Source organism: Neodiprion fabricii, chromosome 4 (genome assembly GCF_021155785.1).
Source record: "Neodiprion fabricii isolate iyNeoFabr1 chromosome 4, iyNeoFabr1.1, whole genome shotgun sequence".
Taxonomy (NCBI): domain Eukaryota; kingdom Metazoa; phylum Arthropoda; class Insecta; order Hymenoptera; family Diprionidae; genus Neodiprion; species Neodiprion fabricii.
This window is the reverse complement of record NC_060242.1, coordinates 18477399-18765756: the sequence shown is the minus strand read 5'-3', so window position 1 is coordinate 18765756 and position 288358 is coordinate 18477399. Positions and strand designations below refer to the sequence as shown.

Here is a 288358-nt window from a genome sequence, read left to right as displayed (position 1 = left end):
AAAAATTGATCGGTTATCCATCAAATAATTTGACCTAACATATGATCGCAATTCTCGAGGATCGAATATAAATTTTACTATTATTTCTATTATCGCAACACGCATGAATCGATCGGCCATTGACCGGAAAATTCGCAGAAGCCTGAGTGCGTATTTTACGCACTGCGTGCAATGCGTATGAGGAGAAATCTCGTCCGCAGGTAACCGTAACGTAAATATTTTATATACCCTATTATTTGCGCTTAATGGAAAGGCATAAAATCGTTCGTCAACACAACTCGATTGATTACTTGGCGTGCAGAGAAGGGGAAAAGAGGGAGAGAGAGAGAGAGAGAGAGAAAAAGAGCAACCTTTCCGCGTGACATTTCATGCCGCGTTTAAAACGCAAGACGCGTGACGAGCAGACCCGAGGATTCCCTGATGCGTCAAAAGCCCGTTTCTTTTCCTTTGGTTAAACCGACGAAATTGCGTGACTCGTCGATTCGAGCAACGGAGGAAATGGCCGGTAAAAAAATTGAGAATAAACGAATAGGAAAAACAGGGAAGTAAAAAGAACCGGTGAGCCATCAATATTTTCCAACAGACGTTGTAATTCGATACATTTCGGCTGCCAACTAGAGAAGAAAAACTTCATCGAACTGCCTGATTAGCGACGAGTGCGATAAAACCGGAATGAAAATGTGACGATCATGGAAATGGTGCTAAGAAATCGCTTCTATGCAATCCGTTCATCTTGCATTTTCATGTCGCTTTAAGAAAAAGATGGGCACAAATTTGGCATGTTAAATATTTTCCAAAATTCGTCAACTTGTTTTTATTGAACACGCAAAACAATTTTCGAGATCCATGAATCGCATTGACAATCACTATCACTTTTAAATTTTGAATTATGTAATACTGCCGTATTATTTTTCTTTGTTTATTTCCTTCTATCCGTAGTGACAAATAATAGCCAACGGTTCCCATCAAGTAAGTTGGTCAAATTATTAAGGTAGAAACTGTTTACAATTATTCTAGTAAAACACAAACTTAAAGCACATTTTACAAGAAATCAGTATAAATCGATCTTAGCAAATCCATTTACACGTAATCAAGGGTAACTTTACTTCGGAGAACTAATTTTTTAAATAATTTATAAGTTACGTTTGGTTTTTTTTTCTTCCTATTATTGAACGAGATCTGCTTCAAATTACGGAATTTCCGAAGCATTTAACAAGTTTCTGCAGACGAATTAGTTTCCACGCATGCCGAAGTAACAAATCTTTTTATTGTACATGGTGAAGATAAATTTCAATGACGACATAATCGCGTTGGAAAAGGGGTCTTGGGATGCCGCAGGGTTTGGGACCAGAATTAATAGCTCGTAAAATCGGTGGATACATTCAATACCAACCCTTATATTCAATTTTCGCAATTAGTAGCAAGCTGGAAACGGATGAACTTTGATGACCCTTAACGGCGCGGAGTATCGTCCTCCGTCTGGTTAGTGATGCGAAAGGATTCCGCAGGACGTGGATTCTCGGTTCAATTTTCAAGACTTACGATCGCGGATGAAAGCTCCTGCATTAGATGTGGAAAGCGTATAAGGCATTCCATGCAAATCACTCGATTACGTGGTGGTTCAGACCCGAAATGTACGAATTTTTTTTAAGAATTTTCTCCTGTACTGTTTTTTGACTGTCATTTTCTGAGACTCGAAAAATTAATGCCAAGTTGAAAGTCATTGTGAAGAAGTTCCAAAATTCAGTGTAACACAGATTAACGACAGTTTTCAATTTTGCTTCCCCCATTGATTTGAACGATTCTGAAAAATATCTTTTCGTAAACGACCCTGAATTGGAAACTATTTTCTAGTTGTTTTACGGATAAAATACAGTAACAATAACGATACAGTCTTTACAAACTGTAAGAGTATGTTTTAAAGAAATAAGTCTAAAAAATTATATTAATTGTTTGAGACAGAGAATACATATTTTTCACACAAAAATCTTCAAGTCTGATATAAAATCAATCAATTTTATGACTGATTTTTTAAAAGAAGCCGTTTATCAATGTGAGACCGACACTCGATACTTAAAAAAAGCAAAGTTCATGTCAATACTTTCGAAAGGTTTGTTACAAGTACCAATAAAAAAAATTCGAAATCTGTTGAAACAATTAAAAGCAAACTTGATATCCGGCATTTTCAGATGACTAAAGATAATCGTTACCAAACACATGATATACCATTTTAAAAAAAATTCATTAATTAAGCATTTTTCTATATATAAAATCGCAGCATAAAAATGATAACGAAATGAGAAAAAAAAATGTTGAAACACTACAACGAGTGGATTTGATCTGGAACAATTTCTTGAAAACCCGGGTGTCAGCACTGAGAGAAATTTTGAGTTCCGGTTACCGCTCAGACCTCAAATATTTTCATTTTTTACCAAAATCGAAAAATACAGTTCCAGGTACAAAATGAAAATTAATTTTGTAGCTGTTACTAGAAAGTCTATTATCCGTTACTATTCTTTCTCATTACGATCACTGTTACTGTATTTTCTTTCAACTGTTGCGAAAATTTCATTCTTGGGCAACAATAAACTAAAAAAGTAGAGTAAACCTCACAAACTGATTTTGCGTTGCAATTACCAAAAAAGGATCGACAATAGCGCAAAATAGTTACGTGTACCTCGTTGTTCGTAATTCCAAATTAGAATTTTTCTAATTACTGTAAAAAATGAAATTTATCGCAGTGTGCAGTTTGAGGTTAGAGGCGAGTGTCAGAGTTGGCACGGAATGCCCGTTACAAATAGTCTAGCAAGCAGTGCAACACGTATCTACACGCCATGTTAGTTAACAATAAATAACGACATTATGTAAATGGACAATTTGTCTCTCACGATTGAAGCACCACCTCATATTACGTACACACGGTGTACGTATAAACGCAGACGCGATGCCTGCACAACATACATACATATACACATACATATCCCTGTAATACACACAACACTCAACCTAGCGAGATGATTTTGAATATAAAATGAAATTACAAACGTAATGCGGAGTCATTTATCCCGCTGGGCTGACGGGACCGGCAAGCAGTGGCTCGCATTTATAATGAAAAGATTGATGAGACTCGGGTAACGCGTCGGTAGGTATGAGCCCAGTGACAGCCACCCGGTTATTAATTGTCCCGGCTACCATGATGGATCGAGACCCCCGACCGTAATGCCGCTTCAGGTTTCTCGCCCACTCTCTGCACCCCTGGATCGGCACGTCCTGGACCCACCCCCCTCCTAATATCACGGTGGAACCGTTCGAGGTGGGACCAAAATCGTTTTCTTTCTGTTTCCCGTGACACGTAGTCGGATGTTAGAAACTGACCGCGAAAAATTGTAGAAAATCATCGCTGCTTGGAGAGCTTTTACCGGTCGGTGCGGGAATAATGAGGCATTTTAAGGCGCGGCTTACGCTGTGTTTGAATCGGGATTTCAATCGATTTATCATGCAAATGTTTGTTCATTTTATTGGGAGATTGCCGCACGTTTTAGCGTATTTGTACAACCGATGCATTCGTAAGTTGACGTGATTTGCTTGAAAATGGATGGGAGTGGAAACAATTATAACAAATTGAACACAAGAGCCTGATACAGATGTCGATTTTTCATTTAAAATCGTCTTGAAAATGAAGAATTCATCGAGTTCGTTTTGTTTCACTCTGCATTGACTCATTTTTTCCAGAATACAGCTATTACTTTTCAATGCCACCAAGAAACTTTTCTTCACAGTGTTAAAATGGTTATTTACGTATACGTGCAATTTTGTAATTTTACTATTTTAAACTGATACACACGATAGTATTGAATTGATCATCGCAGAAATACCTTTGAACTGGGTACAGTTACAAAATCAACGTTGAAATATTATTATACCTACTTGCAAGAAAATCCTGTACACGTAATTATTTAGGGTGATTATAGTCGTCAGTACTACATTTTCTAGTAATTGCAACATTAATCTGATTGTTGAGTTTGCTATAATTTATTTCTATATAAACCAGACATTGATATCACTGTGTTATTCCACCAGAATAAAATTATAGAAAAGGGGCTGAAAAAATATGGTAAGAACGAATATATCAAAAAAGAACGTCAACACCAAATAGATTTTCAGCGTATAACTACAAAACTAATTTTCATTTTGTACTCAGAACCATATTTTCGTCAATGGTGAAAAATGTAGCATAAGCAGACATTGTTTCGGTGTGTAAAAGTACAGGTGTCATTTCTAAACTTATCAACCCTCTTAAACGCATTATACCTACACGCGCAATCGCACAAACGAAACATATAACGCGATCAATTTTGTTCATCCCTATCGATCATACGATTCATTTCACAGCTAGTCGATGTTCGACGTCGCGAAAAGATGAAAGCTGGAAGTAAAATCGGAATAAAAATAAGAACACGAGGAAGAAGCCGAAGGAGGTGGAGAGTGGTAAAGGAAGGAAGTTGAGTAATGGATCAATTTATTTGCGGAAATGCCATTCCGCACCGCGTACACCGGTGTGTGCCGCACCCTGCGAAAGTCGAGGCAACCCTGAGCGGCTGACTCGACGCTGTGGCTTTCGGTGCAAACAGGTAAAGCTGAAAAAGAGAGAGAGAGAGAGAGAGATGAATAAAGAAAGAAGGGGGGAGTGAGTGAGAGAAGGAGCCGGGAAAAATGGCTCCTGGATCCCCAGAGTGTCGGGTAGAAAAATGTGCGACGGGATGCCACTCTCGCGGTTCTCTCCTTCTTTCTTCTTCCCGCTCCGTCCGTGTGGCAGCCACTCTGCACCACCGCTGGAGGAAGATCGTATTTATTTCCGTGGTGGCGGGAATGGATGGCGTCCGGGTGATCTATGTCCCAGCGCAGACACATCTCATTTACTCTACGAAGCATAATTCCTTAACACTTTTTCCCTCCCTCCTCCCCCTCCTCCTCCTCCTCCTCCCCCGTTTCTCTGCTTACTCTTCCTCCACCTCTTCCGCCTTTTCCTTACTTCCACGTCGGAGTGCTGCTCGTACGTCTTGGTTACCGGCCCACGGGCCATGCGTCTATTCTTCTTGTCCGCGCTTCGCCTCCTCCCTTATTTCTATAACTCGGAAAGACGTATGTACGTACTTGCAAACTGCTCGTCCCGCAACCTGAGACCGAGGTGAAGATTTCGACACCCTGAAGAAGCGATTTGAACCAATCTCTTGCTCTGTAACTTCCAATTAAGAGGCTGTTCGCTCGTGGAATTCATATTTTCGAAACGTGTGGGAATCAATTTGTGAATCAGTGGAAGTTTAATGACTGAAATATTCTTTTAGATAACGTGGAATTAATCCAGATGTAAGCTTCAATCATTGCTGATTGACTGAAATCACTGAAGGAATAGAGTGGCAAGTATTTAAAATCATCGGAATCGATGCAAATCTTGCGGTAAGCACCAAACGGTTCTAGTTACTTCCGTCTTTGATCTTATTTTGGGCTTTCGCTGTTTTCCATTTATCCAAATGATTTCCACTGATTTATTGTAACTTTTTGTTATTCCATCCACTCCGGGAATTGCAAAAAATCACCTAAAAGTCAAGGCTGATGTTGAAAATCAGTAGGAATTACTCGAAATCAATGTCAATAAATTCGTTAAAAAAGAAGCCAGTATAGTTTTTTTTTTTTTTAGTCAAATCAGGTCGGTGAAACAAATATATGTATAAAAACCGCATCAGTTAGGGGAGAAAGCAGAGCAAAGTGGAGTGTATTTAGAATTTCAGAATAAAAGGGTTATTCGAATAATAATTTTTCTATTCTAGTTCGTAATTATTAATGGAAATGATCCACTGTCCTACTGCTGCTAACAAAAAAAAAAAGAAAACAAAAAAACTTTTTTTCATACCGTACAAAACAGAGGACCAGTAAAAATGTTGATCTTTCTTTGTCGATGTTACCTCTCATCAATTAATACTAGCAGCAAGAGTCTGATTTTTTTTTTTCGCCACATCTTCGACTCACCCTACTTATCCCTGATCTCCACTATATCCGAACCAAAATGCGAAGGCACTTTGGGACCATTCCAAAACGGAAACGAGGCCACAAACTGTGTTCATACGGGACGTTTGTCTTTGACTTCGGGGGAGAAACGAGCCAAGACGAGGAGTTTCTCCCGATCGTGGCGCGAATAGGAGGAACAAGGTGGAAGTCGAATCGCGTCGACAGCTAAACACGCGAACGGCTCGAAGGGTGTTAGTGAGTCGAGTCGAGTCCTGTGCCGTGGCAGCAGGCCACTTTCGGTTTCGTGTCCGCGGCGAAGCGTGTTGGCTGAAGCCCGACGCGAGGGGCGATGAGACACGCGAGAGGAGACGAGAGACGAATGGTCGGACCTTTGTAACGTCACTTGGCTCATAAAGGAAAATAAATGGCGTCATTAGGAGGGCAGGCGGCCCCGGGTTGTTGTATTTTTGCAGCATTTGTCGACGGTTGTCGGTAGTTGTCGGTGGTTGTCGGTAGTCGCACAGGGGCTGCCGCTCCCGCCGCTCTCCCGGGGTCGTTCCGACGCTTCATCAACGTCTTGGCCGCGTTACGTGATTTGTCACCTCGGCCGGGCTCCCGTTACTCGCTTCGTTCCACACACCCGGATCCCCATCTCCATCCAGCATCCCCCTCGACCATCCCTCTCAACCTCCGGCATCAATTCACCCTGACTTCTCACCTCCGGCATGCTCGCTTCGTGCCCCGAACAACACGAGGGTATTCGGAAGCCTGATCCTTACCTTTCGTTCCCGTGAAAACTCTCTTTGTGTATAACTCGCACGAAACTAATCCTCGGGATAGGTTCTTGGGTGCACTCATTTTTCGGTTAAATAATTCTTCCGTCACTGGAAATCAGTGAGATATCAGTGAAAAGTCACTGTAACGTCACTGCATATGCAATGGTTTTTTTTCCATCTGTATACTTATAACTGGGAATCGGTGAATTTTCACTTTATATTCAAATTTAGAGAGCAATCTAACGCTGTTTTATCCCGTCTAAGATGACGCTGCCTCAGAATATGATTGTGACTGTCCTTTAAAAAAAAAAAAAAAACGGTTTTCACTGGGACAACAGGGCCAAAAGCCTGTTTACCGTATTTGTATTCAGCGTGAAAAAATCTATCAAAATCATCTTAGGGTATCGAAATTGACGATTTCACGTCGGGACGGTAGTTTCACAGTACTAATCAGCATACTCCGTAATAACCAGATTCAGGTTCAGAGTAAACAAAATTCTGTCGAAATGACTTCGGGACCTTCGGGGAAAACACTTGCTTCGATATCTTCATCGTGACCTTATTTTTTACTTGTATAATTTTTCTGTGAATGAGACGTAACGCAAATTTTTAATCCGTAAAAGTGGAAGTTGGATGGATTTGATGAAACTGATTTTTAATCTGTTTGCAGAACGTTATTTCCTGTTGTAGCAGAGATACATTCCTGATAAAAGTTTGCAGTAACTAAGTTTGGCTTCATCGTGAAAAACCCTGTGGAAATGACATCGGGACATCCACTAACAGGTCAGTTTTTTATTCTAACGGCCTTACTCTCGACGTTTTCATGTCGGAACAGCAGGTTAACAGACGGAACATGCACGTTCCGTAATCGGATTAGAATTTCGAGTGAGAAAATCTATCCAAAAGACCTCGGGACGTCCACCTCGCAGCATACCTTAATTGTAACTGCAAGAAAAACCATCAGATTCAGTTTCATAAAGCGGCGCGGAGGAATCGCTAGACGTTCTCGACTGAATTTCATTGCTTTTTCAAAGGCTCAAGATCGTTCGTAACGAGCGTCCTAAATTGCTTGCAGGCATGTGACGTCAGTCAGTGTTCCACAAGGCTGCCAACACGAGTCGAAGGAGTTTCTCGCCGGTTATGCCAGATTCGCTAAGTAATTGCGGAAAGCTTGGGGCGCTGCTGCCGCTGGGGCAAGGCGACGTTCGCTCGAGCTTTTCGTCTGCATATTGCGTTCACGATCAGCTTTGTGTAGAAGAGCGTCGGACGCATTCGGCGAGCCGCCCCGATCGAACCCGGTGCCGGGAGCCCGAGCGGGCATAAATCACGAGAATTTACGATCTCAGTTAAAAAAGGGTAACGCAATATTTATAGTCATCTCGCGCAGTTACATATAACAAATTGAACTTTTGTACAAACAGTCGGGGTGTGGGTACGCCGTATGCCTGCCCCCCTACCCCCACCGCTTCTGCTCGGGGCCCGATGCTACATGCAGCACCCGTCCGTCGCCCAGATTTTAATTATCGATATCGATTTATTGCCAATACATATTAATACTCGTGCAACGCTGCCTCACCTACCAATGGTTGGTACTTATATTGATCAAACTCGATTGAAACGTAAAGCCGGATATACGATCAACCCCCGATCGTGTTTTTGGCCCCTCTCTACTTTCTCCCTACCTTTAACTGCGTGTCCTCTTATTCACTTCATAATAAATCAGAGGTATTTTGGCCGAGCCAAGCTTTGACAATTTTTAGAAATCAATTTCTGCAGAACGGAAATCACATTTCCGAGGCCGGATTCTTCTGCACTTTTGAAGAAGAATATAGACTGTCGGGGTTTTTGAAGATCTGAAGAGAAATGCAGATCGTATAATGAATGAAAGAAAATTTGGAGCAATTTTTTATATCGCCTTAGGCAGCTCTCTGAGCAACTCGATTTCTTTGTTACGCACAGAGTTGAAAATAATGTTCCTAAGGTACAATTGGAATTAAATTTTGTACCGTAATCTATTCAGATGCAACTCAAATGAATCATTCTAACTTATTAACATTGATTTCTGACTTGTCACGTTATTTTCGTTGGTTTCTAGGGCATCATTTATTGAAATTTCTTGATTTCCTATGAGCTGTTTCTACTCATAGAAACACAGGAAATCGCGGCAGATCATAGAAAACTATTGAGACTCACCTGGAGAATTTGGAAATCATTGGCAGTCAGTGGAACTGTGTATAGAACATATTCAGCATCGATATTAATAAATAAAAACCATTTTACGTTTACCGCAAAACTAGCAACGATTTTTGATCAATTAAAATCTTACCGACTCTTGTCTTCCCACGTGTTTTCGTTGGTTTCCAGTTTACCAAGTGCTTTCCATTAATTTCCCATGGTTCCGAATGATCTCCACTGAGTCCCAGTAGAATGTTGCGATTTCCTATAATTCCATCTAATCAAAAATCACTGAAAATCGCCTAGAACCACTCTTAAGACATTCAAATCAAAAGTAAGACTGAAACTGTATGAAAATCATTCGGACACGCAAAGTAAATCGACTAAAATCACATGACACGGTAGAAGCCGATGTAAATCACTCGGAATCAACGTCGATGAATTGCAATATTTCATTCGATATCGAAGCGAACGATCCCTCGATTGGACTGAAAAGTATCGCGCTAATTCTAGGCGGAATGTACGACGCAGACGAAAGAATCTGACCACGCAGGATCGGCGGTGGTAAAAAATGCAGGCATAATACAACCGGCGCTGTGGCGTGGCAGGCAGCGGTGGTTTCATCACTTTTTCTTGACGGACAGGACCAGTTCGAGAGATCAACACGGTTGAACACGGTAGCCCCGGTAATATTTGATGTTACGGACGCACGACTCGGTCGTAAGCTGTAAGCTGTCAGCCAGCCGCCACGCTGTCAGTCCGCTGTCTGGTTGCTGTCTGTCCGTGTGTCTGTCATTCGCTCCGTGCTCGCCCATCCCCTTCCAATTCCCGACTCAAACCAGCCGCGAAGCCCGCTCATTTTTCCCCGACAGCCGGTGCTTTTTACCTGGTTTTCACTCCCGGTTACTGCGTCAAAACGTCGCGACCCTCGACGTTATCGTCATCGTCATCCCGGGACGAAAAAGCTCGCATTTTCATCTCAACGTAGTCACGTCGATTCGCGGGGCATGATCGCTGTCAACTTCAGCTCGAATATTGTCATTGCACTTTTTATTTCAAGCAGATGAAGCCAAATCTATTGATTTAACGCCACTCCTTACGTGCAGTTTCATATAATTTTAACGCTCGTATCATACGTTTACAAGTAACTGTAGAAATTCATGCGAAAACTCTTGAATCGGAAATGCTAAATCGCATTTAACACCTCTAGACAATATCGAAATGACTTTCATCGAAACTGAAGAAAGCGAAGAAGAAATTTAAAAATCTGCGTTGCTCGAGATGAAAAAGTGCGCGTATAGTTCGTCATTTTCGTTGAAAATCATAGTAATTGACAGTTTTTCAACTGTTCAAGCGATCGTTCGTTAAAGTAAAATAACGTTCTGCTCTGCAAATATTGCACTCGAAAGTTTGTTTCAACTCAACTCTTAAATTGAAATTTTTTCAATGCATGATGTTTCGTACAGAAGAACAAAACATGGTATTTATCTCAAAATAAGGAGGCTAGTGAACGCACAATCAATTCTGTTTGTTAATTCGATAGCCAATGATCACACATGAAGTATTTATAAAATTCATGTATTCAAAAGCTACAATGATTCTCTAATAATGCAGGGGAAAAAATAGTAAAACTATATACAAAAGCTTGGATATCGATTTTGAATTTCGAATAGCTTTGAAGTGGTGAAAAATCTTGAAAATTCCTTTGATTTCATTGAACGGCAGCTTATTTTCGCAAATTCAGTGGAACAGTTTCTCGAATATTATTATTCGTCGATCAAAATCAGTATCAGTAGAATCTGGAAGAATTAAGTATTCAACGTTAAGAGAAGAATAACAAATAATCTGTTTCACTGTCATTCTAAAGAATACAATCTTCTGAATTAGGCTATTACAGATATTATATACTAGAATATTATCGACTAGAAATGAAAAATGGATACGTAACCTCTTGTTCATAATTTCAGTATTTTATTTTCTTGCATATTTTTCTCAAGGAAATCCATTATATTACAATACAAATTTGCCATGTATTTGGCAAATACATTACAAATTTGACAAGTGCTTAATGTGTGACTATATCTCGTTATACAATTACCGAAAAAAGCATCAAATCTTGACTTATAAAAGTGCTCAATTTTTCATCCATTCATGACACGTTCGCGGATTATAATTGAGCCCGAAAGAAAATTTTGCGAAATTGGCGTGACGGATGGAGGGCAGAGCGTGCGGGTCGGTCGGTGACTGTCGTTGAGATGACGTAATTAGCTGGCACCCCGTCCGGTTTTCGCCCCTCGACGTCACTCCGACGATACGATGTCACCCTCGCGGCTGCAGCCCTGACGGATATATTCAGCCAGGGCAGCTCATCGACGTCTATTAAATTTCCTCGCATGTTTGATGTTAATCTAGTTGAATATTCATGCGGCAGCGTTAAAGTACGAGTGAATTATGCCCCTTCGTGCAGACACTGACGGACGCAGACGTCGGCGATGATGATGACGACGACGACGACGACGACGTCGACGGCTTCTAGCGGAAAACTGAAGTTACACCCCGTTCACCTTAATCGACCACTCGCCATCCACGTGCGGGTTGAGTTACAGCATGAAGTTGTCCGGATTAAAAGCATCGATTTTATCAAGGCACGGACAGCTAGATTGCATCAATTGCACCAAAGGTGAGCATTCGTTCGCGACCGGAAATCCGTTTGGGTAACACGAACCAGGATTCGGACGTGAAGAGACTCGCTTTAGCCGCTTTGTCTTCGTCGGTAACCGACTGCAATAATTACATGAAAAATTGTAAACGAGTATTTTTTAACCAAACTATAACCAACTGGTTCTTGCGAGTTTCCAAATTCATCGTTGGTCTGATTTCAATAAATTGATAATGACTTGTGACTCTTGCAATAAAATATTTGCAAAGAAATTGAAAAATAGCTGTTGAAACAGTTACGATGTGACAAAACGTCTAACACGCGGGTGTTTATACCGAAAGGAATGGTTCAATGTGCGCAGCTTGAGTGACCGATTGCGCATGCGCGAAATAATTCAACCCTATTGGTTGGTGAGATCATACTGCCACAATATTATTTGTCTGCGAGGCAGTGTAGCCAACTAATCGTTGAAATGGGATATGAGGTGTCCAACCTAACCGCGTCACGTGGTGAATTGAAATTGTGTATAACAACACGATGACTCCATAAAATGAGATAAATAAATTTAGATTCTATGCATCGAATAGTAACCAAAACCTTTATTTATTACTTATGAAGTTGGGTTTTGTCTTTTTTACGTTGATAAATAAGTCTCGAAGTTTTTGATTGATAGCCAATATGGGTCCTTATTCGGATAAAGAAAGGAAAAAACGATTTCACCAAGATTTGATGGACTTTATCATTATTAACGTTATCAGAGGCAGTATAATGATAACGTAACGGGGGATCACGTTTGGGGTTTTCATGCGAGAAAGTCAATACGAAAATAGAAGAATTAAAAAAAATAATAATTTTCAAACTTTGTTTATGAATTCTTCTACACTAGTAGTTTATAATTAATTATTATTTTTGAATAAATGTTCCAGAAAATAAGTAATTTTTCTTTAAGTCCGAAATATCGTTCCGATTTCTACAAAAACAAACTTTATGTGATAATAATATTTTTTCATTCGTTAGTTACGTAGAATAACTCAAAATTCAGACATCTAGAACCCAGACTCAAAGTTCGCGTCGACCGGTGTTATCAGTCGATTAACGTTACAAGTTTGTCATGCATTTTATAATCACTATATCAGTATTTTTAGTCTATTTAACAAAGAAATGGACATCACTTGCATAACGTTAAAGTCGCGTTTGACAACTGAAGCTAGATGACGCCATCCAGCGTGAGAATGTGCCAAAATTTGAGCATGCGCAGTGGAAGACTCAATTTGCCAAGTTTCACCATTTTCCCTCGGTGAAGAGCCAGCTGTAAAACTTTTGCAGACTTGCAGTATTTTTTACCACTCGTAACCATGATGTTAGATTGTCTTCGTTGCCGGGTTGTTTAAGAGCAGTGCGGTGCATATGCATAATAACAACCTAGTATATATGCGGTGTAAAATTGCTTCCAGCTTGTGTATAGGCCACACATAATTGGCCCGCTTCGCGTGTCGACTGGCTAATCCAACCGATTCGCGAGAGTTTCTCGTGCCGTTGTAAACGGTTCAAGGAAATATGCCGGCATAAAGGTACCCATAAAATTGTCTGTCATGCGGGCATGCGCTGCTGTCTTTCTACGTCCGGTACACTCGCCTTTTGGAATCCGGAACTCACCTCAAATTGGACAAGTAGAAAATGTGGGGTTGACAAGTTGCTAGTCGTATTTATAGTGAAAAAGCAACATTCTGCATGGCTGCGTATAAAATCAGCTATACCAATCTCGTGAATAATTCTTTTCGGGAATGGCTGTAATTAACGCGTGTTATGTGTTTGATTCACTTAAATTTTTTTAGTCACTTGGGGTAATCTGGAGTTATATAAGTTTACTTGAAGCCTGTTGAAATCAAGTGAAGTCGAATAAAGATATGTTAACTAACTTCTTGATATTTAGCTAAAGGGATATAATCGTTTGAATTCATTTGTATAGTAATCCATTTGATTGAATCCATCAACTAACGTTCCTTGGGTTCACTAAAAGCCGGTTGAAGTCATCTGAATTCATGAGCTCATTTGAATTCACTGAACGTCATTCAGTTACTTGAATCTATAATTTGAATTGATTTAAATTCATCTAATGATTCGAATGCTCTTTAAGTATTTTCAGTCCACGGAACTGTTCTGAATGTACTCGAATCAGTCATTACAGGAATTTAAACCCACGCATTGTAAGACAAATTTTGGTGTGGACTTCTACGCGTCTACTATAATTTGGTTTCAATTTAACACTATCTATTGTCAGCACAATACTGGCCGATGTCAGTAGAACACTATCCGATGTCTGTCTAACGCCGTCTGACAATAAATTTCCGAATGAAGCATAAAAAACCAGAACCCCTAAATCTAACCGCACATTTTTACAGTGCGGTTGACTTTTATTGAATCCACAAAGGCTATCGAAGTCGTAAAAACTCTCGATTTCAGAATAGCCGCCCGTTGAAAACAGATTTGAAAATGATCGAGAGGGTTTTTCAAGCTCGCGATTGTAGAGAAATGATCGACCGATCGATCACAACGCTATGAACAACAGGAAATGGAGCAACTTCGAGCCCAGATTCCATCGCGGCAAGTGTACCTGCGGCGGCACCATTCGAGAAGTGCGATAAGGCTGCTTGCTCGAGAAAACGAGAAGCCATCTACGGTAGGCAGTGCTAAGGTGAGGAAATAGGAGTGCAGAACGAGCTGTAAAACAGCAGCCTCGGTAGGGAGAAACGGCGCAACGAGAGAAGTAATTGCCCCCTCTTTTCCCGGGTGGAACGAGCCTCCATCCGGAGGTACGGATGGTGTGCCGCAGGAGGCGCTGAGTGGGCACGAGTACGAGGCCGCGGAGCCCGGGGGCATAGCTCACCATTATGTCCACAGCCTTGAATTAAAATCCCATATAATGACACAGCTAGCCGGGCTGTATAATTTATGTCCATAAAAGTAAAATCATAATTACAGAGGTGCCCGGACTGCGAAAAGGCGGTAATAACACGGCTGCCGAGTCGGGCTCACTCGCGTGTTCTCGTAACAGCTCCGCAATGGCGCTGCTATCCAGGGGCGCCAACATAGCGCACGGTCAGTGTTGCGACCCAGCTTCGTCGTTAATCCGCCAGAGGGCTTCGCGCGTCCCGTTAAAGAACACTAAACGCATCTGCATTCCGTGTCGAGTATCGAATTGTTATCGAAACATCGATGTGGAGGTTGATTTGATCTTGTAAGTTATCTATTACCAATGTTGAACGGTTTCAGTTGTTATCCACACACGTTATTTGCCGTTGGAGTGACAAATCTATCTGAAGTTGGCAAATGTTCCACTAAAGACACGGAACTATTTTGAAATCACCGAATTTTTCGCTCAAAGAACTATTTTTTTTTTTTTTTTTAGATCGCGAAGTTTCCTACACTGGAAATATTAGTTCAGCAAGAAAGTTACAGATTCTCGGTAATAGATATAGATTTTATAAATCTCCACACAGAAAAACTTTCAAAAAGCATGAAATTGATAACACTCGAGGCATTAAATTACCAGGTTTTATTATACTAGTTGCATATTTTTGCCGACAGTTAGCTTGAGGATATCTCAGTAATGTATGACCGTATTTTGACCGATGCAGTTTTTTCTAACCAATATGTGTAATTAGATTTTAGAGAAGATCGACCGTGTACTTTTTAAGTAATGTGTAGCATCAATGTAAACTTTTTCGTCCAATCATAGCCCGAAAATGGGTGAACTGCTGTATTTGAAACTTTTTTCATTGGTTATGCTTTATTTAACTTAAAACTAGTAAGAAAAATAAACTAAGCTATTTCTGAGTCTTTTTTTTTTTGCGAAAATGAAAATCTTGCCATCAGAAATTCTTAATTTCACAAATACCGAAAATAATGTAAGGTTTCCAGACTGTTCTTTTGATTTTTTCTGCGGTTGAAGGTTCAGCAATTCAATAGTTACGTAAAAATCTAGGGTTTATCTGCAACACTTTTGAAAGTCCTGTGAAATTTTTAAATACTGAGAAAATTTCACAAAACGTTTTATGAAATACTTTGCAAGCTTACATATAAAGCGTCTTGAAATTCCCGAGAAATCGTATGAAATAGCATCAGATCATTTGAACCTGATGAGATATTTGGAACTGCGTGAAAAGTCCCGTGAAATGTGTTAGTTTTCGCGCTGATTATGGTATTTTATGTATTCTTACAATCTCCGTGAATTCCAATGAAATGATTGAAGTCTACAGGTCCAATGTGCAAATTTTTTGTTAATCATCAATCCCTCGGTAGAAATATCGACTAAATTTCGCTAAAAGAGCCCAATTTCGAGATTGGGGGTAACTGCAGTATGTATTTAAAATGAAAATAATCAGTCACGTTGACGTTAATATTATCAAATAATTGAATCAGGAATATCGTGTGCGACTGCAAATAAGTAACATAATAAAGGTGGTATTACAATCGCGTGCACTGTAGAATTGTTGGATGAGAAATAATTGCGACTGGAGTATAAAAGTGAGTGGCTGCTGTGAGAGCACAAAAGAAACTTGAACAAGTAGTTCGAATCCGGTTATTTATTCATCGTCAGAAGAGAGGAGTAAATTTTCTTAAACTGTATACTCTCGCCTGTTCCGATGTTCGCGTAATTGCCAGCCTTCAGCGAGGGGTGAATTACTCCGACAAATCAATCTCATTTATTATTTTCCGCGGCATTTCCTTATGCGAGGTGAAATTGAAAAGAAGAAATAAATTACAAAGAAGGAATGAAAGAAAAGAGGAAAAAGCTCCGGCTGCAATTTACTTTAACAGTGTAACGCGGACACTTGGTAGCGACCCATTCGCGTCTCACAATTTGCAGCAATCATTGGCAATTACATTTGTAGATAATACACTTGTAGGAAAAGGAAATGAGCGCGTTTTGCGAGAGAAGGAAAAAACGAACCGCAAAAACTTCGCACTGCAATTATTAGCGCGGGAAATCACCAAGCGAGGTGAAGTCAATAATTGAGGATGCTTTGGATTGAACGGAAGAATCGACTGCAGTCAAAAATCAAACGATAAAACTGCCGTTCAAAAACTCTAGCTGACCTCAAGCAAGTAGAATTTTATGAAAAGATTTTCAAGCAACAGGGCTTGATGGTTGTCAATCGTACGATAGAACAACTGTATTATTGTATTATTTTAGCAATTCTGATTCGTTATAACTCATTTCTCAGTCTTTCTTAGATTTTTACTTCACTCTAAAAATGGTAAATTAAACTTCCTTTCATTTACTGAAATTGGACAGAGGCCAGACAATTTTTACATTTAAAAATAAATAAAACACTTTTATTTCTCGAAGTGTTTTATTATTAATTGAATTGACTTTATTCAAATTTCATTTCTCAGTTTATTTTGTCTATACAGAGAAAAGTTTCTCTTAGTAAAATTCACGTCAATCAACTTTCGTTTCCCTCTATTTTTATTACTTTCTTCGTTTAATCAGTAGAGAAAAACTCGTGAAAATTTACTGCAGGTTTGATCGAGCTGAAGAAAAATCATTCACGCTGGGTCAGGTAAAGAAATTTTATCAAAATTTTGAGAAAATTTTTGCTAACCGCATGTTCAAAGATGCGATTGCAGGGTACGAAATTTCTCAAAGGAATAAAGAAGAGCGTTGTGACGAATGTCGCCATTACGGGGCAGCAGAGCCCGGCGTTATTTCTGAGAGATAAACTGCCCTCGTTACTCAACTTCCGGTGCGACCTTATTTCCTGCCATCCATGCTTCTCGCACTTTCTTTTTCTCCTCCTCTTTCTCTCTCCTCTCTCCTTTTCTCGTCTCCCGGTTTTACCAGGGCACGTTTTACCCGCACACGCGGTAACCTCGGTTAATAACAATCCTGCTATACGATGCGGAAAATGTGCTCACTCTTTAACGCTGACTCGGTCTGTCACATCGCCGCCGCCGCCGCCGCCGCCGAATCGCATTGTGAAAATATTTTAATATATAAAGGCATTTCGATACCTATAATAACAATTTAGGGGTTGTTTTGCCAGCCATAATTGTTTATTTTTTTATTATTCTATACTTACAAGGGTAAGGTGAAAATTATGATGCAGTCAGAGTTCGAGATCTCTCGAAACTTCGAAACCACGATGGAAATACTCTTGCAGCGTAAGATCATCAAGATATGGGTGATTTCTTATTTTTGAAAATATTTTTTTCAGGCAGTTTGTTAACTTAATTCACATGGAATTTCGGTTTTATTGATCAAGAAATACAACATTTTTTCGCAAATGAAGAACATAAGGCTTGAACAATAGGTTCGCATTCTTTTGTTTACTAAAAAAACCTTATTCCAAGTCAATGTGTAATTTATTGCACAGTGTTAACAGTCACTTTTCACAGTTTCCGAATTATTAATATCCGTGTATTCGTTTTTTAACCACTTCATAGATTCTCAAGATTCATCTCTCGCAAACTTATTATACGTTTCTAGATATCACGAAGGAAACTTTTTGACGTTGAATTTGTTATAGTTTCGAAAAACCGTACCGGACTGAAGTGGTACAAGACACAATTTGTCCAAATTTAATTGTTGTTCATCCTTTTTCAACTCCACTCTACAAAATTAAATTTTACCAAATGAAAAATACGAACTTTCAAGAGGAGATGTAAAAAAGAATTTTCGCTTTGTGGAACGTGGAAATGCACACGGTTTATCGTCAAAAGGTGTTATTTGATATTTGAGAGTTAAAAACTACCCCAACGTAAAAACTGATCCTTTCTCATAAAATTTGTGTTCCCCTGTGTGGAAAATGGTGTTTTAATTTTTTCACAAAATTCACATTTAGATCTGAAAATCATCATTGAACAAAGGGCGAACTCCCACGCATATACCGTGTGAATAAGTGAACAAAGAATAATACTTTACTCGAAGTCCAACAGAATTAAAAGGTCTGACATTTTACACGTCATCGGTTCTTACCGTACAAAAACAGAAATTCCAAATAGCAGACAAGCAGCTTCGTGCGATAACGAAACGTTTAAAATCGCAGGCTGTTAATTCGTTCCGTTTAGACTGAACTCGAACGTCACCCCATCGAGTGTCGTGCAAAGGATGGAACGAGGGCGGGTATCAAGGGGGGAGTAAATCAAACGGGCATTACCGTTTCTGCTTAGCATACAAGAAGGGGCCGAGGGTGTTGGAGGGGCGGAGGTGGAGGCGCGGACGGCGGGATGGCCGCAACCAGAAATAATATCGCCATGAATACAAGAGTGAGCGCCATTACGCGTAATTGTGATCTATAGCCGCCATATATTACGGCGTAGCTCGTACGAAGGGCGTTCAAGCGCGGCTGCCGCACGCGTAAATCCTTGTCGTTGATGCCGCTGCTGCTGCACCGCCGCCTTCGCCGTTCTTCGCACCGCCAACCCCTAAGGACTTTTCAAATCACCCCGCGGTGAGATATTTACGCGCATAATCAGACCATATACAAAAGTAACCCCCGGCTCCGCCCTTTTATATGCCTTCAGTCTCCCCGTAGCGACGATCTCGAACCCCCTCCTCGCCCCTCTCGCGACTACCGAAACGACCTGTAAGGCGTCCGGGGCGATTTATGATAGCGAAAATGCGGATGAATTCGTTTCGCAGTTGTTAAGCTTCTTTGAATTACACATTTTTTAATTTATTTTATCGTAGACTGTCGATGCTGGTTTATTGTCGCCCGGGATATTTGGAGTTTAATCTGTATTAGTTTTTAAGTACTTTTTTCACCCGGAAAAGTTGATGCGTTATAACCCTGCAAGGATCAAACTTACAAGTTTAACTCTTGGACTGCCCGGGTTTTAACAGCTTTATTCCACTTGCAAAGTCTCAAAATTTTGTAGCTGTATCTTATACATAACATACGAGAAGTTCCGATCTTAGGCGGAGACTGTATTCATTGTTAGACTTTTGCAATTTTTTTTCTTGCATTTTATCATAGTATTGTTATTTCTAATCATTTCTCTTATTTTCACAGTCATTGCTACAACTAAAATTTGAAGAAATAATGAATTGGTGTTTTGAATTTCATGGGAATAAGCTTGTAGATTGCTCACTGCTACGTAAGCTTCGTTTAAGGGGTCTCGGGGGCAAAAATAGGCCGAAAATGGGATAAACTTCAAATGGCATTTGTGAAGAACTGAAACGACATACATACATTTTATTTTTTAGCACATTTTTATTGGAGTTTCGGTTATTAAATGCAGTGGTTACAGTTTTAAAAATATAAATATTTAAGGGCGAAAAAAGAACACCACGCGTCCTATGCGCTGATCCTTTATTGCCACGATTCGAAGTGAACGGTTACAGTTTTTGGCAATTTCCAAGTGCCATTCTCTTCGTGGGATATTCCTCTACGGATTGAACCAAAATTTTGTGAAAAAACATCAGAGTTAAAACAATGGCGGCTGAAATTTGAAAAACATCCAAAAATGGATGACACTTGTTGTAATAACAAGAATAATTTTCATTTTTATATAAAGGCGAATTGAATTTCCATCACATTTTCGTCCGGCAAACCCTTCCCAGTCCTCCTGATTTCAGTTTTTCGAATTTCTCAGTTTTTCTCCCGCGAAATTATTCAAAAGATATTGCAGTAACGGAATACAAAAATAAAAAACGAAACAATTCCGAACAAATTTGAATACAAATACATTGATCCATTTTCGAGATTAGCCGAATAATTGATTTGAAGATCGGATATGCTGCACGAATCGGTTAGTTCGTGAACGCAATACGTGCCTGAGTTTCATCTTACACAAGTAGAAACTTTACCTCCATAATTATGCGTATTTGAATAATCGTTCGATACTGTCGGCATAATCCAATTAGTATCCCAGATCGTACAGAGGTACACGGTGTTTATACCTACGCGTATAGATACGAACTGCGAGTGCAGCGCACATGGAAATCCACATTCTCGTTACGTGCGTACCGACTGCGTCGCGATCTATGCAATTACTCGTAATTGGGTGAGAAATTAACCCACTGGACTGGGCTGCGTTCGCTTACAGTTATCCATATATTTGCTCGTACATGATACAAGTATTTAGGCGATACAAGTATGCAGCCTCCGCTGAACACGGAGTGAAACGTGGAAGCAGGATTCGAGGATAATTAGGATTACGAATATTAGGAAGATAATTAACGATTCATGCAATAAACAAAAATTTAAGATGGCACGAAAACGTTAACGCTGTTGAAATATTCTGCGGATCATGATAATTTTGTACAGTTTTTTTTGTTGTTGTTTTTTTTTTTTTTTTCTTCATCAAAACCATTCAACTCTTTCATCGACAATTTATATAGCTAACGTGAAATAAATTGACTCCTCTTCCGTTTTACTCGATACGAAATTTTTAGAAAAATTCTATAACGAAACCTTCATTAATTTTGTAACAACTAGTTTTATTTCATCATGCTTAATATCTAGAAAAAGATTGAATATCGTATATGCATACGTATGTCGAATACAACTGATCAAAATACGGGCAGAAAGATTGATGTGTGTCATAAAATTTTATTGATCATTAAAATTTTATTGGTAATTAAAATTTCATCGATAAATAAAATTTTCTGTCGATGAAAAAAACTTTGAGTCTCTCTTGCGTGTCTCCTCAAAAGTATTGTGTATACACACACATATACACATAGCTAAAATATCCATCCGACCTACGAGAAGCACGTGATAATGTTGGAAGGAATCGCCGCCGTTTACCGTCCGGAGAAAGTTATATAAAAGACCGTGGTACACGGGTAGCGGACTGCAATGGATAGATAGACACATAGATAGACGTACAGATAGATATTGTAGGATTGAATCATGGCAAGGAACGTCGGGTGGCGATTGTATCTCTCGAGCAGGATACAATCTCTACAATTCATCAGTGGCGGCAGCGCCATCGCCCCGAATGCGCAGGGTGCAGGAATGGGATATACATCCCAGTTTCTTTCAGATTGATGTTACTATAACAACACGTCGGTTATTCATTGTACCGGGTAGCAGTGCATTAATCATGGGCCAGAGCTCTGACGTGTAATACAAATGATATTTTATGGCTTAATAAATCTTCCCGACTGTCACCGGGCGACGCCGCCATATCGCGAACTTGCGGGACGAAAGCCACCGAGAGAGAGAGAGAGAGAGAGAGAGAGAGAGGTGGGAAATTATTTATACCCACGCTTCAGTGACGTTATTTTCAAAAATTCCTTGCATCGCTCTTCGATATTCTCAAAGCATCTTTGAGACACTTTAAGTTACCCTTTTGAAGTCTCAATCTCTACTTACATTGAGGATCATTTTTGCTAGGATATTTCGGGGGAGAGTTACGGCTCAAAGTTGCAAATTGTATTCATCATTTTAAAATGACTTTCAAACTTTCGTCGGTTGCATGATACTTCGTCTCATTCGATTCAATTCAGTAAAGCCAAAACCATCCCCTAAAATAAAATTGAATTACCTTGGGGGTAGGTGTACGGATATTTTTCACATCGAATTTGGATTCACCGTCGAAATATATATGGGATATCATGGTCCCTCTTCCAATCTGATTTTTTTTTTTGAATTTGTTTTCTTTTTTGTATTGTCATAGACGAAAATTTTATGACTTTGCTCTCTCGTATCTCCGGACGCATTCGAATACGTGGGCTAAGACTTTTTTCCTGAGTATTTTTTCGGCTGTTATAAGGTATCATTTGCCCTTTGTTTCGGAAAAATTCTTGCGGACCTCAAAATGTGCAAAAAGTTGCCTTGATTTAGGGAGGCTATTCATCTTCAGCTCATTTCTATTCGTCTTAAGCATCGTTTTATCGATTTTTTTGCCTATCTCGAAACCCTAAGTCAATTTACTTCCTTTAAAAGTGTTTTTCAGCTACCTCAATGCTTTCACTGGGTCAGCAATTTACAGTATACTGAGAGAAATTTTTTGTTCCGGTTACCGCTGAGTCCTTGACTATTTTCATTTTTTACCACAATCGAAAAATATAGTTCTAGGTACAAAATGAAAATTAGTATTCTAGCTGCTACCGGAAAGTCTAGTATCTGTTATTCTTCTTTCTCATTACGATCATTGTTACTACATTTTCTTGCAACTGTTGCGAAAATTTAATGCTTGTTCAACAATAAATTGATGTTAAAGCCTTATTTAACTAACAAAGTACAGTATACCGAACAAACTAATTTCGCGTTGCAATTACCAAAAAAGGATCGACAATAGCGCAAAATGGTTACGCGTATCTCGTTTTTCGTAATTCCAACAATATTGAAACAGTTTTTTTAACGACACCTGTTTTACTGAATTTTTCTAGTTACCTACTGTAAAAAATAAAACTTTTCCTCAGTGTAGTTTTTTTTAACTTTTAAGGCAGGTTGCACAAGCTATTCACACAATATATTCACACACTTTATACTCTGTCAGGTCACCCAAGAATTTTTCAACATTCAGGCCAATTTACACTCAGAGAAAATTGTGGTTGTCTTTACCATAAAAAATAGTGTGCTCAGGGGACAATACGAATTTATAGTTAATAGAACTTATCGCATTATGTTGTTCCGAACTATGAATTTATGGTTACATCTGACAAAAGTTTTATGGTTAACGGTACAATAATGAAGACCTGACCATAGTCAAACATTAGTGCGATAAACGTGATAAACTTATCGTTACTCGATTTATAGTTTGGAAATTTTTGATTGCAATTTGTTAACTTTTACTATACCAGTTGAGTAGCTTCATCGTAAATGTATAGTAATACTGGAATGAAAAAAAATAGATGAGGAACTCGTAGATAACTCATCGCAATGATTTTTCGTGAGCGCAGACACCATTTTGACAACTTATCAGTAGCTACAACTGTTGAAAACGCAATTTTTATCGATAAAAACCTAGCGCGTGATCTTTTCCTAACCGGGGCTCCAACCCCTTTCGCTCGCAATCTTCGGATTGTAAGTCGGGCGCTCTACCTACTACGCCAAACTATTTTATGGGAACCCATTACTTTATTTGATTCATAATACAATGTACGGTCCATACGAGCATGACACATAGTACGGTCACTGAAAACTGATCAATAAGATTATTCCATTTATGAAGTGAATTCAGCAGAATTTTTAGTAAATTCCAAGTACGGTAAATAAAATTTTCAAGTATACCTGATACATTTACTGCACAATGAAGTAAATTCAAAATACCCTTTTGCGTATTTTCAACTAAGTTAAGCAAAATGACAAAATTATAATACACATTTATTGAGAATGCTTAGTAATTCACTTTATAACACGAAATTTGTAATTCAACTTCACTTTTGTGTTGTAAATGTGTCGTAGATTTTCAAATATTTTCAACAGTGTATGTTTAGTTGTTGAAACTATGTTCGTATGATCTTGTCTGAATAATTACTGTATTAGCGTTAACCATATTTAAGTCGAGTCAAACTATGTACGGTGCATTCAACGCTGACAAAAGTTGCAGGAATCATCTCGGGTGGTCTAAATACTTATCCGTAAATAGTTGATTATTAATTAGTTAATTGAACCATACTCTATACTATCGAATACTACAGAACAGAGTTCACCGCACTATACGAATATAATCCTGATGAAGATCTGTGTATGGTGAACATTAGAAACAAAAATGTAGTTAATTGTAGTATTATTATAGTACCTTTGGTGTCCTTGCATCAACTATAAGTGTATGGTAAAATTGATATTGTGTTTATAGTGCGCCAAACGATAATTTGAGTAAATTCTACTCTAAAAATTATCTTCCCGTCTATAATATTTTAACTATACAGATTTTTAACTATATGCGCAAATTTTTCTCTCAGTGTAATATCCTGATAACCCATTTACGAATCGCATCAAAGGACGATTTCTGATCCGTGTCAGGTAACATTTTCAATTTACGTGAAGGTGAATCAAGGAAGAAATAGTTTTGAGATGTTGCCTGAAGCACCCCGCGGGCAAAGATATAATCTTCTTCGTAGATGCTGCAGCGGGTAAAATATAAATGCTCGGAAACTCGGTACGTCTTATGTACCGCGAATATATATATATATCTCGTTAGTAAATCCGCGTGACTCCTTAGGTGACAGGTAAAAACCTCCTGAACGTCCGGTGAGTAAAACCGAAGGATCGAGAGGCTCGTAATCTCTTCTTGTTCGCCGTTACGACGACACCACCTGTAACAACCTTACGCTACGTATAACTTCACAACGTAGGCAAGTAAAATATCTTGAATGTACGTTGATTCTGCATAGAGGAAACGTAGTTTGAGACGTTTTTTAGCATTTCAGCGAAACCCTGTTATCTAGCTGGTAAATTACGAAAGACAGCTGTGTCGACACACCTGTTTCTTATTTGTCATACGAATTACATATGATCGATTAAGCGATCCATTCGATTAAACGTACGATTCGTGTGGATTGGAAGACGAAAAAATTTCTGTCAATGTCTTTTTTTTTATTTCATTTGCTTTCCTATAATGTGTGTGTTCATATAAGTGTAATATCGTTGCGATGTAATATATGGATCAGGTATTGCCGAGATAGGATATTATGTAGCACCTCGTAGACGTAGTAAAATTGACAGAGAATCTATAGAACGAATCTGAAAAGGCAATTTGTATGCGAACGTTATTAAAAACTAAAAGGAATGCCTCTTACTGCTTGACGGAATCGGTGGATTATAGTTGAAAGTTAAGAGGTTTTGAAATACAGATATTTATTTCGGTGTTTATTGATACGACCGTACGGTGTCTAATGTTCGTTAGGGCCATTACACGTACACACACATGCAATATATAATATATAATATATATATATATAAGTTCACGCGCAGGCGTATATATATTCGACAAGTCTTTGCGCAACAGACGTTCGGGCAGCGTAATAAAACGGCGTCGCCGCGATGTATCATGCTGGCTGAATAAATATTAATTTACCCATTAACACTTGTTACGAATTGATCAAATTCGAGAATAGATTATATTACAGTACCGAAGCCCAGCGTCTGTAAGCCGTACGGGTACCGGTATATAATTTGAATGACGGAGGGTAGAATAATGTATTATCGAAATAATTCACGTGCGGATGTCGTGCCTGACGGTCATTACTCAAGGCTCCATATATACGTAACGCTGTACGGATACCTGTATACGTATACACACCTATCAAGCCAACTGCAGAAGAGAGACGGCGGTGAACGACTCGCTCGTTTTTCATTAATAGTTAATTATACCTCTTTACAACACCGCGGTTATTTAAATTAAATACACAGACAATTTTTCTCAAAATTTTTTCACATCGTTTTTTTTTTTTTTTTCTTTTTCTTTCTTTCTTTCTTTCTTCGTCATTTTTACACGCGGGTATTACTCGCACACACGCGCATGAAAAAAACAAGCCGCGCCGCCTTGTCTCTGAATCACCTCGCGCCATATTATTCTCGACCGTATACAAAACGTTGCACGCATACTCGTACCTGTTTTGTATAAGTTGAGAATAGTATTTATTACTTCGTGTAATTAATACTAATTAGTTGGGAAATCATGCGAGCGTGTATAACCGTTAAGTTTATACGTACGTGTACATTTACGCGCAAACATACCTGCACCTTCATATCACACACGCACACAACTTTTTTCTTTCTTCAACTCAAGACGCCTTACACGGTAGACGCGTATCGGGATCTTCTTTTTTTCAGAATGTATGCACACCGTCAATTACTTAAACGTCAACGTCAACGTCAACTTGTCAGCTTGGCTAAAGAAAGCTCATTGTTCTCCTCCACCTTATCTCTTTATCTCTCTCTCTCTCTCTCTCTCTGTACGGACGGTCAATCAAGCCACATACATTCGCGTATACCCCGTTCCAACGGCAAGCTAATCTCCAGCCAATAAATTTTTGTCAGTTAGAATCCGTTCAATCGGAACAACGTTTTGTTCTGTTAGTTTGTTGCAATTATTTTTTGCTCCCGCAATCCCATCGTCGTGATTCGAATTTGCCGCCCTTTCTATGACATACGTATACATTGAGTTGATTAAATTTAATTTTATAACAAGAGTCTCTCTTTGTTCCGTATCTTTTTGCTGTCACGAAGATAAATTACTAAAAAAAAAAAAACAAGTACCGCAAATTCCAAATGAAAAAGGGTAATTTTTCTCATATCAAGATCGTATGCCTTTTCGAAATGTGCCAATGGATCCAAATCCATTCGTTTCGTTTTGTACAAATCGTTTGGAATAAATTCTTAAAAACGTTGATCCGTTGAAGTTTTCTAACAGAATGTCAAGCTTGTAACTAATACAATTATTCACTTCCGGTGTAACAATAAGTTGGTATTAAATACTTAATTAATTTTAAAAAAATGTGGTCAACTAAAGAAACAGATTCAACGTTGCTATAATCAGAATATCAACCACTATAATCAAACTAAACAGTTACTTGTACTATATTTTTTTATGATTCCAAGAATATTTTAAGCATTCATGTAACATTAGGATTCATGAGATTCGAGTAACAAAAAAAAATGAGTAGCAAAAAAAATTTTTTTCAACAGTATTACTTGGATTTTTCATTTTTTGTTCGAGTACAAAAATTATTATAAACAAAGTATGAATATTTCTTTAACTTTTATGGCGTGATATTGTTGAGTATGTATATAAGAAAGGCTCCAAGAAGCGAAATATTTTTGCGACAATTATTTAAACATTTTTTTTCATTTACAATGAAGACGAAAGTTGGAGAAAATTTTGTTACTTGACAATCGTTTAACTTGTTGAAAAATTAACTTTAAGTAAGATTTCCAACGGGGATAAATTTTTTGAAGTGTTCAAAATACACCATGACTTTTTCAAATTTTTAAAAAATACTCAATACTTTAAAAAAATTAATCAACGTGGCGTATTCGCTTTTGACGCCGCGCGCGCGACCTAAAAACGAAGCGCGGAGACCCATTTTCAGCGTTAAATTAAAATTATAAATAATGGAGATAGAGTTCCGGAAGCCAGGAGTTTTTTATTGGCAATTTCCTCCTCTTTCAGAATCCATTTTTAAAATTTCAGAAATATGAATAGTCTATGAGATATTGGCGAAAGACGAAATGCCTTTTTTTCATCTTTAATTGTTTACAACGTTTGCAATTTTTTATGTGCTGATAAAATTTTTTAGTAAATTCGTCCAGGCGTCATTCCGAATCCAATGAGTTATCGCACATAATTTTAAGAGCAGTATCTCTATCTTAGAACATTTTGAGCTTATCGACTAGACTAATCTTTACGGTTAAAGTTGCAAGGTGATGGCGACTTCGTCGTCGAGACTATCGGAACCAAACGTGGTTAGGAGAATCATTGGAGACCAGAACGAGAGAGAAAGATAGAGAAGAGGGAAGGAAAGGGGAGAAGGAGCGTCTTACCCCGAGGGACAGCCGGTGGAGGCAGCAAGTCTGTCACGTCAACCGGACGGCGCGGTAATAAGTTTGAAATCCACATCAAGCGATTAATAACGCTCGAGTGATTCGGTGAAAAGAAGCTGCGAGAGAAGTTGTTAAGCTGACCCCTGAGGCTCTCCCTCCCTCCCTCCCCCTCCCCCCCCCACCCTTTTTGCCGTCCCCCGTCCCCCGCCCCCCTCCTGATCCTTGGCGGTGTGGAGGCCATGTTTCCTGTCAGTAACAACTCTCGCCTCTCGACTCCCTCCTCCTCGTCCCGACGTGCATAAACCCTTCTACAACTAATCCTACTAGTTTCTCCGACTCCAGTACGCCTTCCCGACTCACCGACACTGACTGATTGACTGACTGACTGATGACTTGCTCGTAAAACCGACTCTCCTATCCTGTGACTCTCCTGCTCCTGCAGCTGCACCGACTCGACGACTGCAAACGGTCAACTAATTCACTCGTCGGACATATTTTTCTTTCACTTTATTCAATTGAACACGACGTCAGATCTAGACGTTCGATATTGCCTGCATCGAAAAATATATGTCACAGTTTTAACATCAGAAATCATTCGCGCGTTCTAATTATTAACACGGCTTACCGCCTGTGGGTCAAAGACTCTCCAGCCTGTCGGATTGGCTCCAGATTTTTGACGTCACGCTGCACATCGCCCCTGGCAGACTGGCTTGTCTGCATTAGTAACCTCAATTTTTCGATCATACAATTCCATCCATCTTTATCTCTGGGTGTAATATTTCAATTTGATAAAAACGACACAAATTTGAATCAGAAGGTTGTTTTTTCGTGAAGGATTTTTAAATAAGTACCTGGATTTTCAGGTTTGGATACAGTAGGTATAACGAATCCTATCCGACTACGGGATTGGCTTGAGGTTTGCGACGTCACGATTAACTTAACTCCCGTTTACTTTGCCGACTGCAATTTACTCATCACACACTTCCGTATACTTTTTTTTGATATGCAACATTTTTGCTAAAAAAAAAAAAACGGAACGAATAAACTTCAAGTCATCATTGCTTTTTTCGTGAAACATTTTTATATAATTATTTTCGTTTTCAGTTCGCACTTCTGATACGAAGAAAAACCCTCCAACCACAGGGTTGGCTTGTGGTTTGTGACGTCACATTGGACAGCGCCTCTGGCGGAGGATCGCGAGTTAACAAGTGTCGATGTGAGGTTATGTCGACGAGTAGGTTTGGCGGCACCTGCTTGCGCGCGTAAACGTGTGCGGCGGCATGTATTACTCTATAAACATTTTGCTAGTTAAAAAATTTCCTTCTTCATGGAGCGTCGAGCTTCTCGCGTGAGTTATATCTGTTACGGCGTACAGCGGCGGCTGGGTTGATTTATAACGAATGTAAATACCTAAATGAAAGGTTTATTCAAGAATAGAGCAAAAAGTAAAAAGAAGAGGAAGACGCGAGAGAGATAGGAGGGAGGGAGAGAGAGAGAGAAAGAGAGATGGAGAGAGAGAACGAGGGGAGGAGGAAGAGATTGAAAAAAAAACGACAGAACATATGGACTCCCAACCATATAAAAGATTTACGATAATGGCGGTAGATACTGGACGGAGATTTATTGACGCGCGATCGAATGAAACGAACACTCGTTAGTTAGTTAAGTTTGAGTTAGGTTCGAGGTAGTCGATATGGATGTCAGCCGTAATTCGTTCCGTTGCCTAATTATAAAAGTGCCCGAAGGCCTGCGCGGCGGCCGCTTTCAACCTTTCAGGCGGTCCGGACCCCCACGCCGATTTCATATCGGCCAAAGCAGACCTATAAGTTATTCGATCACGATCCTCTCGGCCCGATGATCGGAACGAACCGACGTCAAGTTGGCTTCGAATCGCAACTACAGTCACGCTGCCACCAAAGGAAAGGATGCACGCTGTCCTCGGGAAGGCCCCAAGGATTAGTCACCTTTGTTCACTTCGTCTGCCCGCGTACGCTCCTTTTTCACTTTCGGTAGCCGCGGACTGCCCGTTTAAACTGATCGTGATCGATATTGCCGAACGAAATTCTCGTTTCTATTCTTTTTTTTCTTTTTTTTTAAATCTTTCATTCTTTGTTTCCTTGTCTGATTTTTTCTCAAACTTTCTCTCTCCGTTTTTCGTCGACCAAAATTTTCGCGCTACAAATACGTACCCGTCACGTTTCAAAGCACGCGATCGCAAAATCACGCACCTAGAAGAATGAGTCGTCGGATCTACATTTATTTACGCGAACTTTACTTTACGAAGGATAAATGTGATTTTTATCTTACATAAAGTTTTATTCAAGAATAGATTTTTCTCACATGGTATATGAATTCGAAGCAATCATTTGATCTGTCTATCGCAGTAATTGCGTACCTACTTGTTACATTCAAATGGAATTTGATCTTAAATGTTTCTTCTCATGTCCGGAATATCGAACGGGAAATAATTTCGATGATTCTTATTTTACAGATTCTTGTCTTATTTATATCTGTATAATATATAATTTACGACACTTGTTTACATGTCATATTCTTTTTGAATGTTATCATCGTTTCATCGATTTTTATTATTATTAGAATTAAATATTAGAATTTATTCGTAATCTCTCTATTTCACGTATGCGGTTATATTTCATTGATACCATGCATCATTCATCATACATCATACATCACACATCATATTACATAGTATTAAAGTTCGAAACCAAAGTTTGGATGTTCAGAAAGTGACATCACCCAAAATTTTCTTTCTCTTGACGTCATCGATCTATATAGACGAAAATCAGCTAACCGAATTCCTCAGTCTAGAAACAACCGCGCAGTAGAGCGGACGGATGAGAGTCGCGCTCCGCAAATTTCGAGTACCGGATTCTCTACCTCATGGATCCTGCGCTCCGGGTTCTCTTCCTGGTGAAACACGACTTCCAGGACAAGCGCTCCGTACTTCTGGCTGTCCAGGTACACTACCTGGTGACTTTCAACCTTCAGGACTAATTTTCCGTAAATTTCGCTGTTCAGGTCCGCTAACTGATGAAACACGACTTCCAGGACAAGCGCTCCATAGTTCTGGGTGTCCAGGTCCTCCACCTGGTGGATTTTGACATTCAGGAAAAGCGCTCCGTAGTTCTCGCTGTCCAGGTTCTTGACCTGGTGACTTTTCACCAAGCGCTGCGTAGTTTCTGCGCTCCAGGTCCACTACCTGATGAAACTCGACTTCCAGGACAAGCGCTCCGTACTTCTGGTTGTCCAGGTACACTACCTGGTGACTTTCCACCTTCAAAACTAATTTTCCGTATATTTGGCTGTTCAGGTCCTCCACCTGGTGGATCTCGACTTCCAGGACAAGCGATCCGTAGCTTCTGCGCTCCAGGTCCGCTTCCTGGTGAAATTCCACTTCCAGGACAAGCGCTCCGTACTTCTGGCTGTCCAGGTACACTACCTGGTGACTTTCAACCTTCAGAACTAATTTTCCGTATATTTGGCTGTTCAGGTCCGCTACCTGGTGAAACACGACTTCCAGGACAAGCGCTCCGTAGTTCTGGCTATCCAGGTCCTTAACCTGATGACTTTTGACCTTCCGGACTAATTTTAAGGTTTACAAGTTTGATTATTGAAAACGTCATGTTTTGTGCTATCAAACCAATATGCATGCTTCCGATAATATTTTGAATCGGAAAGAAACCGAACGACCAGGATCAACAAATTGCAATTGGTGAGTGGTTGGCATTGTATACATAGGAATACATGACAATAACGTCGTTCGATTAGAGCTAAAATTGCTGTGCATGGTATTTCAAATCTGTATTTTTTGACGAAATTTATTGTCATAAAATCACAATACGTACTTACATGCAAGTGTCAACGTGATCTGTAGCATTGTATAGAAAAAATCTTACGGGCAGATTCGGTTTGCCTCACATGCACAAAGACAGTGTCATTCTGTATACTGGGAAGCAAATGGCAGAATTTTTTGGGGAGTCATCGTGGCCCAGTCCTCCCTACAACTATGTCATCTCGTAAAACACTGACAACTAGTAAGCAAGCGCACGAGCACAAAAACGAGTTACACTAGGCATCCGACTCCGAGTGAGCTTTAGCGAGAGAGTGTTTTAAAGCTATTACTATTTATGTATGTATAATTCGTCGAACTTTGAATAACTACCACGTCGTTATATTTACCAATCAAAAATTGCCGTCCTCTAGATTCTCGAGTAGCTAATAATCACCCGCATCCCGCCTATTAAAATTATTTCTTCCTTTGCACCCTAGGGCTCGATTTCTCAATATTTCCCCATCGTAATCCGATGTCGACTGTAGGCGTCGTTGAGCATACAATGTTGCACAGATCTCAAAGCGGCTCGGGTTCTCCGATAATGATTGTAGGATTTATAATGTCAGCGTTAATTTCCGCGTAAACTGACACACTGGCTTGTTAATTATTCATGAACGTTCGTTTATTTATTTCACGTGAACAAAGTGCGGTATGTATGTGTATCGCAACGACGCCTTTCGTTATATTATAATTATTTATGTACGCGCAATACCTGTTGAAGTCGAATAGAAATATCGTTGAACCGGTTCACGTCGCGGGATCGGCTTCGAGTCGAACTTTCCAATTCACGCTCTGCATGCTCTGGAATACACGTACATACTTACCTACATCGTGCATTTACGCGCAGTCTCCGCTCGCGTATCGTTTTATGCCTGTGTTTGCGTCCTTCTGAAATATTTACAAAGCGTATATAATATTCTGACAGCTTGTTTGCAATTTGGACAGATATAACCTGGCTCCATGCCTACTAACACATATTGCCCCAAGACCTCGCCGTTCAAGTGATAAACATGTTAATGGAATATCGTAATGTCAGAGGTCCAGTTATGTAATAAATTTTTCAATTTCGTTAATAATTTTTCACTAGAATTTACAACATCGAATGATTATCTTCGATTCGAGGAAATGAATAGACAAAAAAAAAAAAGTAGAAATTAAAAACCGGTTCGTCATTTTTCGAAAACGAATATCCTCGTACATTCTTTATTTTAGTTTCGTTCATGAAATTTTGCCTTGATTATGAATTAACTAAATTTAATTGAAACTTACGACGGACAATGAGACGCACAGAAATACGTATTTGAGCAAGACAAAATGTAGAAATTCAATGATAATCTCTTTGTTATAATTTTTCAACGATATTAGTACGATTCAAATAGGTATTCTCACGTAGTTTTACCAAAGTTCAGAACGAAAAAAAGAAAATTAATAATCGGCTGACAATTTTCTAATCTATCTTTGATTATCATAGATTGAATCGTACGTTTATTACGACACTGTGTTATACCTACATCGTATATTACCTTTTTGTATCAGGGTATAAATAACTCTGCTACTGTGTAATAATTATTGCGATTCTAGTCGAACAGAGTATCTACAATAATAACACAGAATTTCCACGTTTTTGCAGACATTCAGCGCACATAACAATTGAACGGTTTTAATACGTATATTCTCAAATGTGTGTATATCGTGCAGGTGATACTTTTAAAGAATTATTCATGCGCACGTAAAAGATTGAAAATACGACCGCCGGTCTGTCAGGCTACTTGTCACGCCAATAAAGTCGAGATCAATAATATAATTGCCTGTACGGAGTGTGGCAACATTTCACCGGCGAGATACCGATATACAAAATACGACATAGATATACCTGTGTAAGTCCCACGTAATATACAAAATATTCACAAATTATTCACGCGTCAAAGCATATGTAAATACATGTGTATAATGTTACAGTCCAGTATGTACGATTTAAAACTCGCTTTTCAATTCGCCCAGCAACGAACGCTCGCATGTAATATAAGGTCATAAAAAAGCGAATAGATAAATAAATGACTGAAAACTAACTTCGCTCCAAATCGTTCACCCGTAAATGCAGAGGTATAATACGTAAATGGTATATTATACAACGTATATACGTGTATACATACATTTTTAACAGACGCATATACAACGCGCTTGAGGCAGAATATTCGCTAAGCGACGTATACTTTGTTATTCAAACTGTTTCAAATTGCAGATAATTACATGACAGCGGGTATAATCAGCGCCGGGGTCAAAACGGCGTTGTTCGATCAATAGATCGGAACTTTGAAAGCGGCACGCAATACTTGCGGGGTAGGGAAAGGAGAAAAAAAATTGTTAAAATAGGTGGTGGTTGGAAATGAGGAGTAAAAAAATTATCGCCACAGGTAATGTGGTATATATCCTTTCAATCCTCTATTTTACTCGTAGTCATACTTTTGGGATAGACTCGTGTAATTTTTTTTCTAAACCGAATGGTCCAAACTCCAGTTTAAAAAATTTCTAGACGCAGCAATTAAAGCGTGCGAGAAACCGAGGATAAAAAATACCATTGAATTTTTACAAAATTGCGTACGGTTGCTCGAAATGCTGCGAAAAATTTCTTGTTTTAATCTTGAACCCATTATTGTACGTTTCAATTCTCAAGAAATAATTAATATTTTCCTTGTGACGTATTTTATTAATTCGAAAACGTGATCAAAATTGCTTTTCAGGCGAAGTACTGAAATTGTATTGTATTTTTTGAAATCATGTGAAATCTTTGACTGCCATAAAAATTGGAAAACATTGCATTCACAGAAATTCTACAAACAGTACCCAATTCGAATATCCAAAAAAAAAGTTCATTTTAGGCAATAATAATGCAAATAAATGTATAATTTGTGTAATTTACTTATCGTTTATTGTAAGAAGACGTTTCCTGGCGTTATTCTTGCATAATACAAAAAAGTTTTCTCATAATTTTACTTCAAATTGTACCGAAAATTGCCATGACTGTAGTAGTGTCACAGTATTGCTGCGTAGGCTTTGATAATAGTCGATATAAGTGATTTTTTCACTCGGTCGGTAAAGACTGATTATAGCATCCTCTGAAAGAATTATCATAGTACGTAGGTCTGAATAATTTTAATACTAAAAAAAAAAAAAAACGGTCCTAAAAATTCTACAGCGGAATTAGAAGCAATTAAAACCGGATATATTTTCAACCATTCAAAGATTAGACGCAAGATCTAAAAATTGAAATAACTGTTTTTCGATACATTAATTTCAGTGACTCTGTGGAAAATATTCTTCCAAATAAAATGAGCTATATATAGAATGAAATTGAAGAAATCTACTAGATTTTGAATCATTGTAACGCGATTTGAAACGAAGCATCGGTATATCCAAACTTTGGTTTAGAATTTCAGTGTTTTCTGTTTTTGTATTTTCAACCAGATCATCTTTGTAGTTCAGGAATATAATAATTTGATGAATGCTCGACGTATGAGTACATCGTCTAACGAAATTTCCAAAAAATACTAATTTGCCACTCACCAGCCACCTCAACGTAAATACACTTCGTCGATTTGGCGGGACTGAAACAAAATGCGTTTGGGCCCTGGGGCCTCAACCCGCCAGAGTGCGCGCATACCTCGGGCCCTCGATCGCCCGTGGAGGCTCCCCGTCCTCCAGCACGCAATATGGATGGGCCTAGACACGGCAGCGATAGTAATCGTTATTTATACAGGGCCCACGAGCCTTTCGGCTCTTCCAATTTAAACGGCCCCATATGTAATACAAAAAGAGGGAAATTAAATGGAGAATAATAAATAAAAAGAGAGAGAGAGAGAGAGAGAGTGAGAGAGGGTCTTTTGAATATACTTATGCACATGTATGTTCGCAGTGAAAAAAGTGTTTTGAAGTTTGTTGGATCGGTACAATGTAATTCTACAGCAGAATCTATCGCATTTCTTAATTATTTATCAGAATAAATTGACTTGTCAACTCGATTTCTAATTTTACGCTAAGAAATAAAGAAGCGACTTCGTGCATGGCGAAAAATTCCAGACGATTTCAGTTTTTTCTCTCATGCTAAAAATTTTCCAATTTCACGGGAGTTGTACGATTTTCCGATAAACGGACTTTGGTGCGTTGGCAATAAAAACGAGGTGCGACTAAATCTCATGTAATGTCGTGTGTAAAAGCCCTCTGTACCTCGAATATAAATAAATCTTCTAGTGCAATAGTGAAACGATGAAGTGCAAATGCGCGAGGCTAATGAGCGGCCGGAATTACGATTACGCGGTAAGATGCGTGCGTGAATGTCGGGGGAATGGAGTTACGGATGTATGAGACGTACCTACGGTCAGCTGAAAAATCTGTCGAAGCAAAATCATGACAGGACAATGGTTTACAGAGTAAAGCTGACTTAATTAAATCGAATATAATTGAGAAAAAAAACGTCCCTGTGATCCGAGAAATAATGGTTAAACTTTGAATTTCAACAATTTCAACTTCAACAATCTTCCGAGAAAAACAAATTTTTTTTTTTCACATTGTATTTTGATGAAAAAAATCTAAAACGTAATTTAGTAATAAATACTTACAATATTGCTGTCTATAAAATCTGATTCAAAATCAGGTGATGTGCGGAGAATTTATTCATGCACGAATTCAGTCACGGTCAATAAAAATCGGAGAATAGATGTGGATTTTTTGGTGGAAAATAATAACATAACGTTTTCCCACAAGTTACAAACACAGAGAGCTGTTTGATTAAAAAATTCAACCTTTCAAAAATCTTCACTGTATCGCGACGTCTTACAATTAGTTACACGTAACTAGATTAGCTTAAACGAGACTTGCTCAGCTTTCGTTTGTCACATTTTTGCTCAAACTGTACCTCCCGCACATCCGTAATATCGTTGAATTTTAGAAGCTGCCTTGTAGAAATGACACAAGCGAGTCGAGTTTTTTGGTTTCGTCCCCCGCTGAGCGAGAGTCCGGCATGCATGATTATTCGTCGCCGCGTCATCGCGAGCGATGCATTATATCGAATGTAAACTCGGCCATTAGTCATATTAATAAAGCAATTATTTTTATTGATAGTCAGTAATAACATAAATTAGAACCACTCTTCGTACAAGATAATTGGATCCTTATAAATATGTAAAATCCCGACATTGCCGCCGCCGCCGCTGTTGGAAGCTGCAGCCCGCCAAGGCGCAGGCATTAATATTTACGCTATGTTAATCTCTATGTATGTTAATTCGCCGCGGTGGTAGTTATCCCCCCTCGACCCCCCTTAGCGGAACATATGGGGGGGTGGGGGTGGGGGTCCAATATGGCCGTCAGATTCCACTCATGCACCCCATTTCTTTTCTTTCATTTTATTTACTCATCGACGATAAATTGCCTCCGTTTAATTCAACCCTTTTTCAATTTCTCTCCCGCTTGCCGTCGATCGAACTATTCACAGCTAAAATTCAAAATATTTCTTTTCAACCTCCGGTCATAGGTATCTGTGACGTCAGCAAAACGATTTAACAATTTTTAACGGGGTTATATACGAATAAACGGCTAAAAAAGTTGGAGGATTTCGGGAAAATGTATCGATCTTTGCAACCGGTCTTCAGGTTAATTCATTTCACTTGGTATCTCGAAAACTTTTAAGAACTATTTTTCTTCTCAAATTTAGAGACGGTATTCTTGGATAGTTTATCCTTCCAGCTACGATCCGGAAAAAAATACAACAAAATTGCGAGCGTTAAAAATTGAAATTCGATATTTCGTTGAAAACAATGACGACTTTCTACTCGACCAAAAAATAGGATGACTGATAAAGTTGGGATCATGACGAAGAGGATAATATGTCCTAAATACGGTCTCCAAATTTAAAATAAATCGTCCGAAGCTGCTTCTGAGATAATCGTGCATGACACCGTGAAACATATAACCGTGTAAAACGGTTGACGTTATCGTCAATAACAATGCTTTGTATTATTTATTTTTTATGAAAAAAATACAAAAGTTGAGCTGAATTTACATGCATATAAGCGAAACAAGCCCCCATCGAATTGAGTAATTGTTTGTCGTAATGTAAATTCTCAAATTTCAGTCACTTTGATGTAAAATTGTTGTTCGATCTGACCGGGAACATTATTCTGGAATCTAACTACGCAATCGAGAAAAATTCGTATTAAATTTAGCACGCGGCATCTTTTCGGGAGAAAAAGATTCAACGCCAGATTCAACGTTTTTCACACATGTAACGTATAATACAGATGTTTTCAACGCGAGTGCAATAAATTATATTGTTAAAAAACCCGAGGCTATATTTAATTCGGTCACGATCATGATACCGCACGCAAATTTCAGCTTCTCTTTCGCGTACGCAGAATACACGAGTAGTAGAATGATACTTGTAAATAAATAAAAAATTATGCGAGGTACATTACACGTTTCACCGAAGAGAATAATTTACTCAACTTCGAACATAAATTTCTCACACACGTCAATTATTATCCCGACAATAATTTACGCAAATTAAATTTATTATTATGTTGTAGTAATGTACGAATGGGAAAGAAAGGAAAAAAATAGATAAATCCTGATTGATTTTTTTCAACCAACTTGTTGTTGCTATTACTATTAATACACACTGTTATCTATGCGATATAACGACGATTGCGGTTAATGTGACACACTAGCCGTATTGCGGCTGATGCTGATGTAACGCGACTGTTTCATCGCTGTTTTTTATCCACGATATTTCATCTTTAATGCAGGAATTATGAGTGATTGCGATCTTTGACCTCGTCGGCGACGCTGGATACCTCGGTAATTATTAACTCATTCATCTCCGAACCGTCGTATAAATCATCTTTATTGCAGCTGCTCGACTGGTGTATACGTGTTAGGTGTTGGGCGTTGGTAACGGTGTTACACGTATACGCGTTTCATACTTACGAGGGTTCGCCCCCTGGCATCGTTATAAAGCCATCAGTATTTTTTTTCTTCCTCATTCTCTATATGTCCGGCAGATTTGAAAAATTATCAAAACCACGTCACACGTGACCGTAATTCGGTCAAATTGTCTACTCTTTTTTATTTTTTTTTTTTTTTTTATTTATTGCTTCACGATTCGAGCTCCAAGCGGTGTCGAATTTCCGAATGCAACAAAAATTTTGGGGAGAAATATATTCCGTGCTTTGCGCTGTTTACTGCGAAAACAGCACAAAAGAAATTGGTAAAGTGAAAGTAACGGGCATTCGGAAAAAATATTTCTTTCGGGATGTTTTGAAATTGAAAACATACTTATCTATGAATATCATCAATAATTTATTTGGCTTTAGCGTGACAACATTTTGTTTGATTTAATTGAAACTTATTCATTGTTTAATATAGTCAAAAATGACCATACATTTGAATTTCATTTTCGGCAAATAAGTTCAGGTAATAGATGCACGTATTGCTTCAATAAAATTTTGATCCATCGATGTCGATAAAAAGTTCTAAACATTTTTTTAGTCAATACAAAAGTCTGATTTTAGATTAATTTTCAGTTCTTTCTTTTACCTTTTTTTTTTCTTTCTTTTTTTGTACTTCAATCTACTAGTTTGCTGTAAAAATCTTACGTTTAAACGTGGCTGTCAATTCTCTTTGACTTTCTTATGATCGGCTCGAGAGGACTCAGAAAACTATAAATTCCGATATAATCCGATCGAAAAATTTACTTGTGACACATGAATATTGATTCATAATATTTATGAATACGATTAAATCAGGGGAAAAACACGGGCTAACAGCAAAACAGATATCTTATTTGATTGACAACAGTATCAAACATTTTTCTTTCATCTCGAGCGAATGACATTTATTCGTCACATGAGTACAATTTCAGATGTTTATGCATGATCAAATCTGACCGAAAATAAATTTTAACTATGAGTTTTAAATCTCTCACAAACAGATTATCTACGGTAGACAATAACGTGAATCGGTTTTAATTGTGGTTGTCATAGTTTGAGGTACGTTGCCAACCGGAGGAACCAAAAACTCGCAAACTTCCAACGCAACAAGCGGTAATAAAACTAAAAAGTATTAAAAATGACTTCACCTTTTTGCTGATGATTCAATACTGTGTTGGTACAGATTGACTTCTGGTAATAACTTACCGACGGTCGGTATAACATCAGCAAAAGAGAACAGCGCATGTCCAATTGCCTGCTGTAAATCCAACGGAAAACCTTGTGCAGAACGATTATATTCGAACAGCGTGCTGCAGCAGCTTAGCTATCCTCAAATCAGCAATTCGATGTAATTTCATATTTCAAATTTCATCCTCAATTATGAGGATAAAATGACGAGGCATAAAGACAGGAGAAATTTCCAGAACATGTTAAATTAATCGTAAATTAGAGCCGATTATCGTTGATATTCCATCACTATCACCTAGTGATATCGGTTTTGAAATATGTCACGATATTTTTATTAATCGGGTGTTTAATCTGATTATAAATTGGAGTTAAGTCCTATTTGATGGATTTATTATAGATATGTATAGATATGTATTATAATTACATGATGTAATTCTTCTTTGAATTGACCAATTACTCACATCAACCAAAGGTCAACTAATTAGTTCAAGTCAAATTTCGGACTCATTATCAGCTAAACTTGACCGAAATCAAATTGGCAACGAACGGGTATAAATGAAACTAGCACCGTTGGTATATCCGGAAAGTTGCACAAGTTACGACTTCCCTTCGTAGAACTTCGATTCGTTTATCTCGGTAGTCGCGGTAAACCGATAACTATGTTTATACTGATAATGAGCAAAGTTCCCAATTATACAGTTGGCAGAAAATTCTAGTAAAATGGATATTATTATAATAATGGTTTGAATATTGTTGAAACTGCAAGAAAATGTAGTACAAGTGACTATTTAGTGTGATTACAGTTGTCAATACTGTATTTTCTGGTTACTGCTACAAAATTTATCTTCATTTTGTACCGAGAATTATATTTTTCGTTTACGGTAAAAGAGAAAATTGTTAAATACTGAACAGTAACGCACCTCCTGCGATATAAGTATAGTTGACCGTGATTAACTGAGTAGCTGAGGAGAAAATTTATTGCAAGGATCGTTTCATCATTCGTAGAGAATTCATTTATAAACAAAATCAGCTACAATTGATACAAACTAGACAGATGAAACGTTTCTGACAATTATCTAATGGCTGCAAGATCATAAACAATTGACTTTTATCGAATTAAATTCATAAATGGATGTAAGATGTTTTCTAAAACATCGTTTGACTTTATTCAGTCTAATTCATTGCATTCGCATTTGGATCGATCAATTCTTTCGTAATTTTTTTTGTTTTTAAATCTTCTTAGTTCACGCCTTACTTACGATACTGTATATATTCCCCGCTGTGATTTCCATTTTGACATTACACTAGTTTTTTTTTTTCTTACGCACATCAGTCATCTTATATCTAAATACTCAACAAATTTTTTTCTCCGCGGTAACTCGAATTTTTCGACAAATTTTACAAAATTCTGGATCTTACATCAATATAATTTCGTATTCGCATTTTCTTTTTATCTTCAACAAATTATCAATAAATAGGGATTTGCGGAAAAAGTAGTAAAAGAAAACTGCAGTAAATGATTCGTAAAGCTGAACCAATTGTGCAAAAAACACAAAAAAAATTTAAAAAAAACTTGGATCAAATGATTTCAGATTACCCGGTCAAAAGATCGCTCGATCAGTTAGTTTGAAATACCGTGCGTACGTTTTTCGATCATGAGTAATACGCGCAAGTGTCATATCACTGACGATTAGATATGGAACCAAAATGCTTGCAGGAAACTTCGACGCTTATTTAACGCTTCTCCGTGCCTTATCTTTACATATTAAACCGATTGACGGTCTCTTGAGTGGATTTAATCGCGGTACAATAGGCATAGCTCACTGTTATTCAAGCGGAAGTGGTGTAGCGAGAGGAATGATTCATTTTTATAACGAACCTGCTGCTCTAGATAAGCTATTTAAACATTGTAAATTCTTACAAGTTTTTATGCTTCTACTCTTTGATCGGACATGATTACACAGGCCCACAAAAAAAAAAAAAAAAAAAGTGTCTGAAGTCGGCAGAATGGGGGGTCTTCCGGGCCGATTTTGAGTAAATGGATGTTGAAACTAAGAAAATAGCTATACACAGTCGTATGAGTTTACGAAATTACAATCATCATAACTGTACGTTTTCGGGGTCGCTGAATCCGAATCTGAGGTCAGAATGGGGTATCCTCAGGTTCGAGTTTCAGTAAACGGCTGTTGAAGGTGAGAAAATTCCGATTTATTGAATTATAACTCAAAATAAAAACAAACGCAAAGTAAATACCTTACGCAGATCTTTTGGAGACAAAAAGTACGTAAACGAGCATAAAATTGAATAATATTGTTAGAAAGGATGAAATCCCCCGTCTTAACCCCTTTTTAATGACCTAGTAGTCATCGTAGATTAAGGAAATTTATAAACTTCTTATGTCTTGAAATAAATAAGGTTGCTGCGTCAACCAGTATTATTGTAAAAACATTCTTGTTTCAGACTTTAAACCGAAAACACGTACTCTGCCATTAAAGCTTTTCCTCAACATTTTATTTTCGCCTTTGATTTTCCAAATAAGCTCACGAACCCATATTTATTCCGTAACCTCCCAAAACGTTACGATATGTATTTAAGAGCACAGGCCTTCGGTCCGTTTGGGGCTTAGGGGTGATTGGGAATAGACTGCTTAGATTTAAACTGAGGTCTCCGGCCTGACTGGAGTTTGGGAGTTATGTGCTGACAATGCGTGAGTTCAAATTCTAGCTCTGTTGACCATTAGTCTACTGGGTGATAAGGCTTAAATAGACTTGGCACGTTGTTTATTTGAGAATTACAGATTAGGTGTTTACACCTGATTTTCGAAATTTTCTAACTTTCCAACAGCCATTTACTGCAAATCGAACCTGAGGATACCCCATTCTGACCTCAGATTCAGCGACCCCAAAAACGTATATTTATGGTGATTGTAATTTCAAAAACTCATTCGATCACGTATCGCTATTTTCTTACTTTCAACAGCCATTTACTCAAAATCCACATTCTGACTTTCGATTCGGATTCAGCGATAAAAAGTACGTAAGAAAACATCTTTCGCGTTGCCGATTTCAGACACTATTTTTTTTTTTGTGAGCCTGTGTTATATTTAGGTATACATGAATTGGCGCTGCGGAGCTTACGGTAACGTTTGACAAATTACAGCTTTGGATTCGAAATTCACAACTTTTCGGATCGATAAATTCAAACTTGAATGAAACGTGAAGCTTGAGTTAGTTTAAACGTTCTAGTGACGGAAGATCTTCGAAAACATCGGTATATTTTGCAGCTTAACAATTACTCCGAAGGACCTACAACTCTGCGGAATATAATATTCAGGTTTAGCTGTATTTACACTTTATCAAATTTCGAAAAATTCTAAAGTGGTCAAAATAAAAGCTTTGTTTCGTCGAAAATGCATAGTTACGTCAACTTTAACCTTGAAACAAAAATCAACGTTGATCTGAGTTCCGTTCGACGTGAAACAGCAGACATTTTTTTTTTCTACATCTCACTTACACAAGTTAAACATAACAGCAAGTATTTACCACGAAGCGACATCGCGGTACATACGAGGAAAAGAACGCGCGATTATTTTCGATCATTTCGCAATCACCTCGAACCATGTATCGTTGGAAACAGGTTCAGCCTGCTAATTCGAAGAAAAGCAGATTTGAGTCAATACGATCAATGGTAGGCGATACACGTTCACATCCAGTGTGTATCCATAATATGTCTACTATCTCGTTTACGCACCATTCTTCAGGCCAGATATAGAGACGAGGAAATCCCCCAATCGTTCCAAGAATTGTAAACCATCCAAGCAAGGTTTGATTACGCCTGTGTGGACATCTGACGTAACCGAAATATCGCGTCAGAAATACATTAAAAAATTCACGGTCAACCTTGGATGCGATTGTATTCGGAAACCGGTTTCTTGTGTAATAAATAACTAGTTGTTTTGAGAAACAAAAAAAAACTTTCCTTTTTCGCCGTAGGCACGGCTTCGCGAATTCACGGGCAATTTTTACATACCTGCAACGAAATTATAATGCAAGGAAGTCGACACATGTGATTGGAAATTATATACTGGGAGAAATTTTTAGTCCCGGTCACCGCTCAGTCCTTGACTATTTTCATTTTTTGCCACAATCGAAAAATATAGTTCTAGGTAAAAAATGAAAATTAGTTTTGTACCTGTTACCGGAAAGTCTGGTATCCGTTACTATTCTTTCCCATTACGATCACTGTTGCTATATTTTCTTGCAACTGTTGCGAAAATTTAATTCTTGTGCAACAATAAATTGACGTTAAAGCCTTGTTTAACTAAAAAAGTAGAGTAAACCGAAGAAACTGATTTTGCGTTGCAATTACCAAAAAAGGATCGACGATAGCGCAAAATGGTTACGCGTACCTCGTTTTTCGTAATTCCAACAATATTCAAACAGTTTTTTTTTTTACGATACCTGTTTTACTCAATTTTTCTAGTTCCTGTAACAAATCAAATTTCTTTCAATGTAATAAAAAATCTGTAAAAACGTATTTCAGTAACAGTAAAGATTTCCGTTCAAATTTCATCCAAATCGGTCAAGCGCCTTGATTGGTATCATGTTCACAAAAATCCCGACTAGTACGCATACAAAATTTTTTATTGTATCCAGTTTTAAAAAAGTCTCAGCGGGGTTTCAGAATTTTTTTCAATTCGAATTTTTTTTTTTATTTATTAAAATGGGTACTATGTTTGCTTTATGGAAGAATGCAATAAACTCGGCGTTAACGTCGTAAAAAAATTCATCTTGGAGAATTTGTAGGTCATTTATTAATAGAACTAGAATCGGCAATAATGAAAATAAAAATTGAACAAACAACATGATCGTTAAATTGGAGAAAAAAATGAACAAATTATAGCCTGACATATCGAAAGTATTACATCCAATTAGACAACTGTTTAAAAAAACAATGAACGCATTTTGCAAATGAATGTAATATTTTTAATTTTCTCCCACAGGTTGATAGAAAATTGCTTAACCAAACTTCAACCATACATCAAACTCTTAATCAGTTAGATTTTGTGAGCTCTGTTTTTTTATCCTGTTTTTGCTGCATTGGTTTATTCATTGGACTGTATACTACCATCCGAAATATCATCGATTACCCTGAATTAATACAATCGCTGTACGTCACGCGTATCAATTCCAAACGAGAAATAAATTAATGAAAATTGGAGTAAATATCGTGGTCGAGTGAACGAAAGAGAAATTTGGGGTTAACGAGAGGAAGGGAATTAATAAGTCAGTTTTAATTAAGCTCTGAAACGCCTCTGATTCGAGCACTGCGTTGATAACATTATAATTAAAAAACAGTAAATACGTATAGGAAGATTCCGACGACGAGACTAACAATAAAATGTAATCGCAAACAAGATGATAAAAAACGGAACTCGAGAGAACCGCAACAAAAACAAGGCGAAAAACCGCCGCATGTTATTTCTCGAAAAAAGTAGCGCAACTCCCTAGTTAATTAATTAACCATAAATATCGTGACCGCTTCCACAAAGCTCCATAGTGCCACTTCCTTTACTGATTGTAAGAAAAATTACTACAAGTTGGTATTTCACATACGCAACATAAACCAAAAATATTATTCCGAATGGAAAGTGAATACGAGTTTCATAGCTGCAACCAGAAAATCTACGAGTATATGTATATCTAAACTTTTTTGATTGCGTTCACTTGTACCATATTTTCTTACAACCGTTGCGATGACTAGACGTTAGCGCAACAATAAATTTACGTTATGGTCCTATTTGACTGCAAATATTTCGTCAACTGAACAAAGAAAATTATCGTTGCCATAAGCGGAAAATTCAATATCGACGACCATGATCAAACTAAATAGTCACATTTACCATATTTTCTCTTAATTCCAGCAACATTTTTAAATTGTACCCCGTTGTAACAATAATCCTTGCTCCTTCGTATTTTCTATTAACCGTAACAATTACTCAAATTTATCGCAAGATTATTCTTATTTAAAATACCATTTTACCTAAGCCCGTTAACGTCTAGTCAATTTTCAAACAAGGAGACTATGCCGCTTTGTTCCAAGATAAAGATGCTATCGGGAATGTTTATAAAATTATATAATAAAATAAAAAATTACGCAAAATGAGCAAGTCAATTGCGTTTGGTCGAAACCGCATTATATTGTTGATTATTTCCCCACGTGATTTTATACCGAGGAAATATCTGCAGTGGTCCAGCGATGAGTGTTTCGAAATAGAAAAATAGATACAGATGTTTGCTGTTGCAACGCTTATAAGAGCTCATCGAAATCGATACGTCTGCTTGGATTCGAAAGTTAAAAATAATTTATAGAAGAATCCCGCTTGCTTGAATTAAACAATTTCATTACCTGTTGAGCGTTTATAAAAAAATAAGCATATTTATTCTCAGTCAAACGAAGGATAGAATGAACGACTAACTTTGCCTACAAAAAATTTCTATTAATGTGTGAAATTCATTAAAAAATTTGTATCAGACGATGTATAAAATATAGCAAGAGTATTGAAATTCGAAGAGAATTGAAGCATCGGCAAATTTTTATCCGCTCATAAATGGCAATCTTCCAGAATCCCAATGATACAGCGCAAGCTTCAAGTTTTCTATAGTTCGGCAAATGATCGCTAGATGTCACTGGGGCTCGGCGTGTCTCGTGAGACAAGCAAATCATGGTAAAACATGATTCAGGGTTTGATTTGAGTCACGTCAAGCATTAAAGCTTATTACACAAACAAGAAAATTGATTCTTCACCGTTGAATATTATGTTAAGATTGAACATGACTCATCTGTTGGTATCCCAAAGCCTTGACGTTTGAGATAATTTATCCCTACTCTTCAAATCGGATCACATACAAATTAATTTAATCTGATTTGATTCCGATTGCTTTGATAGAAACCGTTGAATAAATCTGCGCGCGTGACCGGAAACGAGGGAGTGGCGGAAGCGTTCTGCTTTTAAAACTCAATGTATGTTACATGTGGGTACATGATTCTGGCACCATCGATCCGTCGACGGGTAAACTTTATCACGAGGTTGTGTAATTCGTATAAATAACGTAAATCGATGAGCAGAGCTTTAACTGGCCTGGTACTCAAGGAATTGACCCTTCGGGTCGCGCCCTTATTTATGTACCTAATACACCCCGCGTAGTATATAACCTAACCAAGCCTAATCCAACGACAAATAATTTCTCAGATCCCCTCGAGCTTTCATGTCCGGTACGGAATCACCTTTTAAAAATTATTTTTTCCCGTTTCCTTATTCTGCGAGTCACGGTTCTGTTAATCGTGACTTACCGATAACAAATCGAAATAACTCCAATGAAAGACTTGCAATTAAAAAATCATGCAATTAATTTTTTACGATCATTAACTTCACGGAATTTGATTAGATATGGACGATAAACTTTCTGCCCGGATGAGTCTTCGATTGGAGGTGAGTCAGAAAAATAAAAATAAAGAAATGAAGGTGAGGGTAAAAATATTTCTCGTTAAAAAATGAAGGAAAAAGCACAAAGCGAAAAAAATTTTAACGCCGCTGCGATATTATATCGTACGGCAGCTTGCAACAACATGTTATAATAAAACGCTATCATTTTGTTATCTTCGCCGATCGGCTCGATAATACACTTTTGCCCCAGACGATGACGGTGATACACACGTTCGCTTCCCGAGTACATATAACACCAATTTTTGATCATCGTACGCGATATGGATGTGGAGCCGGTCGTATATTTCTCTCTTCCTCATTTCCGACGGCTGAACCGAGACTCTCGGTAGCGCTGCTCGTGACTAATTCCAAGATAAGAGAGAGAAAATTAACAAAAATTACGTGTTCGCGATGTGTTTTTTAAAAATTATCGCTCAGGGATGAAAGCAAAATCCTTCGTCAAACTTGATTAATATTTTAACTAAATCCCTCGCGTCATTTGAAATTTATGTTTCAATCGAGGCACATAATATTATTACACATAACTCCTAATCAATGTACTCGTATTTCGTTTTAATAATGGATGTTTAGAATAATAAACTTCACAAATGTAAGTCCAATTTTTTTCTTATATTTTCTCAATTATCGATAGGAGAGCTTACTCGCAACGGTATAATCATTGTGGAATTTTTTTATCCCAAAGCTTTATAAACCAGCAATTCCTGAAATTCAAAAGTTGTGTTTATTGACTTTTACTTTCTCGTTTACAAAAAAACACATCAGCGATAATTATTCTTCAATTGCCTTCGCGAATTGTTAGTGGTTAATTGTATGCATACATTTATTAAAAATATTTCTATGAATTTCATTCAGTAAACATAATTTCAACGATTTCTATAATTCGATTGTATTAATATTTATGAACTGTTAATATTATCAGTATATCAGTATACATGGCCTCATATTTTCGAAAATGGGTTGAGAGGTAATAATATGCCACTTTTGTCCGACTTTTAAGGTAAAAAAAATTAACATTACGATTGAGTTGGGAATAAAAATTATTATTCATCTACCATGCGTGTATATTCACAAGTTTTAAACCCATGATATTTGGTGAAAAAAATCGTGTAATCGGTTCAATAACTTGGAAAGACAAACAAAAGTACCCTAATTTACTACGTTATACAACCTTTACATATTTCCATTCTTTACCTTGACTGAAATATAGACTGTAAAATGAGAATATGTTTTGTAACTGTAACTAGGAAATCCAGTATATGATGCAACTTTTATTGTAACTAAGGCGATGATTTGACGCTGACGTAACAATAAATTAATGTTACATTATTAATTCACAAAATATCAACTCAGCATACCAACGATATAAATTTTAATAAAATATTCTAACAACTGTAGAAGGAATGAAATTTTTTCTCATCGTCCGTTTCGTATGAAATATGATGTAATAAACACAGTGTATTAATAAGTAGAATCAGATTACATACGTAATTTAGCATTACTCACCGTTGTAGAATAGCGATGAAACGACTATCCCGTGAACGTGAATGACGGACGGTGATGAGTCAGAGGACTGCAGATGATAGCAATTATCAGTATCATCGACATGTAACGCACGTACAAATCTAATTGTCGGTACCTTTTACGCTACTAACGTTAAACCGTATTGCGCACGTATAGTTAAGGTGTAAAAAAAATGTGTATTTCTCTAGAGGCACACACACAACACACACACACACACACATATATGTATGTAGTATAATCGATGCTTGTTTAAATTCGACATCGTCGATATCGCCTAGTGATTATCTCACTCCTGAAACTGCAGCGTTTTCATACAACTGCTTACGGTGAAATTTTCGTCACCTCTCGTTCCCTTTTTTCTCTCTGCATTTAATTATAGTCTTACATATTTCTTCAATAGCTAATTACAAGAGCTAATGAGAATATGATTTGCGTAATTAATAAATTGATTACTCAAGTTGACTAAAAAAAACCTGTAGGCCGAACTTTTAATAAATTGATTACACGATACAAATATTAATTTCAACTTTTGGTCGAAGCCGAAATCAATTACCAGTTGGTGAAGTAAAAATTAAAACAAATGACGTTTCAAAATTATAATTCATTCTGAAAGGTCTTACGTACTTTCAGAAATTGCGATTAATTCGGGAAATACGGTGAAGAAATTTTTATTATTCGATAAAGAATGTCAATTCATTTTTAAAGTGCATGTAATTTATTTATCTTAATTATCAATCGCAAAAGTAATTACTTGCAATTACAGATTTTTCGCAAATCCTTTTTCACTGTGTGATATATCAACATTATGATGGTCCATGATAGGATTGTTTTTGCATTTTTATGCTCCCGAGGGCTTGAACGCTTTCAAATTAATAAAAAACAAATTAACGAAAATTTGAACTCGAAGTATCTTACGGAAATATCATGGGAAACACTTTTTTTGATCGTTGAAATTTTATAAGTCGTTAACGCATGTACCGAAAATAATGGAAAATATGTGTTTTTGTAGAAACGCTCTTCAATAAATTCGTTAATTAACATACGAACGCTTTCATTTACGAATTTTATGCGTCAGGGCTTTTTCGTAAAGCGTTCAACTCCCCCCAAAAGTATGCATTTCCCATTATTTTTCGAATATGCGTCAACAATTTACAAAATTTCAAAAAGCAAATAAAGTTTTTTCCATGATACTTCCATAAGATACTTCGAGTTCAAATTTTCCTTAATTTTTTTGTTTTTTTTTTTCATCAATTCGCCAGCGTCGAAGCCCAGACTCTATTAAGGACCACCCTAATCAACATATTAAAGGCATGCATAGGTACTTGTGTATAATTAATAAGTGAGAATGTATCGAGTAGTGAATTATTAGCACGTCTGTACGTTATATCTTCATTGTATACAGGTATACTATCGTATAGAGTATGTACGAATCGTGCGTGAGGCGTTTTTTCCTCAGCCACTCCCTGAAATAGCGCGGGAAGGGGGGAATTCATTATCGTGTAGAATTATAGGCGGGTCGCAGGGTCACTCGAATATGTAACAACTGAATTTCTTCGTAAAGATTACGAATGTGAGTTTTTCCATTTCTGTATCATTCTTCTTGGAAAGAAGGAAAATGATCCAGAGATCAGTTTTTTTTATTTATTTATTTATGGTGTAAATTTAATTTCGAGGAATCGGATAACTTTTTTTTATTCTCGTTCTTGTTTGGATTTACATTTGAGTGGAAAACTTTGAAGAATTAGCTGGAAATACATTTAATTAGAGAAAAACGTTTTCCATTATTCTTTGCTCGAGAGTTGTTTTACAATAACATGCATAACGTGTTTTTAGCGTGTATGTTAACTGCCCTATGAAATTTAATACCTCGCCGAAATATTCTGACCATAATAACAATAAAATTGTATTGTTCTCGAGATGTTGATGAAAAATTTCAGTCCGAATATTTGAGTATATAATATTTAAACGTTTATACCACTTCGTAATTATAATTTCGAGTAGAACATGACATCTTTATTAATTCATAAATTTTTTAGCAATAATACGGCATTGAGAATCTAGAGTTACGTCTGCAGTGAAAGTTTCAAGAAATACTTATCTGTAATATTAAAATAACGTAGCAAAACAATACTCATACATCAGCTTACAATTAATTCAAGGTCATGTTACACAGTGCAGAAAATGCCATTTGCCGTAGATGTAATCTCGCGACCTTGCGACCTCCAGACTCCCGACAGTAAAATATTTCAAATCGATGGCTTTGCATCGTTAAAAGCAATATGTGTGAAAAAATTACGTAATACGCCAGAAGTACAATGAATTGTATCAGAAATTTAATGAAATGATGCGTCAGAAGTACGAATATAACATATTTCATAGATGCTTCAGTTATGTACTTGAGATATATTGCATCTGCAGTTCTCATACGCGAAACAAGTTTTCAAAATATTACGTGCTGCAGTGTGAGTGAAGGGATTAGATTTATCTGGTCGGTATTTTCAATCAATCGTCGAACTTTGCTTGAAAACTTGATGCGGAGGAATTGAATATTCTGTTACATTTTCGACTTCAGAAGAATAACATAGCGATGAAAAAATAAACTTCGTTATACACAATTCAAAAATGGTCGGGTTAAAAATGAAAAAAGAACACTGAAAGAAGATTAAAGGGTTACAGAACCGAGTTTACAAAAACGTGAAAATCTGTTCCGTTCAGAATTTAGAAATGTAGATATTGGAGTTATGGAAAAGTCAAAATGAAGAATCCACGGAATGAATAATTGTAAACCAGGAAATTCTAATGATTCTAAATATTTAGATTTTCAATACTCCGTACGTTTTCACATTTGGACTTTTCTTAATTACGATCATTTTTCACATTAGACTTATTTTTTTTTTTTTTTCAGATAAAACAGATTTTCCTAATTTTGAAACCTTGGAAATTGTAACCCTTTCATTTTCCAACTTTTCCACTACGTCACACCTTACCCCAAAATATTTATTCAACGGCCAACCGAAGTAATCTACATACTGGTGATAAAAAAAAAAAATGTTTCCATCCTAAGAATGGAATTTCCCATACAAACAGTACGAATCGTTTCGTTATTCCGGAGCGTGCACGTACCTGCGTCTATGTGTAACGCGATAATGCAAGAGGAAATAAGTTACAACCGCCGAAAGTGAAAATATACACACGAAACAACTCCCACCGAATATACATATGTTTGTATACATATATGCATAGGTACAGGCGATATATATACATATATATAAATATATATATATGTACACACACACACACACACACACACACACACACACACACATGTACGAATGTGGCGTGTAATACGGGCGGAACACTGACACATATACCAACTTATCTTCGGTCAGGAGCTCGGCCGGTAGGTTTTGACGTGTGTGCGAGGCTTAGGTGAGGTCGGTATATCGCGTACACATTATGTACAAAAGCGCTAGTGATTCGCCGGCCACAGCCGGGGGAACCTGTGCAGCACGCGACGAGACGACGACGATCTCTTTCGATCACCTCCGTCTGCGCAGGTTTGAAAAAATAAAATAACCGCGCAAGTAAACTTCGTCGTGTGTTTCATTCCGACAGTGGTTATTCATTTGTTTGTTCGTTTTTTTTTTTTTTTAATCCTCCGTCACCCAAACACCGGGCCTTACGGGCAGTGAGGTGTAAAATAATTGTAAAAGTTGCAGATCGTAGGAAAGCTTGGAAAACCAGTGAACTGGGGTAAAAAAAAAAAAAAAAAATAACGAACATAACTACGAATCACGAGTAAAATTTTTTTTTGTTTTTAATAATAATTATAATAACAACAACGACAACGACAACAACAACAACAACAACAACAACAATGTTTAATTGACCGAAACTTGAGGAAAAGGAAATTGTGGAGTTTCGGTTCTTTTTTTTTTCTACGCACACACTTGATGAACTTTAATTTTAGCGCCTTCGCAAGCTTTTACAAAAATAATAATTCACGGTGCGTGATCCTGATATTTCCGCTGTCAGAAAAATTAAGCAGCTTGCGAGTTTTTTCGACGTGTAAGCAACTGGAACGATTTCTTCCGGTTCATTTTGTTTAAATTCCACTGCAGCTGTATCAATTCGTACAGAACTACTGCGGGGGAGTGAAAAAGGTGATATTTTCCGCAGCCTTGACTCGCCGGACAACAAGCTCACACCCTTTTTACAGGACACGCAGATTTGATATATATATAGAAAGCTCGAACCAACCCCTGAGCAAAGGTGCAAACGAACAGGTATACGGCTCGATTGACGGTTACCGAATTCGAATGCGAATGGTTTTGAAGGAAGTTGGTTTAGTACCGCAGCTTGGTAATTACACGCGTGTGCAAATGTGACGTGACGTGAGTATAAAGGAAAAACAAATTTCAAGGTGAAATTCTTCGGCTTTGAATTATTTCCCGTGCAACAAGTGCGGCCTCGAGCTTGTACGAATACGGTGGTTGCAAGTGCAAATGCTTTTGCACGGCGTTGTGAAAAGGAAACGCCAAGGAAGAAGAAAAGATAACAAGAATTATCAGTAAGCAGAGACAGGAAAATAAATAGAATATACGTAAACAAAAGCGGCGGGTGAAACGTGTGCGGGTGAAATATCGTGTGCCAATTAGACGCGTTGCATGACGGTTTCGGTATTTTGAGGATCTTGCGTGACAAACGGACCCAACCCTCGAATAGCAAACGAAACGAAGGTCGGAAAGAAGGGGAAGAAAGGGAAGTGGAAATTAAGTGTGAACGAAGAATCCGAGGAGGAGTTCGATATCGGGTAACGCGAGAGAAAAGGGAGCAACGGAAGACCGGGAAGAGGAACCGAGAGATAATTCATTGGTGTCACCGTTAATGATATATACCTTCGAGAAATTACAGGCGAAATTACACCGTCACGGAAGACGAAGAAGCGATTTCAGTGCGATCGCGTGACACATGTGTCGAAAGAGAAGCACAAGATTTTCCGATAGGACGTTGAAAAGACCGGAAGAACTGCGAACTCGGTGACGATATTTTCTTCGGTTATTCTGACCTAGACTCTTAACGGAGAAATAGCACCAGTAGAAGCAAAGAGACGGGTCTGGGCACCTCGTCGCACTCAGGACGGGGTCATGAACAGCAACTTGAACAACACCAACGAACACAGCTACTTGTGCCTCGTAGCGATTTACGCGATACACGTGGTCGTGTTCCACCTCTATTCGCCCTCCCATCTACCCATCGACACCAACAGCCACCCGGCTCGACTTCAACCCATGGCAAGGTGGAGGGCGCGATCAACCCTCGGCGAAACTCGGCGGAACTTCACCGGATCCGTTCTCCACGAATCGGAACTTCCGCTCGCCGATCCTGATTCGGACGCTAACGAGACTCTTCAGGGGCGAATTCCACCCCCTCGTGTCATCGGCAGGGTTCAGGCCACCGTTGGACAGTTTCCACATCAGGTAAGATAGTGGAAGATCAATTCGGCGTGGGAAAGCGAGAAATAATTTCATTGCGAGTATGGGAGGAAACACTCTTCGGGTTGGGTGTATACTGTGGAAAAAAAAAAATTTGCAAAGTCATTTGAGGTCATTTAGTTACTTGAAGGCGTGCGAAGTCACTTGAAGTGGTAGAGCTAGGTGTACACTGTAAAAGACATTCTGTAAGGTCAGTTGAAGTTAATTGAAGTAACGAAGTTATGCGGTCACTTGAAGGCATGCAAAATCAGGTAAACTCACTGATTGAGGTCAGTCACCCGAAGTCTTGGTGTCATGAAGAGATGGTCGCACATTGAGTGATTAAGGAAATTCATCATCCGTGCGATACTTTTGCTCTTGTACCTGATTCAGTCGATTTATAAAAGAAAACCTCGAACCAAGCACGCCATAAGATGTTACCGAAACAGAAGTCGACATTTTTCGATTGACCAATTTGACTAAATGACGGATAAACAGAAATTAATTAATAAAAAATGGTGGTAGTATTGTCGAAACAAATCATAGCATGAGTGTCAAAGTCTGTAGAAAAATTTTGAAATATTATCGGGAACTTGTGTAGATTATAAATTTTCAAAAATACTGGGCACGTTATATTCTTATGGGACTGGAGCTTCTTGGACTGCAGCATATTGGGTTTTTGATCACACTTTTACACACATTTACACTTCCTAAAAGTCATCAACTTCGATAGTTTTTTTTTTTTTGTTGAGAATTTTGTCGTGAACTGCAACGAAATCATGCAATTTCCTTAACAAATTGAAGCATTTCTAAGCGAGGATGATTTTAATGTAAATAAAGGATAAAAGATATACGAAAATTATTTTTCTTAAAGTTCAAATACCGATTTTTTAGTCTTAATCGATTTGGAGTAGGTGTAAAAAATCTGGTATTCAATTCAACGATGGTTGATTTTGTTGGGAGAGGTAATTTTTGTAGATTTACTGGAATGAATATTTATTATTTAGTAAACGATTTAACACAATTGCTTTTGATAATCAAAATCAATACCTACATGGACAATCTTAAAAAATTAAATATTCACCGATAACAATATGAGAAAATAAAATCGTCTGAACCGCAATGTAGAGAATAATCTTATGATTAAACCGAGTAATTGAAGCGCGAAATCGAACGGGTGTACTAAATTTTTAACAACTTAAAAGCACTTTTAGATGAAAATTCGATGTCTAATTGTGAGCTTTCGGTTATAATTGCAGTGCTTCTTTTTCCTGCATTGTGAGCGGAATCATCGCTGCTCGCGAATATAGAAATTTGATAAAAATTATTGACAAAGTACTGATTCTTGGCTCAACAACTTCTCAAAGTTAGGAAAAGCGAGAAAAAAAAACCGTCTGAGAAGTCTCCAGTAATTTTATTCACACCAATGACAGTGAACGCGAATAAATCAAGGTTCCTGTTATTTAATAAAAATGAATCTTAGCAAATTCGTACAACACAAGCTGAGATATCAATGATTTTATAATTAGGACATTCTTAGTTATTAAACTCTGTTTTTTATACGATTTTAACGTTGATTGGCTCACTTTGCTCGTTGACCAGATTCCAAAGGTGTTTGAAAATCTTTTAAGAAATCGTGCATTATACTTTATGCAGTGCAGTTTTAACGCGCAAATGTAATTGTTAACAAACATCTACGGCGCCGTATAAGTACTTACGCAATTTTATTTTTAGCTGCTTCGAGAATAACCATTCGTGACATGTTTTTCATCCGATCTCTGGAAATCTTTCGATATAAGTGAGGCAAACAAAATAATCCCGAAAACTTTAGAATCTGATCAAAAACACCAAAGTTCAATCATTTTGGACGTTCGAACTGTAAGACCTTTTCTCAAATTTTTTATATCCTTTCTTATATTCTATTACACAGTAGTGATATTTTTTTCATTCGTGTTCACCATCATTATCGCAAATAACGTAGCTGGAGATTTTTCATGAATTGGATCTGATTTTGTTAACGAATGAATTTTCTTTACATGGACTATCTGACAAGAATTCTTATCTCAGATCTACAACTGACTAAACAAAAAACGATGTAAGTTATAATCAAGAAGCTTAACCGTGTTAAAAATACTGCAAAACTTCGCTTTAAATGACTCGTACAAAAAGTTCGTTAAAAAACGGAACAAATATGAATCAAAATTTGGCAAATTATTCGACTTCGCCGTATAATACCAATGTGTACTTTTCTTTTCTAAATTCCGATGTTTCATTAATACGATCGGAATATTCTTTCAATATAAAACTCGATTCAATCATATTCAGTTTCACTTTACAAACCGTGACCTACCTTACCTTTTTATTGTACGATCACTTCTTTCGCTGAACCGTTACATTCTTAATACCGTGACAAATACGTGCGTAAATATCGGTCGTTGAAATTGAAAAAAAATGTGATAAAAATAATAATCCAGTATACGTGTGATTATACATATAAACACACTGTATCATAATTTTTCGGTAACTACAGCCTTGAGTTACCCGCCAAACTTAACTGTGTGTTCGTCCAGTTGAATAAATCCTTCGCATTACTTTAGCATTGGACCAAACCCGAATTGTGATTGCCATACAGTGAGAAGAAAGTCTGATACAAGTGACCAAATATACGATAAAAATTAATTAAACATACCATATCTAGCGGTCACAGTTACCTACGAAGTTCAATTTTCATATCAAACCCGGAAAAAAATTATCGTTTAATCTAAGCTTAAAATTGTTCATCGGCTTCAGTGCGTCGCGAAAACAAGCACGGTGATTCATTTTGATTATTTAAAATATTTTTGATGGCATTTGGTTTTTTTCGCGTCGCATTCATGTTAAGAAAATTAAAAAGATCGATCCGTTTTCACCATCTGTGGCATCTGCGGATGTTTGAACTACAAAGTTCGGTTGAAATCGTCGAAAACTTTATAACCTGACGTTTTCTGGTCGGGTTAGGTTAACGGAGCGGTTGTTTCATTTGGTAATAAATGTTATGTCGTAAACATTTATGTAATATGTAGCGGTGTGTACGACAGAGGTTTGGTACGTTTATGCTGTTGCATCTCAGGGGCACGTTGGGCAAGCACGATCATTCGATTCGGTTATTCTTAGATACGAAGCTTGCAAGGTGAATTAGTTGCATACGATACCTTGTTTTGCCGGTTCAAAAACAGTCGCTTCTATGAAGATAAGAAAACACAATTCATACATTTTTTTTACGAAACTTTACCCCAGCCGAGTTCCATAAATTATTATAAATATGATATGAGCTTTGTGAAAAAATCTAGGCCGCCAAAAAAAAAGAAAACAGTGATGATCAGTTGAACTTTAGACAAATTGATCGCTTGCGTACCGAATGATTGAGGAAAATATTTCGTCGAAAGGTTTTAATACGGAGGTTATAAAAATAATCTTCACCTTTCGACCTTGGTAAAAATTAACGCTTTCAGCCGAAACGGCTTCATATCTAATGCCGATAATGAGTCGCTGCGTGTCATATTAAGAATCTAAACTGAGTAGATTTCATTTGAAAAAAGTACTCACATTAACCTACGACATTGGAAATAATTCGAACGCGTTGCGTTAAAAAAGATAGCTTCATTGCTTTAAACATACGCGTACAATAAATAATAGAAATACTACTTATACAAAATTGAAGGGAAATCATTTTGCAACGACTTTATCCTTATTATAAATTACTTTTGTGATTGCTATTTGCAGTAACGCAAAGGTCGTTGGTTTTGTATTTCTTATGGCTTAACGCTAATTGTAAAGATGACACGTGTTTATGACAGTTTTTCGTTTCTAGTTACACGCATTCTACGATTTTTGACAAATCATTTGTAACCCATTCCTAAAAATTGACTTTAAATAAAGAATTGCAATACTGTCCGGACAGGCAATTAAAGCGATATAAATGTGAATGCACGTGAATCAAATTGAAATCGTAATATAAAACGATAACGTTTTCCGTAATTTTCACCATAATTGAACTCTGTTTATTCGACTTTGCAATTTTCGATGCTTTTCCCCGCCCAGGAATGATTAGTTTAAAGGCGTTATGAATTTTTTTTTGTAGGAGGGGCGTTTCACATTTTTTCATTTTTATTATTTGGTTGTACGCCTGCTGCATTTTTGACAGATTCCAGTTCACTTCTGCAGCAACACAATCAGCGTAACTTGACGTTCAAAGTTATCAAACTGGTGCCTCCTCCTCGATAACATTTTGCTTTCATTTAATTTCCACACTTCTACCACGGACATCGCAACCGCCTTAAACATTTCGAATACTTATTTGTTTTGTGATTGCGATTTCACAACGCGAGTGATATCGCGCTTTTGTTCGACATTTCAGAAACCTCCGGGGAGCGGGGGGCTCAAAACTTGTATTTGAACCATGCGGGAATAAAATAACGAAAGATAAATTGTTCGAAATCTTGATTTTTCAAAATATCTCTTATTAGCAGTCTTTCGAATCATGTTATGGTTGTCAGAAGGTTGAGATTATTATTCCTGTAAGCTGCCGCAGGTCAACCGTTCGTACACAGTAATCTGTCGAATGAGTTATTCAATCCAGCCATTACAATGAGGAAAATTGAATTCATAGATGTAGAAATAGTCGATGGAAAATTCTAGTCAAATGGGTATCTTTACAATAACGATTTGTGTACTGTTAAAGCAACACGAAAATCTGGTACAAGTAACTATTTACTTCGGTTAGAGTTATCGAGACTAAATATCCCGCTTATTCTAGGATTAAATATGTTTGTTCAGTTGACTACATTTTTCAACCGAATAAGGCAACAAAATTAATTCATTACTCCGCCGATAGCAAATTATTGCAATGGTTACAACTTACAAGAAAATATAATACCACTTACCGTAATCAAACGAAATAGTGTACCTATCGGAAGAAATTTTTAGTTTCGGTTACCGCTCGGTCCTTAACTATTTTCATTTTTTACCACAATCAAAAAATATAGTTCTAGATACAAAATGAAAATTAGTTTCGTTGCTGTTATCGGAAAGTCTAGTATCCGTTACTATTCTTTCTCATTACGATCACTGTTACTACATTTTCTTACAACTGGTGCGAAAATTTAATGCTCGTGCAACAATAAATTGATATTAAAGCCTCGTTTAGCTAAAAAAGTTGAGTAAACCTCACAAACTGATTTTGCGTTCCAATTACCAAAAAAGGATCGACGATATTGCAAAATGTTTACGTGTACCTCGTTTTTCGTAATTCCAACAATATTCAAACAGTTTTTTCAACGATACCTGTTTTACTGAATTTTTCTAGTTACTGTAACAAATGAAATTTCTCTCAGTGCAGATTTTGTCGGTTACAGCAGCAAAACTAATTTCCATTTTGTACCTAGAACTATATTTTTCGATAAACGGTTATGCTGAGGAATGAATACAGCTTAGGACTAACATAGTAAGCACAGATAGAAATTTCTTTACGCACAGTCATCTGACGATGACGTTTTATGTGTACCATAGATACATGCTAAGTGTGTACCAATTGCAAATAGTTTGCATAATGATATGTAAGTGAATCATCGGGTATTTCCTTCGCAAATGAGTTTCCATACTGATAGGCTTCTCTCGGGGAATCAATAACAACTATCAGCCTTGATCTATCATTTCATTCTTGTCTATTTCGATCAATCAGATTTTTTATGGGTCATCCGTTTCGCACCATATGTATCTTTTTTCTAAATCTGACACTGTTCCACATTTACCCGGAATTATTTAGATACGTTTTCACTAACGCCAAAAACTCGGTTACGTAATTCCACGATTTATGCCCATGCGTGTCATTATATGCATGTGTGGCACGAAATATTACGTTACAGTTTATACTTATCATTTGAATTACCAAGAATTTCTCGTATGATTCAACCATGATATAGACACGAACGTATATTATGAAAAAAATATTTAGTCTGACGCAGAATGTTACGCGTACCTACACTCGGATCACATACAAGGCTTAAAACCGTTTGTTCGCGTTAGTATTTGCGCTGCTATATGTATATTTGTGGTATTAATGACATCACTGCGAGGCCGATGGCGTCAAGATTTGCTCGACTGGCCAAACACAACGATTATACATGTATATATACATACATGCAATTTAATGAGCACGCCTCATTGTTACTACCAATGGAGTGGATTGAACGGGGGGGGAAAAACAAAGAAGAAAGGATGCCAAATCGGTGACGAGAAAAATAAATTTTCCATCCTACAAGCCACATAAACAGTATGTGCAGGGTTAAATAATTTATCGACGTGCTTTGTGAGCTCTCTTATCGTTCTACGATAAGCAATGATATATAATAATCTGATAAGCGAAAGTCTAACGAACAGAATTGCGTAAGTACGGAATCTGCAGTTCGATATCACGGGGGAAATTGTGCCATGAGATATTCGAGTCAATGTTTTTCTCTCACCTACAGATATTGTTGTATGCAATGTAAACCGCGACCAAGGCTGGACGATATTCGAAATCGTTTCGATCTCAACCTGAACTTAAAATATACTTACATTTCCATCAAATACTTGTATTTCTTTTTATATTTCAAACGTCAGAATGTCCGAGGTATTTATAATTTTACAATATACAGCTGCTTGTCGTATATTTAATCGTTTTCACACTCAGCTCAAAACTAACTGGGAAATTTTTACAAAATTACTATCCCCAAACATGCGCTCTACACCTCGAAAATATTCCCGAATAAATGTCAAACTTCCCTCGATGATTTTCCAATGGTTTAAAAACAAATGTTTCAAAGAAGCGTAGAATATACATGCGTGTGTCAAAAAAATTATCAGAAATCTTTCTCGCTGAACGTACTCAAATTTTCTCGAGTGATTTCTCTAAGAGACTGAAATTCATCGAAGCTTCCATTAAGATTAGAATAATCACACGAGTTTTCGGTAGATTTCAGAAAATTGACTAACAAATTCGTCATTGCAATTTTCCGAAGCTAGCCGTCGAGTGTCGAGAAGTTCCACAATTATTGAAATTTAAAAAAAAAACTCAGAATTGCGAGAGATTTCAAAAATTCCTGTTACTTCTTGAGGCAAATAGTTGGCGCCTGAATTGTACAACACCTGTAAAGCGGCAACTGCAATGTTGTTTCAGTATTTACCTCTGCCAATTACAATTTTTAGATTCCTTCCCAAGTACCTACTAATCATTTTTTATTTTGAATACTATCCGAAAAACACCAGTTCCGTTTCAATAGCAAATTTAGCAAAAAGATATATGCGATAATCAGAGAATTTTCTGGATTATGTTAAATTCGGTTCCTGAATGATAAAAACTTAAAAAAGTCCGGTGAACCTGAAATCGTATGCTGTGCCTGTTTTTCAAGTAGAATGGCGTAAGGAGAAAAACGAAATCGAAGACGTAGTGAATATATTTTTTTCCGAGCTAGTCATTCCTCAAGACAGTCTAGACTGCAATGTGTCTACGGCGAGCGCGTGGACTGGTATAAAACGATCCTGAACTAGATTATCTAAATCCGTGCTGTATTAATAACTTGGAACCACATATATACGTGTGCATATTTCTAGGTCTCTCTCAGGCGTTCGAAGACTGGAGTCCACTTTTGCGGTGGTAGCATCATCGATGAAGAATGGATCGTCACTGCCGCCCACTGCATGTACAGGTCGGTAATTTGTTCGGTTAATCACGTCGTTTACCAAGAGGAAGTTCATCGTCTCCTAATTACTCGATCCTCGAAGTCACTGTACCGTCCATTACCCCTTATATTTCAGCAACGGGAAACTCATAGCGGCCTCCACCATCAAGGTATACGCCGGTGACCTGTTGCTCAACGAGCCGTCTTCCAGATCCCAGACGAGGGCAGTCAGGAGAGTTGTAGTGCACCAAGATTTCGACGTCAACACGCTCAGGAACGACATCGCACTGCTAAAGGTACTGTCCGGTCCTAGCGCTGATTCAAGAGGAGACCAGCCGTGAAACATTCTGCTTTTCATACTGTAAGTGGTGGGCTCATATTGATAACTGACCCAGGCCTCGTTTATTTGCAGCTCCGGTCTAAACTGACCCTGGACGATGAAGCTGTTGCTGCAAAGGCGCTCAGGAATGAAACCGTCGCTGATGGAACACCCTGCCAAGTTTCTGGTTGGGGCGTAACTAAATACGTGAGTAATTTGAGGTCTGGTTGGATTTTTTTTTATCTCCAAGGTGACCACTGTCATCTGTCAGTTGTGAAACGGTCACTCACCTTGTATCATTTTTAATAATGATCGTAACTTCATTACATCACAACGATCATAAGACCAGTGAATCAAGTTTTACAAACTCATCACGAAAAATCTCTCGGTCTACATGAGATACTCCTATATTTTAGAAGCTGATCTAATTCATATTACTAGTATCTTCACTCATTGGGATATAAGATACTATACTATATGTCGTGTGAATGTAACAACTGATTGTTCGAAGTGATTTTACCAGTAAAATATCATCAAAACTTTCTTCGTTCGTACAGCGAGGATTTTTTTTTCGAATACTTGAATGCCCCAGCGATCGACGTCATTCCAGTTCAACTTCGCAATTTGGAACCTCGTTGAAAATGAACAGTTTTGCTGAAAAGTTTTCATATCCGCAAAGTTCTCTGACCATTTTAACTGACTTATTATCGTTCGTTGTCAACCCGTCATTAATTGATTATGAGGTGGTTGTATCGATCAGTGATCATTAGCTAAAAAGTTTCGGAGATAAATCATTCCTTTCACACCCAGCTCCATCTAGAACTTGTTGTAATATATATTCGGTAGTCAATTTAGGCAAGTAGATGCTTTCGTGACAAGAAGCCGTTTCGAATTGTTTGTTGCTGGGTAACTACTCGGTACGGTCGCGTGACTTGTTGCTCCGCGTACTTAAAATGTATGATAAATGCCAAATTGGTCTAGCTCTTGTAACTAGAACGAGTTGCTCACTCTGGGCGTTTCGATATAGTCATTTATCTTTAACAACGAATAATAGCCGATGTCACCCACTGTGTGCAACGAATGACGAATGTACCAGAAAATAAACTGACTAACAGTGAATTGCAACAATTTTTACGTTCTGTTTCAGAAAAATACCGCACTGAGTAACGAGCTACTATACATAGACATACCCGTCGTCGATAGAACACTGTGCCGAGAACTGATGGCCAATTTTTCCGACATTCCTCAAGTGATGATCTGCGCAGGATACATCGAGGGTGGTTTTGATAGCTGTCAGGTAATTCGAAGAATCATTATAAATCTAGTGCCAATCGATGCAATCACTTGGAATTCGTAAGGAGACTTTATTCACTTATCATTTATTCTGGTGAAGTTTCCTCTTTTCTAATCTTCCCTGACGACGATTCAGATTTCGTCCAACTACTCTGTCAAATTCTTACAGAGAATTGAAATATTCTCTGCACAGCATTCTTAACCGTATCAAGTTATCGTTACATCATCAGTTTATTGTTTTGTGAAAATCTTATCATAGAAGAACCGTTCAAATTGATCTTTTGATGTTCAAAGAGCAGTTGAAGCAATGTCATTCGATCCCTGAGCGATCGTAATCAACAGAGGTTCGCAACTTGACCGAGAAATTAGCTCCTCGGTCAGTTGTAAGCGAAATTCAAGAGATGCAAAATATTCTAGGGTGACTCGGGTGGCGGAATGATCTGCGACGATATGCTGACGGGGGTCGTGTCATGGGGAAAAGAGTGCGGACTCGCTAATTTCCCGGGAATCTACACAAACGTCTACGTCTTCAGCGACTGGATCGTCGAAACCATAGCGACCAGTGCCTCCTCTCCAACCTCGGCCAAGGGCTGGAGTCCAGCAGCTTGGGGCGTCTTCCTCGGGTGTCTTGTATTCCTTTTCACCTACACGGATCGGGAGAGAGTCGAAAGTGAACCGCCATCCTAGGAACGGTTAGGAAAACGCGCGTTTCGCGAAACAGTCACGGCGAGAGCCAAGTTGATCTGCTTGTTGAACGGGAGCCGCCGAACTTCACGTACCTCCTTGACGAATGTACAATTTACTTTATGTAAAACGATCTAGCGCATCATCAGTCAATAATCAGCAAGTACAATCAGTCTGCGTTACCGACAGCGTAAAGAACATTCGGTTGTCTATAAATAGCTGCCAACGGTTTTGGGCAGTAAATCGTTCGAGCTCATTTTGAGGTGCATGAAATTGACCGTATACTATTACTATATAGTCTGCGGATTTCCCAGGCTCGCAACGTGCACTTGACCAAATTTACTTACGTACACCTAAGTCGAAAAAGTCGAATTAAAATAGAGAGGGCAGGAGTGAAAATCTTGAAAATTTCTCCATGTACGAAACAGCCCTCTTTCCATTGGTATCTTTCAACTACGACCATGTCTTTGATTACGCCAATAATTGGGATCAGACTCCGAATGCGAATGTAATCGTGATGAGTTAGGTTAGATCAGGGTTTCGTGCTATTTATGCCGAAACGAAGAGGCAAAGAACCTCGTGCAAGCTAGTAAGCCTTTATTTCGTCATTTGGCGTCGAGTCGGTGCGTAAAACGCAACAAGCATTGAGCTTTATTTTTAAATACGAACATCGAGAATTTTGTATGCCCTGCCAGCAGATCGCGCTCTCCAATATACGTTGGATCCCACCACACTTGCTCTAGTCTCTTATATAATACGATAACGAATGATCACACGGTTAACAAAACAATCGTCGTTTTTTTTACCCGTTGAAGCACAATCCGATCTTACCATTCCGGATATACATATAATAGCATTGCCCATTCAATATACTTAGTGTAATAATCATGCTCGTTCAATCGAAAAACAAGAAAACGAAAAGAAGCATAACTTACTTTGCTGTAATTTGTTTATGCACATTCATATACATACATATGTATGGTACTGTTATTATTATTGTTAACATTATCATTATTATATATTCATAATTTATCATGTATGATATGTAAAATGTTTTATTTTTATACAGATCAAAGTTCAAACATTGTACAGACGTTAATTGTGAACACGTTTATTGTAAATATCTTCCACAAAAACACATACGCAAAATAATTATTCATTCGTTAATTATAAATTATTATACGTTTTAGGTATCATTGTATGAAAACAAACAAATATATTATAGTATGTTATTTATACTTGATGCAACTTTAAGGGTAACTTAGTTTCTTCATCTTGCTTCTTTTCCTTTTTTCACTCGCTAAGAGAATCGTTGTGTTTATTTGGAAACAGGTTTCGTTGGCAGTAAATCATCCCTGTGGCGGATGTATTTTTATTGCGAGTATATAAAATCTTATTTGAAAAAAAAAACAAAAAAAAAAAAAAATGTGTAGGTGGACAAAAATATCGAACCATCACGTCTTGATTTCATAAACTATAATTAATATTATCTGATGTAAGTGATGTTATGAGCTAATTTTTTTTTTTTTCTTGCCTCACTACCCAAAAACTATTCCTAGTACCTATTTTAGCAAGTCTCAGGTCGCGGTCAGAATGTCAAACCCATCGTAACGCGATGATGAATCAACGAAGGTCGTACGCATATTTTACACCTTTACGAATCGCGTGTACAAACTGTAAATAAACGATATCGACGCCTGTGCACTAAGCAAAATTATCAGTGGGTGTATTGGTGTGTGCATGACGGATCCGCCGGAGGCACGTCAACAGGATAATTGCCAGTACTTACGTGTGATGTGTATGAATGTCGTGCTTTGGTCTTTGGATAGGAATGAAAAAATGGAAGAGGACAGAACAATGAAAAATGGAAGAGGACAGAACAATGAAAAACGGATGAGAAAGTGTGAAAAATATTTACGTCGAGGTTCGCTGGTTGCTGGAAACGCTGTCTGAATCGATAATTGGAGAATCAAATTCAATCTACGTTAGTACTGTTTTTCATAATAATATTTTATTGATCATAAGTACAGAAAGTCAATTATTGAAGTATATGTATTAAATGCTATGAATACGATGTATAACAGTAAATCAATTTCGTCCTCAGTGTATGGTGCGTTCCGAGCCAACTCGAATGGCAACTAAGCTTGATCCACTTGGGTTTGATTCTTTTTTTAAACCATTGTGCTAATTCGAAAACACGGACACTTTTCTCGGCACGTTCAACTTTAAAACCGAAAATTAAAAAAAGAAAATACTTTCTGAATAACGTCTGTAATATACGGATTTGTTTCTAAGTTGAATCATTTTTTCTACTAACGTTCAATCAATTTTTAGTTTAATTTCGAGAACATGTTTCAAGTCCCACGATTTTCCGAAATTTTAAGTGTTGATAAATAACGTTTTCGAAGGCTCGTAAAGTTTAATAGCGATAAAAGTGTTAGACAGAATGAATAGTTTTCATGTTTTAAAATATTTGCAAAAAGATTATTTGGTAACTTTTTATTTATACAGAAAAAATCGAAATAAAGTTTCTCGAATCCATTCGGATGAACGGAAAAAAAATAATTTTCATAGCTATTCTAAGCCGTTGAAAAAAATATCGTTATCCGATACAGAATCTTCAGGTTTTTTTTTTATTCAAAATTGGTAAAAATTACGAATAATAACAACAATTTAAGAGGGGAAAAAAAAAAGAAAAATCTGAGGACATGCGAGCGCGTTCAGAGTTGGAACAATGAGACAAAAATAAATAAAGAATCGGGGATCAGACCCAAGATGGTCAGGGTTAGACGTCGACGAGTTGGCTCGAAAGTACTACACGATCTGCACGTGCGCACACCTACCTATTTGTATTTATATACTTGGGCGATTTATACGTTGTAGGCGTGACGCAATTCCGCGGCAGCCAAAGGCGAGTTGTGTTCCTCGACGAAGTTTAGCATCTTGAGGAGAACTGTAAAATTGATGAAACATGAAATATACATACTTCAGAAAAAAATATATATATATCGCAGATACCTTCCGGTATATCTACCGGGTTATCTAATCAATTAGCTGACCGCAATCGCGTTAAGACATTGGAAACGTGCAACAAAAACTTCGATATAGATTTATCATTTCATCGGGTAATTGGGAAATCGTAGTACTTAGATAATCGCCGCGGGAAGACCTACAGTCTAATTAAACAAGTATGGTATTAGAATAAAACAAACGAATGATTCAAAAAAAAAATGGCACACAAGGTATAATTGCGTTGAACATTAATTTGATTTGAGCAATATGGTTTTATGGGTTTAAAATAAAATTTCACGTCGACAAATTTTAAATACAAAGACCAATTATTAAGATAAATTACATATGTCGTTACATATTAGTTAATGGTATTGTTGCATTTAGAAAGGTCGTTTCAACAAATTTGACTTCTATTGTTCATAAAAATTTAACAAACAATATGAGCTTTACATTAAGAAAAAAAAACAGATCAGACGTGAATATAATCTTTCAAATTGTGATCAACAATTTTACACCGACGCTGTATCCCTAATTTAACCAATTTATCCATAAATATTTTTTGATTTTTTGTCAGGGTACCTTTTTTGTCGACCGAGTCCATGAAGGATCGTACAATGGAAAACCGGCTCAGCTTAGCTAAGGCTTTTAGATATCGGCAAACCAAGAGAACGTCCTCACGATCCTTGCAGAAATGTCTTTCAAGGCACCGCAACAAAATTGTGAACATACCTCCGTCCAGTTTATTTCCGATGACTGTGGAAATACGGTACGAGAGTGTTGATTGACTGTTGAAAAGTAAATGACAATTCGAATTGCAGACTATTTTTGACTCACCGACATTGAACTCCTCCGGCGCTAAAGATCGCAAGAGTTTCGCATGTAGCGATAAGTCAACATCGGTCTTCAGCGATTGCCATACGCGGAGAAATTCGTAGGGCGATTCGATCGAGTCGAGATCCTGGAATTGATAATAATATTCGATTAAAAAACTATTCGAAAAAAACCACGTTGGCGGAAACTGAGAAAATTCATACATCGTTTTAGAGGATGGATAAAAGCTTGTTTTAAATACAAAACCATGCACAATGAAACGATTAAGCTTTATAAGGTTGAAGTGATCTTGATCGACTTGAATTCAATTATTGAAATACAAAAGCAATGTACGACTAGGTCGTGATAAAATGAATATATTAATTTCTGGTTAGCGAATCTCCTAATTGATCTGAAACATTAAATTTCTACAAAACTAATTATAACAATGCGATTTTTAACCTTTATCACAACTTCCTGTTCCTTGAAAACGGGTTTCTCATATTTACTAGCAACCTCGACTTTCTTGTGAGTCATTGAGACAGGGGACAGGATTTTCTCCCTCGGTTTTTGGCACTCCTCTGGCTTTTTATCCGCGAGCTTATCTCTATTCTTGTGCGTTTGCAATTGCTTCCCTTTTTCATCCCCATTTTTCGTCACGGTTTTTTCTCCGTTTCCCTTACTCTTAGTCAGCTCAGCGATCGCCGGTGGCCGACTGTAAGTCGATTCGTACTCGTTATGACCGGGCAGTTCCTCGATCATCAACTTCGGCGATTCCGCGTCTGGGCAGCCCGTTTTTGTCCCGGACGTATCAGCCTTCCGATTTTCCCAAGCGGATCTAACAGCCAATGGCCGCGAACCCGGCGTTCTGCGAGGCGGCGGCAAACAGTAGCTGCTTTTGTAGTGCGGGGGCGGTTTTGGACTCTGCGAAAAACCCGGTGCTCTGTCGCAGAAGCATATCTCGGACTGCACGCCGTTCGAACTCGGGGAGGAGTCCTTCTTTTCTTCTGGTAAATCGTAAGCGTTTTTTACCGTCGATCGCTCCTTAGTGACGTTATTCAATTCTTCATTTTTAGCCACTTTCGTCTCGGAAATGACCGCCGGAATAATTTCTTCCTCGATTTTCATTCTATCGCAGATTCAGAATTGAATCAAATTTGTCACAGGATTTAAACATTAAACGAAAATATGCTATATCTAGGAATTTTACTTTTTGTTTCAATAGTTTTCGATAAGTAATTTATCGACTCAAACTCCGCTGTCCCTTTTTGATTTTGTCTTACATGCAATTAAATTCATTTTATATTCTTTCAAGCCCCACGTGGGATAATAGTGAGTATTTTCAAACTAGAAGTATCTACCAAGTTGCAACTATTCAAACAAATACACATCTTGGATTTGCTTTTTTTTACTCAGTATTACCTTACTTTCTTGGAATCGGACGGTTTCTTCAATCTGTTTACAGCCGCTATGGCTAGTTTGTTGTTTGGTTCGAGCTGCAGGATCGTCTGATAATCGATGAGTGCCTGATTTTTTTGTGATACAAAATTGCTGTGTGAGAGAATTGCACTTTTTCTATTGTTCGTTGTTTTCTTTTACACGTCATTTATGAATGAATCAACTGTTCTATAATAGCCTGATTGTGTTTACCTGTGAATTTTTTTCCAGATGTTCAAGAGCCAGTGCTCGCCTCATCAGAGCCGTTACGTTGTTATACTCCATACTCGACACGATGTTGCAATCGTTAACAGCCTCCTGATATCGACGCAACTTTATATCTGCATAAAAGGAGATACAGGTTGAAGAATTCAATTTGAAAGTTTATCACACAAATTTTGCTGGCAAAATATCCCAAATCCGACGCGTTGTTCTATGATTATTATATTTCTTTAAATTTTAGCAATTTTTCTTAAACGAGGAATCGTTTCTGTTCTTGAAAAAATCGCCTACTTGTTATTGCCCGGTTGTTGTACGCGTTCACACTCGGGTTAATGGTAATGCTAGAATTGTAACGTATCAAAGCCTCCTCGTAATCGCCAACCCTGTACGCCTCGTTTCCCATATTCTTCTCGTGCTCAGCCAGCACGCCTAGTTCCGTTGCCGTCAACGATACTGAAAAATAGATAGACCCTGTGCTAATTCGTTTCTTGGTTAACAGCTGATTGTTTTGGCCGTATTGTAAGAACATTAATGCACAAAAAGCTTCGTGCAAGCTCTCAAACTTCCAATTTGTCACGGCCAGTAAATATAGAATAATTTCTGCGATAAAAAATTACTTTTATATCCAAATACGACACGGATAGAATGCCGCACTACCTGGGATTAGGTAGCGTCGAAGAATCAATTCTCGATAATTTTACGATACTTGAACTCAGCGTGAATATTGACAATATCTCACATTTATTCACTATAGATTCCTTTGAAAATTTCTTGGCCTCCTCATGCTTTTCTCTTTGTCTCTGTTGTGCGTTTTTTGCCTCTACCTGCATCCTTTCATCCTGTAAGTCGATGCGGTCAATTTCGGCATCGGCGTCGAATCTGTCCCAGCCTGCGTAATCGCAAGAGGCAATCGCCTTCGGTTTACCCCGTTTCGCGCCGCTCTGCGAGTTTCTCTAGGAGACACATAATCGTAAAATTTACACGCTGACTTTGATGATACTTTTTCGCAAAGAGGTTCATCGCGGTGAAAATATTCTCTGCAAATCGTCACAGCTTTTGCAAAGCATCAAACTTATCCGATAATTTTTTTCTTTTTTCAAATTCTTGTTTTTGTATAGGATTAGATACTTTGCGGATTCATGCTCGCAAATTCGCAGAAGAGTATTTCACCAGAGTGTCGTACTTTCGCTGATCTCGTTTCTGGCGTCTGCCGGATTTCCGGTTGCGGGACTAGCGGTGTAGCCGTAAACGCCTTTCCCTCATCAAGGTCCTTCTCTCTTCCCTGCATCTCGCTCATCCATCTGGCCATATCGTCGTCGATCAATCTACGGTCCTCGGGATCCAACATCGCCCGAGTAACGACCGGCTCTTCGACCCGAAGCACGCGGCTCTTGGGACTGATTTTGGCAAGACATTCTTCGGCGCGATTTATTAAGTCCGGAAATATACCCTCCTCGCCCGATCTTCAGAGTCACAATTAACGACAGAATGATTATTTGTTTTTTGACATTTCGGCTAGGATTCATCTGTCTATGAGGGATAAAAATAATTCGCTGGACCAACGGATCTTAGTGTTACTATACCTACAATAACAGACATCACAAGAAATTTGTTATAAATATTAGAATTTTGCAAGTTTAACGATAACGGGCTTGTTAAATTGAGAATCCCACTTGGCTGTAGTTGCAAAATCTTTACTTTGTCACACTAGATATCATCGGTCCAGTGATTGCTTTTTCTTCTGTTTTTATATTAAAATTTGTACCTCAAGATCAGAACAATTCGTTCGAGCTCCTTGACGTTTGAGCAGCCGGTTACGTACTCGTAAGATAAATGCTCTATAGGAATGTCATACTTCTGTAAGAGCGATCTCTTCTCGTCTGGCTTAACCACAGTCACGAGATCCACCTCCTCCTTTCCCATTATTTCTACACGGTCGTTTTCTGCGCTAAACTGCGCCAATGTTTCCGCGTTTACTCGATTTCTACCGCTTTTGATTACCCCGCGTTTCCATGACTACCCGGGACTTGTTTACGACTCGTGCACGATGTTCGGACACGTTTGTTCGATAACCAGCAGCGATTGCCGGGAAGAAATGAGTATATCTAATTATATCCAAATTTTATCTCAATCTAGTCTCATCTAACTATCTGTATACATGGATGTAGGTATGTACTGTGAACTTCGCCACTCAGCGCCTGCAAATAAGCAACCGAAATTACATTTAGTGTACCAACATATTTAAAATATAGTATCAGTTGCAAATCTGCTAGCGTTGAGTGATCAGATTCATAGAATCCTCCCGGTATATATTCAATAAAGCAATTAATTCTAGTATTATTAAATCTATTTCAAAAGTATTTTTTGTGATAATTGTAAAATCTCTAAATTTTGTACAGTATGATTGATAGATTCATGTAAGATCTATAAATTAGACCCATCACTTCGAGTATACGCACCATAGAACATTTAACACGGCGATTCGGCCCGCCTTTACATACTTGTTGCATTCCGATAATTTCGTCTGCTTTTTGTCGGTTGACTTTTTTCTCAAACTGTAACTTATACACAGGCTTGTCTTGAAAGACTTATGATGCGCATACTCGAAATGGCCCGGTATTGGATTACATTAGATGAACCAAAATTGGATCCAATTAGATCTATTGACTTTTTCTGGGTTCACATATCGCACCGACGCGGAGGAGAAATCGATTTCGGATCGCGACGCCTGAAATTCGGAATCGTTTATTTCATTCAGTAACCAATTTTTTGAATTCTTAGACACCATCATATCTGAAAAATATATCAAGACGCCATACGTAGTGACAAAATCTAAGTGGGTCGTATTTAATCATCGAATCAAATCTTTATCGTATATTTTACGTTATATCGACTTCATATAACGAAATAAAGGACTAACATTTTGCACAGACTTTTCTATACTCTGACAATGAGCAACTTCTACAAAACTGCATTAGCTGACAATCAAACGATATGCCATGTTGCTCCAGTTCACGTCCACATTTTTAAAGGAATTGTATCCAGTAAGCATGTATGCAACTAAAGAATTCAGAATGAATAAATAGGTAAGACGAATATCGAAGTAACCAATTTAATTCAGTTATTTCGTATCCTTTTTACTAATTTACTTAAATTTGAATACCTTATCTTGATTATAAATATATTACTATAGACACAAGTCGCAAATTATAAAGCCTATCTTTTAAACTTCACCGCTTGGGCCGTTTTCGCAACGATCTTTTTGTATCATTTGTCAACTGATTAACCGTGCCGTCAGGTTTAGCATCTGCACTTGTTGGATACGGAACCTCCAACGTGTCACTAACGTCATCAATAACGTTGGATCGTTGTTCATCAAGCACCTTCTTTCGTTTCCCCTTCTTCTCGAGTACTTTTGGAACTTTTGAAACAGTAGCATACGAAATCTGGCTTCTTTTTCTAGATGACCGACGGACGGTCGTAAGCTCGACTTCGACCTCAGTTTTTTCCGAATTTTCTTTATCCATCTTTGAGCTACTCAGATTTCCGCCGTCGTAGCTCGGCTCACCGATATCCAGAATCGCGTCTCGCATCCTTGAAAAATCGCTATATAAGCTTCCTGCGAAACAGATTCTCAATAAATTTTACCAGGATACAAAAATGGAATTGAAAATGGGAGAAGTGCAAGGAGCTTTCGAAAGGTCGTTTTTTTGTTTTTTAGATCATTTAATCGAATAAATTTTCTCCTGCCTACGCACCATTATCAGGTTTTGGCGATACTCCCTTCTGAATTTTTGCTGCAGACCTTTGCCTTGTGGTCTGTACATCGGTTTCAGAATCCGTTTCACAATTAGACTGGCTGTCGACGCAAGTCTTTGTTCTCTTCCACTGCTTGTGCGATTTTCGAATGAATTTCTTCGATCTATTCACTGCACTCCTGCGTTCATCACTGCAATTGTCGCTGAGGTTGTCCTCGGTGCTAGCATCAAAAATGTCGCTCTTCGACTCACTGCCTTCTTTTATAATGGATGTTGCTATCAAGTTGTTCTCGTGGCAGCTCGACTCAAATTCTGGGGATCCGCTAATCCGGGACGGGTTTGATGAGACAATAGCATGTGAACATTCAGACTCTGAATGTCTCTTCCAATCCAGATCTACGGGGGTTTGGAGTTTTCTTTCTAGCAACAATGAGCTTTCAACTTTGAGGGGAGAATTCTGACTGTCCGAAGATAATTCCAATGCTAAGAACTGCATCGGATCATCTCGTGAATAATGCTGTAATGGGTATGATGTGTTCGAGTCTGAATCTGACCGAAGATACTGACTCAAAGCTATGCTCGATGAGCCTGGCTCGTATTTTTCGTTGCTTTCACTCAACAGACTCTGACTAGTAGTCGTCAATGGTGTCGATGACGTCGTCGCCATGCTCTCCTCATCTAACTGACGACTGAACAACGATCTTCCCACCTTCTTTTGAGACTTGTCACGTCTGTTTATAGACTGTATCAATTTCTGGTAGTTGTCCTTATTCTTATACACTGGAATTTAGTGTAAAATTAATATGTAAACATCAATGAGAAAATAAAAATAAAACCTATGCACTAGGATCAAATTAAACGTACGATATTGCTTTTGCGCTTCTTCAATTGAGCTTGGGTCTGACTTCCGATCAATGTTCAACAACTGCAAAATTCACAAAATTTCAATTAGACACTAAAAGTAGATTATCACATAGCTGAATGAGTTTATTTTTTGGATGCTCAAAATTGAGATAGAAAGATAACTTGAACTGTTCTTTTGCATAGAAAAATATTGGCATATAGATTAAATATCACAAAATCTTCATGCTTCATGGTAAATTAATGGAATAAACTTCAATTTAATTACAGATCCAGAAGAGTTCATCCGCTGCACACTTTTCTCAGCGACTTCTTCTTCCTCACATTGTTTAACGATCTCGTGGACAGATTTAGGAACAATTTTGTCTCTCTCTGCATTATAGAGTGTGGAAAATTTCTGCAACCTCTTTTCTAGTACTTTACGCACTCCCGAAGTTGATAAGCCATATTTCTTCAACTGCTTGCGGAGTTGAGCATCCTTCATTAAGTTCATGACATATTTTGGCATTGGCTCTAAGGTGTTATGATGAGATCTATAACAACGTGCTAAGTAATGAAAATCAAGAACCATGCATAAGGATATAAGCACTTGACATGGAAAACAAGAAAAAATACAATAATTGTGAGTTCACTTTCAATAAGAAAAATATTTCATTGATTTATGTTCATTTTCTGAAATTCCAGGCTAGATGGTCACTCTTAATTAATCAACGGAGATGCTACGTACTGTCTTGGGGGAGACATGGATCCTTGCCTCTTCAAACAGTCGTCCAGGTGCCTATTGATTTTTGTTGCCATTATATCAATGCTGCAGATAGGGCAAAGCACCCTCTCAGCGCTTGTTTCGGCTTTACTTTTGTCCGCACTCTTTGGTACAAAGAGAGAAGATATCTTTGGCGTATTTTCATTCGTACCTACAGTGATATTTTTTTTGGGTGTGCCCATTAGCTGAGTCTCATCCCTCACTCTTATAGAAAACAATTTTTTTGGAGTTTCAATTGGCTTGTCAGCAGCAATTAGTTTATCACAGTCTATCACAGGTAATGCAGGTGGATGTTTCTGATTTCTTCTACTCTCAGCCCCTCTGATACAGCTGACGAGCTTTACTTTCAATGATGAATAGCACTCCATAAATTCATCTAATATCCTATTTGGGTGCAAATCTTTTTCGTACAAATTCTCGAAACATACCGGGCATTGAGTTTTATAATGCAAGAATTTTCTTATGCATATCGAACAATCTGAAAGAGGAACAGAATCATAAGAACAAGCAGTCAAAACAAGAGGACAGACTGAATAGTAAATCAGTTATGAAAATCATGGGCACAATCCATCGCCGAAAGATATCTTACAATTGTGAGAGCATGGGGTAACAACCGAAGTCTTGATGTATTCGTAACAAATCCTGCAGTGCAGGAGCTCGTCGATCTTCTTCGAAGGTTATGAAAAGGTAAATATTTCATTAGATCGAGTAGTGTATGTTATTATTAACTTACGGCTGAATGGTATTGATTCAAAAGCTTGAATCAATTTTCTAAATTTTGTTTACAGATTATCAAGACCCATGTCAGCTCAAGTTAGGTGAATTGCCGAGAAGATTGGTAAGTTATAACAAAAGACGCATTCATCGAACAAATTGAAGATTCCGTATGACATACCGTTAATTCTACATACTCCGATGGCCAAGAAACATCCGGAGATTGTTCCATAATGAATATGTAGATATAAACACATGTAACCAAGTATGTAATTCGAGGTTATGTGGAGACTCTAGTGTTTACTCCGATTCAGCCCCCTGACACACGCTGCCAAAAGTGGTTCGCAAAATGTCCCTCGATTCTCCCGCCAATCTCCACCACTAGTGGCGCTAGTAGTTGTCTGACAAGATTGCGCGCGGTCAGCGAGGGCAGCGAGCGTGTCAGAAGTCTACTAGCGCCACGTAAAGGAACTACAAAAAGGGGACAAAACGCGTACAATTTTTTAGTATACGAGCAGTGGTGAGTGTCAAGGGGCTGCTCTAATCTAAACAACGGTGACAGACTGTAGCGGGCATGAAGACTAGAGGGAGGTTCTAATATTTGAAGTTCTCCATGCGCCTAGTGTATTGCAACCTGCAGTTACGACTTGGACTCTGCAGTGCGCCTGACTACAAGCAATTTGCGGTACACGATTAACATTGAAAATCTACGGCATGCAATGCGCGATACATAGTAATCTTAGACACAGTTGCGGTGGAATCTATTCATTCACGGTGAAATTATTGACGAAATGAAGTGCCTGTCTATGTACCGTTGGGCTAAGGGCCAATTGTATGCACATGTTCTTGTAAACGGCTTTATTTGATTTTATCGTTTCTGATTATTTCTCGTACTACATATTTCTGATTTCTCTTGAACTGATTTCTGAAAGACACCACATGGTTTGACATACCGATATCATCGAAATCAAGTTTCTTCTTTGTAATTCGAATTGGTGTTCATTTCTTATTCGTATTCCTTGCATTCATTCCATCCTTTTACCTTAGTTTTTTCTTCATTTGTGGAGCTAAAAATTTTTCGTCTCAGATTCTATTTGTATGGTCCTTTCCTGACTAATTGGACCCCCAGGAACTCAGAAAACGCAGCGAAAAGAGCGTGTCATCAACAGCAGCGATATGACGAAGGAAATCTTTTGTTTTTCAGCTGTAACTTTTGATCCGTTATTAGCTGCCTATTCGAACTGCACTCATTCGATTTCGCTCGAAAAATCACGTCGAAATAGTGTATTACAAAATTCATTGCAGGATTTTTGAAATTCCGGAACGCTGTTTCAGCTAGCCGTAAGTGAAGTATCTACGTTAAGTAGAGAAGCTGAATTGTTTTTCGAAAAGTGTGCGTATGAAAAAAAATTCAGAGTAACTGTAATACATCACGAATGCGCTGATTTTGATCGAGATGAAATGGATGCGCCGTACATGAGACAGTATTTAACGGATTGTCCTGATTTAAAGGGCTGAAAAGGTGACTGTTGGTGATTTTTTTTTTGATGGGGAGAGAAAGAACAAAGCTTCTTAAAACTTCGAGTTTATTTTAACGCACATTTGAAAGGTACAAATAAAAATTTTTATCATCCAACTGTTGCAGAACGGCATCGTTATTATTAGCTGACCCGTTTAAACTGAAGAATATATCTTGCGTCAACGGCTGGCCATCGAAGGGCCTGGCTGCCTGAGTCTGGAATCGGCAGGAGAGATAAAGTGTGTATTTCTTGTATGAAATGTGAAAACTAAAATCATTATACATCATATCATATCATCATACATCATACATCATACATCATACATCATATCATATCATCACACATCATACATCATACATCATACATCATACATCATCATACATAGTATTAAAGGTCGAAACCAAAGTTTGGATGTCGGATGTTCAGAAAGTGACGTCACCAATTCAAAATCAGCTAGCCGAAATCCTCAGTCTGGAAACAACCGCGCAGTAGAGCGGACGGATGAGAGTCGCGCTCCGTAAATTTCGAGTACCGGGTTCTCAACCTCCCGGATCCCGCGCTTCGGGTCCGCTACGCGGTGAAACTCGACTTCCAGGATAAGCGCTCCGTGGTTCCTGGTTCATGTTCACAATAAATTATTTCAATTCGCTTTTCGCGCAAGCCCAAATTCAGGAGCTGTCAGTGCGCTAATAAAATTTCTATAACTTTATAGTCTTCTCATAATCTTTTTGGTGAAATATGTCGATAAAAAAATTATATTAAACCTTACACATTATTTTTGATTTGTTCTCATGCTGAAAATATTTATGACTATTCAAGGTATAACTCGAGGTGGTTTGGCGGTGGTCGTTGGAGGTGGTTAGGGGTGGTTGCGGGTAATCAAGGTGATTCCGGAGGAGGGGGACGAGGATTTGTGCTCGGTGAGTAAAACACTTTTATAATATTTCATGGCAATTGTAATTATATTTTATCTAAAATATTTCAAACTAGTCATGTTTACAATAAGTTATTTCAATTCATTTTTCGCGCAAGCACATATTCAGTAGCTATGAATAAGCTTATACAATTTATTATATTATTAATTAATTAATTGATCAATTACTCAATTATATTAATCCTTACACAATATTTTCGATGTGTTCTTATACTGAAAATATTTATTACTATTCAAGATATAACCTGAGGTGGTTATCGGTGGTTGTTCGAGGTGGTTGAAGGTGGTCGGAGGTGGACGAGGAGGAGGACGAGGATTTGTGCTCGGTGAGTTTAACATTTTTATGATATTATATGGCATTTGTAATTATATTTCACCTAAAATTTTTCAAACACTCCATGTTAACAATAAATTATTTAAATTCAATTTTCGCGCAGACGCAAATTCAGTAGCTATAAATGAGCTAATAAAATTTATATTCTTAATCAAGTAATGAATTATAGTAATGCTTACGCAATATTTTTGATGAGTTCTAACACTTGAAATATTCATTAGTATTGGAGGTATAACCTGAGGTCGTCGTCAGTGGTCGTTGGAGGTGGTTAGCGGTGGTTGGAGGTGGTCGAAGGTGGACGAGGAGGTGGACGAGGATGACGAGGAGAACAAGGTGGATGAGGAGGATAAGGATTTGTGCTTGGTGAGTTTAACATTTTTATAATATTTAATGACAATTATCATTATGTTTTATCTCAAATTTTTCAAATTCGTCATATTTACAATAAATCATTCCAATTCATTTTTCGCGCATGAGCAAATTCAGTAGCTATAAATGCGCTAATTAAATTTATCATATTGATAAATAATAAATTGATTATATGAATCCTTACAAATTATTTTCAATGTGTTCTTATACTGAAAATATTCATTACTATTCCAGGTATAACCCGCAGTGGTGAGCGGTGGTTAGCGGTGGTCGCTGGAGGTGGTTGGAGATGGTCGGAGATGGTCGGACGTAGTTGGCGGTCATAGTACGTGGCTGAAGAACTAGGAGAAGGCGGAGGAGGAGGACCAAGTTGGAGTAGGAGTAAGTGTGGGAGTAGGAGTAGGAGTGTTAGAAATTGGAGTAGAAGTAGAAGTAGAGGTAGAAGTTCGAATTCAAATAGGAGTAGTAGGAGTTGGACTAGGAGTAAGAGTAGGAGTAGGAGTAGAAGTAGGAGTAGGAGTAGGAGTAGTAGTTGTACTTGTACTTGTACTCCTGATCCTACTTCCACTTCTACTCCTGATCCCACTCCTGATCCTACTTGTGAGCCTACTCCCACTCCTACTCTTGATCATGATCCTACTCCTACTCCATTAAATATTACAAAAATGTTATACTCACAGTGCACAAATCCTCCTCCTCCTTGTCCGCCGCCTCGTCCACTTCGATCACCTGCAACCATCGCCAACCACCTCCAGCGACCACTGACTACGACCTCAGGTTATACCTTGAATAGTAATGAATATTTTCAGTACAAGAACACATCAAAAATATTGTGTAAGCATTACTATAATAAATTCATTAAATAATAGTGTGATAAATTTTATGAGCGCATTTATAATTACTGAATTTGTGCTTGACGAAAAGTGGATTGAAATAATTTATTGTAAACAAGAGGTGTTCGAAAACTTTGAGATGAAATGAATCCGATCTGAATGACCCTTTCCTGACTAATTGGTCCCCCAGGATCTCAGAAAACGCAGCGAAAACAGCGTGGCATCAACAGGTGAGAAATTACGGAGGAAAAAGCGCCCGCTGAAAAATGTCGAAATCACAGGTTTTCGTTTTTTGGCTGTAACTGTAGATGCGTCGATCGCAGCGTATTGGGACTGCGCCCAATCGATTTCTCTGGCAAGATTACGTCGGAATAGTGCGTGAACAATTTATTCCAGCACTTTTCAAATATTAATCCTCACGTAATATTTTTGATGTGTTCTGATACTGAAAATATTTATTGCTATTCCACGTACAACCCGAGGTGGTTATCGGTGGTTGTTCGAGGTGGTTGGAGATTGTTGGAGGTGGTCGGAGGTGGACGAGGAGGAGGACGAACTGAACTGAGTCTCAAATCCCTGTTGACATAAAAGCAGCTATTCGATAGAAATTGTAGTTTATAGTTTACACAGCCCATTGCATGATATTTCATTATAAATTCATATGTTTCAATGTATTTAGGAATAATTTATCAAATATACAGAGGTCATGTGCAAATAATAAATGAATTGATTCGACCGCAGTTTGATGTATTCATTAGAGCTTTAACAATAAATTTAAGCTTTGTTACTTCTTTCATTTTATTATGGATAATCGAAAACATTTCCGACTAATCGTGCTGTGGAAGCATGGGGATTAAACCAAATGTAGCAAAAGATTAGAAACAGTGTATGTAGAGTACGGGTATTTTTCTAATAATGCAAATAGAATAGAATACCACGCCTTGAGAATTAGCTTTCCAGTCAGAGATGAATGATGAATTTTAAGGACTGCATTACCGTTGTTGAATACTCTATGCCTCATGGGAAAAGAAGATCTGTAACGACAAACTTGGTGCACCGGATCATCGTCGACTTTAACTTTTGAAATGTCCTACCATTTTCGAACGCCTCCTACCTCCCCCTGCCACCTCCGACCATCAATGGCCACTTTCGAGCACCCCCTATCACCTTCTGCCAGCGCCGACCACCTCCTACCATTTCCGAACACCTCCAACCATCCTATTTACCTATATTACCAGATTAGCTATGATATGAAAAGAGAAGAATTATTCATTTCGAAATGGGATTCTATTCGACGCGCGCTCGACGTATTCCATGACATTAGTATTCATAATTATTCCAACAACTTTTCATTTGCTCTCTCGATCATGAATTTTCATAGGCATAGAATCGAAACGTTGTTTCAGCTGGTCGCAAGTGAAGTATCTGCGTTGGGTGGAGGAGCAGAATTGTTTTTCGAAAAGTATTCGGATGGAAAAAAATTCAGAGCAACTGTAATACATCACGGATGCGGTAATTTTGAACGAGATGAAACGGATGCTTCGTATATGAGACAGTATTTAACGCTGCGTAGTGATTTAAAGACCTAGGAAGGTGATAGGGAGAGAAAGAACGACGCTTCTTAACATTTCGAGTGTATTTTAACACACATTTGAAAGATACGAGCGAAATTTTTCATCATCCAACTGTCGCAGAACGGCAGCGTTATTAGAATATATCTTCAGTCAACGGCTGACCATCGAAGGGCCTGACCGCTTGAGTCTGGAATCGGCAGGAGAGATAAAGTGCGTATTTCTTGTATGAAATGTGAAAACTAAAATCATTATACATCATATCATATCATCACACATCATACATCATACATCATACATCATCATACCTAGTATTACAGTTCAAAACCAAAGTTTGAATTTTCGGATGTTCGGAAAGTGACGTCACCAATCTAAAATCGGCTAGCCGAGTTCCTCAGTCCGGTAACAACCGCGCAGTAGAGCGGACGGATGAGAGTCGCGCTCCGCAAATTTCGAGTACGGGTTCTCAACCTCCCGGATCCCGCGCTTCGGGTCCGCTACGTATTTCGAATACCGGGTTCTCAACCTCCCGGATCTCGCGCTTCGGGTCCGCTACGCGGTGAAACTCGACTTCCAGGATAAGCGCTCCGTGGTTCCTGGTTCATGTTTACAATAAATTATTTCAATTCGTTTTTCGCGCAACCCCAAATTCGGTAGCTGTCGGTCCGCTAATAAAATTTCTGGACTTCCAGGATAAGCGCTCCGTGGTTCCTCGTTCATGTTTACAATAAATTATTTCAATTCGTTTTTCGCGCAACCCCAAATTCGGTAGCTGTCAGTCCGCTAATAAAATTTCTCGACTTCCAGGATAAGCGCTCCGTGGTTTCTCGTTCATGTTTACAATAAATTATTTCAATTCGTTTTTCGCGCAACCCCAAATTCGGTAGCTGTCAGTCCGCTAATAAAATTTCTCGACTTCCAGGATAAGCGCTCCGTGGTTCCTGGTCCATGTTTACAATAAATTATTTCAATTCGTTTTTCGCGCAACCCCAAATTCGGTAGCTGTCAGTCCGCTAATAAAATTTCTTGACTTCCAGGATAAGCGCTCCGTGGTTCCTGGTCCATGTTTACAATAAATTATTTCAATTCGTTTTTCGCGCAACCCCAAATTCGGTAGCTGTCAGTCCGCTAATAAAATTTCTCGACTTCCAGGATAAGCGCTCCGTGGTTCCTGGTCCATGTTTACAATAAATTATTTCAATTCGTTTTTCGCGCAACCCCAAATTCGGTAGCTGTCAGTCCGCTAATAAAATTTCTCGACTTCCAGGATAAGCGCTCCGTGGTTCCTGGTTCATGTTTACAATAAATTATTTCAATTCGTTTTTCGCGCAACCCCGAATTCGGTAGCTGTCAGTCCGCTAATAAAATTTCTCGACTTCCAGGATAAGCGCTCCGTGGTTTCTCGTTCATGTTCACAATAAATTATTTCAATTCGTTTTTCGCCCAACCCCAAATTCGGTAGCTGTCAGTCCGCTAATAAAATTTCTCGACTTCCAGGATAAGCGCTCCGTGGTTCCTGGTTCATGTTGACAATAAATTATTTCAATTCGTTTTTCGCGCAACCCCAAATTCGGTAGCTGTCAGTCCGCTAATAAAATTTCTCGACTTCCAGGATAAGCGCTCCGTGGTTCCTGGTCCATGTTTACAATAAATTATTTCAATTCGTTTTTCGCGCAACCCCAAATTCGGTAGCTGTCAGTCCGCTAATAAAATTTCTTGACTTCCAGGATAAGCGCTCCGTGGTTCCTGGTCCATGTTTACAATAAATTATTTCAATTCGTTTTTCGCGCAACCCCAAATTCGGTAGCTGTCAGTCCGCTAATAAAATTTCTCGACTTCCAGGATAAGCGCTCCGTGGTTCCTGGTCCATGTTTACAATAAATTATTTCAATTCGTTTTTCGCGCAACCCCAAATTCGGTAGCTGTCAGTCCGCTAATAAAATTTCTCGACTTCCAGGATAAGCGCTCCGTGGTTCCTGGTTCATGTTTACAATAAATTATTTCAATTCGTTTTTCGCGCAACCCCGAATTCGGTAGCTGTCAGTCCGCTAATAAAATTTCTCGACTTCCAGGATAAGCGCTCCGTGGTTTCTCGTTCATGTTTACAATAAATTATTTCAATTCGTTTTTCGCGCAACCCCAAATTCGGTAGCTGTCAGTCCGCTAATAAAATTTCTCGACTTCCAGGATAAGCGCTCCGTGGTTTCTCGTTCATGTTTACAATAAATTATTTCAATTCGTTTTTCGCGCAACCCCAAATTCGGTAGCTGTCAGTCCGCTAATAAAATTTCTCGACTTCCAGGATAAGCGCTCCGTGGTTCCTGGTCCATGTTTACAATTAAATTATTTCAATTCGTTTTTCGCGCAACCCCAAATTCGGTAGCTGTCAGTCCGCTAATAAAATTTCTCGACTTCCAGGATAAGCGCTCCGTGGTTCCTGGTTCATGTTTACAATAAATTATTTCAATTCGTTTTTCGCGCAACCCCGAATTCGGTAGCTGTCAGTCCGCTAATAAAATTTCTCGACTTCCAGGATAAGCGCTCCGTGGTTTCTCGTTCATGTTTACAATAAATTATTTCAATTCGTTTTTCGCGCAACCCCAAATTCGGTAGCTGTCAGTCCGCTAATAAAATTTCTCGACTTCCAGGATAAGCGCTCCGTGGTTCCTGGTTCATGTTTACAATAAATTATTTCAATTCGTTTTTCGCGCAACCCCGAATTCGGTAGCTGTCAGTCCGCTAATAAAATTTCTCGACTTCCAGGATAAGCGCTCCGTGGTTCCTGGTCCATGTTTACAATTAAATTATTTCAATTCGTTTTTCGCGCAACCCCAAATTCGGTAGCTGTCAGTCCGCTAATAAAATTTCTCGACTTCCAGGATAAGCGCTCCGTGGTTCCTGGTTCATGTTTACAATAAATTATTTCAATTCGTTTTTCGCGCAACCCCGAATTCGGTAGCTGTCAGTCCGCTAATAAAATTTCTCGACTTCCAGGATAAGCGCTCCGTGGTTTCTCGTTCATGTTTACAATAAATTATTTCAATTCGTTTTTCGCGCAACCCCAAATTCGGTAGCTGTCAGTCCGCTAATAAAATTTCTCGACTTCCAGGATAAGCGCTCCGTGGTTCCTGGTTCATGTTTACAATAAATTATTTCAATTCGTTTTTCGCGCAACCCCGAATTCGGTAGCTGTCAGTCCGCTAATAAAATTTCTCGACTTCCAGGATAAGCGCTCCGTGGTTTCTCGTTCATGTTTACAATAAATTATTTCAATTCGTTTTTCGCGCAACCCCAAATTCGGTAGCTGTCAGTCCGCTAATAAAATTTCTCGACTTCCAGGATAAGCGCTCCGTGGTTCCTGGTCCATGTTTACAATAAATTATTTCAATTCGTTTTTCGCGCAACCCCAAATTCGGTAGCTGTCAGTCCGCTAATAAAATTTCTCGACTTCCAGGATAAGCGCTCCGTGGTTCCTGGTCCATGTTTACAATAAATTATTTCAATTCGTTTTTCGCGCAACCCCAAATTCGGTAGCTGTCAGTCCGCTAATAAAATTTCTCGACTTCCAGGATAAGCGCTCCGTGGTTTCTCGTTCATGTTCACAATAAATTATTTCAATTCGTTTTTCGCCCAACCCCAAATTCGGTAGCTGTCAGTCCGCTAATAAAATTTCTCGACTTCCAGGATAAGCGCTTCGTGGTTCCTGGTTCATGTTTACAATAAATTATTTCAATTCGTTTTTCGCGCAACCCCAAATTCGGTAGCTGTCAGTCCGCTAATAAAATTTCTCGACTTCCAGGATAAGCGCTCCGTGGTTTCTCGTTCATGTTTACAATAAATTATTTCAATTCGTTTTTCGCGCAAGCCCAAATTCGGTAGCTATGAATAAGCTTATACAATTTATTATATTATCAATTAATTATATAATCAATTACTCAATCATATTAATCCTCACACAATATTTTCGATGTGTTCTTATACTGAAAATATTTTTTACTATTCAAGGTATAACCTGAGGTGGTTGAAGGTGGTCGGAGGTGGACGAGGAGGAGGACGAGGAGGACGAGGATTTGTGCTGGGTGAGTAAAACACTTTTATAATATTTCATGGCAATTGTAATTATATTTCATCTGAAATATTACAAACTTGTCACGTTTACAATAAATTATTTCAATTCATTTTTCGTGCAAGCACATATTTAGTAGCTATGAATAATCTTATACAATTTATTATATTATTAATTAATTAATTAATATTCTTATAATATTTGATGGCAATTGTAATTACATTTCATCTGAAATATTACAAACTTGTCACGTTTACAATAAATTATTTCAATTCATTTTTCGTGCAAGCACATATTCAGTAGCTATGAATAACTTTGTACAATTCATTATATTATTAGTTAATTGATTAATTACATTAATCCTTACACAATATTTTTGATGTGTTCCTATACTAAAAATATTCATTACTATTCCAGGTATTACCCGAGGTGGTCGGAGGTGGACGAGGAGGAGGACCAGGTGGACGAGGAGGAGGACGAGGTGGACGAGGAGGAGGCGGGGTGGGTCGTGGGAGAGGACCACTCCTCTCCTCAGAGGAGAGGAGGAGGTGGGATGGGTCGTGGGAGAGGACCTCTCCTCTCCTAAGAGGAGGGGGGGGCAGGGAAGGGGGAGAGGTGGGTGGGGAGGGGGAGGGGGAGGGGGAGGGGGAGGGGGAGGGCGAGGGCGAGGGGGAGGGGAGGGGGAGGGGGAGGGGGAGGGGGGAGGGGGAGGGGGGGTGGAGGGGGAGGGGGGAGGGGGGAGGGGAGGGCGGGAGGGCGGGAGGGCGGGAGGGCGGGAGGGCGGGAGGGTGGGTGGGTGGGAGGGAGGGAGGGCGGGGGGGTGTTTTGCTTTATTATCTTTAATGGGCTCGCATCGACATCCGTCCTCCACTCTCTCCCTCCCGTCCTCCCTCCCTCCCGTCCTCCCTCCCTCCCTCCCTCCCTCCCACCCTCCCACCCTCCCACCCTCCCGCCCTCCCACCCTCCCTCCCGCCCTCCCCCTCCCCGCCACCCACCCCTCCCCCCACCGCGCCCTTCCCCTTCCCTTCCCTCCCCCTCCCCCTCCCCCTCCCCACCCACCTCTCCCCCTTCCCTGCCCCCCCCTCCTCTTAGGAGAGGAGAGGTCCTCTCCCACGACCCATCCCACCTCCTCCTCTCCTCTGAGGAGAGGAGTGGTCCTCTCCCACGACCCACCCCGCCTCCTCCTCGTCCACCTCGTCCTCCTCCTCGTCCACCTGGTCCTCCTCCTCGTCCACCTCCGACCACCTCGGGTAATACCTGGAATAGTAATGAATATTTTTAGTATAGGAACACATCAAAAATATTGTGTAAGGATTAATGTAATTAATCAATTAACTAATAATATAATGAATTGTACAAAGTTATTCATAGCTACTGAATATGTGCTTGCACGAAAAATGAATTGAAATAATTTATTGTAAACGTGACAAGTTTGTAATATTTCAGATGAAATGTAATTACAATTGCCATCAAATATTATAAGAATATTAATTAATTAATTAATAATATAATAAATTGTATAAGATTATTTATAGCTACTAAATATGTGCTTGCACGAAAAATGAATTGAAATAATTTATTGTAAACGTGACAAGTTTGTAATATTTCAGATGAAATATAATTACAATTGCCATGAAATATTATAAAAGTGTTTTACTCACCCAGCACAAATCCTCGTCCTCCTCGTCCTCCTCCTCGTCCACCTCCGACCACCTTCAACCACCTCAGGTTATACTTTGAATAGTAAAAAATATTTTCAGTATAAGAACACATCGAAAATATTGTGTGAGGATTAATATGATTGAGTAATTGATTATATAATTAATTGATAATATAATAAATTGTATAAGCTTATTCATAGCTACCGAATTTGGGCTTGCGCGAAAAACGAATTGAAATAATTTATTGCAAACATGAACGAGAAACCACGGAGCGCTTATCCTGGAAGTCGAGAAATTTTATTAGCGGACTGACAGCTACCGAATTTGGGGTTGCGCGAAAAACGAATTGAAATAATTTATTGTAAACATGAACGAGAAACCACGGAGCGCTTATCCTGGAAGTCGAGAAATTTTATTAGCGGACTGACAGCTACCGAATTTGGGGTTGCGCGAAAAACGAATTGAAATAATTTATTGTAAACATGAACCAGGAACCACGGAGCGCTTATCCTGGAAGTCGAGAAATTTTATTAGCGGACCGACAGCTACCGAATTTGGGGTTGCGCGAAAAACGAATTGAAATAATTTATTGTAAACATGGACCAGGAACCACGGAGCGCTTATCCTGGAAGTCGAGAAATTTTATTAGCGGACTGACAGCTACCGAATTTGGGGTTGCGCGAAAAACGAATTGAAATAATTTATTGTAAACATGGACCAGGAACCACGGAGCGCTTATCCTGGAAGTCGAGAAATTTTATTAGCGGACTGACAGCTACCGAATTTGGGGTTGCGCGAAAAACGAATTGGAATAATTTATTGTAAACATGGACCAGGAACCACGGGGCGCTTATCCTGGAAGTCGAGAAATTTTATTAGCGGACTGACAGCTACCGAATTTGGGGTTGCGCGAAAAACGAATTGAAATAATTTATTGTAAACATGAACCAGGAACCACGGAGCGCTTATCCTGGAAGTCGAGAAATTTTATTAGCGGACTGACAGCTACCGAATTTGGGGTTGCGCGAAAAACGAATTGAAATAATTTATTGTAAACATGAACGAGAAACCACGGAGCGCTTATCCTGGAAGTCGAGAAATTTTATTAGCGGACTGACAGCTACCGAATTCGGGGTTGCGCGAAAAACGAATTGAAATAATTTATTGTAAACATGAACCAGGAACCACGGAGCGCTTATCCTGGAAGTCGAGAAATTTTATTAGCGGACTGACAGCTACCGAATTTGGGGTTGCGCGAAAAACGAATTGAAATAATTTATTGTAAACATGAACGAGGAACCACGGAGCGCTTATCCTGGAAGTCCAGAAATTTTATTAGCGGACCGACAGCTACCGAATTTGGGGTTGCGCGAAAAACGAATTGAAATAATTTATTGTAAACATGAACCAGGAACCACGGAGCGCTTATCCTGGAAGTCGAGAAATTTTATTAGCGGACTGACAGCTACCGAATTTGGGGTTGCGCGAAAAACGAATTGAAATAATTTATTGTAAACATGGACCAGGAACCACGGAGCGCTTATCCTGGAAGTCGAGAAATTTTATTAGCGGACTGACAGCTACCGAATTTGGGGTTGCGCGAAAAACGAATTGAAATAATTTATTGTAAACATGAACGAGAAACCACGGAGCGCTTATCCTGGAAGTCGAGAAATTTTATTAGCGGACTGACAGCTACCGAATTTGGGGTTGCGCGAAAAACGAATTGAAATAATTTATTGTAAACATGAACGAGGAACCACGGAGCGCTTATCCTGGAAGTCCAGAAATTTTATTAGCGGACCGACAGCTACCGAATTTGGGGTTGCGCGAAAAACGAATTGAAATAATTTATTGTGAACATGAACGAGAAACCACGGAGCGCTTATCCTGGAAGTCGAGAAATTTTATTAGCGGACTGACAGCTACCGAATTTGGGGTTGCGCGAAAAACGAATTGAAATAATTTATTGTAAACATGGACCAGGAACCACGGAGCGCTTATCCTGGAAGTCGAGAAATTTTATTAGCGGACTGACAGCTACCGAATTTGGGGTTGCGCGAAAAACGAATTGAAATAAGTTATTGTAAACATGAACGAGGAACCACGGAGCGCTTATCCTGGAAGTCCAGAAATTTTATTAGCGGACCGACAGCTACCGAATTTGGGGTTGCGCGAAAAACGAATTGAAATAATTTATTGTAAACATGGACCAGGAACCACGGAGCGCTTATCCTGGAAGTCGAGAAATTTTATTAGCGGACTGACAGCTACCGAATTTGGGGTTGCGCGAAAAACGAATTGAAATAATTTATTGTAAACATGAACGAGAAACCACGGAGCGCTTATCCTGGAAGTCGAGTTTCACCGCGTAGCGGACCCGAAGCGCGAGATCCGGGAGGTTGAGAACCTGGTACTCGAAATACGTAGCGGACCCGAAGCGCGGGATCCGGGAGGTTGAGAACCCGTACTCGAAATTTGCGGAGCGCGACTCTCATCCGTCCGCTCTACTGCGCGGTTGTTACCGGACTGAGGAACTCGGCTAGCCGATTTTAGATTGGTGACGTCACTTTCCGAACATCCGAAAATTCAAACTTTGGTTTTGAACTGTAATACTAGGTATGATGATGTATGATGTATGATGTATGATGTGTGATGATATGATATGATGTATAATGATTTTAGTTTTCACATTTCATACAAGAAATACGCACTTTATCTCTCCTGCCGATTCCAGACTCAAGCGGTCAGGCCCTTCGATGGTCAGCCGTTGACTGAAGATATATTCTAATAACGCTGCCGTTCTGCGACAGTTGGATGATGAAAAATTTCGCTCGTATCTTTCAAATGTGTGTTAAAATACACTCGAAATGTTAAGAAGCGTCGTTCTTTCTCTCCCTATCACCTTCCTAGGTCTTTAAATCACTACGCAGCGTTAAATACTGTCTCATATACGAAGCATCCGTTTCATCTCGTTCAAAATTACCGCATCCGTGATGTATTACAGTTGCTCTGAATTTTTTTCCATCCGAATACTTTTCGAAAAACAATTCTGCTCCTCCACCCAACGCAGATACTTCACTTGCGACCAGCTGAAACAACGTTTCGATTCTATGCCTATGAAAATTCATGATCGAGAGAGCAAATGAAAAGTTGTTGGAATAATTATGAATACTAATGTCATGGAATACGTCGAGCGCGCGTCGAATAGAATCCCATTTCGAAATGAATAATTCTTCTCTTTTCATATCATAGCTAATCTGGTAATATAGGTAAATAGGATGGTTGGAGGTGTTCGGAAATGTTAGGAGGTGGTCGGCGCTGGCAGAAGGTGATAGGGGGTGCTCGAAAGTGGCCATTGATGGTCGGAGGTGGCAGGGGGAGGTAGGAGGCGTTCGAAAATGGTAGGACATTTCAAAAGTTAAAGTCGACGATGATCCGGTGCACCAAGTTTGTCGTTACAGATCTTCTTTTCCCATGAGGCATAGAGTATTCAACAACGGTAATGCAGTCCTTAAAATTCATCATTCATCTCTGACTGGAAAGCTAATTCTCAAGGCGTGGTATTCTATTCTATTTGCATTATTAGAAAAATACCCGTACTCTACATACACTGTTTCTAATCTTTTGCTACATTTGGTTTAATCCCCATGCTTCCACAGCACGATTAGTCGGAAATGTTTTCGATTATCCATAATAAAATGAAAGAAGTAACAAAGCTTAAAGTTATTGTTAAAGCTCTAATGAATACATCAAACTGCGGTCGAATCAATTCATTTATTATTTGCACATGACCTCTGTATATTTGATAAATTATTCCTAAATACATTGAAACATATGAATTTATAATGAAATATCATGCAATGGGCTGTGTAAACTATAAACTACAATTTCTATCGAATAGCTGCTTTTATGTCAACAGGGATTTGAGACTCAGTTCAGTTCGTCCTCCTCCTCGTCCACCTCCGACCACCTCCAACAATCTCCAACCACCTCGAACAACCACCGATAACCACCTCGGGTTGTACCTGGAATAGCAATAAATATTTTCAGTATCAGAACACATCAAAAATATTACGTGAGGATTAATATTTGAAAAGTGCTGGAATAAATTGTTCACGCACTATTCCGACGTAATCTTGCCAGAGAAATCGATTGGGCGCAGTCCCAATACGCTGCGATCGACGCATCTACAGTTACAGCCAAAAAACGAAAACCTGTGATTTCGACATTTTTCAGCAGGTGCTTTTTCCTTCGTAACTTCTTTCCTGTTGATCCCACGCTCTTTTCGCTGCGTTTTCCGAGTTCCTGGGGATCCGATTGATCGGAAAAGGGTCATACAAATCGAATCTGAGAGCAAAAATTTTTCGCTCAAAAAAACAGCAAGGCTAACCCCTTTGTATTTTCGGCCAAAATTTTCGAGATTTTGAAAAGTGCTGGAATAAATTGTTCACGCACTATTCCGACGTAATTTTGCCAAGGAAATCGATTGGGCGCAGTCCCAATACGCTGCGATCAACGCATCAAAAGTTACAGCCAAAAAAAAAAAAATCCTGTGATTTCGACATTTTTCAGCGGGCGCTTTTTCCTCCGTAATTTCTCACCTGTTGATGCCACGCTGTTTTCGCTGCGTTTTCTGAGATCCTGGGGGACCAATTAGTCAGGAAAGGGTCATTCAGATCGGATTCATTTCATCTCAAAGTTTTCGAACACCTCTTGTTTACAATAAATTATTTAAATCCACTTTTCGTCAAGCACAAATTCAGTAATTATAAATGCGCTCATAAAATTTATCACACTATTATTTAATGAATTAATTATAGTAATGCTTACACAATATTTTTGATGTGTTCTTGTACTGAAAATATTCATCACTATTCAAGGTATAACCTGAGGAAAAATTGGATTACTTCTGAGAACTATGGGCTTTATTCACAACATCGAGCTTACACACGGGAAACCTACAGCTGGATACTTACGGCGTTGGATTAGGACAGCAGAGAAAATGACAAGGATGAAGAATCACAGGATCTTCCTCCTACGTTGTAAGAAAGAAGGAATAATGCCTAAACACCTAAATTTCTCTAAGACTACCTTTGAAAGTATTAATTTTAATCTGTCAAAATCAATAACTAAAGCTAAACAACTCACAACTGAGTTCCAAATATCGCTTTTGAAGTTAGAAATCAATGATGTTCACATACATATCATCAACTCGGAAAAGACAATGATTAACCTCGCTGAACAAATTAACCTTAAACTTGGGAGTACTTTGGGAAACAAATTTTTTGAATCCCAACATCGGATGCTTAACGATAAATTTATGGCTATAAAGAACAGGAATATCATCAAATTCAGTAACTTACTGGCTCAAAAAAAGTCTTTGAACAAACATAAAAACTCGCATTCAATTGGAAAAAATAACTGGTTAATAAATCTAACTGATACTCCTATTCCAGAAAATGTTACCGAAATAGTACAACTAGGTCACAAATTCGGTCGAACATATAACAAACGTGATCTTCCTGTCTTCAACCTCATTTCCAATTTTGAAAGAAAAAATTACGAGTTTTCCAAATGAATCAAGAAACCAAGTTAGATCCGATTTCACCAACCGTGTACTTGTTTTCCCAAAATACCCCAAAAACAACATCAATAATTATGTCACTGATCAAAAAATCCGTGAGACCATGAATTTTAAAAAAAATAACCACGAAATCATGATTTTAAAAGCTGACAAAGGTAATACGTCGGTTGCTATGTATAGAGACACGTATAATAAAAAAATGAGACAGCAGCTTTCTGACACCAGTACTTATAGAATTACCAGATATGATTTGTGTAACTCCCTACAAACTAGGGTGAATAAGCTCACTTTTAATTGGTTTACCTCTAAACTTATAACCAAAAATCTACATAGAAACATTTCCACGTACAATAGTGTCCCTCCACGCGCATATGGGCTTCCAAAAATTCACAAAGAGGATGTCCCTTTAAGAATAATAGTCTCATTTGTCAATAGCCCGACCTATACCTTAGCCAAAACTATCAATTCATGGCTCACCACCAATATCTCACCTCCCATCTCGAGAGTTAAGGATAGCTTTTTATTAGTTGATAAAATTAAAACAATTACACGTTAATATCTTTAGATGTAATTTCATTGTTTACCAACGTTCCTACAGATCTCGCATTGCGTGCAATAAACAACCGTTGGGCTTCTTTGGAAAACAAGATCCCAATTCCCCTTAGTGAACTTGAAAAAGCCTTAAAAATATGTTTTGACTCCGCAATTTTTAAATTTAATAACGATACTTATGCACAACAATTTGGTTTGCCTATGGGATCTCCTCTTTCCCCAATCCTGTCAGACCTCGTCATGGAAGACCTGGAAACTTCTTGCATTAACGATCTAGGTTTCAATTTACCGTTCTACTTTCGATACGTGGATGATATTCTTACTGCCGTTCCAAATGAAAAAATACATCACACTCTTAATATTTTTAACGGGTACCATCCTAGATTACAATTCACTATCGAAACAGAAGAAAATAATGCCATCAGTTTCTTAGACGTATTGTTGATACACAACAATAATTATATCAAGACAGATTGGTTTCACAAAAAAACATGGTCACAAAGATACCTGAATTTCAACTCTCACCATCCTTTGTCCTTCAAAATAGGCACCATCTTTAATCTTGTTGACAGAGCTATCAAATTAGCAAGTACAGAGTTCCAAGAAAAAAACCTGGCGCTTATATACAACATATTAAGATGGAATGATTACCCTCATGGCCTATTACAACAACAAATTAATAAGAGACGTACCTACATCAACAACATACTTGACCGTAATATTGATTCGGCTCCCGCTGAAGATAGCAATAGACCTGCTACTACATATATCCCCAGTCCATATGTAGCCGGCCTTTTTGAGTCACTTAATCGTTTATTCGCCAAATATAATGTAAAGTTTGTTGGAAAAAATTCAAAATATCTCCGACTAGTTTTTGATACAGGCAAAGACAAGATCCCCATAGGCAAACGATCTAATGTCGTGTATAAAATACCATGCAATGACTGCAATCAAGTCTACATAGGTCAAACGGGTCGACATCTCAACACTAGAATTAGGGAACACCAACGCAACATACATGAGATTGAAGAACGGCGCACAGCTCTAACGAAACATAGTATCGATAAACAACACACTTTTAATTACGACAACACAAACATCCTTTGCGAAGAACACAATTATTATAGAAGACTGTTATTAGAAATGTATAACATTGTAGGTCATACCAAGTCTGTTAATCTTAGACAAGATGTTGAACATTTAAGCAATATTTACAAACCTCTAATCTCCGCCCACACAACAAATTTTGTTTAACCTTAACTACATACAAAAAATTATTTTGTCCCCATTTACAGTCCTTTCTACATAACTTTTCTTACAAAATATTTATTGTTTTTCTGTATAATTGTTTATAATAGGTTCACCTTCACTCTGGATTACATTGTTTTCTCCCATCAGTCGTTATTCACCTGTTGACTCAATTGGTTCAACCAACAATATTTCGTTAGACATGTAGAACTTAATTATAAAGAGCCTACCTCCACTTCATTGACACCTGTGAATTAATTTCATTGCTAAAACTACCTTCTTCAATAACCTTTTAACACAATGACATACTGACTGTGAAGAAACATAGTTCTTTAATCTTTTTGATTAATGACTACCAACTTTTAACTCCCACATATAAAATAACTTGAAGATTGACATAGTCTACCGTCACTCAAAAGAATACTGTTTCCACCAATTGTAATTGTGAATTCGACTACATCTTAGTCCACATTCAAAAGGTAAATAACACTGAAAAACATCCTTATCTCAATTAATCATAAGGTTCTTACTATCAACAATATTTAATAGCTCTAAGAGTATTACATCTACAATATTTATGTCTGATTACTTCTAGTACCATTATTTATATTATAAAATTCTTTTTGTTATTTTTGACAGTTTTTAAAAAAATAAATTGTTCTGAGGAGGGCCCATATCCGGGTCGAAACGTTAACTAAAAATACGTTTTCTTAATTGACCGATCACCAAGACTCTACAATATATAATCAAAAATAGACCATGCCAAACTTTTACTTTCAACCATTTCTTAAAATAAATTATTCAAGTTATGTTGAGAAAACCATAGCTTTTTGCATCTGAAACAGTTCACATAAATGATCAAAGCCGATAATGTTAAGATGGTTGGTTGGCGGAAATCAGTACTGTGTATCAATTTCATTACGAGACAGTCGTACATCGAATATCGATCAATTTATTGTATTCATCAGATACGAAAATTTCTGAGATCATGTAAGAATAGAAAATACTGGAATTATGAACAAATTTTTGAAAACGAATCTTCTTAAAATGTAAGGTGAATCGAGATTCCAGTTCTTTCTATTTCTTTCAGAGGGACTTAAATATAAATTTCATTTCAGCACGAAATCGACAATCTCAACGATCCAGAGTTTAAGAAAAACGCGAATTGGCTGCAAATGCTGACGGCGTTGATCGAGGATCACCAGGATTACGAGGGCAAGGAAGCGAAGGTTCAGTTGAACGAATGGATGCGAGAAAGGGATAATCTACGCAACGATATCAAACGCGTATTCAACCAACAGTTTGGTTCAGTCTTTAGGACGTACCATAATCCGACCTACTTTTCTAGGCGTCTCTTTCGCTTCGCGGACATCTACATGAGCAACATTACCAACCTCTTAAACTATTCGACCACTCACACCTTTTACCCGAGGAGAGGAGTCATGCCCCATGAATACACTAACTATTTCGTATAAACCGTGCGCAAACCGAGCCAAAACCATCATGCGGTATAAAATATGCGTTACGAAATTGATCTCGAAATATTTGGGACGAACGCATCGTATTTTATTCTTTCCCAAAAAAAGAAAAAAAAAGATAATCAAAATTCAAACGTATTGAGAAAACAGAAAGAAAATAAGCATCTTAGTTTCCTTCCTTTCAGATTACAATTTAAGATCGACCTCACACTATTAATACGCTTAAATTTATCCGTAAGAAGTTGACGAAATTTAATAGTTTTTACAAATACAATTTTCCTTAATTGTAGTTTATTTTTCCCCAGTAGTAGAAACGTTGCGTGAAATTCAAATCCTGTGGGGAAATTCAATAGCTTATTTTGTAGCGCTACAGTTTGTTCAAGTTTATCGATAGAAATACCTAGGAATGTCAAGATTTACTTTTACGTTGAAAATGTTGCCAAAGCTTAAGTTGAGTTATAGCTTATTATGATTAAGAACTAATTGAATGATCGATCGATTTATATAATAAGTTGACGCTACGTTTGTCTGAAACGAATCGTACTCTTATCGTTGGACGTTTGCAAGTACAAATAGATATGTAATGCCCCCGAGTAACATCGGGATATCTCAATCAATCTGATCGAATAGATAATTACAATTGATAGATATAAACGTACGAGTATTAGCAATGATCGGATAAAATATTCGTCAGATATTAATTTATTTAGCTAGAATTTACCATGGGTAATAAAAAATGATAAAAATTTTATTTGTGATGCGCGAAGTGAACGATGTTTCCGGATATTAACTGAAATCGCAGTATCTGATTTTCGATTTATTCATAAAAAAGTAACATTACACACGTATTGTAATTACAAATGAAGGCACGCGAAGTTAAGGATAATAACTTGGAGTTCCAGACATTTTTCTATCGGTTGTCAGACTATTACCGGTTTCTAGAGTCTGTTGACATCTTGTCATTATTACATCAATGCCAAAATTTGAGTTTAGTAATAATTATGAACAATATGAAATTAAAAAATTACAATACTGCGTTCTTTTCCGTGTCTCCATATCATCATTTGGCTTGAATAGTTGCGTATCTCATGCCAAATTTCAAACGTAAGATAACCGTTACTCGTAGATACTTAAAAAATGTTGAAACGAGTCATTATGCATGTTACATACGTACTATAAGAAAAATTACGACATACCTAATCGAATACAAAATGTGTTTGTGTGCAACGTGTCTTCTATATCAAACGCACGAGTACAAGTTGTATATTCAGTTCAGACCACATTCGGTTTTTGATAATACTTTGCAACTCTAAATATTTATCAGAGTTTTTAGTTTGCGGAATCTATTTTTATTGTGACTAAATTGTGCGGGAGTCTGAGCCGAATAACCAGATTGTATCCTTGTGAAATCCTTACCTAATCACTATAGGTACTATGTACATATAATAAAATGTAACCACCACCGCGGGATAAGTTTTATCGTCGGAACACTGCCTGGGATGAATAACAATCCGAATGATGAGATTAATTACGTAGGTTCTGTTTTTTTTTTTTTATGTCAATTATAGCTTTATTTTATTATAAATTAATTTCAGCACGAAGTCAATTAATTGTTTAATCAGAGCGTAGTAAGCGGTCTGGGTGATGTTTAATAACTATCAGAAACAATTCAAATGAAGCGTATTAATAATACAATAATTCAGTCTCGTTAACGTGTCGTGAAAATTTGAACAATCTTTATTGTATATGTTCGGCAGATTTAAACTCCCATACCGTTGTCACTGGGAGATCTGATATCATCGATCTTCAATATCATTTTCACTAATTGCGTGGCAAGTAAGATTTGCTGCTGCTTACTCTTCAAAGATTCGATGACGTTCTGGACTTTCATGTCTGAAAAATAAAAAAAAGAACTTTAATTTTAAAGATTTCAGTTTGTTAAAAACGGATTTGTTTACATAGAAAAAAAAAAGCGACCAAGCAAACACAGAAGGTACATTTTCAACAAAATACACCTACCGGTTGTGCCAACGTTCATGCAATCGATTCCAAGACTAGAGTTTGATTCGGTCAACTGGCGCGCCTTGGCTTCAGCAAGAGCATCGACAGGAGAAAGTCCTGCGTTTTCTGCCAATGCCATGGGGATGGCCTCGAGCGCATCAGCAAATGCACGGAATGCATACTGCTCAAGGGTGCTGATCTTGTCGGCATGAGCGGCGCATGCCAATGCACAGGAAACTTCGGCTGCTCCACCTCCATAAACTATTCTTCCATCCGTTACGAGATTGCGCACAGCACAAAGTGCATCGTGGATCGAACGTTTCGCTTCCTCAATAATCTGTTGACAGTAATAAATGTGCTTACGGAGTACAGTGTGCTTTAATGAAAGGGACAATGATCAAAAACTATATTAAGCGTCGACGATTTCTTTCGGACTAGAATGAATGCTGCAACTAAACTTAACCAATATTTTATAAAGAAAATTTTGTAACACAATTCGATATGCAATGAATTTTTTTTTATTATCAATCAAATGCTTATATGCAAACTGTGCTATTTTTTTTTGCAAGGTGTCTGGCCAGTTAGACGCATTGAATGACATGGCTGAAATTCTCCTTGCCATATTTTTTAACAAGACTATTTTTATAAATTAGGCGTCTGATCGTAATGTGAAAAAAAAAATGCATACTTACCATTTTATTGCCTCCACGAATGAAAATGGTTACTGCTCGTGAGTTTTTGCATTCCTCAATGACGAGCATGCGGTCCTTTGTGGTTCCAAAAGTCAACTCTCTGACCACACCCGCGTATCCCAATTTATCAGGAGTCAATTCTTCGAATCGAGGAACGATACGACCGCCGGTAGCGATGGCAATCAACTGAGGATTGAATAATCAGCATTATAAAAATTCTTTCTTTTTTGACAATATCTATGATTACGATTCACTACACACTAGATGTTCCACTGGTGCCTATGTGCTCTGACTCAACCTTAACGGCTGTGTGTTTTATTTCATTTTAACAAACCAACAATAAATATGAATTCGTGGGAGTTACGTGTTGCGAACGCAGTGTGTTTCGGTTTTTGTCTTTATTGTTTTTTTTTTTTGTTCTATTTATTCATCAATTACCAACACGCATTTATGTAATTGGAAGTGTCATCTCATACGAGATATTTAAATAAAATTGTTCTGAGGAGGGCCCCCACCAGGGCCGAAACGTTAACACGATAAAAAGTCTTTTGAGTTGTGACCTTCATATCCAAGAATAACATTAATCATCTATGATTACAGTTAATTAATGAAGAAAGTGAAAAAACCCTCAGCTCTCATAATCATTGATCATTAGGGCCACTGCAACAGATACGTCCCAAGTCGACTTTGTGCTCAAATAAAGAAGCCCACAATAGGTTCGAAAAATTAAGTATATACATTTTCGAATGAATTAGAGGACTCATAATTAAGAGAACCAGACGCTTGGTTTCGCAATGCTACCCCCTTCTATTGCGCTTTCACATCATTGGGTTGTTTATAAATGGAACTGAATGCTCAGAATTTCGAATTTTGGTAACATGATGGATGATGCATGACAGTCTTCACTTACCTTTGTGAAAAAATTCATGTGAATAAATTAACGATACGTATGTCACACTTTTTGGATTAAATTGACCGAGTAGATTCAATACTTAAAAATTGAATAAATTTCACCGACACTTTTATCGAATTTCTAGATGCCGCAGAATAAAATAAACTTATAAGCACCTCGATTTCGGGACCACCGACCCACCGAACAGCGGGCAGGTGTTCCTGGAGGAGAAGGTGATTGGCTTCGTCGTCAAATCCCCACTGGCAAATAGCGAGCGTTGCCCCGGCTTGTTTGACTTGAGATACCATTTGAGTGAATTTTTCACGTTCATATTCTCGTAATGCTCTGTAGTCCTCTACAGAAGTCACGTCAAGCTTATGTTTAGTTTTCGGTTTTGGCGGCTCAAATGGACAAGTGAGAATTGCCAATTTCACATTCTCCAACCTCTGTAACACATCGAGTATGGAAACAGTGTTATACTCACGTTTCTAACGATTTTAATAAAAATTTACACTATTCTGCAACCAAATTGTTCAATAACATCACATAGGATGTTGATCTCAATTGAAATTTCAACTGTATAAACTGTATTTTTAAAATGCTTATTGCAAAATCGATACAGCATTTGAGTTTTTCAATTACTCAAATACACGAGAATCAAATATGCTGATAATATGGCAAGGTGTCTGGTCAGGCAGTGCATTGAAGAAACTGCTGAAATTCTCCTTGCAGATATATCAATACAACAATTCAAACTAATAGTGCAAAAGTTTAGAAGGTCAAATTTTTACGATGCAAAAGCAGACGCTTTCGTAAGTCAATTTCGAATGATTAGAATTAGCGTAACTTGTTCCTTAAATTAACATATGAATTTCATAATCACGAACTCTGTAAATGCGATTACTCGCAGGATCTTGAATGGGGAAGAAAAAGAAAAAAACGACAAAAAAATCGATCAATAAAAGGTGATAGTAATTACCTTAGGCATTTGAGGATGACTGAAGTCTTTGTCTACAACAACGCCACGAACTAACATTGTGTCTTCAAGGCGTCCTCCAACTTTACCCTCTAGTTTGATTAATTCAAAATTGACGTCTCGTGTCTCCAAATCAGCGACAGCCATCACTGCATTCACAGCAATCTCCGCCATTTGTCGGTGACACTTGTTGATGCTGTAATAATAATGAATAAAAAATTAACGAAATACAACACTGGATGTTTGGAAGAATTTGACATGTAATATTGACAAGTTGACGCAATATTATCTCAACTTGCACTCACATTTTGGATCCAAGAGTAGTCATGGCAGTCTTGATTAGAGGTTCCAAGTCTTTGAGGTTGACTGGGAAAGCCTCCGCAATAGTGTCTAAATGTTTGTTCGCACATTGGGCTGCAAGCTCGAAACCATCAGCTATTCGGATTGGGTGAATTCCTTTGTCTAAGAGCTGTTCAGCTTGCTCCATTAGCGCGCCAGCCAATACTGAGGTAAGAGAAGTAACAAAATTTGCGACAATATTACGATACAGTGAAGCTGAAGTTTGTGACATTGTATTTGTAAGAAAAATCGTCTTTGTGACTTGGGAATCGTTTTAAATTCAGTAAAGCACAATAATAAAGTATATATGTACTCATGCATCATATTGTGAAAATTGAAATGCTCAAATTATTCCAAAGTTTGAAAATAGCGAGTTTGCTTTAGTTAAATTGCCCAAAACAGACAAATTTACATAATGGCATGAATACAGATGTGAGACACATATCAGTGCGTGCTGCCAATTAAGAATAGCTGCCCAATGGTTCAGAGTCTCAGATCGATGAAACTTAATGTTGCATGGTTTTTGTATTGTTTACATATGAGTTTCTCGAGACAATCGAGATTCACACGTCTCAACATGCTTCATCGCAGTGTAGAAAGTTCTTTAGATGCGTATATATTCATACCTAACAGCTAGAGAAGTGGGTGAATTATAGAAATTTGCATCGGATCTTGATAAAAAATTACTGAATTCTGTTGGAGTTTGTTTTATTCCACGGTATGTAGTTTGACGTTTGATTACATATTTTTTTCTGACAATAATTTGATTCAAAGCAAACATAATATGTATAAAAGAAACTCGATCAATATACTTTTGAATAAAACAAACCCAATCGAATTGAAGAATAGATGTTTGAAATTCACCCGCTATTCAACCATTTAGTCGTATATACTTTGTTAATTTACAATCCTTGATTCCAATTCATTGTTACTGAAATTGCCTTGTATTCCTTTTGTTTGTAATTTTCAACTAATATCATCATACCAATTTTTTTTCTTCTTATTATTCCTCACTTTTGCATCCTATATGTCATTTTTAATGTTTTATGATTTGAATGTAGATTTGATGTTCTTACCAACAACACCAGTTGTGCCATCGCCTATCTCATCATCCTGCGATTGAGAAAGCTGCACCATCAACTTGGCGATTTCATGATCTACGTCCATGTTTTTCAAGATCGTAGCTCCATCATTGGTTACTGTTACATCACCATCGGAACTAACTAACATCTTGTCCAAACCTTTGGGACCCAAAGATGTTTTCAAAGTATTGGCAATACTTCGAGCTGCCAAGATATGCGACTAGAGAAGAGAGAACGAAATTCAGTTATTTTGATATATCATGAGAATCAGTCAACTGCATAATTACACACAAGTACTAGCAACGTACATTTAATTTTAAACTACAACTCCAATGTAAATATACCAATGTATAAGCTTGATCCCTGTACTTATGTTAGATTACAAATCTTCTGTAGAATTGTATCAAGTTTTCACCCTCAAAAATGTATTACAGGTTCTCTTATAACTTATTATTAACTTGACTATTCACGGTTTGCAACAAGATTTTATTGTAGAATGAAAGTTTTTACAGCACTTCGGGTTTATGATATCAACACAATAAAATATTGAAACAGAAATCACTGTTTTGAAATTCTAGGTGGAATTTACAAATGTAGAATTCCAAGAATACCGATATATGTCTTACTTTAGTGGAATTTACTATGACCTATTGAACTCCGGACAATCTTAAAATCGCAATTTAACATTGATTCCTGGAAATGCATAAATGTTGCATTAATCTTCCAAGCTCAGACCGCAGTAGTTTAACGAATACTGCGAAAATACTATTTCCCATCTTTCTCTCGTTTAATATAATTAATCAAGTTTACTACCAACCACTCAAAAAATGTTTCAAGATGGCAGAAAACATTTCTTCAATGATGTTTAAATTGTTATGTAAAACAATATTACTTGTGTTCGCATCTAAAACTTTAGAAATTTTCACAACCTTGTTCTATCTGTTATGCTTGAGTAACAATGAGTTACAAAACATACAATGAATACATAGTCATCGAAAAAATACTACCAATAATAATGCATTGTGATGAAGTACAATAACACAATTTTTAAATCATGTGAATCTGTTAGAATATTAATACAGATTGTAAGTGAACTAGCTTGTAAGAAACACATCAGTAAGCGTGGTCCATGAATCGAATCACTCAATGGTTCAGTTTCTCATATTTTATTTTATCTTGCACACTTTATTAAAAATCACAGGCAAATTTCAAATAAAAATTTTCCTGTGTCTCAAGGTGCGTAACTGAAAGATAAAATTTGGATTCAAGTAACATGTTTCAAGAAAAACAAAGTCAAAACATACAGATGGACTGGCTCTTCCGCTGTCCTTTGAGTTGAATCTCAAGTCGGACGTGGTAAAAAGAAAGTATTTTCAAGCATTACCGTTACTTCACCCATGGAGATGACAAGAAAGTTTTTTTCCAGTAAGGTACTTACTGAAGTTGCAAAAATGTGAAAAGGGTTGTCTATAATTGAATTCTGACAGGAAATAAAAAGTAAGCATAAGATGCAACTGTAATACCGACGTACGTATTATGCAGCAATGTCTATAGTCGACTGAACGAATGAGGGGGGAACAGGCATAGAAATTCCTTAAGACAGAAGCTGTGATTGGATTCATTGTTAAAATGCCAATCATATTTAGCGATAAATTCATAATCGCTGTGAAATTGACGGTTTGCAGCTCACATTAGGGTTTTAAATGAACAACATAATCCCAAAGTTCGAAGTAAAATAAAATATCACGAATGCGCGAGGCTCTACCGGTTTACGAACACGTGACGCGAACAAAATTGCAAAGCCACCACGCGATCAGCACTTTGGTGAAATTAAGTAAATTAGTGTGCACGAAATAATGCAATTTATCTGAATTAATAAATGGAATAGTTATAATCAGTGTGATCAGGAACTTATAACAGAAAATGTAATCAATGGAAATTATAAAACATGTGCATGCCTCACCTTAATCGCATCATTGCCGGTCAAGCGACTCTGCTTGTCTTGATCACGCAAGATAATGAAAGGTCTTCCGTACTCATCGAACGCGATAGAACCAGGAAAAGACATGTTTCGAATGAAAGTAGTTCAAATTCCGTGATGTATGAAAAAAAGTAAACTCTGGCGATCGAACCTCACTGCAGACGTGCGGCCATTTTATCACTCACTGCCGAGCGTCTTCTTCCTTCCAGAGTGTTCCACGGTGTGCTCATAAAGTAGAACAGAGTGACCTCAAGGGCTGGCCAAGTGACCTCAAGGGCTGGCCACATTGAACGCAGATGTTTTTTCGAACACTTCAACAAGCACACCAACCTACAGGTGCTCGGGTAGGTCTCTCTCTGTACTAGAGTAGAGTGTAATCAACTTTTGCCACATTGCAGCTATAAATACTCCTAGACAAATTGTTTCGTATGTTATTTCGTATAAACTACTTCAACGCGCATACCCGTCAGAGGTAGGAATAAAGATCTTTGACTTCAATCGGAAAGTTTATACTCCAGATAAATGGCATTTATCTTCTCGTTTCAGTAGCTGCGTTGATATTCCAAAAAATAAATCGGTCACTAGTTGGTTTTACAAGGTTGTTGCACTTGATCACGTAGTAGACACCGAGACGGCGCATCCATTTCATCTCGATCAAAATTAGCGCATTCGTGATGTATTACAGTTACTCTGAATTTTTTTTCATACGAACACTTTTCGAAAAACAATTCAGCTTCTCTACTTAACGTAGATACTTCACTTACGGCTAGCTGAAACAGCGTTCCGGAATTTCAAAAATCCTGCAACGAATTTTGTAATGCACTATTTCGACGTGATTTTTCGAGCGAAATCGAATGAGTGCAGTTCGAATAGGCTGCAAACAACGGATCAAAAGTTACAGCTGAAAAACAAAAGATTTCCTTCGTCATATCGCTGCTGTTGATGCCACGCTCTTTTCGCTGCGTTTTCTGAGTTCCTGGGGGTCCAATTAGTCAGAAAAGGACCATACAAATAGAATCTGAGACGAAAAATTTTTAGCTCCACAAATGAAGAAAAAACTAAGGTAAAAGGATGGAATGAATGCAAGGAATACGAATAAGAAATGAACACCAATTCGAATTACAAAGAAGAAACTTGATTTCGATGATCCCGGGGTGGTTTAGCTTAGCTACCCCGGCAAGGACAGCCCACGCGGCTACACCAATTTTGTGTCATTTGTTATTTATTTTCATGTATTCTAGATCTGCGGGTGTAGTAACCACGTTGGTTTTCCAACGCGTCAACCACCCTGGGTACAAAACTCAATCATGAGGCCCCGGGAAGGCCAGCGCAAGAATCCTCAATCAGCTCTACCCAGTTTCGCTCTCGCATCTAATTACTCGATCACAAGTACATTAGAAATACGATCCCACGTCATTTAATAATAAAATGGATCGTTAGGAGCCTCGATGCATCGAGTTGATAGTCCCACGTTCACACAGTTCACTGAATCACTTTCGCACACATAACGAGCTATTGCCAACAAAACTCACGTGTTATCTCTTCCGAGTTCCGACTAATACTGATCTGGTTTTGAATTCTTCGTCAAATTTTCGTATCGCTCGCTCTCGCGGGAATTTTGAGAACTTTGGACTGTACTGTCTTGTTGACCACTCGCTGTAGTGAGCGCGAGATTAGTGTACTTGGTTTCATTCCCACACACATCGTAGTATTATAATACGTTCGTACGGATCGGATTATAACTTAATAATCACATGGGGCAATAATGGGTCTGTGACAACGGCCGATTACGAAATTATAGTTCATAAAGCTCTAGTTTCACAATTATTTCGCATTACTTATGCATTGTCTATTGAACTATTTCCAGAATTTTCTACATGCATCTCTGAAATTGGTTCCTTTATACTTCAGCATATTCGAAAATCTCAGAATTTCCTTTCAATTTTTATCTTGCGTTTCTTTGCAAATTTATGATTCTATGACCACATCATCGAGGTTCAAGCATATTAGTATTGGTGATGAAACATAGAATAATTAGTATATACTAACTCAATTAAGGGGGGAGCCTGCTTTAGAGGCTTCACAAAATCGATTTTTTCAAGGATTTTTTTTGGGAAGGAAAGAAATATCCGATTGAAACGAAACTTTTAGGTTTTATTGTTATATATTTCAGCAGTCTTCTTAAATTTTTTCATTAAGATATATGTCATATTATGCCTGGTACAAGCATTTCACCGAGGCGTCTCGAGTGTGCATTTGTCGTGCGGCGGGAAAGGTGCAGGTCGCAATTTCCATCTGAAACAAAGAACCCAAAAAAATTTTCACCTCTCAATAGTATAGCTTCTCGTTAAACCAAGAAAATTCAACAAAAAGTGAAAAATTCAACAATTTTTTGCAAATTAAAAAAAAATTCACTTTAGATTGTTTAAAAAGTGGGTTAATCTTAACTTTCTTAAGGTTTTTTAGGTTCAACTAGAAGAGAATTTAATCCCGAGTACAATGCAATTTGTCTCGTTTCGATAGGACGTTTAGTTTTATCCCTATCTTTCCCGCCAATTAGGAAAAATCGTAAAAATGAAAAACCGAGAAATCGTGCGTCAAAGTTTTCGTATATAAAAAATCGTAATTTTCTTGAACTTACCGCATTAATATGCTAATCAGCGATTCCTGGTCCATAGAGTTGCCCTTCAGACTCTTCAAAAAACTGGTTCAGACTCTTCAAAAAACTGGTTCAAAACTTCAAAAAACTTCAAAAAACCGCTCATATACCTGCTCGACGCTTGCTCACTATTTCTTCTGTAACTCCGAAAATATTTCGAATTTGCGTCTGAAATTTTAGGGAGACATTCTTGGATAGTTTGGGAAGACATTTATGCAAAAAAAAAAAAGATATTTTGAAGCCTCTAAAGCAGGCTCCCCCCTTAAGTGGGTAATTTCAGCAAGAGAATGGGCAGTCAATAACTTCGAGTCTGAAAGAATTGATGGTAAAAATAACATTTTGATAAATCGGTTTTTACTTTATTTACATTCTTTAAATTACATGACATATACAGTACTAATTAGCCACCGCAGCAATTTGGTCCTCCGAATCTTCGACAATTTTGCTAGGAACCCAAACGGAATTGTTCAACTTTCTGGCACGTTCCTCCAAAATTCCATATGCAAAATGATTCAAAAGAATTCCAGCGGGAAGTGCAACTCCCTGGAATCTGTACAAGGTTCCGTACTCGTCGGTGGACAATTTGTGCACAGAAGCGACGGTGCACCTGCCGATGATCCCAGTGTTGCCAATCATAGGTCCTTTGCTAACATCGATGTGATCCCCAATACGATAGAGAGTGACGCTGTCCTCACTGTGCCTTGCGATATTTGGTATCTGTTCACTCTTGTAGGGATTATCCTGGAACATTTCGAGCGCTATGCTTTCTCCGACGACCAGACGCTCAATTGGTAGGTTTTTCTGACTGAGTTTGATGTACAGAGCAGACAAGGATTGCAGCTCTGCGACTGTTGGTTTCCAGTCTTCGAAGCCAAGGGAAATGTCGTGCAGAAAACTACCCGACCTCACGTTTGGTATCGGAAAACTATGAAGGTGGATGCTGATGCTGTCTTTGAATGCGGTTTCAGCTACGGCACCCATCATCAGTGAACAGGACCGCCAGAAGGCTTTGTTCACAACCTGCGATTCTGGTGATGCCATTGTAACGAACTTTATCTCGCACTCGGAGTTGAACGGTCTGTGCATGTCCCAGGGGGTCCCGTTGACTTCGGCGAGGGCGGCGACCTTCGTTACGCCCTCCGAAATGTGCTTAGCACAGTCAAAGGGCGTAGATAAATGCTTGTTCATTACGAGCGTAATTTCGTCCGACGGTCCCGAGTACTTAACCTCTATTTTCTCGATACGACCCACCGCTGCTCTCTGACGTTTCGCCTCGCTGTCGAATAACTCGTTTCGCTTTTTTCTGGCCTCTGATTTGGTCAGTGTGCTCAGGCACCGCCTCAGCATTGGTACCTGCAGTCGTAAACTCGTCCAATTTATCATTTTGTGGCTTGTTGTAGATTTTTGATTTTGAGGTTAGCACGAGCCAGACAACTTGCTATCAGCTTACAACCGCTGGCCACCGGTGCTTCGTTTACAAAGCTACCGTTTTTTAACAACAAAACCGCATATTAACGGCACAATGTGGAATCCTTTCTCGACGAGCGACGCTCTCTGATGCTCGGCTCTCAGACACTTGTTTTCTTTCAATATTAGTTCTTTCTCTTCACTGCAAGCTTTTCGTTCGTTAACTCGTTTCAATAATTCGTATCGCAATTCTTCGTGCACGCATGTAACTTGGATCACGGATAGAGCACACTCACGCAACTTAATGCTCATCACGCGCATGATCTATTCGATTCTGAAGCAGTGCTGCCAAGTGCCGCCAAAAATAGCAATGCACAGTGTGTCTCTACGGCTTTAGCACTTACGGTGCTACCTTCATATCGCGAATTACAATGCGCCAACAATGTTCAACAGATCATTTTACATTACTTTCAACTCTCGCCGACTGCCTTAATCGAAGAGACCAACTGTACGGTATTCGAAAAATTTTAAATAGTCGGCATTAGACTGACGACTTTTTGGCGTTTATAACAACTATATTCATTTCAGATTACGGAATATTTAGTAATTCATCAATCACCCGAATGAAAACCAATTCTCCATTTTTGATTCTCTTGAAAAATTGTAATATCTGCAATTAGCAGCGATTGGTAATGTCGCGAGTAATATGTCCTCGACAAGGGGGTAATTCTTTCGTGATGTTGATTTACCCAGTTGGCAAAACTGACGACTACAGCTGATCGAGATCGAGGGAGGCTCAACGATTGGTAAACGCAATGCAAGGGCATGAGAAGTCGAAGAGATGATTTCACCATTTGTACGTATGTAGTGTGAGATAGAAAGGTGAAACTTCGGATGCTCGTCACCGGGGCAGAAGAAGGGCTGTATCGTATTTCGGAGATAGCTGTCGATTTCGGGGCTGAGGGTGATAGCTGGTGGACTGAATGGCGGGACTCGAGGGGTACGATAGACATTACGGAACTCGTCCGATCGAGCCGTGGGAGGTCGGTGCTGCGTACCCGAGCAAATACCACGGCCGAGAGGTTATACGTCCCCTAGATGTCCCCGTGGTTCACCCCCTCGCAGAAGACAGTCCACCCCCAGAAGACGGTGAGACATCTCTCGCTCATGTCGCACTTTTTGCACGAATGCTTATATCGTACGATATCACGCACTTGCACTCCTCAGTCGTTTTTGAGTCGAGTGGAAGTATCGTCTCGTTCACACAAATGTCATTTCAGATCTGACTGTAAAAAGATACGTCGGATTAGGCTGCGGTCTTGCAAGTCTGATTACGGAAAATCTACTGATACACCCCTTCATTGTACTTCGAAGACAGTGCCAAGTGAACCCTAGCGCCGTCAAGTATCATTTAGTTCCGATAACTTTAGTGCCCATCATCATACGGCTACATCAAACTCAGGGCTTGAACACTCTCTGGAAAGGAATTGGCTCCACACTTCTCGTCAGGGGTTTGACTCTCGCTGTCGAAGACCTCGTGTCGAAAATCACACCCTGGCCCAAGTAAGGTTACTGTAAACAATTTCTTTTGTTGAATGTTGGATATTTCTAAATTGTAACGTTATACTTTTCTGATTACAGGGAGATTACTTGCAACAGTTCGTTGAGGTCTTTTGGACAGCATTTGCTTCTTAAGTGGTAATTACACAATTATAAATTGTTTTTGTTGTGTGATTTTGTGATGAAAGTCACCAGTGTCATCGTACCTTCTTCGATTCATTGATTGATCACCCTTGCAGCGTGTCGATTGGGATAGTAACACCATTCTACTCTGCTTCATTAGTAGAAACAGTTCAGTCAGAAATTGCTTCTGAACGTCCAGGGATCTTGGATGTATTCAGAGATGGAGCCATCAGGCTACTTGAAGTAGGAAATAAAGGGAGATTGATTCCAATTTATGCTCTGTTACCGCCTACGATTGCCTATGGAGTGACAAAGTACCTTTTCACTCTAATTGTAAGAGGAGTTACCAGCCGAATAATGCACGTTAGACACAAGCATTCTCAACAACTGAGGGTTTGCATTTTGTACACTTCTTTTACTGAAACAGGTTTGACAAAAATTTGTGAATAAATTAAAAATATTCAAAATTAATTTTCAGGGAGCTTATAGCAGAGATTTGGTCTCTGAATCAGTGGTTCAAGACATAGAACTGCACTCTATACTCGTATCCATGTGTGCAGCTGACATCATTTTTTATCCCTTGGAGACGGTGATTCACCGGTTACACTTGCAGGGCACAAGAACTATAATAGATAATCTTGACACGGGACGAAGCGTTACGCCGTTACTGACAGGATACAGTGGGGCTATCGACTGTTATCGAACGATTATATCTACAGAGGGTCCTTTCGGATTGTACAAAGGGTTCGGTTCACTGATACTGCAATTCGCAGCTCATGTATTAGTTATACGAGCAACTAAATGGATACTTACCGAATTGACTGGGGTAATGAGGCCAAAAGCAAAAACCATAAAACCACCACCGCTCAATTACTACAACGATATTTGAGCCGGATATTTTTCTTTGATTTTTAACAAGTTTATAGTGATATAACTTTGTATGAAATATTTTACTATTAACAATTTTTCTCCGATTGTTATTTATTTTTTTTTTTTTCTTGTAAACATTAAAATTGTTAGCAAGAATCATATTACGTTTGTGATCTCTCATAAGTTTTCGGTCGAATTAATTATCGACGATTACTAACGACTATACCACTTAGTAACAACTGCGTTAGTTCCTTCAAGTCGAGCGATAATGACGTGAACGTACTATGTGCGTGTAGTTACATTAACATGCGAGTGTAGCCCGTGGTTATCAGTTATTCATGAATCCTATTTATTAAAAAACCCTAAGACATATAATTGTATAAAATGATCGATTTGATAAACAAATTTCAATTTCTCATCGAATATACGACATTTATTTTGAAATTTAATCAGAGCATCGTTTTTTTTATCACTGGGTAATCGGCTGGGGGGATATAATTCTTTCGCCGTTTTCTGTAGGACGTTTGCCCAAGAAACACCAATCCAAATATTGAACTAACTCAAATGTATTTTAATGTTTGTAGTGGACACACAAGTAAATTATACTGGCAACTTTTTCACTGACATATCTATTAAAATACTCTCTTCTCCGACGTTAATAGATTATGAAGGTTCTTTGAGATAAGAAAATGTTTATGCTAGTAATATATCCAAACCGCCGAAATATTCTGTTAATAGTTAAATCGTTCATGAATCGATAGAGTTGCTGGTTGTAGGGACTTGAAAATTTTAGAACTGTTCTGTAAATATTTCGAAATAACGTGGATAGAATTTTACTTTAGCTAGTTCGTGATTTACGCGTAGAGCAACAATTAGTCGTGGTGATTATAAGGTAGAAAGTGCATACGCGGAATAATTGTAGCATAATTTAAAATCTATCGCAAAACAATAAAACGTTGATGATAAATACTTATTTAATTCTTGGTTTATTATAAATATACCCTTGTACAGTGTAAATTAGCTTTAATATAATATGCTATCTCTTCTAACACGTTTATTCTGAGTGCCATACGGTCCTGACCATGGTCTTCATTAGACTGAGAGAATTCGAAATCTACATAAATTATTATGTAACATTTATCATTTATCATCACAAGTGAAATAAATTGCGATGGTTGAATATTCAGTTTAAGCTACGCGATTCTTCTTTGTTAACAACTTCAACGCAGAGCAAGGTTTTGGTGGTCGATGAGCTTTTACCCGTACATTGTTTGTCAAGTGTTACCTGATTCTCAATCTCTGAATCTTATGGCTTTCAATACGGGACATGCGGTGCAGCGTCTCAGTTTATGCTACATGAATATATTTCATTTATTTACACGAACAGTGCGTAAACTTCTATTTATAACGCAAAACCATTTGATTAATTTGAATCGATGTGTAGCCAATAAATTTGAATTCCATCTAAACTTTACACAGGGTTTCTATCACTACTCTTTCTTTCTTTCCTTCTTTGTTTTTCTCTCTTTCTCTTTCGTTTGAACTAAGGATAAGCTATCTCTATGTACAATATATTACAAAAAATCTTTATCATCGCATCTCTATGAACGGTCATTATGACAGTAGTTGAACTCGTAGCTTGAAATTGAGTTTCTAGCCGCAAAGGTACACAGATGTTCGGGATCTAAAGTTGTGTTACTGTTTAGAGGAAATCCTTTCTTTTTTTTTTTTACCGTAAGTAACTTATATTTTATTAATCTATGAAAAACATTGAACTTTATACGAGCATTACAATTGCGGTATTAGTTCATTTCTAATTTGATCACGTAAACGAATATTTAGTATGAAGATCAATCGCTCCTGATACGCAGTATTTAGTTGTGTAAAAAAAAAGAAAAATAATTTTTTAAAACAGAGATGAGAACTTTACTTCGTAAATAAACGGAGGTTGTACTCGTACTAACTTTTAATTCAATTTAATTATTTCTACCGTCCCCCATCTCCGAGAACCTCCGCCATAAGAATACGATGCGTATGCTAATATCACGGCGAATTTTGAATGTGCTCACGATGGTCGACAGTTACACAAGGTGACCCAGGACTACCGTCCCATAAGCACCAATATTTTTCTCGCAAAATCTCCGACTGAAACGTTTTTCTTATGAACTTACTCTTTAAAGAAAATTTGTGGTTTGCGAATTACAGCCGTGGCTAATCCAGTAGCATCTGATGGCTCGGAACAGCTGCCGAACGGATGCTACTGGATTAGCCACTTTGAAACGACTGTAATTCGAGAACAATAAATTTTCTATGAGAATTCAAAAACGTTTCACTCATACATTTTCATGAGACATACATCAGTAGCCTATAGAGTGATATATAGTATATATATATATATAGTATATATAGAGTGATAGTCTTGAGTTGCCCTGTATATTATACATTATGTAGATAATATTGAATGTGTATGTGATAAAAAAAATACGTTTAACAATAGTATCGCTTTATTTCCGATAATATCATACGCATTCCTGCATAAATTTAATTAACTAAAATTTTTTAATTTGTTTACCTATTATATTAAAATTTTGACACCTTTTTCGAAACAAAAGAAAAAAGTATTGTACTTTTGACAATTCATCAATCTACCCGCCGCGTTTTTCAATTCCAACGGAATTAATATAAAACAAAATTATAAATTATTCACGGTTTATAATTAGGTTTTTGCACCAGTATCCTTAACATGGATAAAACATATGTACGCACTAATCAAAAATTCACGTGCAATACTTTCTGATTGTGTTTGTATCCGTGTTACAGAAACTCGAACGTGAGGATCCTAGGTAAACAGTGTTTTCCTGGGTTAATTCTGAACATGCTGTGCTTGTGGTAGTTCATCGTCATTAGTTTCGCCACGACGCATGTATTGCGGTTTATCATCACCACGAACACAGGCATCTGTAACGTGTACAGACAGTACGTCGCTTCCCGGAACTTCGAACATTGGTTCCAACAACAAGGATTCCATTATCGCCCTCAAACCGCGAGCCCCCGTTTTCCGTTCCATAGCAAGATCCGCGATAGAGGCCAATGCATCAGGCGAAAAACTGAGATCCACCTGATAAAATACAACGTTACATACCATAATACGTTATTATTTCTATTTAACGTACCAATTTCTTCTCGTTCCGGTAACGATCCATGTTATGCAATGTTATATCGATTGACTTTATATTAAATAGGTAAATAATATGCCTTTACCTTGTCCATAGAGAACAGCATTTGATATTGAGGTACCATTGCGTTCTTTGGTTCGGTGAGGATTCTTACAAGCATATCTCTGTTGAGAGTATGGAAAGGAACGAGAACTGGAAATCGTCCAACGAACTCCGGTATCATACCAAAGTCGATAAGATCTCTGGCTTCCACTTGTCTCAGCAGAATGTCTTTCTCTTTATTGTCGTCTTCCGTCGAAGGAGACATATTTGCAACGTCGGCAAGACTCGCTGCTCTACGTCCTGGACTTTCAGACGACGGTGTAGCCCCAAAGCCCAAGTATTTTTCGTTCTTTCGACGCGACACAAGCCTGTCAAGTCCGTTGTACGCCCCCGATGCGACGAACAATATATTCGTGGTATCCACTTGAAGAGTATCTCCTCTTAGTTTTCTAGAACTGTTTTTCTCCGGAACATTGACAATGGTTCCTTCCAACATCTTCAACATGCCCTGCTGCACGCCTTCCCCCCCAACATCTCTGAGTTGATGAATACCAGGAACTGCTCCGATCTTGTCAACTTCGTCGAGGAAAACAATACCCATTTGTGCTCGATCGACAACATAGTTTGCATCCTGAAGAAGCTTCGCTATGACACTTTCTATGTCTTCTCCAACGTAACCAGCTTGGGTCAGCGTGGTGCAGTCACAGATGGCGAAAGGAACGTCAAGGCATTGAGCAATTGTCTGGGCTAATAGGGTCTTCCCTGAACCTGTTGGTCCCAGCAGGAGTATATTACTTTTCTCCAATTTTAATTGATGCTGTTTGCTGTCTAAGATGTCGGACCCGGTGTTCGACTGACTGCCGGATGATTTTTGCTGATCGGCGCCTGGCGCAACGTGCTGAAATCCAACCCCGAGCGAGTTTCCTATACTCGATATGTGAAGAAGGTCTACAAAAGAAAAGTGTGCAACTTCATTAAGTTCATGTCCATTTCTCATATGCAAGCGGTGCTGGTGGCAGGACATTTCTCTGAGATCAGCGAGAAGAGTTGTTTGGTGATTTCACAATATGTACACTGTTGCAAATGCTCAGCCCATTTAGAATAGCAAATATCAAAGTGACTTAATTGATCACATTGTGAAAAAATGAACTAAAACTTAGAAAAATGACTTGACCAGCACTGAAAAATTATATTTTAATAATATGATCCAGGGGACTTGACGTTAACTTAAAACTTACAGCTCAGTGTATTTTAATATTCTTACTTGCTGAATCGAAATTCCACCTCAAATTAGACTAAAGAATACCACTGTAAGAGTAAAACGCGAATCTTGAAGTATGCACAGATGTGTTACTGGCACGTTTTTACTATTTTCGGAAACGAAAAAAAACACAGAACTGAAACTAAAATACACCTACTTATAGGTTTATTTTGGCAATTGTTAATTACGTGGTTTGAGACCTCTATGTGTGAATGGGTGATTGGATTCCTGCGTTGCTACCTGGGTAGCATTGACTGGGGTTGCATTTTGCATTGGCAGATTGTTGTGTATCCGTTTATAGTGGTTGTACACAGCGACACTGAGGACCTTTTTTGCATATTCTTGACCAATGACATGCTTGTTCAAGTACTCAAAGATCTGGAATAAATAAAACGCTTATTACAAATCATGAATGTTTAATAAAGATCTAATTAAATCTACTTGACAAACTAGCTAATTTTATGTCGCCATCCCTATAAAGCATTATTATAAGTTTATACATCAAGGTAGCTTGCCACTTGGCTAAGGTTCAATAAGTTATTCCTAGACTGTACGCAGAGCTAATATAATCACTTCTCAATAACAATATAAACATTCCGAAACAAACGGAGGTTTATAAATAGCTGCATATAAAAACTGGTTAATAATTAAATTAAATGAAATATCCAAAGATATCAAACAAATCCAACCTTCTTGGGTGGCGGTGGTGGTTTCCTATAAAATCCTTGCTTTGGCTCTTCAGGCCTTAATGCCTCTTTCAAGGTTCTTTTGGAGTCAATTTCGGACAGAACAACAAAGAAATGATGACACTTTTCGCATTTGACAAACCTCGTTGATGCTGAAAAGAGCAATTACCTCATTACTCATAACATAATACGTCATTCCGTTTAAAAATATTATGCTATGCAGCTGCTCTGCCAAGCCCTGAATAAACAGATAATACACAAATGAATGTCCGTACTTACAGACAAATGTTTCAACATGAGTGCAAGGATCTCCACACTTTGGACAAGTGAGGGTATTCTTTTTCCCTCCACCAGTACCGCTACTTCCGTTATTTGCCGATGTTCCCGAGGGAGGATTGCTACTTCCCGCATCTTTATTTGGTGGCGGTGGACTATCACTGGGTGATTTGGCGAGAGGACTGGTCGTGACTATCGATCGGGTAGCTACGACTCTGACAATTTTGTGTACTGTGGAAAGTATCAACCAAAGAATTAATGATGTATATACTTACGACAGTTTGAGACATGGTCAATATATTATTGGATGTTGGTCACTGCTTTTACTTATGGGCTTGATAAATGTCGAAGGGGCAAGCATTGATATGTCATAACAAAAAGGATATCAATGAAAATGGTACAATAGATATTTTAAGGTAATTAAATTCAGGCGGCAATAACTTACGATGATTAGTCATATGGTTGGAAGAAGCTAAGCGACCTGCACTGACCAAACAACATCGAACGCAGCTCATCCTGCTGGTAACCTCTTCTTGGAGGGAGGTGTTTTAACACAGAGATGAATTCTTGCTAAAATTACAGCTGCTGTAAAACAGATTTCTTAGAATTTCAAGAATTGATGAATTTTGGGGACGGATTGACGTTGTGAGTTAGTAATTGAGAAACGCGAGTTCAAGGATGAATTGCATGTTTGACTCTTATTTGCATTCTTTCATCTGTATTTTAATTTGTGTTGTTAATTTTTTTTCGGGAGGTTTGATTAAGCGAAGATTATGACTGATAACGGAATTGCAATGTAAGAAAAAAAGGGAAGCGATACGCAAGAAAACAAAAACAAGACGATAGGTTCACAGAGTTTCTGACGCGAGCATTGCAACATTTGGCATAAGATAAGGGTGAAGCAAAAATGTAAATTTATAACCCAAGGTACTGCCACTGACAGAGGGAAACATACGTATGTATGCGCCGCAGCAAGTAGCGACATAATAAAAACAATTGCGATTTTGCAATGATGGAAAAAAATTAGTCAAGGTCAGCGTGTAGCCAGGTGGTAAAATATTATCGACGGGTAAATTATTGGTTGAAATTTATTTACTAAAACTTACTAACTGTCAACAACGCGTCACTTTCAGGACGGAGTAAATAGAAATACAATTCACCTTGCGGATCGTAACATGCAATGCAAGATGTGGAAATCTCAAAAGGCCTCTAACTACGTGACACATAGAGAAACTACCGCGACATCTTTCGGAAAAATTGGCATACCGACTCAAACGACTTCTTCTTACCACTATCACCATTCAACTCCCGCCAAATCACAAAGTACCAAACGCATGTAGATCGTCATCAGAGAGCTTATTCTGGAAATCCTCACTATTCCCAATATTTTTATTAAACGGATTCATTTAAACCGTGAAGTAACAATATTTTATTTAAGAAAATCATCTACCATACAAATTGAGTTTCGACTCACCGACACCAACGATCAGAAGAAACCAATACGTGATCTGAGTGGCGGCTCACTAGCATACCGACAATGATGATCTGCCATTTTCTATTTCATGCTTTAGAAAGAGACGGTGAATCTGTTGTTATCGACCGGATACCACAGCAACGTTTTTACTTACCGACAAACAATGCAAGTTATGTAAATTACTGACGAACATTTTGCTCACTTGGCCCAATGATCTGGATCTCTTTAATGGGATATGGTTAATTAATGATATAAGTACCTGATTTATGGCGCGATAGATTCGCAGTGATTGCGTTATCGAGCATTGAAATATATTCACAATTCTACGTGCATTTATCTGCTACTGCTCCATTTAATTAAATTGCAAAATATAATTGACAACGTTCTCAAAACCCTCCTTTATTGTTTCAAACTATCCTATTCCGATTTCTTGACCCTTGTGTCCGTGAGTCACCTAATGGTAAGTACTAAGTAGTGAGTAAATTGCTGGGTACGATAATGAGGCATCTTTCCATTTGTTTATATCGCGGGTGTCTCACTCATTCTTAATTGTAACAGAGATCAGTCGTTGGTAACTATTGGCATAAATAATAATGGAGCGCTCACTGCATGGCTCCTTATGTTGCTGGCTTTTCGGAGATAGAGATAGCTCAGAGGCGAAGTACTGTGTCTTGCTCCGATACGGTCTTTCAAAAAACTTGCACACCAAAAATCAGTGCCCCATTCACACGCGTTTTCTGTCGCACATCATTGACGTTATATTTTTTACTTAGACTTTCTCACGCATGCGCACTGCGGAAGTAACTAGTAGAAAGAGACCGAACTTCACCCCGAGCTATCTCTTTTTTCGGAACCCCCACCACCGCAGTGAGCATTCCAGTATTATTATATTTCAGTGTTGGTAACGCTGTGCCATCGATTCTCGTACCACATGTCAAATAGAAACGGCGAAAAATGTAAATCGAGATTCGATTTAGGGATCTTTGCGTCGTAAATTTAATAAACACGTGGTCAAGTGTCAGATTCTATGTTCAGGCTCTAATATCATCGAGACTCCTTTTGCTAACCAGTATCTTTGCAATGTCGAAGATTGAAATAAATAACGAGGTAAGTTACGCCCATGTCAGAATACATTGCGTTTCTAACTCATCGCGTTAAAAGCTTTTAGGTTAACATTCGCAAACTACGGAAACCGTGCAAAAAAAAGTGTAAAATCTGCTTCTGGGCATACAGAAAATCTGTGTATGATTCTAGATTGTCCACGGCGTTTTTTAAAGTTTCATCAAGTAGACTCGATGCCATTTGTTCAATAAAAAACTTTTCTTTCTCATGCTTAGGTGAGGTTAGATTAACCATTCCAATTCTAATTTTATAGATCGTGTTAATGAGGCACTGCGTGCGACGAGCCCGGCTGCATATTATACGGAAATTGATCAGACAAGCGGGGATGTTGCGTTCGAAGAAGGGAGACGACAAACGGCTGGAGAAGTATAAAAAGAAGGCAGACAAACTGTGCAGCGAAGTTGCTGCGCTTAAAAAATTAGCTGAGGATGAGGTGACTAAATTTGCCATTACGAATAGTCGAAGCATGGGAGAGATACTGTCAGACGAAAAATCTGGGCCAGAAATTTGTGTAATGGTCAGATTAGCGAACAACAAAGTTATCGCCGACAGAGTGGTAAAATTCAAAGAGAAGTTTCCAAATTATGAGGACCAGTTGGGACCAGGAAAACGAAAGCTGTATAAAATGCAACGAAAGGCAGGTAAAACGGTTCAGAAGCATGCCGACAGGCAAGCTGACAGAACCGCTGTGCCAAATTTTGAGCAAAGAGACACGATAAGTCGCAATTCAAACGACAATGCGGATGACGAAGCGGAGTCTGTGCAAACTGGATTAGAAATAGTTGATCCTTTGCCAGAGAAGACTGAGTGTAACGAGGCTCAACAGGAACCAAACGAAACTGCGGATTCTGATTTTATGGACAAAATTGTAAACACGGATAAAAAGCAATCGAGGCCAGTTAAATCGAACAGAAATGAACGAAAAGTCAAATCATCCAAGGAGGATAAATTGCGGGGAATATCTGTAACGAGTAGAGAAGCTACGGTAAAAAGTTTCACCGAATTTTTGGAGGGAAATGACGCGGAAAAAATTTCTCCCATCATTGAAGTTGGAGAACCGGAAATAACGGCGGATAAAATTGTCCTTGAGAAAGAGGTGGATTCATTTTTTGTGACCGAAAACGGGGAAGATGGGTACCTGAGCGTTGTGGTCCCCAAGTCGAAGGTAATGGAGGGTGAAAATGAAGATGACAACGCGACCGCTGCCGGAGGTCGTAAGTGGAAGAATTTCGGCGGAAACGCGAGAGAGTCGAACGCAGCTAGAAACGGCAGATTCTTCGACAAGATTGACGGAAGCGAGAGGAGAAAACCGGATAGAAGTAGCGGGTTCAAGGCACACGAAAATCGACCGCATAACGGCGATCCGAGGAAAAGGTCAAGAGCCGATTTTCACGGTGGTGATAATAAGGCGACCGCCGAAAATATGCATCCGTCTTGGGCGGCAAAGAAAAAGCAGCAGGAGATATTAAAGCTCGGTTTCCTAGGGAAGAAAATCGTCTTCGATGATGCTTGATGCGCCCGAATCCAAAATTAGTATTTATTTACGCCGCGTGAATTGGTCATGGATCTTGTACAGAAGCAGCAAAATACAGTTTATCACATAAGCACATGTACTCGCATTTTTTCTCGCTTTTTTTTTACTCGCACCCTACTATGCCCAATAATAACATTGCCTGATGCCATCCACGAATATCTTGAAAGCTACGAAGTCCCCGAGGTCGGACATTCTGAAACTTGTGTAGCTAGTCAATTTTAAGAGCAGGCAATTTTTTAGCGTACATTTGTATTACGTAGCGGGCGAACGTTCCAGTGAAGTTTAAACTTAGTACGCGAATTTTTATATAGTTGTGATGATAAATCCACGGTCTAGACTTACTTGGTTAGCATAACAATAAAATTAGCTGTAACACTGCAACCAATCACTCGTCAATTTTGCTCATATCAAAAATTGACCACTTGATTCTTTCAATAAATACGATTCCTTGAGCTGAAACAATAAATTGTGTAGTTTTGCGTGAGTGAAGCATAATGCATGTGCAAGGGAATTTACCTCGCTAAATTCTCAGGCTTCGTGTCTTCCAACCAGGTTAAAATGATGACTAAACTATTCTCGCTATATTATTTTGCTTGGTGAGAAATAATACCCGACGACTGTCGAGTGCTTGAAATGATCGCGGAGTTGAAATGAAATTGCAAGCGTGTTACTGTCGACCATATTGATATTGTGTCAGCGTTTTGATATTTTCCAAATATTTTTTTTGCGTTACTATATTATTATTAAAGTAACGTTTAGTCTTCGAATACGAGTATCTTACTTGCTCTACACTGTATTTTTCGATAATTTCAACGATACGTTATTCGATTGATTTGAACGTAATACCTATGCATTATTGCAGGTTCAGGAGCTAACAAACTGCTGTATTATGTATATCCATATAAGTACAGATTGCAAAATATGTTGATTACATGGATAGAGTGGAAACGTAAAAAACATTTCAACATTATCATTTATTGTAAAAATTTATGCGAAAATACGACATGTTACTATATAACATTATAATACCGATTATGAATAATAACACATACCTATATAAACCTCATAAGAAATTTTGTCAATTTTTGTTTTGTGTGTTTTCACGTATCAAATTTGTATACTCCAGCAACAACCTGCGTCAGATACGCGTAATAGATAACGTGATTATGTACATAGATAAATAATGTACATATATGTGTATTCAAGTGATATATACATAAACATTAACATATTGACGCTATAAAATCAAGGAAAAATAAATTGTAAATGAAAACCAAAAATGAAACAAGACTAAATAACGGCGATTGTCCGTAATAGAAAAGCAGGGAACGAAAAATGTAATAAAATGTAAGAAGTAAAACGTGGCTGTATGGTTACCCAACCGAGGACCGTTAAATAAAATTAGAAGTAAAAATTCACCGAAAAATTTACTCCACGAAAATCAAATAAAACCTTCTTTTAGGTCTGCTGCAGTTATACGTAGCAGTCTATACGAGTTTACCCAAATGATAAATCATCGGGATTGGTATACATGTGCAACATAAATTTAACGAATTTCGAAAGAAATGAATAATTCTTGCCGGGGGCGGAACCGAACGGAACGATCAGGGGTCGAGCGGAGCTTTTACGACCGAAGCTGAGGCTTCGGGTGTACCTATTACGCGCTGAAGATCCACAAAAGGATCTGAATAATGGAAAATGGTTTGTATACATATTGATGGGAGCTGGGATCAGTGTGTTTTATACAAAGTGAAGAAGCCATCGGTCGACGCCACCGTCGAGAAGTGAGCAGCTTGTGTATTTCTGTATATAACACATATACATAAATAAGGGAGTAGGAAATCCTGGCGAAGAACGGTACGTTCAAGAAAGGGTATATTATTTATTCTTCGAAAGAGTCCGCTGCTTCTCGCCGTGTGTAACTAGCTGGGAGTCGACCGGAAGTCCTTTCCTACGTCGGACGAGGTCCATGTACCGCTTCGCTCGGTTACCGCTGTCTGGTTTCTCGCCAAAGTGGAGGTACTCCTCTTCCGTCGACGGCACCCAGTACGGATCTTGCTCGATCACCTGCGACAAGAACTTGCCTGGTTATCCTCTACCTGCCTACGGCCCATTATCCTAAAACGGGGTAACCAGATATCTGGATGTTTGCTTGATCACTCCTCGTTCACAAAAAACAAACAATCGAGAAGGGCAAACATTTATCTCGGAAGGATAATAGCCGGAAATTCGAGCCATCGAACGCGGTCTTGATTAATTTCAGGGATAAATGGAGATCACATGTACAAAGAATTACTTTGCATACTCATTCGGTTGCCGCTGTCAATATTCTAAAACTTCCTCTTGGCATGGCGAGACAACGACACGTTATGCTCGTAGGATTGTCAATAATTATTGCCTGAAGATGATTGGCCGTGGCCGATCGAAACGTCGCAACCATTTGAGCAATTAATAAAAGGATATTCTACCATGACCAACTTCGACGAGTCGTTTTTAATATATATATAACCACATCGGTCGCGAATTTCAAACTTCTTACGAATAAAACGGTACGATTCTGATATAGGTAAGGTAACGTGAGGCACGACGTTCCCCCTGAAAAATGTGCCAGACAAGATTAAAAAAAATGATATTTTAGAGATAAGCTGTAAGTGCTTCGGAATGTAAATTTTTTTGGTCATAAATGTCCATAGATAATCAATGATTTATTCAATACAGGTGGAATTAAAGGATGCACAATTATTGAAAAGACAAAAAATGTAGAACATTTTTTTAAATCATTTTTTCATAGTGTTCCGGTTTTATTTGTATTTTTATTCGAACATGTGGCAATGCAATGATGAATTTGTTCGAGATAGATCGAAACAACTTGTATCCAGTGCTCAAAAGCCACAAAAAATAATTAGCGGTTTAGGCGATCCGTCGTGCTCCAGGTTACTCTACATACATTTCGAAAAATGTTGTTGAAATTGTTTCAAGAGATAGAATAATTCTCAGGAGAGTTTTTTTTCAGATTTCAACGAACAAAGTCGTAGATTAATTGTATATATGAGTTCTGAAAAGTATCAAAAGTAGTTTCGTTTATTGGAAAATTGACGAATGTACCGAGGAGTGATAATGTCGACTGCATGATGAGATTGAAGATCTGTTATCTGTAATTACGCAAGTTTCGTTAATATAATTACGGTAAAAACAAATGTTTACAATGATCCCGAGATGAAAATATTCCGCACGGTTGTCTTACGATGAGCTAGCTAAACGTTTTTATACCGTACCACATGATAGTAGAAAAGTATGTATGAAGCATTTTTATGACTTGTGATTACTATTCTTTTTGAATAAAGTGACTAGTAGTGCATATTCTTTGCAACTTTTGCGATAATTTGATGTTTGTGCAACAACAAAGTCTTCAACTGAAAAAAATTGTACTCAAATAAACGATAAGCAATAAATATAGTATCGAGAGTATGGTAACAAGACTAAACGATAACTAAAACCGTAGGAAATTCTCTTGAAATTGTAAGAATATTGAAATAGTTATCGTAACGGTATAGCATATTTCGACAAAAATATCCTACAACGCCATATTATGTAACCCATACAGTAGTAACAAAGTAAAATTTTCTTCAACGATGGTGAAATGGACATTTTATTACATCTATTATACATTACATACCTTGCCTACCAAATGCACGAGGTTTATACGTGGGCATTATAGATATACATATACATTATACACATGGCCAGGGCTACCAGAATCCTCTCCATCCGCCTCTCGCATGCCTACATATTCGTCTGCATGGACAAAACTTTCCCGCGCGCGGTAAGCTCTTGCGTAAGTCGGTAGCACTCTGAATTAGTGAGGCCCCCACCAGGGGCCTTCCACTTCTCACCCCTCCACCTCCGCCGTCGAAACCTCAGCCACCCTCCGGCCGTTTACAGCCCAAACTTTCCTTCGTCACGTACATACGCACGGATATAAAACGCGAAGTTTGTGTATACATATACAGGTATAGCGCATCCTCGACCAATCCCGACGGTTAATTTTTCGTTCCTCGTTCGCGTGTGTGTTCCGTTGTGCGTCGCCCCTCCAGTAGAAAATCCGGCGCCTCATCCAGCTCCTCTTCTCTTCTCTTCTCTTTTTTTTCCTCTTCTCTCACCTTCCCGCACCTTGTTGCCCCCGTATAAGATGTATATATGCGTACATGTATATATACGAATACACATCGCTTCCTCTATCCGCTCCCGATCCTTCCTCCAGGTTCTCTGCTTTTTTTTTTCCTCTTTATTTCTGTCTCTCTCCACCCCGCCGCATTTACCCTCGAAATCTTTTTCTTCTCCGTCATCTCCTTTTTCTTCTTCTTCTTCTTCTTCTTCTCTGCCTCTTTTTCGCGTTCTTCTTCTTATTCTTAACCTTTTCTCTGCGCTCGGTCGTATTGAAATTTATAAGATGTGGACACCTGGCCTGCACGGGCTTCGTCGAGTAGGACGGACCCTGCAGGGACGATTTGATATTGACCCGAGCGTGGGCCTCGGTGTTGATCTAACTTCCGACAATATTTTTACAATCGGACTATACACACACACACATATATGCATATAACGCGGGAGCAGATGGTAGCCAAGCGGTTTTTGTTTCAGCCAGATTTGTTTTCGTGCTTCTTAGCGAGGTGCTCGTTGGCCGCGTCGTTGTTGTTGTGGCTTCGGAGGGATCTTCTCGCCGAGATATCCCTCATACCCTCCTTGTTCGCTTGAGGAGGCATCTTAACACCGTCGTAACCTGTTGCGTATACTGGGTTCAACGCTGTAAGTTCGCCCCCTTCGCCGCTTTCGATCGCTTTTCTTCGTCGTTCTTATATATCCTCCGTCCAGACATAACCTCTTTGTACTGCTTCCACGCCCCTCTACCGCCACACTAGATCTGTATTCTAAAATGCCACTGTTAAATGATATAAGATACACGTCTCGATAGCCGGACCTCTTTCCAACTATCTTATATACATAGATCTATCTATTTACTTCTGTATCTTCCACGTCTCGCCCTCCTTCTTACGGGTATACTTTTTTCTTTACGGAATTCGGGCGGTACGCAGGTATGCGAGGTGGTACATGTATACACACATGTGATTACAGGTATTCGGGGTTAACAGGCGAAGCGGATGAACGATTCAACAGCATTATTCGAGATCAGCTATACTACTATGCTCACAATATCCTTTGTTTACCTTTCGCCACCTGTAAACCATACCTATACGTTTCTTTACGCTCGTTAATGAGTGAAACGATAAGTAAACTATCCTTGCCGCCATGTAATTTGGAAAAAAAATTTAGTTAGATACTTGCGAGCAAGGGGAATGTTTATACAGCTGTAATAAAATTGCAAGCGTATCAACGGCGGCCATGTTAATTTTGTGTCAAAGTTTCACAGCATATTTCATTCCCGAGTTTTTAATGATTTTTCTGAATTTTAATTGTCACTTCGGTACGACAGATTGGGAAAATATCATTTCAGTGTTGAGAATTCTGCATTTAGAGTAAAATCTACTTGCATGACCGTAGGTGAATACTTTGGAACTCACCTGCTCGATTGTATTTCTAACCTAAGAGCTAACCTCAGTTATTCGTTATAGTCATAAGCATTTCGCCCAGATCAAAACGGTAATCCGTCTCTGTGGATCCAGTTACTACAATGAGCTTATATAACTTCACGCAAAGTGTAATTATAAGGAGAATGGCACGCGGAGACAATGATACTGTTAATTTATGGTTAATTGAGCAAAGGGTATAAGGTGCAGGCCGAGGAGACGGAGAAGGGGAAAGCCACGCGCTTGTAGAAAATCAGACAATAGAAGAGGGTCTCCGGTGAATCTGGCTGGAACGGGGGTTTATAAAATCAAAGCGGTCGGTGGTTTTTCCATGGATCGCGTGGTAATCTTCCGGTCGTCATAGCAGCGTCGTTCTTCTTTACTAGGTATATAATAGGTATATAGGCATGGTCTTTTTCTCGCCTATACCATGTATCTATACTGGTGCACGGCACACACCTGGACAGATATAATGTTGTTTTCTTCTAATTTTTATACCATTATACCTATATACTTATTCTGCAACCATGTGGCCATTAAGGCCAATCCAGAGAAGAACTATCCTCCATTGTATATATATATATGTAACACAGGTAGATGTATTAAGAGTTTCTCATGCAGACCAAATTTCCCGATTTCATCCATCGTCAATTACTTATTCGTTCGTTAGTTTCTTTTTACACGAAATTTCTTCATGTTATTTATTCTTCTTTTTCTTCTTTTATCCTCAGCCACCTGATATTTTATTTATACATCTATTCGTATATTTTTTTAAATTTCCTAGCTTTCACTCGTCGCCCAATATTTAACTACATTATTAGATTCCAACATGGCGTCGAAAGGTAGTGGTTGAATCAGTTGACCGTTTCGAGCAAATTACCTGAGTATTTAGGCACGAAAAATTTCGTGAAATTTGATAGGTTTTTCGATTGTCACATTAATTTGATCTACTTTAAAACGTAGAACGAAAAATGAATGTGAAAAACGACGAAGATCGTTGTGTGATAGATATAGCCGTTGTAGAATACAAGCTTAACCTGTCCTCTGTGATTAATACTGCGGGATGGGTGTTCGATACGGATGCTGGGAACAGTGGCGCGTGATGAACGATGTAAAGAATTACAGAAAATCGCTCTAGGAAGCGCACGTTCCGTATAAAACACGTCTGTATACACGTATATAGTATATATAAATACAGTGCTTTTCAGTCGAGATCGAACAAGTGAATCGTGATTTTCTAATTTTTTTTTTTTACAATTTTCACTCCACCCATTTCCAACGTTTAATACAGTTTATTTGACAAAAATTGTTGTGGAATTCACCTTGAACATGTTCATGGATATTTAAATCTATTTGACGCGGTTTGTGCATTTTTTAGCTTAATATTGTCAATTTGTTGAACTCGAGAACTCATTTTGGAATAAAAAAAATTTCAGTTCCGATATGGATAGGAAACTGGTGTTTAAAAATATTTGACGAAGATAATAAATTTCGCCCGTGAGGAGGTTATAACTGATACTTTGTGTTCAGTTAAACGAATGTCAGAGCATAGAATACACTGTGCAAGCAATTGGGCTTTTATTTCGTTTCGTTGAGGTGACGTAGAATAAGAAAAAAAATACGATAAAAAACGGTTTTTACAATCAAATCAAATATGCCTGATTATGAGTTTAAATTCCAAATTATCCGCTGCTAGATGGCGTCTCTGAATAAAAGTGAAACAACAGTGAAGAACGAATGGAAGAATAGAGAAAGGCTGGTTCGATTATTTGAAAACTTTTCGACACGTTTACTACGCGGTATTTAAAGTGTAAGATAATAAATCCGCACATAATAAGATATTAATGATTACTTTTTATCGATGAAATGATACAGCGTCGGGAAGGTAAATTGATGGAACTGATTGATTTGAAAATAATCATCAATCGACGTGAAATACGAGGTAAGAGGATGACATTCGCAACAGCGCTGTAGGGTACACAGAAAGCGGTAAACGCATTAAGAGGAAAAGAGAGAAGTATACGGAGTGAGGGGGACAGGGAGAGGAAGAAGGGAGAGGGAGTAAAAAAGCCGTGGAGGAGCTGCAGGAAACTCGTAGACAAAACACCGATGGACGTTGCTGATGGCCGTGCGTTGCGTCGTGCCCGTGCCGAGGCTCGAGACTCCTCTTCTCGCTTTGGTGCCTCTACACAGGTTTTCTTATTTCCGTCTCCGCTTGGCTTCATTCATTAATCCATTGTTATTTACAAGAAGCCCTCCGCACTGCTAACTACCGCGATTCTTCTCAATTCTCAACGATTCTCATCCATCTTTATGTCTGTATATCCCAGTATCGCGGACTTCTCTACGATTCTTCAACATTACAGGTGTGATGATTTTGTGGTTCAGGAGTTTCCGTTATCCAGCTTGACAATGCGTGGCGTTCAAGTTTCAAGTCACTTTTTCGATCGAGATCTTACATTGTCGAAACTATCATGGAACTTGAAGTTTGCGTGTAATTGTAAGAGCGAGCTTTGATATATCGAACTTGAAAATATTCAAGGCATCTGGAATGCAGCGCAGTGAAAAAATTAATGATTTTTTAATGGGCCAAGCCCGTAGAATGGACTTTTTTGGGTTCCACTTTATGGATTATAAAAGCTTATCTCGCAGTGAGAAAAATTCTGTTTTTCGACGGACTATAAGGTGTCAATCTAATACTGTCTGATGTTCATTTTCCGAATTGACCACAACAATTGTTCTATAATATAATTCACGCTGATAAATTTTAACAGCGACATTTAGACAGTGTATTAACAGTGACCGCCAGTCACATCTTTTGATCCTTAATGCCCTAAGGCATAGCTTTCTTTTTATTCTGAATCGCATTCGATGAATTCTTGAATCTCAAAGCCGATACAAAGTTAAGGTACCGTCAGATTCTACGATGATGTCATCATTCCAGAATTTCTATGACGACTGGATCGTCGGTTTCCCAGTTCCTCTCCTTCTTTCTTATTCATAGGAATGCTCATTTGTCGGAGTAAGAATGTCAAATTATTTAGTTTATCTGGCGCGGTACATGGAATCCAGACGGAATCCGTTAACCATTTAAATGGAAGAAGAAGAATGTTAGATAACACAATCATCTAGGGTAAACAGGCACACACGTATAGAACCGAGCGAAGATCTGCCTCCTGAGAAATTAATAAGTAAGGCTGTCGCTGGGTCTAATCTCTCCCAGTCTCTCCGTGGAAGATTCGAGGTGGGTATTAAATACATAGGGAGCAGGTTATACATGGGCATTTACCTCGCACATGGGCGTTCGTAGAATAACAGACAATTAATTTTTGGGTACCTACAGATGAGAATTAAGTGGGAGGCTCCGGTCGGCAGGTATAAGGCGTATAATGCACCTACTGTACCCTGCACTTCAGGGCCTTCCCCAATTTCCATCCCGGTCGGAATACCTGGAGTCCTGCAGTGGCCGTCGATTCTCCCTGTTCTCGGAGGAGTTATCAGGGCCTCACGGTCACCCGGAGGCGTCTCTTTTGCGATTTCTCACTTCTCGCTGGGTCCCTCCGTTTCTGCGGCATTATTCCACGACTCGGGAGAGAAAGAGGCAGAAGAGCTGAGCACGGAAAGATTGCCGGGTGCGATTAGCCTGTGGCGAAGTGTCGACCGGGCCCCGGACGTGTAAGTTGGGCCCCTCCGGCCAAGTACAGCCGAATAGACACAGGCCATTCAGGGCTCCATTGAGCGAGGCTGGAAGAGGCTTGCGGTATTGTTGACCCGTCACAGGTTGATTGTCTCCATTGTTGCCGGGACAATGGGCCCGCGGGGGCCTGAAACTTACACTTCGATGTGGCTCGAGAGGGCCGGGCCCTGATTTCATTTACCTACATTCCAGCTCCGGGAGAAGTCGACCCGAGAAGGATCCGTTTTCGGTCAGTAGCCATGGCACCTACCGAGTACCAGGGCTCATTCAAACCCCGTCATGCCTCAGTCACGACCCCCGCAGCGATGTCCGAAAACATTCGGGGCCCGCAGAATTTCACCGGAACCATTTACAGTCCTTGGCTTATTGTTATAAATTGCCTTGCAATTGCGTGCGATTTGTAACATTTCGCGTACAGATCGAGAAATTTCATTCCGTTATTAGGTTACATGTAGCTCACACTGAGACATTAGTTTTAGTAATTGTGGGTACCGTTAGAACGACGTGTAAATGTTGCAAAAGTTACAAGAAAATATAGTACAAGTTACTATTTAGTGTGATTACAGTTAAAAATACTACAATTACTAGTAATTGTTGCAACGTTAACCCATTTGCTAATATTACTAAACCATTTCAGTTCTGTGAGGCATTCGCAAAATAACTTTGCAATTTTTTCACCAGCATCAAATTATCTCAACAGGCAAATGCAAATATAGTACGAATGGCTATATTCAAAATAAATAGTGTCGGATTTTAGATTTTTTTTCTTACAGCTACAGAAGTTATTTTTAGTTAGTTTCTTCAATTTTCATTGCATCCAGAATCATATTTTTCCCTTTCTATTTTTGCTTGGTATACTTGTTACTACATACCTCCCAATGACTGAAAACCAGCTGCGGACTGGCGAGGCCGGAAGTCTGTGTTCGGAGCTCTCGAGCTAGATGAAAGCTCTCGGGTACGGGTAACGTGGCTAGAACGCGAAACTGACCACCAAAACCTGAGACACTATCCGCAGCCACAACTCGTCCCTGCCTTCGTCCAAAAACTGCGTACAGCTTGCCTGAATAACACAGAGAAATCAAAATATTACTGGAAAACCTACATAAAATGGTAAAATAATCATCGAGTTCGATTTTAGACAGATATTAAAAAGTTTGTAGAAAGAATAATTTTGTTCAGCCACAGTAAAGGCTCGACAATTAGCCGCTCGTGCAACCCTGATTAAATTATGGGTAGTAAACAAGCTTTTACCGTGCACCTTGAGATACCATGATTGAGGTTGTATTTTTCCGCAGCAACTGTAATTGAACTTTCTACAATATTTTAGTGTTTCGACAAGTGAATGAATTCGCAAAACAGTAATTTGGCTCAGCAAGGAAATATTTTCGAACTAAACTAGCTGGACACGGACTTTCTGGTTCCGGTATTATAAACCGAGGCAAGGGAAATGAAGAGGAAAAGTTGGGAGGCCGGAAGCAGCAAATCTCCCGAAAGGAGCAGAAAACATTTCTTCTCTTTATAGGTTATTGTATATGCGTAAACCGGTAAGATTTCACGGTCCGATGAAGAGACAAAGGGCAAACTCATTGTCAGTGAGTTCCGTTCGGGTATTTTTGCTGCGGTACGGGAGTAATGGAAGTATCGAGATTAAGGCTAATAGCTGAGGGACCCGAACGGTCGAGCTCTCTTCACAAAACTGATTGAAACGATACTCCAATTGCGACACGGACAGATTTTTTTTACTGTACAGTCACTGAGTTTAAAATTATGTAGACTCATCTTGCCTATAAATAAAATTTTCTAGCCTATCTATTTTTTTTACGAAAGTCTGATTCGATCGCAGGATAACATGATTTTTTATTCTCGTTTTCGACGGAATGTAAAATTGATTTTTTTAATCTTGCGAATAATTTATCAATTTAGATCCAGGAAATAAATTTTTGTTTTCAAAATTTCCCTGATAACCGTAACACCGTTTATAAATAATTCTACGATTTCAACCGAAATCCACTGATTTGCTTCAACAATAATTTCCTTGATAGATTATAAAATTCTCGGTTACAACAACCACCTCACATCGTCTAAACAAAATTATGTGACATCGACCAGAACCGCCTTTTTTTTTCTTTTTTAAATTGTGAAATTTCATATACATAATTCACTGTTTTCGCCCGCTATTTAAAATTTCCCCCACAATAACCTATTATCGTAATCGTAGTTTAGAAAGAATCCTGCGGTATAAATGAAACTTTCGCATCAGTTCTGTTTCGCAAATAAAATATAAAATGCATTAGTATTTTCTTACACACATAGTTTTCTGGGTCGTATAATAAACTCATCAAGTAAATATCGCAGTGATCGTAGAGAAAAAAAATTCTCCGACGTCGAATAAATGTCTTCGAACTAATCCGACAAATTTACTTGCAAGGTTACGAATAAAAATTCACTGACACATTAAAATTCTCGGTTCTACACGTTTGCCTGACAAGCAGAAACTCAGATAAAAATAACACGATTGTCGTCGATGTAATTAAAAATTCTGCGTGTTCAAGAAAACCTGCCTGTCATTCATTCAACATTTTTCAAACGAATGATGTTTAATTTAACGTTGTCATTTTTCAAACTTTCGTGACAATTAATCACCGTTAGATTAACAAGAAAAAAAAAATAAATAAATAAAAATAAAATAAAATAAACAGAAAAAAATAATCAAACAAACGCCTTTACCATTGCTATTAAACTCTGAACAAAACAATAAACAAAAAAATTCGTGATAAAAATATTCGGCCCGTATATTGATCCCTACGTATATACCAAATCCGCGAAAGTCAGAGACTGAAAAAACCGTACCCTGAGTCCCAAAAATATTGGGACCAAACCTAACGTAACATCGATATACGTATAAGCAGGTATATAATGTGTCCTATACCGTATAAATACAACGGAAAGAGCATCGTATCGTTATAGGAAGAGGGGGGGGGGGGGGGGGGGGGGGGCCCGCTGGAGATCAGCAGACGGCGTTGCAGAGAGCGAGAACGGCTATAGTAAGTACGAGAGGTAGAGAGACAGGCCGCGCGTTCGGGTTTCCGGTCGCGCCCCTGGGGCACCTGCGCGCACCTGCGTCCCCCTGCTGCCGAGGATACGGAGGCCGCGTTGAGGCCCCCCCCCCCACCCCCCACCCCCCACCCATTGCCTTGCTTCGTACGGCGTAGATATGGTCCAGCGATGGGAGAACCGGCGATTGTTGCCGAAGCAGGCAGCGAGATGACACCAGTTTTTAGGATGTAGTTGTATGCCGACGTGGGCGATGGGAAAACGAGAATTTAATCTTGTGTGTATTACACATTTTTGTTTCTTTTGTTTATTTATTTATTTTTTTTTTTTTTCATTTTTTTTCTCAATATTTCCAAGAGTCAGCATGATTGGAACAAGCGGGAGACTATTTTTTGTTTTTTGTTTTTTACTTATCTTCCCTACTCGGTAACGTGCAAATTTGGGCTATCGATGTTTTTGATGATGAATATTTAACTTTTTTGATACGGTTGGCCACGGTATGTTTTTTCGTTTTTTTTTTTTGATAGAGCGAAAATAGTGAAATTTGGAGTACTGAGTGACCGACTGCGCATGCGCGAAATATGCGATTGAATTCCATTGGTCGGTGTGATTGTATCGCGGCGATATTTCCGTCTGCAAGACAGTGGAGCCAACTTGACTCCGAAGGTGGATTGAAATTACATTTTTACGATTACTCGTAGTAGTCAGCGGTCGGTTAACAATAAGAGTTTGACAAGCTTTCCGAATCATTACGTCCGCTATTAGAGATCTGCTTAATCTAAAAAAAGTCCATCAAACTGAATAAATTCTTTAGGTGGCCAGCTCGCGTGAAAATCACAGATTTCACCGTTTCCTCTCGGTATAAAGTAATTCGGATGAACAAAAAACGTTAAATGAAACACGATGGAGTAACGTTGAATAGAAATGTTCACGTGACTTTTAACGAATGGAAGGAGTAAAATTTTCGAGGGAATTTGCGAGTGTATTCTAATCACGTGGAAAGTCGAAATCAACGATTAATCATGAAGGCGTAAGGGAAAATAATTTCGAATAATATGTATACATGAATTCAGACAAATGTAGTTTGAAAATTTTTAGGATACCTGTCATATTCTTGTTTGATTTTAATTCGATCTTTCTGTTTTGCTTTAATGTATTTTAAAACGGATCGTCACACGTGACAGAATAAATGTTGAGTAGGTATAATTTTTCATATTGAGTCAGATGAGTGTAACTTTATTTAGCAACCAAAATAGTTATCGGAACAACATTCTGAACCCAATTTACGTAAACTACAAGCCACTTCTTCAGACATTATGAATGCGATTGCCTTTGGTACTTGGTTTAAAAAAATATCTATTTTTTTCCAGAATATATTTCATTGACCATTCGTTCAATCGTAAAAAGAATGATCCGAACGATCATAATCAATTGGGTGATTTTTATCATTAATCAAAATTAAGTTGTCACACTGAGAGAAATTTTTAGTTCCGGTTGCCGCTCAGTCCTTAACTATTTTCATTTTTTACCACAATAGAAAAATATAGTTCCAGGTACAAAATGAGAATTAGTTTTCTAGCCGTTACCGGAAAGTCTAGTATCCGTTGCTATTCTTTCTCATTACGATCACCGTTGCTATATTTTCTTGCAACTGTTGCGAAAATTTAACGCTCGTGCAACGATAAATTGACGTTAAAGCCTTGTTTAACTAAAAAAGTAGAGTAAACCTCAGAAACTGATTTCGCGTTGCAATTACCAAAAAAGGATCGACAATAGCGCAAAATGGTTGTGCGTACCTCGTTTTTCGTAATTCCAACGATATTCAAACAGTTTTTTCAACGATACCTGTTTTACTGAATTTTTCTAGTTACCGTAACAAATGAAATTTTCCTCAGTCTACAGACTGCAGTTTCGTGCAGATGCGAAACGTATTTCTGTACCGCGAGCGGAAAGCGAGGACGAGGACCAGGTCGCTAACTACACGATCAAAAGGCGGGGGCGACCCGAGGGGGAAAAGGTGTCAGTTCGTACCTCATCGAAAGCGGTGAGCACTCGGTTGACAGCCCCTGGTTCATTGATGGAGACTCGACTCCATTCACCGCCTTCTCTCCGGCACGCGGTTCGCCCCCGCCATCATCCGCCGCCGGTTATTACAGCTGGAAACGCGTTCGCCGTTCGCTCAAATGAATTATTATAGGATGCGGAAAGTACGGGTGAGCGAGCGGGCTCCGATCGCTTCGATTAGCAGCGGATGCGATTTTTCGTCCTCAATTTTCACATTTTCTCAAGATTTTCAACTCTGCGGATGCTTTATTCGCTTATAGATTGCCTGAATTTATCGAATACCATTTGCCAGTCTACTGGGTTAAAGTTTCTAAACGAATATAGAAACGGTTTTATCATGGGGCCCGATCGACACCGGTGCATAATATATTTCATAGAGATTTTTCGGGACTCTGCTCGGACTATTTGAAATTTGGTTTCGAAATGTTTTAAAGATCTTGACGGATTTGCAAAAAAACTTTACACGGCACTTCGTGATATACTTATACGTCAATGTACGTTGGACTTTATTGCACCGCAAGACTTGAAAGACTTCACGTGGATTTTATATATTATGGGAGCATTATGGGGTTTCCACGTGAAACTTTCCGAATGGCTCGGAGATTTCAATCAAGGTTTCACGGAATTTTAGAGGATTCAAAGAATGTTAGGGAATGTTTGATAAGATTTCACGGAACTTTGTACGACTTCGAGAAATTTCACAAGAATTTAGAAGGCCCTTCGCACGCTGCTTCGGGAGATCTTAATAATAAGAGATTTCGTAATATTTCAATGTACACCATGAGATATTTCAATAGGAATTTCGTAAAACTTCATGTCATTTCACAAGCCAAACTTGAAACTCACTACATCCGGCATACTCGATTTTATATTAAGAATGTATGGGACGTACAGTCAGATCGAAAACGTATCGAAATAAAAACACGTAAGTATTCGGTAAGAACTACGTTATTGTTGTCCAAAATTGAATTCAGTTGGTTTTGTGGTGAATTCATTTCCAAAGAAAAAATCAGTTCATCATCCAATGAAATCGGACCAGTAATATAGATTTCCTGTATTAAGAAGATATTTACAGTCAGATGGCTTTGTTGAGATTTGTTTAATTTTTAATTTATCACGTGTTTCTTCCCATGATTTTTTTCACATCACTGTCCCATAGATCATGAGAATAAAAATTTTGAAATCCTCTTCTCTGCTTCACATCCAAATTCCCCCATAGATGCTTCTGGCAAAGTTTTTTTTTTTTTTTTTTTTTTTTTATTCTCTTACTCTCCAGACAAGCCACGCCATAAAGAGAAAAATTCAAATAAGAACAAGCTGGTCGGTGACCAGTTGAAGTCAGGAGAAGGCCGCGCAACTTATACCGTGTGCGGTTGAAACCCACGCGATATCCTCTCTCCTCCCACCCCCCCCCCCCCCTCTCTCGCTCTCTCTCTCGCTCTCTCTCGTTCTCTCCCTGTGCGATCACCGCGAAACCACATTTGAAAACATACCGCAAACACCATAGTCTCTCCCACTACAGGCTGAGAGTACCACGCGATGTTTCCACAGGCGACAACATCTTCTCGGCTAATTGCACCGGCTAACGAGTTTTCAGAACTGACATAGCTCTGCTGATGCTGATGCTGGGCAGCGAGTATATAATAGAAGATGTGACACGAGTATATAATAGAAGACGTGACACTGATGTATGTCTTTTGAAAAATTGATTTTTTGTAGACTCGTTTAACCATGCGCGATGTTGTTATACGGAATTGTTTGAAACACCGCAAGTTTAATTAATTTTGAAAGCAATTTTTCACTGCAGCATGTAAGGGTAACCATTATAAGTGGAATTTGAAATTCCTCGATATTAGCAAAAATTTATTCAAAGACGAAATTCAAGTTTTATTTTCGATTATATACTTACTAAACCAGCAAGAATTATAAGGCTTGAATTCTGAAACGTGTCAACGACTTTAGACGTTTCCGGATTCCAGAGATATTCGTGTGTATTATTCTCAACATCATCGTTCGCTTTGTCGAGTAGTCATCGAAAGTTTAGAAATATTCACTATTCGCGCGTACACTAAACGCAAATTCGGAAAGGCGTTGCTGGTTGTATTTCTTTACAACATTTACCTCACGCGCAATATTTTTTCTCCCAGAATCGATGAAATTTCAGTCATTATATTCACGCTGATGCATGAATTTTAGTTTTTCTAGTGACTCTTAGAATTAAGTTGCAAAGCCAGAATTCAGTCTCAACATAAATCCCTGTAATAAGCAAGGTATGTCAAACCTACACGCGGCGTATTGAGTGTGCTTGCACTGCAGGCACGAGCGGCAAATCCGCAAAAGAAACAGCCTACGTAAAGATCAGTTTTTGCAATCGATATACCTAGATCAAGGAGCTAAGGGAACGCTGGAGCCCGCGGGCGGAATCTGCAAGGTCTCTCTTGCAACTGGACCAATCAGCAAGAGCGCCTGATCGCGACGAATCGCTCTCACCATATGACGATGAAACTCATGCTGCTACGTATTCTCGGTCTAGATTCGTGAATAAGTTTAAATTAGACGCTGTAGCGAGTTTTCCAAATTTCATCATTTTCAATGCGCATTGCGTATGTAACGTTCCGGGATCAATTGTTTTATATGATTCGTATTAATTATTCGATTTTTTAGAAACAATAATATAATTAAGTTTCACAATGGCTTCTTTCGTTGGAATGTTTTTCTTCGTTTGAAATTTTGGATAGGCAGAGTAAATACCTTAAATATGCCAACTTCGGCTTATCTTCCGCGCAATCAGCTGCTCGGTGCCGAATTCGACATTGTTTGGTATTGAAAATCAACAGAGAAGGACAAGATCGTCGATGATGTACATGTGTATTTATGCCAAGGTGAAAGTTCGAGCAGAACAACACGTTTTCCGGTGTTATTTTGCATCAACAAACGTGGAACAGTTTTTGAGTTTGAAAAGTGGAACTGTCGTGATTTACGTGGTGTAAAAATGTATAGACACGCACTTTTCAATTTTGAACCAAACATTTTTACTAATTCGAAATTTTCATCGATCAAGCTTGATCGTGGATTCAAGTTTTTATTTATTCCGAGTTCTGATAATATAAACGAATATATACATCAGTGGAATATTTGATCCCAAGTTTACCATTTATAGCGTTTTTTGTTGGTTAACCAACTTTCGTTTACTCTACAAGATCCTAGGATTTAGAGCTTTCGATCGATCTTGATATATCAAAATTTCAGGTACACCCGTTTTTCAAGCCCACTAAATAAGTTACTACGAAACTATCCTGACAAATTTCACAAAATTTCATGATTATAATTCCAAGCTTATACATTGGAAGAGTAATGCTGTGCGAACTTCTTTAGACTATAATTTGTTCTCAACCGAACACCATCTGATATTGAATTCCTGTATACGCCGCAAAAATTGTTCTACAGTAGATCCTCACTTATCCGACCTTCGGTTGACCAAGGTTCCGCATCATCCGAGCTCGGATGAAACGGGATAATCGGCTATGCCCGTGTATCGAATAGTCTTGTATCGCTGATTTGTTTGAACACGCGTAAACTTGTGAAGGTTTGTTGCTATTTTTTACATTGCGAGCTATAAACGCGACAGTTCTGTTTCCGAAATCAACGAGAGAATATCGTGATGGCTTGAGTTACGTATATTTTCCGTATTATCCGAGGCACGTTCTTCCCATATTACCTCGGATCAACGAGGTTCTACCGTACAGTCGTTCACGCCGGCTAATTTTTATCAAGTTTCACATCACCGTGTTTTACAGTGTACGTTGAAAATGATCAAATATTAGTCTAACTCATTCGGAGAGTACCAATGACTGAGAACGATTCCAAAGGTGCGTGTCAAGGTTCCGAAAAATCGAAACCCTGAACGTTTTAACTTCCAAATGGTCAAAACTCAAACCTCAGTCACCAGCCTTCACATGTATCGTAAAGCGTTTAACGCACATGCCGTGTGTTTAAATGTGACACTTGGTAACGTTCGAAGTTTCAACGTTTCGGAATTGCAACCGTTCGAAATATGACCATCCGGTGTAACGGTCTGTCAGGCTTTCGACCATTGGGAACTGTGACCGGCACGAGATTCTGAATTCATTGACGTTCTTGGAGTGAAGTTAGGCCTGAAATTCGACGGAGCATGATGCAAATCGGCGAGAGCGAAGAACGAATGTCCACCAACCGAGTTCCGGCGGATCGGTGACACTGGATTACGTCGAGGGGGTAGCTCGGATGTACAGACGTACAGAGGGATGACAGGGGTGCATGGTATGGCGGTTGAGCAGCCTCGGAGAGATCTAGAGAGATCTATGGAGAGGAATAGAGAGAAAGAGAGAGGAGGACAGAAAGACGACGAGGAGAAGGTAGGGAGGAGGTCGAGGAGGTCGAGGAGGGGGGCACCCATTCATGCTTCGCCTCTTGCCTCCAGCCTAAGAGTCCAGTTCACGACGGCATACCTAAAGCATACCTTCGCGGGCCCAGTGGGCGCCATTCCTCTCCCGACACTCTCTTCTGCCGCTCGCGCGCTCACCCACGAGTAGTAATTCCTTATTCTTGCGATCGCGTAGTACTCGAGAATCCACAGGTCTCGCATGCCGACTCCGAACGGTACGAGCCGAGCACAAAGTTACCGCAACAACATCACACGCTTGGCAAGCTGTGAATATAACCCAGGACTTGTCACCTGTCAAGGAGAACCTGTGAAAGTGCTTAAAAACAGTGCGATAAAGAAAGAAACACGGTTTTGGATGTAGTCGAAGACATTGAGAGCATAGACGAGTCCGATACCAATGTCGATCAATCTCGACTCTGTACTTTGGCACTGTTGCACAATCGGCGCATTGAGCGTATGTTGAACGGTAGAACGTATAACTTGTCGTAATACATGTACAGTGTGTTCGTACAGTTCCGAACAAATCTGGAACCGAAGAAAACGCGGTGAATTTGCAATTCGTCAAACTGTCATGAACCATTGAACCGGTAACGGGGATTCTTACCAGTTCGCCGATATTCGTTTCGTAGAGTGTATTCGTTTTGTAAGAACGATAAGAACCGTTTGAGATAAATCTGGAAAAGTACCCATCATCTTTTTCTTGTCGAGGATAACGAGGGCGCGCTTCATTTCTCGATCGTGATCGTTTAACAACGAGGGCGTATCCCGCGGCTCCCTCGACGCTTGTTTTCCAGACTCTGGGTGTTATGTGATACACGGACATATCATCGCATACGTAGAAAGGAGTGACAGGCATGCGCATTGCCAACTGACGCACGTGTGTTGTTAATTAATAATAATGAATGGGATCATCAGTCGGCACCCCCTGCAGTGTACGTGAGACGCGTTTAATCGTCGGTATCGTAGCCGTAGTTCCGAGTGTACTACAAAAATTTCACTGAGAGCGTAAACAGAAGCGCGACACCGTTGTTCCTGGTTCATTCGCGAGCATGTCGTTAAATTTCGCGATGGCATCCTATGGCATCAGAATTCACTCGATCGTAGCCACCGCGCTGATAGTTGGATTGACGAATAGCAGTCTGCTCGGTGTACAAATGAACGAGACGACCGGGGAAGAATTCTTGAACGAATATCTGTCCCTCGACGAGAGCAGGTACTTGGCCGAAGTCCAAGAGTTCCGGGACACTGCGATCGAGATTGACCTCATAGACGGAAAGAGGCATCGGCATCCTCACCAAGATCAGCCCAGGGTCCTGTATCAAATTGGGGTGAGTAGGTAACGTTGGAAATAGACTTTAGTCGGGTGGCTGAAGTCGGTCTTGCTGAAACTGTGAAACTCTCCGCCAATCTATTAAGCACATCAACATTTCTTGGGACAGTTAACGACAGTTTGTCAGGCGACGAAACAAAACTGTAATGAGACCATCTCGCAAACTAGTACAACAGAGACTAATAATTTTACCAGGAAATATCGCGTCATTTGTTAATTGCAATGTAAGTGTCGCATACATGATGAGATCATCGGTGAGGGTCCTTAATATTTTCCAGAAAAAGTGTTGACACGAACTTGGTGGAAGAGTAAAAATCGAGGGAAATGAAATGGCGTAGAGTGGCAGCCTGAGGTATGCGCACATGTGTACGGTTACATAGGTACCCTATAACCTACCCTCCTGTGCACCCAGAAGTCTGCAGGTATATTTACACAGTGTTCAAAGTCAAACATCAGCGAGCTTATCTGAAAGCAAACTCTTTAACCGTCAGTCTAAGGAGTTCTTCCTCCTGACGGTGGACCGTATATATACCTACTACCCAAGTAAATGCTGTACGTACCTATGTACCATACCATACCACACCGTACCTATCTTGCGACGAGAGAGACACTTGGGCAGTGATTCAGTCAACAGGAAGTTGAAACCAGATACGAACTTTGTATACACTAATACTTGTCCGTGGTACAAGTCACACACGTATTAGCCCGTAATACCTACTATGCGACTGTAATATCGTTTATGTTTACCCATTGATATAATATACCTTCAGTTGCGTAACGCTCGACCTCATGGAAGTGAGTCTAATGCGTTCTGCACGCGTGTGTAGTTATACATACGCGAACACAAGCTGTTGAGCTAATCGCTAATGACGAATGTGTAACTCGCGTGAAACTATCTCTTCGTTGGGTTTTAGTCTTACGACCTGGGCAAGGTCCCGAGTGTTTGCCCCGCAGCTAAAGAACCCGGGAGACAACTTTTACAGCCATTGAAACTGAATCGTTGTGATGTTTGGCAGGTGCTGAGAGACCATTTCTTTACCATCCGTCTGATTAAGGTGCAAACGATTCTCAATAGACTATTTATTTCACTTATCGTCAGACACGAAGCAGATCTCATTCCACAATATAACACGTTCTCGGCTGCTATATTGTACCATGTTACATAAAAGCTTGTACTTTAATCCCGCCAACAAAGTTGACAAACAGAATCATCGCGATTGATGATAGTTTCGAACTTCGTGGAACCGTTTCACATCAGATGAAAGAGGCAAAATAATACTGTAAACAGATTTTCTGCGAATTGTCGTTTGGCGTAATCGGAACAATTCATGTAATTGGAGTAATCTTAGATCGATTCCACGCACGGAGAACGGGCAGGCATTTATCACGATCGATGTTACAGATTATGAGTATAATTTCCATACACAATAGTTGTGGCACACGGCCGAACCCCGCGCAGACTGACAATGAGCAGGCATTGGGATGGAAAAAGGGTTGACAGAGCTGTGAAACGGCGACGGAATTGAAATCGAAAAACGGATAGACGCGTGCAGTCGTGTGCGCGTTATAGACTAGGTATAATCTTCATGCACGTGGTGCAAAGCGCGCGTGATGGACTGGAATGATCGAGGCCGAAGGGACGCTCGACGTATGGTCGTGTATAAAATGGGGATAAAAGGTAGAAAAAGAGAAAAATGAGTGGAAGAAAAAAGGAGATAGTTTGACGGAGGAATAAAATGAAAATAACACACCGAGTGGCTGTGCAGGCAACTCGAGTGGCGCCCACGAGACGGTGGAACCTGTTGCGGAGTTGACGTCGTTCGGACGTACGGTCCAGGTCTCGGCATTTCATTCATAAGGCCAGCGAGTCTTGGTGTTGCGATCACGTCCGTTTTTTCTACACACACACACACACGCACGCACACTTTTACATAAGTGTGCAGTTTCAACCGATCAGCGAGCGATGATGCGTGTCATTTTTCTTTGTGTGCAATGAAGCATCATCGCGGCGATGTCGCATGGGTGCAGTTTTACGATTCCATGATCGTCGCGTCGGTTTATAAGTTTTTACGAACACGTTTCTTCTTTGTATTATTTGGATTCTTCTTCAAATCGATTCCGATACACTTCGCGTACGCCGAAATAATTGCGTTCAATTATCAGTCGGTATGAATTTCTCCCGCGTGAATTGGCTAAGTTTTTTTAATAAAAGTAAAAAAAAAATAAACAAATAAAATAAAAACAAACTGACCCATCGTTCGGTGTCAGGTTATTTATAATCTCCATCTAGTGATTTGAAAAGATTTTCAATATGAGGTACCTACCGTAAGCGGGGCGACATTTCGTCAACAGTTTTCGCTAAGCGCTCGGACCGCTCTCGACAAAAAGAAGAACCGGTCAAAATAACAGCGATCCCTGGACTTCATTCGGCACTTTTATTTTCATTGGGTAGCCGCTTCGTCCAATTTCTTTTCGTCGCTTAAACTATTGATGGAAATTACTGATTACTGATTCGAGAAAGATACCGATTAGCGTAACTAAATATTTTAGTGACTAGAAATATTCATTAATTGAGAATGCCGATTTTTTAATGACCATACCGATTAAGGGATTCATCATAAGACAGATTGGTCGGGAATACCGATTAACATATAAGTGAAAATGCTTACTATTCTTAAGTGACGGTTAATTTATTGACTACAAATATTGTTCAACTGAAGCAGCGATTTTTTTCAAAATACTGATTATTTTTCTAGTCATACCGATTGATCGTTAAAACGACGAATCGAAAGGACGGTATTTAAGAATTGATTAATTGGAGAATCGTTCAATAAAAACGTTAATTTGATCGGTAACAAGAAGACAAAATTTGTCAAACTATCATTCAAACCGTCCAATTAATCGTAGGTAAAATGTACAAAAAAAGAAAATTGAAAGGAAAAATAGACAGTCCGAGACCCGGAATTATACCGCGTTGGAAAAATGAGGTCGTCGAGTAGGGATAAAGAGGAGGTGGACATCCTTAGTAAAGAGACAAGACGCAAAGCCGTCAACCCTCCTCTATCAGTCATCTGTTGGGATGAACGAACGAAGTGTGCAGGAGGGGCGAACTGCGCAACGAACACAGAAGCATTACGCCTGCACGTTTACACAAAGAGAGAGCGAGAGAGAAAGAGGGAGACACGAGACATACGCACGACTGCCAGGTGTCATGTTCTTCTCGGTTTGGCTGCGGTCGAGAGAAAAAGAAAAAGAAGAAGAAGAAGAAGAAGAAGAAGAAGAGGAGAAGGAGGAGGAAGAACAGGAGGAGAGAAGAGTCGGGGAACCGGGAGACGCGTGGGAACTTCCGGATGGCTCATGGAGGCCACTTCCGGTCCCCCATTATTCCCTTTTAGTTTCAACCCCTGCCTCCGCACAGTGTGCAGGTTAGAGAGGCGTACCGCGGGAAAACGACCCCATTCGGCATGCCCCTCGTCCTCCTCCTTCTCCTCCTACCCCACGTCTCATCCCTCTTCCCAGTCTTCGCCGCATCCCCGATCCTCGGGCATTCATTCACCGGGCTGCTGCCTGCCTGCGCAGCCGCCTTATTCTATCGTAAAAGTCATTCATGAGACGAAATCTGGGTCAATCCGTAAACACCGAACAACGTCGTTCCCGCTTCCACGCCGCAGCTACCGAACGGCCGCGTTTCTTCGGCTCTTGCCGCCGATCAAAGCCTAGTCCTTGTGCACGTATACTTGCTGTTACGCACACAGAGATGGTCGGTCATGCGTTTATACGCCGCGTACGTCGTTGCGTGGGCTGTTTAGAATCTCGCGCGCGCGGCGCACCCGAGAACGGTGATTTTTTAATTTTTTTTTATTCATTTTTTTTTTTTTACTTTTCGTCTTTGATTGAAAATACTTTTCTGATTTTCTTTTTACAGTCTTTCTCTTCGGATGGGTGAAAAATTACGCCCTATCTTGATAATAAATGAAATAAATATCGTTTGTACGATTTATCGATGTCAATCTTGTCGAGTAATTCAGAGAAGATTTGAGTTCAAACAAAATTGTTTAGAGTGAATGTAGGTACATTGAGAAAAATTTCATTTGTTACAGTGACTAGAGAAATTCAGTAAAACAGGTATCGTTGAAAAAACTGTTTGAATATTGTTGGAATTACGAAAAACGAGGTACGCGCAACCATTTTGCGCTATTGTCGATGCTTTTTTGGTAATCGCAACGCAAATTCAGTTTGTGAGGTTTACTCTACTCTTTTAGTTAAATAAGGCTTTAACGTCAATTTATAGTTGCACAAGCATTAAATCTTCGCCACAGTTACAAGAAAATATAGTAACAGTGATCGTAGTGAGAAAGAATAGTAACGGATACTAGACTTTCTGGTAACAGCTAGAAAACTAATTTTCATTTTCTACGTAGAACTATATTTTTCGATTGTGGTAAAAAATGAGAATAGTTGAGGACTGAGCGGTAACCTGACGTAAAAAATTTCTCTCCGTGTACGTGTATTCGATCATAACTTGTGAATAATTACCCCTTTTGTCAAATATTGTGGTTTAATTTAATACTTTTTTCGCTTCATCAAGTTTACATGTTTGAAATAGAAAGTGATCACCGTGGAATAGAATGGTTGCCTTTTAATATTGATTGAAAAATCTTCTTACATCGTTCTAAGAAAAATAGCCACACATGTGCCAAATTGTCTGCAGTATTACAGTCGTGAAAGTATTTCGAATTGTTCATGTAACACGGTAAAAAATAAATGTATGTATTGCAGTTGAGTTGAACATTGATTTTGTACTCAATGGTAAAATAAAAGAAAAAAAAAAAAAATATCAAACAAAGTGCTGTTGTAAGAATTCTGTGGTATACGGTTCTCTCATACAAGCGCGAGGAAGAGAGAAACAGAAAGGGAGAGGGAGAGAAAAAGAGTAAGAGAGGTTTACCTTGCGCAGCTCTTTTCTATGCATGAATACGTACCGAGCATTATAATAATATGTGCAGTACCCACGCAGATATAATACCCAGTGTACGTCTTTCAATTCGTTTTTACATTCCGCAGCCAGATTTTGTCTGTTTGAAAATCAAACCATTCGCTTATTTATTTATTAATTCAATAGACGTTTCATTAAAATTTATAATGATGATTATAATTTCACATTGTCCGTAAAATTTTTGCAGGTGGAAAAATAATATCAAATTTGCGTTACTTTGACGAAAAGCCGAATTATTATTATTATTATTATCATTAAGTTTCTCCTCGCAGGTATTGATTTCATCCACGAGTTTGATAAAATGTAGTATACATTTATTTCACAATTTTCCACGAATATCACGTCAACGAATTAATATCGTTCATATCGCCGAACAAAGAAGAGTGAAAAAAAAAAAATTCACGCGCAAATGACAAATTTAATAAAGCTTGTAAATTTTTATCGATGATACATCGAACCAAACAACATGCGGAAACTGGCGTAAAATTTCACGCGAGATTCTGTCCGATGTAGCGTGTATTAATTGCGACGGTGAGTAAACTGTTATCACATCGGTCAAATATTATAAAGCGTGCGCGTAGAGCCGTTTAATAATTGATTGACAGAGGAGGCGAGCTTCGTTTGACATGAGCTGAAGACTCGTATAGGCATCGCTGCGTACGCATATGGTTATACGTGAATGTATACATGAGACAGGACGTCGGCGATTGCCTCATTCGCCGGATTGATTAGCTCTGAATAGAGCCATTACCAACTGGAAATCACCGCTGTTCCTTTCGCAGTCATTCACATGCCTCGTATACCGATGCATCCAACATATACGTCGCGTAAATACGTCACGCATACATATGCGTGCGCATACGCAGCATCCTCAAACTTTGAAAACAGAATCATTGGATGAGATTGCCTGAGATGTGGTTTGATAATCGAGTTTGTTTCGAACAAAGTTATCTTGATCGAGAAAGTTCCGTTATAATTAATGTTGTTTGATATGTTATTCACTTTTTTTTTTTACAAATTCATTCGCCATTCAATGTGGTACACTTTATTATTTCATTGGGATTAACTGACTAAGGATCTTCGTTCTTTTTTTCATTAAATGATTTTCGTCGTGTGGCTTTACATTCTAATCATTTATTTCTCTGTTTATTATACTAGGATTGTACCTTGTCTAATCCGAAAGAAAAATACTTAATACATACAAGATGTTTAGAAATTTTCTTATTCGTTATTTGAGCAATTTTTTTAAAACTTTTTTTTTTTTTACTCCAACACATTCATACGCAAAAAATGACGCAATTCTTTGAAAAAAGCAACTTACGCTGATACGTTATTCTGATAAAATTTTTTAAACTTTTTTGTGCACGATTTTTTAGCTCTATTGTACAGATTAAACGTCCAATAACGATTCTTAAATGGAAAATACATTGTTGGAAGAAAATTACTTCAATATTAATTTTCCCGAAATTCTCACTGCTGCACAAATTATATTGCACATTATCATGCACACGGGTTTTCAAGTACGTTATATACGATACCCAACGTAATTGTAGCGCATATGCGAATATATGAATAATGGGAGTAATTGAGTTAACGCCACTGGTCCGTAATTCTAAATTATACCATTGCCTATCTACATATGTATCCGAACATGCAGATGCGTCGTATTTAGTGTTATTAGGAGTTTGAGAGCGAGCGTTTAGGTCATTATTATTCAACCGTGTAATCCCGCATGATATGCGATATCAACAAGCGTTCTCACACACCAAATTATTCCCTATTATGCATCGGGTGCGTAAAAATGAATAAAAAATTGTATTTCAGATAAACGATGAGATGCGAATGAACGAAACGTTTTTTTCTTCTACGCAATGATACACAACACAAGATGAGATTTCCGTAAAAAATGTATATCAATTTGAAATTGAAAGAATGAAATGTAATTTGACAAATAATATACGAATAGCGTGTGAAATTATTTAATAAATATAGTTGATGTTTCGTAGGCGTGATTAATCTCGCGGTTGACGGATATCGCACGCCTTTTCAATAGTATCAATTCGCATACAATAGTCGATTTTGGAGAATTGAACCGTTCAAGAGGATGCATTTGATTTCACATATAACAGCGTATCACGCGTTTCCAAAACCATTGTGCGTCAGCTCGTTATAACGAGGATTTTCCGCTCAATTCTCTGCCGATTAACCCGACTGGGTCAAAAGCACGCTGCGTGGTGAGAAGCATCGATTAGCCGGTATATCGATCGCTTCAATTTTTTCTCCATTGTTCCCATCTCTTTTGCATTACGTATATAAATATTTAACCATTTTCTTATCAGTGTTCATTTCATTTATCCTGTTCCTTTTTCTCTTTTTCCCCTTAAAATCGGCCGCCCTTCGTATCTTTCCTCGTCCGATTTTGATAAACAATCGATTTCTCAAACAGCGTTAAACAATTATAAACATTTCACTGACACCCGGAACACGGAAAAAAAAAAAAAAAAAAAAAAAACGTACGTTCTTAATACACGCACAGATGTATGTATCTATTGTAATACGAAAACACGCGTACGAAATTGGTTAAAAAATAAGATTGAAAGGGAAACGGGAGAAAAAAGAAATTAGAAAAATACATCTCCAAATAGGTGAGGAGAAAAAAAAAAAAAGAAAAAAAAAATAAACACGCCACGTGGCCTTTTACGGTATAAAGCGAGAGACGAAACGGGAGACGGGGAAGGGAAGAAAAAAAAGGAAAGAAAGAAGGAAGGAGGGAATGAAAGAAGAAGAAAAAAAAACAGGAAATAAAAAGGAGCGAGATTTAGGGTCGAGAGGGGTGTTATTTCGGCTACCTGCTCTTCGCCTCCCTTCTCTTCTACCATCCTGCATCCGTCTTATACGTTTCCGAGTAAATCCGGTAGCCAAGTTTCAGCCCCCTCCCCCACGCACACGCACACACACACACACACGCGGAAACGAATATCCCGCGTCTTGTTTGTTTTTGTCCTTTATCGTTGATGCTGATGCTGTTGCAGGTGTGGCTAACCGCTTGCGCACGCACCTTAAAATCTAATACAACACGTATGCGTATGTAAAAGTTATAATAGACAGATATAAACGTCGAGGGAAGGAAAAGGAGACGGGGTGGCACATCCCCTTTGCCAACCCCGTCGTTTAACCTCGCACAAGATTTTTTCAGCGTTTCCGGTTACGTGATTTCCCTCTGAGAGTTCACTTTATTCATTCGTTCGTTCTTTCTCTCTCTCTCTCTGTCGCTTTTCTTGTTCCCTCTTATTTCTTCCTCCTATGTAATTCCTCTTCCGCATACCGCGACTTCGAGGAGCTGATTGTGACTTGTGCACTTGCCCAGATTGCGAAAGAAGATATAGTAGCTGGTACGTTTACAATTTACGTTACGAAGACTTTGCAGTATTATACAGGACAGGTGACTGTTTGAGTTGGTCGCGAGAAAAATTGTAATGTTTTTGTATGTTTAAGTAACAAAACTGCAGGGTTAATTACAGTAACCTGTATAATGTACCTCAGCGAATGAGACTGTGATTCGCGTTTAGCCCGCTGTTGTTTTTTTTTTTTTTTTTACCGAGATTACGCAGGAAAAAAAGAAAAAAAATTATTTGTTTATGCTCTTTGGAAATATTTTTTTTCGCAACTTTTTGCTATTCTTTCGTTTAATGAACGGAGAACTTTGACTCCTTAGTAGATATATGAATCATGGAGTTCATTTGTAACTTTAACAATTAAGACATTGTTTTATAATATGTTTGCTATCTGATTAAGAGTGTGTGGAAACTTTTTTTTTCCTCAATCGGAGAATAATAATTTATCTAGTTTTAGTAAGAGTACCGAATTATTATCAGTTTTCTATGAAGCAGTGCGTGAAAAGTTTGATATTCGAGGATGATTTTGAATCGACGTAATAGATAAATAAACGCGTGAAGAGAAAATAGAAGAAATAAAAAAAAGAAAAACACAAACACTGAACAAAATTATTGCAAAAATTAATTGTACTAAACCCAGCGGTCAAGTTGAATCTAATAATTTACCCTTTATGCTTGAATTTGACAAGATAAGGAATGTTCCAAGTTGACGCATATTGATCAATATTAAAAATGACTAACTAAAAAACAAGCACAACAAAACAAATAGAAGAAAAAAAAAAAAAAAAAACTAACGATAAAGACGTTTGAGACTAGAATTTGCACAAAAGTAGTAGTAAAATGTGTTTCCCCCGTTGTTGAAATTGCTCAACTATGTAAATTGCGAAAAACTTGCGAGCGATAAATTAATGCAAGTTTGATATTATGACGTCGATACGATTGAAGCCGCGTGGATGGAAGCACGTGGGTCGAATTACACGACGAGAGAGGGCGGAAACACCTTACTCGATCTGATCGGTCCAACACGTTGGCCTCATAAGCGGCATTCGACGTGTTTTGCGTTGTCGACACATACACGCGTTTCTTTAAACGCGCGCTATATGCCGGATTTAAATGCGTAATATGGTCAGGTAGGCAGGCAGGTAGGCAGGTAGACGAATATACGGAGATATACAGACGAATAGATGAATAGATGAATAGGTGGACAGATAAATAGGTAGATAAGTGGGTAGATAAGTACCTTGCAGCTGTTACGTGTTAGCGGTGAGCCGATTCTTTTATTTTCATTTTTTTTTTTTTTGTTTTTTCAACCTTGTTTCATCTTATTTTTCGAATAACCAAGCAATTAATATCGGCACGTACTATAAGGCGTTCCGTGCCAAATCTATCTACCAACGTTTTGCTTTTATATTTGATCGTGACGTTTATTCCATATAATTTTGTTTGCAAGATTTTGTTTACGAAATGAGGAAAAGAAAAAAACAAAAAAAAACATTGGGTGAAATTTGTGACTCGAGGAGGTTAGTCGGTCCAACATCGGTACTTTGTATTAATATTGGAACGAGATAATAGCGTGTCGATAAATTATTACATCATGATATTCATAAGCCACGATATTTTGAAAAAGGCAAGGATTAAAAAATATTGGAATCGTGAAAAAGAGGAGAGATATCAATGCTCCATCGAAAATCGCTTTGAAATAGTTAAAAATCTAGTAGGATCGTTCGATTTCAATATTCTTCTACAAAGCGACTTGAACGGATCTTCCATATTGTCAATGTTCACATTAATATTCAAACGATGCTGATATAACGATAAAAATTTTAAAAATTGTTTCGCCGAATTTGACTAAAGAATATAGTCTTCTAAAAAAAAAAAAAAAAAATTATACATATCGTAGACATCGCTGCATAATTGTAAATTTTCGTTTATAATACCAGTATATTCCATGTGTTTGCATTTTCAAAGATATATAATACAACAATACGTGAAATACCAAATGCGTTACTGTCTCGTAAAAAGTATCGATTGATTCTGGCGGTGAGTCTCGCTTGAATAAAAAAATTTCAAATCGAACAACAGTTGCGACGCAAGAGAAGGCGGAGAAAAGCCTAAGAAAATTGACCAACAATAAGAAACACGCAGCTGTGCGCGCTTTTTGGCGCTGTTAAAACGAGTCGAAAAATACATCCTCCATCCTGTACACGTGCAGCGGTTAAATATCAGTGTTGGTCAGTCGAACGTTGGCTGGGAATGGCCTGCGCACAGACGGTATAATGAGGGACCCACATACATAGACGCATAGATACACGGATAGACAGATAAAGGTACGCAGGGTACGGGCAGAGAATAAACCGAGGTTCTACAACGCGGAGGAGGCTGCAAGGAGCCGTTGGGCTACGGCAAAGAGGTGGTTATTGGACCGGAAGCTGGGCGCCCGGGAGGCACGCCGAGCAAAAACACCTCACTGGACCACTCCGACGAGCCGCCTCCTTCCCCGCCTCGCTTCAGGTCTTCCGCTCCAATCTCCGCTGCTCCCTCTCTCTTTTTTTCCTTCAGCCTCCCGCTCCTCGCACGGACGTCACAGGTTACAGTGCCGGGGGCATTGCGGCTGAAACGTAGGTGTGCGATAGGTGCCCACCCTTTGACCCTTTCCCAGAACCACCCGATATGACGGAAAAGCGGAACTGACCATGCAGACTCAGTCATCGACGATCCCGGACACATAAAACGTCGTCGTTGTTTAACAAGCGGGGGAAAATCGGATTGATCTTGAGGAGAGGTTTCGATGAAACTTTGCTCGGATGTGACGAGGGGGAAAAAAAAAGAAAGAAAGAAAGAAAAAAGTAATATTAACAGCGTTTGGTAGGTCCGGATACGATAAACCGAATTACTTGGACAATTGTGATGAAAAATCAAACTCCTGGCAACTATTTTTAAACCTTCTATGATATAATGCAAGTTTAACGGGCGAGTAACGTTGCGAAAATTTTGTTTTAGACAAGTATTCGCAACTTTGACTTGTTGAGATAGAATTTGGAACAGATTGAAAACTCTTAAGAGTTCTGGACGGATTATAATTGAAAGTTTCGGTAAACATTCGTTCAAAGATGCGAATCTTTTAAATTTCACCGATGTCCATCCTCTTACGGAAACGTGTACGGCGATTTTCAAAAAAATTGATGCGGTTCGAAATCGATTCACTTGCACAACCAAAGTTTGTGTCGCATCGAAAAACATGTAAGAATGTTATCCATTCCGTTGATCCGGTATGATTTGAACAGATCTTCATCGCGTGAAGGCGGTAAAAATGGAAAGACAATCTGACAAATTTATTCGCAGATCGGTGTTTTTTTTTTTTTTTTTATCGATAATTTGAATATTTGATTATACCTGTTAACGTAGTTCTTTTTGTTTTCAAAACCTAGGGTTAAAACGTGAGGAATGGTTCGTCGAAGAATATGAGACGTCGCAAAAATTTGTTTCTTGTAAAATCAAATGTGCGTTATAATTAAATCAGTATTTAGTTTTCTTTTTTTTTATGATAAATGCGTGGAAAATATGATTTTTGGTGTCTGTAACACTTGCCTAAAATGGCCATTTGCAGCGCTGTTGTGACGTTTGAAACATATCGCTTGCCTAACGGCATAAGGTCGTAAGCGTCGAAAATGCGATTTGAGTGGCAAAAGGGCGTCGGTTTTTATTTTGTTTTTTATTTTTTAACATCATTAAATCTCTGAAAATGATCGAAAGGTATAGTTGAGTGGAAATCAAGCGTTTGCAAATATAAAGGCAAAATGCAAAAAGCTCGAATGTCAGGTAAATGCGACCTTTTTACGTAAATAAGTCGAAATCTGCACAAATTCAGATATGTTATAAAAAAAAAATCCTCGAAGATAAACACAGAAGGATGTAACAGCCGATATTTTTTTTTTTTGCACACGATTTAACGACTAATGAAACGCATAAACAATTGAAACGAACAAAGTTATGCAATGAGAATGTCTATTTTCTGAACGTCGATTGTCCAAATCGTCAATTATTGGAATTACAAGAATAGTGATAATAATTTTTGGTCGTTAGCCCCTTATGCAATTACCACAGTAGATCATTTTTTCAATTTTCATCAGGATCAAAAGGCCCCATCTATCAGCACATACGACCGTTTGCTTTTAGTTGATAAATTTATATTTGATCTCAAAAAAAAAAAAAAAAAAAAAATAAATAAAAGGGAAAAAATGCAATCACGATCAAAAATATTACATGCAATTAGTGACGAAACTCGGAAATGGTGATTCACGTGCGATCTGCGCAGTTGTATCCGACTTGCCTGCTTTTCGTACTCGCGCGCAGACCGATCGTTCACAGCTTTTCGTCACTTGTTGCATAAAGTACTATTTCACGTTCCCGATCATTTCAAAGTGCGAAAGTTGAAGTAAATATTGGAGTAAATCGTGTAATACTGAATTTTGAAAATTTAGTCAACAGTTTACACCGACGAGTGTACCTTGCACTAAATTTAAAAATTATCAAACACTTTTGCTTTCGCGTGCGAAACATGTTCTCAGCATTATTTTCATAAAGAAAATAATCCCGAAATTTTCACGATTCTCCGAGAGTTTCCCCTGCGTTTTATTTCTTTTCGTTCAACTTACTAATTTCCCCTATCGTTTTTTTTTTCAAATACAGGAAAGCGAACAGGAACTACCCGAGTGTTCGGACAGGAGCGAAGTCTGCAGCAAGGTAGATTTATACGGGGCACCATGGGTGGAAAGGCAGTGTCGGTGCCCCGGCGGAAGATCCTGTCCCAGCAGTCTTCACGCCGACGACGGACACACGATAGTCGACAAAACGCGACAGTACAAACTTTGCGAACCGGTGAAGCGACTGCCGATTTGTCGTTACTTCAAGTAAGGATTTCTGTTTTTTTTCTTTGTTTCCTTTACCTACTTTCAATAATTCGCAATATTGTTTCCTCCTCTAAACGTTCGAATGAAATAATACTTTGTTTGCTTTATCGTACCTTCGATACGTAACAGAAATTTGTCGTTGTACGATTGTTTCACATGAATTTTATCGGTATGTTGGGAAAAACAAAAAATGTATACCAAGGTAAACTTTGCGTATACATACCGTAAATTTCGGGAATCATCGAAGATATTTATATAAATAAATGAATAGAAAATGGAAAAAAAGAGTGAAACTCATTGTCATAATTTTTGCTTGCTCAGGGACGTTACGTGGACTTTGGCACCGGGTGGAGGTCCAGGAAACGCGACGGTTCAACGTGTGCATTGCCGATGTCGGCCAGGCAGCGTTCCCTACCTCGTGAGGAGGCAGCAGCACGTTTCGCCCGAAGGAAATCCAGGATTCATATACGCCTTCGCGTGCTCTCCGCAAAGCGTGAGTAATTTTTTGCATATTTTTTGTTTTTCACGCTTTTCGCAAAATTTTATCAAAGAACAAAACGGAAAGAGAGAAGAAAAGCTCTGAAAAAAACCGAACGAAACAGGGAACGGATTTGCGGATCTCGCATCGTGTACTTTCGATTAAAAATAAATCAATCTCCCCGAGCATTAATATGCCAATGATTTTACTCGTTCATTGGACGGTGTTTTGTTTTTATTTTTTTTTAGAAACAATCATCGTCAGTGAGATTATTAAAACTCAAATCCAAGTCTTGGTTCTCATCCATGTTAAATGTAATAAATACTAAATTTTCTTGGGAACTTGGACAGAATTGATCAGATTCAACTTGCAAATTTTGATAAGTTGAATCTGATCAATTCTGTCCAAGTTCCCAAGAAAATTTAGTATTTATTAAAACTCAAATTTCGTTCAAACATACATTTCGCGACTGTAAATATTCGCCCGAAGAGACGTCCGGATAGAAAAACGCACGAATGCGTTGTGTAATAAGACCACGGCACACCGACGTATAAATAATCCGTATAATCTATTTACATACAGAGATTACGTTGCCAGCACAAAGAGCCCTGCCGCCTTTTCACCGTGCGGAAAAGACGGAGTCCTCAGCTCGAGGAAGTCAACGCATCGCCATTGTGCCAATGTCCGAAGGGTCACCGGTGTCCGAGACGTCACACCGACCCGGGATCATTGCCGGCACGCTCGTACTCCGGTGTTTTAGAAATAAAGACGTACAGCGGCTACTGCGTTCCCTCCCATCACTCCGAGCCCGTTTACACCCTCTAAACATCGAAATTTCATCCATATTCTCTCCTTTCCTTTCATTCCTATTGTTATTTGCTCATTATCTATTTTTTTTTTCTTTTCATTTCTTTTTTTATATATATATATATATATATATATATATATTATTTTTGTTTACAAAGCTTCTCGAAAATATCCTCAGTCGTTGTTCGTACGCGAATTATATGTATATTATGTAGCGTAAAATGAATATGAATATGTATGTTGTGTGAAAGAGCAGCAAGAGAGAGAAAGAGAGAGGGAGAGAGAGAGAGAGAGAGAGTGTGAGTGAGTGAGTGAACAGATTTTTTTTTTTTTTTTTCTTGTTTCATTTTTTCACATCATCATTCTATTCTAAATCTTTATTTATCTCCCTTTTTTCTTTCTTACTCTTACATTCCATTCTGACCTGCTGAAATTACCTGAAAATCGAATATAGTGTGTTAATCGTAGTGTCGGTTTGGTAACGTGTAGTATATTACGTAGACGTAAGCGCATACCTACAGGGTGATTCGGAACTATCGCGCCACAGGCTAGAAATGTCTTACTCGTGAAAATTTGTGGCTGAAACGTTTCTCGCTTCGGATAGGAAGCCTGTCGATTGCGAGTTACGGCCGTTCGTAATTGGCCAATCCGATAGCATCTGTGGCTCGGGAAAACGGCTGTAATTCCTCGCAAACGACAAAGTTTCTATAAAAAAAATTAAAAAACTTACGACTGCAGATTATCACAAGAAACGCATTGGTTGTCTATGGAGTGATAGTCCTGGGTCACCCTGTACATAGTTATAATATAAAATGTGTAACAGAGCCTTGTAAAGGTCGCGATAAGATACATAGACGCATGTTGTATAAATAATAAGGTAGAGAGAAAAAAAAATGACAAACAATATATGTACCTACATACATGTGGGAAAGGCGAATTTTATTTGAATTTTCCCTCTCGGAAAAATATCGTTTCAGTGTTATTTAATTTGTTGTTGTTTTTGTTTTTTTTTTTTTTTTTTTCCCTAGTACTGTATATATATCAGGATATGTGACCGAAGATACGTGTCGGGGATAAAAAGTACGGGATTTAAAATTGTCGAATAAGAGAAAGAAGAGAAAAAAAGAGAAAAAGAAAAACGTTGAAATAAGTTCAATCTGTACAGTTCGAATCGATTCCAAGCTTTGACATAATAGCATTTGTTGTACGTAATATATAAATTGCATGTATAATATATATAAATATCTATAGTATACCTATAATATATGTATAGGTGTATGGTGTATAAAACACGGAGCTGCAGTGCGCCTCTCTTATCTTCAAAATTCGCGAGAAGAAAGTTTGAAAAAGGAAATGAGAAAAGGACGGAAAAAAATACAACAAAAGAGAACAAAAAATTTAATTGAATGAAAAAAAAAAAAAAAAAAAATTAAAAATAAAAGCTTCTTACTTGTACATAGAATGTATAGACAGACCGTTTACCGATTGATTATTTTTCATCTATTTTATTATAATTATTGCAAATATCTATATTATATTGCCATTATTGTATAATAACAACACATATTATTAGCGTTATTAAAATCATGTCCTGTAACGATAATTATTATTTTCTTTTTACCATTTATTGTTATATCATACGTTATTATTATTATTATTATCATTATTATTGTTATATCGATACATTATAAGCATACATATTAAAAATACTGTCGATTATTATTATTATTATTATTATTATTATTATTATTATTATTATTGTTACTATTATTACGGTATAGATTTAGATGTTATGTAATATAAATCATAGTTGTCACGGTTAATAGCGATGATCGTTATTATTCAAGTTATTAGGTAATATCAATCTTAATTATTCCCGTTGTTGTTGATAATGATGTTGTTGTTGTTGTTATTATTATTATTATTATTATTATTATTATTATTATTATTATTGCTATTATCGATATCAGTATCATTGTAGTTATTATTATCACCATGATTATAATTATTATTGCTATTATCACTGCTATCACTGCAGTTATTTTATTATTATTGTCATTATTATTATACGACACGATTCACTATTATAATATATAATGTAATAAAATATACATGTATAATTGTACACACCTTCCACCTGTACCTTTAATCTACATATACCCTATTCATAAATTGTATTTACGCGTTTGCATAGGTTTTAATACACGTACATATAATATATCCGTTTGTAATGAAACGGGTTAGCTACGATCAACGGTGAAAATGTTACGCTGAACAAATCGCGAAATAATTCTGAACGAGAAACGAGAGAAATATAAGTAAGAAGGATATGAAATAAATAGTACTAGATAGAATTTTGTTGAAAGTTGACGGAAGAAGATACAGAAATAAATAAATAAATAAGAAAAGAAAAAAAACAGGAATCTACTGAATTAGTTTTCATTAATTACACGTACTTAGTTACCGTAACTAAAACAGAATATTTACATATACGGCGATGAAAAAATCGAACATGAATCGTATGATTTTTTCATGCATATTCAGAAAAGCGCTAGTTATTAAAAACCCCGGAAGCTTTTCGTCGCAAATTTTTGGATGGAAATTTTTGCTCAACATCTCGCAGATAACAAAATTGCAATTAAAATCGTTCAAATTTAAACTAAAAATAAATTCTGTTAGACGTGCAACGTCTTTGGATTGATCGATGTCGTATGCTACCGCGATTTTTAAGCATACACGTATCAGACGACGACGACGGCTTGAAACGTGTTACATATCAAAGAAAATTTATATCTAACCCATCAGACAGTGAAATTCGGGGTTACAGGCGTTCAAAGTGATGTGGAAATAATTACATTACATTCCACAAACCAGCCAAGTCTTGTAATGATTCTGAGATTGGTAATTACATACTATGTACTCAAAAGGGATAGTATTATAGACAGTTTAATGAGTGTCCTGGTTAATTTTGACGTTATCGTATAACGTCTCCAAATATTGAACTCCACGTATTTCAAACACGAAGAAGGTCCTTAGGGGGAATTTCAGTGTGACAGGCTGAAAAATGAGGTATTTTTTGGGAATTTTTTTTTTTTTTTGAAAAAACGGCTCGATCGAATTATTTGGGATTTTGTGTATTTATTATTGAAGCATTGAAGTATACGAGGAAATTTTTTTTTTTATTTTTAGTACATTTTATAAAGCAGAGGAGCGGTCGCAAAATGGCATCTCAAAAAAAAAAAAAAAAAAAAAAACTTTCCGACGGTTGACTACATAAGTGAAGGGTAAGAATTCTTGACCTCGTGGATAATATATTATTGAATCTAGGTGAGCGGTCAATTATATGTATAACGTATTTTTTGTTAACGTTTCGGCCCGGATATGGGCCCTCCACAGAACGATTAATTTATTTATTTAACTGTCAAGAACAAAGTAAATTTTTTATAAGAAAAGTACAATCAGACATTAATTACTATAGATGTAATACTATTAAGGCTATTGTATATTATAGGTTAGTGAGTATAAATTGATTAATCGTTATGATTGAAAAAAGATAGGCTTAGAGAGTAATTTACCTTTTTATAGGAAGGGGATTAAGATACAAGTCGAATTCATAAAATACAATTTGTCGAGCCAAAGTTCTTCGAGTAACAGTAGTCATTGTCGGCTCCTCCGGTTGTTTAAAGTGTAGGAGTTACAAATTGGAGGTAATTAATTAAAAAAACTATGTATCATCACTGTCTATATGTCAATGTATTAAAAAAGTTTTAAAGAAAAGTTTTTATAGCAGTTGAATTAGTTTACGCAATGTCCAAGAAAGTGGTACTGGGATCATTATGACCCTGTTCTCCATGTCTAACAAAAATTTTGTCGAACCGATTGGGTCAACTGGTGAATAACGACTGTTGGGAGAAACAAATATGACCCAGAGTGAAGGTGAACCAGATATAAACATATATAAAAAAACCAAAAAAATTATATAAATAAACCTGTGCCATGGGGACAATAATTTTATGTTATTGTCCGATCGGACAAACTGGCCGCCATCTAAACACCAGAATCAAAGAACATCAACGCACACTGCTCTAACAAAACATGTGACTAATAAACAACATACTTTTAGCTATGACAATACAAACATCCTCTGTGAAGAACCTAATTATTATAAAAGGTTATTACTAGAAATGTGCAATATTGTAGGACACACTAATTCCGTTAACCTCAGACAAGATGTTGAACATCTTAGAAATATTTACAAACCGCTAATCTCCGCCCACATATCACACATTGTTTAACCTTAACTATACACATAAAATTATTGTCCCCATGGCACAGTTTTTTTACATAATTTCTTTGTTTTTTTCTTATATATGTTTATATCTGGTTCACCTTCACTCTGGGTCATATTTGTTTCTCCCATCAGTCGTTATTCACCAGTTGACCCAATCGGTTCAACCAAATTTTTGTTAGACATGGAGAACAGGGTCATAATGATCCCAATACCACTTTCTTGGACATTGCGTAAACTAATTCAACTGCTATAAAAACCTTTCTTTAAAACTTTTTTTAATACATTGACATATAGACAGTGATGATACATAGTTTTTTTAATTAATTACCTCCAATTTGTAACTCCTACACTTTAAACAACCGGAGGAGCCGACAATGACTACTGTTACTCGAAGAACTTTGGCTCGACAAATTGTATTTTATGAATTCGACTTGTATCTTAATCCCCTTCCTATAAAAAGGTAAATTACTCTCTAAGCCTATCTTTTTTCAATCATAACGATTAATCAATTTATACTCACTAACCTATAATATACAATAGCCTTAATAGTATTACATCTATAGTAATTAATGTCTGATTATACTTTTCTTGTAAAAAATTTATTTTGTTCTTGAGAGTTAAATAAATAAATTAATCGTTCTGAGGGGGGCCCATATCCGGGCCGAAACGTTAACAAAAAATACGTTATACATATAATTGACCGCTCACCAAGATTCAATAATATATGACTATATAAGTGCCACAGCAAGCATCTGAACTCAAAAATTCAAAAAGATTGTGAAATTATAATAGTATAGATATCGCAGCATCGTAGGAAATTTGAACATTTTGATAGGAAAAAGAATGGCAGCCATTTAAAAAAAAAAAAAATAAAATCGAATTTTACACAAAAAATTTGCAGTAAATTATGAATTGAAAAAAAGTAAACAATTAAAAAAACAAAAATCTACGATGCGACGATAGCGATAAGTTTTCTGAAAAGAATCCTTTTTGAACGAAGTCGATTGGACAAAATTTGACAGAGTTATGCTGTCAACCAGGTCAAAAAACATCGTTTCGAGAAAAACGCGTCTAAAGTTTCGAGAGGATAAAATTGAATGATGTAACTTAAATGTTAATATAAAACAAGCGTCGACGCTTGGTGCCAATTTCGAATACTTCTAAGCCGAATATTGCTTTTAAAATTTGTAGGCATATTCTTAAAGGTCAAAACTATCTATTTAACAAAAAAAAAAAAATCGATTTTTTTTTCACACTGATATTCCCCCTTAACAACTCGATTTTATACACAATTTGTTTATTTCCTGGAGCGCAGAAACGATGGAGTGCTTGTCCTCGAAGTCGAGTTTCACCAGGAAGCGGACCCGGAGCGCAAGATCCAGGAGGTAGAGAATCCGGTATTCGAAATCTGCGGAGCGCGATTTTCATACGTCCGCTTTACTCCACGGTTGTTTCTAGACTGAGGAATTCGGCTAGCGGATTTTAGATCGACGACGTCAAGAGAAAAAGAAATTTTGGGTGACGTCACTTTCTGAACATCCGAACATCCAAAATTTGGTTTCGGACTTTAATACTATGTATGATATTATCCGATGTATGATGTATGATGTATGATGTATGATGTATTTAGAGATACCTCATCGCGATTTTCTATTTCCCATTTAAAAAACGTGGCAAGTTTTTTTTCTTCAACTTTCGAATTTTATAACTTGTCAACGCATTAGTGTACCGATGAAACCAGAACGTATTTTTTCAGGGAATCGAACGCTCCGCAAAAAAGGTATCTTATTACTTGACTTTTGAGCTTAACTAACTTTCGAAAGAATAGATTTATCGTAAAATGAACTTGGACCTTGTAGAGGATTCAATTATATCAATATAAAGGACGTTGTGTTTGCACAATAACGTATCCTTCTTCTAATAAAAGCCGTACGAGGAAAGGTGGCATACAGTATGCGTGTATAATCTATGAAACCACACGCATGCGTTATAGCTCACGGTTATTATGTTACACGGATATTAAAGTCGCGGTATTAGCCGGGGAACGCGGATCTTGCACAGTAAGGAATACATACAACGGAGAAGGAGAATTAGAGAAGAAGAGGCGAGAAGATGAAATTACGAATTCTTTGAAGACGTCGATAATATCGGGAATCTTTATTACCGTCGCGAGAGGAAATGAAAAACCGACAAGTCGATGTATTCAAATTGGTTAAAATCAAATATCTCGATAGCCGCAGTGCTAAATAATCTGGAGAATATGAATCCTGCTCATTGGTACATGATATACTTCTGCTTATACACATATACATATATGGGAATATTATATGTTGCATACGCAATATATATCTGTATAAAATTGACTGGCCACATTTTGTTTAAAAATTCGACGAGTTTCGCAAAATGAATCTCAGACGATTTTTGTTTTCTTTCATTTTTTTCTCCCTCATTTTCTACAGACTGAATATCGAATGCTGTATAATGAGATGGTTTCTTGTTCAGGTCTTTGATGTGTCTCTAAAAAATTACAATACGTTGGACGAATGTTTTAAATATATTCAGCCCGGAGTTAGATTCGATTTCAAACAGGAGCGTCGATGTACATTTTTCTTCATTTTGATATACATTACAATCGCAATGTATATGTAATAAGTTCTAAGTATCTGATGGTCGAGCGTACAAAATTGCAAGTGTTGAAAAATGTATTGAAAAAATTGTATTTTCAACTTTTTTCTCCTGGTAAGTGATAAAATTGCTTCTCGAACTTTCGGATGTAACAGATTTACGATTATAGAAAACTGATGAAGGATTATCAAGAATATACGGAATTTGACAATAAATTAGCGTGCCATAACCTCAAAGTGAGTGAGACGAATTGATTGAAAAAAAAAAACATCCATGGGGTATTCCATTTCAATTCAATCAGGTTCTGACACTCATTTTTTTGTTTTTCCCAAAACTTTTTGCGGGTGTAGCAAGATTTTTTTCCCCGAAATATCTCCCAATTCCAATGACGCTCAAAAGTCACGGAAAACGCTCTTATTGTAAATTCTGAAGAAAATTACGAAAAAGTACTGTATTTTATTCCGATTTTTTAGGTGTAAAACTCATGATAAACGATCTCTGTTTGGGCGTTTTATACAACATTCTTTATTTAACCGAAACGCGAAAAAATGTTGCTTTTTAATATCGATTATGAAGAAGACAATAGAAAAGAAAAGATATTATTTACCGTCATTGTTCTTGTGCCAAAATAATCGGATTACAATACAGCATTTTCGATATTTTTCTTTTCCAGATTTTACGATAAGGGTATTTTTTACAACTTTTGACAGTCATTGCTTGTAGCGAATTTTGCTTTAGAAAAATTTCGTGAAAAACAAAAAATATGAATTTACCGGGTCGAGTTGACACGGAATGCCCTACATATTTTACAAGGGTTGATATTGTTTTAGGTATTACTCAGTAGAGGAAAAGTGCAAAATACGATTTCAACTTGTTTACTCGATCGGTAATACTCCAACACATATGCAAGGAGTATCGGGCAAATGGCAATGCGTATCTATATGCCGGGTTGCCTAGCGCGCGGAGATTTTATTGAGCGACTAGTTTATCTCTGTCCGAAACGGACTGAAGTTAATTAAACTGTTATTTTAATAAATACACTTGTCCAACGATGGGGCCAATAAAGTATCATTGATTTTTGCTGGATGAATCCAAATTTCTACTGGCATTCGGTGGCGAATTTTTTTTTAAATTCTAGCGATTTATAAATTTACAAAATTGTGAGTATTGTATATGAGAAACAAAAAAAAAAAAGACAAGATTCAAACAAATATAGACGTTGTATGAAGGGGTTGTACTAGCTTTGCTGTTTCGGAGATCTCGACAATTTGAATATATTCAATTTCGAATGAAAAAGAACTGTTCAAGCTATAAATTTTGTATAAAATGGCGAATTATTAGAGGAATTCTTATTTTTCAAGATTAGAAACGAATTCAAGTAATTTAAGCTATATAAACATGAAATCAAACAACCGCATTTACTTAGTTCATATTAATATCGACATGTCTGTGTGCCAAGACATCAAAATTTCATAATCCGTGAATAATCGAGGCTCCGGTGGAATATCTAACGATAAATGTCTAAAAATAAGTAGGTTATCATACTGAATACGACGTAGTTCCGCAGAGATTCGACGCTATTATTCTAATCTAGAAAATATGACCACGCGGTATCATTATTATTATTATTATTGTTGTTGTTATCATCATGAAGTTTCAACGAATAATTAATCTCAAACACAAAACTTTATCTAACAGTGTACGTGCATAGAAATTTCGCAAGTTCAATTTATGCCACTTTTGCACTCAATTCAGGCTCATCAGTCTTCGCTTTCATTTTTTTATGCTGTATAAAACGGTTATTTTGAAAATTGTTTAAAAGTGTCATAATGCGGAGTCTCTGAAGCTTTATGCATACATATTGTTCATTGTTGGATTCGTTTGAGAGCCAGTTACGATTTTGTCTCAATAAAAACTATGCGTTTTACATCAACAAATACGAGACAACCTGAATATCGTTCAACTTTATTCACCCAGTAAGTTATTAACAACATCATCGTTTGACCCTCTGTAAGCCCTGAATTTTTTCGTTTGAAACATTTATTTAGAACCTGTTTTTGATGTTACTATCGATATGGTTTATGGTTATTGAAATTCTGAAGAATTTCGAATTCAAGACTGCTCCGTATACGTTTTTTATGATTAAAATTGTGGGTTAAATATTTCGTGTATCGTATAATTAAAGTGTTTCAATGGGTTTATTACACACGCCCACAAAGAAAGAAAGTCTTGTGCTGGTGTATCGACCCATCATTTTCTGAAGTCAAAAGTGGCGTCGATGGACAAGTTGTAAAAACTTACGATCCGATTCACCAAAAATAAAATTTTTGATTGTAGATTTACAATCTAAGCTCGTGACATACATTTTTACGTTACGGATATATTTGCTATAATGCTAAATTTGTTGAGTGTTTTTGGTACAAATTTTTGGAATCTGTATTTTTTCAAAAACATTGGAATCGTAGAAAAAACACCAAATCGATCATTTCGAACGTTCCAATTAAAAAACCTTGTTTCAAATCGTTTATATCTTAGCTAATGTTATCGGAATTACGTCAGCTTCATTTATATTACATAATAGAAATGATAGGTTTCTTCATTCGTCTTCACTATCATTGGTACAAGAAACACTCTCGGAGATTCTTAGTTTTTCACCTGTTTTCTAAATTTCTATTCGCACCGTGAGTTGTGTTAATGATTATAATGACTCTACAAGCGATTTATTAGGAAGTTAAAGCAACAAGGCGCGAGTAGCAAAAGCGAGGCTGCGAGGAAAGTCTAAGCAGAATGACAAACGTCGACAGGTTGAAGATGAGACTGACGAGCAAAAACGTTCACAGTTATCGGAGAATCTTTGTATACACATGGAATCGAGTGAAACGTTTCCCATTTCCAGAGAGACAGGCGGTTGTGGATTTCACTGTTGACCTAAGCCGTAAGATTTCAGGCAAAAGCTCTCTGGCTGCAAAAGCAACAGATGCTCGCTTCCGTTCTGCCTTATGGCGTGATTGTATAATGTTCTGCTCAAACTATCGCCTGAACAACATTCATTTCGCGTACAATTGTTCTCTGTTTCATACAACTTCACATAAAATCTTATCGAAAAATTAAGGATTGCGATGAGAGCTGATCAGGATATATTCGATCAGCGCGGAGACCGATTTTTATGAAAGAATTATATCACATGAAGGTTGTTACTAGGACATCCATCGGGCAAAGTAAAAAGTTACCCTTCTTATCCAATTTCGAGACAATCTAATTCCTTGTGAATGACGTTTTTTAAGCGTTGAGCCTCAATTTTACGATCATAAAATAATATATAATATATATCGCATGTCTAGTGGAGTAACGTCGGAGCCATCAGAAGTGTGATTTTATTGGCAAAAAGGCGTATAATTTTTTTGAAATTTCATCAGGACCAAAAGGTCGTATCTATCGGCACATACGACCTTTTGCTTTTAGTTGATGAATTTATACTTGAGCTTAAGAAAAGTGTAAGAAATTCTTTATGGTAGATACGACCTTATGGGATTAATCGACGTAGGTTTTTATGGTTGAATCAGTAGCAGAAGGTTGTTATCCACCAGTACGTAAAACTGTTTGCTCTTAATTACATACTGTTATTCAATTTCAACGTTTCTGACCATATTTTCATATTTTAAGTCTATCTACGACAAAAAAAAATTACGCCCTTTTGCCTTTTTTAACAGCAAAAAGTCATAAGATGGCGCTTAAAACTTTTTGCCATTAGACATGCGATTATATATATATATATATATATATATAATATATTGGATAAAAATAAAAAATGGAATGACCCACATGTACCTGAATTCAATACATTCAATACAGTTGTATAAAAAATATATGTATGATGCATTCCACCCCAAACTGACATACGTCGGACCGTCGCCATCGGCAATTTTATTTATTTTTGAATATGGTGTAACATACAGAAACATCCTCTTTTACTGAGTTTTAGATTTTTGGACCACGGGTTTGATTTTTACTGCTCCCAAAATCATGAGACCACAATTTTTCGAACGAATAGCTCTAATCGATTGGCTTCAAAGTTTTTTTAATGAATTCTTTGCTGGAGAACGAAAATCCTGATAGCAAAATGGAAGTGGACAAGCTTTTGGTTTAGAAGCACAGGCGGTAAAAGTAATTGAAAATTGAGAAAAACCGGATAAAATATAAATTAATATTTTTCAAATTTATATACAATCTGATTTTTCTCACATTTTAATTGGTTGTTTCGTCTGTAGCTTCTAAACGAAAAGCGTGCCCACTTCCATCCTGGTCTCAAAATTTTAGTTTTTTAACAAACATTCCATCAGGAAAACTTACTAATAGCCAATCGATCAGAAATATTCATTCAAAAATTGTTTTTTCGAGTTTTTGGGAGCAGTAAAAATCAAACACATGGTTCAAAATATCAAACAACTCAGTAAATCATGCGAGCGTCTATTTTGTCGACTTTGAACGACACTCGAATGGGAACAATTGAAAGCGATCGATTCAACGATCACAAAGGCGAATTAAAAATTTGTGAGCACGGAGGGCGGGGAAAAAAAAAAAAAAAGGAGGAGGATAAAAACACCATTTGATAGAGACTTATTCGTGATTGAAAATCGGGTACGTTTCAATTTCACGCCACCCTTTCGGCTGGAGTTACGAAATTATATGAAAGTGCGGTATTGCAAATCTGTTTGATGTACCCACGCTGGCGAATATACATATAATACCTTCTCTATGCATTTAGTTTTTTATTCAGGCCATGAGTCAATAACTAGTTGAAAACCGAAAACCCGTTGGTATTATGGTCTAGACAGTTTCAATTGAAATTCGAACCATTCATCGTTTGTTTCAATCGTTCAACTTCGCACAAGTACTGCAGGTATACCGGGTTGTTTCATTCTTACGCCCCCATAGGACTGTCTAATTATAGGCAATTCAGGGTTTTCAGGGCTTGGAAGATCTAAATTCGTATCTTTTTTTTTTTTTACTAAGAAAATTAATACACTTGGAGCAATTTCAGTTTCAGGGCTTCATTATTTATAGTTTCAAGAATATTTTAGAATTTTCTTCATTTAAATTAATAACAAGATGGCGGCATGTAGCGTATAAGTAGCGAACGACCACGTTTTCAATCCGATGACGCAGACTCTTCGGTCATTTTGCATCCGATCGAAATGAAATCTTTATAAAATCTTGAAAACTTGTTTACCGATTCGATTTTTTGGCTAGATTTTTGTATTTCGATCACAAAACTTTTTTATAAATTTTCTATTAGCAATATCATGATCGAAGGATGAAATTTTTTGTTCATACTCGTGTATATTCGGATACAATAATTTTTTTTCACACTTGGACTACGACCTTGAACCCGAAAAGGTGTTTTTGACAAAAAAAAAAAAAAAGAAATATTTTTCCAAACTGTTACAAGTTGGACAGTGATGTCAGGAGATGCGCCACCCCAAAACCCACAAGTTCGACGACAAAATTCTAAAACTTTCTTGAAACTATAAATAACAAAGCCATCAAGCTCAAATTTTTACAAGTGTGTTCTTTTTCTTTTTTTATTAAAACATCCTAAAAATGGAGATGATTAGACCGTCCAAGTCGCCGACGTTACCCGGGCGAAACTCGGAGCTTTGCTCAAAGTGTGAGTGTACCATGTATTGCCTATAATTAGGCATCCTTGTGGAGCGCCTCAAGTACATAACTCGGTATAATCGGTCCATAATTCGATGGATTGCATTTTAAAGGTATTTCTTTCCGGGTCTTGATATTTGGAGAATCTGTATCCGCTCTCCCGTCCAAACCAAATTTAATTCTCGCCTCGTGTGAACAGCAGTAATAATAGAAAAAAAAATACGAATTTTTGACTTGGAGTAAAAGAAACCGTCCTCGAAGCGTTATTGCAGATTGCACAAAAATGTCGAAGGATCAATGAGGTTCGATGGGTTTTAGTATATTCCTCGCACGTGGTAGAGTACTGTTTAATGATGTTTAAATTCTTACGTGTATTTTTCCGAACATTCAATAAATCCCGATTCCCGTGCCCCTGATTATTATAATTCAAGGTGAATTCACGCAATGCGCCCTCGACTCCCTACTCGATAACGCATGTATCGGGAATATATTAAATCTAGAGTTTGGATGATTGCCTGGTAACAGAACGATGGAAAATAGCTCAGCCACGTTGAGTAGAGAATGCCGCGTGAGTGATGGATAGCCGGATTGAAATTGAAGAAGACATAGAGTCAACTGTCCCCGATCATTCGCGTTCCCGCAGGGAACAGCCACACTGTCAAGTCACCTTCACCGATCACTCGTCGCCACCATCCGCGTTACCTCGACTTCACTCTCCTCCGAGGCGAGCGAGAGGGACTTTGCGAGTAGGTACTCGGACTGTGTAGAAGACTGAGATAAAAAAAGGTGAAAAACGGGACCGTGATGGCCGGAGGATGAACGACCAAGGAAGACGCACGGAGAAGCGCACCGTCGAATCAGTGAAACATTATATAGGTACAACAGCATTGTATTTAGGAAGATATTTGAGGAGAAGCTGGAAGGTCGTAAGGGGTTGTATACGGTGGGAATTTTCAAAAAATCGTTTTTTTCTTTTCTTTATTTCATTTTCTTAATGTGCGTATATTTAAGAATACACACAAAAAATTTCATATCGTTCCGGTGAATATTTTCGAAGTTACACGCAAATTTGAAAAGCCGTTTCAGAGTGCTTGAAAGTACAAGGCCGGAGCGAAAGGGTTCACCTGGAACGCTGTCTCTTTTATGCACCTGCCTATTGTAAATGTACCCTTCTAATATATTTAGATGCGTAAAGCAGCAGTGTGTTACTGTTTTTTTTTTTATACTTGAAAGGTAAATTTTTATTTTTCTCTCCCCAAACTTTAAACGCGTTTTTCTCAAAATGGTGTTTACAAAGTCGGTGACCAACGTTACTCGAAAACGGCTAAACCGATTAGTCTCAAGTTTCAACACGAGCTTGTTAAATATATTTTTTAGTAATTAATCGAAGATTTTTTCTCACCGATAAATATTTTTTTTTTTTATAATCAATTCAAGGCCGAAATTTTGGTCAAAAATCGATTTTTTTTTTTGAAAAACCGCCGTTTTGTCAAAAAAATTTGTTTTGCTTATTCCTTCGATTAATTACTAGATTTAACATTACTTTAACGAAATCTGTTTGGTTTTTTAATTTCTGAGGATCCAGTTCAAAGATATAGTGGTCACCGCAAGACGTCTTTTTTGAGAGGAGCTCCCGGAGATCAGCTGTAGCTCCTTTCCAAATAAATATTTTTACTAATACTGAGTCTTAAAATACAGTTAAAAGATACCATAATATGTGTACAAATTTTTAGATCAATAAATTTAAAAGTTTTCTCAGAAAAAATTCTGGAAAATTCGCTTTTTTTTGGCCTTCTAACTGTATATAACCCCTTAAGGTTGGAGAAAGACAAGTTCATCATTGAGAGTTTATCAAGGTGTTATTTACTCGTTAAAATCGCAAACCATTTTCGATTGAAATCGCTCCAAAATCGCATAGATGCGTTTAGATTTGTCTGAAATCACTGAGAAATTGCTTGAAACCAGTTGGGAACCACCTGAAACTGTTAAGAATAATTCAAAAATCTTTCGGAACTCTTTGAAATTAGTTTAAAACCGTTTCTAAAGGTTTTCAAACAATTTAGAAGACTTTTAAATCGTTCGAATCATGTCGAAATTAGTTTTAACCGGTCTGAAATCATTTGAAATAATTTAAAATCACTTTAAAAACGTTTGTCACTAGTCGAAAATAGTTTGAAATCGTTTGTGACTGTTTTAAAACTGCTTGAAATTATTTGAAGTCACTATGAAATCGTTTTAAACTAGTTCAAGTTAGTCCGAGACCGTTTGTAAGCATATTAAAACCACTTGAAATTACGTTCAACTACTTTTAAATCGTATAACAATCGTTAAGAATAGTTTGGAATCGTTGGTTATCATTTCAAAACCGCTTAAGATTACATTAAACTGTTATAAAATCATTTGAAACTCGTTGAAATTGGTTCGAAACCGTTTGTAATAATATTTAAACCGTTTAAAATCACTGTAACCCTGTTCGTAATGATTTTTCACTTGGTCCATAAGTGACTTAGTCTCTAGAATTCAAAATCAGGATTATGTATTGAATTCCTGATCCAAAGAAGTGAAACTCCGGTCATCAATGTTCCGTCCAAAGTTGAGGTAAAACTACTACTATGGACAGAATTTCGCACCATCTCATACGATGCAGATCAATCTTTCCTCTTGTCCCTTTAAACGCCATACTGACATTTCGAATAAAAACCAATCACTACGTACAAATAACGAATCCAAAGGTTACTCGGTGGAAAGGAGGGAACGTGCGTACAAGGTCAATACGGGAAACGATAGTATTTGACGGTGCGTATCAAGAGGGCTAATTGATGCCAGGCAATCCGCCCATTTCCATTTAGTTTACAGATGTATCTTACGACCTCGAGGGAAATCAACCGAGCATATAACGTCAAGTTGCGTAGACCGATGCTGGGCAACGGAGTTTGTTCGAAGAGTGAGATGACTCGAGGATGCTTGGAACGGTCAGCGGAGGATGTGATTCCTCGCGGCAAGGTGCGTAGTCAAGTGCATAACGCCCACGTCAACCTCGGAGAACGAAGTGGCGTCGAGGCGAGATATGATAATGTCGGTATGAAATCTGTGCCGCGACAGATGTATGAGAGGCGAAGAACCACGAGCAGTCCAAAGAAGTGCACAACGTATCGTGTACTGCAATCGAGTTTCACCGGGACGGAGAATCGCGAACGGCTTTCGCTGTTCATTTGCCGCTCGCATCATCATAACTCACTTCGGATACCTCTGTCAACGGTGGAATTTAACTAGCTTCCTAGATTCTCACAATCGGTGTGTATCGATGAGCAGTCGTGTGCGGACGTACTCGTCGTGTGCGATGCAATGCCCTGTTAATATTCGGCCGACATGTTTAATATTCTCCGGCTATAACGAGCGATGCGCGAGTTTCGCAAACAGCTGCAATTTCGCCACATGATTTTTTATTTTTTGTTGTTTTTTTGTATTCCGTTTGCTTTCTTTCTCTCATTTCCTTACTGTCCAAATGACTTTGGTGCAGAGAATTCTGTTTGTTTAGAAAGTAGCAATTTAATGGGGTAACGTGATCCGGAGGGCGACGTGTATACGTCGTTTACAAGACATACCGAAACCAGAAGTTCGCGACGTAGAATAGTAAGCATAATTGTCAAATTTTATAATTCTTTTTTTCGCGAAAATTAGTTCCAAAGTTTCATTCGCAAAATTTTATGCAGCGGTTTCAATTGAATGAAAAATATTTCCGACGAATTTTTATGAATTTCAGTACTCGATATTTTCAACAAAAGTTAAGTTATGCTAACATTTATCTTACGATCTTTTATCAAGAGGAATAATAAAACGTATTATAATGATGATAATAACAGTAATTCCAAGCAATTAAAATAGTTCGGAAAATAGCTGATATCTTACATATTTATTAAAAACGTTCGCCGGCTCGAAGAAAGTATCTATCTCGATTATATTATTACAAGTGAAATTTGAACTAACATATTGCAACTAATTCGTGTAAAAGACGAGCGTTACAGAATATTATAAGTGGAACAATTATAAATCTCTTATACCAATTATAAGATAAATCGAAAGATAATAACGAGGCTCTCTCGCCAGCTCTCGCAGAACAAAGGGCACTGGAGTGCAGAAGAAAATTAGTTCCATAATTTCCAGAAGAAGATGAGTTAATTAATTCCTTGCCTTTACCCGTGAAACATACGCTTGATAATATTGTATTATGGAACTGGGAAATTCACTCGCCTGATGGAAAATTTATTTTACCTCGCTTTCTTTCTTTCCTTCTGTCCTTGTTTAACCCTATTTTCTACCTCCCTAGTTTCGTACAGAAGATACCCTTCCTTGACGATTTTCCGAATCAGGGTTTTGGAAAACAAAATTGATAATAATGCAAAAAGTAAATAAACAAAACCGACATGTTTGATTATTTTGTAACGATCGATAATAATATCTTTTGTAAATTTCACTTTCTGATTAAAACATTGGAATAACAATTTTGCGTATCGACGATACTTTTTAATTCATATAAAATTGTACCTCAATATGAAATGTTTTTGCAATAAATTATTCGCTTTCATACATCGTTTGATTTCAAATCAGACGAATAATTTTTTGATACTCAAAAATCCTCGCCATTTTCACGAGAACCACTAGCAATTCAGATAAACTTGTCACACAAAGTTGTGCACCGATGAAAGGACATCTTCGTGACTGGCATAATTTTTATTTCTTATTTTTTATTACAATTGAACTACCGAAAACTGAAATTTTATGTATAGAATAGTCGATTCATTGTTGTTTCAATTGAATAAAAAATAACAACAGTGCTGTTAGATTAATCGGAAAAAATATCATCACCGTGAATAAACAATTTGCAAAATAATAACTCGATAAAAATAAAAATTAAATGAAAAAAAAAAAAAACATCATCTTTCACCACAACGCGTTACTTATCCAAGCGATGAAAGTTTCTTTCATCGAAATGGAAAAACCGCACGACTTTTCCATAGCCTAAAAACAAAAGACCGTTTTGTCATTTGGTCTGCGGTCGCAGTAGAGAACTTAGATCAAAGACACCGGGAGAAGATTTGACCCAGTTTGAAAATGAAGAAAGGAGAAACAGAGATAATTGAGATTAATCCTCGACAATGTGCATATATATATATATATATATATATATATGGATTTACCTACACAGAAAGGAGTGAATAATTCGGGAGTTTGGGAACTGGGGCAATTTTCATGGTTAATACATTTTAAATCCTGGTCGAGTGAGCAAGCTGATTCTAATTCTCTTCGTGATTTAACGTTACGCGGAAATCGGACGAGAAACTGTCGCTGCCTAAATCGATTTCTCGAACTTGATATTATCCGAAGAAAAATATTAAAAAAAAAAAAAATAATAAAATAAAAAACTATCACCGCTTCATCCAGAAGTCGGCGAAGCAAAAGCCGGCAGCACCGCTGATTAAACTTTTGCAACTGTACGCAGTAGGTTTAACTACTTACTTCTTGTTCTTTCATTTTCACCTGCGGGTGGAAAAGTGGAATTTCCTGAAAACTGGCAAACAACATTCTCCTTACTACGTAGCTCGCAGAATTACTATCACAAGCTTCTTAATAATTAATTCTCTTCTCGAACTTTTTTTCATTAAGCTATTTAGTTAATTAATTTTGCACCGGGAAACATTTTCGCTTCAATGCCAACGTAGTCTACGTTCTCTGAATTCTTTGAAGTTGAAAATTTTCCAACGTTTCCAATTGCTTTCAAGTGAATTGATAATTCTCGGAATTTTTGTCATAACAATAAACTGAAAAATTCCATATTACGCGTCTCTCGATTGTTTTATTACAATAAAATATTCTCTATGTTTCACTCTCGCGATAATCTGAAAATTCCCTAAGATATATATTATGTTTTTACCATTCCAATTTCCCGGAGGAGAAATGAAAACAGCCAAAGATTTCCAAAAATTTACACTATCAACAAGAAATATACTTCAGTTTTCAAATAAACAAAAAAATTTTTTAAAAATTCCAATTTTCTTACGATTTGATCGGTTAAATTGTGCATATGCCAAACCGTTCCAACTTCTCCGATAATTTACTGAAAATATTGAAATATCTCTCCGCTTTCTTCGGGGCAGATTTTGAAAAGAATCACCGAATTTTTCAACGGACTAAAAAACGTTCCCAAGTCTTTTTAAGCTGACGATACCTTGTAAACAACAAACTCAATATCTCCTATAAATTTGTATCTGTAACATATAATATCAGTAAATAATCTGTGAACATAAATAATATAAAATCTTTTTCTGTCACACAAAGATCAGAATATATTGAAGTAAAGTTCCGTAAGAAAGAAGGAATTGCAACAAAGATGAAAAAAAAAAATACCATAATCCCGTAAGCCGATTAAAAATTCAGCGACAATGACGACATTCTGCCTGAAACAAATTGTCTCGATTTATTTAACCCAATTAGAAAATGTTACTGTAAATGAAATTGCTCGTTCTTTTCTCATTATTAAACTTAACCCTGAATCAGGCCGTTAGTTTCTCATGATTTGCATATCGGCAAATTTCCCGCATCGAGGCTGATTTATAATCGCTGAAAAGGCAATTGAATATAGTAAATGAAATACAGCTCTGCACGGTGAGTAGGAATAAGGAACGAAACGCGATCAACTCCGGCGGTCGTTCGCAGCCAACGAACCAGCGAGTAAAAATTCTCTTAACAGGTAACTGCCAAACAACGAAACGCTACTGTAAACGTACAAAGCGAACTGTACCAACATCGCTGTTGCCACTATGAGAAACGGTACAAGATAGGTGTCACGGTTTAAACAACCTGACAAAATCGCGACGACGATCATCATGGCCGAAGGAATGAATTCGTCATAGGAGTGTTACAGTACACCAGTATTATAGCTATTCCGCTCTCTTTCTCTTTATCTCTGTATAATTGTCCCGCGGATTCGCCTTCGCGCAAATTAAGAAAAGAAAAGAAAAATATTTTTCTCACCTAGTCGGACAGGGAAGAAGAATGCATGAAAATATGTACGATCGTCTTTGGCGTGTAAAAAGAAAAAAAAAAAAGAAAGGAAAGACTTTACTTGTATGAAAAGTCTAACGTTTATGTTACATAATGTATTTTATTTTATTTATATTCTAAACGAATGGAAACAGTGTTGAAAAAAATGTAAAAACCATAAAAAAAAAAAAAAAAACTGTGGTTCAATTAAATTTGGAAACAAAAAACATCTTGTTTATTGAGCTAAGAAAGGCTCGATTATAAATATTCTTGGGGCAAGTCGATTGTAATTTTTGTACGAATAATTTTTTCAATTCCACGATCGTATTGTTAATTTCTTTTGTTGATAAATGAATGTTTTAAAAACCGTTTAACACGAATGTTTCCTTAACAACAATATCCTTCGAGATAATCACAAAAACACGTGCATTGAAATAATGCAAAAAGTCCGGAATTTTTTGAAACATACAAAGTGAAGTAAAGAGAGGAGAAATTTGATTTCGTCTTGTTTTCGTCGTACATGAATTTACAAAAAACGATGAAAAATAAGCGATTGCCTTGAAATTTAGAGGATATCGTACTGAGAAAAAATGCAATGTTCGTTTCGTCGAAGTGAACGATTATAACTTTCATATTCAAAGATTGAAAATGAGTCGTCGAGATGTAACAAGTTATCATCAATTCAAAACGTATGTCGTGTATTACATAATATAGGTGTATGTACAGAATGATAGGTTGACTTGCTAATACTTTACTTGGAAGAAGCACGTTTTTTTCAATAAACATTCAACTAGAACATAATTTTCAATTTTCAATATTCACAGTTAAAAATAATAAGCTTCTAGAAAATTTCTATCGAATTAATATTGTTTCAGGCAAGATGTCACGAAACAATTCAATTCAATGATTTTAGAATCATCAACACAAAGATTTTTCGGTGAATTTAATATCAATTTTCTCCCCAAAAATTGTCTGAAAATTTGGAAAAATTTTTTTTTAACTTCCCGTGCAGGGTATCGATCGAAATTCATTGTGTATCACACAGCGTGCAAAATATCATCTACAGTATTGTTATTTCTTTACACATAAGACGGCTGGAATTAATTTTTTACTAATTTCAATATATTTTTGCACAAGATCATAATACCATTGTTTTCTGATCAAGATATTAATATACGTCACATATATTATAAGTCAATAAAAATCACATAAGATTATTTCAAGATTTTAAAATGTTTTCATCAAAGTTCGGTACGAAATGCGGAAAACTCCTCTCGTTTAATTCGTGTGTAATTTGGCAAGAATAAACTACCGCTGCTACGGCTAGCGTGCATTTATAGCCGGATGATTTTCAGCTTCGCGTATGTTGAATTGCATCGATTCTAGGTCTAGGATGCAAAGCCGGGAGGAGCAGCGCTGCGAGGTGGTAAACGTGAGCGGGATCCGCGGTTTCTGGTTGGTCGGTAAGTGGGCCCAGCGGGGACTCATAGGCAGGGTACGTCCTACGAGAGGCCGCAGTCGGAGTCGAAAACCCGGACCCGTCATCTCGCTCGTTCGTATCGAGTATAAATTTTCTCACGATCATCGTAATACGAGACGAATGATACTTGCATGAAAGTCGATAAATCGTCCATGTTAATAATAATTGACCATCGATTATATCGCGTAGATTTCTTTCCGAAACCGAAACCGTTGATCGCGGGACGACGATTTGAACCGGAAATTTGAAAAGCGGAGAGCGAAAGATAAAAAAAAAAAAAATAAAGTAAAACTGGATAATAAAAAAATAATTCATTGCGCAGTGTGAGGTGTTGGATCAACGTATAATTTACTCGCAGTTGTTCGTTTTTTTTTTTTTTCGTTTCTTTTTTACAGCTAATTGACGTAACACAGGTGAGCTTTTCATATCTTGAAATAAAAATAAGAAATAAATGGGGGAAAAAAAACCATCAACACCAGTTGACAAGGATTCGAGATTTTTTTTTTCTGTCGTTGCAACGTATTATTATTATTATTGTTGTTGTAATTATTATTCGCTTACGATGAGAATGTTTTTCTTCAAAGTTTCGTTCATGAATATTTTGCATGCGAATATATGTTATTACTATAGAGTATCGCGAATAGGAAATCAAAGAGAGACGGGGAGAGAAAGAGCAGAAAAGGAAAGAAACAAAAACGAAAAATTGATAATCCGCAGTTTGATTGACAATTTCAGTTAGATTACATTTTCCTACGGTTTGTTTTTCTCCCGCGAACCTTTGAAGTGAAAAGCTCATTTCGCTTGGATATGGAGTCGATACCAATACTGCATTTCTTTTTTTTTTTTTTTGCATTTCACTTGATTCGTGCTTAATTATTTCTGTACCTTTATAAATAAAAGTTGAATCCTTCGATGCTTTTTATGTTCCAATAATTTGCATATCACGTGATAATAACTGCGTATCAAATAGCAGTGAACGAAACAAGTTTGATGTATCAAACGTTGGACAAAACAAATTGTTTCTATTTTCATACTATTTCTTATCACATATTTCATCGTTTGAAAAAATAAAATCAAACTTTGTACCATGCAATTAGATTTCGTAGTATTTGTTTTCCCGTAAAATTGAATTTCGTCTCTTAAACTCGTTTATAAACATATGTATGGGGCATTCCACGCCAACTCAGTAAACGGTTGGCCACGATATTCTTTAATTTCACCAAGGATTTTTCCCACGCTAGTAAAACCCCTGAAAAAGCTTTTATAAGAATTTTCAATTCTTTTAAATCACTTATCTTTAACGAAATTGATTTTTATGAAATCAGAAAAAAAAAAAAAAACACTTGGTTTCCGGAATGAAACATTTTTACGCAAGATTCGGAGTGAGACCTCATTTTTTTATACTTTTCTTAAATGGTTTTTTCCATTTTCATACCTGTTCAAAATCTATCGTAATACATACCGCATCTCCGATTTGATTACCAATTTTTTCAAATTGATTTTTCAGTGTTAAAACATACTTACGATTTAAAAAAAATTTTATTACAGATTTTGAACAGGTATGAAAATAGAAGAAAAAAAAAACGATTGAAAAAATAGAAAAAATTATTTAAAATAAAAATGTCATGGTCAACCGTTTGCTGAGTTGTCGTGGAATGCCCCATATATTATATTACCCATTACTACTATTTTTTTTCAAGCTGTCATTATATTCTCAAGTATTTCAAGTTCCTTCATATATTTAATAATTCTTCGAATTGTTCTCTACTCGATACATTTATAGATAAAAATTTGACGGACTGAATAATTTGGGATTAAAAAAAGAATCGATAAAAAAGAAAAAAAAAAAAAAAAAAAAAACAGAAAAAGAGAAAACGCACGATGGAAATAAGTTTTTAGTTCATTTTGCGGGCATCGATTCCGTTCCTCCGATGCTCTGCGACTGTGGGTAGAAGTGTGGGCGATTTACAGTTTCCTGAAAATCTGAATTCTAGGTGGAACTTAATCGATTCTGCCTGAATTTATAGAATCTCCGTAGGCGCGGCCAGTCCTTTTACCTACTTACGTCGTAATGGCTACTTGTACGTGAAACGAGGTCAATTTATGCGGATGAAAACCGTTCAAGAATTTGGCAAATTAAACAACGTACAATACAAAAACGAATAATAACAAAGATAATTAAGCTCTGCAGTAAAGTTTCGTTTGTTACCGATTTGTTATCACACACAAAAAAAAAAAAAAAAGAAAAGAAAAATTGTAATTAAAGAAATGACTAATCAAAATCAATGTTTAATGAGTTTTTTTTCACTTTTATAAATTTGATTCTTATAAAAATAAACGTAACCTTTACCCTTATTGGGTATTTCGGTTCGTACCCTTATTTTGGCTATTTTAATTACTCCAAATCTAGTTGAAGATCCAACAGTTGATTCACTTGATTATTCGTTTGGGAGAAAGCTGCACGCCTTTTAGTTTACGAAATATACGAATAGCAAGAAATCACGCGAGTACTAAATACCCCACGTGCCGGTTAAAGGTTAATGTAGAATATTGAATTTTAAATTTTGAATATTAAATATACGTCTGTTTATTTTCACGCAAATCTTCGTATCAAAGTAAGTTTAATAATAATCGACATTCGAAATCGCGAATTATCACAGAAAGAAGAAGAAAAACTAACAATGTCATCGAGGTCTAAATAATCTTAGTAAAAAGTTTCATATTTGCGAGAAACGTAATACTTTTTGCAATTTTCGGAAAATAAATTTTTTTTTTTTTTTTATTTTCCACAGAAAAGTTCTCGCTCCGGCAGTACATTTTTCTAGACTTAATATTCGGCGACAAAAACTGTGATACATGAAGGGTAAAAATACCGCCACAGTGGCGAGTAGCGATATTGCTGGAATGCTTGTATTTTACCGGTTTCATTCTTTTTTTTTTTTTTTTTTTCTTTTTTGTAAATATATATATTCAATATACGAAATATTTCACGCGATGCTAACCGTCAACTTTTTCCCTCCCCGTGTGTATTCTGTTATACATCGGTTGAGGTTGGTAAACGTAATAATAGATAACGGTTTGAGGATCCATGCATGCGTGAAGCTGCTCCCGCATGGATTGCAGCACGTACGTTATTATAGGTATACAGAGATAGGTGCCGTCACTTCGTCGCGGCATTATACCCGATTACATACAGCATCCTTTTTTATTTGTTTATTCGCTTACATTTCCCGCCTTTTTACTACGAAGAAATTCGTGGGTTATACAAGTTTTTCTACAAGTACACGTTTAATTAGCAGACGCGATTGTTCTCACACATCGGAAATTCAACCTGATTTACTACGGTTCAATAGCTTTGGAAGATTCGTCTCGTCACATGATTTTTGTTTTCCCCACCCGGAGAAACATTTAATTCCGGTTACCGCTCAGTCCTTAACTATTTTCATTTTTTACCACAATCGATAAATATCGTTCCAGGTAGCTGTTAACGGAAAGTCTAGTATCCGTTACTATTCTTTCTCTTTACGATCACTGTTGCTATATTTTTTTGCAACTGTTGCGATAATTTAATGCTTGTGCGACGATAAATTGATATTAAAGCCTTGATTAACTAAAAAAGTAGAGTAAACCTCGCAAACTGGTTTTGCGTTGCGATTAACAAAAAAGGATCGACGATAGCGCAAAATGGTTAGGCGTACCTCGTTTTTCCTAATTCTTCAATTTTTCTAGGTACTGTGATTGAAATTTTTCTCAGTGCCGTCTGTCGACACGTCATTTTTGACAAATCAACCTATGATTATATTTTTTTGCATGTGTAATTTTTCAAAGTTCTTCAAGTTCAAGGAAACAAGAAAATCAGAAAACCATGAACAGGGAAACTACACAAATTCGATCACACCGCATTTCAATATTCATAAACTTATGGTACAAAGATTGTTCGCAGAATCTTTCGTTTTTTGTCGAAAGAATTTTCTACTCTTTTATGTGATTTTCAACAAATTTTCACGCAGACCGAAACTCTGAACAGCAATATAAATTCGGTGATTCAAACTTAATTACTGAGACGAATAATGGATTCTGAAATGATCGTGTTATAAAAAAATAATTAACCAAATCTAAGATGCCTTTTACGATATTATCAGGATACACCGGAGAAAATTTCTAACAGTTTTCATTTTTCTGTCTAAAATGGAAAACGTGATTTCGGATGAAAAATGAAATCAAGTTGTTTTTTTCTTTTTTTACTCATCTATATATTATTTTCTGATGTATAGAAACTCGCACTACATTTGTTTAACACCTTTGCGACAATTCAACGCCCCGGTGCAATAATAAAGTACAAAAACGTAGTAACGTGACAGGTATAATCACACGAAACAGTAACTTCACCATATTTTCTCGTACAACCTTGTATAATAACATAGTTTATAACTATAGTTTCGCAAAAAAAGTATCCCAGGCAATAATAAAAAAATGAAATTTGTCCCAGTGGCATAATAAGCGATCTCAGAGTATGACCAGGAAATTCCGATATCTCGACGGTTACTTTCAGCATCACCTTGTATCACACTAAACGAATTTCCGTATGTAAAATATCGCAGAGAGATAAAACCTGTTACGATGTAGAAAACCTTTATCAGTATAGACATCGACGAGAGGATCGAATATCGAGGACGCGATTCACTGCACCGTTTCTATATTATCATATGTAGATCGTCCGTTCGGTCTAAGAGGCGCGGATCTAACGGTATGGATGCTGTGAATTTAATCCTGCAGTCGAACAGGGTTTAACGTTAAGCTTTGCGGTGTTCGCAGGTGCGTGGCGACGATGCAGAATCAGCATAAAGACAAGAGAGACAAGGAGTAACTCCGGCGTATTACGATAAGCGTTAGGGTGCTCTTTGTTTGACTAGTTTATAAAATGGGTATATTGAATACATGAAGATGGGAAAAAATTTATGCACAATTTTACCCTTTAATTTCTAGATGAATGCGTTGCCGAAAGCTTCGAAAGTTTAAAACGAAGAATGCGGGTGGGTTTTTTTTTTCAAATTTGGTAAAAATTTAAGGAACGATTAGAAACTTAGCAAAGTTGTTGTTTGTGTTGATGAGAAGAAACCTTGAGAATTTCAATTTTTTTTGTGATCATCGTTTCCTTATACTTGATAATACTCGATAAAAACGATGCTATTTGATTATATATATATATTAGGGTGAGCCAAAAAAACTAACCTATCGAATCTCTATGCTCTTAAAAGGACCTACTTACTGAGAAAAAAATTCTCACGTTTGGAAAACTTTTTAGCTGAATTTTAAAAGGTGTCGCTGGCTATTTGAAATTTCCCATTTAAATAACACCCGAAAATTTTTTGTTTTTCATTAAAAATGCTGTAACTATTGAAGCGTCGATTGAAAAATTTCATATTCAAGGCTAAGTTTCTAATAGAAGAGAATGGATATTTCAAAAAAAAACATCACGAACAAAAGGGTATTGTTTTTTCACGTGATTTCAAGGAAAACATATGCGGTATCATAAAAACCAGCAGAAACGAACATAATCAATATTTTTTCGCCTCCTGAAAACACGCTATTTTTTATTTGAAAAAATCAAATCTTAAATCAACTTTTGCCAAATTACGAACGTTTCAAGCTCTCATAAACAATGGAATAACGATGTTTCAATTTTTTACACAATATTTAAGAAATAAAAAGTTTGAATAAAATTCACTACAAATTTTTTATTTTTTTTATCTCATATACTTTCATTATAATTAAATAGATCCGGAATTTCGAGTAAAGTAGAAATGAAAGTTTCCTATTTGCAGCAAATCGCGGTGTTTTAATTTATAATGAAATTTATACGCGATGTCCGTGCAGAATAATATCTGGAGGTAGATAAAAAAAAAAAAAAGAAAGAGAAAAAGTACAATTTCATCGACTGAGGTATAATAATAATAATAATAATAATAATAATAATAATAATAATAATAATAATAATAATAATAATAATAATCGTATAAATAATAATCAAATGATGAAGCGCATTGAGAATAACGTCTTTCTCTTCAATCTCTCATCTTTCCTCGTCTTGTATTGTCTGTTTCTCTCTCTCTCTCTGTTGTTGCAGTTTATTAGAGTAAAAATAGGTTTTATTTGCAACGAGTAGTTTACCATCCTCGTGAGAAAATGCCGCAACGGCTTGTTTCCTCGCACATAATAGATATTATATAGCCCGTTGAAAGTAAAAATAATTCCGTTCAACGTTTGTATACCTATATGTATAGGTATACAGACACGTTTATATATTTGTATGCGTATAAGTATACGTATACATGTATATGAATATATTTCACAACCGATGCGCCGCGATAAAACGGAGTGCAAAACACGGTAGACATTATGCTGCAGCAACAGCAGCAATATGGTGCGAAAATATAACAACGGAATTAGGAAATAACGGAGCAAGGCAACGGGAACACGGCGAGTAAATAGATAAACTGTGATGTGTGTGTGTGTGTGCGTGTGTATGTATGTATATATATATATACACGCCGGTACAAGAAAATAGATGAGAAAAAAATTGAGGCAAAGAAAATAGATAAAGAAAAAGAAAAGAATTAGACAAGCTGGTAAGAACAAGATGAGGGAGTGGTTTTTTTTTTATCCTTTTTCTTTCAAGCACGAAATGCGACAAATTACTACTATTTATCGATGCAAAACGAACAGTATTAGCGAATTGGATCTAAAACTCGTATTCAAAGAAAAAAAAATATATTTTTCTAACATTAAAGATAAATATAAAAAAATGAAGAAAACATGAAAAGAGTAAAATTGTGGATGATGCAATGTTGGATGTAAATTTGATTTGTGACAAATGAATTCTGAACGTTTATTTGTAGCAGATACTTTTCGAAAGTTCGAAAGATTTTCTGGAGAGAAACAGTGAAAGAAAAAGATACGGTTAGGTGGTAGTTACGCCTAAAGTGTGAATAAAATTTATCTGGTGTAAAATTTTTATTCAAATCATTGTTAAATTTCTGAAACGAAATTATAAAATTCTTCCGAATCTCTGTCGATGTTTATGAATGATTAAAATTTGTTAAACACATTCACTTAGACACGTAGAATTAGTTTGCTTCTTTCATAAATTTTTTCTAAAACTGTTTCTCAAAGGTTTGAATTATTCTCTGACAATGGTATTTTAAGAATATCTCTTTCAACTGTACATAATCCGATTTCTGATTATGATATAATCTCAGAGAAGGAAAAACAGTAAAAAGGAAATGAAAGTCGATAATTTCTGTTGAAACGAATTAGGAAAATACGTTGTATATTAACAATTTTGAAAGTATTTCGACGAGAAGGAGGTAAAAATGAGAAAATAAATCAATGAATTAGAGAAACTTTGAAAGCTTCGGTTTTTTTTCTTAAATCTCGAATTCTGAAAACATATTTCCTTTTTTCCTTTCCAGTTGTTCAAATGAAAATCAAATGCAAGGCTGTTTTTGATTTTCAAGTATAATCTTCGTTTTAGAAAATACATTACAAGCACGAAATTTTGGTTTTCAAATCAAATATCAAGAAACGTATTAGTTTCGGTTGAAAATGAAGTTTTATAATATCGACGAATCTTTACGTTTGCGGATCTCTATAAGTATCTCAATATGAGTTTGTAGAAAAAATTAAGTTTTTCCGTCTGTATGTCCCGGCAAAGTACCGCGATGATCGCGAAAATAACTTCATGAAAAAATCTGAAATTACAGGAGTTTACATTCAAACGACGGGCATGAAAAGATGCCACGTTTCATATTTTTGAACGTGTTTTTTATCGATAAAATCGAAATTCGAAAAGTGTTAATCACTTCGGCATAGTTTAAACGACGTTAAAAAGATTCACACAAATTATTACAGAACGAATAAAACAACGAAATAGAAAACAATGTTGTGAAAAATACTATTTTTACCGGATTTTTTTTTATTTATTTTTTTTTTATTTAATTGTATCTAAGCGTGAAATACTTATAGTGAATAATTGTGATAAAAATAAATAAATAAATAAATAGATTGTTGATATTTGTATTATGATTTCAGAATTGCAGAACTTAAACAATCGAGGAAGAAAAGTCTCTCTTAAAAACAGTCCGCGAATAGAATGAAAATAGTAATCGCATGATCGAGAAGTGGATAAAATTAAGAATATTCACGTGCGGAGAGTGATATAAGATCAAGTAAGCAGAAACGAGTTAAGGAAGATCGAAAGTCAAGTAAAGTGGAGAAAAACTAAGGAAGAGAAAGACAAAAAGCAAAAAAAGAAACCTACAAATCGAATAAAAAACCATCGACGTAGAGACAGAAAGAAATTGACTGGAAGTGAAATGATGAAATCGATGAAATTGTTGTCCTCACTTTTGATGGTTTACGGAGTGATCGGATTTCCGAATCAACAGCAGAGCCAAGAGCCTCGGGATGCTGCCGGAAATGGGGTCGAGTTAAAACTGCAGGGAATGATAACCTCCTCCTCGCCGTCGCCCAACAACAACAACAACTCGGGGAAGTTTAACTCGACGAAGAGCGTCATCGCGACATCCTCGACGGCGTCCGCGTCGTCGTCGTCATCGGGAAAAATGAAGTCTTCGTCGTCGACGACATCCCTGCCGGAAACCAAGAAGAAGGTTCTCGTCTCAAAGAGCACCGAGCATCCGATTCCGGTGGCAATTGATCAGATCGGCGTTACGACGGTTTCTACCGGAGTTAAAGAGACTCGCGGATCGCTGATTGGGAAAATCAGACCGCAAATAAAACTCACGACTAATTACAGCAGCGCCAGTGAGGTGAGAGAATTTCTTCTTCTTCTTTTTTTTTCCTTTTTTCGAGGTATCGAGTGCGGAAATGAAGCGAAAAGTTGTTTATTCCCGACTCGATTGTAAAGTTTACTTTTTTTTTTTATTTTTTTTTTACCCCAAAAGCGGGACAAAAATGGCTTTTTTTCCTAAAACGCATTTGCGGGAAATATCAGCCCAATTTAAGAGTACCAATTTTCAAATAAATATTTCAGCCAGAGTTTAGTCGGAAATAAAGTCATACGTGTTAACACAGGTATAAATGTCGACTTTATTCCCTTGTTACGTAATGTAATATTGTGCATGTTTTGACAGAGAAGAAATGTAAATGAAAATGAAGTATGGAAAAGGGATTGCTCTGCATGTTTTTCCAAGACGATTTTTCGCGGATACGGTATTTTTAAGAAGAAGTTAATTTCAAAACTTCGCAAAAGTCACGGTTCATTGCGTTGTTTCAAATTCAGGTGCGCCGTGTGGTTGAAAAGTCTTTTTTTTTTATCTGTATACGTTTCAAATTCAGGATAAAAAAATTATTTTCGTGAGCGAAAAAGAATAAAATCTTGATGCGAACAATTTGTTTCTCCGTTCCGAAGCGTGATTCGAGATCTGGACAAAAATTGAATGTAATCTGCTCTATTCAAATAATTTGTAAATGATTCAAGCCACCTCTAACGAAGCGAAGAGAAATAAAAATCTTAGGCGGGTCGTGAAAGATTTCGTTTGTGAGCACAAGTTGGAATCGGCCTAGATTTTCTTAACGATGTCTTGAATGAAAATTGCGACAAGAAAAAAAAAATCACTATTTTGCAACTTTTCAGCTCGACTTTAAATAAAAGAGTTGAATTTGTGAAATACCAATATAATAATATATATTTTACTTCATTGCCGTGGTTTATTAAATTTCATACGTTTACCAAGGAGTATGACAATTATGACGTATTTAGCCAAGAACAACGTTGGAGTGAATTTTTTCAGCGGAAATACGGAAGTTTGAATCATATTAGCGTAACTATACATTAAAAGTTTCTTAGAGGTTACAATAGAAAATTAAGACGGATTTAAAGCGAATTATAAATCAAGTAAAAATTTTATTGGCGTCGCTAATATAATTTGTATGGTAGATTCGGCTGTTATTCCGCTGTTTTCTTAGAGTATCAGATTTCAAGAGTACTTTTTGCGATAAGTTACACCGAGTACACTTTTTTTTCTCCATGAGAAACATTGAAACGCAAGTCTCGACCGATAAGTCGACAGTTAATAAAAGTTCAGGTAAAAAGAAAAGTGGGCTAGGGATCTGAATAAGTCTGTACCTACTGACAATGAGTTAAAAACACTTTAAGGTACGCAAAGAAATTTTTTATTACTTTCAAGAAGTTGGGTGGTAAACAACTTCATAAAATTGAAAACAAGGTCTTATTAATTTTGTGAGATTGAGTGGTGAGAACTTTTGCAACGAAATGAGATTACATAAGAGACGAAAAACGAAAAAGACTCTTCGCTACTGAAAGAAACGATGATCTGCGGAAATGTGAACGAGATAAACTTCTTCGATTGTTAATGAATTTTTTCCGCGTCAAATAAAACGCGAATTATTTCGTAGAATGAAAGAATAACGCGTTAAATGTATTACTTTTTTCATTTTTCATATAATCTAATGAAATTTGCAATAAACTCACTGTTACGCTTTTTCGCTTGTTTTTCTCGCGATCTTGAACTTCGTTTCACGTGTCTCTTGAATTTCTTAGATACGTGTGAAACGGCGGCAGTTGCATCGCGTGTTTATATTAAAGCTTTGCAGACGTGATACGGAGACGTAACAGGAGCAATGCAATATTGAACCTGTGGAACGTGAAAGAAATGCGATACGAAATTGTGCGGAATCTCAGCGCATCGAGAAGAGGCCAGAAATGAAATAAACTGAACTGACCGTGAGTAAAGGTTCGAAAAGAACGAACAGAAGAAAACAGCGAATGAGAAATAAAAATGGATAAGGAAAAATTTTAAAATCGGTACTTTTTTGATTATATAGAAAAAAAGAAAACAATCGGCGGATACAAAGCAATGACACAGCCGAATTGATTGTTGATGATTTGTGAGTTTTTGTCGTCTGAAAATGGCAATTTTTCAGTTTCTTCGTTTATATTCAGAGAATGATTGTTTCGGAGGTTGGTTGACTAGAAATTGACAATTTTTATTAATTTTATTACGAGATAATCGTGCATTGACTATTACCGAATTGTTACATCCGTGAAATAAGAAAATTTATTTACATACACATAAATGAAAAATATTACGGTGGTTGATTTAAACCACTAGAAAATTAAAAAAAATCGAGAATATTCATTCTATTTTCAAAGATCAGAACATATATTTTCAGAGCAACATATTAAAAATTGCAATCGTTATTTTTTTTCTTTAAGTGCAATTGGTCTTCTCTCAAGAGATAGTAATTTTAAAATTTTTCGAACATCCATATGTTTAACGATAACGAACAAAAATTAGTTTCAGAAGCATCAATCTTCACACGGAAATTACGTGTGACCCGTTTTATTATTTATGTATTTCAGTGAATATTTAATTACATCAATTCACGACTCGGTCATTTCGAACGACTATTTCTTCAGCTCGATTGATCGCTGTTATTGCACTGACTGAATACTTGATTGAATTGATCGGTATATATCATCGATTTTACCGTATGGCGTTTCACCTCGATTGAAAAAATAGATGACGCGAAAGATCTACAAAGAAATACTTGAATTTAACAAATAATTAGTCGAGGGGAAGAAATGATTGTAAAATTTTGGAATTTATTAAAATCAACCCAACGACACGTGTCCGGCGTTTAAGCATTGTTTGATGATGGAGAAGAAAAGCAAAGAATTAATGACTACAAAGAATACATTTAACACTGCTTAATTTTGTTCAAAAAAATCCACCGAAACAATCTTTATTAACACGTCGATACCGTTGAATATTAAATTTTTCAAAATTGCATCGATATTATACTATAATCAACAAATGGTGAAACTAAATTGACGACTGAAAAAAAAAAAGAAAAACTATTTCCAGTGACTTTGTAAAAAATCGCCTTTTCGATAAAATCATCAATCGCAGAGTGAAATCCAAACGAATCTGCTAAATTCCCAGGAAACGTTGCACGTGAATTATTCTCAAGACAATTCGTAAAACGCGTACATGCGTGAATACGTACCTACAATAAAGTTGCGCGAGTATAAGTGGAGCTCTATAATCAAGGTTAATGGCAGGTAGAGCTCCCTCCATTTCAGAGCGGTCGGAAAGTTAAGCGACGAGGATCTGGATAAATATCAACTGAACACGTAAAGGAGCACGTACATCCATATGTATCCTGTCATCACGCTTTCCGTACTCACATTTGCGCACCGTGCAATTCATGTGGGTAAAAACCGTACCGCACATGAACTGGAACGAACGACAATTTCATGCATTAGTCAGTGCAAAAGAGCACGAATATTCACAGGATGTATAATTTCTAAAGAAATCGTCGTCCTGAAAACGAATAAAAAAAAAAAAAAAAAATTAACAAAAATAAAAATATATCACAATATTTATAACCACAAAGAGCGGCAAAACGGAGAAAAAATGTAACAAAATTTCACACGGTCACCGTCGTCGTTATCATAATTATTGTTGTTGTTGTTTTTGTTGCTGCTGCTGCTGCTGAATTAGTTGACGCATTTTGTACAGGCTTTGTTCTTCTGCGAGTAATTTTGAAGAAGAATCGTGAAGTTCAGTTATTTGTACATAAATCTTAGTATGTAATTGAAATAAATGAAAAAAAATTGTTCTTCAGCACTCGATCGTTCAAATTAATGAAAGAAAATATTGGGAAAAAAAGGCAAAAAAAAAGAAAGAAAAAGAAAAAGAAAGGAAACACTGCCCGCTGTTCAGATTTACGGTGCAGATATTTGATAACAGCGTTGTAATTTTATCCTCACTGAAAACCTTATGAGAGAATTTTTGATGTATCGGTTTTTCTTTTGCTATTTTTTTTCTAATATAAAACATCGTAGTATTCGATATTAGTTATAAATTTTTCCGTATCACTACGTTCTACACTTTTTATTTCATTTTATATCATTTTCTTTTCAATCTGCTTACACCCGGTATAATGACAAAGGATTGGCAGTGCAGACCTTTTGTAAAGTATCTTTTGTGTAATATATACGTTTATCCTAGAACAATGAGTATAACGAGGCAAAGTGGAGCGAGAGAAAAGTCGGTATTACAAATTACCCTGAAAACTTTGTGCCGTGTAAGCGCGTAATAAAAAAAAAACAGCAGCAATATGTACGAATTAATTACTAAATGTGGAATTGTATAATCTTCTATTCGCAACATATTTGATGGACCAAAAATCGAGATGAATCTATTTTTCTAAATCGGATTTTTTTTTTTTTTATATATAAATTCGGTTATAGAGCGAAGCAATTTATCAATGTAAAATACAATTTTTTACTAAAATTATAAAAAAAATTCCTGATCATATTCGTTTTCAATTCCGTCGACATTTTGTGAGAATTTATCCGTTACATCAGTCCGAAAAATCAAAACCTTTCTGAATAATATGTAAAAAGAAAATCCACAAGAAAATAAATGGGCAAAAAAACGTGGAAAATTAATTAACCAGTAAATACGTATAATGCGCTTAATATTTTCCAAAAATTTGTGAAAAACTTAAGGAAATTATACGTATAATTCGGAATACAACATGTACGATATTTATACCGGTGCGAATTTCAGCGAGCCTTGTATAAATACAGGCGTGTATAAGTATGTAAAATGAAGTTACAAATAATGTTTTAACGGAAGTGTGCAGCCCACCAAATCTAACCCAGCTCTTAACCTCGAACGGCAAGCATGTGGGTTAAACGTTATAACAGTCAGATTTCTTTGGCATTATCCTGTCATTCATTCGGGTCTTTGTTCGTGCTGATTACATCACTTTCGCATCGTTTCGCGTTTAAAAATCACGTTTAGTACAATGCGAAAATATATACATACGTACATATATAATACTAACGAAGAAACGGTACTTTGCTAAATATACCCGCTGCAAGTGTAAATTATATATATTGTTATTATTATACGTCACGGAGTGATTTTAGGCAATTAGCAGATGATCTTGAACGATAAAAATTCTCACCTGTGAACTTGCAGAAGCATTGTCAAGATCACAGAAGCGTATATATGTGACCCGGTAAGAAAAGAAAACGTGGCTACAATGAGATCAACACTCGCAATTCCTTTCTCTCTTCTTTCATGTTATTTTTTAATTCTTTTCTTTATCCCCTTCTCTCCATTGATGGTTTCTTACTCGGCTTTTATCAGTTACCCACAATCGCAATTTATTCCTCTACGTGAATATACATCCACCATATTTACGACAGAGTACAAGGAAGTCTACGTTTAGCCGAGGTACTTTGTTTCCCATTGAACGGCTCGCCTGATTTTTAATCACCTCGTGACGATTTCGAGAGGAAGAAGAAGCAAGGAAAGAATTAAGTAAAAAAAAATTACCATTTCGCACGAGGAAAAAACAATAGTGAATAAACGAATGAGAGAATAGGCATATAATTTCAAGCGATGGAAAAATTCATATCTGACACAAGATTTTAGTGATTTTTTGCAGATTTTTAAATTAGGTCCAAAAACGCGTTGGGCTTCAAAAATCATGAGTAAAAGAAATTTGCTGCAAAAAAAAAAAACTGTAGAAAATTTGAGCGCCTGTTAGAGATGGAACAACAATGTAAAAAATCTTCAACCAAATCAAAATGGTCGAGGGTCGGAACGTGGTCAATTTGACGCGGAATGCCCCATAAATATGTACTTATACGTGAGTTGCGAGAGCGAGAGGAAAAAATTACAACGAGGAAACGGTATTAAAGCGCAAAACGAGATTGTCGCGAGTGTATTACAATATACGTTTACCTACCTACAGCGCTCAAAACTCGGTGAAAAGTCGATTCATCTGCTCGCCTTTCACAAAACCCGTTCACAAAATAACCCAATTATATATATAACGTACGTGACAATGTCGAGATTCTTTACTCGCTCACATGCAGTCGGAGAATTTCGTCATAAATTCCTCAGATGATGGTAAGAAGCTATAAAATGTACGTATTAACCCCGATTTTTTTTCTCTCCATTACTTTGATTGATTTAAAACTAATTAAAGATATTTTGAATTCAGTTCGAATAGGAAAAAGCAAAACACTTACGATTTTTACTATCGTGCGAAATTTTTCCACGAAACTTCAGTTATTCACAAATATGCTCTAAAAATTGTTTAATTCTTCACACAATTTTGTCGAGTCAATTGATCAGAAAAAAAAAAAATATCATCATCAACTCTTAAATAAATCCATAACTTTTCGCATTTTTCGAGTAAAGTAAAAGTTTAGTGCAAAGAAGGCCAGCGGAGATAATTTGATGGTATAAATGACGAATAAGCAGTTTCGTGGTGATTAAAAAAAAAAAAAAAAAAAGAATTCTTTACCAACGTAATTATTTTACCGCCTCTATTTTGACTGAATCATAATAACCGTAATTTGTAGCATCATCAAAATTTGATTGTAACGAAACCCTTCAGGGGTATTTTCTGCGGAGAGAAACTGAATGAGAAATTCGGAGAAGGTTTATATCAGACATTATGAGGCTTTTAAGTGTAAAGTGTACAGTAGGAGCGCAAGGTTAAATGTCGAGCGGAGGCCTGGGAATTACGGTCGTAGGAACATTATTATGTGGATTCGGTACACGGTATTGTCGAGAGAAGAAAGAAAAAAGAAAAAAAAAGCGGAAAAGGAGCAGACAAGTAGCCAGTTGGAACCTTTCCAGTTTAACAATGGGAAGAAAGTTGGAGAGAATTTGTCTGTTTCAAAGAAATATTTGTTTATTCAGATCGTCTTGAATTTTTTACGTTTGTCGATTCTTCTTTTTCGTTTTTTTTTCTTTTGTATGCGTTCTTCGACACAAACAACAAACATTTTTTTGTAAATTCTCAGTCAATATTGCTCAAGATTGCTAACGATATAAATTCTTTTCAAATTGTCTGGTGTACGAGTTTGAATTGGATTTGAGTATAAGATTTTTTGTAATCCTTGAACAATTTCGCGAATTTTGTGCATTTTTTTGGTTTCGTATTCGTGTAAAATGATTTTTTTTTAAACTTCTAGCCTTGACAATAAGGAGAAAAGAAAAACGACGGCAATCGCTGAAATTATTTGGAATCATTAATTATTTTACAGTTTTGGAACTGTTCTAAGCTCTCGTTCAGTGCAATTTCTAAAATCCTTAAAAATTACTGAAAACTTCTGTAATCTTCGACAGTAACTTTGATTTCTGTCATGTTTTTGTCAAATCTTCTACATTATTGACAGACATTTTGAGATTCTCAATTGGAACCCTTAATGATCAGTTTTTCCTTACTGTCGGAAGTTTAATACATAAAAAATCAAACTATAGGAATTTAGTAAAATCATTTAAAAACAGTCCAAAACATTTTGCTCTATTTTAAAGTTTTACAAAATCAAAATCTGCAGAATCCATGACATATTTGTGTTGATATTTTTTTTTGGAAATTTATTTGAAATCTTTTGAAATCTGTTTCATTAAATCGTTTAAAATTGGTCAAATTTCGTTGAATCGTCTTTCACTATTTTTCAAAACTTGCTTTTTAAATTCTCTAAAATCACTTAAAATCCATATTCAAATGTTGCACGTAATAATAAGTGGCGTCCAAGTCTTCGATTTCATACGTATATTGATGGATAATTCGCTCTCTTCCTGATTGAAATTAAAAATGACTTCGATTGAAAATAATTGCAATTCGCAATCTGCAAGCCGCGTTTACGCATCGCATTTATTATACTCAGCGCAGAAATTTGAGAACTTAATTTACAGTTACTAAACCACAACAAGACTTGAGAAAAAATATTTGCCAGCTAAAAGTGCTTGGCTACAAAGATTTCTATTTGCAATGTGCAGGCATGTCTTTTATTCATTGCAAAAAATTTCGTACGTTGTTTCGCTTCGTCGAGCAAAAGTGTAAAAAATGTCGTATCTGTGAGGCAAATGTAAGTCATCAAGCCGGATTAGAGCGATAAAATTGTGAAGAGACACAAAGCTTCAGGACTGGAGAACGTATTACTGTTATTTATCGCTCTCGTTTTTTTCAACAAGAACAGAAGTTTGGAAAAATACGAATCGCAGATTCTAGAGTAGGTACTTGAAACAGTCCGATGGTATTAAGCTTATCTCACTATATTTCATATTATTTCCACTACCTGCACATCAAAAAATGAAAAAGTAAATAGGTGAGGTGGAGATAAATGATAGCTGTAAACAGACAAATATTGATTCTACGTTTAGCTATAACGATAAACGATAATATGCGATAAAATTAAAGGGTTATAGACCTGTCGACGTTAAAATAGACGTATACATATATATATATATATATATATTTGTGTGGAGCTTATTCAATTTTTTACCGTTACTGCAAAATTTCGCGCGAAATTGAATAACCTGCTAAAATGCTAGGTGCGCATAATAAGGAAGGAATAATTGACAAAAGCCGTATCATTCCATTTGTAGTAAATTTCATTCGTGTATATATACGGGGCATTCCGTGCCAAATAACTCAGTCTGATACTATGACCGTTTTATTTTTTTTATATGACAGTTTTCATTCGAAACACCGTCGAATTATTGGATAATAACTTGTACGAAGTCCTCATTCTGCGAAACTTGATTTTCAAAAGTCTCAGAAACTTAGTTTTTACATATTCAATAAAATTCATACATATTTTCAGATAGAAAACGATGATTTTAAAAAATAAAATGAGATTAGAATTTCGGTTTTTTGTACTTTTTTCGTAGGACTTTCGTTATTTAAACTCATATTACCTGCAAAAGTAAAAACAACGAACCGGAATTCCACACCCATTTTCGTTTCAAAATCATCGTTTTTCGTCAGAAAATAAATGTGTAAATTTTTTCGAGTGAAAAAATGGCAGTATTAAACCAGCTTCAATAATTTCGTTTGAAAAAAATAATTTCAAAATTTTTAGTCACAAGTAAGAACTGTCGTTACAAAGAATGTTTAAAAGAAATATAAAACTATCAGAATCACAGGCTGAGTAACTTGAGACGGAATTCCTCACATACATTCGTATTTTATTATTATTCTCAATTAGCCAAATGTATGTGATCATCAATCCTTTATACTCACTATTTTCGGAGTTTCCGCAATTTACACGAAATTATGAAACAGTTTTAAACTACAACGAGAAAATTTATAAAATTCCCACAATAGCTTTATGCAATTAAAATTCGATCCACTGTAAAAATTTCATTATCGACAAATTACCATTGAAATTTAACAGGTTAAATACCGTTGAAATTACAAAAAAAAAAAAAAAAAAACAGAAATATCGTGCAAGCAATTGGTTAATGTGATTTATAGTCGCTAATGCTGCATTTTCGTTACATTTAGAAGATTGTAATTTTCCTTTTTTACCCAGAACTATATTTGTCGATTACAATAAAAATTGAAAATATTCAAGCACTTCATAACAACCACAAGCAGAAAGCGGTTTAAATACGCTAATTATTTAATACATAAATTTTAGACGACAATTCGCCGCGATGCATCAAGATAGGATGAAAAATGTTGACAACTGTTGGTGTTGACCACAGCTGTCACTGATAACTGTTAAAGTTTTTGATGTTACGTTCACGAGGGTTGGTAGCCCTGGCAAACAACTGCTATCGTATTGTGGCGCATGCGCATTAAATTCTAGCAGACGACGGACTATTCCGTCGTTAGCAATTCACACTGAATCGCTGTATATACCGAGGCTAACAAGGTGCCTATTATCGTCACGTTCATCGATAGCATGCAGGCTTGGTTTCATTACCCAGAGCGCATTGGATTCTGCATCTCTTTTTCTAGCCTGCATAGCGTTATTCCTCATCGGCAGATAAAAATGTTCCGTTCGAATTACGACTTTGTTTGCCTCGCTGAGAAGCGTGCTTTCCGATAATCCAATATCAAGGGTCTAAAGATTAACATTTTTATTTTGTTATACTTTTTTTTCTACCGAGCCCGCAAGCGACGTAGAAATAACTCAATCAATTAGACGACTGACCGCGAGAAATCGTATTTTACGGGGTACATTCAATTGCCAGTGGCAAATTTAATGCTGCGGCTTAGACGAGAAAAATATAAATCACTCGGTTATAATAATCATGTGCAAATCCGCGATCAAAAGTTGAGATAAGCCATGTTTCGTTTCGTCTTTTTTTTTTTTTTTTTTTTTGTTTGTGTCATTTTTCAATTTGTCGAAAACTTACGCGTTAAAAATAACAACCGAGAAAGCTCGTCGGAATACGTTTTACGTCTCGACGTTTTCAAAGTAGACAAGCAGACAATCCCTTCTTGCACTGAGAGAAATTTATAGTTCCGATTGCCGCTCAGTCCTTAAGTATTTTCATTTTTTACCACAATCGAAAAATATAGTTCTAGGTGCGAAATGAAAATTAGTTTCGTAGCTGTTACCAGAAAGTCTAGCATCAGTTACTAATCTTTCTCATTACGATCACTGTTACTAGATTTTCTTGTGACTGTTGCGAAAATTTAATGCTTGTGCAACAATAAACTGATGTTAAAGCCTAATTTAAGTAACAAGGTAGAGTAAACCGAACAAAGTGATTTTGATTTTGGTTTCGATTACCAAAAAAAGTTCGACAATAGCGCAAAATGGTTACGCGTACCTCGTTTTTCCTACTTCCAACAATATTCAAACAGTTTTTTTTTTTTTAACGATACCTGTTTTACCGAATATTTCTAGTAACAAATGAAATTTTTCTCAGTGTGACGGAACAATTTTGACTAAAAAAAAAAGGGCAAAATTGAATTCTGATGACTTAATAAAAGAACTGTCTGTTAAATGATAATTACACTCTTGAAAAAATAAGGAAATGAAGAAAAAATTTTAAAAACACGAGTAACGATGGCAGATGGAAAAACGGTGAAATATTTCAGAGTGCCTACGTTTGATAGTTCGAAAAATGATGACGTGACGATGAACGATACCTACGGGTCAGATCCTGGTTGGCAAACGCGGTTTAATTAGTACCTGCCGATTATCGTCTCTACTTTAGTCTCTATACTATTTGCTACAGGAGAGAATCTGTCTGGTGTTTAGGAAAATTCGACCTCAAGGTTATATTCTGCTAAGCTTCTCGTTTACAGGCTTACGATGGCATGAATTGGTCTAATATCATTAACGGAATACCGTGAAGTTGGAACAGCGGCAGCATATAATAATGCACAAGCCGCGTAACCAACCGGCAACAAATCCAGCTCGAGAGAAGAGGATCACCTCCTAGGCACAGAGCTTGCGCAGCTTTTGTTAGCGGTAAATCGGCTTCGTATATATAACCACGATCAACCGCAGATAGCTGATGATGACGATGCTGTTGCTGCTGCTGCTGCTTCTGGACGAGAGAAATAACGGATTTTCCACTGCCTTTTGCATACCTTTTTTTTCTATTACCTGCATTGTGATCCATATTACAGACATTGGCATGTATATTGTACGTGCGATAAGGTTTATATCGATTCATTCTGTGAATTTCTCACGAGGACTTCTGCGGTTCAGGAATCTTTAAGAGTTTAGTTTGCCTGTTCAGTTATGGAAAATGTCGTACTTTCGCTCTCTCGATAAAGATACAGAAACCGTTTATCGTACCCTAAGTGACCTTATTTAATTTGTTCAACCGAATTGAAGATTTATAGAAGTGTAAATAATCATACGCATGAGTCATTGTCTGCTCTAATTTATTTGCAGACTGTGTACAATTAGCATTTCATCGTGAGATCGGCGAATCGAAGCGAGTTTTTATCAAAGTTTTTTTTAAGGGATACGTCAGGTCAGAAATGTATCGAAACATTGCTTCAAAATCATGACTAAAGCTAATCAAGTTGAAAATCATTAAAATAGTCTCGGTAATTCAGAGAGGAAAATTATTCAAACATTTCTTCATTTTCAAAAATACATACCGTTGGTTCAAATCCAACGAAGAACGGAATTTAATTTTTAAACGAAATCCATTATTTAAAGATGATTAACTTATAATTTGGCAAGAAATGCATTATTACTATTATCGTTATCGTTTCGTTATAATCTTTCTTGACGTGATTGTACGTTCTACAAATTTCTAACCGAGGTTGTTTATAGATTCAATGTAACAATTATCCAACTCGATCGAGTACTCAACTAACCCAATTAGCGCCTTGACCCATTCAGAGAAGATTGAAGTGAATCGATTTACCCACAAAAAAATTCACCGGTTGACATAAATGAATTGGAATTAACTCACGCCTCATTTGAATCAGTTAAGGTAGACAGGAAATACGGTATTTACGATTTCAGATTCCGTATTCTGGCTTCACTAAATGAACATTCTCAATATTATCATTATTGTCAAGACGATTTTATCACCGCTCGTCGTTACTCTGATTTAGTAATTTCATCATCAGTGAGTCCGTTACGTACATTTTGAAAGCAAACAAGATAATTCGTTCGACATTCTCCATTTAAAGCGAACCGTAAGTCGTGTATGTAGAGGGGACCGGGGCACGATGAATGCCATAAAGAAACGTTGAAAAAAAAAATTCTAATATTGAGATATTATCAGAAGTTTGCTTAATAAGAGTCGAATTAAAGTATGCAAAATTCTTGTAGGGTAAAAAATAACTTGTTGGAAGATTTTTAAAAAATTATATTTTAGATAAAGGCCATTTGCTCCAAAATATAATTTTTTTTTTTGCCTTAAATATTGATATATAATCAATGATTCATTCGTTACAGATAGAATTAAAGGATGCAGAGTTATTTAAAAAACAAAATCAAAAATGTTGTAAGATGGGGCGGGGGGGGGAGGGGGTTGGAAACTTTTTTTTTCAGTATGACAAACAATGATGGATTTGTTCATGATGGATAACAATAACTTGCGACCGGTGCTCGTAAGTCACAAACAATTATTAACGGCTCAAGGGGTCCATCGTGACTCGGTCTCTCATACTTCACGGTGGAAAGTATGTTTTGTAACTTAGTTCGTAAAGAACGTCTAGTCACATGTTAGTGGAAAGTGGTTCCAATAAAGAGGTGATCGAATCCAATGTCCAAGGATTTGTTCAATACCAATTTATGACAATCAGGTAGAATCTGTATTATATTTATAAAATAATTCGGACGCAAGTGTTTCAAATTTTTAATGAAATGTACCAGAGTTTATACTTTTTTTAAAAAAAAAACCATATCGATGTGAGTAGATCTATCAGCTTTTGAATTCGTTTGAATTTTTCACGTGACTCGAGGTGACTTGTACAAATTGTGTAACATATTAGTCGAAATTCCGCACGGTTGAAGTTCGATTCCATTAATTAGAAAAAAAAGAAGGGAAAAACATTTCGATCTTCGTTGTCATTCTGTGTAACGTGTCGGTCTGAATTTTGAAAATTCAGACGTCCAAGCGCCTTTTGCCACCCTTTCAATCCCAACAGCAATTGGCGGTGTCGAGGTTCTATTGTATCTTGTAATTTGCGCCCAGCTAATTTCGTCGTAATACAAGCCCTGCAGCGATAGCAGTTGATTAATACAAACGAGCCACTGGACTGATCTCGCATACCGAACGGTGTAACAACACGTATCAGACGACGCCGTAACGCGATGCCAATTATCACGTCACACCGGATATGAGCCGCCGTGCGAATGTCACGAGAGCAATCGATGGAGCTCAGAGGACGCGATCTGCCCACGAAGGCGAGAGAAAGAGGAAAAGGAACCGTCGGTTTGTGGTCGATTTTTCTCGCGAATGTTTCGTAGATCGAAAACGGTCCGTCGTTTTGTTCGAGCAAGGTGAGCGAAACGACGAGACAAGAGCCGTTTCTGTGTTACTTCGATGTTGTATTCGGGATTACTAAGGAAGATATAATTTTCCGGATAGCGAAATTGCCCCCTTTTCATTCCCTCGCACTCCTCCACGATCCCAGAGACTGGAAATGTTATTATCGTCGGGATCCGCGGCCGGGGTTTTTCAACAGGAAGCTCTTTTACTCGTTGCCCCTCATCTTCGTCTTTCTTCATCCTCGTCGTCGTTTACGGGCTCATGATAAAAATAACCGAGCAAGGCACTCGAGTGAAGAGTCACGGTTCATTTATCGAGACGTTGCTTCGAGGCTCGCGACTTCAACGTGCGGTTCTGCATCGGTTTCCGCGTGCAATGCCACAGCCTGCAGGCTTTACCGTCGTACCGAAATTAAATACAACGACAGCCAGTGTCGATCGTTGTACTGTGTCCTTACGAACGGGTCTTCCATTACGAACCAGGAACTGAACATCTCCTTCAGGTTTTTACATCACGCGAAATGCGGATTTTTCAATAAAAGGATCGCTTTGCCTGACCGTTGCGGACTCATTGAATTAGCACGAAGCGTAAAGAAGCGTCGTTCAAAAAGCGAAGGAATTCCGTCAAGGATTCTGAATCACAGCAATCGTCAAGATTAACGAAACTGCACGATCTCGGTTTGATCTGATTCTTCTAGCGTAAATCATGCTACGCTTATGCTATTTAATGCGTTCGTTGACTTCCCTTTTCCCCAAGTAAAATCCAAGTTCCGTAAAATGGCGAACTGTCAAGTGCAACACTGTCCACTGACCGTGACTATTGACTGTACCCGATGATAGAAAACGGTAAGAGAAGTATCTTTGGAGAACGAAAATTGAAACGCGAGACAAACATTCGGATATCGAGACATTGAGGAAGACGGAGGAAAATGGTGTCGAAAGAGCAATAAAAATTTCCACACACTATGTAATATAGTAATTAATGGATGATACGAGGCAATATGACCGTTGTTCCGATTCTGTAACACAATACTCACTACCTTTACTGTGATATACTGTACGAGATATCTGATTCTCATACCCTTTGTCGCTACGTCACATGTCAAGTTTAGTATGCCATTTTTTCAGTTAGCAGACGTCCGTATAATCGAACGTATTCCTCTCATTGACAAAATTTAATCAGTTCGATTGTCATCGACGGATGTAAATTTATCGCATCAGGAAGTCGGTTGGCTTTACTCGGTTAGAATTTCTTTTAAGAATGTACGTAGGACGATATAATAGCCTCTAGTCAACGCCGTCAAATTTTTATCGAGGATGGTTAAAGTTCAGCGGGACAGAAGGTGGTTCGTGATGGTCGGTAATGTGGAAAGGATAAAATTTTTATTGCTCTTTGATCGTCGTTTCTCCGCACCTTTCGATAAACGTGGGTACCTACTTTAAAATCATAATTTAGACATTTTCTCCACATTTATGCACAAGCTATACAAGCGATATAATTGATTCATGCTCGCTCAATTGCGCCTACGGTAGGATGTAAGATCGATTAAGAATCACGGTCATCCGGTCACTGCTGCCTATATTCCTTACTTGCATGAACATAAGAACCGCGTTACTCTCGCGATAGAATATAAGGTGTATAACTTTTATTAATAATGTTCTCTTTTCTCTTTCTTCTTGAAAGCTTTTTTGTCATTCTCCATCGAGCATCCTTTCCCATCACTTCACGATCATATATCCGCATATGCTTTTAATCGAGGTAAATAGTGAAACTACAACAAGAGAATGCCGAACACCGCTTCTTCTCATATCTGGGTCGATTCCTCATACGGGTCAATCGCCGCGGTGCTTCCTCGATGCATACGGAATATTGTAATGAACCCGAACCAAGCGAAAGCAATTATGCACCGTCTAATGCGCGTTTCTCTCTCAACACTGGAGTGAAAAGCAAGGGGGGGATAAAGAAACAACAAAAAAACACTGCTAAAATTCCAGTTTCCTTATCGGATGACCATCGACTAGTGAATGCTGTGTATAAGGAACCTCTGAATGATCTGCGGATTCCATTTTTTCTTATAGAAACTTACCAATAAAGTTTTATCTCGTCACGGACTGACGGCGGGGCAGCTGCAACACCAAGGAATTGTCGTAACGACTGGAGAAGAATCGTGTTGTTAAGGCGACTTTACGATAGCGAAATTACAGACCAAACGTCGAGCAACCATTTCCGATTAGCCGTCAACGTGGTTGGAGCAAAAACACATTTCGCGACTGCGATTCACAGGTGGAAAAGGGAGTCCGTTGGAGCGTCAAGTTCCGGCGATTGCCATGGTTTTGGAGAACGTACGGGGATGATACCTACCGAGGGTGTGTATCTCCTACGCATCAGGTGTTGCGAAAGAAAACAGCGCGACGGGCCAAGTCGATGCGGTAGGAAAGAAAAAGAAGAAAAAAAGGACGAGTGTTAATACAGCGGAGAGGCTAAGAGGCGATAAATTGAGGTTCAAGCCACGAAATGCCGGTTAATAGATTTGTGAAACTTGTTAACACAGAGCGGGTAGATACACAATGCATACTCACACACAGAAATGAACGTGCGGCGGTCAAGCGCGCGTGTGGCCTTTCGACATGCTCCACTTCTTATTACGCCCAAGCAGTCGCATCGCGGTATGCAAAAAGGTGGGTGAAAAACCTCGAGGACAAAAACGAACCGCAGGAAAAATGGGAGATGGAGGACAGACTGGTCGGAGAATAGGAGAGTCGGACCCGAAGGAGGAGAGGAAGAGGAACAAGACGAAGACGAAGCAGCAGAAGAAGAAGAAGAGGAAGAAGAGGAAGAAGAAGAAGAAGAAGAAGAAGGAGAAGGAGAGGGACCGGCAAGCAATGTACCTTGTACGACAGTGCCCTGCGTGTCGTGTCGTGGACAATGAGAAGCAGCCCGCGGTTGCGTGATGTTTATGATGATGATGATGATGATGATGCGTGATACGAAAGAGCCATGCTCTCAAAGTGCGGTACAAAAATTGACGCACAAAGCAGCAGCTTGGCCGTCATCACCGTAGATCGAGCAAGTTGAACGGGCTGCATTCTGCACATTTTTGCACGCCTCAATCATGCCCGATGAAATTCCTCGGACACGCGTCATTGGACCGGCACAATTTGACACGAATTCAACCGAGCGAATCCTTTCCAACGCATTCCGTGTGAACCTCTGGAAAATCATCAGGGTGGGAATTTTCGCGCGGTACGCTAAATTTCGGGACTTTGCTATATGTGTAACGTAACAATGCGAATGGCATTTCGAGGATGCCATTTCAGAATTTTTGGCTTTCAAAATGATCGATCTGCCTTCTGGAGAGTTCATGCGATTTCACGCTAGGTGCATTGATCAAAGTTGATCGACGATCGTCATGTGGAAGTATTTAAAAAAATTCACATCACAACGCAAGAGTTTTCAATATTTCATGCGGGTCGATTCAATAGACTCCAAATGATCTCGTGTGATTTTTTCAGAAGGTTTCAATTATTTTTAATGATTTCCCGAGGCTGAAGAAAATTTCGCACGGTTTACGTCCCGGGATTTAAAAGTATTCAACTATAGATTTAAAATTACTTCAAAGTAAGTTAACACGTATAGTGTGGAAACTAATTAGATGTCTGTATTAAAATATGAAATTTAAGTTGCCAATTCCAATAATTATTTCCAAATAATTTAAAAATCAAATTTTTTTTTCTTTTGTCAACGAACTGCTAACAGTTAAAGTTTTGACAGTGTTAGCTACTCTTAAGAATTGCCCTACGAACTCAATTTCATCGGTACTTCGTGTAGGACTTTAACCTTTGCAGGAAGAAAAAAAAAATTCATTGTTTAGCTTTGGTTATTCCATGTATTGAAACAAAAGTGAATTACACTTGTTGAACAAATTCTTCAACAATTCCTCGGTTCTCGGGTCTTTTTTTCCATAAACTGCACGGATAGAATAAATGCGGTGGATGAACGTTCGTGCAGGATTTCAATCTTGACTAATGATTCGACTTCCTCAGAACATATTAGATTCCTCTGCTGATGAGATTTTTAGCGTCTTATCATCTTCACCTCAAGTGAAGCTCGAGGTCGATTTTAACGCGCATATTATACTTTCGGAGTCTCATACAATGAGAGAAATTTTCAGTTCCGGTTACCGCTCAGTCCTAAACTATTTTCATTTTTGTTGAGAATATGTAAATTTGAACCACTGGTAAATTTGAAAAATTATCGACGGAGCCAGGAATCGAACCTGGAATCTAGCGATGCTTTACCGGAGATTTACTCCACTAGACCACCTAGCCATTTTCATTTTTCACCACAATCGGAAAATATACTTCTAGGTAGCTGTTATCGGAAAGTCCAGTATCCCTTACTATTCTTTCTCATTACGATCACCGTTGCCATATTTTCCAGTAACTCTTGCGAAAATTTAATGCTTGCGCAACAATAAATTGACGTTAAAGCCTCATTTAACTAAAAGAAGCAAAGTAAACCTCACAAACTGATTTTGCCTTGCGATTATCAAAAAATGATCGACAGTAGCGCAAAATGGTTGCGCGTAACCTCGTTTTTCGCAATCCCAACAATGTTCAAACAGTTTTTTTTGTTTGAATGAATTTTTCTAGTTACCGTAGGAAATAAAATTATTCTCAGTTTCCACCCGATAAAATCGCGCTGTTCGCACGAGATAGAATTAATTGGTTTGATTTCAGACCGGCGTGAGACTCCCGGAAGGAGCTAGTGCGGCGGCACTGGCAAAGCCTACGAAGTATCACTACTATCCCCACAATCAGCACATATATCTGTTGCCCGAGTGCGCTGTGCAGCAAGTTTGCAACGCGGTATACGTGCGGCTAAACTTTACTCAGCCTCTCTGCGCCTGCCCTGGACGCTACAGAGATCCTTGCAGCGCTTCGCTCGACAGCGACGACCACCACACCACGGAACTGGTCACCGACCCTCGCACCAAGGTCAGTGCTTATTCAACTTCATATCGGATCGGCAGTATGTAGCCTTACGACGAACCTCACCTATGGTTCTCTACCGCGAGTCGTATCGCTCCGTGTCGGATGAAACGTTTGTGCGATGTATATTTTTGGAAAAAAAAAAAAACAGCGAGAAACAAACTATTACCCAGAGACTCGGAAGAGACTCTTAGAGCTTTGGCTTTCGATCGGTAACGAGACGACGAATTGAGTTAATTTTCATTCGTTTTATCATTGGATTTGAAAGAAAACTGTCGTACGAGTAATTATTTAGTCTGATTATAGTTTTAAGGTTTAGTTTAAGGGGGGACGTTTAGTTTGTGGGCTATTTTTTTTAAAGGTTCTTTGGTTAGATTTTTAAGACAAACCATTGAAATAAAAATTCTTACAATTTTTACATTACATTTATTGACATTTAAACAAACTTTGTACAATTTTTGAAGACCAAATGTTGGATATAACCTAATCCATGCTGTGCGATAGGGACGTAAGTAAAAAAGTGTAGACATGATATCTCAAAAAGCAGTAGATCGATTCTGCTCAAATTTGTACAGCATCTTTATTACACCTTTACTTATCGCGTGAACTAGGATAATATGCCAAAAAAAACAAAAACAAATTGAACTTTGCATTTGTTTCCATTTGTTTAGCTCGTAAAACAAAAACTACCAAGGAATCATGATTATCCTAGTTCAAGCGATAGGTAAAAGTGTAATAAAGATGCTGTAAAACTTTGAACAGAATCGATCAACTGCTTTATGAGATATCATGTCTACACTTTTTTTTTACATACGTTCCTATCGGACAGTATACTTATATTCACTATTTCGTCTCCAAAAAATGTAATATGATGTGAAAATTATGAAAAATTTCATTTTAATGGTTTGTCATTGAAAAAAAAATTGAAAAAACTTTTAAAAAACAGTCTTGACACTAGATGACTCCTTTAATACGGAGTTTCACTTCAATAAGACCTTAACGTCAATTCATTCCAGTATTAATATTAAACCAAACCTCTATTTACTTATTTACTTTGATTTTTATTTTTGCAAATAATTGACTGTACACAGTAAAACTGTAGCCAGAAATTTCTCTCGGTGCATGGCGTTGCTTCGATTGCTTTTCTCTCAAAGTTAAAATTGCTTGTCACAGATTTCGTTATTTCATATTAGCGTACCTCACAGCGTATGCTTTATCAAGTCAATCGGATCACTTTTATTTCAATCTCTGATAAATGTTTCAAGTGACAGTCGGTTTTTAGATGAAAATCGATCTTTCACCTGGCTACGTAATTTTCAGCAGTAGTTGATCTCTTGCACTATATTGTCACTCCGTTTGTTTTTTGTTGTGATCCCAACTTTGTTGTTCGGACTGTTTTTCGAGACAAAGTTGTAACGTTTCAAACTTCTGCCGTAGATTTAATTAAATAATTTTCACGCAAGTTACATGTATTCGAAACTAAATTGAATTTTTTTCAACCCAAGCCTTCTCAGCCGTGAATAAGTTTTTACTTTTGAGGATCTTTTTCGGTGAAAAGCAGAAAAGCTGATTTTCATTGCAAAGCACGACGTAAGTTTATATGACTGTTACGAAAGTTTGTAACGCCGCAACTTGGTGGAAAATATTCTGAACTACAACCAACGAGAGCGACTGACGACGAGTTTTTACCTACATTGATTTTAAGTAGAAAACTTTCAGTTTGAAAAAAATAAACCAAAAATTATTCGAAATAATCTTCACTTCTGTGAAAATTTTGTCCACGTTTTCGCACTCTAGATATCTTGTAAATAAACGCTCAAGTATCAACCATACTCTCAGCTAATTGACTTCAAGAAAATACTTTATAATATAATTCTAACGTATAATCGAGAAAAATTGAAGTAGAACATAGATCGTTTAGTATGAAAAATAATTAAATATTTGTAAAACGAACCACAGATATAAATCGTTAACACTGGTTTACATTTTTTCGATTGCTTGATTCAGTTCACGCAATTCATTCGGCTATTTACAATAATTTTTGTCCAAAAATTTATACCCTGTAATAAAACGCGGAAGAAATTCCGTCCGTCCATAAAATGAAAACGATATAAACCGAGAAAGAAAAACCAAAAAGAGGTTGACAAAACCATTGGAAACAGCGCAAAATCAGCCAAGTAAATCGAGATAAGATAAAACGATGAAAGATTTCTAAATTCCGCTATAACATATCCCGGCAGGATCGTAAATCAGATATCTAGGGATGTGGAGCAAGCGGATACGGGCCATGAGCCTGTTTCTAAAAATCTCTGCAACCAAAAAAGAACTTTGCCGGTCACGAGCCAGAGAGCCAGAGCATTAGGACAATATCTGGTGCATATCATCGGGGCTGCTTCAGAGGCAAATAGAAAATTACCGGACGCGGGATTATCACGAACATTATAGGCGGTGTTGGTCGGTTTTTTGTTCTTTTGTCATTGGTGAACGATTTTTTCACCCCGCTCTCTTTCTCTCTCTCTCTCTCTCTCTCTCCTGCAATTACCTCCGCCTCCTGATTACCTTCACTCGACTAACTACCCGCACAGATATAGGTATAGCATGCCTAGACGATTCCTGGATAGGATGTATTCAGGACCTCCCCCTGCTGCGGGCCGCAACGCGTTCACCGTATAGTTGGACGCCTGCGATTTGTGGGGTAAAATGTGAGATGAGTATCTAGGAACCGGTTTTTCCGCAGAGACCGCGAGCTTACGGATGAAAGGCAACTGCAAACAAATAGCGGAAACGCGTGCGTATCTATCGTAGACACGCCGTTCGAGAAAATGTTACATCGCGTGTATATGGCATTTGATCGAGATGTGGAATACCGCCCACTTCTCACCGGGCTATTTTAAATTAGGGACATATGAGGGATTCTCCGTCTACTCGGCCACTTTTTTTTCGACCATCTCAGATCCGCCCCATAATTGGTTACATCAAAGTACTACTAAAAGGTACTCTATGTGAATTTTTTCAGATTTTTTGATTCATTATTTGAGAAATTGCCGTTTTTTTTCAAATGAATATATCTCGGAAACTTGGAAGTAAGTGAAAAAAAAAATGACTCTACATGAAAGTTTTAGTTTTTTGTTAGCTTTCGAGAGGAATTTTTGAAAAAATTTTGACGTTCCGGTAACGCTGATTCTTTACCAAAAAAGGAAGAAATTTTTTTTTTATTCTAAAGGACCCTTTTCTTGCTGAAAAAATTACAGAGTCTTCCGATATGTGTGACAATAACGCCAAAAAATCATCAGAGTGGCGCGGATCGAGGTTATAGGGTAAAAAAAATGAAGCCAACAAATTCGGTCGAGGTTCCGGTATAAAAAAATTAATTTGTGTGGCTTTATTTTTTTACCCTAGAAGCCCTCATGTTTTTTTTTTTTTTTGCCACACTGAACGAAGAAAGAACATTATTATTTACCGTACAAGATATCCTATCGGAGTATTAAATTTTTAGCTCAAGTCTGCCTCGAAGTATGTGACATTTTTCGTTTGAATAACATGGAGGGGAAAAAAAACACACACACTTTTCCAGCTTATCTGCGAAATTTTTCAAAGTAATCCTGAGCGGGTACTTATAATGGATATAACAGTGCAAATAACGAAATTGTCGTTCAAAAATGATGTAGGCATTTTTTTACATTGGAGTAGCCATAAACTGGGATCAAAATCAAAATCAGAATTTTCTGTGCCTTTTGTTTAAAATTGCGGACCAAAGTCGACCTTTTGAAGGCTCGTACATGTACTTAGTTACCAGTTTTGAACTTTTTTTTTAACCCCCCGTGCTCCCCCAAAGTGGTAACGTGGCCTAGGAACGACTTTCTAAGGTCTAAGGGAACAAAAAGATGTGAAAACTTGATTAAATATTGAATTTCCAAATCTAGCTGGTCAAGAAAAAATGCGAGAATCAAATTTCATTTGAGGCTCTTCAACACGCGTGTGTCAGAAGATTCTTCATATTTTTTTCGAGCATCATGGAAATAATAATCGAGCAGTACTTGTTAGAGAATTAAAGTAGTACATAATTGGCATTGATGTAGAGCATACTTTGTTTTTTGTCATTCATAGTTCACCCAATTATACCAACATTACTGTACTATACCGTTGATTAAATTATAATTCGTATTAAAAAAATATAGGCCAAGTTTCCGAACGCCGTTATATTAAAATGTTCCAATCGCGGGGTTAATTAAGAATCACTTCAATATCCGTACGACAAGTAATTAAAACCGTTTGAAAATTTCCATTCTGGAGGAATCGGAACAGAAGAAGAAAAAAACTTCATTACACAAGACTGCCCACGAAAAGTCCTTTGAGATTTAAGATCTGTAATTTCATCAGATTTTTTTACGGATACGCTGTGCGAAAAACCGTGAAATGATCACGTATAATGGTTACGAAAAGCGTTCTAAAATTCTTCTTCATTTTTACATTACCGAAGCAGAAGATTTCAGATCCAGATTTAGGAAAATTTCTATCACATTAAATAAGCTGATTGGCTATATAAATACGTAACAACGTAATTGCACAGTTTGTGTAATTCGACTCTCACAGAAATCGGCAAAAATATGTATTAGAAAAAAAAAAACAAAGTCTTTCGAAGAGCGAGACGGAATAAAAAAAAAAAAAAAAAAAGAATTACCGTAACTTGTAGAGAATTTCTCAAGCTCTTTCATCCGCGATAATTTAGCAAGATACACAGATGCACTTGTATATATATTATATACACGTTTAATACGACACACATATATCAAAATCTTTATCCCGTACTATAAATTGGCATTAAAAATGCGATACAGGTTAAAGAAGCGGAAACGAGTATATAAGTAAGTAAGTAAGTATACAAGCAAGAAACTCGCGTGCGTGCATTCACTTTCATCCGGTGTGACAACATCGGTTCAAAGAATTACCGAGATAGTTGCACTTCCGTAACTCTTAACTGCAGTAGCAGCAAAAATACTTCATCGATATCGCCAGATGAGTTTCAATACCGCAGAATTGAGAAAAGGAAACTGTTGTGTCGATCTGAAGATAAGAAATAAAATTCTCGAGAAATGATTTTTTTCTCTCCGTCAACCTTTAGCAGATAATAACGCATTGATTTTACGAAATATTTGTAGGCATTGAGAGGCATTTTAATCAGTCAAATATCTTGTTTAAAGTACTCTTTGGATAACTTTTTTCTTTCTGTTTTTACTTTCCACACTGAGAAAAATTTCGTTTGTTTTAGTAACTAGAAAAATTCAGTAAAAGAGGTATCGTTAAACAAAACTGTTTGAATATTGTTGGGATTACGATAAACGAGGTTCAAGTTACTATTTTGCGCTATAACGGATACTAGACTTTCCGGTAACAGCTAGAAAACTAATTTTCATTTTCTACCTGGAACTATATTTTGTGGTAAAAAATGAAAATAGTTAAGGACTGAGCGGTAAAAGAGGAATTAGAAATTTCTCTCAGTGCAGCTGGAAAAACGTAGGTCGAATAAGAAAAATGTAAAACGAAAATCATTTTGTTACGCGAAACGTTATTTTTTTTTACCTTTCATGTAAACATTCCATTGCTCTTTTCAAATAAAAAGAAAAGATCTTTTTTTCGATTAAACGAATACTATAATATTATATACTGTAATATTAATACTTCAAGTCAACAATATTTCCTGAGAACTACTTCGCCTTTGATATTTCAAATTCCTTGAATATTCCAGGATTTCACCGATATTAAAATCCAAGTTTTTTCACGCATAATTTTGAGAATACACTACGAGTGAATGATATTATTCAAATATTCACATCTGCAGTGCATCGCAGTCAAGTGCAAATTAACCGATCATCTAAAGTCTGAAGATGATACAAACGTATAAGATTCCAATTGACAAAACGAGAATTGCCATAATAGCGTCAGTGTTTACTACATCAAAAAAAAAAGAGAAGATTTTTTTTCTCTTCAATTCTAAGTGTCAAGTTGTCTAATACAGAATTTCTTGCATCTTTTCCTTTACTGCCAATAAAAAAAACCCAGCAACTTTTTGTTCAACGACCTGATAACGGATGACGAAGAGCTAAAAATAATGATAATAACACGACCAGCAAGAACAATCCGAACGATTCAAAGTCTGGAATTAGTCGGTTGATTAATTTCGGTTGTTGACTGTCTGTGTGTATATATATATATATATATATATATTGTTAGTCGGTGGAATTACAGTCTCGAGTGATTGTTGTCAACGGGCGTAAAACCAGAAAGTTGGAAGGTTTACGGTCAAGTTAACGGTAAAACTCTTGAGTCCCCTGAGCCAACGGGAGGAGGGGAGGGATGGAATATCGTTTTAAATTAATCCTTGTCCATTTGGCATTATTATGCAAACCGTTCGACGACACGATGTCATTAACGCTTGTTATTTCCTGACGCCACATTTCCTAGGTATCTAGATGCAGGCAAAAAATGAACTTGCGGACGAATTGTTTTCGATGAAAAATAATTTTAACTCCTCATCTTTCCTCCTGGGATGTAATGGAAATATGCATCAAACTGTACATTCTGCGATTTTTTTTTTTTTTTTAAATTCACTTTCATACATTATCTCTTCGAAATTAAAGAAAGTTTAGAAATTGGCCTCGTACGGATTGTTTTTTTAAATTTTCTATTTTTTTTTTTTTTGGTTATTTCTTAACCAAGGAAACTCGACACAGAAATTAAAAACACAATATTTTTTCTTGTGCTGAGAGAACTCTCAGTTATGGGTGGGGGCCAAAATTTAGAATGGCCGATGTATCGAAATTTCAGACACGCGAAAATAACGTAACGAAAGATGAATTGTTAGAAATTTTTAAGAAACATTCAAGTTAATGTCGACGATTCGATCGAAATTTAGAAGAATATACGTTTCTCTTTTTTCGTAATGGTTAACACAAAAGATTATGAAAAATCGTGAGTTAAATAATATTGGCTAATTTTTATTGATTAGAACTCGTTTCATTTTAGCAAAGATTCTCTACAAAACGCCTGAATCGAATTTTCAATAAAGTTCTACTTTATGGAACAAATCATTGCATGTGTGTCAATTTTAATGATCGGACTTTTGTACGTTTTTTTCTTTTATCTTTAATTAACTGAGAAATAGTGAAAAAGAAATTCGCCTTTACCGATTTGAAGAGAATCCTGCATTTGCGAGTGGAAAATGAAATCCTATTAATTAAAATTGAACGAGCGATACGTTACTCGGCGATGAAAAAAAAATTATGAGATACATGAGAATTCCTAAATATTTTAAGGAGACGTGAAAATCTTCAATAAAAGTCTATCGATCTTTATAAAAAAGCTGGTGAAATGAAAGTCAATATTTATTGTTAATTTGATTATGAGATATTCGTTTATAAAGTATTTATTGATACTCCGTCCTAGAAAGCTTGAATTATTTCTCTAACCAGAGTTTAGATATCGTTTATTGATTTTGGATCGTTGGTTTTTACTGTAGGATGATTCATTTTATTCACAAGACGGTATTCTGAAAATTCACTGATTGCGAAACAATTTTTCTTTCATTACATTGGCACGATTGAATATTTTATTTTGTAACGTTGAACCGATATCGATTACGATCAACAAATGTGTAATATTCATTTGGCTACTGAAAAAAAAGAGAAACTTTTTGTCAATCAGTTTGCAGAAAACAGTCTTCTATCCGTGGTAGTGAAATCGAACCAGTCTACTAGATTTTGAACAACTTTGAAGCAGTTTAAAATAATTCCAGAATTTTCTATTATCACGTTTTAAAATAGATCTTTGTAGCTTACGATTACAATAATTTTATAAATACTCGATCTAAGACTATCTCATGATTAAATAAACGAGAATAATGCGTATATTTGACCACACTGATAAAAATTTCATTTTTCATAGTAACTAGAAAAATTCGGTAAAACATGTATCGTTAAAAAAACTGTTTGAATATCGTTGGGATTACGACAAACGAAGTACGCCTAACCATTTCGCGCTATCGTCGATCCTTTTTTAGTAATTGCAACGCAAAATCAGTTTCTGAGCTTTACTCTACTTTTTTAGTCAAACAAGGCTTTAACGTCAATTTATTCTTGCACAAGCATTAAATTTTCGCAACAGTTGCGAGAAAATATAGCAACAGTGATCGCAATTGAAAGAATATTAACGGATACTAGACTTTCCGGTAACAGCTGGAAAACTAATTTTGATTTTTTACTTAGAACTATATTTTTCGCTTGCGGTAGAAAATGAAAATAGTCAAGGACTGAGCGGTAACCGGAACTAGAAATTTCTCTCAGTGCACCTAACCTCTTCAAAAAAAGCCAAATTCTTAACGAAACGTTCCAAGACGTTTGAAAATTGGAAAAATAATCGACTCAGGACACGGCTCGTTCGTAAAGAGAAAATTCGCAGATCTGGATTAGAGATGCTGGGATGCCGAGGTATCTCATATCCAAAGAGACCGATGGGCATGTGCAGCCACGAAGGCCGTGCCTCCTCTTTCTCCTAGGTTCTCTCGCAAATCGGATATGCCTATATTATTATTCGTTGTTGCCGTAGCTTTGCAGTCGAGAACCGGTTGCGGCGTTTCGTATACATGCCTGCTATACTGTAACCAAGAACCGTATTTTCAATGGCTAAAATACCGGAAACCAGGTCGAACATTCCCATACCCTGCTGTACTAGCTTGCCAAGCTGACCACCATGTACATGTGGATTTATTATACCAGTATAACTTCTCTTCCTGTACCGTTTCATCGCGACACTGAAAAAACAGATCGAGATGTAAAACGTAACTATAAAAAGGGGTTGACCGCTCATCGGTTTGTTCGTATGACAGATTTCAAGATCGCGCAATGTCGTAAGATTGCAAAGAATTGCTGTGGATTTTAAAGAATTTCAAAAATTTCAAGGTGAAGTCACAAGATTTTACAAGTTTTCAAAGGATTTCGAAAGATGTCGTAAAATTTGAGGGATTATACGTGATCTTAGATTTCAGACATTTCAGTTATGTCACAGCAATTTTATTTATGCCTTTAGGGATTTCATGTGACTTAGAAGATTTCAGGGATTTGAGATTGTTTCTCAAGATTTCACCAGAATTTAACAGACTTTGCAAGATTTCAGCACACTGAGAGAAATTTTCAGTTCCAGTTACCGCTCAGTCCTTAACTATTTTCATTTTTCACCACAATCGAAAAATATAGTTCTAGGTACGAGATGAAAATTAGTTTTATCCGTTACTATTCTTTCTCATTACGATCACTGTTGCTATATTTTCTCGCAACTGTTGCGAAAATTTAATGCTTGTGCAACAATAAATTGACGTTAAAGCCTTAGTAAATTAAAAAAGTAGAGTAAACCTCAGAAACTGAATTTGCGTTGCAATTACCAAAAACGGATCGACAATATTGCAAAATGGTTACGCGTGCCTAGTTTTTCGTAATTCCAACAATATTCAAACAGTTTTTTCACCGATGCCTATTTTTACTGAATTTTCCTAGTTACTGTAACAAATAAAATTTTTCAATGCACGAAATATTTCACGAAATTTCTGAAAACACTTCAACAGATTCCGAACGATGTTTGCAGTCATTTATCCACGTAAAAATTACACGTTTCGGAAGGCGACATCGCTAGCTTAGAGTTCGTAAACACCAAGAGTTTCGCATTGTTTGATCTCAAAACGAGACAAATTTCCGTAAAATGTGAAACAAGTCACGGTGACAATAAACGACATGTTTTTTTTTAAAAATTCGAGTTCAATTAAGAGCAAAGAACATCGTCGATTATTGTCGATACCGTTTTTTGTTCCAGGCATTAACGCTTGTAAAGACGTGTGAGCCGGTGGCTGATATGAGGGAATGCAGAGCACCGAAAGACTGGTCTCTCCTCGCGTTGCAAAACGTGAGAACAGGAAAATCCCATTACCTCGTGATATGTCGGTGCCCAGACACCAATATCCTGGGTAAGTTTCGTCATTTAATATCTACGATCGCTTTCTTAAAAACCTCGAAGCATGGCACGCGATGTATCCACGACCAACGTCTGTAACCACATGTAAATTTGTGGTTACGTTCCTTTCTAGTAATTTTTGTTGGTATCCTTTTACCGACTTTTTTGACAACGTTGTTTTTTTTCTTTCTTTTACCTCGAGAAGAAGGCCCTATGAGCCACGATCAGCCGATGTACGCGAGTGTTCCCGGCATCCGAGTATACGGCATGATGTGCGTCCAGGGAAATCGCAGAGGTCGCCCATTGCGCTACACTCGCAGTTTACTGGGTATGTAACTTTTAATTGAACTCGTTATTATTAGACGTGAGAGGATTGAGTGAAAATTAAACAAATGAATAAATGAATAAGGGAATGAAACCGTAATATGATCAGGATGCAGGTATCGTTTAACGTGTAAAAAGAAAAACTTACAGAAAGTCTTTGGGTTTAATTATTCAGTAAACGTAAAGTGGCAGACCATGCCAAGTCACCGGTTATTGATAAAGTTTCACCATTTTTAATTTGGTTGAAAGTTTTTTAAGTGAGACGGCATACAGGGTCTCTAAAGGCCAAGGTTGTTTGATTTTTCATAGCACCTCTCAAACACCACTAGAACTGCTTTTCGTTTCATTTTCATCACGCAAGTCTTTTTACAGTTTATTACGTTGTTTTCAAACTCTCGAAAAAAATTACGATCACAATTTGAAACATCATTTCTTTAATGGGATCGTATATTGTTTCATTTCGTAATACGATTTCGAATTTAAAACGTATCAAGAATTTAAAAATAATCCGCAAGGATTTTCTTTCACACCCCGATTGTTGCAATTTTTTTTTTTTGTATTTTATTTTTCGAATCACTTGGAGATTTCTGAAATAATAAAAATTTTCGAAATGCCCTGGAAAGTGAATGAAAAATAATACCGTTATGAAATTGGCCTTATAGAACTACAAGATATCATATTGTTCAGAATTCTTTTTAAATTGGTAGAAGATTGAAAATTTTAAACTGATATAAAAAAATAGAAGAAAAGTATGATTTCATTAGAGAACTGATTTTAAAGTGATCGAGGTGAAGAATGCAATTTTTGAAAAGTCTTCGAGTTTTAAAAAGGAACGAACAGAAAAATTTCGTACTTTTTCATATTATTGCATTTTTATTCGTTACCGAATATTTTCGCACGAAGAACAGAAAAGGAAAAGAGAAAAACTGGGGTGTTTTGGAGGTTTTGATACCGTCTAAAAAATTTCAAATAAATTAAAAAGTGTGAAGTTGAAAAATGGGCGATTTATCATGGAATGGCCTGTGATCCACTGTACAGTAAAAATTTTCAAAAAACACATTATCCAACGTCCAAAAACCGTTTATTTCTGTTACAGACCTCATGACAGAGGACGTTACTGTCTCAAAGCCAGTATTTCCGTGGCACAAGGTTTCCGAGCTAATGAAAGCTGCCTTGGAAGGCTGATGATGGCCGATGCAAAGAACATATCTACATCGCATACAGCCATATATTATATAATAGTAATACGATGCCCTTTCCTCGTTGGAAATTAAATAACTGTTTAAATTACCACGTTCAATATATTTTTTTTTTTTTCTGTTTTTTATACTACACGGAAACCGCGTGTTCGGAATAAGAAAAACTTGTGGCGATACAAGAAAGAGCAGGTTATAAGGCGATACCTATATAATTTATTTTTTCTCTCTTTCCCTTTCATCATTCACGCAAATATTTATACACGTACAGATATAATAATTCACGTTATTTATTTACGTCTCGTATGTAATATCATATAATTATATATAATTATCAAGAAGGTAGTTTTTAGTACAAGTATTAGTTATAGGCGTGACATGCGGCGGAAAGGCGACGTCTCGGCGCGTCCACAATTATAGGAAAGAAAAAAAAAGAGAAAAAGAAAAGAAAAAGAAAAAAAAAAAAAAACTCGACACGGAACAACGACCCTTTCTCCTCCTCTCCTTTACCCTGTATCCGTTTTCCCCTCCGTTCCCTTAGTCACGCTAATTAATCATTAGCCGCGTAATTGACCGGGGATAATATTTTAACGCGTTATGTATTATGGACGGCGATCTTTAAGATTAACGCGGGGTCGTCGTGGCTGGCAGAATGGAAATAATTTACGGCTGCAAGAAGGCATCGCGAAGCTTCGAGATACATATAGGGTCACTGATCGCAGATGCCTGCATAGGTGCTGCGGCATAACTGCAGAGCCTTAACGATCCCTCGAACAAAGCGCCTCGATATTCTGATCGGTCATGCTTCCGATGCATCTAGGCATTATGGCGTACGTAAGGAAATGTTATCTGTTTAGGATTTTGCCTGATGGATTGCATTCGATCATTACAATGCGCACGATCATCTGCGCCGAAAGGAATTGAGACTTGATCACGTGATTGAATACTTGGCGCGAGACTCGAGCGAGCTTTTTTATTCAAGGCTGTACGGTTCAAATCGAAGGTTAGGAAAAGAAGAAAAACCGTTAAAAAAAAAAAAAAAACTGCAGCAATGTTATATATACTTGCGCCAATGATGACGAACGTGAATAAAATAATATTTTCACTGTGTGGAAGAAATGATTCAGAGAAAATTGGACAACACGCAAGCTAATGCATCAACGATTTGAGAAAATATTCTATAATTGGAAAGTTGAGAGTGGACGTTCTCTGACTGTTTTCATCAGATTTTAACGTTTTGAACTTATTTTTCTTCCTAACCAGATCGATCTCACTTTACAGATGTTTCCAAAATTTTGTTCAATCGATCTCGGAAGATCCTTATGATAAAAAAAAATTAGCGTAAAACCGTTATAACTGGTTCAAAAGCGCCAGACTCCAGTAAATTTCAAAGTTCTTTTTTCTGTCTTTTCCCAACTTTTGATTATTTGATATTTCAGTCGACCCGGCCGATTCATCCTCAATCTATGCCCTATTCCTATTGCGAATGTTCATTAAACGCATAATATTTATTATCATCGTATACTCACTCATCTGTCAAGCATAATTATAGCCATGACGATGTTTAAACAAATATTTTCACTATTCCCTAGTACTATTAATTATTGTACTTTAACGTATATGAATTTATGTATCCTGGTAGCTGTAACTTGTAGCTCTGATATCACATTTGAGGAACAAGAAAGAAAAACACATTAATTCAAGAGTATAATTGTCATATTTGTAAATAAAACGACAATAATTCAATAATGTTTTCTCGTTCTTTAACACTTTCAGTCATGCATTTTTCATCTGCACCGATTTCGATGAAAATTGGTACTCGGGGGTTTTCGGGGTCGCTGATTACGAATCCGGCATTGGATTTTCAAAATTCAAAATGGCGGATCCAATATGGCGGGCGTGAAATTCCAAATACTTATTAATTCTTCTAAAACTTTGTACTCAGAGGTTTTGGAGGTTGCTGATTATGAATCTGGCATTAGATTTTCAAAATTCAAAATGGCGGATCCAATATGGCGGACGTGAAATTCCAAATACTTATTAATTCTTCTAAAACTTTGTGGTCAGGGGTTTTCGGGGTCGCTGATTACGAATCTGGCATTAGATTTTCAAAATTTAAAATGGTGGATCCAATATGACGGACGTGAAATTCGAAATACTTATTAATTCTTCTAAAACTTTGTACTGCGAGGTTTTGGGGGTCGCTGATTATGAATCTGGCATTAGATTTTCGAAATTCAAAATGGCGGAACCGATATGGTGGACGTCAAGTTTTATATCTTATATCTTTCTGCTCAATATTTTGGCCTGAATTTAGTCATTTGGGGGATTTTGGAATGGCTGATCACGAATCTGAAGTCATAACTTCATAATTTCTAAATCCAAGATGGCAAATGCTATCTTATCTTTCTTTGTCTATATTCGTGTATCTCTCTTAGCCCTACCCGGAACTCACGACGAGGACGTGGAGAGCATCTAGTTCCACTTTTTTGTGTGTTTTTTGTTGCTTTTTTCTGTTTTTTCTTTTATTTTTCGTGTTTTTTTTGTGTGTTTTTTCTTTCGTGTTTTGTGTTTTTTTATTGTTTTTTTCTTCTACTTGTTTTTTTTTCAATATTCCTATTATGACGCACGCACGCACATATATATATCAATGATAATGATAAGGAACCACGAATTTTAATTATCTCAAATTTCATCACAAATTAACTGAAATATTTATTTCTAATGTATATTTAAAGGAATATTCCTGATAAATTAAGATTTTACGTGATTGAAATTTTTATTATCACATTGCCCAATTGGATCGACTATAGCGGATCCACCATTTTGAATTTTCAAAATTTGACCTCATATTCGTGCTCAGCGACTCAAAAAACCCCTAGATACGTATTGTGAGAGGCCTTGGTTCAATACTAGAGCTCTGAGGTGATTTTTTAAAAGGTGGGACCGTAGCGGTCCCACTATGACTGAATGGGTTAACCCAGCCATATTTAAGTCACAAGAAAAGTGTCGGGCCTACGAATCACGGAATTTATTGCAACTTCTAGGAGTGCTTCTTTACCCTAAATATGAAGCTTCTGATGTATAATTCCATCTCACGAGCATTCCTTCACTCGATAGGCAATTTTATATGTCTTTCAACAATTATTTTTGATACTTTCCATTTGATTCGAAAAAATCTGTTCATACCTGAATATACAAGATTTTATGATTGAATTGTTTTGTAAAAGTGTATGCATAATTTCAAGGCGAAGCGAATCAAAAACTATCACAAGCCAACGCGTTACAATATTTTACGTTCAGCTAATTTGACTCTTTTTTAGTTATTGATTGTCGAATTTCAGACTCACCAAATGGCTCAAAGAATTTCGTCAAATTCCTTTTCGTTATCAATTAGTCGTACGAAAAGCAGGCGGTCGTTGAAATATTTTGTCCCATTCGCATATACTTACAAATTTCCAATTCCACACGAGTCCCGATAAACGCTTGCAAGGCAATATGAAATATTTAACAACGCATATGCTATGAATTCCGATATTCCTACTCGCGCAGCATCCCAAAATCTACAAGTGAACACAAAGCATCAGTTTCACTATCAAATACTAGCAGTACAATCAATTCCATCTCAACTACTTTCTATTAAATTATTTACAAAAACATCTACTCGTATTTCTACGGTGCTTGTCGGGCTAGATTATGTGAGGTTATGTACGTTTCTGACGAATCATGGCCCTTAAACGATGGTCTGCCATAGCTCAACTTGTTAATCAGATGCCTAATGATTATTATGACTGTTGAAAGAATAGTTTTCGCTGTTTTCGATCAGTTCGTAATGGGTCGCTGTGACGGAATGAGTTCTGCTCATGCGCATCAGAATACGCATGCGATGATCGATATCGATCCGTCGAGATCTTTCAAACGGATGCTGCTTCGTCGATATTTGCGATTTCTATGCCGATATTTTCGATTCGTTGACATTGATGTAGAAAAGCAGAACACGTTTCAAGCTTGTGGCACACAGCAGTGTCACATCGGCGTATTGCAAATCGATAGTAAATAGAGAAAACTGTTTACAATAGTTGTAATAATTACCAGGCTTCTGGTTAAGAAGTTGAGCTGTGGAAGACCATCGTTTTGTAAAGGAAGATGGTTTACCATAACATCACATAACCTCACGTAACCCAACCGGACGAGCACCATGACAATCGATAAGTAGAACTTTTTGAAATAATTCATCACAATGATCCATGTAGTTGAGATGGAATTGATTGTACTGTGAGTATCGATATTATTTTATAGCGAAATTGATGCTTTGTAATTACTTGTAGGTTATCGGATGCTGTAGGAATAAGAGTATTGAAATTCATAGCGAATGCGTCGTTGTACATGTTGCCTTACAGGCGTTGGCTGGAGCTTGTGTGGAATTGAAGAATTAGCAACAAAAAGGAATTATGACGAAATTCTTTGAGCTACTTGATGAGTGTGAAGTTCGACGAGCAATAATTAACAAACAATGGAAGCAACCGAAGGCAAAATATTGTAACACGTCATCTTGTGGAGGTTTTTAATTTGTTTCATCTTGAAGTTATGCATGCACTTTCAAAAAACAGTGTGCAACACTATACTTGGCTTCTGTTTGCTCTTAAATCGCGCACATCGGACTTAGAGAGGCTATTAATGTTGAATAAAATGAATTTATTTATTCTTATTATCAAACAACAAAACTTCGATGATTAAATCTTGTATTTTCAGGTTTAAACAGGTAATCTCAATCCAATTGGAAAGTATCAAATATAATTGTGAAATAACATAATGAAACTGTCCATCGAGTAAAGGAATGCTGTGAAGACGGGATGTCAAAGAAATACTTCTAGAAGTCTCAGGAAAATCTGAGATCCGGAGGCCCGACACCCTCGGTGTTAGTTCACAAGTACAGTAATTTTGTGAGTCAATTCAAAACAATCAACTTCCACAAATTTTCAGGTCAAGAGTTCAATCATAAGAAGTGAAAATCCCTTAAATATTATCTAAATATTTCAGAACCAAGAAATTCACGAACTTTTCTGGCCCCTCGATTATTTTATCACATTGAAAATTATTCACTAATTCTGAATAAAGTAATAAAAGATTTCAATGTTAAAGTATTGTATGTCGTACATAATATACTGTGAGAATTGAGATTCTCGTTCACCGATATGCTAGCTTCGGTAAAAACTGCTTGCAACGAAATTATAATAAACTTTTTTATCCTTCGGAACTATTTTATTATACATCACGTCTACTATATTCTTAGTTATTTTTATCCTTTTTCTCCCCGAACCGTGTATTTTCCCTTAGACAAAATTTTTTTAATAATTCACCCATTGTCTATCTCCTAAATTTTTTGGCCCCGATCACTTTTGAAGACTTGAGTGAATGGCCTGCTTCTACTAATAGACCAAAATTTTGTTTCTCAACTCACCGAGAACGTCCGAGTTGACCAGGACACTGCAAGAATACATCGGGGTAACTAGTCGAGGTCTGCGCAGGCTGAGTGCTCGTCTACAGGCTTCCTTGCAGGCTGACATAAGCTGACCTCCCAAGTGACCTTGACTTTGACTTCCTCCGTCGCTATGAATAATATCAGATATTGAAAGTTTGTAGATGAGAATACGTTTTGTACAAGAAATAAGAATCGTATCAACAGTTTGGTCAGAACAAATTCATTTATTGTTGAAATCCAGAACTAATGCTGAGTCGAGTTTTTTATCAAGTTTGATCGATCGAACTTCAAATTCAAAGAGATGAGCACTTCATATCCAGTTATTTTCCCTGGATGTCTTTTTAATCAGAAAACTCAAGAGTTTAAAGATCTGTGTGAAATTCTATATAGTTTCATCGGAAGGTTGAAATCGCTTAATTTCTTCTGCACACTGATTGTAGTTTCGTTTTTTCATGTTCTTGAACTTTCGATCTATTCTTTTGTACCAAATAACTAAAAACTTACCCAGACGCGGTGTCGTGGAGCTCCCATTTTTTAAGCACAAAGCATACGCCCATCATTGGTTCTTCGCAAAGCGGCCCAGCCAGCGTGGCAAGTTGAAAGCCGTTTACGATGCTGCTGTCGTACCTGTTTACCGACAGTAGTTCAAATTACTGCTTGAGGATTTGAAACAGAGAAGTATTTTGAAGTGATATATCCATGAGCGAGCCAGCGAAATACCAACGAGGTACAATAGTGAGAAAAACTGACTTAAAATAACAAGCAAGCTAAGGTGTTCCATTGACTTGATAATCGAATATCAATCTGCATGAAAGGAGTTACCAAATATCTGGCTCCTTTGAAATCTAGTCGCAAACGAAATCATAAACGAAGTTGAAAATTGTACGTATCTAAATTCATATTCAAATGGAAACGTAAAAAGTAATATGCAATTGAATTATTTTTAATTACACTTAACCAAAGTAATTGTTGATTGAATGTGTAATTGATTCAAAAATTTGTTTGATCGAGAACTTGATTGAAATGGTAAAATCAGAATCAGGGTAAGTATTGCGTCATTATTCTGCATTACTGTTGATTTAAAAGTGAAAAATCATCACCATATTAAAATTAGTAACGTTAACATAATGGAACATGAAGAGAGAGAAAAATTATTATTTAGTAATTCTACAACTACTTTGAAGATTTTAGATTCCCAAAATACGAATATGATTTGCTTTTTAACAGTTTGCTGAATTTCATACAATCTCAGAGTTGCGACACGCAGCAATTTTTCCTGAATATGCATGAAGTTGAGCTTAATAACATTACTCGCCAACCACAATATTTATAAATAATGTAATTAAAAAAATCACTGCCTACTCACGCAGCTCTAGGATCATTAGATTTAGCCTGTCGTTCCCAGAATGGCTTCCTCTCATAACTGGTTTCATTGACAAGCATATTTGGCCCACATTTCTTCGGTCCAAAGCACCAAATCTTTCTGAGGTCCAGTTCCTCTTCACCCTCTTGAAATGCGAGTTTAAGCTCAGCCTTGAAAGAATCGACGGCTTTCTGGGTTCGTTCTGGAAGAACCAAGGATTCGGTAGACGTGTTAACATCCTCGACCTCCTTGCCAAGCCTCTCGACATGCCGATCCAGCAGCTTGATGAGGTCGACGTATTTCTCCAACGTCTTAGTCACCTCATCCGGAAGTGGCCTCGCGTCAATTTCGAAGCTGCATTGCCTGTTAGCGGTCCAAGACTCGAGACTGCTCTCCTGCTCTTTCTTTTCTATCACCTCGTTGGTCATGTCGACCTTGGGCGGAGGGACAACGGTTTCCCTAAGCGGAACTATCGGCTCCGAAACGTTCACCTCGACTTTGGCATAGCGCAGTTTAAGATCCTCGAGACATCTTTCAAGGTGGACTTCGCCCGCTGTGTTTAAAACTATCTCGCCGGTCTCCTGAATGTGAACAATAGCGCAGGCATCTGCTTGGTTTAGCAGCTTCAGGCCCTTCATCAGCTTCTGGAGGTCATTCGGGTGCTTCGGCTCCAGTGCCACCCTCAGAATCGGATCCGTCAATGACGTCAGCTCAGCAAAAGAGGGACAAGCTATCGTGGAGGACAGAGTTGCCGTCTTCAGGACATGGTCCTCCAAATTTCCGATTCCCACCACGTTACCGGCTGTCACACTCTCCAATGGCTCCAATTCTCGTCCCATCAAGAGGTACAGCCGATCAATCTTTGCCTTGGTCGCATGCCGGCCAGGCTTGAGGTCTTTCAACACCGTGCTCTCGTCGACTTCCTCTCCACTCTTGAGGCGCTCCAGAGCCAATGCAGGATTGTGTTTCGGCCCAAGGACGAAAACCTCGCTACCTTCACTCAGCGTTCCTGAATAAACTCTGGCAAAAGCAACCAAAGCATCTTCAGATATTTCCTCCACTGGCTTTTGAATGTTGTCCAAGTCCAAAGCCTCTGTCTTTTCCGTTACCGCAGTGATTCCTGACTTTTGCTGCTCCAGTTGAGCGGCGTGTCGCTGTCTGGCGATTTCCCGCCTCTGAGCGAGCTCCTCCTGCGTCAGAGGCTTGGACTTGTTTTCAGGCAGGGTTTTTCTGTCTACTGGAAACATCTTCGATATAAACACTATCACAGGCGCGTTCGGTGAGCTGTCGCAAGCCAGGAAAGCATCCTTCAGCAACTGCGTCTCCTGCGGAAGCGCAGAGAAGTCGGTATTCCCACTCATGAGTCGTTCAATCTTTTCGTTAGTGAGATTCTTGGGTGAGGGAACATTAGCGCAGGTGATATCGAGGCAGGCTTCCGCCAGTGGTAGCCACTGCGAACAAATCGCCTGTAGCTGAGCCTTGGAGTCGGTGTGCCTAAGGTCCCGAGTGGTGAGTTTTATTTGGAGCTTATCGACCATGGATGTTATTTTGTCCTTGTCTTTGCGGACGACGACGGTGTCATACAGTGCCCAAATATTCTCTAGGATGAGTTGAACGAAAAGCGGCTTCTTAGCTTTCTCTTGAGCACCCTTCATTATCCGCTTGGTCTTACTGTTTATGTAAAAGTCCCCCCACAGTGTCTTGAGCAGTACGTTCTTACTGAATCCCAGCTTCTCAGAAAACATTTTGGCAAACTCCTTTAGACCAAATCCCCAGCGGTCAACGGCACTGGCAAATAAAACATTTCCACGTTCCGGTGAAAAGTACAAATTAGAATCGTCCGCATCCTCTAATGCTGACTGCCAATCAGCCAGGTCTCTCTCGTTCAGGTTACGGCTCTCACTGCTAGCAGCCTCCTCCTTTTCCTCGCGCTCCATCACATCGCTTGCAAACAGTTCGCCCATGACCGCGTTCACCTGCTCCAATACCTGCATCAGGTGAACGTAGGCATCTAGAGGCGTCAATTTCACTTCCGTTATCAACCTGTCTATCTTGTTAAAGACTAGAATGGGCTTCAACCCTTCGATGTAGGCTATCGAAAGGGCGCTGCGGGTCTGCGGACAGACGCCCTCGATCACGTCGACCACCACTATCGCCCCGTCGCAGAGCCTCACCGCAGTCGATACTTCAGAGGCGAAATCTACATGACCGGGGGAGTCTATTAAATTAACAATGAACTCACGTCCGTTTTGAGTGTGGTAGAGAGCGATAGAGCTCGACTTCATAGTTATGCCACGTTGCTGCTCGTCCGTTCTGCTGTCAAGGTATCGCAGCTTGCCGGCAAGCTTACCAGATATGATTCCATTACTTGCTACAAGAGAGTCAGCCAGCGTTGTTTTGCCATGGTCGACATGTGCCAGGATGCAGATGTTGCGGACATTGTCAGGGTCGCGCTGCAGCATGGAAAGCTTCTCAGAACTGACGAGCCTCATTTTTATACTATAATTTGTGACCCTAGGTTTTGATTAACGTAGGCCAACTAAGGTTAGGTTGGGTCTGGAATTAATTTAATTGGGTAAAGGATTGGGAGATGTAAAATTAGATCAGGCTTAGGTTAGAAAGCTACGGAACACAAGCGGTGAATTACCCGGCTACTGTTCGATCAAAATATCAAAGTAGAGTTCCTGTTGTTATTCGTAGCTACCGTCGTATAGCCAAAATAATAAAAATCGTCACTCGGGGCGCTAGCACGTTGCGAGAAAATCATCGCGAACTGTGAGGTTAGAAGCGGCAACTTTGACGCGAAGATGTTGGCCGATTCACGCTTCGTTCATTCCAAAACACTTTTTCCTCACTCTGACACTTGTTTTCTTGCCGAAATATCGAATATCCGATTTAGGAGCACACGAAAACGGGACTGACACTTGTACGAAGGTTCAAATCTGTCGAGGTTAGGTTCGATCAACCTATATTATTCACCTTTTTTGCATCGAAAATAGACTCGGGCTTGTGAGAGATCGACGGCTCAGATTTCGCGGATATGATAACACCGAAAACCCGGAAAATCACTCGCTGGTTAAACCGAATCGCGACGTAATTTAACTGCGCCTCGAATTTCACCGTGCGACGCCGGCCATGATACTCCGTCTGCAGATAAACCTTGAATCACTCGAACACTTGAATGGCAATTTCGGACGCTTGACAACAGCTGACAGTCGCTGAGTCTTGGCGAATCGAGACGTCGGGATTGTCTCGACCGATACTTGACTCTCGCCCGACTTTCGTTTGTTCGAATTTTAGCGGTAACCAACGCCGTTCAAATTGTATCCGAAATGTGGAATCTGACTGATTACACCGATCAACACCAATTTTTTAGTCCAGGTTCTAGATGTCAAATTTTGATTTTTTCCACGTAACTGGAAACTATTATCACAATATAGTTTTACGAGATAAATTTTGTTTTTTATTTCAACGCGCTACTACCTGCTGCATATACCGTCAATCGAAAACATTAAGAGTTATTTATCAACGTAAAAAAGATAAAAACAAACTTTATAAGTAATAAATAAAGATTTTAGTTATTATTCGATCTATAGAATCAAAATTTATTCATTTGAATATGAATCCAAAACAAAAATTTACATTTTGTTGACCTGTGTTATTTGTTCACGATTTCCAATTAACATTAAATAAGCAGTGTACGAAAAATAACAGGCAGTTGTGAAAAAGCTTTGCATTCTTTCTTACATAAGACTTGAAAATACCCCTGGATGAAAACTTTATCTTAGAAACAGTGCAGGTAAAACCGCTTATAGGAATATGTTTTGAAATTCTGGAAAAACGTAAGAGCAAATCGTGGAATTGACTGAACAACTATTACGTCTAAATATTAGACACGTCGGTTCTGTCATTTGTGTCTTTCATAAATCCGGTTAGAATTCTCCTTGTTACGATATTCAAAGCAAAAATATTACAATCCAGAAATATATCAAGTTTTATTCATGTAATATTTTATATCATATGAGCAAATAGATCTGCTTCAAGAAATAGGAAAATTTTAGAGGAGTTGATACAAACTCTTAGATTCATGTAGATAAACTATAATTGTTCTATTGGTGTGAAAAAAATTCTACGATTCTTTGAAAATCTCTGTGAAATAATTGAAATATTTAAAAATTTGAAACTTAAATTTTTTTTTCATTTGTTTAGCTCGTAAAACAAATATTACTAAAGAAATCATAATTATCCTAGTTCAACAACAGATTGTATTCAATATTTCGTCTCCAAAAAAATCACAAAGTTCGTAGAAATGTCAATAAATATAATGTGAAAATTATGATAAATTTTATTTCAATGGTTTGTTTCAGAAAAATACCCAAAAACCTATAAAAAATAGTCTTCGCACTAGACGACCCCCTTATATAAGGCAACAAGTTCCTTTTTCGCAACGTTACTACAATTACGTTGCGTCAAGACTTTATTCACTTTATTTATAAAAATTTTAAGAATGTGGAATTAACTGTGCTCTCGGAAAGTTTTTGAGATTATTGCAAATTTACGAACCGTACCTAAAAAATGCAGTAAAATTTCTTATCGTGTTTTGAATAGTATAGTTGTATTATTAATTATTCTATTAAGCAAAAGACTTTCAAAGGTAATTAGCTAAGAGTTTCACAATAATTTCCGAAGGAATGTTGAAAGATGAGTGAGTGACATATGTCAATTCCAAATTTCCCGGGGAAAACAACTTTGAGAATTCTTTCAAAAATTCCAGCTTCGATAGAAACTCAGACGAATCTCAGGTATCCTGAGATACATAAGATTACAGATGTTTTCACTAAATTCCAGAATGGATTTGGATCAATGTTTCGTACATTGCAGACGAAATTAAATATTTTTCAACATTCTTTTGGAAGCAGTCAAAGCGGTTTTTCAATGTCGTGAAGAAGTCAACGAAGGATCAGACTTTTTATTATATTTCTGACATAAATTTCAACCCCATGCAGGTAATTCATGTCACATCGATCACTCAAATTGTCTCGCCAGTTTTCATCAGCATGACGTATGTTCAAAAGTTTTTTAACTATTGAACCAAGTTTCAGCAAAGATAATAAAAAAAAAAGAAAACCAAGGGCAGATAAAAACTTGCTTGTTTACAAGTACATATTGGTATTTTTTTCTGGTTTGCTTCATATTTCATCAATAAAAATTTTATTTGCACCAGATCAAATTATTCCAATACTGCTTACGCTACTTTCTATCGGTACTTCAAAAAAATATTTGCATGAAACGAATCGCTGCATGGATCATACTGAGTTTATTAGAATTATTAGAATATTATTAATATAATATAATATTATTAAAATAATTTATTAGATAGGCGAATCCGGAAGATCTCTTTTCTTATTTAAATATTCGAACTTTGTAATTAGAAATTTAATATAGATTCGTTATATTGACTAAACGTTTTGGTTTTTTACAGGTCGAAATTTTTTTTCATATTGTTGAAACGTTTCTAGCTGCAGTCAAATTTATAGACGATGAATCGTGTAGAAAACTGTAAAGAGTTAGTTTTAGGATTTCAATTGCTATAGATCGTCCGTTTCCAAATGATTACAGAAACAAAATTGCCGGGGAATTTCATTCCGAATGTTGTAATTTTATTTTCAAATCAATTTTGCATCAATTCCTGCACACAAAGTATTGCATGGCGAAATATCCTCGATCATATTTCGTCACGCTTTTTTGTTTTTTTTTTCCCTGGAATTCCTATCTCTATTCGAAATCAATACCAAGATACTTCAGCGAATTCTCTTCGAAGCACAATTGAGGATGAATAACTGCCTCATCAAGTTGTGCAGCCGCGTTTCAGATTTATCACGCTTTTATCGGATTAATCCGATCGTACCGAACAATTATTCCGTGCGACAGGACGACGTAACAATCAAATATCCGGACATCATCACCACGGTCTTTTGCGAAAAACGTGTTAAATAAATACAGACACGTGATGCAAGGTGTGATGAAAAACATCATCAACACACCGGACAATTATTCACTTATTTCAGGATGTATCCCAAGTACGATACAGTCGAATCAGAAAAGTGAAACGAAATTCCTATTGCTGCAGTAGAGTGAAGTTTTATCGTCATAAATTTCAACTGAAAGAGTGAATTAATAATAAATCAATAATAGAAATACTTGGAAAATTGTATTTTCGTATCTTTCAATAAATTCTAATGTAATGTTTGAATTGTGATGTATGTCGAACTGCAGTGAGTTTAAGTTCATTCACTTGGTCCGAAAATAAAGTTGACTTTAAATTATCCGAGTTCAACTGTCTATTTTTTTTAAAGAATTTCGGTTAATTACAAAAAAAAATCACCGTCACAGGTTGTGACAAGAATAATGGCATCGATAAACAGAGTATCAGAGACAAAATGTGCTACTTCGAAATAATTACACCAAGCGGACTTTCCTTGTTTGAATTTTTCTTGTGAAATTTATAGACACGTTGAGAAAATTAGTTATATCAAATTTAACTCGATTTAACCGACTTTAATTCAACGTTTCGATTGCATCACGAATTTCGCTTCTCAAAATTTTTTCCTGGACTGTACTCCCTACAGATCCTCAAAGTTCCACCCATCAAGGCGTTACGTGACATGCAAGTATATTACGATTACATAATCCGATAATCATAACATCCGATTCGCCGGGATATGTCTGGATTAATTAAATCCATGTACCTCCGTATGGGGTTTAGATATAAAAAGAGAAACGACCAGTCAACTGCACAGCTCTACGGCATCCGAACCCCGTCGACATGTTCAAGCTGATAGTTCTCTTCGCATTCCTGGTTGTTGTGGTGAGCAAAAGAAAACGCAAATAACGATACTTACGTAATAAGAGGTTGAAAAAAATTTAAGAAATCAGTTTATTACGTTCTCGCTTATATTTTTCAGTACGAGATTCTAACGAATTAATATACGTACACTGAGAGAAATTTTAAGTTCCGGTTACCGCTCGGTCTTTAAATATTTTCATTTCTTACCACAATCGAAAAATAAGTGCTTGGTATAAAATGAAAATTGGTTTTGTAGCTATTACCAGAAAGTCTAGTATCCGTTACTATTCTGTCTCATTACTATCACTGTCACTATATTTTCTTGTAACTGTTACGATAATTCAATACTTGTGCAACAATAAATTGACGTTGAAGCCTTACTTAACTAAAAAAGTTGAGTAAACCGAGCAAACTGATTTTGCGTTGCGATTACCAAAAAAGGATCGACAATAGCGCAAAATGGTTAGGCGCACCTCGTTTTTCGTAATTCCAACAATATTCAATCAATTTTTTTAACGATACCTGCTTTACTCAGTTTTTCGAAAAACTGTAACAAATGAGATTGTTCTCAGTGTATATACTTTGTTTTTTTTTCTCAGTCAAATTTTTTCCGCCACAATCCGAGTTCTGACGCAACAAAGAAAATCCTTTGATATTCATCCTGATTTCTCGTTAGTCTTCTGGATATCCGCCCTCGGATTTCCCCTCGCACATTCGTTTCTGTTGCCACAAGAAAGTACGTGATGTTTCAACATCAATATGGCTCGTACGTCCTACTGTTTTTCGCCCACGCACAAACGTGGTGTTCATGCATGATTGGGTATTTCGTTTCGAATCAGCATTATTACATTCACTCCCCCAATTCCTAAGAAACTCGTACACAGCAAAAATCATACGTTACTTCCAAAAAGATACGTATTTTGAAATCATTTTTTAAGGGTTGGTATTCGGAATCAAAATTTTTCCATTCAAACAACATATGTTTGAATACAATTTTTTTCCACCTATTGTCAAAAGCTTTGATTTATAAAACCGACCTTTTAAAATTGGTTTCATAATAAATTCTTTCACGAGAATTATTTGCTGGCTATTTACCTAGAAAAAACTTTTGCGATGGAAGTGAAGAAGAGGGTGCTTCACGGGAACTTCTTTATTCTCGTAACAACGGATCTCCGTTCATATTCAATATTGCTTTACAATTTCACGTCGAAAGGGCGGAATCTAACGGAAAGAATGAAAGCTGGAGAATTCTTCGATACAAACAGAATCGTTCTTTTGTATCTATTGGCATAGCACCATGCACGAATAACAATAATCAGGATTAAATTTGATATTGACGGTGACTCGAGAAGGAATCAAAAAGATTCACGTGTGTCAACGTCGTATTTTGTTCCTCATTATTTGGCTATATATTTCCTTGAAATTTTATAATTATCTGACACTCGATCGATGGTTCAACGAATATATTTACAGTAGTGATCAATTGGGCTATACCGATTGGAAACAATACGTACAAAGGAAAGAATTTAGTAGATGAATACGATGTGGAAGGTTCAGGGTAAGGCCACGACCTTAATTTCATTCCTGAGCGTATGTAAATATGAATTATTATGACGGTGAACACAACCCGAGCCGTTTCCAGAACATTTCTGCTGACTTATAACTCAAGTAATTTCAAATTCTTCGACGGAAAGGTGAAACCGCTAATAATTTATGAACACCAAAATGTATAATGCAAACAATGACTGTGCATTCGTTACAGTGTATCAAATTTGTATACATAATATACAGAGTGTGTAGCTGACGGTCGAATGATCTAACGCGCATGCGCTAGAATTCTACAGCAAAAGCAGGATGACCAACATTTTTAGAGGTTACATGCATCGCGGCGATCTGTCTTCTGAACTTGTGACAGTTGGTCAACCTGACAAATCGACTGGTTTTGCTCTGGAATTTTAGCGCATGCGCGTTAGATTATTCGACTGTTAATTTTTCCCGAATCATAGAATATTAGTCGAGGAGGTGCCTCACATTATGTGACTCTGTTCGATTTGAATAACGTGTAAAATAGGATACAGGTGATTTAAAAATGAGTAAATTTCAAACCAATCGTTTTCAAATCACGCAGTCGTTGGGTTCAAGATTGCATCATCCACATATTTTTTTGGACAATTGATCATGATGTTCGAAAACATTTTTATGATAAGCGCTATGTTTCAGATGGCACAAGGTCCTCCGGGGCAGCGGAAAATGCCACCACAGCAGTTGGCAAGAAGGGCAAGTAGAACAACCCGATTCGAAATAAAAATGCCCGGAACTTTCGGGTACATCCCTTATTTGAAAATATAAGGGTGAAACAAAAAACTCGATTTCCGTTATAATTCACTGATGCTTTGATTGATTTCGTAAAAAAAATTTGACCAGTTTTTGAGTCGATAAAACTGCAAAGATTGATATCAAAACCAGTGAAATGCGTTACATTCGATCTCGATAAATCGTTGGACAATTCTAAGAGAATTCTGATTGATTTTTGCAGCCATATTGGATTTGCCTTTTTAAATTCCCAAATTTTGAGTACCGGTTTACAATCAGCGACCTCGCAACCCCCTAATTTTCAAATTTCAAGTCAATGGAAAGTAAAGAGAATACTGTATTTCCCTATTGCGTAGAATTACGGCTTTGTCAATGTGTACGATAGAGAGATTTCATTTTTTATACTTTGTTGCCCTCATTTTAACTTCCAACTCCTTCATTTCTGAGAAAAAACGACAAAGAAATTATTTTAATCACCCCAGAAATTTAAGTCGAGTTTTATCACTGTTTCAAGTTTGACATCTGGATGTGTGTGTCGAAATCGGAAAAAAACGGATGTGGATGATTTTGTTCTCATTTGACGGGACTTTTTTCAAGTTAGAAGTATTTTGATTTTGAATATGATCTGCTAAGACTCTGCAAATTGTTTGAATAACAACATCGGAAAAAGAGATAAAAGTGATGATATCTCGTGAATGGATCAACGGATTTACATGATTTTGATTTCAATAAGAATCAACTAAATTTTGAATTTTATCAGCTGAGCAGTTTTTGAGTTACTCGGATATCAAAATAAAAGAAATAAAAAAGAAGATATGTTATTTCTCAATATCTTATGGCCTGGAAACGTATCCCAACGGGAATTTCTCAGGCTGGCCCCAACAAGGTCAGCCAAATTAACTACTTGCATTATAAACATAACGCTGCTATGAGATTCTTGCCCGCAAGTAATTACGGTGTATCCATTACTGGAACTGAGGGTTGATTAATTTCTTAGAATACGATGTATACATTACTTGAGTGTGGACTTATTCACTTACCCATGCAAACAATGGTGCCTGTCAAATTCCTAGAATTCTAACCGCGGTTTCCATTAGCCCTAGGATTTCCAAATACGGGTTCTCACTTTCATCGATATGGCTCTTAGTTCAAAAGGACACAATTCTCGGTATTCGAAAGGTCGAAGGGTTGAAATTCTAATTGATGATCCTATTTACGACCGGAGATAGTTAAAAATCGCTAAAAATTGGAATAATTAAATCTTCTAATCCCAAAACTTCGAATCGCCTTACTTTCAGGTGTAAAAAATTCAGAACGGTTGAAACTTGGTACCGTACTATCAGTTTGAATAATTCTCGTACATCTGCAATAATCGTGCGTCTGATGCCAAGAAAATTCTTATACATTTAATTTTTACCTTATACATATAATTCGAAAACGTTTTCGAGGTTTTACCCTTCCGAAATTCGATCACTCGAAATTGTATCTTTGCATGAAAATTTTTTTAGACCAAGCTCGCATAGCGCAGAGAAACCCTAAATATCTAGTTAATATTTTTCCGTTCTTCGGTTTAACAAAAATCGAAGCAAACGGACCGAACGGGAAACTACGAAAATAAAACATCACCCATGTGCACAGGTATAATCCGTTACAAAATCAAAGAATTTCAATTGCTTCTGACATTCGAAATTGAGTAATTTCTTGACGATAAAAAACAACTACGACGTCCGATTATTCGTTGTTTCTCTCACTTTAAAAATACACTTGCAAAAATTGGATTGCCTTCTCATGCCAAGTCCCCACTTCGACGTTTCTCATTTCGATCACATCCAATTGGCTCTCATTTATCAGGTTGCTCGTCAAGCAGGGGCCCCAATGCCTCCAATGCCTCCAATGCCTCCAATGCCAGGTGGTCCAGTTCTACCAAATTCCGGGAACCCTGATATGACGAAAATGGCTGACCCGTCGACCTGGATAAATAAGGGAAAAGACATGATGTCCCAGATAGGCAACGGAAGACGTCGCAGGAACGTTTAGGTAGGTGGCTGCAGATCACAGGCCTTTGATTGTGGCGAGTGGTAAAATTGGATCACGATCTAGAAGGATCGAGGAGATTCTTTGACGAAAAATCGATACTCTTTATCAATTACTTTACGAGATCGTAGTCGTATATTCAGTGTTTATAACATCATCATGTCTTTTGGTTGAAATGAATTATCGCAGAGTGAAATCGGATGAATTTATTAGACTTACGACCATTATGAAGTGATTTGAAACGAAACATAGATATTTAAGCTCTTAATTACAATTTCACTATTCATTACCTTCGCATTTTCAAATTATTATTCGTAGCTTGCGAATATAACACTTTGATACATACTCAATGCTCGAATATCTCGTAACTTGGTAAAAAGTATCAATGTTTGGTTCAAGAGCCAACCAACAATATCAGAATTTAGTTCAAGGCGCAGAAATTATGCTTCCGCCCATCTGAAAATCTGTTTGCGGCAAAAATAAATTTACAAGTCAGTCTAACAGCGACCGGCTTGATTCTGTACCAGAGTTCGAATTTTACGAAACGTTTTGTAAAACATTAGCAAATATTTTCACCAAGTAAATATATCTTGCATCAAATATTTTATGTATACCTTTTCATTTCCAAGAATTCAGCTAGTAAAAATTCCTTGAATCCTGGATACTTTCGAATATATACAAATATTTCATAAATAAACAAGTTTGATTCACCTCCCAAAATAATTCGTACGATTAAACAGATACACGTATCGTAACCACGAAATATGTTTGTATTTCAACTGAAATTGAGAATTCATATTTTAATTGAAACCGATTCCCTGATCATTTTCTATCTAATAAGTCAATTATGTCTGGTTTTGTTCATTCAATCCAAAATCATTGCACTTGATTTACTCAAGGTTTGGTTCAAGTCACTAAATTGATCGTAAGATTAAAAGAACAAAGATAAGTTATCAAGAAAACTTAAGAGAAAACTAGTCTTGATAGATTAAATTGGATATTTTGAAAAATTGCTAAGTGCAAAAACAAGAAATTCCACGTGTTACGTACGTATGTAAAAATGTATATACAAGCCCGTCGAATATTTAAAAAAAAAAAACGTTAAATATAGCGATGCTTTTTTCAGAAAAATATCAGAGTCTCAATTCAAAAGAGAATTTGGTTCGTGAAAATTCTCCTATATTTTCACTTCACTTTAATTTCAAAAAAAGATAATTCTTATGATCAAGTAGTATCGCGCAATTAAAATTTAATTTACAAATCGTGAAAAGGAAAGAAAAGTAATAAGACAGGGGGACTCGAGAGTTTTGAAACAGATAAGAAAAAACTGTACGAACAAATAATTCGCGACCGGAAAAATGTTTCACGCAGATTAAAAAAATTTCTCAAAATTATCCTTTCGACGGTATTATGAACCTTCTTGACTCTGTATGAGATTATTACTCCAGATGAATTTCTCCGCGAGCATTCCGCTTAATTAAAGCGTCAGTGTTATCACTTTTACATAATTACACATACGCTTGTCAATCATTACATTTACTTCCGAAATATCCTAAAACACGACAGGTTAGCTTTCCTTGATAAATATAAATACGATTACGTTCGATTCGACCAAGACGCAATGTAACAGTGGAAATATTGATATTGTTAATTTGATATTATGAGAACTGATATAGAATGAAATTAATTATTGTGTTCACAGAAAATTGGGAACAATCCTCATCGTAGTATTGTAATTGATGCGCGAGACTTAACGTTAATGCGACGAACAATTTCTCTCCTGGATTTCCTCAACAGATACGCGTCATACTCGAGGAAGATGAAACTGTAAAGAAAAATGAAGTACAAAAGAAACATTATTTTATTACAACTTCTCGCATCTACGCATCGATAATTACATTTATATAGTATCTCTGTGGGAATAAATACGATATGAAATGTGAATGTGTACTCACATTGGCTTATTGTTAATTATTTCTGAGCTTCCTCGTTGAATAAACTAGTGAAATTTACCAATTTTTTTTTGCACGAAAATTTAACATTTATTGATTAATTATATAAAATAGGCTATTAATAACAACAGTACCTTAATAGGTGAAGTGTACGTAATTCTGACCACGCTTGAATTAAATTAAATGATTATACACCAAAACAGATACCTTCATTTCAAATCTGTCTAGTTGAAAAAATCCGGCGGCAAACCGGGCTAATTTATAAACGAGACGTAGAAAACAAACGGTTAATAATAACACCAACAGCAACTGTAATAACAATAGCAAGATTGAAGCAAAAATAGAGAGCCAATCAAGTCCCAGACGTTTAATTTTTTTTTTAATTTCTTACAGTAACCAGTCTTACTTTGGTTTGCAAAAAAAAAAAAGGACAAAAAAATATGCCGTGGGGTTTCTAATTTACCCACTTTCTCTTTATCCGTGCAGTTGGCGTGAAAATCTGTCTACACGACTGTAAAAACAAACGAAAAAAAAAAATGCCGCAAAGACCTCAGTAGCTTATTATTATAGCAATAATTAATTGACCATTGAGGGCTGTAGCGAGTATTAAACTGTTCTCTACGGATGTAATTTTATCGTTCTGATTTATCAGTGAGGTCAGATCGGACTCGATATCCGCGGTTTTATCTAGTGGACGATAAATATTGCTTATCCGAATCGATCTGAATTCTGACGAGCAGAGAATCAAAGCGCTGCTCACGCTGCTCGCGAATCACAAATATTCGCCTGACATCCGCTGACGGAGAAATAACAATAAATAAATGAATATACGTAAGACAAAAGTGAGCAACAAGTGTTTCAATTTGGACAATTTTTCGTGAATTTGAACCTGGAAAGTTGTAAAGTTATTCGGTTTCGATAAAGTGTATGTGAGCAACTGAGGTGAGTGTTGAGATCGGTATGAAATTTTTTTTCTCTAAATAATCACTGTCTGGGAGTGAAAAAATTCGACCCAAGTCATCGCAATATGGCGGTATGATAATGCGCTTGCACTTCTTTTTACCTCAAGTAGGTAGACAGGGAATGAAAATGGAGTCGAAGTACTTGAGGTTGTTTGCAGAATTTTTTGCTGGCGCTTTGAGGATAGATAATATGAGTTTTCCCGCGTTTGTAGCCTCAGGCTGAATAAAATGAGAGACTTCTATTGCAGCTCGTGTCCTTTGTTGTTGAGCTATTTTATCTCGGTATTACGATGTGGTTCTTTGCCCTTGCAATATACACTCGAGAGTTGAAATAAATTTATTAGCAGATACGAGTGCTGTCAAGTTCATGCATATTTCATAATATCCGCGTTGCGCGGTGCGTTTTTAATACCACTTTCTCTTTTTATCTGCTTCAATTCACTCATGACTAATTGCAGGTGAAGGTGGAAACGTACGCATAAATTATTATCACTCTTATCATCGCGTTCAGCCGGTTTTTTTATGCAATTACGATCTGTAAACGAAGAATTACCTTGACCTGATTTTTCCAAAACTTTTAAAATTATTCAAGGGATGAATCGATTTAATTATCTCCCATGTTATGGCATTGATTGCGAGAGAGATTTAGGCAAAATTGGAGAAAACGTGCGATTTCGACATTGAAATTAACGTCATTAGTGTAAACGTGATTTTATTTTTTTTTTTTTTTTGTTCGCTTGTAGTTATTTTTTGTTACTTGTAGTAATTGAAGTGAGTCATTCACGTTCTCTGTTATTTACATAAAAAATTTCCAACAGTTTCGTGTAATTTGTCAAGTGTTTTGTATCAAAGGTAAGGTTTTTTTAAAACTGCAAATATTTCTCTTTACTGCACGAAAAAATCCAAATGAAAAAATTGAATTCCAGCTCAACGGTGTAAATTGAGTTTTTTTTTTTTTAAGCTTTTTTCATTCGCGAGCATCCACTGAAGCCAATTCTGATTTAATTGTTAAATCACTTTATCTGACCCACTCCGCCCAATGTATAGATTCATAAAACTCATGCAAAGTAGATTTCTACGAATGTTGAATTTACTTCACTTATTTGAAAATTTCAAAAAATTACTGTTCTACAAGTTATTATATCGGGGTTTTTGCTAAACACGGATATTTAATCGCGTAAAATCTATTTGATATATATTTGTATTATTCTTTACGTTTGACTGGAATCAAACTAAACTTTACTGAAACTTCTAAAAACTTGTAATTTATATTATCGTTCACGACAGTCGACGAGTTCCAACTTAATTACATCAGCTGGCAGTCACCCGCTTCGATTCAGCAAGCATATAAATGGCTCGATCATTAGCGTTTTGCAAGCTTAGACAAGCGTGAAAAACAGCTTTGGTATTTTTTTCAATAGTCTTGCTAATTGGAGAGATTTCAATTGCCGCAATTTTTTTTATTCCTTGTTCATTGAAGGCTTGCCTTGTACACCAATTTTTTTTTCCTACAATGAAATGACGACCGCGTTATAAACTTTGCAAAAATAGATGTTGATGATTCTCACGATTTACGAATAATTTTCATTGAGACTTTGTCGCGCGATAATTACTCGTTACGTCGAGAGTTGACTCTTAATTTTTATTTCGAAACGAATCATTTTTATGATTATGTTCTACAATTCTGTAATTTTCATTTCAATTTAATCATCAACTCGTTTTCATCCCTGCGCTTTAAAAACATCGGTGAATATTTACTTCAAAATGTAGGTGCTGAGATAACGTGCTTTTTCCCCAGGTTCTGGGAACCAGCCTTGAATTGGATTTTATATTCGGAAAGAAGAAAAACATAACAGATCATTTTTTATTTTTTTTTTTTTATTCTGACGGTAGGAGCTGGTAAGATTTCAAGGACAAAGATTCAATTCAAAAACGTGACATAAACGACTCACGGTTGAATTATTGCTGGTAGAAAATAAAGTCAACTAATCGGAGAGTGATGAAGAAGGCGTGTTTGAAGCCAATAGCTGCCTACATATCAACCATAAATCCACGAATGTCCATCAGGTTTTTAGTTCACGTAGTTAATATTATACAAGCCGACTGTAAATTGACTTGTCGTTGTCAAAAACCCGTCGAACAGAACTTTGAAAATCCGATAATTACCACATTTTTAAATCCAATTGTTCGAAATCGTGGAGTAGAGTGCACAGTTTAAACTTTGGGCTTATTGTTAATCGTTACCGCATCTCATGGGAACTTTAAATCAAATTTATCACTTTACGTCGACATTACCCCGGCTTCAATTTGTCAAGCGATAGCCGATATTTCGTCGTCATGACATCCTTAATGGACGATGGACGGTGAACAGATATCCGGAATCAGTCCTCCACAGTGTTCCCGGAAATTAATTCCAAAGGAGCAAACCGAGCGGCATCTCCTCTAGTTTCATCGGTAAATTGATCCCTAGGGATATTAGACGATCAGTTTGTACACTCGGCGATATTTTTCGATTCTGGTTTACTGAAGAGTCCTTGACTATCTTCACTTCTTACGGTATCCGAAAAGATAAGTTCTCGGTACAAAATGAAAATGAGTTTTGCCGCTGTAACAATAAAATTCAGCATGCGATTGTATTTTTATACGTGGGGATGGGAAATTCGGAAATTTGCGTCCCCGATGAATGAAGAATATTATTTATACCTCGATTGCTGTGTTCGCAGAATATGGATCGAATTCTGGAGAGTGAATCCGTCAAGGAGCTGAACGAACTTCTCCTGGGCAATCCGAATGGTAATTACTTGCTAATTTCTACAAGCGAATAATATTGCTTTGTTCTGCATTATTCTTCGGACGATTGTTATATTCGATTTTCCTGCATTTGGCACTTCCAGGCATCATTTACATCGTATAAATTATTATTGTGAAAAGCATCGCGTGTTTCTCATTCCAAATTAATTCGTCTCATTGTCGTTAATTTTCTCTTTCAATTGTGGCATAGGTATATATAGGTATATATCTGTGTGATGAGAATTGGCTGCGAGCTTTTACGAATCACTTAGTCACACCGTTATAGGCACAATTGACACGTGTTTGGAACCGACTGTAATCTGAAATATCGGAATATCAATGTGTAACAGTGTGAATAAGGAGCTGTAATTTAAACAAGAATAATTGTTTTACAATCTGTTATTGCAATAATCCGTATTTCGTAGACTGCGAGTGAAAGAAGACTGAGAATTACCAAATTTAGACAAAATCGCGGGAGAAACTTTCTAAAATTGTACTTTCCAAATTCCAACCCCAACTTATTAATCATACATACTTCGAACGTTTGCCACCTAATTATTCGTCGATTCTATTTATGTTTCCTACACAGCTTCTCGTTGACACCCAATCGTAATAGTTGCCGTTTGTCAATTCTCTGAAATGTAGTATATACTATGTTTTTATTGATTATTAAAAACTCTGAATCGACCATTTTTTTAAAATCGTAATTGACTGCAATGAATTCTCCGATTACATATTTTTCTTGAACTTTTGTTTTTATTCAACATCTTATTTTTATTATAGGATTATTTAGGTAGTGGCTCTTGATTGTAGTTGTAGAAACCAAAGAGTTATTATAAAAGAACTGTTGAAATTTATTCAATTTTTTACAGCAAGTTTTTTTTTCTTCACGGAATTGTTCATTCAAGCCATCTAAATTGTCTCAGATATTCACTGTTTTTTCAGGAAATTTATTCCAACTTTTGTAAATTATCGTTATACGAGCGAATATATAATGTTCAACACCGCTAGAGGAAACACATTAACAAGAGCCCGAATGAAAATTAAAAGCTCGGTTACAAAAGGAATCAGCCGTCTCGTCTGAATGGAAAGTTGAAAAAAGAGAAAACCGCGTTTAAAAAATCTCCGACAATGGTACAAATGATAGTGAAGATGAATGAGACATCATACTATTATGTAATAAAAATAAATCTCAGAAAATTCGAATAACACATAAACTGAGAAATGTAATTTAAATATTCAACATGATTTTTTCCTTACCGGATACAGCTATCTGTCAAAATGTGTTCAAACGGTCTCTCCAAATTTCTATGGTGAACAAAATAAACCCAAAAACATTAAAATCGGATGAAAAATACCAGAATTTGATCCTCTCGAACATTACGATTATAAAACCTCTTCCCAAATTGTTGATATCTTAACTTGTGTTATTCGACGTTACTAAGATTCATCTGTATCACACTGAATAGACGGAAAATCGTATTCTATAATTTTTACTTTTTTTGAATAACGAAATCTTCTTAAACTTTCGAAAATGACTGGGCGTGTGTTTGTGCTTGTAGGTTGACTAACAACTGTGAGAGAAATTCAAAAAATTGATGATAATGGACTGTCCATGTAGCATGTAGCTAGTTTGGGGGTAATTAATGCATTCCGATTCATTTTTCCACACGCAATATTACGTCTTCTGCAGTTACGGGTCCCAATGACGTGCCTTCGTAAAAAGTACACTCGAAACTCATCTTGATTATCACGAAAAAACTGAGAACAAGTCCTTTCCTGCTAATAATGATTTGCACGCGTGGCTAGTCTCGTCATTTGTTCCTCCGGATATCTTATTTTTAGAATAACAAAAATAATAAAAAAAAAAACTACTTGTTTATTCATTTTTAATTATATAAACATTTTTTTTTTTAAAACTGCGTACCTTTCTGGGAGGGGGGGTTCAAAGGTGTTCAAAACAGAGCTATGGACTTTATGGACATTCCCTTGATGTGAAAAAAAAATATCGGATACGATATCTAATCTCAAATCGAGTGAAAATTACTTGCAAATATTTTAATGTTTCCGTCAATTGTTCAAAGTTCCCTTTATCAATCAACACGCACAATCACAATTCCTATCACTTCCCAAAGTTTGAGACGAATTCATTGGCCGTAACGTGTAAGAATTGCTAAATGCGCTTGCTCCTTATCATGCTGAGCACAGTGAGTAACAATAAACCCTGGCCAATATACCGAGTATACACGTAATGCCTTCCAGTGAAACTCCGGGACCGAATCCTCCTGTCGCCTTACACGAAATTCCTCCTGCCTTCGCTGGTTATAGCGTTTGTCCTCCCCGTCACCGTATACGCAATAATGGTGAGCGGATATGTGGTGGATTCTTCGTTCAGCCTAGCGACGTGCAATATAAGAACGGAGTATTACGTTGATTGTCTACCGGGAAAATCGAGCCCGACGGAATCGGATTGCATGGAAGTATTGTGCTGCTGGAACGACACTCTGGGCTTCTGCTACCATTACGTACCCGCACAACACGGCTACACTCCCTCCGGTGGTGTTTACTATCAGGGTAACTTTTTCAAGAATAAAATACAACCGACGGAACCGAAGACGGTCAATTTTTTCACCGAAGTTGCAAAAAACCGTGCGAAAGATTGAGCTAGGATGTGAATTTTTTTCGCCCCAGAGCATTTATTTTTAGTGATTGGATGAAACGTTGGCCCGTTTTAGACTCATTGGATTACACGAATAGTTGAAGATTTTTGAAAATCGGATGATTCAATTCCAGGGTACTTAGGATAGAATGGTGCTCGTCTTGAGGATCGGACGTAGGTACAGTCAAAAGAGTATCAAGGCGGAAACGTGCTGACCATAAACTAAAAGCTTGCTAAGTGTCGGTGAAGCTGATCAAGTTACATCAAACTGAAAATGTTCCCGCCTTACAAAAACGATGCTTCAAATAGTAGACTTCAACTGTAAGCACGTGATTATTAGGGTGCCTCAAAATGGAACTTTATTTTTTTTTCAATCTCCCACGTCATGAAACCGTATTTAATAACGTAATATTAAACCTCGTGAAGGTAAAGCATTGTGCGATTTGTTAAAGCGTTGCCGTATCGAGATTTTATATTCGCCATTTGATGCACGCGATAGAAATCCAACTCTGACGTTTGAGTGGAAACGATAATTTTTCTATACAATGAATGGAAGAGTGTGTGGTAGCGTTTGACAACTTATTCAGTTTTCATGAAATTAGCGCGAAATAGAAAATTTTTAGCAAATGCAAATAAACGCAATGAAAATACAGCTCTGTATTAAAAAAAAAAAAACCAAGTTTGATTTTTGTAGCACGAAACCCAATTTCTTGAGAATTGAAAACGAATCTGTTTCGTAATGCCTGAATATCTTTTCGTTTAATAATTGCAATTAGCGATATCTGATACGAAGCTATTGCCAAAGATTGTTGAATAAGCGCTACGTCAAAAATGGATTGCCATAGTTGGTAGGAGGAGAAAGTGATTCGCAATATTTTTTCAGAACCTAATTGTAACCCATAGACAACTGTATTGGATCTGTCTTTCAAATTCAGTAATTTCGCACTTGTGACGTGAAAATAATCCGTACGGGATTGACTGGGCAAATTACAGTCAATTTCACGTTCTACGACTATCAAAAAAAATTTTCTCAATCTTTTATGGTCTTGCAATGGTGGTGAAGAAAATTGGTCCGCTGTTTTACCAGCTGAGCTTTTCTCTGCGTCGTTTGAAAACAGGTAAGGTAATCGTTCCTGTTAAACAGGAGTGACCTTGGTCCCCAGGGAAACCAACAGCCCACTGGGAAGCGCGAACGCTGAAGAAGTCTTCGTGGACATAAGTGCAGTCGACAGCAATCACGTCGAGATAACCTTATCAACAAGCTCGCAGAGTTCGAGCAACAGTAGAAGACGTAGGGGCGTCGAACCTCTCCTTCATCGGTGGTCAGGAAGCGGGGACGAGGTCAATGGCGAGGAGGACGAACTCTCGAGAAACCTGCTGAGCTTTTTACCCAGAGATGGGAGGCGAAGAACCGTCGAGGTCCAATTAGGTAGGTATAAGAACAGTTACCTGCGTGGGGAGGAAAGTATCGAAGGATAACAAAACAGAAGGACCGATGTAACGAGATCAGTATAATTATACAAGCATGTACTGACCTCAAGTTTATCACAGTTGGAACACGAAGGGTTTTTTCTCTTCTTGCGAGGGGAAAAGGTTAAAATTTTGTTCGAGCCAATGTGTTTATCATGAATGGAATAGAAATCTGAATATCAGAGTGTGGAATTGAATATTGTACATAGCAGGACCGTTAAGATCTTGAAATAAATGATACTAACGTACAGATAATTCTACTATTGAATATTGACACGACCACGATGTAGAATCGTGGAAAGTCCCGATGGCCAATGAGTGATAAACGAGTTGGGAAACACACTTGTATCGGAAACTCAGTATTATATTGATCACGGTTCTACCCCTCGATCAAACGACGGTCAAAACACAATCCGAGTAGTCGAACTCATCGAATTTGCTTTTTGCTGGGGCATGAAAATCCAGTTACTGTTAAGCTTGTATGGCAAGGAATGACGGCACTTGGGACAGTCAGGTGATTCTGTTTTGACTTTGCAGACGAATCGTCAAATCTTACTGCCTATGTTCATTACCCCGAGTTCTCCGTCACCGTTGCTAGGGGTGATTTCACCCTTAACGAAACCAGCTCTATTTTCTCCACTGCCTTGGGCCCCCTTATTCTGACAGAAACTTACTGGGAGTGGACTCTTTACCTGAGCAATGGCGCTCTTTATGGCCTTGATGACCTAGAACTGAATGGGACCACTAATTCGATCTATAATAACGAAAATGGATCAATTACTCCCGCCTTTCTAGCCATCAACCCCACGGGGGAAGCCGCTGCCTATTACGTTGATTATAAAGGACCCATGGAAATCCAGGTACTGTCACAAAAACGCTCTTTTAATTCCTGTAACAGCTTCTTCTTGGTTTGTCCGAAATTGTTTTCGGATATGGGACTGTTCTCAATTACTCGTTTTCAATGAATTTGAATATCAGGATATTAAAGGATTTCGAATTGTTCCGGGGAAGTAGAAAATATTTCAAAAAAGATGATGTGTGATGTCAGTCATTTTCTCGGATTTCAAAGCTTCAAATAGGTTCATAGAGATTTTACGGTATATATGCATGCAGAGAACTTCAGTGAATTCAGATACAGCAATTACATTTGGCATAAGAAAATGTCAGCGAGTTTTTCACGATCAGTTAAAAAAATCAAAACATGACTTCAAAAGATTTTCAATAACTACTTGAAGTCGTAAGGATTTTTCCATATCGCTGGTCCGATGTAACTTATATTTATGGCTACTTTTCTTTGACAAGCCAATCCTCGGAATGGGAATGCGAAGAATTTCAGAAGAAAATCTCGACAAATTCAATCTCGAATTGGTGAAATTGTTTTTCCGATCTCGATAATTGATCACAGCTACTCATATGGTTTTCTGTTTTTAAAACCGTGCATTAAAAAAAGAAGGAATAGTTCACCCCAGAATATGAGACATCGGAAAGATAAACTTTAAGTTAAAAAAACAAACAATTTTGAACTCTGTTAAATTTTTCAAAGTCATCATACCATTCCCCTTAAAGGTATTGTTACCTGTATTATACTGGCTCCAAAGAATAGCCAGTGCGATCGTGAAACCTGAATATTCGTTGAACCTATTCTTTGGTTGCACGCAACTAGGTCTTGAACAAAACAAACCTGGTGATCCTGCGCGGTCTGGCCCTCCCGGAGAGTTTGGGAGTCCACGTCTTCGCTGGGCCGACGCCGCTGGAGGCGGTGCAGCAGCTGACTTCAAGCATGTCCTCGAATTCGTCATGGAGTATGCCACCGTTGTACAACTACGGTCTCCACGTCTGTCCAACCGAGACGTTGAGCTCGGTTGTGGACGCTGTTTCGAACTTGAACGAGACCATCGAGGTCCTGGCGTCGGCTGGAGCCCCTTGGGACTCTCACTGCATTCACGAGCAGCTGGTATCAACCATGAACAGTCTCCTAGCCTCGAGCGACTTCGACGCCATCAGCGAGGCAACAAGTCTTCTGGAAGCCGAAGGACGCAACTTCAATCCACACTTGAGTCCGATGGTAGGTTTCCCTGAAATCTGTCAACTTTACGTGGTTCATCGATAGTTTGATGGTCGAAGTGGCCGCCTTTGAAATCTTGACTTGCACTTCAAGGTCCTGGCTGACGAAGGGACGCTCCACTCAGCGCTGGAGGACGCAGCTCTGCTCTTGACGAACGGGACCACTAGTTACCTGGGTCAGTACCAGGACGCGAGTGTGGTGTACCCGGACTGGACGAGCGACGAAGTGGCGACCATAACGGCCGCCTACTTGGTGGACTACTTGAACAACACCGGATCACCGGGAACACTCTGGCTGCGGGACACCTGGCCAAAGGACGAGACGAACACGAGCTCAAGAACGGAAGCGGAATTCACGTCCTTCGATTACATGCCGGAAGTGGGTTTTGCGCTTCGCGTATCTCTCCGCACCTGAAACTCATTTGACAAATGTTTCAGGCGATTGAATATTCCATGAATAATTTCACCGTCCCATTCGACCTTGAAACTGTTGACGGTTTTTCACACTACGCCACTCACAACGGCTACTCCGAAGGCTTTCGTACCTTCGTCAAGTCATCGGTACCCACCATAGAGTTTCTCGGACCCCCGGGCGAGGCTGCAAACACCTCTTGGTCTGGCCTCAGGAGGGCCGTTAGATCCGCCATTGGAGCCGGGTTAGGAGGGCATTTGCCACCTCCCGTGTATGTCTGTGGTACCGAACCCTTTAATGCTACCCTTCACGATCAGTTGTGCATCAGGTGAGCCGCAATAATTAGGAGGATAATATAGGAGCCACGCTTTGTATTTAGGACTTTCGATTGGATAGTTGAAACTTGGCCGGTAACGAAAGTAAATTTTAATTTAATCTATGTGAGAAGATATTCCCAATCAAACGAGCGAACGATCTTTAATCAAAAATATCCCTCAATTGGGATGTTTTCGTATCATTTTCATTAAAGCGGAACCCGCTTTCGACTAGCCTGACAAAGCAGTTTCTACCTCTGTGAAGCGTCAACTTTCTTTCAGCCACAAATTCCATGTTCACTGATCTGAAATACAATTCTCCGTTATGTAAATAGTGAGCTGTTATTATAACGATGTAGCCTTTTCTTTTTTTGTTCTTAATACAAGATCGAGTTAAAGTTTTCCCGGAATTCACTCACGTCGGAAAATCTGAAAAGGTTGAAAAACACGCGCCGGAAAGAAAAACAAGGTGTGAAACAATTGCGTGAGGTATAATATTAAAAGACTGTTGAAATTAAAATTGTGGGAGTCGGCGAGAATATTTTGGCAAACTGAATCCTTATACAGTTAATAAAGCCGAATAATTCTCGAGTAATCCGCACCCTCTCGACTATATATATCTTTCCGTCTGACCTTATCATCTCAAATCTATAACGGCTGTGAGCATAGATTGCCTCTGCAAATAAACTTTACCATGTAGTACTTATGCCAAGTTTCTTGGATGAGCCGTAATATCATCGAAACCAGGCAGACCGTGCGATTCGGCGCCGCCTAATATCTTACCTAACTTTCTCGACCTTACGTCCAGGTGGTACCAGGCGGCCATTGCTTGGCCCCACGTCCTTGTCGTTCCCGACAGATTGCCAGGGGGCTCCTACCTCTCTGCCAGCGCTTCTCTGAACGTGGTCAAGGCACTTAGGATTAGGGCGTCGTTGGCGACTTATCAGCACACTGTGGTGGCCAGTCACTTCCAGCGCAGTTCTCCCGTCCTTGTACCGACATCGTTTTACTTTCCGGAGGACACGAGTACCACGCACAAGTGGGACCAGTTCATGTGGGGCGAGGCGTTACTTGTCGGTAGGTGGGACTAGAGTTCCTAGAATTTTCAGTCCAGTCAATCGTTGCTACTCAATTGCAAGTCGTTGTTGGAAATCTGAAATTTATTCAACGAAGTGGTAATGAATGTATATCGCGTTACATATAGTGCATAGTATGAAGCTTTTATACACGCATTCCCAGTATGATATCAATATGTGCATGTTTTTCACATACCTGTGACTCTTAAGATGTCAGTAGAGCTTGTAATATTGTCAATCAGACACACTAATTTGAAGTTTCCTCTTTTTCAGGTCTGGTCACCCTTCCAGGTGTCTCACAAGTCTCAATGAGGCTACCAGGCGATGTTTCTTGGAGGCATTTGCTTGGCGGCGCCGAAGCCGCGTCGGTCACCAATGGTACCGTACCCATTACCGCCACCATGGGAGACCTGATCATCCTCGTTCGACCTGGATATATAGTCGCCATCCACGAGGTGAAAGATCTTTACAGAGATTGGTCAGATTTTAGTTACCGACTCTTGAAAAGTTGACCGTACTTGATAATTCAAGTCCGAGATTGGCGAGGATTTTCAATCCATCCGAAGTCACGTCGAAAAAAGATTTCCAGCTGTGGTTACCTGTAAAGTTCTTGACTATTTTCAATTGTCATTATAACTGGAAAATGGCAATAAGACTCGGGGGTGTGACCAGAAAAGCTAGTACGTCTAACAAAGAGATTATTGAAGTTCCGGATCGCAGATTCGACTGAAACTTCTAGGGCTATTTCTTTGACCCAAAACACGGGGTTTCTGATGTGTGGTTCCATCCAATGGGCCTTCCTTCGCTAGGTTTGCAACACCTCAGATTCATACTTTACTACGGCTCTGAAATAACGATTTATTCATATACACTTGAATTTGTGAGAAACTGTTATCAAACTTTCAAAAGAGGAAAATGAAAACAAATTATTTGTCGAAAATCGATGTAACACGTTTCGTTTATTATGGCATTCCATTCGTTAAACTGCTACTGTAATCAATTTTAATCGGAGTGAAGAACGGCCCAACGAATGAAGGTACACAACAGAAGCTCGATACTTTGGGTTAACAGAACACTCCGAAAAGTTTCAGAGGTCTGATACTCTCCTTGTCAGTACTCTCGTTAAATATAGTCACTCATACGATACTTGCTAATTATGACTGTTGGACACATACATAACTTGTTGTTGGCGCAGCAAAAAATCATTGATAAGGCCTTGTTTGGTGTGAAAAATTTGATCAGCTAAACGAACTATTGACAGCTGTAACCATACTGAACAGTGAGACTGAGCATAAAAAGTTATATAGTCAGTTAAGTGGAATTACCAGTTACCGTCCATTATCATAAAGCTAGCGAAATTTCTCTCAGCGGATTTTTTTACAATATTTTTTAGTTTTTGAGTTAGGTATACGTCAACCTGTTGAATCTAATTTTGTCACCTTCGCCAAGCGTGGGCTCGATAGTAATTCCATTTCTAATTTGGGCAACAAACATTACTACTAATACTGGTTTCAACTGGTGATACTAGATACTAGATCGAATTTCAATAGATCCATACTTTTTTTCGTTCCATGGGCAACGATTCCTGAGAAATCACAAAGAGTTTGTTCCATGAAAACCTCCTTATTCGTGTTTTTATTACTATCAACTACATTTTAATGAAATTATTTTCTTCCAATAGAATATATTCGACGAACTTGTCATTAAAAAGGCTATACATATAATGCGGGTATTATTGTCATCATACGTATTAATTTTTCGTGTACTACGTTGACATTCGTGAAAACGTTGTTACATTCAATTAATTTTGTTCCGAACCAGGCGCGTTGCAGTATGTCTTGGAAAACCGGAGCAGACGATTGATTAATTGGTCTAATGAAATTCGATGTATTCTTACCAGAGCAAATATCATCAAAATCAGTCACCCCGGATGCGTGACTTGCTTCATAAGTATATAACGGGGAATTCCATGCAAATACAACCAACGTCTGATCGTCACCATTTTTGATTTTGTTCCAAATTTTTTCTACAATTGTCCCAACTCTGAAACATTACCCGGAATTTTTTCAGATTTTTTATTCCACTGGGCATTTATTAATGAATATTGAGAGTGATTTTGAACAGGACCATTTATAAAATTCTCAAAAAATTCTCACAAACTGTATTCTTTTTTACAAGCAATTAAAAACCGGACTCGATTGTTTTCAATTTTTTTCAGCACTTTTGATTTTTTTGATTAACCAAAACATTGTTTGAACGGTTTGAAAGCTTTCAAAAAATTCTCAAAACTTCTATTCTTCACTTAGAACATTTTTGAACCGGTTTCATCATGAAGTTGATAAAAAAAAAAGTAGAACGTGCCAAAAAAAATAAACAAAAATCGCTCCATGATGGATCCGGTCTAGAAATGTTCCAAGTGAAGAACAGAAGTTTTGAGAATTTGTTGGGAATCTTCAGACCGTTTGAAAATGTTTAAACTGAACAGAAATATTAAAAGTGCTGAGAAACATTGGAAGAAAAATCAGTACATCATGGGGCTGTTCTTGAAATGCTTGGAATTGAAAATCCACTTTCCGTGTATGTGTTTAGCATTTTAAAAAAAGGTTCCTTTTCAAAATCACTTTGAATATTTATAAATAATCGGGCAGTTGAATGAAAAATCTGAAAAAATTGAGGGTATCGTTTCAGAGTTGAGAGAATTGCAGATATATTTTTAAACGAAATCTGAAACGGTGACGGTAGGACGTTTGTCAGATTCGCATAGAATTCTCCAATACATTAGTAATACAGATAACTGCTTCGACGGATGATATTTACCGTTGCTTAATCGGGTGTAAACAAGCAATTATCGATTTTGGATTCTACGATGGCTTCCGAGTCTGCTGTGCGGGCGGTGACTGTGGCACCGAAAGCGAATAATGTTAATAGTAAACCATTGATGGTCCGATTGTAATTTGAGTAATGAAATTTGTCAGGACGTGAGCAACACGACGTTGGTTACCATGGCGAGCAACGTCACACTTGCGGTGAATTTGGAATGTGCAAACGAGGATTGTTCAGCCAGCGGTGAGATTTGGTACGGAGTGGACGACGGCGAGTACTTGAGTCTTGGAGTGAATAGCACTCATCTCGTGCTTGGGAACGTCAACGGTGTTCAAAACTACGCCTGTAATGCAGACGATAATTCGACAACGGTACAGTCTACGTTCATAGAAACTGTGCAGATACTTGGAAACTCGTCGTACCAAGTTCAGACGGAATTATGCGACCTTCAGGACAACGTGTTCTCAATTAGTCTTGTGTAATCAGCGCGTCAGCTTCTTATTAATGTACGTGTCTAACTTTATAAAGCGTTTGTGTTAATGAGCTGCCGCATCGTCTAATCCATGACGTTTATAAGTGTTGAAATGTATAACAACATGGTTGTTGGAAACTAATTTCAGGGGATTTGTCAGGCAATTCAACATTCACGTCCGAGATAATCTCTCATACGTGAAAATTGAACAAACAATTTTTAATGCCTTTTTCGAATTGAAATATAATATGGTCAATCTAGCCCTAGGAAACTGTTCAAAAATAAACTTTTTCTACTTGAATGTACAGTTTTTTTTTATTGCTTTCACGGTAATTAGAGACTCTTGTTTCGTAATCCGACTCAATTAACTTCGTCTTCACTTTATTGGCATCTTCACGTATCCTGAAGCGGATTCGGTCCCTGTGATATACGGCTGCTCGTGTACAATTTAGTTCATTCCGTAAAGAACTTTCATCTAATTACATTAAGAGGAGTACTCTAACCGGGGTGAATACATTAAACAGTCAACAACGTAAATACAGCTAAAGGGATAATGGTAAACAACTATCGTTGAAAAGTGATAGCTAAAATATCGCAAGTAAATTCCCAGAATGTTTACATTACGCTATATCAGTATTACAGACTCATTTCAAGAGGTCTGGTCAGATTTGGCAAGCTTGATTTCACGTTATGCACCTTTTAATCTACCGCACGTATTTTTATGACGAAGAGATTTCATCGACTACGATAGAGTGAGTTTCAAACTCGACCCTTTCTCTCTCTCTCTCTCTGGTAAACTAGCTGCCTAAGATATGTAACATGCCAACACATCTTTCTCACTAATTCAAACCCAAAGTTAAGCTAAACTAACTTCAAAGGCCGAGGAATATTTACTCAATAATAATAGGCCTTAATTGAGTAGGAAATAAATATGTAGAAAAATTAGAGTGATTTTGACGTTTTCTCTCATTTTCTACAATCAAACATTTTTCATGTAGATTAGTTTATTTTTTTCTTGTTTTTTTTTTTTTGTGACAGATTTTAAATAATATAACGATATACATAATAACTGATTATATGAAAATGAAAATAAACAACTTAAAAAACGTGTAACTGTTATAGTTTATTCTTGCCTAATATAATTCTATTCGTTGGGATATTGATTTATTTTCACGTATTGAAAAACTGAAAGAACTTAAAACGATCGAAAAAAATAGAAACGAACCGTTCACCACTCGCAATTTTGTTGGAGAGTTATTGTTTTGGGTTACAGTATTTTTGCGAATTCCTTAAAGATAATCTGTAACGGCGTAATTTTAAACTTGAAGAATAATAATGAAAACTCACAAACGGTTAAGAAACATATTTCAAAAAAAAGTCGAAATTGTGTTTCAGAAAACGTACTACCGTACAATGAATCGTAGATTTGACGTGGAATATCCCATATGTACGATTACTCCCCAATTAAATCGTACGAATGATTGTTCAAGGAGTAATTATCATCGGACTGCTGTTGCGACAATATTATTACTGTATCGCAAATTGCGGCAAAGAGTACGAAGGAATTCTCGTTCCCTCTCAATTATCCAGCCGCAGAGATAACATACGAGGCCACGATAAGTAAATATATTCACCGATCACGTGTCCTGAATGCCTGCGTGTCCGCAGGTAATCACATACCTATATACTTATGCAATTACGCATATACCTGCCGAGGATGATACATGACGTTATTTTATGTTCGGAGCACGTCGAACACCTAAATGAAATCAGTTCCATAGAAAAATCCCGAAGACTGATCAGGAAGAGAAAGCTTGATAAAATTTCGAGCGAAAGTGGCTTTGGCGATGTTAATTGAATCCTTCCCTTTTCCCTGGAAAAGAAGCAGACATCACGTAAAAACAGCCGGTGAAGCATGTCAGCCAGGAGAGTTCTATTTTTTTACAAATTGGTTTTCTGGTGAAGCAAAATAATTTCAGTTCATTTGTTATAAATGGTGTACTGGCAAATGAACAATCGTACGCGATTTATACACCTGCGCACGTTCATCGAAAGCGTTCCGTTTAAGATCCCAGTCAGCGCCGATAGATGGACAACAACCCAAGCTTATATTTTTCAGCTCTGTATTCCCATTTACCAAAAGATATTTCTACCTGACCGAAGGAGTCCGCGTCAGCTGCCAACTATTCGGATATTTTCAAAAATGATAGTACAGATTTTAGATGTGCTTCTGGTTGCCTATCTGCTGGTGCTGAGTTGTAAGTTCCGTAGAAAACTCTCACGATTAGTATAATGTCGGCTGACTTGTGTGACCAGCTTTGCGTCAGCAGATTCAGTGACACGAAATGATATGCATAACAGTGATTGTGAACGAGGCTTGTGAAATTCTTTTATGAAAATGTAATCTAGGAGTTCAAGGATTAGTGATTAAAAGAAAAAAATAAATAAGCTGTTTTCGAAAAATTATTTCGAACATCATAAGGAATAGCACTGATAAAATAGTTGCGGTAAATTGAATGGATTTTACACCGAGCCATTATGGCGAAAAAATTTAACCCATTGTCAGCCACTTTCAAATTTTGGAAACAAATTGATTATTCCTTACACACAATTTTTTTCTAAAACAAAATATTGTTAACGCAGTATGATTTCATATCCTACGTGTGTAAGTATTCGATAATATACGATTGAGATAAGAAATATTCACGCTTATCAAACGTGAGAACACAAACTTGAAAGGTTGAAGATTTAAACTATTGTGACGCGAAAACACACTTTTAACAAACAAAATACTTCTAAAATTAAAATCCGAGTAAGGATGAAAATCGAGAAAAACTTTCTACCCCAATGCTGACTTTCTGTTAACGAAGCTAATTTTACCAAGAAGGTTTCACGCTCACATTACGGCAAAGTTTCATTTCAACATAACTATTTGACAGGCGTCGCGTCACCTCTGCAGTCTCAACGGTTCAAATATTCAAGTACTGTTTGCTTTATTCATGAATCAGTGTGCTGCTGACCAAATAATAGATATACTAATAACCAGACTTGTCATTTCAGGCCAGAAGAGAAAATTAAATTAGGTCACTCTCGTATTTACGAATTCTTATTCATTCTGTTTCATTTTTTACTCACCGCCACATTCATCTCTCGATTTCTACTGGAAACTATCCATAGATCCACATGAACGACGATTTAGTTCAGATTATTCTGTTTCAATCAATGACGTTACTTCGCGGTAAAAAAAAAGTCTATAGGTATTACACATGTTTTCAGTTTTCATCGATCTTGTCCAGAACGACGAAACATATCCAATGAAATCGTATTAACTTCTGTAGTAACTTTTCAGCTTTCGAACAGCCACAGTTTAGTGAAACAGGCTGTCCATAAACACCGCATATGAAATTCTCAAAGTTGTACAAACAAACCTTTCGATAAATTCCCGAAATCTTATAAAATTTTCCGACAACATTTCGATAAAAATTAATAAATATACGTATTCATATCAGTAGCTGCTCCCCTATATGGCGTAAAGTTTTTTTGCAAATTTAACCATTTAGTATTAGCGCGACTATCGTTTTGTTGATGTCAATTCTTTTTTTTTTTTTTTTTTGTAATCGATCATGTGCCTTGTGACGTGAATTGTTGAACTAGAAACTTTTCTTGGTTCGGACTTGCGCAACTCGGCGACGTCGAGCGCGCCCACCGGATTCAACTACTAGTCAAGCTCACATCTCGCGACTCGCTGAGCTTGCGTACATGACGATTACACGAGTGGATGAAATCCAGGGAGTTCAACCCTTCTCTGTTCAGTCATCTCGCGCGTCTCTGACGCATAACGTAGGCAGCTAAAGAGCCGCTCTTTGTCGCCTGCCGAGGAAGCTTCTCAAAGTTTTGGCGGGTTTTGTTTGAACGAACGGTTTGTGGAATTGCGGTAACAAAAACCTTTGGTATTTGAGGAAGCTTTGGAAGCCCTGCCGAGCAGCTACCGCGGTGTAAATATTAGTGGTTAAATACCGGAGTATTGTGAAATATTGTCACATATTGTTACCGAGTACGAGTAAACAAATTTTCAATGGAGGAACAGTGGTTTGTCTCATTTTATCTTACGATTGTCTCTCTCTGTGTGTAATTCAAGAAATTTGCATTCGCTGTTGTTGCTTTGAAAAAATTCGTATCTACTAGTATCGATATTTTAATTTGTTACAAGTTTGCGCCTGTGTTTTGCAATTCTTTGCTTTTTTTATCATATTTTCTTTTCTTAAAACTAGCCTAGTATCAAATAGTAGAGGCCAAATCGAAGAATTGAGTTTGATTTTTTCAATGTCCAAAAAAATTCTCAGTATAAGGCAGGTACACTGCGAAAAAAAAGTCATTGAATCTAAATTAAGTAAATATTTATTTATCTCAATTCAAGATCCCTCAGTCTAGAAAAATGTTCAGTTTATTCAACTAAATATTGTTAAACCAACAAAAGTATTTTGTTGGATTAAGTAAGTATATTGTATTCGTCGCGTTGAGTTGAACCAAACGAATATCACTTGGCCTATATAAAACTTTTCCTCCGCGGTTTAATTTCACAGATCATTTGGTTGTACATCAACGATGATCGACAATTTACACTTTATAGCTAATAGTGAAATAAACGATTAGTTATAATTTTTCAGCATCGATTAAATAACTTCAAGTTTATCGTTTGTTTCGTTTCAATAACTTTGGCACGAATACACCGCTTTTACAACAATATCGCGGGTTTCTGGGATTAACTATCTCAAACAAGAGGAAACAACTTCCAATTATCTCTATTCAAATGATAGGCTTACTTTTTCCGAATAGTCAGATAGTCTGTCGATTAAAATCGAACAAAAGACAAGTCTGAAGTCTTTTGTGACAAATAAAGATTACACTTTGCTGAGGATCAATAAACCGTAAAGAATTCCAGAAATCTGAACCTCAAACTTTTTTACATCCCTGCTTTCCTCATAAATTACTTAATTAGTTCTGAAAAATAACGACTTTGCTCACGAACAATAATATTCCAGCATGAAATTATAAATTCAAGTCGCACTTGTCCTCTAATTTTTTGTTTAATTACGTCTATCAGTGGACGTGAGTTAAGTCACAGGATCAAAAAGCTCCTGATTAGAGAAATAGATCTGCCATCCGTGCATAGGATTTATGAAAATAATCCTTCGTACCGTTCACAGCTTAGAATTTGGATTGTTAATCTGTACGAAAAGTGATGTGCAAGTATTAGAGCGAATAACTAGCTTCCGGAATTTCATCACGATTGAAATTCCGATGGAAATTCAAAGCAACAATGGAGGAAAACACATATTAGTGGTAAATTGGGGAAATACGTTGTTGAAATTCCACCAAGAATGAGGTGACATCAGTTCCCGATCTCAGAATTCTGACGACTCTATAAGTTGTTTTTCTTTACGTTGACTTTTCTACATTTTTACTCTACTTTGTCTAGATATTCCACGTTTCAAAATTCTGAATTGACACTCTTCTGTATAATTTCCGATTTTTCTATGTTTTCATCCCAATCCTAAAATTTCGAACAAATCATCCGGAGAATTTTCTTAGCTCACATATACAACTAGAATCTGACATACGCTAAAAAAGAGTATTTCCAGAGGTTTAATATGCACTCCAGATGACAGACAAACACTTTCAATTACAAGTGTAAGCAGCGACATGTGAGATGGGAAAAAACTCTTCAACGTCAGAGTACAATCTGTAATAAGTAGGAGATAGGAAATATCTATGTTTGTCTGGCTGAAATTTTCATCGCTTTTATTGCGGCAGAGAAAAGAAAAATACATTCAGTATTGAGCTGTTATTTATGAGGTTATTTAGCGCTTCAGTAAATAGCAATAGAGCACATAATAAATTAGGATCAAGTGGCATATATACTGAAGAAATTAAATTTTTTTCATTCCTTCAACCGATAGGGACAATTACGGTTTTTATTTTATTTATTTATTTATTATTTATCTCTCTCGGATCGGATAAATCGGGTTTTCAAATAGTCTGTTGTTCGAAAGACAATTCGAATAACTCTGCAGAATATGACATATTTTGAAAATCATTCTACCGACATTTTTTTCCACATGTTTTCTTCAATTGCGAAACCCTTATAGATTCTTATTTTCCGTTTTTTCCTTTTAAATCGTTAGATTCGACGATTTTGGACGAAATTATTTCCATCAGAGATGAACGAAGGATTCGAGTAACGCGGTTTAAGCTTCAGACTCTTGAAACAGTTTCGAAAAAAATGAAAACTACATAGTTCACGGAGAAAAAGGATTATTTGAGTCAAGTAATACCCGTTTGATTCAACTAAAAATGCTATAATCAAATGCGGCGAACACAATTCTCACTTATTCCAACAAAATACTTTGTCCGTCGAAATACTTGTGACAACTTAATATGAAATTGATTCAAGTCTTTGAACGATCCGATCGTGCTGAATATCAATTCATTTGATAACACGGCGCGAGTTCCTAGTGTGATTGAAATTACTAAAAATTTAATTCAGCTCAATCGTTTTATTTAAAAAATATGAAATCGTTGTTTCAAAACAAATTAATCTGTTCTAATTCATGTTTTGCTGAGTCAAGAGTTCGGTGATTGAAGCAAGTAATAAAATTTGTTGTTACAAAAATATTTTTCATTGCTGGACATTACAGTTATACAAGCGCACAAAACGTATTTATCGAACGATATCATTTATAATTTTCTTGACTCAAAATTGAAGCGAATGGACACAAGCAAAGTCTACTTTGTAAGAATTCCTTTCTCTTCATGTACCCAGCAATCAAACATCTCGCCAAATCGCATCGAATTCTTTTCATCCTCAACGATAAATTACGCTGTGGTTATCGAACACGTATTAACAGTCTATTGAAAATTTTTATTCCGCAACATTTATAGTGCACGCACGTATCGTCAGATATTTCATTGTACTGGGAAAAGTTTACGGCAAGCGGATTGCGCTTGAAACTTGGTATTGAGAAAGGAAAAACTCACAAGAAAAACTAGATACAGGTTTTGTTGTTCAGCAGATTTATTCTACCATCACTGACGAGTTTCTCACCGTTCGTAAAGAAATTGTAAGGAAAAATAGATTTTTCAGTCAGCCTTACGAAGACGCTATTTTCTAGTACATTTCAATCGAGGGATTTCATAAATCTCGTAGTGGATCATACATCAGAATCACACGTACACGTACGTATTCCGTTAAAATATGGCGTTGACATTTCTCAGATTTGTTGGAAAAAAGTTGATATTAATTCGTAAGGGAAGACGAAGAAAACTCATATGAGAGAAAAACGGAAGAGAATAAAATATGACTAACAAAGTGAAAAATAGAGGAGTCCTTGAAATTAGCGTAATATGATGTCTAGCACTGCCGGAAGCGCTGTTCAGGGCAAATAAAATATAACTGTCACAAGAACCATGTTAATGAAATTTCTGTTACACCCTAATTAGCGAAAAACCTTTAGGAAATGAATTTCCATCCAACAAATATCAGAGCTTACGTAAATAAGAAATATTTAGCTTAAACGCATTGCTGAATATTTGAAATTAATATACGTGAGTTCTTTGTATACAGAGACGAAAATTGTCTGCAGCTTATACGATATCTGAAAAAAGGACTTTCATCTCGATCGAATGAATTGCGAGAGTCGAATCATTAATGGAGATGTTGGTCAAATCTTTTCAAACTTTGAACACTTTTAAAATTTACGTTCATCGGATAAATTATAAGAGGCCCTGAAACTTTTAGAAGTCTTTTTATTCCTGTTACAAAAGCAGCCACAGTCATTGCCGAGTTATAAATAAATACCAGTAGGGGTGTGATGTTAGTAACTGAATAAAATTAAATCGGACATTCCATTTATCGAATAATTGTTTTCGTTACGATTTTCTCGTTTCACTTTGTTTCATCTCGTTTAACTGGAATGCGATGTGTTTATAATGGGTTAAATTTTTTCAAGTGAAGTCAAGCCAAGTTTAAATTTTTCAAACAGCTTGCAAACCACTAGAAAAAAAAACCTTACCTCCTCATGTCAAAAAATCTTAAACTTAAATTTACAATACGGAATCAATTTTCAATTTCTTAGAGTAATTTCGTTTCTGTGGCTTCGAAGAAAGCATCAAGAAAAAATAACTTTTCACACGACGAGAAACTGTTTCTTTTATTTGCAATCCGACTGCCGAAAATGACCGCAAAAAAGCTCTTCCATAGCGACGTAGTTATGGCACTCTGTTGTTAAGCAATTAGGTTCGATAAACAAATAAATCGAAAAAATCCAAGTGTTCCATTCGCATCGAATTATCAGCACGCTCTTAATTATATTATAAACAATATATAAACAATGTTTCAGCGGTTCTGGTTGTGTACTCAACGTAACGAGTGAGATCGAGAATCGTGACTTGGAGTCGGAGGACGTTACTTTTCCGCCACAGTTGAGATTCACGGAACAATCACTTAGCGTGGTTATCGTATACTGTCTATTATTCGTGATAGCTGCGGTGGGAAATTTGACAGTATTCATCACTCTGTCACGTGGAAGGCACCGCAAGTCCAGGATATCTCTAATGATAACGCACCTGGCAGTCGCCGACCTTCTCGTTACCTTTCTAATGATTCCGCTTGAGGTAAGTGGCTCAATTCCGTACTCACAATGCTGTAATTTTCTTTCATGAATAAATTTGTGTCGCACGGTATTGAGGGGGCTAATTGGCCAAGAGTCGATCCTTTTTATTCATTTTATATCACTATTTTACTTGGTATTTGCTATATATATGGGTATGTATATTTAAATCTGTAAGCTACGAAGATCTCTTTACAAATGTAAAAACAAAATGTACTGAAATTAAAAACGAAAGCTTCAATATCGGTGCTTCATCTTCAACCGAAACAAAATACGGGACAAAAATCTATCAGATTGGTTCGATTTTATTGTACGACAGCTCATTTTATTCGGAACACTGGTTTCTACAAAATCACCGAAACAATGTTCGTTTATCCTGTTGGAATCCTCGAATATTCAAATTTACCACATCATCGCAACGATCAGGCCCATCGTCAACAAGTGGCAATATCGAATTCACGGCAGACGAAGAAATTTGTTCAGGTAAATTTGTTAAAGATGTTATATCGTGAGTGACATGATTAATTGTAGAGTAAAATCGAACAAATATAATAGATTTCCCATCATTTGGAAGTTCATAAATTAATGATTTTCAATTTATGTGTTCTTTCAAAATATCTTCGCAATAATTTAATAAGTACTCGATTTTCGACTATAATTTCACAATACGAGAGATAAAAGTATCGAGTCGTGTCAAAACCCCCGTTGCTCAACATTCCATGTCAATAAGCCTGAAGATAAAAAATGTTTTTCCAAATTAAGGCCGTGAACAATATTACGCGAATCGTACCGACAATACCGGCAATACCGACGGTTTCTGGCCGAGTCGAGTCTTTACATGATCAAAGGGGATCAGAAGTACGCGAATACTTATTACGATTTTTGTACAGATGGCGAGCCGTTTTAACAAATAATCAGGATCAAAGGTTCAGGTCTCCACTACTAATCATTCAATCCGGTTCGTTTGTGAAGTGGACTGCAAATCGTATCACGTTTGTACGTAGAGTTTTTTCTTTTCGGTACCTACTGCGTTTTTTTAGTGCTTTTTACGGTATCCGTTCTTGCTTTGGGATATTCTAAACCCCATACTGTAACATGACGGAAATTGTTAACTCAATTCGTTCAATTCAATTAATTATATTACTATATTCTGCAGTCTACGCCTAGCTTCACTCGGCTTATCGAATAGTACCAACGCACTCACTGCTGTCCCGTAAACAAATTAGCCTTTCATTACAAATATCTAGGGCTTGATTATTCAGTCGAACCGTCCAATCAGAGCTGTTCGTGATATATCGGCATTGCGTATCGCGGATCGCACACCCGCTGTAAAAATATCTGTCAGATGATTTGACCTAGGTCCATTTTGATTGGCAATCCTGGGAAAGCTCTAGCCGGGATCCGGCAACGTCATAAAATTAAAACTGTTGATTATACCATCCGCAAAGCTCGATGAATAATAATTAATAAGCATCGACCGGTATTCGTTAATCTCGAAAAATACATTGCGTATCGTCGGGGTTTATTAGATGGGTTATTTAACTGAAAAAAAAATACCGGGTTCTATGGATACTGCATGTGATTAATTAAGACGTGATGTATTTTTCGAGGTTAATGGGTACCGGTGGATGCTTATTAAGAAGGTGCTCTGCTCGATTTTGGCGTTGACGTATGTATCTCCATATATCCAAGTCCGTGCATCTCAAGCGCGAAAATGGGCTTAACAAGCCTTATTCTATATGCAATTCTGAATAAAAACACTCCGATAAATTTTTATTTGAGGCAGAAATAAAAAAACAGCATCAATTTTAGGAATTTACTGTTGCAATTTCGTATAATCCTTACCATTTCTTTATTTCTACCTGAAATGAAAATGTATTCGAGTGTTTTTGTTCAGAATCGCATACGGAATGGGACTTGTTAAGCCCATTATCGCTTTCAGATACGTGGACTTCGGTATTTAGAGATATATACGTCAACGTCAAAATCGATCAAGGCTCTCCCTTAATTATTATAACACCCGTACACAATCATTTCAATAATTATATATGTGTCCCGTTATACTGCCCCGTTCATTTCCTGAACAAACCAGTATTATTTTATTATGAAACATATTTAAGACATTATTGCAATTGTCTTACTTGTCTCGCCGATTAATTGTCTCTGCTCATTTACTTAGTATAGTATATTTAGAAAAATCACGATTTATGCCCAGCTCCCTTAGAAGGACTCTAATTCGCGCCGCATTCGTATTTTCGCTTCGTCCTTTAAATATAAATAATTAAAAAAAATTGCCACCCAATATTCAAATAAGCAAACTGCAAGTGTACTAAAGACGAAGTGTCACGATACCTTGATTTGCATTAATCTCTGAACGAACGTTTTTTCACCAACGAGAAATATAAAATAAAACGAGACAACTTGAGTAATTTAATTACAAAAAACATTTTATTCAAACAAATACCGATTCAACTCTGATTCTATAATTTATCATAACAAGGTGCTGTGCGATTAATGGAATAGTCAATGATAACAGATTATTCGAGAGAGTCAATTATTTAAAGGGCACACTGAGCAATTATTCAAAAAAACGTTAGTTTGAAAATATTGTTAAAATGTTGAGAATCTCCGCACGTAATCAAAGTCTCCGATTACTCGGTTAATCCTTCAGCCATCATAGAAATTCACACCTCGATCGGTACGAAATCCAACACCGCATATATATGTATAAATGAAGTCAATTGAACATTGAAGGTGTGAACCGCACAACATACGACCCTATTCGAGAAACACTATTACTGGCATTGAATGCTATATGAAGCGACCGGTGCGGATTTCTTTTGTGTCCCCCAAATGTTTTACGATGTGTACGGGGTTGGTGCGACGTGACGTATAGAAATTCTTTGGACTCAAAAAAAAAAAAAAAAAAACAAAAATGGAAAAAATCAAACCCGAGTAGGTTTAGAAACTCGGTTTCACACTTCGTTCTTTTCAAACTTTGAAACGGTGAACGGTAAAAAGTGACAGCAAACATGAATCACAAAGTTCATGTGACTAAAAACGTCTAATGAAAGAAGAAAAAAAGTAAAAGAACAGAATGAAAAAAGAGTCCTGATCCGATTCACAACTCTTCCATTGAACAGCACAATGATATTTTTTTTTACTGTTAAAAGTTTCCTCACTCTTATAGTGTGAAAAGCAAATAGAAAAGCTGCGTAGTCCTTGATCCTATAAAAAACAGATCAGGATAATTCCAACTCGAGGTATCGTGTCAAGGATGTAGGAGGCCTTAGAGATTGAGGTACATATATGTGTTATGATCTTATACGACTGACTATCCAGTTCACGGTACGATGGTCGTGTTAAAATTTTAGACGTATATTGCACCTGCAAGCCCGCGTTATGCGCCGGTGAGTTAAGCTTGCAGGAGTTGAGCGAATGTTTAAATTGCATTTCAAGATGTCGTCGCCACGGCAACGTGCAACACGATCAAGTTAAGTTTGAAGCTTGGGGGGATTGCAAGAGTTGCAGAAGTGCCGATTTGATAAAGGCAGTTTCCGAGAACTTGGGAAAGGATGAAATAATGCTTACCGCGATCATGCAGCGGGAAATTTTTGCAGCTGGATGGTTTCGTGCTCGTGCATATTTATGAAGCTTACAATTATGTATATACATAAGCTCACGTTGCGTCGTTGGCTTATGATCGTTGTAAAAAATGTTTCCACTTCATTTGCGGGTAGGAGTGCGGATTTAATTGTTCAGTAATGGACTTGACACCCCTTTACGATTTGACGTCACGGCTGGTGCGAAAGCTCGCGAGAAAACCGAGGGTGGCACGAATGCCTTGCGTGATCGATGCCAAAGTACGCCAGCTGGGTGCAGCGAAGGCAAACAAGGAATAAAAAAAAAAAAGGATGCAGGGGAAAATGTAATTTTTTCATTTCATTATATCTGGATTCACCTGTCTGCAAAGTGAGATGCATGTTATTGGATACGAAGTAAAATTTATAAACAAAATACTTCGGAGAAGCGAATAGGTCCTAAATTTAAATCAATGCACTTTTAGACTGTTTTAAAGGGGGTTAGTGAACTGAAAATCAATCGACAGCCTCGTATTGAGTAAGCTCCAATGTTTTTCCTGAGAATGAATAGAAAAAGAAAGCAAGTACCAAAATCATCAAAAACTACTAATAAATGCCGATTTTCTTCATATGAAATTGTTTTGAAACCGTAAAAACTATACTATCACGTTCCTCACGTCGTTCTACGATAACCCATTCGTTAAATAACTATTTCCCAAGATCCCGCCTAGATATTTTTTTCATCGTCATATTATCGTTGAACGTTTAATTTTTTAAAATTGCATTGATTTTGATTTCGTGAGGTTACCATCGCGAATGGGGAGCAGCATCAACGAGGTTACGGAGGAAACGCCAAGGCAGAGCGATAGACAAGATTACCGTTGTTGGCCAGCGAGTCGTGAGGTAAATATACCAGTTATTGACGCGTTTATTTTCCAGCTAATAAATTAGCGTTACAAATTCTGAATTTTTCGATTATTAAAACCAATTGCTAGAAGGTTAGATGCCAAAAATTTACTTTTCAGTAATTTTAGATCCAAGGATCAAACAGATATAACCAAAAAAGGTCAATAACTGGGATAGGATCAATAACTGGTACACTTACCTTAACCTCTTCTCGCACGACAGCGCCTCGCCGCATCGCGACTCGTCACCGCACCACGGACGAATCATGGAGCAGCGACGAGTCCGACAGCCAATCAGCGTTCCGCGGCATCGAAAATCGGCCCAGCGACAATCTAGAGTTAAGAACTTCGCAACCCGAGAGCCAATACGAAGCGAGTCAGTTCGCGTATAATAAGGGCGGATGTTTTGAAGTTTCAGCATTGTTTAGCGGAACTCTTAATACATAATTTGAGTCTTGGCGAATCTATGGATAAGAATTGTTTTTGCAATTTTTAAGTTTTTCGAGAGTTTGTCGTTGTTACAGTTGGCAGTGTTCCGAGAGAAACCTAACCTAATTCACATCGGACAACCGAGTCGGCGAGTTATTGGCGTCGTAGGCACTCGCGTTGAATTTCTTGCGAATTAACTTCGAAATCGATCAAGGATTGCCACACTTACTAACGGTCGGACATTTCGAATTTGCGTTACAAAAGTGCTCGAAATTCGTTTCCCGATCTTCCTGCTTGGTAGTCGCAGCCTGAGTCTTGCATTAACGCGGAGAGTCAATTTTGTTTTCTCGCAAGTTTCGAGTAGAGTTACTGTTTTGAGTCGAGTCATTTATTTCGTTAATTGCGTGCAGCCGAATTCTGCGGCACGAGGTCTAATCGCGTTGGCTTGTTTCGAAAGTGTCACCTCTCGAGTTACGTCGCATATTCGTTGTGTGCGAGCATGACGTTGAGCTACAAGTTAGTGGTGTTCCTGATAAAGATAGAGATTTCGGACACGTTGCGTTTAGTTACGTCAAGTTAAGAGAATTAAGTTAACATTTGTACTTACATTTCGACTCAGCTAGCTGGTTAACATTTCTTTTCTTCTTTGTTTTTATTGCAGTTGTTCTTGATTACCACACAATTAGCGCGTTAAACATTAATTTTTTTATTTTTTTTCTATTTGCTGTTGCGATTAGCGCAACGGTCTTATCGATAAATTTGGATTTTGATTTCTTCGCGATCGGCACTTTAGTTAGTTATAATTTCTGGATTTTGTATTTCTTCGCGATTAGCGTCTTAATTATTTATAAAATCTTATTATGTTTTGTCCTTTGGCGAGTAGCGCTATGTTTAATATTAAGTTTCGATTTGTTGCAACGAACAATCCAGAACAATAATGGACTCGGTACGGGCAAATTCTCATAGTCAACACCGGGATCCATGCGTGGTCACATTATCACCTCGATGCCCACGCCGCAGGGATCCAGGAGTCTCTAACACGTACCTACGCTTATTCCTTGCAACGCTAACAATCCGGGATAATGATCAATTCGATACGCGCAATCTGCTCATACACCTCATTGTCCACGCCGCAGAGAACCAGGCGTCTCTAATATGGATGTACGGCTACTCGTATTCAACTTCAAATCAATAGACTTCCCCTCCTACCGATTTTGCTTGGAAACTAATATCAACTTGACTGTCCCGAGCACTTCTCGTCTATCTGCGATGTCTGAATCTCGACTGACGATTCTCAAAATCGGCACGCTAACACCGCTCGTATAATTTCCATGCGATTGCAGCGCCGAACTTCAGTGGCTGATTTAGGAAACTTTTGACCGACAACAATTGATCCGTTATTCTTAAATACTGTAACAGGAATATAGGATAATCCTATAAATAAAACTATTTATTGTTATTTGTCATTTTTCGTTAATTTTGATGATTAACTGGCGCCCAACATAATATAATAAAATTGTCTGAGCCTCGACAGCACTTGACCCAGGCCGCGTCGAGTAGAAGCAATTCAAAATAAAACATAGTTCATTATGAATTGTCAATAATCTTGATAAATTATTAAACAAATAGAAGGGAGTGAGTTGCTTCTGTCTCAATACTTTCTACGTAAATCAGCTCAAATCTCTATACATAGATACAACAGCAGAAATATCTTTTTTTCTTGTTCTTAACTTGACATTTATTTCTTTTTACTAGCGTTAACTTGTATAAAATTTTTTTTTTCTCGTTTTAACTAAATGTTTATTTCGATTACTCGGTAACAATACTGATGTTCCAAAAACTATTCTTACGGCGCATGCTAAGTTGAATTTATACGAATTTACGCAGCAGCATGACTCTATCATTAGAGTTTTTACATCCGCTCTTAGCGTGGTCTAGAACAATCGACTAGTACGTGGCAGAATTCCAGCTTCGTTTTTTTTTTTTTTTTTTTTAATTTTGGAAATATTGTAAATATTTACAAATTGGCTCAATCTTAGAAGGCCTTTCCCCAATCTGCAGTAGTATAATTTGATAAAATCTACCTTGAATTGCAGAAATGTAGATAGATATCCGCAAGAAATTGTGGCAAAACAATCGAGGTTCTTGCTATAATCTCGTGGGGGATGTGCGGGGGAGGATTTATAAGAAACTCTTGACCGAGGAAAGATGCAGACATGAATGCAACGTTTATTACCTTTGCTTTCAGTGGTAATCCAAATATTCCAAGTTTCGCTTACTGCTCTCAGGCACTTACATGCACTCACTTGTTCCGAACGATACTCGACAATGACACGTCGGTAGACGTCGAGTGTTACGATCTGACTGACGAGCGTCTGCGGTCAGAAATGGCTCGCAAGCCGCCCCCCTCTTTCGGGGGTACGCGGTCTCGAATATACTCTAAATAAGCGCCTTCGCGTTCCAAAGTATTCTGAATTGCATGATTGGAAGCGGACATCGGTAAAATTATCCTTAATTTAGGGTGGTCCTTATTTGGGGTGTTGACGAATTCCGATAAGTGCGCCCCCTAGACACGTTTGAAATAAATTTAAAAAAATGTGTGCGAAAACGGAGCGCTGTAGTCCAATTAGAAGACGTGCCTGTAAGCTCGTTTTGTTTTTCATTTGAATAACATGGGATTTCCAGACTACTTCAGTCATTATGTTTTTGAGTTGTCCCCATGAACGCAAAAAATTCTTTTTTCACATAAATCTGTTGTTCATGGATCTCGGAATATCGTAAAATCTTTCCCGATCCAGAAAAACAGACGGCGATCAAAACATTTTAATTTTAATTATTACTTTTTAAAAAAGTATAAAGTATAAACGATGTGTTTTTAAATACACTAATTGAAATACATATTTTTTCCCACATGTACAATTATTTTTTTTTACAAACTTATGACGTAAATAAGACTGCCTTTTAATTGGTGAAATACTGTCAAGCACCAAGCGGCTAAAAAGAGGTATTCTCACGTTGATCAATTTGCCGTCGTGTATAATATCAGGGGGATGGGGGGCGTAAAGGTTGTGATAACGACTTGTGGAAAAATATACGCGTAGTTGTACCCATGAACAACAGATTTACGTGAAAAAAGAATTTTTTGCGTTCATGGGGACAACTCAAAAACATAATGACCGAAGTAGTCTAAAAATCCCATGTTATTCAAATGAAAAACAAAACGAGCTTACAGGCACGTCTTCTAATTGGACTACAGCGCTCCGTTTTCGCACACATTTTTTTAAATTTATTTCAAACGTGTCTAGGGGGCGCACTTATCGGAATTCGTCAACACCCCAAATAAGGACCACCCTATTAATTAATCATGCGGACGAATTTCCGTATCGATTCCACATCGATTCATGTGGATTTAGCCTGTGTTAAAATACCCATGTGAGGTTTTCGCGAAAGAATTCAGGATCACCGAGTTTCTATCGAGTCACGGTATTTCTCGCTATGCGATGCAAACTTGTTCAGACTTGTTGGTCGAACACGTGACGAAGGGGTTATTTGTATTGTTACTTCTAAAGCAGCCAAGCAGCAGCGATACGGAATAAGTAAAATCCCGAGTAAATCTCATTTGCTCAATTGGATTAAACCGAGGTTGAAGTTAATGGCGTTGAACTGGCTCTCGCCCCTTTCTCTTCAATCACTTTAGCTTCGTTTTGTACGATTTGTTTTTTGTGTGACGAAATCTTCTCGTCGTGTCTTTCTTTCTGCAGTTTAGAATGGAGCGTAAAAAAGTTATTTTCAGAAAGCGTGATGAAAAGAAAAAATTTAAATCCGCACACCTTGTATCATGAGTCAATTTCCATATCCTCGCATTTTCTCGACACCTCGTTTTTACCAGTGCTTTCTCACAAGGGCATAAAAGTAAATAGCGCGAGGGCGAAAAGCCTGGGAGCAAAAAGCATGAAAGCATAAAAGCACACACCACGAATGAATGGTTAATATATACATTGGAATATAAATCGACGATATACGATTACAAACGTGCTTACACTCCGGGTGGATACCGGGCTTAAGAATTATATAATGAGTGACAGAAATTATTGCTCACCATATCTAGGGCTGAGAATCAGAAGAGCGCAGGTCAGCCGCTATTTTTTCCGATTTGCGAACTAAATCTGCTTTTCCACATTTTTTTTTTTGTTTTTTTGTTGTTAGCCCTCGTACGATTGGGACAGCTTCGACTTTTGGTTTAATGACAGTCGTCGCCACATTTCAGGCAAAAAATATCCGTCGTGTTTATTTCCTATTGTTGTTTTTACTTAATATTCTCGATATGACGTTACGTTCTGTGATTTAGACCACGATTAAACCGATTAGACAAGCTGCATTGGCCTAGCGTATATTTTACAATAGCGTGGATCAGCAATTCTGGCGAAAAATGATAAACGACGAAAAAATTTTTGCAAGGTATATGAAAATATACTTGAGAAAGCTGCACATCAATACCAGGCTCAAAACTGCTGCATCGCAACGTTGCTTGTATACTTTGCTTCAATCTTCTCCACCGAGACCTTTGATCTCGAACACTTACGCCACCTCGAAAATATTTCATATCTTTGTCTTCCAGGTTGGATGGCGTCTGACGGTTCAATGGCTCGCTGGAAATTTGGCTTGCAAGGTTTTCCTCTTCCTTCGAGCGTTTGGTCTTTATTTGTCGAGCAACGTCCTGGTCTGCGTCTCGTTGGACAGGTCAGTGGGTCATAGTTCTCACCGAAACTATTTACTCTCGGTCCTTGCCCAACATTGGCACTGGCAGACATCGTAATTATAGAGGGTCTGCAATTTTCAATGTGAAGTTCGGAAACACTGCTGGAATATTGCATATTTATACAAAACCGCTCGTTATATATGCCTGCAATGTTTCCGAAAGCTCACATCCTCTTGTGAACACTTTTGCACTTCTAGTTTATTTTATAACATGGTATTTTATATGAAAATTTGAGTGGTACGCGGATTTTCCTGTCACCGGGGAAATGTGCTTGGAGGGTGAGCTCGCACTTCGAATTGGGAATAATTAAGAGGTATCTCAAGTTTCAAATGTTTGCGTTTTAAAAAATCAAAAGGGGTCCAAATGTAACGTAATATTGGTGGTGAATGATGAGAAATACGTATTAAAGGGAAAAAATTGACATAATATACTAAACGAGTGAACATCGAGACGATTGCTCTAACAACAAAACAACTACTTATATTTTAGCATCAATAGCAATTCTGAAAGCGAAAGAATTGGTAAAAACATGTCTTTCAGTTCTTTCAAAGACTTTGTTTAAAGGATTAAATACACGTCTACACACTACAATTATTGGTATCAAGCTGTTATTTCATTACTTTCTTCTCATCGATCTACCGAACTCTGGAACTGGATCTGCACTAACGATTATTTTAATTCACCGCAGGTATTTCGCGATCTTGCACCCTTTAAAGTTGAACGACGCCCGGCGTCGCGGGAAGATAATGCTGATTATTGCGTGGATCTGCAGCCTTATCTACGCAGTGCCGCAGGTGCGTCTCTCGTGTCTTTGTTTAACATCACGAAAAATTCTAAGCATCTTCATTACTTCTAGTCTGCGCTTTGCATTATAATTATTATTGTTATTGTTGGTCAGTATACCACCTAATATAGGATTCTTCAACTGTAAGCAATCCGGGATAAGATTTCAGGCTGGTCTGCATTTTTCGCATGCCAATGCAAGTGATGAAAGGCCATGGTGAGCAAAATTTTGGCATTAAAGTCTAAATGCTTTCGAGAGAATAAATATTTCATTTGTACGCGATCGATAAGATTATTGTTTGGTATTATTTTTAGATCTGTAGATAGAATGTCTGAATTTTCTATAAAGATTTCAGTATTCGTATGCAGGAGCAATTTTTACCCGTAAAAAATTAATTTTTTGCTGGAAAAATCGGATATTTTTAGGTTTTACAGGAAGAAAATTCTTTTTTTTTTTACCCTTGCAAGTCATGTTTTTCTTTTAATACAACTGAATTTTATAGAAGAGGATTCGAAAGAGATGACCATCAGATGAAATTGATAATTTCTTTTCCATCAGCTTTTTAATCCAGTTCTTGTTTTGGAAAAATCATTTATGCCAAAGCAGGATTGATTTTATAGTAAAAATTGTTACTTTTCATAGTTTCTGAGATGTAATTTTCTATGCATTTGTTTTTCACCCAATTAATGGATTCATTTTATTTCCTGGAAACATACTGCCGTAGATATGACCGAGGGGATTTTTTCACGTTGAATTGAACGTAGTTTAGAAAACTAAGAAAATAATGAGTCAAATCTATGTTTGTTATAACTTTTAAGCCCTGTTCTACAAGGTTCAATTTTACTAAAAGAAAAGTACGAACTTTTAAGCAAAAAACAAATCCATTTTTGTATTATCGGTCAAAAAATGCATGATTCCTACAGCAAAAAGTGGATTATTTAATGGTAAAAAATCCAATAATTAAAGAATCACAAGCAAATTTGCAGCAGGTGTCGGTTACAAATGGTCGATGTATGGCTGTTTGAGGGCGGATTGACTACCCACTCGCCAAATAAATTTGCAGCAATAAAATTACGTAAAATTGAGTTCCGCCAATTAACAAGGAACAAGAGGAGAATTGTAAATTGTAACAAGATATGTACCCTCGTGTTTCGAAGGTGGGTTGCGATATTATGGCACTGGCTCCATTTATTCATGTAATTTTGCACGAGGTATAAACCACTAGTTCTGCAAAGCCGTGCTGGACGAGCGGGAAGAGAAATACTCGGTACGATAACGAGAAGGTAGTATGGATCATTAGGGTGGTCCTTATTTAGGGTGTTTTCGAAAATTCCTGCGGACAAGGCGAAAAAAGTTTGCAAAAAAATCAAAAAAAAAATGTACGCAAAACTTGAAGCCTGTAGGTCAACTCTAAGAACTGCCTCCAAGGCAGTGAAATTTCCCATTTAAATAACATGTGAATTCGAGCTTACTACATTCTTTTTTTTTCCCCGCCTTAATAGTGCTTCGAAAAATCTGAAATTTGGTTTACGTCTTCCCTGTAGTCAGAGGTATTTAAAAAAAAATTGGCCGATTTCCAGCGATAAAAGTTGCGAAATCCCACGAAACACAACTTTGAGGTTGTGGGATTTCGAAACACAACTTTGAGGTTGTAGGATTTTGAAACTTTTATCGCTGGAAATCGGCCAATTTTTTTTTAAATACCTATGACTACAGGGAAGACGTAAACCAAATTTCAGATTTTTCGAAGCAATATTAAGGCGGGGGAAAAAAAAGAATGTAGTAAGCTCGAATTCCCATGTTATTTAAATGGGGAATTTCACTGCCTTGGAGGCAGTTCTTAGAGTTGACCTACAGGCTTCAAGTTTTGCGTAAATTTTTTTTGATTTTTTTGCAAACTTTTTCCACCTTGTCCGCAGGAATTTTCGAAAACACCCCAAATAAGGACCACCCTTAATGGACCATACCTAACGGAAACAGCTGACAATCAGCCGTATTGATCTGCATTCGGAATAAAGTATATCGCACAACCTTATTTCTCCAAGGCCAATATGGTTGAAGGTTTAAATTCTACGAATCATCGCTTTTTATCACGTAAAATAAGATTTGAGAATAGCAGGCAATTAGATTTCTGTGAACATTTTGGGTTAAATTTAACGTCGTAGAGGTAAACGTTCTTAAATAAGCTCCTAGCGTCACAATTTATTTTATCAAAATTTGGAATAATTCCACGGTTATCCGTTCGGCACAAGGAATAAACGTCATGACACTTTTCTTGTATTATGTCGACGTTGTCCAATATTTAATTTTCCAAGCTTACATCCATGTCGATTTAGATCAACATATGAAAATATCAAATTGCAATTTTGAGGGAAAAAATCTGTTTCTGTAAATCCACGAAGCATATTTTTCTAATCATAATAATTCCATTTTCAATCAATTCACCATCTAGTTTACGGATACGTGAATTTGAAGAATCTTCGATGTGCAACAACCCCACAATGAAATTAGTAACAGTATTTATTCTCGACTGGTGAATTAGATTCAAATGTTTCAAATTGTGTGACTGAACGATGAAGTTGAAATTAAAAAATATTTCGTCTCTATTTCAAGCCAAGCATAATGATATACTATTTCACTGATTTTCAACTTTTTTCATCTTACGTACGTGGAAAGTGTACTTTAAGTATACTCGTGGTTGTTAATTCCTATCCGATTGCAGAGTTTCGTCTTCCACGTGTCATCTCACCCCGAGTATCCGAACTTCCACCAGTGCGTCACATTCGGATTTTTCATGAACCAAGCGGAGGAGATAGCCTACAACCTGTTCTGCGTTGTTGCCATGTATTTCGTACCCCTCTTGGTAATCTGTTGTACTTACATCAAGATATTGTGCGAGATAAGTACCAAGAGTCGCGAGAGCAGAGAAGGTTGGTACACCTTTCGCCGTACTATGTGTGGCATTAGAGTGGATTATAATGCATGCAGTGGTACGTGAATTATATTACGATTAGATGTAACGTGGAGAGTCGGTTGGAACCAAGGTAAACAGACGTAGAAAACAGCTTGATACTCGACACTGGTGAACTAGAGTTCTGTCAGAAATTGATCTTCGCATATTAATCTCTCGTTATGTACGCCTCGTTTTAGATTGAACGAGTTTATATCGTATTTAATTTTTAACTTGGAGGTAATATATACGTAAAAAAAAAGAAACAAAAAAAAAAAAAAACGACGAAACTCATCCGTGTTTCACAAGTCTGATTTATCGAAAGTAAACAAGGAATTTGCTTTCAGCGTGCAGAAAGTGGAAACAATATATTAGTGAGTCTAAATAATTGTTCGTAACTGAAATATTAAATTTGCAATTTGAAATTTTTTTTCATATGAAACAGATATCTTTTCAACCAAAGTTAACTCGGTCAACCTTTAGTTTCGCTGTCGAAATTATCAATTTTACGGATTCTCCGATTTCTTTACAACGAAACTGAGATATACAAAAGATATCACCAAAGAAAAACTGGTAACATCGGGGTTTGTAGATTAGAAATTATCCCAACGTGGTTAAATTTGATCAAAAGTGAAATGAATGGCAATTACAAACTCAAATTTTGACGATTATATTGTTCCAACCGATAACGCCCCCCCCCCCCCCTCTCCCCTCCCACCAAAAGCTAGTAAAGCTCGAATATCCCTTACGTTAGATATTTTTTCGCCACGTGCCTGGACGGGATTATTTCATCGTCGGTTTGTCATTTTTCAGACACTGGGCGATCGGAAGGCGGACGAACCAAAACCAAAAGATGCACAAACAGTGCCACTGGAGGGCGATTGGCTTTGCGTAGATCGGACACAAGCACCATAGAAAGGGCCAGGGGCAAGACACTGCGTATGACTATCACGATCGTATCGGTGTTCATTCTTTGTTGGACTCCGTACGTCGCGATGACTTTATGGTGAGCGATAAGATTCACGAGTTCAAAGCAGTTTCTCACAATGAATCGAATTACTCATGTTAAATTATGACAAAGTATTACCCCAAAAGTAACGTCGATTTTTACGACCTAAAATGACGACATTTCATTCTCTTGAATTGGCTTTCTTTTTTTTTTATCCATTGGAATGAAAGCACTATAAGTATCGATGAAGAATTTAAAAATATTCTCTCCACATGTTTTTTAAACAAGGAAAATCGTTCATTCAACATCCAACAGACATGACAACACGAGTACCAATAATTTGACTGGTTGAAAAAGATGATATTGTTTTGAATTTCTAAAAAGGATTCAATTTGAGAAACGGATATCCTTGTTGCGCGTGAGCAACCGTTTGAACACGTGATTAGATTATAATCGCGGCATGGTTGAATATTGTGCGTTTAATCCCACATGCCAAGATCTGTATCCCAATTAGTGACCTCGTTAGCCGCTCGAGTAATCAATAAATTCGATAAATTCGTTTTCTCGACCTGTCAAATTTACCTGAGATTGTCATCCTGTTCGCAGGTACATGTTCGATAGGGAGAGCGCGATGAGAGTCGACACTTGGCTCCAGGACGCCCTCTTTATCATGGCCGTGGGAAATTCCTGTGCCAATCCCCTGGTCTATGGAAGTTACGTCGTCAACTTCCGACATGAATTTTCGAGGTGTTTGTGCCTCTGTTCAAACACCTCGGAAGCAAATCTTGACGTCAGATTGACCTGTCGAAGCAAGGGAAAATGAAACGACACCGCTGTGTAGAGAGCGGTTGCACTGACGCTCTCTAAAGAAAGAGACATGCACTTCTGATTGGAAGAAACAGGGGAGCATAGCAAGGCTGTCGAGTCCTCCAACCCAGTGATAAATTGCAAAATGGACATTTGGAAAGTTATCAGGAATCCTCTTTCGATTTGCGGTGATTTTTGAACTTCTCAACCCGTCCCAAGTGAATTTGTGACTGATCAGTGTGATATGGATTCAAGGATTTCTCCACAGAGAGTTCAAAGTTGACTTTTCAGTGACGCTAAAACTCAATGGATAATGAATTCAAATTTGGAATGTTCGCTGCGCAATTTCCTTGTGTGCTGACGATTAATGGAAAACCTGTTCACTGTTACATCTTGTATATATATATATATATGTATATATAGTGTCTATATGGTAAAAATTACGATTACCTAATAAGGTTACGTGACTAACGATAGATCCTGTTACTGTATTATAAAGAATGCAAATTCGAAAATTTAGGTGACTTGAAAAATTAACGACGGAGCCAGGAATCGAACCTGGTGTCTAGAGATGCTTTACCGGAGACTTACTCCACTAGACCACCTAGCCGCTTGACTACAATGTCATTAATTTCTCTCATCACCTGTATTCGAAATTTGTTTTGGTTCGTGTGCCGTGCATTTGTAGAAGTTGAAGGAGTCGTCGCAGAGGCTTGTTTGCGAGTGTAACTCATTACACTCCTGTATTAAGCCATTTTTGACCGGACCGGGCCGATCATCAGAGAGATATGAAGAAGTTATATATTTTTACGCGATAAAAATTCGTAGAGAATGCAAATTCGTTACTGTATCATAACATTGGTGGTCACTATTATTCTACAGACAAGGCGCTCACTGTAAGAAACTATTAGTCTTTAATCGGTGTATAATATTTGGCGTCTTTTATGAATATCGTGCCGAAAATCATGAGTGGTTGATTGTTTACGATAAATAGCCTACTTGTTGAAATAATTTTAAAGAATCAGAAACGTTCACTTCATACTTGGGAACATCTCCCGGTGTGATTGAATTTGAGATTTACGATCAAACCGACGAAACATCAGAAAAGCAAATTTACTTCTTTACCATGCGCCAAAAACATTTGATATTCAAAAGATCCAATGTTAGTCGAATTTTTTCAGAAAGTGGTTATAGCCGTCAAATTCAAGCATTGGATTAACTCTGTGAGCTGAAAAATCAACAGGCTAATTTCCCGGATTCGTTGCTGCAATTCGATGATGAAATCTTTTGAATAATGTTGTCGATATTTTAACAACGCAGTTGTTTTTGAGGTGCGGGGCACTTGTTACGCATTTTACCTACGTAGGTACCTAATTCCGATGTACACATATACGTTGTTGACCTCTGTTAGTTGAATTAACGAACTATCCGGTATTCTGATGATAAGAGTGGAATAAAATTTAGGGTCTTGAAGATGGATCGTGACCCTTGTACTGTGGTTTTATCGCAGCTTACCTGTATTTTGAAAAATGGAAGCAGCTAATATAAAAACGATGGGCGCGACCATTTTCAAAGCCTATTAAGTCATTCTGACAGATTTCTCCCTCAACTCGATTGTCTTATTCATGTTGGAAGATTTTAACATATCTAATATTTATGTCATATCCGTCACTAAGGCATCACATACCTGAGAGTTTTTGTGTCAATAATATCTTCTGTAAGCTGATTGTGAATATCTTAACGATTTCACGACTTTTGTATTTAGTTATAATAAGAATTTGCTGTACATATGATGTTGATTATGTATGATGAATAAATTTGAAGTACATCATGCGTTTTAAGGAAGACAAATCTTCTAATCTTCAAATGGAATTTAAAACCAGGTATATCGAAACATTGGTTGATACACCATGGTTATGAGAAATTGAATCTTGATTAGATTTCAACGCAGGTTCGGAAAGGTTTCAGAAGCTTCTAAGGGATTCAATTAGTGATGTCAAGTGATTTTGAAAACCGTTACACGAATACATAGATTTTAAAAAAATTCGAAGCGGATGGAAACTGTTTTCCGTAAATTCAAAAGATTCCCCAACATCGGATTTCGAAAAATTTCAGAATTCAACCTGATTTCTTAATACTTTATCGAAATACAAATAGCCCACAGAATTCAAAATAATTTCTACAATATTCCAACTATTTGAGGGATCTTTTCAAAATTTCAGGTATCTCAAGTGCTTTGAAAAGGCCCTCCTTGATAATTTGCATCAACGTTTGACTGGTTTTTAGTTTCTGGGCAGTCAACAAGTGACCATCGGTCGGTCAAGAAGTCTAAAAATTTTCAGATACCGTCGTTGCAAGTAATTGAAGCCGAGCCAGCTTTCGGTACGTATGTACAACATCTTTCGTGACAGACCAAAGTCAGAGTGGGAGTAGTGCTGGTTGGTAATCTTGACAATTGGATATTATTTGCGGGTAAAAAAAGACACGGATAGTTGTTTCGTCGGTAATTTCACGTTTTTTATGTTCGCATAACGGCACGAGATAATGGCCGACATTGACGTCACTCAGTTGACCAGTTGACCAAGCCGTTATTGCAGAATTCATACTTACCGGCTATTCTTCGAAGCGTCGGTAATTTGTCATTCAATTTTTTCTTCTCACGTCGACTTCCATAAAGCTGGCTTGGTTGAATAGAATTGACTCGGTACCTTACTAATGGTAATTGAAGAATTGCCGGTAGCGAACCTGATGAAAAGAACAAGCGATGTAAAAAAGTTCGGAGAATCCATTTCGTTGCTACAATTCCAGTCGTCTGGAATATTTGTTTTATAGTGGAAATTGTGATTGTTTATGCGTCTGACAATATGGATTTACAAGTTGCCCATTTCCAATTCATTACTTATCATAAACAAACAACGTTCCATCTCAGAAGTCGAAAAACCGGAAAGTTTCACCACAAAGCAGTTTTTTTTTCCTCTTCAGCTTTAAGTTTGCACCAGTTACACTGCGTGCCGCAGAATTCAACGTGTTTCGCTAGAATGGTTCCAGTGTAGCCATTTTTTAATATTGTGTATCATACTTGAATATATGCCTAATAACTTCTCCGAATGTTATTATCTCGTTACCTTTCCGTCCCTCCGAAATAAAGTTGTGCATTTTGTAGGTTTTTACAGCGGTGTTACCCCTTAACACCGAATCTATTAACACCAACTGATGTACATTGACACCGAACTGAGTTTCTGTGATCAAAATAGGACCACCTCCAACGCGTGAAATGAACGCTTGACTGAATATCTATTGTCACCAATTACATACTTTGCGCTACCGATTTTTTACAGTGCATGGTGTGCTTATAACTGCTAAAATTAGCATTCTTTCAGTGATAAATCTACAAGCTGCTATAATTTTTTACGGAAATTAACAATTTGCCACGAAAAACTATGCATATATACAATTTTGTAGAAAATAGTACGAAATGTTCCAATGTAAGTAAAAATTCGTAGTGGTAGAAATTTTCATCAGGGTTGAGTTACACTGATTTTATACAAAGTTATATAGTGTGTCTTCTCTGGTCCATCACTGCACCACGCCACCCGACCAACACCCACACCGATAGGACTCGCCATTATCGCCGCTTTATCTCCGAGTTGGACTGTACAGGTATCAAATTCCCTGCTACTCTACATGATGTGAAAAAGCTTGAGAGATTGAATAATTTACGAATCAATGTATACGGGATAGAATCTCAAACTTTTTCAGATCATGCAAAATCGAATAAAAGCGTCATCGTGCCAATTTATTTGAGCGATCATTTGAGTACCGCGAACTTTGACACGATTCTGATGGTTGAGAGTAACCCAGAAAATGATATGGCTCGCGAGTTAACACCAAGATTCCACTTTGCTTGGATTAAAGATCTTTCGCGATTGATGAGCAAACAATTGTCGAATCATCATGGTCGACTGTTTTTATGCGACAGGTGTTTGTGTCACTTTACCGTGAAACATGCCTACGACAATCATCGGCAAGTTTGTATTATGCTAAATAAAGCACGCATGGATTTTCCCGAGTCGAAAGATTTAGGATTTTCAAATTTTCAGAACAAGGGTACCGTCCCGTTTGTCGTTTACGCCGATCTCCAACGTATATTAGAGTATATACCGATTGACGAATTCCAAAATCACGTTTCAACCCGTAAAACACGTGAATTTCAAAAGCATATCCCGCACAGTGTAGCGTACTATGTACATTGCGCGTACGATGAGACTTTATCGGAGTTCCACAGTAAACGTGGCGTTGACTGCATAGATTGGTTCATGCAGCAGCTTAAAGATTTATCTATCAAAGTAGAGTCACGCATCAAAAACATAATTCCGATGGAGTCTCTTACCCAAGTGCAACACGATCGTCACATGCGCTGTTAACTACCGTCTCTCGTGTCAAAGCTACCGTTTAATTCTATTCTACCGAAATGTTTGTGAACAATTATTGCTTACTTTATTAACTACCGCTGTCTGTACCATTTCATTTGCCTGTCTCAACACTGTAACCTTGTCGACAATATATGATCGATTGACCTGTTCATTTTTCCTGACTTGAGTTTATTCTTCATTTCATTATAGTCTTTAATTTTGTAATTATTGTTAGCTGCCTTGAATACCGCCGCTCTACCAGATCGTGTGAGTACCTGAGCCTAGCCAGCCATACAACGGGTTCTCTAATTATTTTTCGTACGTTTTCGTGTTATTTTTCTTGATTCGTATTATTGTTTGAAAATCGGCGCTAACGCGTCTGGCGCCCAACATAATTCATTTTGTTATAGTTTAATGTTCCGAATAAGTGGAGAATCGCGCCAAAGTGTCAACGGTAAGTCCTCATCTGAGAGTAACAGAATTTAGCGTTACAAGCTACGTTGGATGAACTATCGACTTATTATATTTTCAGTAGCAAATCGTCAATCTCAATACAAATCATGAGCACGTTCAACTATGAGACACATTCGTTCTCGTACCAAATAAATAAATAAATTATGGATGTATAGTGGTAAAAAAAAAGAAATAAGATGTAAAAATAAATTATTAAAAAAAAAAAAACACTCATTCATCCATCCATTCACTCTCAAGATTAAAACAACGAATAAATAAATCAAAGGTGTATAAATAAAATGGTAAATGGAAATCATTAAAAAAATTATTCATTCATCCATCCATTCATTCGCAAGATGTAAAAATACACTTCCCACACACAAAATATTCACCTAAAAATGTCTTAGTTCTCTTCCCATTCCATTTCGTGCTATTGCGAGTCTATTCCACCTCCTCAAGTCTCCGGCCACCTTTGCTTCTTTACGTCCATCCAACTTTTGTTCTGTCTGTCGTCGTCGAAGTATGTTTCGTAATGTTCGTTTTAGTAGATGTATATTTCACTTCATGTTATTTCACCAGGAAAAGAGAAAGACGAACCATGACTACCGGACACTCTGTTATTCGTACGGCGTTTTATCGTCGAATACTTCACATCATCGTCATCCCGAACGCCGCGTCTGGTTTATCTATCTATCTGACTATCACACCGGAGACAAATGGCACTCAACGATTCACCCAGAAGTTTCTGCAGACAACTTTTCTTCTCCAAACCTTTTACGTAAACTGTTGAAGCCTCACGCAGCGACATACATTCGATGGTGAAGTCAAGCTTCTCGAAAGGTAAATCACTACCTTCCCAGGATAGTCCATGATAATTCCGTGACAGCCACAAATTTTCGCTTTTGAACGGAGCGAGTAAATAATTCCAATCGTACGGAGGTTCGAAGAGAAATATTGACGGGTTGGTCTCTTCGTCGAGTGACACAACTGCCAACTCTTTTGGTGTAAAACCGGGACCCGGTCTTCTGAATCCTTGTACGTCGACTATGAACTCCATCGTGAAAAAAATACTGAATCGACTGTCACAACGTTCAAGGTTCTTACACCAATTTTCTCACCCCACCACTCAGCGGGTTATATTCAATTATACGATCATGTAAAATCAAGCAGTAGGCAGATGTACCGGTAGGAAAGTTATTCTTCGCCTCAAATTCGATGCGAATATCTACCGGTCCAGATTTCAGAGCCTCGTTTTGTTTCGAACAGTTAATGAAAATGAAAGGTTCGTACTGTAGAAATTCACTCTTCGTCAACAGAGGCTCGGGTTCTTTGCCGTAATAGGTGGCTTGAAAGTTTGCGTACATCTCGTACAGTAATGCAAAGCGATTGTGACTCATGTCCAAGTTCAGGTTACCGTACGGATAATACTCGGAATTCAAGAAGAGCTTGACGTCAGTAATGTTACAGTGATCAAGATGACTGGCATTTTTGCCGGCTTTGTTTTTTCGATTCATTTGAAAACCGAGCATGACAAATCGCGGTTTTTCCAAATAGGTGGACGTTTTCACAGTCCAAACGTGTTTCGTGGTTGCCAGTAGCAAAGGATATTCGTACAACTCCCAACTGCGGAAGCTCATGGAGACTGGTGTATCTTTTTCAATTAAATTCAACAGTGCAATTTTTCGTTGATCCGAGAGCTTCACATAGGGTACTAACCATTCCACCTGATCGATCACGATTCTAAAGTCTTCGTCTTGATTTTGAACGATGGCATTCAAATCACTTTTTGATCTTGTAAGAATCAGCTCGTGTTTCGCGTTAACGGCGATCTTGCGATAGTCTTCAGCGAAGCCCAATATCATGCTCAAGGGAATAACTACGTCAAAGTTACCATCGGCATCAGTTAATTTTTTCGTTTCCTGAACATCGAGCCATCCAGCATTTTCCATAAGCCAACTTTGACCAGGGTTGAGCGAAGCGAAACCTTTCAGCAGGCTGGTCAGACCAACGTTTTTACATTTATCAATCTCTACGGCGTTTAGTTCGTACCGTACATCTTCGAACAAATGGCAGATGGCCTTATTGACCAAAGTTGTGATCGCTGCTGCGGTGCCGTCCGATTTGAGTAATTTTCCAGAGATATGCAGCGAACTCTTGCTCGGTAATACGCATAAATCCTGATGCTGAACGGTGATTCGAATCTCATCGCTGTTGTCGAAAGTTGACGATGCGTACGGTTTGCGTGCGTGTATTTCTTAGTGGGCGATTGATTCGTCAAAGACGACAGGAGTTTGAATGCTCAAGATTTCCTCCTCCATGGTACGTAGCATATAACGAAACAGCAGAATCGCAGTTTTATTTGTCGGAAATTCCTTTTCCAAAAGGTGTCAGCTTTAGACCCAGAACTATCAGGATCTCCACGTTTCGATGTGTTAGCGGTTCGGGAATCGATCGATGACTGACTTGATCGGGACATGCTGACTTACTGATATAACTCTTTTTGGACGATCTGTTATATGTATACAATACCCATCTTCTATTGCGATTTGATGTGCAGTCTTACAGTTATAACTTCTCCACGAAAATTAACCAGATCTCCGTCTTGATCGACTAACCGAAGCTGTACGTGATCTATGGTCTTGACGGTGATCGGAAGGTAAATGACGTGCGACGGTACTTCCACGATCTTATATCCCGGTGGAAGGATAGGGAAAAATTCGTGAATAGTATGCACTTTATGTCCATTGACGTAGGTGCCTGTTGTAATGCTGCATTCGACTCGCAACGCGTTGACCTTGAGAATAGTTACAGGCATATCCGAATGGTGAGTTTGGTTAGCTGCCAATACGCGCGGTGTAAATCCGAGAAGCTGACCAATAGAATTCTCAGGTTCCAAATTTATGATATGGTTACATTTGATTTTGCTGCGTAACGTATTATTGTTCGGCTTCATCTCCCAAGACTCGGAACGCGTACAATTTAGCTCGTAACCCTACTAATTCCGACATGATTTTCCCGTTATTCTCGTCTTTCATCAAGCCGAGAACTTTTTTGTTTGCTCGAGGTATTCCGTAAACGTTGTCAAGAGGATAATCCGACGTGTCGAATTTGTGCAAGTCCTCCTTCATGTGTTCGTATATGTCGGGGACGGTAAAATTGTAAATCAAACTGTCGGTATCCGTGTACATTAATTTTGCTCGGTTGCCAAATTTCTGCTTAATGTAATTATAATGAAAATCATAGATGTATGTTTTAGATAGATCCAGGATGGAGAAACCTGCATACAATGGTTTATTCAATTTGACTTTCGTCTTACTCATTTCGACGATAACCATCTCTTTGTCGAAAACGGTGCAGCTGTGAAAATTAGGCTTGGCTATGGTAGCTCTCGCACCGTACCGTCCATCCCATTCGGTGATCAATCGAACATCTCTGTACTTTCGCACGTTTTCCATAGTTTTGCCAAAAACTACGTTGTTCATTAGCTTGTAAAAATTTTTCTCAAATTCGTTGTCAGATTTTTTTCGCAAATCTGAATGAAGTCTGAAGTCTGATACCCATTCGAAGGAACTGTATGGCAGAGCAAAGCTCATAGCAGCAGCGTACAAATTATTAACGTCAAAGTACATGAGATAAGATTCTTCGACCTCAGGATCGAATTCCTCTCCCATGTATCTACTGTTGGCCTTTGCGTATCTGTTCGAACACTGTGATACACCACCACGAATACCTTTTTCGATCAACATAACCATGTCTATGTCGGTGAGAAGCTCGAGTTCGATGCCTGTACATTTTAACATTGCATCAAACGACAGACCGGGCGCTGTGTAGTAATGTAACCGGTCCAGTTTGTACGTCGTCCAACAATTCTGTCGAAAATTTTGAAAAACGTCAGCCAGTAAAAACACGTCCGTCTGTAAATACAAGTCCGAATACTCTCCCAAAGTTTGGACGTTAAAAGTTTGCCATACGTCGCACGCGTGTGCGTAATCGTCGTCTGATATATTCCGGTCGTTCAATTTTGAATAAAACTGTTCTTTGGCTGGTAAATGTTTCTCCTCGAGCTTCTCCCAACTGTCTATGTATTCGTACGAGAAGACACCTTTCCTAGTCAATAACCGAAATTTGTTCAAGCTACTGCAGAATTTACGTGTTATTGTTTTTTGACAATCGGTCAGATACGATGATAATTTATCGAGGCTGCTAGGCATGAAACGGTGCGAATCTATGAAACGGAACGTTACATCCGTTCCCTTAACGAATTTAGTGAAGGAAATGTACTTTTCTTTGTTGACAGGTAATAGTTTAACAGTACCTTCGAATGACGTACCCAGGGCTTTGATCAGAAAATGCGAATCGTAACCCGAAAGATTGTGGAATATCAGTGGGATAGTGTGCGAATTTTGGTAATTTAGATTACAGCTGCAGTGAGCAGCACCACGGTACTTTCCCGTGAAATGACAGTGATCCCGATGTTTCACGTCTGTGGGCGTAAACGGTTTTTCACAAATATGAAAGACCGCCGACAAATCAAATTCGTTGATCTGATTGAAATTTAGTGGTTCCATCGGTACAACAGTCTCGTAGTATCCCTCTAACGAATGTGCCAATTCCTTTAACTCGTTCACAAACCATTGGATGCAAGTTTCTCCGCGAATAATTTTTAATTTTGAAAGCGAATCGTCAAACGCGCAATGCAGATAGTAAGCTATACTATACGGAAGATGCTTCTGATAAATTGTTCTATTTTCCCCGAAACTTTTATGTGTGGATTGCAGTAAACATTTTAGATCCGCGTAAATGCAGAATGGAACGGTTTCTTTGTGATGAAAATTTTTTAATTTGAGAATTTTTTCCTCCTCTGTAGGTAGAATAACTTTGGTTTTGTTTAAATTTATGCAATCTACATTGTGATTGATCAAATACCTTTCAGATTGGAAGTGTGATAGACACCTATCGCACAACCATGTACGACATTTATGTTTAGAAATTTGGGAACGTGTCAGCCGTGATAAATTCCGAATCCATGCAAAATGATGTGTTACATTCTTTTCAATATTTTCCATACTATCATCGTCATCGTCGTTTTCAGACTCTATTACTAAAAGATGGATTGTAGGCTTATCAGACTTGTTTCGACTCAAATAAATGGGTACAATTTCACTACGCTTTTGTTTTTCCGCACTGTCTATACCGTAAACGTTAATTGAAAGTTTGTTAAGTTTCTCAAATTTTGGAATCTGGTCTAAAGACATTGGAAAATGCAAACCGTCGTATTGTAGCACTGAGCTGAAATGTGGATACGAAGTGATTTCGCTGGGATTGTTGTTGGCTGGAAAGAGGGCTGCGGTGACCGACCAAAGAAAGCAGTAAGAGTCGTTGTTGCGGATGTTGACGACAGCCTTCTTATCTTGAATATCTTTGGGTAGTGGTGTATATGTGAACACACCGCCTCGCAGTGGCACGTACTTGTTGATATTTATAGTCAAATTGATTATTTCGGTCAACGACCAACCAGAGTCTCTCTCTTGAAAATCTTCCACCTTGGCCAACACTTTTTGCTGTACGTTCTCTTCGAACCACCCGTGTATGTCAGCTGGCTGGAGGATGATCTGGTTTCTGGTGTTAAAATATTTCATTTCCTCAACAAGTTCAGCGTTTTTCGTTATATTGAATTTACAACACAAGACACAGTTTGCTTTTAAACTTCCCACTTTTCGTAGCATTTTCTTCAGTCTTGCAACGACGAGGTGTTTCGCATCTTCCAAAAACCTGTTCAAATTTTGATGCCGCAGATTGATAATGGCTCCCGTTCGAATTCGGCTCCCGAAAGCTGTCTCCAAATCTTCCCACCGTACTCGATCGCTTCTTCGTCGGCTTCGTAATCCGTCACCCACTTTTTGAAATTGTTGAAATTTGACTGTCAACGATTTCAGAATTCCAATTGTAGTCAAAATTCTTGTCTTCTCCCCGATCGTTGAGGCGTTGTTGCGTAAGATTTTATTCAAAAGCCTGGTATTTTGGGTTCCGAATCGAATCCATTTTGCAATTTCTGCCGGTGACGATTTTTCAGATAAAATCTTGAACACCGTTTCCATAATTTGTATTAATTTCAAACACTTTTCGGAATCCATGTTTCTTCTTTCGATCACAGACCCTTGACAAAGATAGAGTTGCAAAGCTTGCTCTAGAATGACCGCTCTACGCTGACCCGGTCTCTTTTATGGGTAAACACCGACGTGACTCACACACATTACCGAAAATTTGGGAACAACCGTATGCAATATTCTTGAGCGAAAAAAATTTCAAGATATTACTCGAACGAACCTGTAGCGCGTGGAAGATAGGAAGGCAGTTCTTGGAATTTGGCGAAGGAGTTTCACACGCCTCATGTACGAGAGAGAGCTGTGAGAGTGAACTAATCGATAGAGTTATACATGGAACTGTGATAGGTCTAGTAGATATCGTTCTCCAGGAGCGTTACGGGGATGTTTTACTTTGCCCACGGTGTCAGTTTCACGATTTCAAGGCCTACGCACTAGCGCAATAGGGCAGAGTGAGAAGGATATATCCTGCAAACGTAACCGACAAGTGTCAACCACTTTGTGATTTGGTATTAGTTTAATCGTGAACCTAAAACATACGAAGAAGCTGTACGAAGAGTGGGGTGCTCCTTCCGTCTGATGAATTCATTAACAGTTCAGCTTGCAAACTGTGAAGGTGGGTGATTGAAATCACTGTACTTATACAGTTTTTTTACCTTGAGTGTACAACAATTTTCGATTTTACTCGAGTGAATGGAAATAATTTAACGGGTGTACGTTTTTTTTTCAGATTATTTTTCAAGAACAAAAAAAACAACACAGAGTGATCATCGTAATGGCGGAACAATTGAATGAAAGTAAGATTGATTATTTTTTTGAAAAATACTATATATATATATATCAGATCACATAGCTCAGAAAATAATTTTTTTCAGCTTGCATGGCTGGTTTATTTAACAACACCGATCCAGCAATTTTTGACATCATCCGGATTGCTGGATCGGTGGTTCCGCTACGGATCCACTGGGCGGATCGTGAACGCGACATCCGAAATCGGTTCTATGCCACCACTGTCTGCCGTAGGGTCTTGTACTCGAGGGGGCCACAGGGTGTGTATTGCGTAAACTGCGCGTGGGAGGAGGGTCTCGATGAGAAAGCATGGTTTTCGGAACACGAAAGAATACCGTTCTCTCACATCGAGAGTCTACCATCCTGCGTGCGATGTCGTCGTGTCCAAGGAGAATTGCAAACACATCGATGTGACCTCTGCAGACATCTTCTGGAATTGTACTGTGAGAAGGAAAAGGTGGTTTACTACCCAGAAGATGTCTTACGCAACTCGCCTACATGAGAGCATGTAAATATGCAATTTGTAAATTTTCAGAATTCTAGGTTTCTCAAATTTATTAGAAAGTACATCAAATATGTGTGTTTTCTTTGTTTCAGATCTCCTTAAGACTCGACCAACGACAGACAGTGGTGGTCCATTACCCAGACGATGTTTTACGTAACTCGCGTCCATGAGAGCATGTAAATATACAATTTGTAAATTTTTACGATTCTAGGTTTCTTAAATTTATTAGAAAGTACATTAAATATGTCTTTTCTTTGTTTCAGATCTCTTTAATGATCAACCAACGACAGACAGTTTAATAGTAGTAGTAGTGTATCATACAGTAATGTACGAATAATGTCACAGTAGTGGGATAAACAGGGTTTTTTGAAAGAAATATAACAAAAGCTTTGTGAAAATGTTTATACAATTTTCTTAAACGTTATGAAACGTAGAATACTTGGAACTTTTTCGAAAGTTTTTTTTTGTCAAGTTTTTGAAACTGGTTCTTGATCACGTTCAGTAGTCGCATGCTCCATGTTGGTAAGAAGGAGACGCTGTACACGTTGTCCTGGTACGGTGTACAAATTAGGCGAGCGTCGACGCATCTTTGAACTCGATTTGCCCATACTGGCCGCCCAGATACTGCAAGAGCAGCCGCTTCTCCTCCATCGTCTGCATCAATTTCTGGTACTGAGTCTCGTCCTCGTTGAGCATTCGCACAATCCGTGCCGGTAAGAATACGCTGAATTCGTCGTTCAGATCCGTGACGATACGCTGTCCAAACCTTGTTTGAACTCGTCCAATATTGGTGACTTTGTAGATTTTGAAAATTTCTAGCTCGGTCAATTTCTTTGTCGGTAGGAATTCGGTCATGCTTGCCACTTTGTTCAGTTTTGCGAAATCCATTTTTTTAATGTTCAACAGTTACGTGTTTTTTGATAAAATTTAGATTTGCGAACTTTTTTGTTACTTTGTTTAGTTCTGACTTCTGATTTACAATGGTTTTCAAGTCGTGAATATTTTTTGAGAACAGATCGATTCGCTGTCTTAGTTCTGCTTTAATTGGAGTTCTCTTCATGAGAGCTGAAGGTGCAAGACTGTCTTCGGACCTGAATTTCAGCCTTTTATAGCCGTATTCCTCCCACCAGGCACACACACAGAATCCTTGAAAAACTTCTAGAAGCTCCCGAAATGATGTGTCATCGATTGTACGTCGGAACCTTCCAGAATTCAACGTCGCACCGCAATCCGTTGTCCGCAGGCCGCTCGCCGTCAAGTCGAAACTCGTCGGACGATTCTGAGAATTTAGTCGAGGAAATAAAGCAATGGACTGTCGATTTTTTGAGCAGTAAGACGGATTTTAATGCGGTTTTTTGCATTCGATTCGTAAGAGCGCCTACAAACTTTGTGAACTAAATTGATTAATTAATTTTTTGAAAATGCATTATGGCATTAATAATATGCATTTTGCAAGTGCACTTCCAAGAGACACTAAATAAAAAATTTGCTACTCCGGGGTTTTTGGGGTCGCTGAACACGAATATCGCCACGGCAACCGTCTCCGAGGTACCTGGTGCCCAGGGTGGACAGTATCAACGTCTTCTAGAGTTTTGGCGAAAATTGTGATCGAATTTGTGATTGCAT

At 37.6% G+C, this 288358-nt stretch overlaps 15 protein-coding genes and 2 long non-coding RNA genes across 29 annotated transcripts; 10 read left to right on the top strand and 7 right to left on the bottom strand.

The window, feature by feature from the left end:
* The first annotated feature begins 31106 nt into the window (after positions 1–31106).
* LOC124179558 lies at positions 31107–31861 on the top strand. The gene is made up of 2 exons (XM_046564085.1): positions 31107–31455; positions 31576–31861. The coding sequence occupies exons 1-2, from the start codon at positions 31116–31118 to the stop codon at positions 31641–31643; spliced, it is 408 nt and encodes a 135-aa protein (XP_046420041.1). The 5' UTR covers positions 31107–31115; the 3' UTR covers positions 31644–31861.
* Positions 31862–52588: 20727 nt separating this feature from the next.
* Positions 52589–65829, top strand: LOC124179562 (trypsin-like). Of its 2 annotated transcripts, none has more exons than XM_046564093.1 (6): positions 52589–54593; positions 62217–62311; positions 62421–62580; positions 62697–62810; positions 63751–63900; positions 64156–64307. In XM_046564093.1, exons 1-6 carry the CDS (start codon positions 54261–54263, stop codon positions 64171–64173), a joined length of 870 nt encoding a protein of 289 aa, XP_046420049.1. In that variant the 5' UTR covers positions 52589–54260; the 3' UTR covers positions 64174–64307. The 2 variants fall into 2 exon arrangements, with proteins under 2 accessions (XP_046420049.1, XP_046420048.1); XM_046564092.1 differs by lacking the exon at positions 64156–64307 and adding an exon at positions 64314–65829 and having other exon boundaries at positions 52590–54593.
* Positions 56355–76485, bottom strand: LOC124179559 (E3 ubiquitin-protein ligase RAD18-like). Of its 3 annotated transcripts, XM_046564086.1 has the most exons (8): positions 76339–76485; positions 76033–76111; positions 75408–75921; positions 74949–75213; positions 74684–74744; positions 73820–74599; positions 72082–73680; positions 56355–56365 (listed from the first exon to the last, which is right to left on the bottom strand). In XM_046564086.1, the coding sequence occupies exons 1-7, from the start codon at positions 76387–76389 to the stop codon at positions 73292–73294; spliced, it is 2139 nt and encodes a 712-aa protein (XP_046420042.1). In that variant the 5' UTR covers positions 76390–76485; the 3' UTR covers positions 56355–56365; positions 72082–73291. The 3 variants fall into 3 exon arrangements, with proteins under 3 accessions (XP_046420042.1, XP_046420043.1, XP_046420044.1); XM_046564087.1 differs by lacking the exon at positions 56355–56365 and having other exon boundaries at positions 72510–73680; positions 76033–76108; XM_046564088.1 differs by lacking the exon at positions 56355–56365 and having other exon boundaries at positions 73447–73655.
* LOC124179561 (sperm-associated antigen 1) lies at positions 66585–72088 on the bottom strand. 2 transcript variants are annotated; one of them, XM_046564089.1, is made up of 10 exons: positions 71827–72088; positions 71245–71524; positions 70801–71014; positions 70353–70514; positions 70053–70180; positions 69825–69928; positions 68865–69531; positions 68427–68550; positions 68172–68345; positions 66585–67533 (listed from the first exon to the last, which is right to left on the bottom strand). In XM_046564089.1, exons 1-10 carry the CDS (start codon positions 71982–71984, stop codon positions 67451–67453), a joined length of 2094 nt encoding a protein of 697 aa, XP_046420045.1. In that variant the 5' UTR covers positions 71985–72088; the 3' UTR covers positions 66585–67450. The 2 variants fall into 2 exon arrangements, with proteins under 2 accessions (XP_046420045.1, XP_046420046.1); XM_046564090.1 differs by lacking the exon at positions 68172–68345.
* An 18563-nt stretch (positions 76486–95048) lies between the features above and the next one.
* Positions 95049–97537, top strand: LOC124180402. Its single transcript, XR_006870253.1, has 2 exons — positions 95049–95311; positions 95951–97537. It is a non-coding gene; the product is annotated as an uncharacterized LOC124180402 (long non-coding RNA).
* LOC124180396 (T-complex protein 1 subunit epsilon-like) lies at positions 97113–104495 on the bottom strand. Its single transcript, XM_046565861.1, has 8 exons — positions 104256–104495; positions 102287–102512; positions 101177–101375; positions 100875–101067; positions 100072–100341; positions 99004–99189; positions 98330–98648; positions 97113–98203 (listed from the first exon to the last, which is right to left on the bottom strand). Exons 1-8 carry the CDS (start codon positions 104358–104360, stop codon positions 98070–98072), a joined length of 1632 nt encoding a protein of 543 aa, XP_046421817.1. The 5' UTR covers positions 104361–104495; the 3' UTR covers positions 97113–98069.
* Positions 103607–113203, top strand: LOC124180398 (solute carrier family 25 member 46-like). 2 transcript variants are annotated; one of them, XM_046565864.1, is made up of 6 exons: positions 103607–103617; positions 109311–109488; positions 109620–109902; positions 109981–110037; positions 110139–110415; positions 110501–113203. In XM_046565864.1, exons 2-6 carry the CDS (start codon positions 109323–109325, stop codon positions 110909–110911), a joined length of 1194 nt encoding a protein of 397 aa, XP_046421820.1. In that variant the 5' UTR covers positions 103607–103617; positions 109311–109322; the 3' UTR covers positions 110912–113203. The 2 variants fall into 2 exon arrangements, with proteins under 2 accessions (XP_046421820.1, XP_046421819.1); XM_046565863.1 differs by lacking the exon at positions 103607–103617 and having other exon boundaries at positions 109092–109488.
* LOC124180400 (39S ribosomal protein L39, mitochondrial) lies at positions 107270–108612 on the bottom strand. Its single transcript, XM_046565866.1, has one exon. It carries the CDS (start codon positions 108313–108315, stop codon positions 107329–107331), a length of 987 nt encoding a protein of 328 aa, XP_046421822.1. The 5' UTR covers positions 108316–108612; the 3' UTR covers positions 107270–107328.
* Positions 113204–113299: 96 nt separating the features above from the next.
* LOC124180394 (ATP-dependent Clp protease ATP-binding subunit clpX-like, mitochondrial) lies at positions 113300–117614 on the bottom strand. 8 transcript variants are annotated; one of them, XM_046565855.1, is made up of 7 exons: positions 117494–117614; positions 116779–116918; positions 116337–116564; positions 116061–116209; positions 115560–115749; positions 114154–115058; positions 113300–114010 (listed from the first exon to the last, which is right to left on the bottom strand). In XM_046565855.1, exons 2-7 carry the CDS (start codon positions 116846–116848, stop codon positions 113756–113758), a joined length of 1797 nt encoding a protein of 598 aa, XP_046421811.1. In that variant the 5' UTR covers positions 116849–116918; positions 117494–117614; the 3' UTR covers positions 113300–113755. The 8 variants fall into 8 exon arrangements, with proteins under 8 accessions (XP_046421811.1, XP_046421813.1, XP_046421808.1 ...); XM_046565857.1 differs by having other exon boundaries at positions 116779–116915; positions 117494–117606; XM_046565852.1 differs by having other exon boundaries at positions 117440–117593.
* Positions 117615–118759: 1145 nt separating this feature from the next.
* LOC124180397 (serum response factor-binding protein 1-like) lies at positions 118760–120542 on the top strand. Its single transcript, XM_046565862.1, has 2 exons — positions 118760–118914; positions 119183–120542. The coding sequence occupies exons 1-2, from the start codon at positions 118888–118890 to the stop codon at positions 120440–120442; spliced, it is 1287 nt and encodes a 428-aa protein (XP_046421818.1). The 5' UTR covers positions 118760–118887; the 3' UTR covers positions 120443–120542.
* A 1014-nt stretch (positions 120543–121556) lies between these two features.
* On the bottom strand, positions 121557–225618 carry LOC124180393 (elongation factor-like GTPase 1). The gene is made up of 5 exons (XM_046565851.1): positions 222452–225618; positions 221590–221712; positions 221065–221213; positions 130618–130805; positions 121557–122530 (listed from the first exon to the last, which is right to left on the bottom strand). Exons 1-5 carry the CDS (start codon positions 224938–224940, stop codon positions 122342–122344), a joined length of 3138 nt encoding a protein of 1045 aa, XP_046421807.1. The 5' UTR covers positions 224941–225618; the 3' UTR covers positions 121557–122341.
* Positions 139343–156115, top strand: LOC124180401 (protein giant-lens). Its single transcript, XM_046565867.1, has 4 exons — positions 139343–140614; positions 153697–153917; positions 154239–154410; positions 154978–156115. The coding sequence occupies exons 1-4, from the start codon at positions 140336–140338 to the stop codon at positions 155218–155220; spliced, it is 915 nt and encodes a 304-aa protein (XP_046421823.1). The 5' UTR covers positions 139343–140335; the 3' UTR covers positions 155221–156115.
* Positions 176346–217339, top strand: LOC124180399. Its single transcript, XM_046565865.1, has 6 exons — positions 176346–176710; positions 184389–185128; positions 203836–204093; positions 213946–214096; positions 214289–214411; positions 215504–217339. Exons 2-6 carry the CDS (start codon positions 184673–184675, stop codon positions 215590–215592), a joined length of 1077 nt encoding a protein of 358 aa, XP_046421821.1. The 5' UTR covers positions 176346–176710; positions 184389–184672; the 3' UTR covers positions 215593–217339.
* Positions 195643–203589, top strand: LOC124180403. Its single transcript, XR_006870254.1, has 2 exons — positions 195643–195729; positions 203464–203589. It is a non-coding gene; the product is annotated as an uncharacterized LOC124180403 (long non-coding RNA).
* A 10666-nt stretch (positions 225619–236284) lies between the features above and the next one.
* Positions 236285–250937, top strand: LOC124179632 (lysosomal alpha-glucosidase-like). Its single transcript, XM_046564226.1, has 11 exons — positions 236285–236536; positions 239280–239349; positions 241609–241920; positions 243150–243434; positions 244013–244335; positions 245139–245540; positions 245634–245918; positions 245978–246279; positions 247074–247342; positions 247615–247796; positions 250317–250937. The coding sequence occupies exons 2-11, from the start codon at positions 239283–239285 to the stop codon at positions 250644–250646; spliced, it is 2757 nt and encodes a 918-aa protein (XP_046420182.1). The 5' UTR covers positions 236285–236536; positions 239280–239282; the 3' UTR covers positions 250647–250937.
* A 3533-nt stretch (positions 250938–254470) lies between these two features.
* LOC124179633 (adipokinetic hormone/corazonin-related peptide receptor variant I-like) lies at positions 254471–276234 on the top strand. Its single transcript, XM_046564227.1, has 7 exons — positions 254471–254725; positions 259036–259309; positions 268839–268960; positions 269668–269773; positions 272486–272693; positions 273527–273719; positions 274269–276234. Exons 1-7 carry the CDS (start codon positions 254712–254714, stop codon positions 274483–274485), a joined length of 1134 nt encoding a protein of 377 aa, XP_046420183.1. The 5' UTR covers positions 254471–254711; the 3' UTR covers positions 274486–276234.
* A 4200-nt stretch (positions 276235–280434) lies between these two features.
* LOC124180686 lies at positions 280435–281810 on the bottom strand. The gene is made up of 2 exons (XM_046566431.1): positions 281798–281810; positions 280435–281588 (listed from the first exon to the last, which is right to left on the bottom strand). Exons 1-2 carry the CDS (start codon positions 281808–281810, stop codon positions 280435–280437), a joined length of 1167 nt encoding a protein of 388 aa, XP_046422387.1.
* Positions 281811–288358: the final 6548 nt, after the last annotated feature.

Excerpts from the sequence above, each read along its gene's own strand:
- LOC124179558 (XM_046564085.1), top strand. The coding sequence starts at position 31,116 with ATGAAACACGACTTCCAGGACAAGCGCTCCATAGTTCTGGGTGTCCAG. Across the intron at positions 31,456-31,575 it reads CCGTAGCTTCTGCGCTCCAG|GTCCGCTACCTGGTGAAACA; the intron begins GTCCGCTTCCTG and ends TTGGCTGTTCAG.
- LOC124179562 (XM_046564092.1), top strand. The coding sequence starts at position 54,261 with ATGAACAGCAACTTGAACAACACCAACGAACACAGCTACTTGTGCCTC. Across the intron at positions 54,594-62,216 it reads TTGGACAGTTTCCACATCAG|GTCTCTCTCAGGCGTTCGAA; the intron begins GTAAGATAGTGG and ends GCATATTTCTAG. Across the intron at positions 63,901-64,313 it reads GTGGTTTTGATAGCTGTCAG|GGTGACTCGGGTGGCGGAAT; the intron begins GTAATTCGAAGA and ends AAAATATTCTAG.
- LOC124179561 (XM_046564089.1), bottom strand. The coding sequence starts at position 71,984 with ATGGGAAAGGAGGAGGTGGATCTCGTGACTGTGGTTAAGCCAGACGAG. Across the intron at positions 68,551-68,864 it reads AACAGGAAGTTGTGATAAAG|GATCTCGACTCGATCGAATC; the intron begins GTTAAAAATCGC and ends TATCAATTCCAG. Across the intron at positions 67,534-68,171 it reads GGACTCGGTCGACAAAAAAG|TTCTCCTCAAGATGCTAAAC; the intron begins GTACCCTGACAA and ends TCAATTTTACAG.
- LOC124179559 (XM_046564086.1), bottom strand. The coding sequence starts at position 76,389 with ATGGAACAATCTCCGGATGTTTCTTGGCCATCGGAGTATGTAGAATTA. Across the intron at positions 74,600-74,683 it reads AGAAGCGCAAAAGCAATATC|TGTATAAGAATAAGGACAAC; the intron begins GTACGTTTAATT and ends ACTAAATTCCAG. Across the intron at positions 73,681-73,819 it reads ATCGCCAAAACCTGATAATG|GAAGCTTATATAGCGATTTT; the intron begins GTGCGTAGGCAG and ends TCTGTTTCGCAG.
- LOC124180396 (XM_046565861.1), bottom strand. The coding sequence starts at position 104,360 with ATGTCTTTTCCTGGTTCTATCGCGTTCGATGAGTACGGAAGACCTTTC. Across the intron at positions 100,342-100,874 it reads GTCATCCTCAAATGCCTAAG|AGGTTGGAGAATGTGAAATT; the intron begins GTAATTACTATC and ends GATGTGTTACAG. Across the intron at positions 98,204-98,329 it reads CATGAACGTTGGCACAACCG|ACATGAAAGTCCAGAACGTC; the intron begins GTAGGTGTATTT and ends TTTATTTTTCAG.
- LOC124180400 (XM_046565866.1), bottom strand. The coding sequence starts at position 108,315 with ATGATAAATTGGACGAGTTTACGACTGCAGGTACCAATGCTGAGGCGG.
- LOC124180398 (XM_046565864.1), top strand. The coding sequence starts at position 109,323 with ATGGCGGGACTCGAGGGGTACGATAGACATTACGGAACTCGTCCGATC. Across the intron at positions 109,489-109,619 it reads CAGTCCACCCCCAGAAGACG|ATCTGACTGTAAAAAGATAC; the intron begins GTGAGACATCTC and ends ATGTCATTTCAG. Across the intron at positions 110,416-110,500 it reads AGCATTCTCAACAACTGAGG|GGAGCTTATAGCAGAGATTT; the intron begins GTTTGCATTTTG and ends ATTAATTTTCAG.
- LOC124180394 (XM_046565855.1), bottom strand. The coding sequence starts at position 116,848 with ATGAGCTGCGTTCGATGTTGTTTGGTCAGTGCAGGTCGCTTAGCTTCT. Across the intron at positions 115,750-116,060 it reads CACCACCGCCACCCAAGAAG|ATCTTTGAGTACTTGAACAA; the intron begins GTTGGATTTGTT and ends TATTTATTCCAG. Across the intron at positions 115,059-115,559 it reads ACATAGAGGTCTCAAACCAC|ACCTTCTTCACATATCGAGT; the intron begins GTAATTAACAAT and ends TTTCTTTTGTAG.
- LOC124180397 (XM_046565862.1), top strand. The coding sequence starts at position 118,888 with ATGTCGAAGATTGAAATAAATAACGAG. Across the intron at positions 118,915-119,182 it reads AGATTGAAATAAATAACGAG|ATCGTGTTAATGAGGCACTG; the intron begins GTAAGTTACGCC and ends CTAATTTTATAG.
- LOC124180401 (XM_046565867.1), top strand. The coding sequence starts at position 140,336 with ATGTCGTTAAATTTCGCGATGGCATCCTATGGCATCAGAATTCACTCG. Across the intron at positions 153,918-154,238 it reads CCGATTTGTCGTTACTTCAA|GGACGTTACGTGGACTTTGG; the intron begins GTAAGGATTTCT and ends TTGCTTGCTCAG. Across the intron at positions 154,411-154,977 it reads TCGCGTGCTCTCCGCAAAGC|AGATTACGTTGCCAGCACAA; the intron begins GTGAGTAATTTT and ends ATTTACATACAG.
- LOC124180399 (XM_046565865.1), top strand. The coding sequence starts at position 184,673 with ATGATGAAATCGATGAAATTGTTGTCCTCACTTTTGATGGTTTACGGA. Across the intron at positions 185,129-203,835 it reads ATTACAGCAGCGCCAGTGAG|ACCGGCGTGAGACTCCCGGA; the intron begins GTGAGAGAATTT and ends GTTTGATTTCAG. Across the intron at positions 214,412-215,503 it reads CTACACTCGCAGTTTACTGG|ACCTCATGACAGAGGACGTT; the intron begins GTATGTAACTTT and ends TTTCTGTTACAG.
- LOC124180393 (XM_046565851.1), bottom strand. The coding sequence starts at position 224,940 with ATGAGGCTCGTCAGTTCTGAGAAGCTTTCCATGCTGCAGCGCGACCCT. Across the intron at positions 221,713-222,451 it reads TCTAATGATCCTAGAGCTGC|GTACGACAGCAGCATCGTAA; the intron begins GTGAGTAGGCAG and ends GTCGGTAAACAG. Across the intron at positions 221,214-221,589 it reads CTCCACGACACCGCGTCTGG|CGACGGAGGAAGTCAAAGTC; the intron begins GTAAGTTTTTAG and ends TATTATTCATAG.
- LOC124179632 (XM_046564226.1), top strand. The coding sequence starts at position 239,283 with ATGGATCGAATTCTGGAGAGTGAATCCGTCAAGGAGCTGAACGAACTT. Across the intron at positions 239,350-241,608 it reads TCTCCTGGGCAATCCGAATG|TGAAACTCCGGGACCGAATC; the intron begins GTAATTACTTGC and ends AATGCCTTCCAG. Across the intron at positions 245,919-245,977 it reads CCTTCGATTACATGCCGGAA|GCGATTGAATATTCCATGAA; the intron begins GTGGGTTTTGCG and ends CAAATGTTTCAG.
- LOC124179633 (XM_046564227.1), top strand. Across the intron at positions 269,774-272,485 it reads TTATCTACGCAGTGCCGCAG|AGTTTCGTCTTCCACGTGTC; the intron begins GTGCGTCTCTCG and ends ATCCGATTGCAG. Across the intron at positions 272,694-273,526 it reads GAGTCGCGAGAGCAGAGAAG|ACACTGGGCGATCGGAAGGC; the intron begins GTTGGTACACCT and ends GTCATTTTTCAG.